Here is a 226,423-nt window from a genome sequence, read left to right on the forward strand (position 1 = left end):
AAGTTTTCATTCATTACAAGCTGCCCCCGCAAACTTTGTTTCGCCTTAATATGTTTTAGTCCCTTTTTAGTACATCCAATGGAACACCATAGAATTCGCTTTTCTTGAGAATAAAAACTGGTTTTTAGGTTTTTCATTACAATTTTTTCACATTTTTTGACGATAAAAACCTTCCTCAGAGTCAAGGAATAAATAAAAATACTCGACTTGCTCCAGCCGAGGAGTTTGGTATTAATAACAAACATAATTCAAACAAACCTTTTTGATATTATTGAATTTTGATACTTCTATTCATAACTGTCAAAAGTCTATAAACATGTAACTATATAATATAAATCTTTGTGTATGATTATGTATAATAAAATGCGCCAGGGGGACCATGCGGGACCTTATCGTGCAAAGCAGCTTCTAATATAGGTATGTAACGTATTACATGTCGTACAGGTTGTACAGAGGAATGTGAAATGTGTCTTTAAATTATGTAATAAATGTCAGGGCTACCTGTATATAATATGTTGTGTATCTATAAGCTGCATAAACTACATATATAAGAGGGGGAGATTTAAGAACAACTCTACGCATCCCTAAGCTACAGACGTAATGTAACACATAAATAGTGAATAAATAAATATATAGATAAGTACGGGATGCCTGTTCCAAGAAATCTAAGGTAACAGACGGTGATCTAAGGGTAGGATCAAAGGTTCGAAGTGCAATTTTGTCAAAGCTATCGGGCAGGCTTACCACGATAATTAAGGGCTTGAAGTAATCTACGCCACTTCCAGAGGAAGCGAGAAATGAATATGACAGAGCAGTCAAATCTGTTTTATTGTTATAAAACAATATCTTAAATACTACTTACACATTCTCACATACATTATCCTAGTGAGCTATTGGTGTATTGCGCACTTTCAGCTAATAACATTTAGAACAACTACGTGAGCCGTTGATTAATGTTCAAATGAAATCTGAACACTACACTTTTTTTGTGTTACACTTGTATTACACACCAGTGTGTTTGGAAATCTGCGGCTTTATGGCTTCCACCTTGCCCACGAACAGGTTGTTCAGGCAGATAACCTTGGCTATGCTATGGCTAAAGGTAGAACTTCTTTATCATGTTGTTGAGAGCCTTGCACGAACTCTGAGCTGAACGCTTCATCTGGAAATTAATGGTATAATATTTTGTTCACAGACCTGTATAAAATATGGAGCGAAATTCATTGTCGACGCCCACTGTTTTTAATGGTATGCTTTTATTATGGGACAGGGGGCAAACGGGCAGGACGCTCACTTAATATTAAGTGACACGCCACCCATGGACACTGGCAATGCTAGGCCTGGCGAGTGTGTTGTCGGCTAGAAATCGATACTTTCTGAAGTACTACTTGATGGACCCTAAGTCGAATTGGTTCTGAAATATCTGTCGCCCATGCACACTCAATTTTAAAGGGGTCTCAAATGCGTTGGCGGCCTTTTAGTAATATGTCCGTTCTGTACTTTAATACCGAGGGCCCTTGCGCTTGCGCTTGTCCTGCCCAAACAGCCCGAGTTGAGCTGTTATGTTTAAAGATCACCATGCATCTTCCATTCCATCATCCATCATCGTCCATGGCTGGTTAAGTATATGTTTTTTCAGGGTCAGCAAGTCTGCCTAAACTTAAACAAAATGAGGTAAAAAACCAGGATTTTGGCAACGATATTGATGTTATGTATTTGGAAAGGCTAAAGGCTATACACGAGAAGATAAAATCTTGCATAGTGAGTTTTTTTTTCTCTTGCCTGACACCACACCTTGCATTGAAGTTATTTACCAATGATTATAAACTATTATCACAAAAACACACATGTCATCTGTCAACTTCCACAGACTATGCTACAAAAAAGTTTTCTTTACGTAGCTATTTAGTAATTTTATTGTAATTAACTTAAATTCTAAACTGGATACCAATTAAATTGAAACAAGACTATTCGGTCAGTGCCATCTTGTGATCAATGTTACAGTCCTGCAGCCAACACGAGTGTCCCTTTATAAAGGAAAGAATGAACAAGCATTATACTAAGCATCATACGTCCGCCGATGAACGATTTCAATTACAAGTAAGTTTAATGCAGATTGCAGTGAATAAAATCAGTTTTGACTTTTGTATCAGTTTTATTATTGACAAGCATAAAAATTACGATGTTTTCTTTCATGCGATTGAGTGTTAAATACTCAAGAGTATGAGCTACAAATATTAATTTTACTTTTTAATGGAATCTCGCTGTTGGCCTTTAGGGCCTTTACAGCTCAGCTCGAGCTGTATGAAATGCCTAAAATTAATCTCACAGTAGTCAGTCACATCTGTATGCTATCCGCTAAGTAAAACGATACGTTTAAATGCAATAACCGCCATTTAGTGAATGGAATGAGGATTATATAATTCATCAAGCAATAAGAATGTTAAATATTTCTTGTGTTTTAGGATGGACCGGCGAAGGTATACAGGAACCCAGCAAGAAATGACATCGCCTCCAAAAATGAATATAGCAAACTACTTCGAAGTAATGTCATCGAATGGTCGAAAGAAATACCAGTGTACCCGAATCAAATATTCGAATTTAAAAAACAAAATTTACTAAATCTTCTCGTAGAAAACATAAATGATTTGCTCAAAAATATAGATGACGAAGAATACCAATTCAAACTCGAAAATATAATTAATAGTTTTCTTAACTCATTACCAGGGTTAGGTAAGGATAAAATACTAAATGATAGGCTTAAAGAAAATCTTTTAGATCGCGTTTACAACCTCAACAATGAACATACTAAGGAGAAAGAGGACAAGGCTGTTGAAACCATTGATGACTTATCTAAAAATAAAAAAAATGAAATAGAATATGAAGACAATTCAGTAAAAGCAGTTAAAAGCGAAAAACCCGAAGTAAGAGAAGTTGCAACTTGTACGTTAATAAATGATTTACTAAATAAACAAAATAATGCAACAAATACAGTAATTGACTATTATAATGAGGTGATTGGTCCTGAAATATTTTTAAATAATAAAACTAAAAATGTAATGAATGTACAAGTTTCAACAAGCTTTAATACACATGAAAATGTATGTAACGATAAAAAGACATTGTTTGGTCAAAAGGTCAAGGAATGGATGAGATTTTTAATGGATAACAAGAACTACAATTTCATTAATAATAATGTAGATCAAACATTTGTTGTTAACATTCTGTGGGATGATTTAAATGAATATTTAGTCGGTAAAACGAGAAAAGATAAAATGGTTTTAAAAAAGAAGATATCGATGGTACTCAGTCAGATGCCCTTAAGTACAGCTATACTAGAGCCACACTATAAATATGAAATAGCAAATGATCTGTTTAATAGACTGGTTTGTATGGATTTAGATTTTACAAAAAAGTTTTCATTTGTTGATAAAAGAAAAATTCAAAAGGTTGTCGATGAATCTCTTAAAGCTTTAGATTTAAATGTAGATAATAATACTATTAATGAAGTAATAAGTATTATATTAGAAAATCTTTACGAGAAAACTGATGCCAAACTGATTAAAGAAGAACTGTTCTCAGCTATAAATACTCTAACGAACTTAACTTTAGGAGACATTTTTGACTTGGTTAACACTATAGTGGAGAGTGTTAAGTATATTGAAGACAAATTAGATTACAATGATCATAGAACAATGACTGTTAACAGTTTTGGGTCAAGCGCTTTCTCAGGAACTCTTACTATCTTTGCGTCTGAACAAGAGTTGAGTAATCCAGCAAAACAAGGCAAATCTATCGTTAATTTTAATGAAGTTCCAAAACTTAGCTCCTATGAAATAACTTACGTCAATAAAATAGTCGAGACTATTAATCTGTGGCTGGATACCTTACCGAAGGAATTTAAATCTGACGAGAAGAGAGAAGAAAATATTAAATACTTAGCCAGAGAAATTTATGACGAAATTAGACTTGATGATGGAGGTGATGAAATTGAGAGAAATATGTTCAAGGCGTTTATTATTCGTAAATGGTTAAATAGGTTTGATTTCTTTGAAAGACCACATGAAGCAAAATCGTACATTGAATATTTAGTTCATGATATAAACGATATACCTAAAGTGTATTTAAATGAACCGAAAAAGGGAAAGATAGTTATATGTTGTGGATCGAAAATCGAACCCGAAAGTGCAATGAAAAATCTTATTTTAAAGTACATTGAATACAATGATGAAGAAGACAGCTCGGATACTCGAGGTATTTTCGCGACATTACTAAAGTCGGAACTCCCAAATTTATGTATTCCATCAAGAAAAGAAGTTTATGATAGTTTAGAAAGAAACTTGCAGACCCCAACATTTAAGAAATTGGATAAAGAATTGTTTTATATTATGCTTATAACAGATTGCATCCAAGATGTTCCCTTAAGCGACTCTTTTACAAATAAAAGGCGCGATGAACTTGTGACTGAGCTTGCCGAGCATATTTATCTGGTAGAAGAAAGTCTAATTGAAGATACTGTAGAAAATTTAGTTAACAACTTTGTAAGTGAACTGCCGATTTCTATTTTACCAGATTACAAAGAGAATTTCGACGTTATTGTAGAGGAGATTCTATATAAAATTAAGAATACTACACAAACACGTTCTTGCTGTAACTTTGCAGAATCAGAACAAGTAAATTCAGCTGTTAATGCTACAAATTTGGGTGATTATATAGAATCATTTATACGTGACAATTATGAAACATTAACAGAAAATGAACTCGTTTTAGAAGTGTGTTCATTCCGATTATTAAAAGAAGTAAATGATTTGATAGTTGAAGATCCAGCCGCATTTAATACCACAGAAGTTTATAAAAGACTAGGAGATGATTCTTTGATTCCTGATCAAGAACGCCGCTTTAGCACTGAATTAAAATATGCTAGAGAAGTGTCTGACTGGTTACATAATTTGCCGTTATTGCCTGTAATAAATGAGGAAGATTCCGCGACTAGAAACAGAAAAATAATTGAATTATTACATAAATTGCAAGAGTACAGTAATTTATTAAAACAAGAGCCTAATGATACAACTATAAAAACAAATTTCTCAAACTATTTGGAGAGATGGTTAACAAACTTCTCTTTAGACTCTCGAAAGGATATTAAAATGCCCTTGGTTATTCAACAATTGCTAAATAGAGTAGAAAGAATAAATAAGAATGAGAGAGAGATGCTAAAGCAAGCAAATATAGTTTGCAAAGCACCCGTACCATGCTGTAGTCACGGTAAAAGTAAGGAAAAGAAACCAGATCCGGCAAGAGTTATTGTTGAATCGATTGAAAAATGGTGTAGAGATTTACCAATTGACGGCGAAACGGAAGATGTTAATATTATCAAAGATACTGTAACCACAAAGCTATATCAGAAACTAGGAGATATAAATAATAGTTCTATGCATAACGACGAAACGTATCGAGATGCTTTAGGACATGAAATAGATAGCTTGATAGATACTCTACCGGAAAGCGACAATCTATTAAATAAAAAGAGCTTCTTGAAAAACAAATTGTTACAAATAATTATGGATAACAAGAAACTATTGAATCAAAAGCTATCAGGCAGTCAATACAAACAACGGCTTGAAAATAAAATAGCTATGTCCCTCTCAAATCCACTGACCCAGTCACAATCAGAAGATCCAGAATTTGAGATATATAAAGATCTCTTAGCAACAATGTTTATTCTTGACAACTTTGATTACAGCAATAATAATAAATTAAAATATGAAAAACAAATTCGTGAAAAAATCGATAAATACCACCAGAGTGCCTTAAGACGAAACCCAATGTCTATGGCCAAAGAACAACTGTTTGTTGAATTATATAGCGCCTTGTTTCAAGTTCCAGTCCCCAGTGATGACTCCGTATCTGAAGAAGTAGAAGAAATAAAGACTCGATGTGAAATAGAAATATGGTTCGATAAAATGCCGTTAACAGAAGCTAAGAACGCGGCTGAAGCACTCCAACGACATAAGATAATTTCTATGTTAGCGAAAAGATTGCATCAGATAGAGAATAGTGAAGCAAGCCCAGACGAGAAAATGCAGAAGGAAATATTGAAGTGGCTGCGAAAGTTACCATTACTCCCCGGAAAGGAGGCTTTCATCGACCAATATGCCAGCGAATTGCGAGGAAAATTGAAATCGACATTTGTCACAAGGAAGTGTGTCTCTCACGTAAACATTACGAAGCTTATAGAGAAAGTTAACTCTCGAACACTTATTCCTCATCACGAAGGTCAAACTCAAACTCCACTGCCTAATTGTTGTCAAGTACGTCCGCCAGATACACAGAAAGCAACCGATAAAATTATTGACATTGTTGAAGATTGGTGCAGAGATTTATCTATTCCCGCCAGAACTCAGAATGAAATAGACAAAGCAAAAGCGTTTAAAGATAATATGGTAATCAAAATTATTATGAAAATTAGCCAACTTAACATGAATCCAGAATTATTTAATGATGATAATAATTATAGCAACGCACTTGATGAAGAACTAGACAATCTATTAACAACCCTCCCAACGTGCTGTGATATTGTTAAAAACAAAGAGAGTAAAAAGAAAGAATTGATAGATGCAATTAATGCAATAAAACCTTTGATTGTTGAAGAAAATTCACGCTATAAATATAAACATGAACTCAAAAATGTAGTGAATAATGTTTTGGAGAATTCAAATAGCCAAGACTCAAAATCGGAAATAGTGAATGATATAGTTGATAACTTTATAATTTTTCACTATTATAAGGATGATATAGATGGAAAACAAACGTACAAGATAATGATCACTGAGGATGTCAAGAAATGTATGGCTGGAACTAATGAGTGTGTGTTCAAGAGTAATAAACTTATTTGTGAATTATCAAAAGTTCCCGATCCAGGGGATAAAATTATCGCTGACGAAATTGAAGAAATACGAATGAAGTCTGAAGTAAAAAATTTTCTAAATGAACTACCCATTCGTGAAGAAAAGGAACCATTAAAGACTCAAATTAAAGCACAATTAGCCAGGCGATTAAGTGACTTGGAAAAATCTGGCCACACCAACGAAGTAGAACAAAAAATGAAGGAGGAAATCAAAAAATGCCTTAAGAAAATAGACGAAAGTGTTGATGCATTACAAATAGATACATTTATTGAGAAGCTTAGAAACAACGAAGCAGAACGTAAATCACATTCAATTGCTGGATTCACAACCCCACCGGTGTACACAAATGAGAATAAGATAAATGACAATCGGTCTTTAGTACCAACATCACGCACTGATGAAACCAGTAACAAAACACTACCTCAGTTTAGTAATACCGTAGGCAGGCACTCACGTTTAGATCAAGATGAGGAAACGCAAAGCTATATGTCGGAATTTGAAGTGGGGATTCAGGTGGAGTCTACGCCTAACGAAAATGTGAACTGTGAAGTATTTGGTAGAAGTACATACTCAAGACGACCAAAAGGAACACAGAATGGAAATCAAGTGAAAAAAAATAATCGTACTACTAAAAAAGAAGCTCTCAAACCAATAGAAGAATACAATAGATACCAAATTTCTAGTGACAGAATACCAGATTGCAATTATGAAAGGCAAATGATTGAAATGAAACCGTGTAAAAGAGTGCAGAAGTCAGAGTCGTGTCTTAAAAAGCTTGAGCTGATTTGCGAATGCAACAAACAAAATTTTGAATGTGGTTGCCGACATAGAAAAAAATAATATTTTCAAGATCTAAAATAATGAAATATATTACTTAACATCTCTGTCCTTTTATTATCCTGTGTAATTTCACAATATTTACTTATGTAGTCTGTGTAATATTAATCAAAATCTCAGATTAAGAACTAAATAATAGAACACTTACTTCTGCCTCTGGAAAATTATAGTATCATGAAACTATTTATCAATGTTGAAAAAATAATCCAGGTGTTTCTAAATGTTCACATTTAATTTATGTGTTTATTAGTAATCCAAAGGTAAATGAGAAAAATGAATTATACGAATGTAAAAAATAAGCAAAAGCTCGTTAAATGGACATATTTTAATGATATCCAGGCCAATATGATATAAAATCCACGAAATTGAAGTCAAAAAAGTAAATTACTAAAATAATTAAATTTACGGGCGTTGTAATAAACCTAAGTAATAAAATGTCTTGCAAAACATAAAGGTAAATATTTTAATTGGATATGCAATGACTGTACGACGAGGAAGGCGAGGCTAGACCGAATAAACCTCACCCTAAATTAGGAAATCAACATAAGTTTTTGTATTAATCTCTGATTTTTATTTTAAATTATGTATTTAAAAACGCGCACATCTCATCTGTCTCGTTTTATCCTAATTTCAATATTTTCGTTTGAACACAAAACACACACAAAGGTTTAGTGTATATTATTATAAATACAGCTGTGTCTTTTTAATATTGATAATTTAAACCACAAATATACCTAAAACAATACATACATCAATTAATGGAAACAAAATACTCATTTAAGCGTCGTCGTTGTAATTAAAATAAACCGCCTGTTTTTATCAATTGTTTATCTCAATTCAGTAATTTGGACTTTGAAGAGATTTAATTAAATTATTTCTCTTTAATTTCACTTTAAGCTTAAAAAATAATATTTAAATTTAAAATATTACTTAACATTACATTATAAACGCAACTCATAAATTGACAGTTTACAGTTACATAATCTGCGATATTGAAGGATGAATCACTGTAAGCTGTGGATATCTTTTATGGATGACGCCATGACAGATCACGTGATGTAAATTTTTGTTGGGCATGCGCGCTTACCTACCGATAATTTTTCTGCCCGAAACGGTGAGATAATTCTCCAAACGAAAACGTTTGTGTTTCATCAGTGTTATAAATAAAATATATCTTTAAAACATATATGTAAAGTAAAAAGTGATTATGCTATCGTGGTATAAAGTAAAAAGTGTTGGAAAGGTCAACTAAAAAGGCCGTGCCTGCAGCATTCCTCATCTTTACATTACAAAATATTTGCTTATGACCTTCATTTTATCAGGTACGATTTATAAGATAACCGAGTTCCCGCATTCTAAATTTCATATATAGATGGGAGAAAACCGAAATAACACTTGACAAACTAGCGCTGCTTTGTTGAAATGTCAGTTGCTATTTCGCGTAAAATTTCTTTAAAAACGGTCTCCAACGAAAAGTATCGCGTTTCTAATATGGCTTACGAACAATTCATCGCCATTAAGCAAGTTTTAGGTTTATAGTTCCATTTAAGGCGTGTACTAAGTAGATACAATAATTATAATACACAGTACTACGTAGACATGAGACATCCTTGATTGGTGACATCATGTAGTATAAATAATGCATTGCTTAGGGTAAGTTGCAAGTACATAAAGGAGTAGAAAGTTATTCGCTATTTCGATTTCGTAAATGTGAACGAGATTATAAAACCTTGTTGGGACCATCAAATTTAAATATGCTATTTCTGATTTTACAATCGGATACGTAGATTTTATGTTACGGCTCTTAAATAAAATTCTACTGCTCAGCCTTTGCAATTTCTTGGTAATTTAGTAATTCAGCCCAATTTGAAGATGTCCTCATCTTTGATAGAATTTAATGCATCTTACCCTAAATAAGTCCTGTTATTACATGAGTGCAAATCAAGTACATACACTGCTAGGACGGACATTCTATCAACAGATAATTCAATATACCAGTTTCTAGTATCTAGCTATGTTTTATCATATGTTATTCTTATTTATTTATAAAGTTTGTTTTGTTCTGATACTAAAACTAAAGCTGCTCAAATACTGAAGTATAATGATTGGTAAAAATATCTCAATAATTTTTCTGGGTACATAGTGTCCTTGACTTAAGTCTCATTTTGGTCATATTGGTGTGGTCACTGCTAGGTCACTTGTTACATTTAAGGTCTACAAAAAGAGAAATCAACAATCTTCTCTACCCAATAATATAATTTAAAAAAACAATATTGAGCATGTTAGAAAACTCTCACAAGAAGTTGAAGTTAGTGTCTTTGGAGGTAACTATTTAGAAATATGTTCCCCAGTTGCGAGTAGACGCACATTTACATAAACCTGAAAGTAACAGATTAAACCTGTCAAATCTACATTCATAATAGTGGTTTGCGTTTCATTTCAGATGTTTTGAGATACATGCTGCTTCAAATATTTATAAAAATTAACATAAAAGTATAAAATTTACATATTGTTTAACAAATTTCAATACAATACACAAAATTATATTTCATTTTTTAATACTTAGACGCAACTCCAGCAGCTAAAATTACTTCGTGGGGTCCAATCCAGGTCCCCCGAGACATATATAGAATATAGAATAATAAATATAATTAAATTCAGGCGACATATTCTAATTTTATAAATTTTTTCATATTTAATGTTCAAATATGCCTGCCGAGGCCAGGTTTGACTACCAAATTATTAGGGACCACTGTTATAAGATCTGTTATAATTATGAAAATTTTGAACATTGTAGAGTTATACTCTACCTATAGTGTCAAATAACAAGTGACAAGTACAAATAATATTTATTTGTACTTGTCTCTTGTTAATTAAATAGGTTTACATTAAAAGTTATTCTCAAGCTGCTGAATATTTTTTCTGATAAACTTTTAAACTTCAAGAACTTGTATCATAAATAATAGTCATAATAACAACAGTTAACATATTTTATCAACTGTTAGATTTTCATTTTTCTTGGATAACCATGTGATTAAATATGTTGTAAGTTAAAACCAGAAAGTAGAGTGGTTTAAATCATTCTTTATATGATATATTATATTAATCTATAAATTAGCATTTTCTACTACATTTGTTACTTCGGCAATGCATATAACCCATAGCATTTGGCATTGGTGAAAAAATAACTTTCAAATCACATATTGATTATGTATGATGATGATTTATTGATGAAGCACATAAATGGGAACTCCATGCCTCATGAATGAAGTTTATTTTTATTGGGTCAAGTTTGTATTTAGAATTTTGTGATTTGAAATTTAAATTACAAAGTCAGTAGCAACCTAACAAGGTTATTTCAAAATTAGTTTTTGTTATATCCTTACAGACTATAAATATCACCAGGGTTGACATTTTCTATACTAGCAGAAGTTAGTCAATAAATTAATTGCAACAAATTCTTTTCACACAACTTTCTCGAAAACATAATTGTGGGAAGCAAAGATAACCTACATTTTCCAACTTTCAGTAGATAACTATACAGTTTTATAAACTCAAAACATTGTTATAGATTTTGTTCTGGCTTATCCTAAAATTTTATACCCAGGTTGGGAATATCTGACCTAAATAAATTATAGGATAAATGGTCCACTTCTTCATTATGTCACTTCAGTTCTTATAGAAAACTACTACAACATACAATTAGACAAATTATAATAAAATGCAGTCTTTGGGTAATCCTCAAGATATATTTAAATCTTAATACATTGCCATGAATGAATCCTAAGTATTTATATATACTATATGTGAGTATACATAATGTATAGTTTTTTTTTCAAGACAGTGTTTTCAATAAAGTTGTTCTGCTTAATCAATTTGAAATATGTATGTTGTTTCATGTTTACTCATTAAATTTATTCTGAAAGAAGTACTTTTATATACATGTATAACTTAGATTAGCATAAATAAAGGCCAATGCAAGGTCCATTCAATACTGTAGGTGCCAGATGTTGTATGTGGGCCCAATTTTTTGTCTTAAAACATCAGTAAAGTAAACATCTAAGGGTGCGTCCACATCTAGCGAATTAGCAGCTCGCGAGCTGGGCGCGTGCAGTCACGGCAGTGGTTTGTTGCGCCATTTTTAGCGCAACTCATACAAGGTTCGTAACTCTTACGAAACTCGCACTGCTAGCGAGCAGCACATTCGCGGCGCATTCGCCAGATGTGGACGCACCCTTACATAGATTTACTACTACAATGATTGCCAGTCCATAATTAACTATATCTCACATAGAGATATAAATTAAATGTTTCTTTGTTTCTATTAACTTTAAAGGAAATTATCAGTTGGACCAGATAATTCATAGTATACTTTTTCTTTTTAATACAGTTTGTTTCTTTTGTGTCAAAAATAATTTTAATTGATCACATAATAATATGTATTATTTAAATGTTATTAATACAGCTTTCTATTATGTTGTTGTTGGTCCTTTCTTGTCTATGTTATGTTTAAGTACTTATGTTTAGTAATAATATTTTATCGGAAGTAGGTTTTGATTCACTCTGTTCATCTTAACAGAGTGTTTTTTATTTTCTGCTACTGAAGAATCCATGTCGTTTTTGAGTTGTGTTGAGTGTGTATGTCGTGTTCATTATAATATTAATGAAACCCTTTTATTTCTAATACTTCACATTTATCTCGCCTTTTTTGGCAAAGGTCTACCATCATGCATTTCTGAATGTGCCACTCTGCCATGTATGATGTATTGTTTCCTAAATCTGGTATACCCACCTTCTAAATTGTCTACTATTGTGTTTATTTTCTGGCTACCAGTTTTATACTTCCTCCACTTTCCTGTGCCATGTGCCCCACTTATGTTTATTTATTTTTCATCACAAACATATGGTTGGTGGTCTCAGTTTTTGCACTTAAACTCATACTCGGTCCGTTGTGCGTCATTACAAACATATAAAATCACTATATTATATATCTATCTATTATTAACTAAATCGTAATGTGTACTTTTGTAAAAAACACTATACATTTAGTTAGCAACCGAATGTGTCAGACACAGAAGGCCAATGAGGCCTTTTAGTCACAGATACAGAAGTTTGAGGCCAAGGCCTGGTGCTGGCTTACTGCTAGTTGAATATTTTATATCAGTATTGCATATTGAAATGAGAGAATTGTTATAGGTATTACAAATTTGGAATAAATACTCACTCGCCAGTTTTATGTTTAAATGAGACAGAGGAATGCTGGAGACATAACTAAATCAATAGCACAGTTTTGACTAAATTACTCTTCTGTCTCTTTCTATACACAATTCGTTAGAGATACAAGAGTTTTCAATTAGCCTTATCAATAAACGTAACGTATAATCCTTTGATTCTAGACAAATCCACAGTGCAAATTATGCCTTGATGACTCTGTGATCTTAGTAACGCTAGTGTAGTGAACGAAGAAAGTGACGCTATTATTGTGTGAGTGAGTGAAATGGTGGTATGGATTGAGACTGGTGATATTGGTGTTTCCGGATTACATTAAAGGGAAACTAAAGGTGAGATTTTGTTTTCTATTATTATCTGTGATTCGAGGTGACTTCTTGTCATATTTGTGTAAAATGTGGTTTCCTTAGAATGCTTTACAGTCAACACTTGCGTGAACTTACTTATTGCAAACGTAAGAGGCTCGTTTGGACTATTTCAAGTAAGCAAAACCCCCAACGTGACTTTATACACCTTATCTATTTGTATGAAATATTTTACTTTATAAAATAAAAATAATAAAATACGTTTATTTTGGAACATAAGATCATCTAGGTATCACTTATTCCACGTCAATCAATTCGAACCTGTAGGCATCCCTACTCATCGGCAAAGAAGCAAAGGGTGTAGGCCGAGAGAAAATGCCGGCGTAAAATATAATAATAATCTTACTACTAGTTACTAGAGGTTACGGCTTGCTTGTCTGATACTCTTAATGCTTCAGTGAAGAGGCTCGCTCTTACAATTGAATTGCTAACATTAATGAGATTATTGATTTCACAACAATCTCCCTACTTACTGTAATTTTGTATATCACAGTCTTAACGAGGTTTCTAGTTTCTATTTAGTTTAAGTTATTTTTTCTCCTGTTTGCTTGTTTTTTTTGTTATGTGTCTATAGTTATGCCTAAGATTCGTTAAGTTACATATATAATATATTTAGTTATATAGTGTGTATGTGTATTTAGTTAGTTAATAATTAGTAGCGCAAACCAAATGTTAGCAATCATCAATTGAAATCAAAATGAGCCCTTTAATTTTTCTCACACTCATAAATTGTAATATCACGTTCCGTTTCCGCAAATGGCCAATAGTTTGTCTTCACTCAGATTCTTTATGGGTAAAAGACTTCTGTCATGAACCCACAAATAATCAACAGGTTTTTCTTGGTCCAGTGTCGTAACCCGAGACGGGGATCTCGGCTTGGGTCGCAGGTCAATCGCTAAAGGAACTAAAGGCCCATGCCTTCCCCGGTGTAGGCGGTTTTTAGCCTAATGCGATTTGGACTATTATTTGCTGCGCGAGTAATTTGTTGTTAGCTATCGTGATTGGATCATCCGGATCTGTTAGTTGGGGCCTCAAACGGGCTTTTTTAGTCGGAAAGGGAAGGACAATATGAACATCGTTGCCGCTGTTATTGTTCATTACTTTTCTTATAATATACCAGACGTTATTTAAGTAGATGCAAAAATAATTTTTATCGATATTTTTTCATATATACTTATGTATGTATTACATCTATGGCTATATGTTTCATTTAATTGTTTTTTGTACATTTTTGCTCAGTATGACTTATTAATATATCGAGTGTTTCATATTTTACTAGTGCCTTCAAGATTTGTTAGTAATTTAATTGCTTGTCCTGTAAAGTAGTGAAATTGCTTTTATCATCATAAATAAAAAAGTACAGGTCAAAGTCTCTATTAATAACCTTCACATTTTATTTTTAACGCTCTTAAAACTAGATGTAAGACTGTTTTCTCTCTTGTCAGATGTCGCACTACCCCCAGCCAGCGTCCCTAGAGGACGCGCTTCCTCTGCTGGGGAAGCCAGACCTGCGTATGCGTCAATTGCTGGGTGAGCGTTTGACGTCGCTCGTCAGACGAGAGGAGATCACCCACGACATAGCAGCCCCGTTGCTAGATTCTCTGGTCGCTTGGCTCAATGGAGGCAATTTTAAGGTAACATTTTTTTCAATGTTCTTGTTTCCGATAGTAGTATGAGTCACATTTACGAACTCTCCAATATGACAAGTTAGTCGCGACTCCACTACTCCTAATGTTGACTTTTAGTAGCTAATGTTTTAAACAATTACAGCCAGTTGTTACCCAGCTTCAAACGAAGTGTTTTATTTAACATATACTTATATGTATTTGAACTTGTATATATAGAACGTCAAAAAAGAAATACATTTTAAAATCTTATAATTTTACATTTAATGCCAGTTCCCAAATCCAAGGCGTAGAACTCTCCGCCACTCGTTTTAATCGCCAAGTTTTTTCTTTAACACGACGTTTAATGAGGAACTGCAACCAATTATACCATGTTCCATATGACATCTTGAATAATAAAGAATAATAAAATAAATTAAAAACAAAGATTTGTCCTCTATCAGCAGGAGGCATGGTGAAATAGGAGCACGCACTTACATACTCGTGGGAACAACACACAAATACGTAGTAGAAACAATTCACTCAATTCACAAAACAATATCACCGCATACACGAATTCAAGTACGACCAGTCACCACAAGTAGCACCCGTTCACCAGTATGACGCATTACTACCCATCGGCCCTCTCGCCATATTTTAGTGAGATAGAGAGTATTCTATCACCAATAGTTTCAACAGCGCACGTAATGATAGATTTTATGGATATATAGAGATCTATTATGGGTAACGTTTTTTTAATGTTATAAGGCCTATGTCAGCCAGTGAAGATGCCGCTTTTTTACGGTAAATGAATTTTTGTTATCGGTCCAGTAGTTTTTATGTGAAAACGTTACAAGCATACATACAAAAATGTTTCCTCTTTATAATGTTAATATAGATACACTCCAAAAGATTTTTTTCTTGTGGGACTGGTACCATACCGTTGCAAGTGGCTTCTATCACATCACTTTAACTTTAACTATAACGATTGTTTACTCAATATCTCATACAGTCAGCTAAACAATAGGTTCTTTGCGCACTCTGATTCACTTGGGGTGTGTCTCACGCATCATACGTGGTTTATATTAAATATATTATCCTTGATTAAAACCCAGGCATAAGAATAAATATATACAGTATAATTATAATTTTGTTAACCAACATAGTAATTAATAATATAAAATTAATAAAAAGATAGTTAAAACATATTTATAAATAGTCCCTGTGGTAGACTTTTCCTTGCTATATTGTAATATGTATAGTCCAGTCGTTATAGACATTCGAAATCGAAAATGTAATTTTAATTCCAAAAGTTTTCAAACTTCGATCAAGTGAGTGGTACATTGGGACGACAATAAATCTCATTTTGCAACCTTGTCCGCAGTCCGGAACATTGTTAAAATTGCAATTAAATTAATTTATGCTGTATGGTCGTGAAAAAAAATTCCAAAAGTTCTGCAAACTTGGGGAAGTTTTCGATATAATATTTCATATCACGTGTCAAATTTGCAACCAATTTAAGTGTACGGAACATTTTTTGTTATTAAAAATTAATGTTTTTTTTTTATTAAACTGAAGGAAAACGTTCCAAAAGTTCTGCAAACTTGACACCGGAAAAATATACCGAACGATTGTATAAATTTGCAACCTTTTACGTTGACCGGAACATGTTTATTTATAATTCTTTTTAATTCGTGGTAATGTTTTCGAGTTAGGTGGTCTCGGAATAATTACAAAAGTTTTGAAACTTGTTTGCAAACTTCGAAAACATCTATTCTGATGCATTTACAAATTTGAAAACTCATACGCGATCCGGAACTTCATGCAATTTTTTTTATTTTTTTCACCTTTGATATGAGGTTATATATTTATGGTTATCCGAACAGTTGGAGTGCGTCATGATATCTTATCAGTGTTTTTTTTATTTTCAGGTGGCCCAGAATGGATTGGAGGTGATAGCTGCGATAGCTGAACGAATGGGGCAAGAGTTCTCCCCTTATGTGCCTACAGTATTGCCTCATATTATAGACAGGTAAGAATAGAAGGGTGTACAAATTTTCGGGTGTTGACGGTTATCAATAAACAGCATCTTCCAATTTTATTTGTAGTTTTTTTTAAAAAGCAAATCATCAAACAATACTTATTTTTAAAAAAATATAGCAAATTAATTAGAATCTCTCCATATGTCACTTGCAACATTCCTGGCATCAGTATAAAGCGTTATACATCTTGGATCCCAAATCTCTAATATTTCTATCTCCGAGATAAAAAGGCAAATCGGCATGGCTAAAGATGCCGTGACACGTTTAGGCAACATCTGGAAGAAAACAGGAATTGGTATCAATCGATTCTTCCGTACAGGAAGGTGGTCGATTTTGGTTCGAGAAAGGCTCGATTGAGTTGTGGTTCTGGCGGCGAATACTCAGAATACTGAAAGAAAGCTGCGAAGTGCACCAATACATCGATCCTACACATCAGCTGCCGATTAAAGAAAGATATACATATTTGGGTTTGGCTGGTCGTGCACCTTCGTCTGAAAATAATTGATGAACAACATACCATTTCAGATTGGCAGACACGAAGGAGGGTGTACGCGTGGCTGCACGTGCGTGTATAACCAGCCTGGACGATTGCAAGGCTGTCGCTCCACGATCGTTACTCGCACGTCTGACGCCCGCGTTACAACACAAGGCTGCGCATACACGGGAGGAAGCTCTGAAGTGTATAGCCGCCTTGCTGCATACGTAAGTTTAATATATTAGTGTTTTATTATATGAGAAAACATATGTGTATGTTTTTAAAGGAGAAAACTAAAAAATACACAAAAAAGTGTTTTGAGGTCGTTGGCTTCTTGTTAGAAAATAGCAATTGAATAAGAATTCTTGTGCAAATAATTGTTTTAGTTTGTAGGACATTCACCTTTTGTAAGAAAAATAGCTACAGAAAGACGATTCTTGTGCAAAACATGTTTGTTTCAGTCTTTGTTAAAAGATGGCTTAAGCAAAACTAAAGTATTATATCAATGGAGACATCTTTCTTAATATGTAATCAAAGCCCATTTACATCCAACAACCTTAAATATCTTTTTTTTATATATTTCTAACTATTCATCTAAAACTATGTTATTGAAACCCCATGGTAAAGGACTTCTAGAATAATGAAAAATACTAGATATTATATTAATTATATGTATCTTATCTCTGACCCTAATGATCTCATATTAATGGTAACAATTTTTTTGAGTTTCATTTTTGTTTTTAACCGTAACGTTTTTCTGTGCCCAATAGTAAAACGTTTCGTTGGCATTCACGTGGTATATGTAACCCCCCCATACCCCCTCCTCAAATTTGTTACATAACACTTGAACGCTCCTTAGATGGTTATGGTCTCTTTCCTCCACAGGGACCACCCGGCTGTGGGAGTTATTGTACGTTGTTGTCTTCTTTAAATAATTAAATATATTTTCAGCCATGGAGCGAGCGAACTCCAACTTCGCTCGTGCATACCAAATCTGGCTGCGCTGGTCGGTGACCCGAATAGCGCTGTGAGAGACGCCGCAGCACAATTGCTAGTCGATGTTTATAGGCATGTGGGTAAGTGATTGAAATCGATGTTATTTTGATTTATATTGTAACAGTCGTGTTGGTATAGCCGATCCAGGGTGTCTACTTGAGATCCAGATCCAGGGTGGCTCTGCACCAATGGACTTTCTACTTGTATAGTGTGTGTCGGTGTGTCAGACACAGCTGATCACCTACATGCCTATTAGTTTGACATCATGAAACTAAAACAGAAATCGGAGGCTCAGTTCTAGTTATCCACAAACATTCTCTTGCTGAATTTGTTTGTCATGTTGTCGGTCAGAGAACTCAAAAAAGGTTCCCAAAGAAGTTTTTTTTGCGTTGGTTCTTCTTTTGTTGCTTTTGAAAGTCTTTTTGTTATTATTCTCTGTTTATGAAAATGGAAAAAACACTAACTTTTAAATTACCAAACAATGGTTTTTTTAAATGGACTGATATTTGATTTTTCTATTTCAGGTGAACGACTAAGGCAAGATTTAAAGAAAAAAGAACTGTTGCCAGCTCAGAAGTTGGCACTACTGGAACAGAAGTTTGACGAGGCCAGGGAAGCTGGCTTGCTGTTACCCTCAGGTATGGAGTTATTGATAGGCGTTGTAACTATGTTGTTAACAGAAATATTTCCACACCAATTTGTACCACCCTATAGTACTTGATTTATGTATATTTTGTGTGTTCTAGCCTAGAAGCCTTTGTCTGTATACAAAAACATGTATGTTATTTTCTAAATACCCTTACTTTTTTAATTTCAGCAAACGCGGTTACAGATGAGACTGACTTCGTATCACGGACAGTGAAACGTACAATGACAATACCTACGAGCAGAAGTAGGGATGGGGACAGTGGTGCCTCAACACCAGGTCAGTGACAATATATATCTGTTTAAGGGTAGACACAGTTCTTGAGTTTTAATTCTTATATAAGGGGATGTTTTCATTGATAGGTTAGAAACCTGTTTGTCTAGGTTTTTTAAAACAAAGTTAAAAACGGTCCCCGTTGCAGTGTATAATATTATTAATTATATATTACATAGTGCTTGTTTGTCATATGTTACCCAAATTGATTGATAATTCAGCGCTGTCATATTCTTAAGCTAATACACCACTTCTTCTTTTTCATGTAACACGGATCTGATCACATCTGGTAACAAACATCATCTTTAATAACATGTGATAATTAATAAACTCATCACCAAATAACACAAACATAATACACATACATCCAAGTCAATTGGTACTCATCATCCTTAATCAAACACTTAACGATTGTCATTATAATCAACAAACACTCATCACAATTATCAATTCTCATCACAATCAACCAACTTTCATCACTTTCAATCATGGCTCGAAACAGCATGTGAAGTGAAGCGAACAGTGGGCGGTTTATACAACTTATCAAGTCGAAAGCCACCAGTGAAACTGACAAGTGCGTCTAGTGGTAAGATATTTTGTTGTTTGAGGCTCTTTGCCCCACTATGGGGCATGGGGTACCTTGAGATTCAATTAAAAAAAAAATATTAGTGCCAAGTTCAAGTATAGGTTTGGAAAATTTGAAGTGACTTTGAATGCTGTAAATTTGTGGATTTCATGCAATATTGATGCAATGGTTTTGAAGAAATTTTGACTGTTTCTAAAAAAAGCCTCATTTAAATTATCTGCTACTTAATTGTTTTTTGTTATTTCTTTTTTGAAGTTGGTTAGAAAACTAATTGTATTTAATTTTATTTAGTCTCGAGCGCAGCGAGCAATTCAGGTGAAGCTGGTGCCGTTTCGTGCGAAGCGTTTGAAGCTGCTTTTGCCCATATTGCCCCAGCTGCTGTCTATGGGGCAAGGGGCTTGGAGGATCTGTTCCGACACGCGGCTGCTTTATTGGGGGACAGAGGGGCAGATTGGGAGAAAAGGGTTGATGCTGTATGTATTTTGTTTTAATGTACACTATTGCATTGCTTACAATTTTAACGATTTAATGTAAGTGTACACTAATTCGTTAGTCATAGTGTACACTATCCCAATAGTGATAGTGTACAATACCCCGTTAGTGATAGTGTACACTAGCCCGATAGTGATAGTGTACACTAGCCCGTTAGTGATTAAGTATGTATATTAGCCCGTTAGTGATAGTGTACTTTTTCGGGCCAGGTTTCCCTTTGCCTTGAAGATTCCAGTCGAGAGCTTGCTTGGCATTGTGACTTGGATCCGTCCAATTTTATGGAGCTGATGAATCTCTCGGGCCAGAATATTTCAAGGACGAAGGCTCTTTGTGGCATCCACGTTTCGCAATCAATGTCTAACGCAAATAATGAATATGTAAAATTGTTTCAGTTGAAGAAAATCCGTTCGTTGCTCGTTGCGAACGCGCACGTTCAGTATCCGACTGAATTCGCTGCACACCTGAAGGAACTGTCCGTGCCGTTTCTGGTTGTTATCAAGGATTTGAGGAGTCAGGTGAGAAACCATTTAGTAGCTTCAGCTTCAAGCAAAGAATTGGGTCCAGGTGCTTCAGACAGCTGATCACCGTCTTGCCTGTTAAGAAGTAGATATAATCTAGACTTTGACTTTTGGATTTATGGACTTCAACAGGTCCATTTGTAGCCCATAAATCTATTTATTTTTTATTATTCTGAATTTATTTTTAAATGTTTTTTATTCGACATATTTTTACATTGGAACTTTTTTTAATGGGTCTATTTTTTGGATCTAATTTTTTAATGCGCCTATTTTTTTAAGGTCGTAAGGGAAGCGTGTATAACAATAGCTCACATGGCGAAGCTGTTGAAGAACAAATTGGATCAGTTCTGTCTTTATATATTGCAAGAGGTTATCAATCTCATACAAAATGCGGCCAAGGTGAGTTCTTTTTTGTGTTTGTTATATATGTCTCAGTGTGTTTGTGTGTGTTAAACTATATTATTGTGTATCACTATCTATGTTAAGAATTTTCTTTGCGTTAGTATGAGTGTTGATATTATTTTTTTTAAAGTATAATTTTATTTTCACCTGCAATTTAAAAAAACTGACTTAAATTTTTTCATAAATTTTTGGCATTCTTAACAATAGCCCAAATTGATCTTCACAACCTGTATATGTTATTGTTTAATACTAATATGTAGTAAAATAATAAGCGGATGTTAATAATGTATATTATTTCAGGTGGTGTCTTCGGCGGGCACAATATGTGTACGTTACATAGTAATATATGTTCATTCGCCGAGGCTCGTCCCAGTGATAACGACAAATCTCACTACCAATAAGTCAAAGGAGATACGTTCTACGCTAAGGTGAGTGATACAGGGTGTACCAATTCTTGAAAAGCCGGCAACACACCGGCGAGCCTTGTAGAAAAAAACATATGTATATATATCTATAGAACGTTTGTCAGTAATAAAACAATTACAGCGAGGTCCTAGTGCTTCTGCTAGACAAGTGGTCCCCGGTGGCAATAGAGAAGCAGCATCAGGCCATCAGTGAGGCCATTAAGAAGGCGTGTGTGGATGCCGATAGTACGGCGAGGAATCATGGACGAAGGTATGTATATTAGTACCACCTATACCTATATTGGTACCACCCATTGTCTTTTACTTAAAACTATTCATGTTGGGCCAAAAATAACATTGTATGGAATCTTCCCATGATATTAAAAATATCTTCTGAGGTATGGTCAGCCTTAGGTGTCTTATCCTGCGTACTCGTTTATACGATACGCGTATACTTAGATGATACGTATACTCATGATACGAGTACACCTTTATGCTACGCATACTCGTGTCCGATACGCGTAAATACTCATACGCGACATTTAAGGAAATGAATTTTCAGAGCGTACTGGGCGTACAAGAAACATTTTCCATCGGACGCCGAGCAATTGTTCTTGAAGTTGGATTCGGCTGCGCAGAAGCAGATCGAACGAGAGAGGGTTGGGAGTGTCGATAGTTTGCAACATATTGGAACCGGTGAGTTATTTCTTGACTTAGGATCCTTCAAAGATACTTACCAATTCTTCAAAGGCCATGGGCATCACTTGACATTAGGTGAGCCTGTTGTCTGTTTGCCTTCCGTTAAATATGAAATCTACATTTAAATCTACTTCAAAAAAGCAGTTTTCTAAGAAAAAGGTCGGCGACACACTTATGAGCCCTCTGGTATTGAGTGTCCTTGGCCAGCACTTCCTAGTTTTTCGGTACATACCAACATGGTACTTGCTATGCTCCCCCATACAGACTGTTCGCTTTTCCGGATTAAAACCTGCAATTATTACAACTATTGTCTCTAAAATAACTACATAGACTCAACAAGAGTTTAGAGTACGTACGAGAGTAGAGTACAAGAGTTTTTAGGATATTTCGTTGAAGTTTCCAAGTTTTCTCTACATAAATACCTTCCTCATAGAAATGATTTTCCTAAGCTTACCTTTTTAGTAGGATAACGACATAACGACAATTTTGCTTTGCTCTCTATCTCTCTCACCATAAAAAGCTTCCTCAGACTTCAAGGTATTAATAAAACGAAACGAAGTTCGCGGTTGCTTTGGAGAGAAAAATTAACGGCAGTACCTAAAAACCAGTCTCTATGTGGTATCATAGCAAAATGTTCCATATGTTGGTATGTAAAGTTATTGATTATCTAGTTGATAAAAGGGCCTGGGTCTAGTGCTGGGCAGGCTACTTCTAATTAATTTGATATATTTGTTTTAAATATTGTAGAATTGTTAGATGACTTGTTTTTTTTTAAAAAAGAGTACCGAGAGGTTTTTACGCCGGCTTTTTCTCTCAGCCAACATCGTCTGTCTTCTTTGCCGAAGAGTAGGGATGCCAACAGGTTCGAATTTAATGACGTGGAATAAGTGAGACCATGATGACCTTATGTTCCAAAATAAACGTATTTTATTTTGTAGATATTAGAAAGGTAGCCTTATTATAAAATCACTTTACCAATCGAAGTTCGCAGGGGCTTGAAGAAGTCTCTTACTCCTTTATGATAGGCTGCAGAAGGTTTTTATAGAGAAAATGGAATAAACAATCTCTGGGGTGGCATAGTAATGTTCAATATTTTGGTATTTTACTAAAAAGGTAGACCAAAGCGAAACTAAGCAGGGAGCTAGTAATAATAATGATTAATTAAAATGGCAAAGGAAATTATAAATAAAGGTTTTTAATATTTTTTTCAGAAAGAAGAGCCCTAACTAGCCCCAGGAGTCCATCAGCGAGTGTTTCTGGTGCGTTTCATTAATTTTTGTTAATATACAACTTATATAACTAGAAGCTAATTTGTTATTTTGGAAATTATTTAAATTAAATGTACTTAAATTTTAAAATTATTGATATAATTATTCAAAACATTCCTGAAAATTAATTAGTAATGTAAGTTTAAAAAACTTGTTTTACATTTTACAATTTCATAACTAGTTCATTTCAAATATTTAAAAGTATTTGAAAGTTTTATATTTTTATTATTAACTTTTTAAATAAGGTATATAGCTAAAAATAATATAGCTCAATTTAAAATACTTTAAATTAGTATTAAATTTAATTTAGAATTGTTAACAATATACAGTTTAAATTTGTTATATCTTTCTTGTTATTATCCAACTTCCTTTATCCACTCAGAACCCCTTCACTTCCTTTTCCAAATCTCTCCATCCATGGGTATTTCCTTTCAACCGTCTTCCAGGGCCCCCTCTTCCCTTAGGCCCATTAATTTTAATATTAAAGTACATTTAATTCAAAATCAAAATTGTTTCCACGCTGCTGGGATAGCATCCACGGAGAACTTGTCAGCTTGTCGAAGTAATTCATTGAGGCGAAGACGCGCCTCGCAGGAGCGACCTCCAGTGTCTCATATACCAGTGTCTGCTAGAGGTGCTTATCAGCTATCATTTGCCTTAATCTGTCGTATGGATATATGGAAATAACATGGTTATTCCATTTAACCTACTACTATTAAATAGATATGAAAGGCAACAGAGGAAACAGATGTTCGTCCAGCCAAAATCGACTCACTTTGGAGAATTTGAATCCATCCAAATCAAAAATATTTCAAAAACTGCTGACATTTTGTCATTTCTTTTATTCGCCTATTTTGTGGCCCCAACCTAAACGTGACCACGTGACATATGTCTAAAATGAAGATCGTTCATCTAGAATCGACTCACTTTGAGTTCCGGTATGAATTCGAATCCATCCGAATTTAATATCTTTGGACAACTGGTGTCATATGCTCGAAACACTTTTAAGGATTCTCCACAAATTTGTCGATAGGATGGTATCCTGGAATTTTTAGGCGGCATATTTTTTTATTGATATTGAAACTACGCTATAAGTTAAGTAAATAAATCAGTGGCGCCTTTTTAGGTATGGGCCTCAGCTCAGGGTATCTGTTTCATGATTTGTCAATCTAATCGGCTTCCTACACACACCATTGTGTTGGGTATAAGACACGATTCGTTATGATGTTTTGTTTCGTACGAGTGAATGTTAAATGAGCATTAAAAGTCCATTGTGGCACGTAGACGTTCTACGACCCAGAGATGAAAATCGCACGCTGAAGCCGGCCAACACTGGTGAAATATCAAATACCACTTGAAAGTTCGAAGGAAATATTGTACAACTAAATCTTTTGGGATTTTTAATCGATATTTAGGGGTATTTGAAGTTGTTGGTAGTTTTATATGTGAAAGGTTATTGACCGAAGATGCGGTCGTTCACCTTAGGTTAATGACCTTATCAATGTGAGTTATTGACATTATTGCTTTTTGTGTTTTAATTGTATAAATACATAGCATTTAATTGTAAAAATACTTAGGTCTTTGGTACTGAATTTTTTTTATTTAAATTTTTTTCTAATTCGTTTTTAGCCGGCGTAGCAGCGAGGTCGGTAAGCGCTGTAGACGCAGCGGCAGCTCAGCGGGCCAAAGCGAGGGCCGTGTATTCGCATCTTGCGAGGAATAAAGTCGCCGCCGGGACTGCTAGCCTACGTAAGTATTACCCATCCTATTATTAACCGCGCCGAGAGTAGCTTAAATTTAATATATGTTTTTACAATTCGTGAACTATAATAGAGCTCTGTGGGCACCCATCCAGGTCTTAACCGCGACGAGGTCGCTTAACTTTGTTGTTGTATTAATTTAATTTCCTTATTTTTTTGCTTGCCTACCTGAAGAAGGAGAAATAGCACAACAAGGTATATTATAATTATGACAAATAAACCATTATCTGCTCATTATATACAGAAACTATAGCAGCCATTTTTATAATATAAAAAATTTCGAAACTACATTTAATAGTTTTGACGTCACAAAGCTATTACGTCACAATCGTATTTTTGCAACTGACTTTGACAGTTGACGCCACAGTCACTGACGGTGACTATAAATCTCAAATGACGTTACCATATATGGTCATCCGCTATAAACCGTACCCGGGCAATTGCAGCTCGCGCCAAACGCTCCCCGGTGAGTGGGACAGTGGCCCCGAGTCCTGAGAGGACGGTCCGATCTCGATCCAGGCCTGGCGTTTCTCAGTCACAACGTGAGTACTTATTTACTATTTTCACAATAACTTAATACTAATCCAATAGAAAACTAAGCTAAAAACACAATACAAATATAACAAGTTAAAACCTAAACCATTTTATAACTAATTATAATTAATGCAATTCTTGTGAATTCAGCCAGTGTGCAACTCTGCTATCTCTCTGAGTAGGTTTGTATTCGCCCGAGGCACTGCCAGCAATTGATATCGCTTACCTCGCCCAGTGTGGTCTTTTGGCACATGCATCCTCAGTCTCTCCAACATTTCTGCATTAGAAACTTTACCTCTAGCTTGTTATATCCTACCTACTGGATAAAATGGGTACACTCCATACAACCTCATGTAAATGTATCATAGAAAATGTCAGATATGATTATATGAGAATGTCAAAAATTTCTTGCTAAGAGTCAAGTTTTCGTTCCATTGCTTGCTTTAGAATATGTCCTATAAAACAAATGAAAACAAAAGTTTCAAACAAGCAGGTGAGTCATTTTAATTATGATGATTACCGCCCATGGACACCAAAAGGGTAGGGTACTGCAAAATGCGAATCAATTGTTAAATCGCTCGCGGGCAATGTCCATGGAAATCACACATTTAACATCAACTGCGGCTCTCCCTCTTTTTCCACTTCCCCCCCCCCCCCAAAGGGGGACACGACTTGGGGGACAAGTAGGTGGTCAGGCACAGCTGCCTATTTCCTCAAATTGCCTATTACGATACTCGAATCTGAGGCCCAGAAATATTAATTCAGCTCTTCCATGAATATCTCTTCAGCAATTTTGTTTTTCTAGCAACGTCGCGGTCTTCCTCACCGTCTTCCAGAAGTGGCCCAGTATCATTAAACACGAGGAGGCGTCCTTCTGGTATACCACGCTCTTTGGCTGGCTCCAGGGAGACCAGTCCCACAAGGTAAGCGTTTAGGTTATGATTCACTAGGAATATTTGCGGCATTATAAGGTATTGTTATGGCAACATATATGATTAAACTTTACTGATATACAAGTAATTAAATGTATTTTTAAAATTATTACCAGATGTGCTCTGTGGTTCTAGCATTAATTCTAAAGTTTAAGACTTTTTAAATCAAAAGGAATATTTATGAGTAGATATTGTTGTCTTATAAAACTGTAGTACATTGCTCTATTGTCCATAGTTTTTGTAGCGTCTAGGAACCTTCACTGGTTCTTGGGTTATACAATAAAGTATATAATAATGATGTTTCAGAACTGTAAGATCGAACAGCGTGGTGAGTGCGGTCCGAAGACAGTCAATGGAGAGGTCCCAAAGACCTCCCACGACCACCCTTCGCCTGCTGCAGCAATCAAGGGACGCGGAGGCTTCTTTGAGGGTGAGTTTCATACATGCCTCAGAACGTGAGAGAGTAACGCTGCTGATCATTCTGTATATATAAAACTATTTTATATTGAATTTGGTATATCCGCATAAAATAAGATCTATCGACGAAGGGTTAGAACCCACGAAATTATAAAGTCTATTATTTTTCAGAGCCCGGAAGATGTTTCCGCGTACGAAAAAAGAGATGACGATTCTGAAGCGTCAAGTGTGTGTTCGGAAAGGAGTTTGGACTCCTATAGGAGGCATGATGTGAGTATCAGACGGGCACACAATATGTCCATATAGGACGCAGTATATATATAGTATGTAGTGAAACAGACACAGAAATATCTGCTTTTTCATTTGGCATATATAAGTTTTAAATAAAGAAAATTTACCGTAGAAGTGAAGACTCAAAAATATATTTAAGTTTTTGGAATAATATGAATAATATAGAAAAAATATTTCAGAGCCTGACCTGGTCTTCCCAACGTCTGGGATGGGATTCTTCGCCCCCTCCACCCCCGTCGCCTGATAACATTATCGCCCTGTGTGCGTGTACGCACTGGACCGAACGCAAGGACGGACTCACACATCTCGTATGTATTTCGTTTGTGCACAAACAATTATAGACAACACGTCACTACACAGGCACACACAAACATACAGGCACATGCAAACATAGAGCAACAATTTACAAGCATATGCGAACTTTCACGCACATGCGAATTTACAAGCACATGCGGAATTTCAGGCACATGCGAATTTATAAGCATATGCGAACTTTCAGGCACATGCGAATTTCAGGCACATGCGAACTTTCAGGCACATGCGAATTTGTAGGCACATGCGAATTTACAGGCACATGCGAATTTATAAGCACATGCGAATTAACAGGCATATGCAAAATATATCGAACTATGTGTCGATAACACTGTAATAAAATGTAACGAAGAGATAGCGATTGCTTTGGATAAGTTCTTTACGGACATTTCAATTTCGACTACTAAGTCTCTTCGATCATCTCCCGTCCTCGCTGAATCGAATCTCAATGATAATGTAAACGAGTGCAAGGTCAGTTTCATATTTCGACCCATTGGCGCCGACGATATACACGGTAGAACTCAGGAGGTTGAAGTGAATGGTATGAGGTCCTCTGGGTAGGCAGTAGATATGGGAGTACCGCAACTTTTTCCACCCTAATTTGTTCTGTGCCATCGTCATCCAATTTCTTCCAGCTATCCTCTCTATCCCATCGGCCCATCGCTCTATTGGTCTTCCTTTTTCCTTTTGGACCAGTCCATTTGGTTACTGTTATTAACAGGCTTCGCGGCCTGCCCATCTCCATATAAGTTCCAGGTCATGTTGCTCAGCATCAATAATTCAGATTTCTCTGCGAATGTATTCACTTTTATGTTTGACGATTAATGAATTCGAAAGAACTCGTTTCTATTTTGTTTTGTTTTTGAAAATCCAAGTTTGTGCTGAAGCGAAAGATCTGTTCTAGGTGTTTTTAAATAAGCTCGATTTTTTAAGGTTTACTCAATAGGAGAGTGCTTCTCAATAATCTGGTTGCTTTTATTATTTATGATTTCCATGTTTGAGAAGCACCTCGGCAGGTTGCCCAGATATAATATATTTGATTGTTTTTGGCATGGAGACATCCCAGTCCAGAGTTAGAGTTTCTTAGTATTATTTTTTAAATATTGTGTTTATGATGGTAAATCCATTTGCTTGTGCATATTGCAGCAGCAGGTCACCTCTTAGAGTTTCTGGATCCAGATCAAAAGCAGCTCATGATTAAAGGCTCGATATTTTGTATCTGGCCAAGTTTTGAGCTAAAATCACCTACGATTCAAATTTAATGACGAAATAAGTGATATATGTATCTTATGTTCTTTAATAAACATGCGAATTTACATACACATGCGAATTTACAGACACAATTGTACACAAAGACAACAGGCAAATCAACAAACTCTTGAAACTTTAATTTATATTCTGATAAAACTAAATGGTTTATAGAATGTAAAAGAATTTACGAGCACAGAACTACTGAACCGATTTACTGAACTCGGCCCAGCTTAGAGTTCGCGTAGAGTTCCCACCATGGCTATAAACCCGCCGCTGGTTCATCCTCTATCAGCAGGGTGCGAACACCAGACGCCATCTATAGCGGGCAATGGACATACATGCCGAAAATAATGTTCTCCCCAAATCACTTCAAGACTAGGGTAAAACCCCGCTTTATTGGGAAAGGTTTTGTCTTTTATTACGTACTTCGCTGTCTCCTGTGAGCTTTGTCCTGCAGTCATCTCACCACACCGCGAAGGCTCATACCAGCCGAGCTTGAGACAACCTGAGCTGTATAGGCCCTTAAGGCCAGCAATGAGATGTCTTAAAAAAATCGCACCGCGCACCACCACCACATATATTATTAATGAATAATTGAGACTAAAAATTTAGGGTTTTAAGGACCATGCTGTAGGACTTGTCATCACTTTAATAGACAATTTTTATATTTTCAGGCTAAGTACCTGAATAGCGGGATGCTGCTCAACGAAGAGCAGTTAAAAAGGTTGACGGAACTTCTGAACAAGATGTTCGTTGACGCACACACAAAAGTCTTCTCGCTGCTGTTGGACGCTGTCTGTGAACTATTGCTGGTCCACGCCCAGCATCTGAAAGACTGGCTCTATCAGCTCATGTTAAAGTAGGTATTAAAAAGTATACAATATCAAAGGGTCTTTCAAGAAAAGAGCGTTATTCATAAAAGGCCGGCGCTTGCGGAACCTCTGGCAATGTCCATGGGCAGTATCACTTAACATGAGGTGAGCCTTCAGCCCGTATGCATCCTGATAAATAAAGTAAAGGAAACTTAAGTAAGGAAAGGTGGCAGGACACAAAGACGGTGCGCTGATGACTTGATAGAGGTAGCAGGAAAAGACTATTAGGACAGATAGAGATACCTGGATACCGCCGCCCATGAACACTCAATGAAGTCAAATCAAATCAAAATCAAATGGTGTTGGTGTTGCTATTCTATTGGTTATAAATTTAATTTTTTTTTTAGATTACTAACAAAACTTGGTACGGACATACTGGGATCGGTCCAAAGCAAAATCATGAAGACTTTGGATGTCATACACGAGTATTATCCAGCTGAGCTGCAATTCTATAATATATTCAGGTATTATACGCCTATCATCCAAATATTATACGCCTAACATATGAGTATTATACACCTATCATCCGAGTATTATACGCCTATCGTCCGGGTATTATACGCCTAACATATGGGTATTATACGCCTAACATATGAGTATAATACATGTGGGTAATACCTATCACCCTCGTCTGATATGGTCCTGTACTATATAGTACAAGAGCAAGAGGAAGACATCTTTATGAAGGAATTAATTTCCTATAAATATTGTAAGCTACTATTTCATTTTAATAAAATTGCGTTTTTATAATATATTTAATTAACAGGTTCCTAGCAGATAGCGCGACAGCTCCAACGGCAAAGTCGAAAGCGGCGGCTCTGAAGTTTTTGACGGATTTAGCGGAAGAATTCTGTACGCCTAATAGCTTGGCTGTGGCATTACAAGGTTAGACTTTTTTTTAATTTGTCTTAATTTTAGTTGTATTCTCTGGTTGTATTATATCCGGTGACCTAAATTAAAAATAAATGTTACAGGTGGCAGCACTAGTGTGGCTAGTCGGGCTATAATCAAGGTAGCGATCTTGGCGAACGATTCCAGGTCTGCAGATGTTCGGATCATGGCAAGACGAGCCGTCGTGGCCCTGTACGAACGTGGTCCTGTGCCTGTAAGTATTTAAGTGGGTAAAATAATTAAAAAAAATATTTTCTCGAGAATTTTCACAAATTATCTCAAGAAGAACTTAAATATATTAATTGAATTAAGAAAATCGTTTTTTTTTATGAAGAAAAATGTTAAAAAAAAATACTGTAACATGCAAAATTTATTAAAGTGACATCTGTGTTTAAACTTTGTAACTTCACACGTTATATTAAATTCCTTATTAAATATAAAAGTTTTCCACAATCGAGGGTACCTTTAAAAATAAAATTTTGAACAGTTTACAGCGTTCACGAATGAATTGCCGGCTGATACGCAAGCAATGATTAATGGGGTGTTACAACAACACATGAAAAGGACTTCTAGCAGTAAGTAACATAATTAAAATATATGTCTGTACTGAGTTGTACCCACTTCCTAAATATACATTAAAAAAACAAAATCGCTATAGAGTTTAATTACACATGCGCAGATTTATCATATTATATAGAAATTGAGAATAGCATGACATGGCATGCATCAGACCCAGTTGTCAGATGGCTTCACTTTATATATGTGTGTGTATTACTTACCTATAAAGTAATGAAGGGAGTAGTTTGATGTTTGTCCTATTTTAAAAAAATGTGAGGGTAGTCTCAATTTTTTCCGATTTCAGCGGGTAACGATAGCCCAATGCGTACTTTGAGCACAGTTTCCAACCCGGCCAACGCGGAGGACGTGTATTCAAGGATTAGGAAGACAACCTCCGAGATACACACATACACCGCGCAGCATTCTAACGGTGAGTCAGACTTGGCGTTGTTAATTATTGGATGGGTAACCGATGTTTTGATGTGAAACTTCTTCAGTCGCATGAGAGTAAAAAAATACTGATGAAATGCAGTAATAATAAAAAATAGCGTCACGAAGAAGTGCAGCGTTTTTGTCGAAGAAAAGAGAGTGATTTTTTATATATTTATATTATCATATACAGTGTGTAAATAGTGTGAATATAGATAAGCTTCTTGAAGGATCCTTAGTCGAATTGTTTAACTATTGAAGGGGTTTTAACCGATTTAAAAAAGAATGTTGTTTTTTGGATGTGTGTGTGACCAAATATCCTAAATTTCATATACATTGGTTCAGTGGTTTATTATGTAAATAATGATGACATTGGAAGTTGGTTTTTTTTTTAATTCTAATTTTTTAGAAGTTACTTTTGGGGTATGAACGCATTTTACATCTTTATCTGTTAGTACTGTTTAAATTTCTTTTTTAATTTTCATTATATCTTTTTGCTGCTAGAACATCAAAATCTGTCTAGTACTTTGATTACACATTAAATATTTATTTGAAGGCATTTTTCTAACTTTAAATACCCAATTCTGTAGTTATAAAATGGGTTTAGGTTTTAAGTTTTAAATTAAAGGTGAACCTCCTGGCCGTTTGCCCCCTGTTCTATAAAAAAAAACCGTATCTCGTAGTTGAAACACCTCTCCCCCTGTCCTTTTACCCTTCATTTCATAAATCATACTTGCTCCCCAAGCAGCTAAATTAATATCTTTTTTTATTTCTAGCGGATTGCGGCAATCACATGTCCAGCAAGGACTCTGGAATCAGCCAAATGTCGGATGCCACGTCATCGGCGAGAGGACCGAATGTCCCCAACGGACATTATACCGGGTGAGGAAACAATATTAAAGGGGGCAAGGGGACGAGGGAATGCTCAGGCACAACGCAAGCGTAGATGGGGAGTCTCTGGACCAGAGGTACCAGAGAAGGGTCAAAAACCACAAAATTTCTGGACATGTGACACGGAAAGATCCAGAAAGTCTAGAAAATCATTGCGACTGTCTTTTGTTTTTTTTGTTTGTGTGATTGAGTGGTGGAACAGTGTCTGAAGAAGAATTAAAAGAAAAATAATTATCGTGTCACTTTATGGCGTTTCTAGAACTTTGAAAAACCTATCGATTTTGCATTTCATTTCATATTTATAATTATATTTGCAGTGATATAGGCCGCGCCGCATCGGCAGATAGCTCTGAAGAGGCGAATAGCACGAAGGAGTCGTCGCCTATTCCTCATAGGGATTGTACGCATGGTCACGGGTAACTATTAATTATATTATGATTTTGGTTTGTTAAATTATTATTTTATCGAATTAATTGAACTGAACTGAGAATAAATAAACATTCATTCATTTATTCACAGTTCAATCGTTCAGTGATCATTCACTTAATATAGTCAGTCTTAAGTTCAAACTATGAACAGTTTGACCCAATAAATAATTGTTTTATTTAATCGTTCATTCATTCACAAGTCAATCGTTCTGCAAATGGTTCACTCACTTAACAAGGTTGGTCAAAAGTAAATCTATTGACTATACAATAATTGCTTAATTTATTTGTTACTTCATTCAAAGTTTAAAGTAAATCAATTAATAAAGCCTTTTATAAATGATCCTAATCCTTGGGATTGATTTGCTCCAGCTCCAAACAATTTGTATTAAAAACTTGGCGATTGAAAAGAGTGGCGGAAAGTTTCTTGCCAGTTCTTCTTGCCCGCTCTACGCTTGACTTGCGAACTGGTAATAAATGTAAATTTACAATTAATTTAATTTTTTTGACGTTCATAAGTGTTTACCTATATGAATATAGATATGTTTGAGTTTGAAAGCTTTATCGTTCAGTCACTTTACGTAATATAGACAATGAAAATAAATGTTTAGGTTCTGATTTATTTTTGATTAGTTAGTTAACTATTCAGTCATTTTCATTTCCAGAGACTACAGTCAAGCGAATATGGCCAGAGACAAGATGAAGCCATACGAAATGGACGAGGACGGTCTTATAATAACAAAAGGTATATTTTATGTGATTACTCTTGGGGCTAAAGTGCGCAGGCGCCGAAATATGTTTGCTATTGGTTCTTGGTAGAGCAGCTGACAGCAATCGACCCCTATATATATGTTGACCACCAAATATCCTTTGAATCGTTCTTTCAGTCGGTCTCCGGGAGACGGAGGTGCTGGAGGCGTTGAGCAAAGTGGACTTGTCCAAGGATCCGGCTGAATATTACGAGAGGCTGTTCCTCGCCACCCATGAGATCCTCAAATACGGCGAGTGCAAGAAGCCATGCGAATATTTCAAGTGAGTTTTCTGCATTCCAGGTGTATAATGCTAACTAGATAGATATAATAGAATTAAAACTGTTTGTTTTTTTATATTATCTTATATATAAAATTCTTGTGTCACGGGGTTAGTAACCGAACTCCTACGAAACGGCTCGACCGATTCTCATGAAATTTTGTGTGCTTATTGGGTAGGTCTGAGAATCGAACAACATCTATTTTTCATCCCCCTAAATGTTAAGGGTGGTTCACCCCTAAAACTTTTTATTTATTTTTAGACAAAATTTTTCGTTTTTATTTTCTTACGATACACCATACAAAAATACATGCAACCCCAAATTTTAACCCCTCTACAATCAACCCTTATGGTTTTTTTTGTTAATTATAAACTTAAATTTTTTGGCACAAAAACATGGCAAAACAACGTTTGCCGGGTCAGCAAATTTTGAGTTATGAAATATTATTTTTAATTATTGAAACGACCTGTTTTTATTTGACATTATTAGTAATGACATTATTGACTTAACAAAATTGTTCTAGAAACATTCTGAGAGTGTCTTTGGCGGCTATTTCAACTGAGGAAAACGTTGCAGACAAAGAGAATTCGGATAATGCGACATATCAGTCAGGTAAATAATATATTGACTTCAATGGAGAGGATTCCTATTAAATTATTTGGTGATTAAAAACAAGAGAAAGTGGTCAAATACAGGACAAAATTATTAAAAGCTATTTTGACTGGTTTGAGAAGAATGTGGAACGTGTATTATATTTTTTTACTCAACTTTTATTAGTTTCCAAAAAATTAAACACTGCCTAGCAGTTTGGGAAAACGCCCATGAGCGAACAGTCTGATGATATTGATAAGTCGTTTTTTGGATGAAATATTTATATTCACTTTTTTACTAGTATCATAAGAAGTTAAAAATCCAAAAATTAACAGGATGGGCAACCGCCCATGACCGAACCGTCGCCGAAGCAGTGAAGGTCCTCATCTGGTTGTGTCGTAGACCAGAGACACGCCCGCAATGGCTGAACTATTTTGATCTGATTCTGCTAAAGTTAATCAACGCGTATGGAGCTCATAGTAAGGAGGTCATGAGGGCCATAGACAATGGGATGCCGTACATCGCTGCTGCGTTGCCGGCCCAGCAGGTGATTGTAAAATATTATAAACGAAGTTATCTGAAGTTGTTTAAAGAAAATGATTTTTTTTTGTTAATATTAATAATTGAAAAGGAAATTAATTCCTTTTTTTATTAAACAAATTTTTATTTTTGTCTAATTCTTTTTCTTAATATTTTTATGGCTAATCTTTTTATGGTTTACATATTTTTGTTTCTGAGGTCCAAATTCCTACATTTAATAATGTCCTATTCCAGGTTCTAGCCCTCTTACAACCAGTTATAAGAACCAAAGGATACCCTTCATCACTGTGCGCTCTGAAGTTAGCCGCGGAAGTTGCGAAGGCTCGAAATTCCGAACTAACGGATGAAATCGTTTCGCCTATAATGGAGGGCGTAGGACAGGTATTTTTTATTAAATATTTACCTTCGTGACCTTAGTTGACCTTTGTTGAATTTGCTTGACCTTACATGACTTTCGATTTCCAGCTGGCTGACCACCAAAACTCAGCCGTGCGCAAAGCGGCCATCTTCAGCATGGTGGCGTTCACATTCGCACTCGGCAAAGAGAGAATGCAGCCTTATTACAAATATCTATCTGTTAGCAAGCTGCGGTTATTAGATGTAAGTTTTTTTTTAATTATATGAAAATAATTGTAAAATTTAGGTGACCATGCAAGGGTTGTGTGTTATAGATTATAACTTTATATATCTATTCAAATAAGGTTAGAAAATAATTCTGCGATATTAAAAAATTTAGGTCCGGAGCAGTAAAATTTACGTTATTATTATATTATTACTGCCTGACCATGCTGATTGTAATAACGCTAATAGTCTTTTTAATAAGATCTTCACAGTATAACCCATTCAAGTGTTCAATTGGTCTAAGATTAATCTTTTTATTTCAAACCCAGGGTCCTCAGGAAAAGAAAGTTTGAAGTTATTATCCTATTTAATATATTTTGTTGTTCTTTCGCCCACTAGGTATACATAAACAAGCAAAAGGAAGATGCGACAAAAGGCGGTGGGTCGTAGCGACGGCAGAGGCTGGCCACGCGCGCCACGCAGACCGACATGTGACTCGGTTGACGTCAGGTGACCTTTAATGACCAGGCCCGACCTTCATGACCATGCGTTGCAATTTAACATGCTAATTACCACATAATCTAATTTGATTTAACCCAATGTTATACCACTTATTTTATTTAATATAAGATTTTAATAAATTGACACTTGCGTTTACCCGCTTTGGTAATTAAAATTATGTAAGGTTATATATTATGTGTTTGCGAACGCGGAAAGTTTTACGTGTATATGATTATTTGGTTTTGCCAAGAATCGATCTTTATTAAAGTAATAAAAAAATAATAATTAAGAAAACAAATTTGAAAAATATGTTGATAGACATATGATACACACACACTTGATTTTTACGTGTTCGGTTAAAAACACTTCTAAAAAATAATTATAAATTATTACTATATAAAGATTAGCGGTGTGATACCCGTATGACAAGATTTTTGTTTTTAATTTTTGAAAATTTTTTCGTTAGTTTATTGTTTATATCTTATACACGTAAAATTTTAAAAAGCATTTTCTACTAAACAGCATTTCTGTATAAATGTAATAAAAGCTAATCTATACAATTACTACGGTTAAGCGACGATTGTATTTTTGTTTTTGGATGGGTGATTTTGTATCGATTTTTAGTGCTACGTTTATTGTAGGTTCCGGTTATAGAGTAATATGATATAGCATGGCCATTTTGTGGCCTTTGGCCAAATTAATCGACAGATATATACCCCCAATTTGGGGTATGGGGCAAGCGTTTGTTTTTTTCTAACGTCTCTGCGAAAATACACTCAAACTTCCAAGTGCCCTCTTTTTCGTAAGATTAATAATAATAATTATTCATTCGGTTTCAGTTTCAAAAAAAAAATTCAACTAAGTTCTTCTGCTAAGACTAAATCATCATTTAAATAGTTTCTAAGTTAAAAAAATTAAAAACTTTTTAAACTTATTTTTTTAATGATCCTCTTTTGTACGGTTCCACTGAGATTAATTGTGAATAAATTTATATATCTATACAAGGAAACGTCTGCCCCATGCCCCAAATGACCCCATTGGGGCAACACATCGAAGTTTATGTCGAGGTATAAAACCAAATTTTTTGTTTTAATTTGACCGTAGGGCAGATTTCAATACTTAAAATTCAGTAATAAATAATCATGTTTTTCGAGATGATAAATGTGTGTGTTTAAAAATGTTGATTCTATTGAAATAGCTCCTCATATTTAGTATATTATAAAAAAAATCACGATGCCTGATGATGATTTTACATTTGACAAATGACCTAATATATGTTACAGTATGTAAAATTGTACTTTGATATTTCTTTTGATATATCAACCGCTTTGTTGTCTGTGTGTGTAGTTTACTGATGATCATAAATCTTTCAATTCGATGCATAAAAGTCATTTACTAAGGTTTTTAAAATCTACCTTTTAAATATTGCATTACGTTATTTTTAATGAGTTTTATGATAAATGCTTTGACGCATCAGGTCATTTGCTACTGTCTGTAAATGTATTTTATAATAATTTTACACTGTATAATAATTATGATCAAGCGATTAATACTTGGTTAAACCATCATACGGTTTACCGTATTCCACCACATCTCAATGTATCTATGACAACTGCCAAAGTCTTATATGTCTGATATCATAATGACAAATGTCAATCTCTTATATGTCATAATTGATTTCGCTTATTGGCTACTGTCAGAATTATAAATATTGAGGTCTGCTTTGCTCTAAGCGACGTTTGTATGTATGACACCTTTATGTAGATAGCTTTGTCGCTTAGTTTATATAAATTGTAATATAAGCAACTATTGTAATTGTCCTATTTAAAAGAAAATATTTACCGGATTAAAACGCGGATTTTAAGTTTTATATGTAGATGTGTGACCATGCATGTCCAATATCACGTGATGACAAAGAACTTGTTAGTTTATCTGCATTGAATTGGAAACCCAGTTAGTGACCATGTGTATTTCAATATAAGATTACCCCAGTTAGTTAAAAGTAGTGACAGTAGTTGACAATTTCAACCGTTTTAATCCGGTAAAATAGTATTGTGATTTTTGTATTTAATTGGAATTTAATGTTCTCGTTTAAGTTGTTAAAAACAGCTTTGTGTAATTTAAATTCGAGTTAATTATCGCATAATCAAGAAATCCTTTATACATCAACTAACCAGAGACAAGAGATTAATACTCCATGTCTACAATATTGTAATAGTACACTAAACTAAAACTGGTTATATACTAGAGCGAGCAATCATTCTGTAACTGGCAATCCTTGGGCGGGCAATAGACTATACTGAGGCAGGCAATAAGCCCTTCGCTCTAACCAGAGCCTGGTGGCGACAAAAAGACTCCTATTAATTTATTTTTCTGGTAAGCTGACGAATGAAGGATCCCGGATTCAAAAGAGAATCTCACCGCAATGTAGTCTTGAGTAGAAACTAGATTTTCCGATTAGTAACAATACGGTATTAATTTCTGTATTTGATGCGTTGTGTGTATTACAACTTATATGTTAGATATTGTCAATGACGATTCTAATACGATAGAGGTGGGGAAACTGACAGATGTCAGATGGCGATTTTAATATTCTACGAAAGTAAATTTTCAAAGACACACGACGTTTATTGGTACAATAAAAGCTTCAAATTGGATCTTAGGTCATTGGTTTATGTCAACATTGACAGATGACTAGTAACAGCGAGAAACCAAAGTCTTCTGCAAATGTAGTTTCCCAGACACCTAAAGATTTTTAGTAGAATAACTCAAGCTTCAAATCGGAATTTGATTCTTATCCATGAACGACCCGTCAACACTAACAGCTGACATTGTTAACCCACCTCTATTCGCCGGTTTGCATTTAATGTTATTAGCTTGCTCGATGCAACGTCAGTTTAATATTTAATATTATGTATAGTTATGAATAAAAGGATTTTTAATTCGTGGGCTGTTTTATTCACGAAACATTAAATATACGGAGTCGAGGAGTTTGGTCTGACGGAATCTGTTGGAAGTCAAAGTACAGGTACTACTAACATAACTAAGACAGTTTCTGACAGATCACAGCATCTGACAGGTGGCTGCTTCTAACGGATGACAGTTTCTGAGATTTTACAGCTGACAGCATAATCCAGAGGCATTGGGTCTTTGTTTTTATTACAATTAAGAGGTCAGTTTTTTACCTGATACCTGTCATCCACTCTTGCTGCTTAGCCATGAGACATCGGTGATGAGGGTCTTTTGATTTATAACACTAAGGGCAACACATCTATGAAAAGTGTAAACGTAGGGATAGTTTTGTTTCATTTGTAACATTGATTATTTGTTCCTATTGGTTATACCATACCTAATAAATAGAATTTTTAATGGAATCTCTGGGTCTACTATCCCGGCTTGTAAAATAAATTAATTTTGTAAAGTATATGTATGCATATGCATCTTTTTAGTTCTGGGCCTCAGGTATCAGCTTCAAAATTGTCAATCTAATAAACCTCCAGTGACGCACGCCATTGTGAGTCCAAGGCACGATTCCTCATGATGTTTTCCTTCGTATGACCGAAGGTGAAATGCGCATTAAAAGTCCATTTTCCCAGGGATGAGCGTCGCATTGAAACCACCAAATGAAAGATAGGTTATATATATTCATTATTTTTGAAGTTACTAATTCTTAATTATTGTTTCGATGCACGCACGAATTGACCAGCTTTAAACAAAGAATTTCTAGAAACAAATATTCATTAATAATTGTTATTGTTCATTTAAACAAAAGCACACGTTTACACAACTGTCCAAACAAAACTTAAATAATAATTAATTTGAAACTAAAAATATCAGTTGGGTTTTTCGTCTCACTGTGGCATCACCATAATGTTGGCAATACTTTTATTCCTGTCTATAACAGCGTGTTTAGCCGGTAAGCAATAATAGGTCCCACTCTCCCTCTTAGCGTAAACACAATATGAAACAGATCAAAAATATGATGCATAAATCCCGAAGAGGTAGGTAGATACCACGTATCTCCAATGACAGTCCTGCAACTGGACTGCAGCTGGACATCCACTTGCAATTCACCATGTACCTATATATACTAGAAAAAATAACTTGTCGGCAATAAATATATATTTATATAAAAATATTTATTTATAGGACCATCAAATATAGTTCGGCCATGCAAGTTTTCGCATACGCAATGTTTGCGAGAAATTTTCCGATTGAACTCAAGATGTAATCCCAATGTCCAAGGTTCAATTCCTACGAAGTACACGATACCAACAGTCGTGTTTCATACCCCATACTTCAATTCAACATATATAGAGAGGAACTTGAAAATTGGAAATCATAATAAATGCCAGATCTCGGAATTTTTGTAAGTATTATCGTGTGTTTCTATACTAATTTTTAATGGTCTTTAGTTTTCTTCAATGTATTTATTGTAGCGACATCTAAGTAAACACTTCGATGACGTCACAACTTAAAACACGCTATCGAAGTATTTCTAATTCCCGCTGTGCATGTTTGAATATATACACTGCGGAATTGCGGAAAGCAGATAAGGGCAAAACTAAAAAGAGAATGGCAAAAGAATTATTATCAAAATCGGTTCACCACTCCACAGGTTACCCCCCTTAAATCCTTCAACCTACTTCATGATAAAATTAATTTCAGCTATAACACTAAAACGGACGTTCTTGTTATCGCAATAGACTGTCCATTCCTTGTATTCGAGTCGACCAGGATACTCCTTCAGCATCATTCCTTGGCTGAAGACACCAGTTTTGAATATTATTATAAGGGGACCTATCGTACGTATATAGACGAATAAACCACTCGTATCACCTTTTAAAAGCAGTTTTTGGTTACCACTAACTAGAACCAGTCAATTGAAGTATTCCGACCAAACTAATACATTAGTATTAGTTTATATATGTACTTAGTTTTTCAAAGACCGTACCGAATAACGGGCACGTACTTGCCAGCCCTCTGGCAATGTGAGCGTCCATGGGCGGTATCAATCTGGTTGCACCAATAGGCGTTTAATTCATTCGCTCGCAAGAAAAACATCGTGAGGAAACCGGCCATAGTAGCAACTGCACGTGTAGAAAGCTCTATCACGAGACTGATAAGTAAGTCTGTGGCAGGAACAGATAATTGCAATATTAATGACACCATGCAATACGATTTGTTCATTTTCATTATATTCACTTAAGATAGTTCGTATTCAGACGCCATACCAGGTGCGACTGTATTCCCAATCACATCGCACCCTACTAGTTTAGTCCTGCGCAGTTTTAACAAATAATTATCTCTATACCTTTATAAATTAACCCCGAACATGTGCCTTAATTAAGACATCATAGAACATTACAATCTTGCCTAAGAGTAATAAGTAATATTAACATAAAATACTAAAAAGGATTATACAAAGGTTTAATAAATATTCTAGCTTTGATTCGTCTAACAATGAACATTCCCAATGCTATCAACATGGACGTCTGCTCAGCGTACACCTTTGCAGATGTGACAGCGCTGCCGATCTTTCAAATCAATCCGAATGGTAAGTGAAGACTTCAAATAAAAATATAGATTTCGCGTTGACGACTTTTTTTCCCTGGGAACAATTACTAATTTATTTATCAATGTATACGAAATTATAGAATATTTTTATAACCAATGTATTATCTTTGCTAAATTTTGGGCCATTTATTGTCATTCACAGATCAAAAAACAGCGAATTTCCTGTCAAGAGATCTGACACTGTTGAATATCTTCGAACGCGAGACGTTTTATGGCAGAGCAAGACAACTCATGTTAAAATATATAAATTCTTATATCTGTGATTTTGGTTGCAAATAATTACCAAAATGATATTTATAATGTTTAATGTGTCTAAATTGTAACAGGATTCTTTGTATGTATTGTTTTTGGTGCAAATATATTTTATATACATTGTTTTTTTTTTAACAGAATTGCCATATTAAATAATGTGGCATGTCCTATAATTAATTCCAACACACAGTATACTCATAATATTCTTAACCTACATATTAATAAGAAAATGATAAAGTGCTATCTTGCGATACTTATTTGTTGAACAAGAAAGCACCACTCTGGGGTCAGCAGATGCCAACATATACCTTTTTTTACACTTGCCATAAACTAATGTAGAATATACTGTTTTCAATAAACATTATACAAATATTCATAACCTACGTAATAATAATTATAATTAAGCATAAATAGAAAATGAAAAAAAAATCGTTTGTGGCAGTTTTTATAATGCTGGCATTTATATTTTTGCGATACTTATTTCTTGAAGGCACCTTAAATCTTTAATTGAGTGTGCACTTGAACACGTCCCAAGACTAGATCAAAATGGCTGGAACATTGATGGAGAGCGGTTGTCGTTGAGCGCGGCGTGGCGAGATTAACGAAACTATTTTGGCTTTGGAGGTCCAAGACTAGTTACTTTCAATAGACACATATTTCAATAAATCCAGAGCTGCTAGACACAGGTAGTACATTTCAAATAAGGTAGCGGGAATATGACATCTGTCAATACTTAGTTAATTATAAACAATTACTTAGATATAAATATTTTAAACTTTATTAAATAAAGTCAGTTGACCCTGCTTCAAACAAAGTGTCTCATTTACCTGAATATGTCTACGACAACCTCCATCACTCTTTACGTTTTTTTTAGGTCTAGGACTAAGATTTCTGTATCTGTTTCAAGATCATTTGTTAACCTAATAGGCTGTCATCAGCTGTGCCTGACAAACACACTCCGTTCCTCACGATGTTTTCCTTTGTACGAGCGAATGTTAAATGCGCACTTAAAAAGTCCATTGATGCACGTGGACGTTCTACGACCCAGAGATGAAAATCGCATGCTGGAGCTACTAGACCCATACTGCTCATGCTAAATCGGACTGAAAAGTAGCAGTAGTTGTGGAGTATTCTGTTTCCCTCGTATTGGGAGACCATATAATCATCTATTTCGGGACACGACAACGAAACAACACTATTTTAAAATTAAAACTTGATTTATTCATATATCTTTATTTGGGAATACAAAATAAATTAATCATATCCTAAGTTATAAAAAAAATCAGCGCCAAATTCTTTTCAAAAGTCCACAGGCTAACAATCAACAATACAACAGATTAATACGTCTTGTTTTGCGACAAATCACAAATTACTACCACAGATAAAACGTTGATTCATAGATTTTGGCGCGAATTTTACAAATATTTAAACTGTGGATATAAATTAAACAATCCGATAAAATCTTTAATTACGCGATAATCATCTTAATTATTCAATACAACGCAAATAATAACATTTTTTATATTAATTATCTATAAGGCGTTCGAGAGGAATGATTTTAAAACTTAATTTAGCGGAACGAAAATCATTAAGGTTAAGCAACACTTGGCGTGGTCATGTAGTTGATGGATACCTGTTATATTGAAATCAATTTTGCAGTCAAAACAACGAGTAACCGATTAATTAGGTTAAGCAAGATACGTCGCTTCAGGAATTTGATGGGTAACCGATACGTCAAATTAACTATAATTGGAATAAGTCATGAATTAATTAAGATATTACAGTAAAATTGTCAAACGTTATACAAAATATAGAAATTAAAATAATATTTTTAGCTCTACGAAGCGCCATTGTATAAAATAGCAAATTTCGCGACAAAACAAGACCGTTATATGAAAAGTAATTTCAATTCAATCGTTTTAATATTCCTGTCTGCCAATGTCCCGTATGTCAAATCGAATTGGATTTTGACATACGGGATCAGATCACACTAAATACCCTTACATCAACACTTGAGACACAGCTCCACCACAATGTGAAACCAGCTGGCCAAATATATTATCCGAACCAATTCGTCTGAAAGGAGATACCAATTCTCAAAAGGCCGGCAGCGCACTTGCGAGGTCTCTGGCAATGAGCCGCCGTCCATGGATTCTCCATCGTATCACTTAACATGAGGTGAGCCTCTTGCCCATTTGCCTGATATTATATAAAAAAGAAGGGTAATCATGATCTTTAAGACGCCGAGACAGTTCCATTCCTTCATCACGAATGACGCTTCGTAGGCTATTCTTATCACAAAAATCTGCCGAAACTGCCTTCGTTATTTTCGAAGAAATCCAAATAGAACAAATTTGGGAAAAGATACCAAGATTTTCACAAATAATTAAACATTCTTAGTGGAAACGTACATTATACTTGGTCAAAAATTATGCCTATTAAATTATTTTGCCAACCACAAACTCGATTAGACAATTGACAAACTCAATCGTTTCATAGTAATCAATTATACCCTAGTCTGTAAAGAAAAGCTTGATAGGTCAGGGCTGGATTTATGTATGTAATGCCCATTGTAAATCATACTCTCGTAATTACCACTTGTCATAATACATTCATCCTGTCACAATCGTCTCAGTTAAATTTCATTTTTGCTACTTAACTTAATTTCACTTTTGTTAAATTTCCTATAAAGGTGGATCAACTTAGCCAATCGTTTTAAATTGTATATTTTGAGCAATTAACAGTCTATATGAGTAAACACAACCTATATTAAATTAAATTATAAAGTAACCATTACCGTAAGCCACACTTGCATGAGTGTGAACCACGCCCACTCCCAATTGGATATATAAAAAACTGCCTTTAACAAAGTACAGCCAGTAAAACATACTACTATATTTTAAGCGTCCTTGAACTGGATTACCAAATTTCTAGATTTAGTTAAACCGGTTTTTAAACTGTAAACTGCAATTAGCAATATTTAAACTCAGAACCTAGACAAGATCAGCTGTTTCTTAAGTTATGATCCCTTTAAAGATATGGAAGAGAAATTCAGCTAAGACAACTTAAACTTTTTAATTCAGAGTTTAGCCAAGATAAGCTATTTTTATCCCTATAGAGAGATCACTCAGATCTATTTACGCTTTATTTATAAAAGCTTGTCAACGCTCGCCACATATATTTGTTTAAGAAAAATAAAATACAGTATTTCATGTGACAAAGGCAAACATAACATACACGAAAAGATTAAAGTGCCTAGCCTGGTTTCATATGTTGGCAAGTCTTTTTTCGTCATGAAAATTCATACAGATCTTAGCACCGAGATTCATGAGAGACAAAGGTGATCCAAAATACCTCAACATTGTCCGCCAACGACCAATCGAAGATACTTGTATATAATAAACATTCTTGATTCACGGTGAGTTTTTATCTGGAAAGGGGGAGAAAAAAAATAAACAAAAAAACTCGTCCATAGGTCACATTAGAGCTGTCATAGAGAATAAAATAGTATGAAGCACGCTCATGTCAAGCCCAAACGTATAGATACTATAAAGTAAAAAAATGAACATTTGACAATTTCACACTAGCAAATCCAACTTCCACAAACAAACCCATTCCTTATCAAATTCACATATATCAGGTCCACAATTTCTATTTTTTTATATAACAGGGCGAACGGAAAGAGGCTCACCTAATCTCAAGTTATACCGCCGCCCATGGACAAGCACATTGCCAGCAGGCTTGTTGCCTTTTAAGAACTGGAGCGCTCTTTTCTTGAAGGGCTTAAAGTGGGGAGCTGGTTCCATATACCACTATTTGCACATCAAAAACTGCCTTGAGTGACGGCCGTCAATACAATATGGTTCTTCTGCCTTCACGCCCGATAGTGAAACCAAGTTGGGGGTTTTAATCTGCCCACGTCTCTATGGTAAATGCTGTAGAAGATGCAGAGACCCCAAATCTCTATACAAGGGCTTAATCCGTGCGGAAAGTGACTGGTAGTGGACGATTCTTAGCTTGTATGTATAGCAAAGTTTAAAAAACGACTTTACACGCAAGTGTTACTTTACATTAACCTTTCTTTTACAATTAGGTTAACTTATGTGAATGTAGTAATGCTTCAATAACAGTGCTAAATGCGGGATATATATAAGGGATATCTCTTACAAAATACTTATATAAACACAAATATAATTTGTTAATGTCTTCATACTGAATTAATAATATACATACATTTATAAATATTTAATTAATCAAAGATAGAAGAGCGGACATTACATTAAATTCGCTTTAATTCGTTCTATGTTTTTATTTAAACGTGAAGAAGCATTAAGACAAAGATATGACACAAACCCAATGCCCGCTCTATATACTTTATATGCATAAATATTGACATTATATGGCATTTCTACATATATATATATATGTTTACGATACGTTGTACCCCATCCGAATATTACTTATATATCAAGGCACCCGACTCCCTTTTGGAAGGAAATGATATCACACCATATTAATAATACTAAAAACGACCTGTAAAATTCAACGTCAAACAATATAACAAAGTTTAAAAAACCCAAACGATCAATGACTCTAGGTATTTGACCTGTAGTTTAAATATGGAAGGTGAATGACCTCCAATAACCTGCCTTTATTGTAGCTATTTATGTTTTCGCTGATTTTTACGATCGTATTGATAAACTAGAATGAGAGCTTTTAGTACATTTTTAAAATTACGATTAACTTAATGTGTCCTATACCCACATAATTTATTATGTTTATTTGTTCGTTGACTTCCACAGGTTTTAAAATATTCTATATTAGTAATACTACTAAGAGGAAAGTTTAAAATTCACTAAAACGTGTAGTTTTATTATTTACCGATTTTGGTGAAGTGTGGTGTCTACGTTGGTTTTAGTGTATTTCATCTCTCCCATTAAAATGTTTCGTTGTCCTAATCTATTAATGGAATCGGTCCCTTGGGGACTTAAATTTCAAAAGCCACTCATAACGAAGCTATTTGCTAACCAGTTTGATTAATTACAGAGACGCAAGGCTATTGTTCTAAATACTATATTGGCACTATTGGATGTTTATTCATTAAGACTAGAGAAACGAAATTTAATATCTATACCAGCATCACTCATGGGGTTGAAACAAGAAAGTATTAGTCATCCAGTGTAAATAATATACTACTATATATATATGCCCTAGAAACCTTGACATTTCACGGGCTTCGGCTTAAATTGAAATATTGTTTACTAGAGGCGTATCAGTTACATAAAAATAAAACAAAAAATAAACCAGTGACTGCAACCTGGGCCTCAGATTTCTGTATCCTTTTCATGATCATGTCAATCTAATAGACAAGTAAGTGATCAGCCTTCTGTGCCTGACACGCCGTCGTGTCGGATCTATGACAATCCGATTTCCTCACGATGTTTTCCTTCGTACGAGCGTTAAATGCATACATGGACAGTCCACTGGTGCACAGGCCGGGATCGAACCTACGACCTGAAGGATGCGTCACTGGAGCCAACAGTTCTCGCTTACTACATAAATAGTTCACTAAAATACTTTCGTTACAAAAACCACAAAAAATAAATTATCTATCCGTTATGTGTTAGTTCCAATATATTATGTTTTCGTTTCGAGTAATACTGACGCTGGTATAAAATATATCCAATTATGTTATATAAAAATACTTTTATACTCATTATATGCTGAAGAAATATATAAGATAAGATTTGTAACATTTTGACTATTTTTCGCTACAATAAATATTCGAGGCAATAAGTAAATGTACCTAAATATAAAGCAATGAGATTCAAATCAATAAATGTTTTCCTTAGCATGAACTATACGTGAATCTATCGCTATTTATTTCTTTCATAAGTTTATATTGATTATATTTTTAAACACTTTGTACAGGTCGTGCTAAGGTCACAGATATTCCGAGATTAGATTAAAACTTAGACATATGCTTAAATAAAACTATCACCTTGATTTTCCAAAATATGGGTCGGTTATCTGAGTTTTTAAAAATTGTACCCTTACAAAAATGTCAGAAGTTCACATTTGACATTTAGGACATATTGTACCTACATTATTATTGGACACCATAGGTAAAATTATTGAGAAAATTATGAAGACAGATGTCCATGAACAAGCCTGATTTCAAACAGCGACCATACATATTCATTTCTCTCCATTTTTACGCTGATTATTGTATTAGTTATTGAGTAACTAATTATTTTTGGGTAGAAAATTTGTATAAAGTCCTCTTTTTCTTGAGTAAACCACCCATATTTTGGATGCGTTAAACTGAGATTCTTTACTATCACATTATATATTATAATATATTTTCGTATTCTCGGCATTTGCCACATGTCTCCTACAAATTATTCTGGACATTGCCAATCATATAATCGCAGTTAATAGTTATTTAGTTGAAATGTTACTTTTTTTATACAATATATTATGTAGACATATACATGCCTGCGTATTTATAAACTGTGTCAATTCAATACGCAAAATTGTACTGCTACGAAAATGTCAGGAGTACACATTTGACATTTAATGGCAAATTGTACTGTTTTTACGTATAAGTCATTCTGGACATTTTTGAAAAAGTCAAGAAGCACACATTCGACATTTAATGACAAATTGTACTTTTACGTTGTTTCGTTTTATTCGTTTTTTAGTCGCTTTATTGGACACTTTCGAAAATGTCAAATTGTACTGTTACGAATGCGAAAATGTCAGAAGTTATTCTATAAACTTTTGACGTTTTTACATGAAATGTACATACACTAAAACTAAATAAGCCCTAATGCAATTTTAGGTTGTTTTTTCGTCGGTTGTTTTGGTCTTAGACGTTCTTTTCTTACCTGAGTTAGCCGCAAGCGTTCGCATCTGAAAAAAAATCACAATTATACTAAATTAAGATTTAGGATTATTATTATTACCAGGATAAGAATATTGTAAATACTGTACATTTGTGTGTTGTGAATGAATAATTAATATTCAAACCTAGATATAGATGACATTCAGCAATCTATCACTCCAAATCCCGTATTGTAGTACACCCGTAAAAATCCCATCTCTAAATCTATTTCTTAATTTGTTGTAATTTTAATATTTTCAATAACATAATATTAGTATCCACGAATAGGATTTAATTGTATGATGAATTTAGAAAAAAATATAATCAAAAACATCACCACTCAAAATTTTCGCAATACTATGCCAGGCATTACAACCCTATATGGCATCTGTCAGATTGCACCTGACAGATGGATCTTGATATGCCGGTACATTAAAATATTTTATGGTTATGTGCTAATACCAGCAAAACTAATTGTCAATACATTATTTTGCAGTGTTCGCTTGAGCGGGCGACTGATGCCTGAGGAGATTAAATTCCAATTCTGTGCACCAACGGACTGTACGAAGACATAAAAAAAATCTACGTATATGGCCTTAAAACCAAAAGCAGTCATAGTTAACTCAAAGGTTTGTACTCACCTATCAACATAACCCAAATCTCTCAGCAACATAGCGACCCTCTTCATACGGTACGGCGTGACACGATGGGCCGTCAGCTTCGAATGCACTGCGCAAGCTCCGCCCCCACCATTGTAGGAAAAGCCCGGTTCGTCACGCGGCGTTATACGCGGTGTCGCTCGAAGAGAGCACATGCCTTTAAATTACCAGAGGCTATAGCAATCTTAATTTACAAGAATGGTTGTATATGTAGATGATATAATCTGAATTTCTTCGTATATTCTGCCATAATCGGGTATAAATGTACCAATTTGGATTTAGTCGATGTCCAAAGACTTTGGTAGATTTTTAAATGTATTTGTTAAATGATTAGCAAATTCGCACGCGCAATCATAAATACCTAAACCTTCCTTATGAGTTATTCTAAATTTATAGAAATCCCAGTTTCCTCCGTGCAGCACTTATTTGTTACATATAATTTTGTGTTTCAAAAACTATATAATATGCGCCTGATTTTATACCAAACTAGCATATTTATTGTTATACACAATGGTCTGGTCCAACAACCTTGCCTCATCTGATAAGTGATATCACACTGGCAAGTCGCAAATGCGTTGCCGACCATATAATACGTATTTGTTGTAGTTCAAAAACCTTCATTTGAATATACTTCGTTAACAAAGCCTCATCTGATAACAACTGATACCATACTTATTAGTGGCAAATGCGTTTCCGGCCCTTAAATTTGTATGTACTTTGTTACTTACCCGTGATGAAAATGTCTTCCAAGTGAAAGTAATGTGTTCGCAACGCCGCCTGGTAAAGCGCATGCGCCGTTGGTGTACTTAAAACGTAGCCCGTACCGGATAAATAACGCGGGTAAATCCTCCCGGAATACATATAACGCGGGCTGTACCTGTAAATATTAAAGAATAATCTCTATAACATGCCTGTTAAATAGTCATGTAATACAAAATGGTCACAGATTAGTCAAATCCGACCAAATTATTCCGATATGTCCATGGGCACTTAAACGCCCTTTATACTTATACCCTTTCATATCCATGTCTCCTCCTCTTTAAACGCAAACGGCTCGAGCATTAGAAACTAAGATATCTTTTAAATCTTTATATTTGTAAAATGCTATTACTTCATTAATTTTTTTAGTATGTTCTCCAATTTAGAATTCCAGTTTCAAATTCCCCGCACTAAACACAACCACTCCTTACCATTTGTTACTCGTGTCCAAGACGGGGCGAGCTCCACAAATCAAATCTCCAATTAACAGATATTCCTTCTCTTTTTCTTTTGTTTGGTCGTGAATTTTTGAGCGATTCTGAAGGTTCATCATCAAATTCGGCACATTAATGTACATGTCGTCGTCAGTTTTTAATATATATCGAACTGGAAATATAAAAACAAAGCAATGAAAAGGCGGCTAATAAACACTATATAAAACATTGTGAATGATCAAGGGCGATAGGAAGATAGAGGGTCAAGGAAGGATAGAAAAAGAGACAGCATCAAAACTGGATACAGGAGGAGGCCAAGGGCCGATATATGGGAGAGCCAAGTCAGAAACAGTAAGGTACCAAGATCGTTAAGTCGGGGAGGATAGAGAATAGGTTCTAAGGGCAGATATCGTAGAAAACGTGGTTCTTTACAGATTATCCTTCGTTTTATCTTTACCAATATAATATATTGCGATAGCTATTTTAATGTCATTTAATATTTACCGAAAGCTAAGGAACATCGTCCTACCTAATACATCACAGCTAAAATTTTATTAAATTTAAATTTTTCACTTACCGCTATCGCCACAATTATTTGTCACCCACTTTAGCATCATTATAGATTTCAATGTCAAATTATTGTATGAATCGATAAAACCTTCTTGTATAATATCGCCATATTTATCCACTTCCTCATCAATTTTATCCTGAATCTCGCTACTATTGTCTTTAGCTGGCAACCCCAATAGAAACACAACTTTAAAATTTACATCGGTTTTCGGATAATTCTCTCTGATTTTCGCTATAACATTCTCCAGATCGAAGTTCTCTTCGCCTCGTGGTGGTATTTTCATTATATTTGTGTCATAATCGTAATTGTAATCTATGTCATTTTCTTGTCCGCCTATTTCTTTATTCATATCGAATTCTGGCAACATTTTCTCGTCTGTTGGAATGGTAACGCTTAACGCTTTAGCCAGTTCCGGTAGTATCCGGTTGAAACTGGTTAAATCTCTCTTTCTATGTATTTTCTTCTTTGTTATGGCTACTGTACTCTGTAGTTTTTCTAGATCAACAAAATCTTTATCTTCTAGTGCATCCGTTGCGGTGTCAACGCCTGCTGAATCAGTTTTATCAAATGCCACTTCACCTTTAAGTTCAAAATCTTCAGTGGATTTGTTGCCAACACCTTTCGTGACCCTGACACGTTCTTCTGCCTCCACACCCCGTCTCCGCCGATCCGTGTAATTCATTTCAGCATACAGATCATACGAATAATTATAATTCTTATATTTCTCGTGAACAGCGTGAAATAACTTCGCACTTTCCACAAAGTTTGTCGAATTACCCCAAGTCTCCCGTATCGCGACCCGCCTTTCGAAGTTCGTTGTCGACGAACACACTACGATGAGTAGAAATAGTTTTTCTCGATTTTTCTTTGGGCATATGTATATCGGCTCGTGTATCGTCGTAACATTATTGGGTTGTACATAGATTTTTGTATCACGATTCGTATGTATGGACCAGCCTGCTACCGCAACTGAAATTATACATCATGCTGTTGCTGCACCTTCATCAAATCAGTAAGAGTTCACACCCTGAAATACTTCCAGCTGCCGCAACCTGACTCTTGACTTTGGCAAGACCGATTTTAACAAATTCACAAGAACATCTCACATTATGAAAAAGCTTTAAAGTCTGAATTTGCTGTAATGCATTTAAATAAATTAAAAAAAAGTATAATGGTCTTCCAGGGAGTAGTAGATGACATGTCCCACCCTACCACACCCTTTACTTAATGAACTATTAGTTAGTTTAATATTGTTTTTTCTATCGCAGTGTCAATTTTCTATTAAAAAAAAATTGAAATTGAAAGATGTTTGATCAATTCTCTAGTGGTAATTTGTTCACATAGTAGTTGCAGGGGATAGCTGCCTCAACCTGGAAGCCCTGATACTCAGAATAAGTGGAATTGAACCTGATTTAGAAGTGAATTTAGAACCAATTCGACCTAGGTTTCCTTGAGAGTACTTAATATCCGGCAACAAGCGTGCTTTCTGGCCATGTCCATGGGCGGTATCAGTTATCTTCCCTACTGCCCTTACCTACCCTATACAGCCCCTGTTCTATACATACCTTTTGGCATCTGATCATTCGCTCTGTTGTACACTGGGATATACATAAAAACGCAAAACAATATCATAGCTGTGCTGAAAAGTGAGAATTTTGCTATAATTGTCACCGGCCATCTTCTATCAGATCTCTCTTTAGCCAGTCGACTTCTTTCATGTCTGGAAAGCAATCCACATTTTAAGCGACTTCAACACTGAATGCTGTTGGAATACGTGCTAAATTTCATGTGCCCTCAATTGATTTTTACCTCTACCCCCACTACTTTACCAAATAGTTCAGTATTCTTTGAGAGCACCTATGCTCCTAAAGCCAATTTGAAGTCGTGCATTCAAATGAAGGAATCTCCTAATCTATCGTAATACCGGCAATAAAGTTCAGGTGTTTGCCTTGCCTATTAACATGAAACATCTCTGTTCCCATAAATAAAATTTTCCATACATGTGAACCGTATTTGCAGAGCAAATGGTAAAAGGGAGATTTTTGCCCAACTTCCCATTTTTATATTTTCAGCCAACTTACATAATCTTCATCATAAATGCGCTGCAATCTACTGGGTCTGGGCCTTTTATTTCTGTAGATAGGTAGGTGATCAGCATTCTGAAGCACGTGGGTTTAATGCCGGTATTACGATGTACATACGAGCGAGTGTGTTAAATGTTAAATGCAGACAATTATATGCCAGGAGTAGGAGCCAGCGTACTAACACCTTAGGGATGAGAGTAGTTGCCTTTGAATCATTAAAGACCGTTGAATTAGAGTGAAAGTGAAATGGCTATTCAGATATTAAAGTTCAATCAAAACCTCACCTGTATAACAGTGGGCTGTCATCACTGTCCCTGCTCGAGAATTGGCAATCATCATCACCCCATTGTGTATCATCGCGGGCCATCAATGCTGGAAAATATATATTTATGAAATTAATTAATCAGTACAAATATTTGAGAAAATTAGGGATAAATCCAATGATTTGTTTTCCCTCCGCAACTCTCAAACAATGAACTTCTCAGCGGAAACACACAGTCCAGTGAGCCTCCCCGACAGCTTTGAGATAATCCTACCACCTCATACCTCTGATCCTACCAGGACACCGTCTTTTACCTTCAGATCTCTTATGTTAATTCCTTATTAATTAGCTTATTATATATTTTAATGTGCGATGATGTCTCAGTGAAGAGACCATTTATAAAACCATTTGCATATATATTTTGACCCTTTCAACCAATTGAGTGGTTCTAAAAGAATATTACAATGCCTGTCCTCTAATGAATTTATGAATGAGTGAATGAATAAACACAAACTTTTATATAAAAAAATATATTTTAAAATAAAACAAGAATCCATTGTACTGCCGGGATTGGAACACAACCTCTGCGTAAAGTTAACAGTGGGCAAATTATTATTTGGGACAATGAAACCTTTCACATTCATATGACTCATAAACCTTGAAAAGACATTGACATTTAGCAAGCATGACATTTATTTTTACTTTGTTAAATTATAGTAATAATTATTTGCAGTAAGTATGACTTCTGCATGTCAAAAAATATATTTAGCATTATATTCATTAATATTTTATGAGAAATAAAACAAGAGTTATTCATGCATTATCCTAAGGCTATATCATAAGGCTTTGGGGTTAAAATTGGGGTGGACTACTTGCATGAACAATGGCCAATGGACAAAGTGGTTAACGAGGTGAAATTGGCCAAGGGAAAGGGATATCAAGCTTAAAGAAGTTGTGGACAAGATTGGGAAAATATGCTCAAAATAGAGAGCTGAAGCCAATTGGACAGGGCCCTAACATCTATAAGAGGCCTTAAAAAGTATTTATAATTATTTCTCCATAAAATTTTAAGTATGTGTTTTGTAAAGATGGATGAATGTTTAAAGAAATAAATGAGGCTTATTTATAATTAATATTTAGTTTGCTTGTAAATCATTAGTATTATTAAAAATTTTTAATGCAGAGAATTGTTGTCAGAGTATTAGCTCCCACCTTCACATTACAATCCTTTAAGCAGTATATTATGTTCTTATACAGTTGTCTAAAAATTGTTAAAATTATACTTTTTTTCCTCATATAAGGAGCATATTGGGTATGAGCAAAGTTTTATGTTTTCATCAAGCTTTTTTTACTTTGAACTGAAATGTTAGTTTAAAGTTTACGTATTGATTTTGATTTTCAAAGATATTATAAGGTCAAACGTTAAATAAATCGTTTGCTACTAAATAAAACAGGCCTAATTAATGAAATATGTTTGTCCAGTTGATATTTACGTAACTAGGGTAAAATTACTAATTAGTTAATAGAGCGTTGAGCGCATTACATGACAACATAAGTAGGAATACATAAGAAGCATCTAAAGTTCTTATTTTTACGTAACTAAGCTGTAAACCAATTTAAGTCTCAAATTAACTAAATACTAATGTTTGATGAATCTTATACACATCGCTTGGTAATTCATGTAAAAAAAAAACATTTATTTTGCGTACATTTCTCAAGTTATTTAAAAGGTTTACTTACTCTGTACAGTTGCCGGACTTTTACAACAAAAACTTCACTTTAATTCATCGGTTCTTAATTATTTATGTTGAAGGTGGACTGTTTATTTAATTAACTTGAATAATCTTTCTGAAACTGAAGAGTGAAGACTGAAGTGTGAAATCGAAAGTTGATCTGAGCCAGCCGTCATGTTTGATTTTGTTATGAATTGTTGACATTTGACAATTAGTGAATTGGTAAAAATGCCAGACGTTCGTTTGAATATGACTGAATAATAAATCATTTTAAATTCTACAAAATACATTGTAAAAACTACCTAAAATTATGTCATATATTAGGCTACTATAAAAATGTGTTCTTCAAAATAATTTAAGTGTGAGATGCACTTTTTTGTTTGTTTTCTATGGTATTTTATTTTTTAATAATATAAATTAGCGTGTAAAATAAATTTTCAAAACTTTACTTGTTAAAAATAAAAATATAAAAAGGACTAATTAATTAAGGACTGAATAATTATTTGTCATATATTAATCCTTAATGCAGGCAAGATAAGTAATTTTAATTTATAGATATTAAATTATAATTTAATTAAACCCTTTCCTTTTAAAGAAAATTGTATGCAAGGTGCATGTGAGAAAAACTTTTATGTTCTTGACTATAACAAAAGCTTATTTACTTTGAATGAATCCGATTTAAATTATAAAACAGACATTATATTACCTTATAATTAATGTTTCATTGAAAATTCAGGTATACGTGTCATGCTGTTTATATTTTACTATATTTAACAGTTGAAATTTTACTGTATTCAACAAATTATAGATTGTTGAAAAATATTTATTTAATGTCGTATTGGTTTTCAGCATGATTTAAGTTGGTTTTATTATGACTTCTATTTTTGATAGTTTTCGAAGATTATTTTATTATTAAAAGTTAGGTTACATTACTTGGGCCAAATAATAAAAAAAATTCTTAACTTTCTTATTCTTAATGTGGTAATTTCTTAAACTTTCACTATTTAATAAAATATAAAATTGTATACTTTATCTATGAAATAGACATTTACATAACCTGTATTTACAAAATTTGAAATATGAACTGATATTTTGACGGCTGACATAGGTCAGCTGTTTAAAATTGTTACAAACATCGTTCGCTTAGATTTTCGTAAATAATTTTTTTAAATTTCATGGTTGTTGTTTCTAATGCTCTAAAAAAATATTTAAAATGAGTGCAATTGTTCCAAAATCTCAAATTTTAGCGTTATATAAATGTTTGCTAAGGGAATCTCAAAAGTTTTCAAGCTACAATATCAGGTTTGTTTTTAAATTTACGTAACCTATAAAAAATATATAATTATTATTAAATATTACTGCTAATCACACTAAGTAAACAGATTTATGAATATGCATGTTTAATTCAGTATTTCGAGTTTCATACTCTGAATTCACATCAAGTAAATTAATATTGATTTGAGTATTCCTATGTAGCTTTGGTTATAAGTAATGGTGCTAATAAGTAAGTAGTGTATACAGTTGTCCAAAGTTTTAATTGCGATACAAGCATATTATCTGAATACTAGGTTCATAAACAGATATATATATTACATTCATATTATATAAATGTTATTGTTGTTTAATCTAAACAGTGCCTTTATACAATTAAAGGCATGTTGAATGAAAAGCTTACTGCCTAAAATAACAGACCTGCATTGTCATGTAAAGAAATGAAATATATTTCTATGTCTAAGTAGGTAAGGCTTAGTTTGACTAAAATTGATTTTTGGCTCTAAAGGTCAGTTCAGACTATAGGCAAAACTTAATAAATTGGTAGCTTAAAATAAGCAATATAAACCTTCTTATTACATATATTAAACTTATCAGATTAATCATTATAGCCTACAATCAGTGTTGTTGTTTATGTGCAGTCAATACTTTTATAGTGCAGAAAAACATTGTTAGGGAATCTAAAAATGTATGGTAAGAGACAAGGCTGTTCAAGAGCTATGTATGACTTGTGAGTGTCTAATGATTTTGATATATGACTCAAAAACTGGGTTAGAATGTTCCATCTGATCCAATTAAGGATATCACAATTTATATTAAATGCTGGCAATAATAAAAACTGATTTGATTTACAGATCATACGCAATCAGAAGAGTAAGAGATGCATTCAAAGAAAATAAATCACTAAGCAATGGCAAAGCTATAAACAGTAAAATTAAGTTTGCCAAAGAAAATCTTGAAATTATAAAGAGACAGGTAAATAATTGCAAAATTCAAGTAAATATGACAGTCATTGATTCAAAAACTTTTACCTTGGCCATGACTTCACGCTACAACACATTTTAATTTTTTTAAATCTTTGTCATTAATTGTAGCATACCAAATTTTTGGTGTCAAAATTTCATAGGGTAATTCTTGTCTATGATAATATATGATATGATATTGGCAATGTCTGTGCAAATGTTGAGTTGTGTTATATAATATAATGGTTTATATCAATTAAAGTTTTAATATTTAATAGTTTATTGTTTTTTTTTTAATTGTCAATTATTTTTTTAATCTATTATTGTTTTAATTCTTATCATAATTGTTATCCTTGCTTATATGATCTTATTTTATATAAAATGATGCAATAATTTTTCACAATATAATTGTTTCAGGCAATAATTGGAAATATGTACCAGACAGACAAGCTTGTAATTGAAAACTTACATTAAATAATGTATTTGATTATGTATAAAATAGTATAACAAAGTAAAATATATGTATTAAAATTCAGTATTTTATTTTAAGCCTTAGCCTGAACCCTGCAGAGAAATAAAATTAATATAAAATATTTATTTTCGAGTACTTTAAATTTAAGTATGTAGTTGAAATATAGTTTAATAATTAACTGATCAAATATAAAAGTTGCTTCCGATTTGAATTTTTACCCTTTTGGAGTAATCCCTTGGCCGTTGGACTCAATTGCATAGACACTAATTAAAGTTTTATTAAGTTGCCTCTTGGTTGATATTAGTTGGTATGCACAGAAAGGCGCATACTGACACTGATGACATGGCATACGTGGCTCAGCACTGAGTACGCTGCAGGTCCAACGCTACGATTCCTGGATTAAGACGTGCCGTAGTAGACGGCGACTCCCCATGAAGCTTCACATCTTCAGGGCAGAGGGAAACCAAGTGGGCCGCACACTTGCTAACGGTGGGGTTAGCGTGGGGTTGGCCCTTGGTACGGTGATCTTCTACTGTACATCTTCACCGTACCAAACTCTCGCTACATAAACTATATGTTAAGGGGGGTCAAGGATATTTTTAAGTCCACGAAAATGGGCAACTGCGTAAGAAGAGAGGTGAAATTGGTTCTATCATACCCATAGGATTTGGTGCAATTCTTTTTCTGAGCTATCTATTTCAAGAAAGTAAAATTAGGTAAACATATTACTAACATTGTGCACAAAATAATTTAATAGACAGCTTCGTGTTTTTTGAAGTGAAACTTTTTTATCGGCGTTGGAAAAAAATCGATATATGATTATCTGTTTTAGCGAAATAGGAACTATTTATAAATAAAAAACGCGAATACATAAATCATTAATTTATTTACTTAAATGGTAATGAACTATTTATTATCACTTGTATCCTCCAACGACACGATGTTCTTGTCTTCATTTGAAGTTATTTTGTTATGTTTTCGTTTGTCGTCTTTGCTGTGATGTTTCTTGTGGCCCTGGGATATTTATATATTAGCTGGTTAATGCAGACTTTGGTTTTACCCCAAATTTAGGATGAATTAAGGTATCCACGGGAATCAATTTTTTGGTTGGGTTTTAAGTATTATAGAAGTTCTTGTAACGTGTAAAAAAAAATCAGTTGCCTTTTAGGTCAGGGCTACAAAAATCTGAGATCTAGACCTAAAAACTATTGGTATATAATATGTACATTTTATGATTTATAAGTTACCTTTCCATGTTTCTTATGAAGATGCTTCTTTTTATGTTTTGTTTCAAGTATCTCGTGGTGGCGACGATTTTCAACTGGGGCCATGTATGTGGGTGGTTCCTGAATATTCAAATACACAATGTTATGCTGTATTTCACAGTGGAAACAATTATATTTGTAAGCACAAATAATTGTTGATTTGTGGTACAGCCCTGTATCACCGTAATATAACATTTGAATCTCGAAATTTAACTGTCAGTGTTTACAACATGGACAGGTTTTTTTATGAAACAGGGCAAATGGCAAGAAGCCGCCAAGTTTAAGTGTTTCAAGAGTGTCTGAAGGACACTCAAAATTACAGAAGCATCGAAAGCGTTACCGTCCTTTTAATAGGTCCTTTGTGTACCTGAGGCGAATTGCTTCGGCAACATTACAATGTGCTGTGGAATCAGCCCTTATACGTGGCTAAAAAGCCTTAAATTGTTGAACAATTGTGTTTGTCCAGACGGAAATATAACTAAAAACGTACCTTTGGTGGATTGGCACGCCTTATAACATTGCTGGCATCGCTGAAGTACCCATCATCAACAAATATCGGCTGATCACTCGTCTCCGTCGTACCTCCTAGGTATCTACTTCGATTTCTCACAGAAAACCTATAAAAATATATTAGACTACCATTAATATTCATTATCACTACATGGTATAAAAAAGGCTCTTTCTCTGTCCATATATCCCTACGTATGCTTAAAACTACGCAACGGATTTTGATGCGGTTTTTTAAGATTTTTTTTAGATAAAGTGATTGAAGAAGAAGGTTTATAGATATATAACATTCATAAAATAGTGTAGGTGTAAATAATTACATTTTTCCCGCTTACATTGCAAACGCAGGCTAAACTCTACTTGATTTATCTTACTAGAGGTAGAGCCCATTACCTACTAATAAAAATAAAAATAAGTATCTCTCTAAGCGGTTCTTTAAAAAAAAGTTAAAATCGTAATTATTTGTCAATAAAATTTTAAGTGTGTGCACCTTTTGTAGAAATAAATTATTGTTTCAAGAAATAAATGAGAGTTATTTATTATATTTATAGTGAACACTAACCGCTTGTAGTGATCATCTTTATTGGCTGTCTTAAACTTCTCATGCTCTTTCTCTTCTTGCTCTGGCTTTCCGTCGTTTTCAGATTGCCTTGAAATTCTATAGAGTTCGTTATAAAGGTGATGAGTATAGAAGAAAAATCTCTCTCACACTCAAACAAAAAGCCGTTGCGGGCACAGAGCAGGCGGAAAATAATAAATCTAATGCTCGAACAACAGTCTTTACTCCAAATTAATTTTGTCCCCTTTGGGCCTCTTGGGTTCAAATGCACAGCTACTTAAAGATTTAAGCTAATTAAAAGTTAGCACAAAATGATCCCCATTTTTAGATTTAATTAATTTTCTTCTTATAAATTTTTATTTATTATTATTATGCAGGTGAAGAAGATCTTTACCTGTTCTCCAAACTTGCGAATGGCTCGACTTTATTTTGCACTTTCTCACTCATCTTCTGGACGACATTTTCTATATCCCTCATCCGACTTCCAATTGCATCAACCAGGGCCTGCAGAGCCGGCTTCTCTTGTTTTTCTTCAGCATCTGCTGTATCCTGGGTTATAAATCAAAACGTCAAACTAGAATTTGTGGTGACAGCTTAAGAATAAGCACCTAAGAGATCAGTCACACGCATCATGATCGGAAATCGCGGAAAAAGAACACCAATCTTGTTTTATACAAAACTATATATAGTAATGCTGTTTCATAAAAAAAAATATTTTTAAATCTAAAATGGAAAAAAACAGTTTAAGTAAAACAAAGGAAAAACTCACAATAACTACCACCGCATCATCTTTGTCATGCTCATTCCATTGGCTTTGGGGTATTTCTGTCCATTGTTGATTCTATAAAAAAAACCTATATAGACAATTGTTTATGGTTGATTAAAACCTGCCCAGCGAGCAATATAGGGCCCATGGGCGGTGGTATCACTTAACTTGTTCCTTCAAGAAAAGAGAGTACCAAATCCTAAAAGGACGGCAACTCACTTCCGAGCATTATGTTAATGTGAGTGTCCAAGGGCGGTAGTATCACTTGACAGTCCTTCAAAAAAGAGAGAACCAAATCATTGACGAGTTTCGTCGGACCTGCATCACCTCGAAGTCCGTCGTTCTTCTACTGAGCTGATTGAAGTATTTCCGTACCAATTTGTCGTAGGTACCGAATTTATTAAAAGCGTACTGAATTCTTAAAGGGCCGTCGATGAGCGTGCTTCAGGCAATGTCTTACGTATCACTTAACCCACTTATCACTTAAAAGGTGAGGAATATAATAATTTTATACCTTAATGCCCTTTTCAGTCACCCCGTGCCTGTAATACTTTTCTTCTGATTCCGAGGGTATCTGCCAAGACCAAATTTAAGTAATGTGTAAACAAAGTAAATAAAATAAAAATTCTGACTGTCTGACGGCATGTCTACTTCTATTTTTGAGTACCATGCTTGTTTTTCTTGTTAGGATCCATTAATAACGTTACGAAATGTGATGTGATGTGATGTTAAGGCTTTTAAGAAATAGTTACAATCTAGCTTTTGACTTAGAGTAGCATAAAACTGGCTCGTTTGAAGAAAACCATGATTATACCTTCATTAGACCACGTGCTTTGGAAGGTTGATCACCTACGTGCCTATTAAGAAACGGTGCCACACACCACACCTCAAATTTGTAGTCCAGGCAGGCATACTCACAATTTCAGTAACCGCTACATCTGAATTCTGTTCTTTGTCGGTATCTTCTGGAACAGATGTCGTTCTACGATTGCGTTTGCGTCTGAAACACCAAAGAATTATCATAGCGTTATCACAGAACAGGGACGAAAATCTTTCCTCGTCTTAAATTAAAATAGCTTAACGGTAATATTGGTAACTTTCGTCAAATCCATGGAATTCTAGGCCCGAGAGAATCTCTAATCATCAGTTAGGGGAGCTATGCAATAAGGATAAGGACGGATCCAAGTCACAGTACCAGTCATTGGGGTCAAGGGGAAAAAAGAAAACCTAGCCACTGAAAAAGACCTGGCGATGAGAAATGACTTGGGGGACATAGGACTTTAAATCAGGTAATCATGGAAATATAAAAAATGTTTGACACAATATGGAGGAGTTGCTCTGTCATTTTTTTACGAACGAGTCCCATGCCCCAATGTGAAGTAACTTACCTTAAACTTTCGAATTGCTTCTTTTCTTTTTCATCATTTGTCGTCTGTATTGCGATCTATGAACAAAGAATTTTATATTTATAGTAACGAACCAGTGGCGCCTCAATCTTTTTAGGTCTGGGCTTCAGATTTGAGATGATACAAAGAAATTCGAGGCATTTTTTATCATTATTTCTGGATTCTTATTTTTTTATCATATCCTGTTTCTGAGAAACTTACAACAAAGTCAGGTGATCCAGCTGCTCTAGGCGCTATTTCTTGGCAATCTGGTTTCGAGGTGGATATCTTTGAAGAACGTAGAACTTTATCTTCATTACTCTCAGCCTGTATTTCGTATATCGGCCCTTGTATGGTAGCCCTGTAATGAAAGATAGGCTTGAAAAGAGCTACAACCTGAGATGTCTGTGCTTCACATTTCTGTTTCTCATTAGGCAAGTGGGTTGGTTACAATAAGGACCTTGGCACAGCAATGTTGTGAGGATCTGTGACAATGTAAAATACAGCATTTAAGTTAACGCCGTTGGACTTATCTAACATTTGGCGACACCAGTCCCGAAGGTGTTTCTGGTGTTCGGTTAAGTATAGAGAATCCATTTGGTACAAAGCATCCTAACGCCTAATTCTTCGTTTAATATTTTTGAGCAGTCACACAGCACTGATATGATGAAGATGACATATCTTCAGTAGTCGCTGTTAAAGGACGTCCCTCACGCGGATCGTCATTGAGATTGCTACTTCCACGCTTCAACTCGTTAAACCGCGAGATGGGGTTTCATTGAGAAATGCTAATCACAGCCTATTGTTGTTGAGTAAGCCCACAACGACAGTCATAATAAATCATTGACCGAATTTTTTTCGCGTTAGGTTCATTTTATCGTGTAACAAGAGTTTTAGATTTGCCGCCAATTCACAAAAACAAACGAAAAATTCAAAATGCAATGTACTACGTTAGGTTACCAAAGAGTTCTAAAATTGAAATTCAAAAAAGTTTTCAATTGCAATGTTTCTCACTCATGAACATTATTTATTTCGTTTATTTGCTTTGGCTTCACATTGCGAAAAGGAGGACGTACTTAACATTGTTAATAATCTTAACCTTTATAAAAGAAATTTAAGTCTATCGGTCAGATACTCTATTGTTTATTATATGAATTACTTAGGCTGATCAGCAGGAGCCGGTTTCTTCATCTTATACATGTGACTCCATGGTGCTGCAGGCAGATTTTCCCAGGGTTGTCCCAGCACTTTGGTCCAGACTTCACCGCGCACTACTACGAGGCATCTGTAATTCCCGTTTAAATTTTCATTGGAGTGTTATTCAAGATCAGGTGAAGCTCACGATTGTTCCCTGCCCCATAAAACAAGATGCCATTAAAAATATTACTTGTGAAAAATAACCAAGTCTAGCAAGTTAGTTCTTCTATCGTAAAGGGACCTTCCGTCTCAAGCTAATACGTTTATTTATATAATAGCTAAGAACTTATTGAGTGAGATTGAGTGGTTTATTTTCTGGACCCTGGTTGTACGCTTAGATTGTTCTGTTTAAAGGTAAGACCAGTTCCACCACACTGGTGTACCAGTACCATGAAACTGGTGTTTCTGGTATTATACATACCGGAGTCTTGTACAACAATAGGGGAACTGCATGTTCGTATCTTCAACCACCTCCTCGCATTCAATCGCCGACTCTGGGGCTTCTACACGCTTGCAACTAAAAATAATTCATGATAAAAACACCAACCCACCTCATAGCTCTCGGGCAACAAATTTTTTTATAATATTTATCGTTATAAAATGATCTCATTTTATACGTCAATATGTTTCATCGATAAAAATAAATATTAAGTACGTATTTACAAAGCGCGAGCACAATTTAACTTTTAGTTAACACGGCCACAAGAACAGATTTTTTTATCAATAAGAGAGCAAATGTTTTGAAAGAGTTGAGTGTTGCTAAAATTGATAAGAATCTCTAGATAATATTGTTTTCAAGGGCATCTGTCAACATCGTCGGTTAAGGGCGTTTGCCAGGAGCGACTGTAAAGAGCGTCTGTATGTCTCAGGAAGGTGGCGCTATCTCTACCTCTTGATGCCCTCTCATAATAACAGAAATGTCAAAATAGTCCAGAGATATTTACCCAACAGTATATATAGCCAGATTCCTTCCTCCAGGCTGGCATCTATGTCTGGTGCAGGAGTATGCATCAGCCCACTCTTGGTACACTTCATGTTTCTCCATGGTTCTTGGGTCAGTGCAGTCTGTAAGGAATTATTACTATTATTACTAAAAAACTCAGCCTTTCTGTTATTAAACTTAAGTGATAGGTTTTAGAGTGAAATTACTTAATAGTTAACGGAATACAGTAAATTTTAAAAACATGTCCCAGGTTAGGAAACTTGATTTGATGATTTCATTCGATATTTTTACATAACTTTTTTATATAACAGGGTAAACGGACAGGGGGCTCATCTGATGTTAAGTGACATCGCCCATGGGCACTCATAATGCTCTGGCGTAGTAGAATTGGTAAGCTCTTTTATTAAAGGATCCTAAATGGAATTGGTTCGGAAATATTTCAGTGGGCAGCTAACAGTGATGTGTAGCAATACGGTTTTTAACTGTTTTAGCAAGTTATAGAACGACGAACGTCGAGGTGATACTGATGATGATGAGACTCAGCTGAGCAACTATACTCTCCATGTTTATAGAGGTGGAGTATATATTCTGGGTTCACAAGAGTTGTTTGATTGTCTGAACTGAACTCTTGAACTCTCATCCCTGAGGCCGTACAACCCTGGTAGTGCATCAACTTTTTAACGCTCGTATCAAGAATAATTTTCTAATACAGACCCTAATGTCTGGCACAGCTTATCACCTACTTGACTATTAAGAAATGGATACAGAAAGCATAGTACCTAAAAGGAGGGTCAAAGTGTCTAGCCAGTGGTTTCTTATAGATGCATAGATAATAATAGAATGACCACATAATAAGTTTGTTAGTCTAATCTTCGTTTAGGTATTCTTTGAATGTTTAGTATTTTTATGAGTAATATTTTATTGGTAAAATTCAAGGAGTAAAGCAAGTTAGGTGTGATAAGTCAGCAAACTGCCCTGGAACAAACACCTGGAACATAAACTAAACAAAGGAACGATCGCCTTCTATCAATGCAAACATACGAGGCGTCAAATGGGGTTTATCGGGTAAAACATTTTTATGGCTATACACTGCTGGAATCTGGCCAACGCTAACTTATGGAGCCCTGGTAGCCACGATCGGAACTTCGAACGGTAATCACGAGTAACGTCTTGGACGCATCCAGAGGCTCGCCATGTTCACTGCTAGCGGCTACATAAAAACAACGCTAACTGCAGCGAAGAAGATAGATAAAGATAGATATAATCGTACCCTTTACCCTTCCGGAAAGAAACAGCAATAGATGAAATTTTCGGTGAGGTCGCTCTGTGAAACTTGCGAAGTGCCCAGGGGACTTCTGGAAGGCGCTGGGCTGGCTAAGTGAGCCAAAACTTGACTTGCAACGGACCTCATGAAAGTCTAAATGCGGAAACTGAGTCCACCAACCTTTAACCCTTATAATTTTATATCAGACCTGGAATTTTGTAGAAAAGTAGGTAGGCCTTCCATGTCCACATCCTTCCCGACGTTCTGAGACAAATATTATAGAATAGGATTTAGGACTAGTTTGATTACGTTATGCCATAAATTAACTTAATGTGTCAGACTTTACAGTCGACGTGTGTCAACTAGGAGTCTAAAAAGACATAATCAAGCCTCCGAGTCGAGCATCGCTACTCAGCCCAATACATGACCCCAGACTTTGACTGAATTATGTTTTTTTTATTGAAAATATGTATCTGTTTTGTTTCCAAATAAATGAGGGAATAGATAGTAGGGGATTGTAGGAAGAGCAGCACCTAAACACGTCAGCAGTGTAAAGGAAGAGAAATCTTACTTACACTGATCCTTGTAGCTCTTCGCTGGACCAGCTACAACCACTGATATACAGAACATAAAAACAATTTTCATGGCGGCTATCTGAAGATTTTTAATATACTGAAATGATTTTCTACTTTAGGTGGTATTAACAAGGTAATGTCGAAAAGAAAAGTGTTTACGCAATATTAAGTTATTCCCACTAGAATGTAAGTGCGACCTCCTATTTCACCATGCCTCCTGATAGAGGACCAATCTTTGTTTTTTATTATTATTAATTACTAACAGGTCATGTGGAACGTGGTTGCAGCTGCTTACAAACATTGTGTAAAAGAAAAACTTGGCGATTAAAAAGAGTGGCGGAGAGTTCCGTTTCCGTTCTACGTCCTTGATTTAAGAACTGACAGTGAATGTAAAATTAGAAGTATTCAATGTACACATGAAGATACATGAATAATTAATTTTTGATTTTGAATTAAATTTACCTAAACGCATTACAGCACCACAGTACCTTATCTTGTTTACAAAAAGATTGTAACAGCGTCCGGTGGCAGTGAACAAAAGCAGTGCAAAGGAGTCGTTTCAAGTTTTTTTTTAGTGTTCTGTGATTTTTATTTGACAGTAAGTACATGATGGTATATCAGTGTAAATAGGATTACGGGTGGGGTGATGTGGATATAATGGAGACATTTTTTCCGATGTTCTCCATAGGCCGATGGATGAAGTTGGCGACCACACGCCACTTCGAAATCCTCCCAACCACCGATTTTGAACCAATGGGTGCAAAATCTCTAAGTATTACCTATTCCCCACTAAAGACCTCTTGGAGAGCCCAACGTGATGGCTCCGGATGATTTAATCTCCATAGCTAACGACAAATTGAAAGCCTGCACAGGAAATGAAGCCGTGGTCCGAGTCTCACAGATGCTGTATGCGCTCTTAACACCAACATTGAGAACAGATGAGAAGAGAACAGTGAGAATAGAAATTAATTAACTATGTGCATGTCATGCTTTATAGTTATTTGTTTCATTATCAAATTTTGATTGTTTTCTGAAGGCAGTGTTTGTTTCTGTATACTAGTATTACCTACTTAGTATGCTAAGTTGAATGTTACTACCGCTCAAAAGGCCACCTAATAAAATACATGTTGTAAAAGTTTGATTGAGTGAAACGACGTCATATTTACGTTACCATGTATAATTATTATTTTTAGACATAACAAGAATATAATAATTAAAATTTGGACTCATCTATGTATCCCCCTTTATTTTTAATCACAGCCTCACAAATCTGCAGCAATCTGGCGACTAATTTTCCAACGTTGTCTGCTTTATCTTCTGCTCTTCTTCTTGCAGTTTACTCTACAAGTCTTCCTGAGATGTGGGACAACGTTTTGGCACCTCATGCCACATCTGCTCTGCTGATCCCACAATAGGGTCAGGGGACTGTGGGAGCCATATCATGACTTTCAACACCTGTAGTTGTTCTTTACGTTAAGTCCTTGCATAGTTTTGATGTGTGCTTCGGATCATTATCATGTTGATACATAAATCCCGGACCAATTAAGTGTGTTCCACAAGGCACTAACTATCCTCCGATATCTTTTTGTATTCTTCTTTTTTTAAGATTTATTGTATTCGTATTCGTATACCTTGTTTAGCTGAAGCCAAAGTACAAGCGTCATTCACCTTCTCGTTTGACTGCTGCCTTACCAAAACCATTTTTTTTGGATCAAAGGACCGTTTCCCAATCTGCTGTTTTCTAATTCTTAAGTTCTCTCGCCCAAATAAGTCTCTTCTTTTTATTAATAGGTTTAGGAGTGGTCTTGAGACCGCTATGCATCCCTTGAGTCCTGCGTCACGAAGTCTTCTTTTAACTGTGAAAACACTGACTGTTTCACATGAAACTGTTATTTACGGTGCAGTTAAACGTCTATTCCGTTTGCTATAAACAACTATACTCAAGTCGTCACTCGAAGTTGTAGCTCTTTGTCTGCCTGGACGAGGTTTGTTGCAATTCGTTCCATCTGCCGCAGACTTCTTAACGATGTAGTCAACAGTTATGGTATCTTCTGCAGTATTGAAATCTCACAATAACCGGATTTATGAAGGCCGATTATTAAGCCACTTATTTCTGGGGAATATTCCTTAGTTTTAACACCTTTTGTTCAAAAAATTTAAACTCATGTTAAAAACAAACAAATATATGTAAGCTCTGTACAGCTCAATTCAGCCATGGAGAGCGTGTTTACTGTTCAAATGACATCAGATAACTAATGTAAAATATTTGAAATAGCTAATACGATAAGTATTTTTCACAAACAATGAAACTTCGCAAATGATCTCTTTCAAATGTATTGCAGGTGGCGATATACTTTTGAGCGGTAAGTCTATTAAACTATGATAATGAACCTCTGCTTTTTATATCGATTTGTTTCTGAAGGTAAAAATAGCGAAGGGTTCTAAAATAACGAGTAGTGGTTATTTTCTCACAATTATAATTTCTAAAAAGAATTACAAAACTTTATTTTTTATTCGACATCGTAACACTCATAATATGTAGTTTTATTATATGTATTTGCAATTATTAGCTTGAACTTTAGGATGCCGAAGCATTTTGAGACTACTGCAGTGTTTTAGTGCCATTTATAATTAGATTTCTTAATTAGTTGAAATTGGTGATATATGATCAATAACAATAATATCTTATTATATAAATAAGATAGTTAAACAATAAATAATTATCGGGTCCCAAGTAGAAAAGAAAGGCAGTTTGTTTATATGGCTTTACGATCGGAGTATAAAAATACATCTACCGTATTTTGAAAAATAATGAAATTATGGTAATATTGTTATAATCCAAATTTAAAGAAGATTTATTTATTTACTTATATCGATATGTTTTTTATTGTAGAAGAAATACAATTATTGCACTAAAAACGCTCTTCTAAAAACTAGTGTTTTTGCAGATGACCGTTCGTTATTTGCTGCCGTCGAAATATTCGTAATTCATATTTCATATATGTACGTGACGTCAAACTGTTAAAACTTAACCTGTTTAATGTTCTTATTTTGAATTTAATTTCATCGGAATTCGGAGATAATATACATAAATGATTTTGTCTGTTATTAGAAATTAAATAAACTGCTGTCTAAGGATAAATTAGAATATATACATTAGAATTTAGGACTTGAAAACATTAAAAATTCTTTCACCATCCATACATACTAATTTTCGTTTAATACTAAATGTATTAAACGAAAATTAGTATGTATTAGCAAGAAAGAATGATGACACATAATAAAGGTCAAAGTTTTTGAGTAAAATGAAAAAGTGCATCAGCCAGTGTACAAGGATTCCCTTTGTCATGGGCTTGTCTCTTAGTGATACTTATGATTACATGTACATACTACTGTTGCACAAAAAATATGCTTTCAGTTTGAGCATTAAACAGGTTATACAGCTAAATCTAATACTTTAATTAGTTATAATTAATAATTGTAGGTATTGATCTACAATTAAGGCTAAACAAGAAATGAAATAACAAAAGTATAACCCAAATGAAAAAAACAAATAAAGATACTAACTCCTAGCTCTATAAACTGGAAACTATTAACAATATAGCAATGTACTACAGTTTTATATAAGACATCAATATGTACAATAAAGTCTAATAAAGAAATTACATTATGACAGTAAAAACCAAATTAAAAGAACCAATAAAGATTTCTACATGCATGCAGAAACTTTTGACAATGTAGGAATGTGCTACAGATATAAAAAAAAACATCAATATCACAGTAAAATTTTTGCATTTAAAATTATATTTAAAGCTTTTGGCTATAGGACATCATTCAGCTTCTGAATTAAATCAAACTGCAGAGCACAGATAATATTTATATAATTTATAACTAAATGTAATTGTAGCATCCTATAGTTAAATTACTCCACAGTTGTTATTAATAGATAAGGGATATCTCCGTTAACAGTTTGATATCATTTTAAATATTATTTTATTAACTGTAATAAGTGTTTTGATGTAATTTGTTAGTGCAAAGTAAAAATGATTAGAAGTTTAATAATATTGTTAATGGTGAGTTATTTTGTATTTCTATTTTTCAAATTATATATTACTGGCTATGCATGCGTCATACTCGTGAACGGGTGCTACTTGTGGTGACTGGTCGTACTTGAATTCGTGTTTGCGGTGATATTAGTTGTTTATACTACGTCTTTGCGTGTTGTTCTCACGAGTACGTAAGTGCGTGCTCCTATTTCACCATGCCTCCTGCTGATAGAGGACAAATCTTTGTTTTTAATCTTTTTTTATTTTTTTATTCTTTATTACTCAATATGTCATATGGAACATGGTGTAGTGGTTGCAGCTCCTTACAAGCATTGTGTAAAAAAAACTTGGCGATTAAAAAGAGTGGCGGAGAGTTTATTGCCAGTTCTTCTCTTCCGTTCTACGCCCTTGATTTGAGAACTGGCAGTAAATGTAAAATTAAATTCATTTAATATTTCTTTTTTTGACGTTCATAAGTGTACATTGTTACCTACATGAATAAATAAATTTTGAATTTTGAATTTTGAATTTTGCTTTGCAGAATTAATTCGGTAGCACAATGTTGTATGGCCTAAAGCTTTCCTCAGACTTTTAATGGCAAAACTATTTTTCTCTTTAAAACTGTAGTACATTGCTCTATTATCAACAGTTTCCACAGCTTACAGGGTTCTTTTTTGGTGTTTTCCACACCTTAAAAATATACAGCATATGTTCATCACAGTAGGGTTTTAATGGTAATTTTTTTTTCAATTACTAAGTTTTACGATTTAATTCAAACATTTCTTTATTATATTAGTAAGTAGTGTTGGTCTATTAGCTTCAGCGTGCGACTTTCAACCCTGAGGTCGTAGAACCGCTGATGTGCACTAATGGACTTTCTATGTGCGCATTTAACATTCACTCGAATAAAGGATATCGTCGTGAGGAACCGTGACCCAACATTATTACGGCGTGTGTTAAGCACAGGTTGATACCTAGTACCTACTCGCCTATTGGAATAATAAGTTACCTAAAAAGGTAGCTCTATTGATTTTTTAAATGCTGCTTTTATGAATAATTCAAGATTCAAAATATTGTCACTTACTTATATTTAGTTTTGGGTTATTTTTGTTACATAATTGATTGTTTTATTTATATTTGTCTATTAATTGTTTATCAGAACTTATTTTCTTTGTTAAGTCATTGCTCTGTCGTTAAATAAACAACCGCAATTTTTAAATAAACACGACTTCTGAAATTAGAAAATAGATGGCGCTGTAACGAATAATATTATGATAAAAATTTTATAAATATATGCTTAAAATATACAAGAAATCTAATTTTTTTTTACACACGTACACATAAATAAAACACAAGCAATAGCAGAACATAAAAATAATTTTTAAGGGCCAATTCATTGTCCTATCAGGTCTTTTTAAACTCATCGCTCTGTCAATAAAAAAACTGAATCCGTGCCAATTAACACATCACTATATAATACAACATATTATATCGCACATTGGCGCATATATTACGGGTTATGCTTGGCGGAATTAAATATATACAACATATTGATACTTCCAGTTAGATTAGCAAACCATAGATGTCGCTATAACAAGATAACTGAAAAACTTTTTAAAATTCTCGCATTATTATCTATCATCGATTAAATTATATTTATAATTTTCCTCGCCATTTTGACTATTTTATTTCTTAATCCTACAGCATACATACAAACATACACAAAGATGGATTGCATACACACAAAGGTCCATTAAAAAAAGGGGGACTAGTCAATAAAAAATATATTATACTAAAAGCTATATAATTCGGCTGTGTTATGTGACGTAGGAAGTTTTTTGACTCTGCATCTTCTACCGCATTTACCATGGAGAGTGTTAAGAGGACAGTTCGGACTTGCAGCTAATTTTCATCATCAAGGCAGAATACAAAATAACACCAGCATCACCTCGACGCCCGTCAGTCTACAACTGACAGGTTTTTAGGGCAGTTTTTCCCGCGAACCACCACTATGTGGAACCAGCTGCCCACTGGAGCATTTTCTTACTTTTACTTAACATCAATGAGCTTCCTGCCTGTTCGCGTCCTGCTACATTAAAAAATTGAAATGTTTAGCCTCTTACAGCAAGTAATGCACGAATACTTTTTAAAGAAGGGCATAATTGTTGAGGTAATTTGTGAAATTTTAGGGACATTCTCTAATATTCTTGGACCTACCGACCTTGCAGCCCCATGCTTGAACAATTAACGCCCGAGAGATCGCGAGATCGAGAAAAATCAACCAGTGGTCGGTCATAAAAACTGTTATTTACAAAACTACAGTAAATATAGAGAATATTATATTTTTATTAAATTACCTGATCTATACACACTCGTTGTTAAGTGTGGCGAGTAAGTTTATCACTTTATTTATTCATTCAAATTTATAGAAAAACAAATAACATAACATGAAAAAATATAAGTCGCTCCTTATCAAGCGATCTCTTCCAGGCAACCCTAGTATGGAAAATCTAAATAAAGAAATATGTTGATTAAAGCGCAAGATGTGCAAAAAGCTAATCCGTGAGATTCATGAATTGCGATGCAATACGAAAGAATCAGAAATACAAGAATTACAAAACTATTCACGATTGAGTAGTATAGGAGAAGAATTATAGTAAATAATATATATTAAGAAATGTTTATGCAGATGAGTTTTAAAAAATATTAATTAGGTAGGTAGCCAATCATATGGAGTCGGGAAGCCTATAACCTATTCCACAACAGAGATAATGTCAAAAATCTAAAACATTCCAAAATGAAGGCATAAAAAGCAAATGCTCAATTTATATAAGAAATTTAAAGGTATGGTCTAAAACCTACAGCCTACCTACTGCCTACTAAAATTATCAATTTTAAAACTCCGATCTCGACCGACTCAAATGACGGTATTTTAAAATTTGTTACGCACTTTCATTTTGTTCGTGATTTAGGATTAAAAATTTGAAAATGGTAAGTTCTTTTTATTTAAAACAATTTATCACTAATTAAGTAGAAAAAAATACTTACGAATACCATTTTTATTACGTTTAAAATAACAAATTAGGTAATTTATTATTTTAGACGGAATTTGACTTACTTAGTAGTCAGTAGGTCATTCAAGTAAAGCTTCTTCTTGCCCGTGTATGTTGGTTGATGCTGGAGCGGGTACGAAATAAAGGAGGCACCTGTATTATTCGCTGTGTACTTGCTCAAGTATCCAAACATCTTCATAACATGGCCTCACGAGCTGAGCGCGCGTACTAAATTGGAAAGGAAGGAAATTCGACAGGGCACCAGCTCCTAGGCTTCAGGTTTACCATCCGAATCCTGGCCTTTATTGACGTCCACTTCTGGACGAAGGTGACCCTTGAATTTCTCAGCGCTTTGGGTTACTTCAACTAACCTTTTGAAAAGATCATGGCAATAATGATGAGTACGTTTGTCATTGTCCGTTAAGTGAGCTAAAAAAATGTTTACTGTTCCTATTATGTAAGAATTTGTGAAATTCACCTATTTATTTATTTAGAAAAGCTTGCCATCGCTCGGCAGACTGAACTTGGCACAAGAAAGATAAAATACAATTTTCAATGTGACAATCAGTTAAAGGCAGACATACACATACACTTATTTATTTATTTCGTAATCCGCTAACTATCAAACTGCAGCAATTCCCTTCCTTCTTAGCTGATAGTCTGTTGTTTCAGAGAGAGGCCCGAAGCTAGGGGGTTGACGTGTTGCTGAAGTCTCTTTTTGTATTGTTCGGTTCATCTTTTAATGTCTTCCTCGACAGTGGCAATTCTCAAATACTCATGGAGTTCAGCATTTCGTGTCAACCACGGCGCACCGCTCATATTTCACGCGTTTTGCTTGTAGCCTGTAGGATTTCGATAAAAGAGCGACTGACACCAGAACTGTATCCCATAGGGTCACACACACACACAACGCACTACCCAAAAAGAAAACATGCAAACTGTTAAATGTCTCAGTGAAGAGATATTTATATATATATATGTTGTAGTAATATCGTTACTCCAACGACATGATTTATGACCCGACTCGGTCCAACGTCTCATCCCCAATGCTCCACTAAACATTATAATCAATGGTCAATTATTGACTCCATAAGAATATTCCTTGGTTATCCGAGGATTCCCCGACATATATACATGTTTCGCTATACAATTTAAATGTATGAATTACAGATGGGTGCCGCCGCAGCTGTACTCAATTATAAATTAAAAAATGGAAGAGAAATGCCAGCAATCGCTCTGGGATCGTATTTGGGATTTGACGAGGTAATAATAACTAAATAGTTTATTTATTATTACATACTTATAATATTATTAACCTGCTTAGTAATCATAATAATAATTCAAAAGAATCCGCGATTTTTTTTACAAAATCAGGCCTGTGCAACAATTGATTGAATCCTGAGCCAAAGAAAACAATGACCAAACATAATAATTAGAAATTGATTAATAGAAAATTAAAACATAAAAAAGTGGCCCATGTTAAGGTTTAATTGTGGGATTCCTTTGCTTTATTCCGATAGCTGTTAAGAAAGCAGCAGCTCGGGTCACCGGCACTATCTTCCAGGCGCCAACTTAAATCTCTAATTAAGTAGAACTTGAACCACACGGGGCAAGGCTGCCCAAGGCTGCGACAATACCTGCAACACAGCGAGGAACGAGCTGCCAGCATTAAAGAGATTAACTGCTTGATTTTGTTATAATTTCCATTTTATAAATTTTTATTAGTACTATGTAGATTAAGAATATTGTAAATAGTAATTCTGTTTTGGAAACGCTTGCAAATTATTGTTTTCAGCGAGGCATAGTCCGCTCCTCTAATAAGCAACTTCGAGATGTCATCTTGCGAGCCATAGAGCTGGGGTACCGCCATTTTGATTCGGCATCTTTGTATGAGACAGAGCCCGAAATTGGCGAAGCGATCCGTATGAAGATTGAAGAGGGGGAAATAAGAAGAGAGGACGCGTTCATTACCACCAAGGTATATTCTTGAAATAACATCTGAATTGATTCATATATTTTTTTATGGAATCTGTTGTCCTTGTTGTCGTCCTGTTGGTCGTGACAGCTCAGCTCGGGATATTCCAGGCTTTTGCTGTGACTAGCCCAAGGGCGACATGCGAGACTCAGATCTGGGGGCTGGGTTTGGGCCACCGACTGATAAATCGCCTGCATGCCGGAAGCTGACTGTTGCGAACCTTATTATAATATTATGTCCACCAATATGACAGCTCCCCCCCCCCCAGTACTCTTTCGTTTAATACCCTTTGATTTGACTTTAAAAAGGTGCAATCATGAATTGGCCTATATTCAAGAAAAGATCTGTTTAGACAATTACTTTCTGATCAAAGATTGGGCCATGTTAAAGTGTTTTCTTAGGATGGAAAGTATATACAGAAAGACGAGTGAAAGATGGAAATAGAGTGTATGGAGCGTTGCTTTATGTCAAACGAGCCTGGACTGGCCATAGGGGAGTGCTTATTTCCCTAACATACAGGAGTGAATGTTAGGTGTGGCATGAATGTGTGGTGTATTACGGGATAAGTAATACGTGAGCAGTGTTGGTTAAAAGAGAACAAAACAAGGACAACAAAGGGATGGATGGACATGAATGGATGAGGAAGCGCTTAGCAAGGCAACCGTAGATGGTGAGGCATTGGACTAAATTCAGGACGTACTAGAGAATGTATAGGTCAAAAGTACCTCTAACCCAGCATGGTGAATGTTATGAATGGGAGGCTAGCTATGTCAGGAATGTAGCAAGCGGAGATCCGTGGTGTTTGCCTACCTCAGGAAAAAGGCAAGATAATATAAATAAAGTATGTTTACAGTTGTGGGTCACACAGCACAGAAGAGATCAAGTTCCTGTTGCTTTGAAGACCAGCTTGAAGAAGATGGGTTTGGACTATGTCGATTTGTTTCTCATGCACTGGCCCATTGCTGTCAATGTAAGTAGTAAAACGTGGTATTTCTTCCTTCCTTTTTTCGCTCGTGCCATATTGCCTATCACTTATTCCACGTCATTAAATTCGAATAGGTAGAAATCCTACCTCATCCTACTCATTGGCAAAGAAGAAACAGTGTAGGTCCCCTTTTGTGTAAAAACCTCCTCCTGAACTTTCCACGTGGTATTCCAACGTTTCATCATCCTCGAAGTCCCCTCCAGCTTCGGCGGATCTTTTGTCTGTATACCTTGCCTGCCTATTTCAGCTGTAAGGTGTGGGTCAGCTCGTCGGTGATCTTAGTTTACGCTCTGATGTGTTCATTTCGGACTTTGTGTATCTTTTTCATTTTTAGGATGCTTCCGCTCCAAGGCTCTCTGAGCACTAGTCTCCTTCGACGTCGAAGATTAATTAACCTCGACTGCTGTGGGAAGTTCAATTATAATACAACAACTAAAGGGGGTGTCAATGGCCTCCGACGATGATCGTTTGCTCCTATTCTATAAATTAAAGCTTATCTGAATTAAAATCATATTTTCAGGAGGATTACACCTGTAATGATGTGGATTACATGGAAACTTGGAAGGGAATGGAAGACGCACAAAACCTGGGACTGACCAAGGCCATCGGAGTATCGAATTTCAATCGAACCCAGCTGATTCGATTGCTTGATGAAGGGAGTGTTAGACCTGCAGTCCTTCAAATAGAAGTAAGTATTCACCTCTTTGTGGAACCAGCTGCTAATAGAGGTACTTCCTATACAACTAAAGGGCCTTCAAAGTGCCAACCGTTCCCTGACGGGTCGGAAGGGTGGCCATGGGATGCAATGACTGTCTTATGTGGGCCTCACGCAGTTTCGTTTTCCCCCTATTCTATTTAAAAAAATATACCCTGCCGCCAGTCTGCCAAGTGTCCATATATCCACCCCAATCTACACTCATTTGCCTCTTGTACCTTATTATATATATAAATTCAGACCAGATACAAAATGAACGTATTAGTAATTAAAGTAGAGTAGAGTTATGCGCAGACGTATACACAACGACATATTTGAAACTTATTGTTTACTGTAATTGATTGTTTCTTTACAGAACCATCCTCAAATAACCGAACAGGATCTGGTAAACTTCGCCCAGAAAGAAGGCCTTATCGTGATGGGGTACTCACCCCTCGGTTCACTGGTTCCAAGATATGGTATGCAGTTACCTGGACCAAAGATGGATGACCCAATCTTGGTGGAGATTGCTAGGAAATATGGGAAGACCGTACCTCAGGTCGTTTTAAGGTGGTTGGTATGTATCTTGGAGATTTTAAGTGATTTCAGAGATTTTTGATAAGCAAATGATCAGCCTTCTGTGCTGACTGATGTTTTTCTGTTTTTCATTCTATTTTCACAAATGTCGTTATTTCAATATTCATCGAACCTAATCAATATAATTTGGTTTCTCTCTTTCTGTTTAGAATGACAGATGAATAAAAATCAACACCAGAGGCGCTACAATCTTTATTAGGGCTACAATCTTCTGTATCTGTTTTATGACCATTTGTCAGGCAAGTGGGTTATCCTCCTGTGCCTGACACACGCCGTCGACTTTTGTGTATTCCATTCAAGCCAATGCGCACATAAAAGTCAAGTAGTGCATAGCCGGGGATTGAACCTACGACATCAGGGATGAGAGTCGCACGCTGAAGCCAACACTGCTTTCAGACAGACTTTATTTAAGCTAAAAGGGTGGAATATAACTAAACGTAGATATATTTTTTTAACTCTAGGTCGACAGAAAAGTCGTTCCCGTAACGAAAACTGTCAAAGTCAAGCGTCTGAAGGAGAATATAGACATTTTCGACTTTTCACTGACAGCCGAGGAAATAGCAAGAATCAACAAATTCGACGAACACAAAAGATTCACTATACCATCATTTTGGCAGGACTACCCAAATTATCCGTTCGAGAAGATCGATAATCCAGTTGAAAATCCATTTGTCCATAAAAAGTAAAAATAAGCCTTATTCTAAATAATAAAAAAAATAACACAGACAAGAAATTGCGCCCAAGTCCTCGTCCAAGATTCAGAAAGTCAAAGTTGACATATTGTACAAAATAGGTGTTATTTTTAAGGGCGTGAAATAGATAAAAATTAAAGCGATAACTTTATTTATAGCCTCTCTAAATACACTCTTAAGTGAACCACTCCACTGACACTTCACTATTCAAACACAATTTTACAGAAAGAGACAAAAGAGTGCTATTAGACTGAGTCTATAAATGAAGTTTAGTAATAAATAACAAAAGCGAGTGGTGCGATGCAGTTTTAGCTGCGCGCCATTACAGAGCAACAATGTAAGCTGCTTCATGTGAACTAAGGTGTGATTTTCTATACTTTGATTGACATCTCATTAAATGTTTTAAATATATTACTACCACGTCAACCGCAAAAGTTACTCAAATATAAGGGCAATGATTATATTAGTAACCTTTCAATTTTAAGAAGACTAAAATATAATAATTTCGGTTTCTAGGTTCTAATAATATCAATAAAATTGTTTACTGGTTAATTGTTTTAAATACTTATAATAATTTATAATAAAATAGTAGAACATTGCATTCAATAAAACTCCCGAAGAATTTATAGTATATTTTATTTTTTACCCCTTGTAGTGATGATTGTCACACGTATATCTATAATAATATTATTGATGCGCCTCCGGAATACACATATTCATTATACATATTCTTCATTATACATACATTGTATAATGAAGAAACAATGTATACTTAGCCATGAAGTGCGATACATACCGAGTGAAATAGTTCCTCTTAATTACAATAGTTCGCGCTGTAATCGCCTCAACTTCATACTTATCTTTACCAGTTGTCATTTCGACAGCCATAGCGTCGTGTACTTTCGCCGCGTGCATTATTAATATATACATTATATGGCGCGTAAATCTATACATTATAGGTGCAATATTAATTACGCGCGGACTCATGATGACGATGAGGACGCCACCTGGGCATGCGTGGAACCACCACGAAAAAAAAGAAAACGAGAAGCGGTAATAGTCGATCCCCGGATCGACGCGTTACATTACCAGGTGAGTGTCCTTACAAATTTTATAATGCATCAACAATATGTACCAAATCTCCATGCCAGTGCGTCCAATGATGAGGCCACTCACCAACCGATTACGATAGCGAGATAGAGATAGATAAAATTATATTTTTTAATTAATCAACGTCAACTGGAAAATCGAAATCTCTGGACTTGGGGGTAGGTTGGCACAAATATTGACGATAAAAAGCTTATTAAAACGGCCGATGAAAAACGATAACGTCAGCTTACAAAACTCCAACATTTTAATAGTCCCACATGGCAATATAAGTTTAAGGTTAGAATAACTTAATTTCTCATATGAATTGTGTACAAAATTCGCTTACTGAGAAAACATTATAAACTAAGATTAATAATTATTATTAGAACGCCCAGATGTAGGTACATGTATAAAATTTACAAAACAAAAACAGCAACAAAAATGTAGGTAGACATAATAAACTCGACGGTCAACCAAGCAAAAACATAGATGTTCGAATTGGATTTATTACTAGATGTGGCATCGATGGCATTGTCTGATATAACAGGTTTATATTAATTACTTTTTATATTTTAATAAGACTATTTTCTTTTTAGTTTATTGTTCTATTTAGATATTTTAGGAAAATACATTTATATGATTTATATGGGTTCATAAAACATTTTATGTACCTATTGGGTTTTATTTGTTTTTGTCTAATAGAAGTAATTACTCATTAATATTTAAACTTTAGCGGTGTAAATCTAATCTACATAGGGTGTATTGCTTTATTTATATATAGATATTTAATCACTTATTTGTATGTATTAACTGTGAGCTTTTAGTAGCTTTTTGAACCGGGCATAACTTTGTTCTCCTTTTATAACCGATGGTAACTTATTATAAATTGTAACACCCTCAAACTCCAGATTTCTTTTTCCATAGTTAGTTCTAGGAGGGCGCGTCACCAAGTAACTAGCGCGTCTTAAGTTAATCTTTCGTGTCTGTTGTTTTGTTACAAATGTTTTATTGGAATTAATTTCCTTATTTAATATTTTACGTATTAGAATACAAGTGTAGTATATGTACGTTTGTTTTATATTCATTATTTTTGTTACTTCGTATATCTTTTCAGTTGGTGTCCGTAATTTATAGTTAAATATTTTTTTTATTAATCTATTCTGAACTCTTTGAATTGAATCTAAATAAGACTTCACTGCAGTACCCCACATTTCAATGAGGTAGTCGATATTAGGCTTTACCAAAGAATTATAGATAAGATACCGCACCTTTCGATGGAGACAATTTGTTATATTATTTCGTAGTGCACCTGTGAGTGTGGTTAGTTAGATTTTTTCTAGGTGTGGCTTCCAAGTTAGGTTACTGTCCAAAATAAGTCCGAGATATTTTTCTTTAGTTTTTCATTCAAGTAATTTTTCGTATATTTAAAATATATTCGAAATTATTATTAATTTTTTGCTTGAGTTGTAATTTAAACTAATTAAAAATTTTTTTTCAATATTTTGTGCAATATTAGAAATTTGTAAACAATCCGCCAGAACAGTGTGTTAGTGTTACAGTGCGGATTATCTGCGACAGAGCAGAGTTAAAATATTAAAATATAACAGATATGATTCAAGGTCTTCAAAATCATCTATATATATATATTTTTTTTTTATCATGAATCAATTATGCAGTCAGATATAGGCAGTTAGCATTACGGTACGAAATAATTACCAAAGTTATTCACTAAATTTTGAATTCGCGCCAGACTTCCGCTATCACTTATGTAATCTGTGCTTGCTTAAAAAATTTGATACTAACAAAGAATAATAACAACATAATCATAATCAGCAATATTTATATTTTCACGTAACAAATTTTAAAAATATTGTATCAGCAATAATTATATTTTTCTGTATTTACAATTTTCTTATTAGCAAAAAATGTCACATTATAGCAAAATTGTTCTTGTCAATGTCATGTCATTAGACTTTGAAATTGAATTTTGTTTTTCGTTTCTGAACGATCGCAATGTAACAGCTGATATGTGATAAAAGAAAAATTAAAATTAAATTTTTTTAAGTTATAAATGTAAATAGTTGTATATTTATTACGTCACAGTTACTAAAACTAATTTTCAATGGAGTTAAATTGAATTGTATTTTTAATGATAATTATGTTTCCTTTCGAAAAATTTCTGAACGAAATTCAAAGTAAAGCGAAGTCCGAAGAACATACAGCGAAAAAATTAAAAACATCGCCCATATTTTCTGAATTTTTCCCTTATTCCCTGTGTTAGTGTTTAAAAGTGCACTGATATTCTATCATAGTGGCCAAAGTGACGCCATACCCCATTATGAGTTATTCCACTCGGAATAAATTCGAGGTAAGCCATTGATTTTCTTTTGTTTGTATTTTCATAACAGCTGACCCCACACAGTTTTCTTTGTTCCAACATGTTTTTTTTTTAAGACAATTTTGCCTTTGAAAGCAAATCGCCGCAATTTATTTATGTAGCTCACAATTGCGTAATAAACGTATCGAAGAAGTAGGGAAGGATATTTTCATCTGAAAAAATCTTTTATAAATATATATAATTAATCTTTAACCGGTGTAACGACCAAAGTTCAATCAACTCGAGTCAACCGTTACACCAAAATCGTAAATTGTGTGAGAACTTGACATAATTTTATGCCATACATTAAACAGTGCAAAATTCATATTATGTAGATACTATTATTTGTATAATATGTATAATATATATATATATATATATATATAAATATTATACATAATATATTTCTATTAATGCAATGATTTTTTTCCTGTATACCTTGTATAAATATGTAAATAATATAATAGTAATTAATTCAATAATCATATCTGTTTGTTTTTTTATTACTGGGTAGTTATTTTTCATTATATTATTTTTCCTATGACATATACAATGTTTTAAATAATCAAGTTTATGATAAGATAAGTGTTATAAAGCAATGAAAGTGATAATTATGTATGTTTGCAAACAGTCCTCCGTTTTACAAGAGCTACAACCCAGTTCTACTTTTGTAAATTAATAGTTTTTATTTGATTAGTACCACACAAAGACCAAGACAACTCTGATTGTATCTGTTGCTTTGATTAACAATAAGGCAATCAGCCTGCTTGACACATACTGTGTGATATTATCTTATTGTAACATTTTTTATACCATGAGAACAATTGTTTATGGCACACTGATGATTATTATTGTGTAGACACACCAGCAGCTGACACAAGCATGTGTGGATTGTGTGATCAAACTTTAAGTTATAGCTGAAATATTATAGTGGTCAGTAATTTGTTTCAAGAAATAATCTCTTAGGTGCTTTCTCGTGTAATCAATAAGATTGAGTGCTTCCAAATTATCTTTAGAAGACAAAAAATTAATTACACGTATGACTTTTGGAAGGTCTTATTAAAAGAATTAAAATTACATAACACACCTTATAAGATTTTTAACATAGCTAACACAATACAATTATTAAGTAAATAAGTTGTACCTTTGGCTTTATCCACTCCACTCAATTGACTTTTCATCATAATACATATTATCATAATTTGACAGAAAGAAATAAAATAAAAGAAAAAATAAGAGTGATTTATATTTATTAAATAATAATGAAGAAAGTAGTATAATAGTTAATAAGTTAGAAGCTGGAGGAGGCCTATGTGTCTGCAGGACACAGCCAAAATTATTGATGTGTTATTGTTATTATTGTTTAGCAATAAAGGCTTTTCTCTTTGTATTAATATGAATATTAATTTAGTAGTTGCAATGAAATTGCTCAACTTCCAAAAGTGATGTTAGTATACACTACTTATCAGTATTTCTAAGTAATGTTATTATTTTGTTTTTTATAGAACAGGGGACAGGAGGCTCACCTGATGTTAAGTGATACCGCCGCCCATGGACACATGGACATGCCAGAGGGCTAACGATTAACGTCAATATTTATTTTTTATAGTGAAATTGCCTAGTATGGCGCTGCATAGTGTTAAAAGTTATTTATTGTTTCAGATCGCGCGGTTTTATGGCGATGATGACAACCATATAAATAAAAAATTACCAAAAGAATTGCTTCTCCGAATACTGTCTTATTTGGATGTGGTCTCGCTATGTCGCTGTGCACAGGTTAATAGATATCTAGTCTAAAAACCGGGCCGGAAAATTATCAAGAAATTTAATTTAACAAGTGTCAATCGAGAGTCCACTGTATATGTCTTATTCATTACTGACATATTAAAATCTAAAACACGCTATTACATATATGTATTATATATATAATAGAATAGTTGAATCGAAATATTGTATTGGACTTCTTTTCAAACGAAAAGTCAAATTAAAAACCATTAAAATCGGACGAACACGACTTTGTTATCGTGTATATGTCGCAGCCAACTAGCTTATTTAGCCGTTTAATTAACAGCCAAGCCGTTTAACTAACGGGCTGAAAGTTGTTCAGTCAGTTGATGAAAGAGCTAGGATAATGAATTGGATCGATGACGTTTCATTACTTGCCTAGCCGGTTTACTGTTAATTTAAACCTTATTAGAAACTATTCAAACTGTCAATATGGCGTCGGCAAACCACTTACCACAACTTTGATGGTGTTCTCCAAACTGTGTAGTTACATAACCATAGAAATATTTTTATGTCATATGTCTAATCTTTTTTATTTCTGCCACAAATGACTCCATCGTACCTATAGCCTTAGCAATAGTCAGCCAGTTTTTTTAATGTTGTAACAAACGCAACGGATGAATATCATTCAGGCCGGTAGTTAAACGGCTAGGCTGTTAATTGATTAAGCTAGTTGGCTGCGACATATACATAAATTAATATGTTTAATGTGATATAATGTATTAGGTATCCAAATTATGGAATATACTCGCTCTTGATGGCTCCAATTGGCAGAGGATCGATCTTTTTGACTTCCAGAGGGATGTTGAGGTGAGTGTTTATTAAGTTCTCTGTAGTTCTAGCATTAATTCGGTATCACGATGCTCTATATCCTACAGATTTAAAGGTTAAAACATTTAAATACGTTTCCATAAAGTGGTTGAGAGTGGGGGGGGGGGGGGGGGAGTTTCATCTCCCAGGGCCGCACATCTCTCCTACTACTTCCCCCTGCAATAATTATATCAATCTGTTAAGGTGGCTCAGCTTATGCATTGTTGTCTAATTTCTTTATGAATGGCTGTACTATAGGCTCCATTTTTGCGAATATGCATAGAAAACATGTAGTAAATTTATTCTAATACTTTCAAAAAGCGGTCCTGTATTTCTAGGAATTTTGGAATTTGCTTTGCAATTTTATTTCAACGACACCTTGAAACAAATGATTTATTTGCTGATTTAGCTAATTTAGAGCGAACACGATGTACATACATTGCTTTTGCGAATGCACTAATTCATTTTCTTCAGCGAATGCCATAATTTTTGCCAAATTCCACATTACGTCATCATTAATCTATATCTAATATATCTCTAATCTAATATATATCTAATCTATAAGATATGAGCATGTTACAGATGTCTGAGGTCTAGACCTAAATCTATTTTATATATTAACAATGCGTGCGTAGCGATTAGCTTAAGACAGCTATTGCATATAATTTCATAAACATGTGTTAATTAAGGCATGATCATCATAAAGCCGATTCCTCAATCCTATTGTGCTCTTAGCTTCAAAGTACCTGATGGATGCGTCAGAAGGCTAGCTTGGACTAAACTTGGACGAAAAGGCCATATGATTTGCTATTAGTTCAGTTAACGGACCTTTTTTGAACCGTTAAGTTATTTCTATTATTTGTTAGTGTATTTTCATTTGTTTTTTTCATTCATTCCTGTGTATTAAGGGCTGGTTTTTTTTTGTTACCGTGCCTCATAGCATATGCCTACATAGCGAGCAGATGATTGGGATGTTAGTGGGTAGCAGCCCATTTCTTAGTGTTTTTTTTTAAATAAACTAGCTGCCCCGCGAACTTTATTTCTCCTTAATGTGATTTTGCTTGGCCTACCTTTTAAGTACATACCGAAATAGAAAATTTTGCTATGCTACCGCAGAGACTGGGGTTCAAAACTTTTTAGGTTTTTCTGTGATTTTTCTCTATATAAACCTCAAGAATTCAAGTTTTAAGTTCTTAACTAGCTCATAAAATAGAGGTTGATCGTAAAGGGCAGAAATAAAAACAAAAAAAATGTCTAAAAATAAAAAAAAATTTTTTGGAGTTTACCCCTTATCACTTAGGGATTTAAAAAACTAATAGTATCTGCTTCTCAGACTTACTGAATACATAAAAAATGTGGCATTAAGAGTGTCCATGGGCGGCGGCATCACTTAACGTAAGGTGAGCCTGCCCGTTTGCTCCTCTTCCATAAAAGAAAATTCATAAGAATCTGTCGAACATGTGACACGAGAATTTTATATATTGATGTTTTTCTCGTGTAATTAAATTGGCTTTTTCTGATTCCAGGGGTCTGTTATCGAGAATATATCACATAGATGTGGGGGTTTCCTTCGGCAACTGTCGTTACGTGGGTGTGAGAGTATAGCAGATGGGTCTATGAAGACCCTTGCGCAGGTAATTTATTGAATGTGCCATTTCAGAGTTATTCTGAAACTGAACACGTCGAGGCAGAATATGAAATTCCACTCCACCATTGAGCGTTTAATGGCAGATTTTGGGCATCACCACATGTGGAGCCAGCTCACAGAAGTTTTGCGAATTAATCAATGACGACAATGAGCAAGTCAATTAAAAGGCCGGCAATAGACTTGCCATGTGGCAATGTGAGTGTCCATGGGCGGTATTACTTAACACCAGGTGCGCCTTGCACCCATTTCCTATTATTAAGATTATTAAATTGACTTAAGGATATTAAGAAAGGATCGAACTCGCGATGATAATATTAATTTCAATATAATATTCTGTAATATGCTAATAGCGCGATCTGTTAACAATTATTTGTAACTCTTATTAATGTTCTCTGTTATATTAAAAATAGAAATATTTCAAGCGTATTTTGTCTTCCGGTATTGAAAGAGTGCATGGCATCATTTATTATCAGCTGAGCATTCTGCCCGTTTGCCTCCTGTTACATAAAAAACTGTATAAATAGGACGCTGGAGGATGCATCGTTGGCTTTTTAAAGGTTAGCTATATATTTGTTGATATTTTTCAGTTTTGTACCAATATCGAAGATCTGAATCTGAACAAGTGTAAGAAGCTTACGGACCACACCTGTCAAGCCATTGGAAGGAGGTGTAGCAAGCTGCAGAGGTGAGGATATAATATATATATATATATATATATATATATCTATGTCAGAGAAATATTGACTTTGAAAAATTAATAAATTTTTCCTTTATATAAATAAAAATAACTTTTTATCGTGTTTCAGAATAAACTTAGACTCGTGTCCAAGTGTAACAGACATATCCTTGAAGGCGCTATCAGATGGATGTCCTGTAAGTGAAATATCTTGTCTCCTTAAAAACCAGAACAAACTACTCCCTCAAAAGTTGGCTAATATGGGACACCATTTGCTTCCTATACTATAAAATTGGTTCGATTCCCGAAAAAACTATATAAAAACAAAGATATGGAGGACGTCTTTTTTTGTAACTTAATAATTGACATCAATAAACTTATTTTTTTTTAATTAGTAATTGTTTACACATTTTCCTGTCCTTACTATTTCTTTTTTCTGGCTTGGGTTGTCTGAAGGTATCGTCTCATAGCAATATGCTCGCCTCCCCAATTATGTACTATATAGACTCTGTGCCTTGTTAAACAATACCCCTGAATATTGGTTATCGTATCGTAGATAAGTAATTTTGAATAACCAGAATCGGAATAAATATTAGATTTGCTATCTTTAGTTTCTCTAGTTTTCTTTCTCTTAGACGGCAGTATCATTTTACACCAGGACACCCGAACAACCAGAGATCGAGTTTCTATTAAAAACCCAGTGTTTTTGTACAGTTTTATTTGTGTCAAATAAAAAAAAAACAATTAATGGAGACTTTATTTTGTGTTCCAGCTTTTGACACACGTGAATGTGTCTTGGTGTCAGTCGATATCGGAAAATGGGGTCGAGACTTTGGCTAGGAGTTGTCGGAAGCTGAAGAGTTTTATTTGCAGAGGTATCTATTAGACTTCAGATATATTTTGTTTATATTTGTGTAGTAGTGTATTGCGAAATGGCGGAACGACTGTTTGATAAAATTAAGATAAAAGAAAAAAAGACGATAACATTCGCAATTTTAAGAACCCAAATGCAAACAAGATGGCGTCGCCTATGACGTATCATGCTTAAAAACACGTATATGTTAACGTATACGTACTGTTACGCGGTAATTGATTGGGATCTTTTTAAAAAAAAAGATTTATTGATTGGTTCTATAAAAAAAAAGTGCACTGTGTTGAATCGGATGTGAGTGTCTTAATACTACTCTAGGGAAATGAAAATGCCAATTAATATTTTTAGGTTGCAAAAATGTAAACGATCGCGCCGTGTCCTGTCTGGCTACATTTTGTGTAGATCTGGAAGTGCTCAATGTTCAGGGATGCGATGTAAGTATATTGTGAGGTATTTATTTATTTATTTTGTATTGTGATATTGTAGGGGGTGAAGCGAATTATTTTAGTGAGTTATGGGCTGAACACAAATGAAAAGACAGTCGTTTTGGACGGATCTGCAGATCTGGACTTCTACAGTCAATCTCAAAAAGTATTCAATACGGTTTGTAGCAATATTCAGAATGGTTCACGGGGAAGAAAAAAAGCTACTAATTTGTTTCAATATCACATTTGATGATTGGATTCAATGAGTTAGGTTTGTTTTCTTTTCATTTCATATCAATAAAAATATTCTACTGAAGACAAAGCAAATAGTTTTATTAAATTGTTGCTTTTTCGCAACTGTATTAAAAATAGTTGATAGATTAAATAATAGAATAAGGGCCTGTTTCACAATGTCCGGATAAGTTCTAAATAAGCTATTTATTACTTATTGGTAGGATAAACACTATTCTTGCGTTTCACGACTGTCAGATAGCGCTATTTGTCATGAAATGCGAAATATCTTATTCGAATAATTTATGTGTTGCATAGCTATTTGACACTTTATCCATACATTGTGAAACAGGCCCTAAATTAAATCCATGTCCAACAGAATCTGACAGACGATTCGATATCGAAACTGGGTGGTGCCATGCGCCGTCTTTGCGTGTCGGGTTGTACCCGTCTGACGGACATGTCCCTCTGCGCTTTGGCCGCGAGGTGTCCGGATTTGGTCACGTTGGAGTTGGCCCAATGCGCCCAGATGACGGATGCAGGCTTCCAGGCCCTCGCTAGGGTGAGTACTTTGTTAATTATAAATTTCCATTTAAAAAGAATTGTAGATTAAAGCTTGTAGACCAGTGTCGATAATTTTTGAAACCAAAAAAAATTACAGTAGGATGAAACCCATTAGAAATGCAGGGGAATATGATCAAAATGAAAGGAAAAATAAATTACGGTCGATCCGAGTTCGGGAAGTGGGAGGGGGGTGACTTTTAAGGGGGAAAAATGGTTTATCTTGATTTCCGGCGAAACTACCAGTCCTATGGAAAAAAGTTAAATGGCAAAGTTGTAGGTCATAAAAAGATCTACAACTTTGGTATTTACAATTTTTTCACATAACCTCAAAATTTAGGTGAAAAATTCAAAAAACCAAGTTTTTGGTTTTTTATTTATATCTTTTTTAAAAAGTTTTTTTTTTCTACGAAATTTGGTGAAAACTTAACTTATTATGTCCCAAATATACTGTAATTTATTTGATTAAAAATATTTATTTTTTCGCCTCATTTTAACTTAATATCAAAAAAGCACCCTAATTTTCAATAGAAAATTCTGACGTCAAAATTTCAGCTTTTTTCAAAAAGTTTGGGGGCTTTTTGTTCGTTGAAATATCTACTTTCTGATGGTGTAAAAAAAAATATACATTACTATAGGAAATATTATTAGAAAATGCAAAAAATTGAAAAAACCTCAAATTCGAAAATTTTCTTTTAATTATGTACAATTTTGAGGTATTTATTAAAATTTACACTTTAATTACTCAAAAAACGTAAGATTTCATGCTTCATTGATAAACGAAAAAATTGCAAATTAAAATATACTTCTATAATTAACAAACAAATAAGTTAATAAAGTTAATATTTAATAAGACATCTACAATATTTTGAAAAAGTTGTAGAATCTTCTGTAAATAATATTTGTAGATGCCTATTCATTGCTGTTTTAAGATAATTTATATACCTGAGTGACCTTCGGTGAATTTTGAATTTTTCTTTGAATAAATTAAATTTCTCACAAATCACTTAGAGTAACTCAGCCTGCAGGTGTATTTTTAAAAACGATGTTGTACACTACTCTGTATCTCGAATACTGGCTAACGGTTTTTACAGCTGCTACGAAATAGCAGGTAACAGTAAGGCCCAGACCCTCCTAGGTCCATCCCCACTTCTCAATGAAATAACTTACACTGGGCTAAAATTCACCGAAGGTCACTCAGGTATATAAATTATCTTAAAACAGCAATGAATAGGCATCCACAAATATTATTTACAGAAGATTCTACAACTTTTTCAAAATATTGTAGATGTCTTATTAAATATTAACTTTATTAACTTATTTGTTTGTTAATTATAGAAGTATATTTTAATTTGCAATTTTTTCGTTTATCAATGAAGCATGAAATCTTACGTTTTTTGAGTAATTAAAGTGTAAATTTTAATAAATACCTCAAAATTGTACATAATTAAAAGAAAATTTTCGAATTTGAGGTTTTTTCAATTTTTTGCATTTTCTAATAATATTTCCTATAGTAATGTATATTTTTTTTTACACCATCAGAAAGTAGATATTTCAACGAACAAAAAGCCCCCAAACTTTTTGAAAAAAGCTGAAATTTTGACGTCAGAATTTTCTATTGAAAATTAGGGTGCTTTTTTGATATTAAGTTAAAATGAGGCGAAAAAATAAATATTTTTAATCAAATAAATTACAGTATATTTGGGACATAATAAGTTAAGTTTTCACCAAATTTCGTAGAAAAAAAAAACTTTTTAAAAAAGATATAAATAAAAAACCAAAAACTTGGTTTTTTGAATTTTTCACCTAAATTTTGAGGTTATGTGAAAAAATTGTAAATACCAAAGTTGTAGATCTTTTTATGACCTACAACTTTGCCATTTAACTTTTTTCCATAGGACTGGTAGTTTCGCCGGAAATCAAGATAAACCATTTTTCCCCCTTAAAAGTCACCCCCCTCCCACTTCCCGAACTCGGATCGACCGTAATTTATTTTTCCTTTCATTTTGATCATATTCCCCTGCATTTCTAATGGGTTTCATCCTACTGTAATTTTTTTTCGTTTTTTACTATTTTTGAAGGCTTCGGCACTGGTCTATTGGAGGCCTCATCCAAGATGCCTTTTCAGATGTCTCCTATCTCTGTTTTTTTTTTTATTTATTTTATTATTTTTTATTCTTTATTACTCAATATGTCATATGGAACATGGTGTAGTGGTTGCAGCTCCCTACAAACATTGTGTAAAAAAAAACCTTGGCGATTAAAAGAGTGGTGGAGAGTTTATTGCCAGTTCTACGCCCTTGACTTGAGAACTGGCAGTAAATGTAATGTATATTTTTTTTACCTACACGAATAAATAAATTTTGAATTTAATTTTTGCCTATAGTATTTTGCTGCTATCTCTATCAAGTGATCAGCCCACTATTTTGGCCTTGACTCTGTTCCTGGATGGTCCTTTGTGTTGTCTTGATTATCCACATTCATTGCCATTTTGGTTTCGGTTGCTTGTTGTTGTAGACTTCAAAAGAGATATCACCTTTGTATTATATTGTTGGAAAACAGATTTTTTATGGATCAGAAGGCTAATCTGTTGTTAAATGATACCGCCCATGGACACTCAAAGTCAGAGAGCTTTCTTTTCATTTTTTTTAAATTTTATTGCAGAGCTGTCGAATGCTTGAGCGGATGGACTTAGAGGAATGTATTCTCATTACTGACACCACCTTGGTGCATTTGGCCATGGGCTGTCCGCGACTAGAGAAACTTGTAAGTGTTCTTAATCATTTAAGAGCGTAGTAATGTAATAAACTTATAATTATTTTACATAATTTTAAATTTCTCACGGTGACTGAAGATAACAGGTGTTGAATATCAAAAAGCATCACAGATGTAGAAAAAGTTATATTATCTGTATTTATTTCCCCGGAGTTGATATCAAAATATCGGGAAAAAAATAATTACGTGAAATAATTATAATATTATATTCCTTTAATCCGTTAAAAAAGAGTTTTCGTTAAATGTGTAAAAGTTATGTTAATAAAAGTGCAATGTGCAATTATTTTGTATTTTTTAGTATACAATATGAAGATAATAATAATAATAATAATAGCCTTTATTTCCAAAAAACTTTAAAATTTAGGGATGATAAAACGTCATTCAGTTAAGTTTTGGATTGTCCACTGTTGGACATAGGCCTCCTCCTTCCGGTTCCACTCGCGTCTGTATATTCTTAGATATTTCAGTGTGTTGAACCGAAAAAATATTCTTAAGTGTTTCTTGTTCTAGTGGGTTCAGTCCTGATTGTCTGCCTTTAAATTGTTTTCTACTTTTAATTTTTGCTGAAATTTTCACTGTTGCCCGAACCATACGGTTGTCTGTTGGGTGGGTGGTATTAATTATATCTATATTTTCGACGGTATGATGATAGGGTCTTTTAATAATAAAAAAAAAGTCTATTATTTTTTGTTTTTCTAAACAAAAGTCAATAAGTCGTTTGCATCGCTCGCTTCTCTTACCGTGTCCCCATAAACTCATAACCAACTTTCCATCTGGAGTAGCTCGGCCTATTTGTGCGTTAAAATCTCCAAGTACAATTGTGTATGACAGAGAACCTCTAAATCTACAATATTTGATTTCAACACCTTTTTAACCATAAATCCTACACCATTTCTTCCACTTTCTTTCCGGTGTATAAAAAGATGTAGTCTTCGTATTCAATAATGTGTGTTCCCTCTTTTCTAATATCAGAGAGGCCAAGAATATACCACTTTTTGTTTTGCACACCATGTTCTAATTCCTCTTGACGGCCATTGCCTATGAGCGACCTTACATTCATTGTACAAATTCGTGTGCCTTGAATATGGCGAGAGTGTTTTTCTATTTTTTGGGTGGAGGGTGGTGGTCTACTACCCCCACGGGGACCAGCCGTATTGGGGGAGATTGTTCTTATTATTTTATTTGTTTTCTGGGTACCAACACATGGTTGCTATGATCTTTTATCAGAGGAAGTAGGTTTAGAAAGAGAGTTCGATCTGGCCCTCATCAGGTCAAAAGCACTTGTTCGATTAGTTTTAGACGAAAGAAGTGCCTGTTGTTTTTTTGGTTGAGCCATATGTTCAGCTTGTGGAGAAGCTGATAATTCTCTCTTCCTTTTGTCTGTGTTAGAAACATTTTCCTTGACTATAAGTTGGTCGTATTTTAAATATGCAATCTTGCCATTCTTTAGTTCTTCTATTAATTTTAGTTTCAATAATTTTCTTTTTTCTAACACTTCTTTGGAAAAGTCTTCAGAGATAAACAATTGCTTGAACTTTCTCTTATTTTTTAAGATTTCCTGTTTCTTCCAACTATTAACGAAGGATATTAAAATCGGCCTTGGTTTTCCTTCCTGTTTTGTCGGTTTTCCGATACGGTATATTTTATTTACCTCTGTTTTTTCGAGTGTTATATTTAAATCCGCCAGACATTGCCTTTGGACATTCTGCAATAACTCGGTACTACTACATTCCTCCTCTTTCAAGTTAAAAATGACTAAATTGTTTTCCTTTTTTTCTCTTCTTAAATGTTCGACTTCGTTTTCTAAGGTTGCGACTTTTAATTTTAGGTTTTCATTTTCTGCTAAGATAGGTTTTAATTTCTCATCAATTCTATTTATTATTTTGTTAGTTAACGATTCTTCCAATTTTGTATTCTGTTCCTTCATTTCAATTCTCATTTTCTCAAACAACATTTGAAATTGGTTTTCCATTGTTGTTTAGTGGTAAAAAAATAAAAAAGTAAACTTCGCTTCGTAGGTAAGAAAGCGACAGGATTCGATCCGGAAGCCTCAATGTGTACGATGTTCTCAACGACTCGTCGCAAGTGCCAACCGACTAATTGCTTAGCTCGCAAATAAATCGTATATAACACATATGATATTGTGATTTATTTAAAACAGTGCTTAGGATTTTAGATTAAAGTACTGGATTTGCACAAAACACTTTTAAAAGTCACTTCACTACACTTCGTCAGTTTTTTGCAGCAATTGTCATTTTTAACCATGTAACTGAACGAGAAATATCCAACGCGGTATGGCGGATAGCAAATTGTTTGATCACGGCTAACTAACTACTGTTTAATGCACTGTATTTATTGTTCACATTTGCTGTGTAAATATGTTGCTTAAAATATCATAGTTCTCGTTTTTTAACCTTTTTTACGCACCGATTCTATTTTAATTTTAAATAATTATACAGAGCTAATGTTAACTGTGCCGCGGTACCCTCAATTCCTAATATGAAGATACTACAAAAAATTATTAACTTCAAGTTATTCCTCTAAAAATGGTTAATTGTTATTTGCTGGCACTACGTACAAATTCTTAAAAGGCCAGCAACGGACTCGCGAGTAATCTGGCATCGAGAGTGTCTCCTGCCAGCGTCGCTCTTATCAGCCAAGATAGTGTCTTTGGAGATATCGAGACCTTAGTGGCATTTGTCTATCAGAAGTGACATTGTTGGTAGTGTTAACTATTTTAATTAATTTAGTTATTTAATTTAACTTTCAGACACTATCACATTGCGAATTAATAACGGATTATGGAATCAAACAATTGTCAATCTCGCCGTGCGCAGCGGAACACCTCACTGTCTTAGGTTTGTATAAGTTTTGATAGACATTTTTTGTTCATGTACTTACTTAGATGTGTCCGCGCCGGATATCGCCTTTGTATTTTTTTCTCACGATGAGAAATGTCTTAAGAGCGTTTTTTAAGAGAGATTATCCTGATCCTTTTAATTTCAATGGTTGGATCTAATTAAAAACACAATACAATATAAATGTCTGGACACAAAAAACCTAACCTTTTACCTAATTTCGTTTTAATTCAATCATCAAATCAAGTAAAGGCCTCAAAAGTTAATTGAATTACAGCATTATGTTATAAAGAGAGGTGTTAATATCAATTTTATTCAATTACAATACTTTAGGGATTAGGATATATTTAAATAAACAACATTTGGCGTTTCACAAGTCATTAGAGCAGGCAAAGGTACAAGAGTCAAATTTTGCTAACCTAATCCGCGCTAGTAATGCGAACCCAAGTTAAACGTCTGATCTTCATAAACCAACAGGATCAATTCAGTTTCTAAAAACTAGATCGCAAATTAGTTTGGATCCCAGAAAAAATTAAATTCTGACCAAGCATATACTGTTCTCTGAAATATATGACCCAGTAACCCAGAAATTTGTATATATTAAAGCCTGCCTATAGATTTTAGTACCGGTTTCATTTTTTCTAAGGCATGGTGATCAGGCTTCTGTGCCTGACACTCGTATCTTTAAGGCCAGTATTAGGTTTAAGGCTGTGTTTAAAACAGAACCCAGGATTTCTTAGGTCATTTAAAATGGTTTTTTTTCAGGATTAGATAACTGCCCGTTGGTGACGGATGGCGCGTTGGAGCATTTGATCAAGTGTCACAATCTTCAGCTTATCGAGCTGTACGATTGTCAGATGGTCACCAGGAACGCCATACGAAAATTGAGGGTAAGCATTTTATAATTGGAGGGTAGAAAGAGTGCTCATTTTTTAAAGTGAAACTTTTATTACATCGTCTCAAACTTTTCGGTCTGTGTGGCGCATGTCGCGTGACGGTCGGCCGCGGAGTAGGGATAAAGTGAAAGGCGCTCGTCATAACAGCAAAGGCCAATATGGCGGCGCACATAGTTCGCAGCAGCTGACCGTGTAGTGTATAGACTATTATTCATTTGTGCCAGTGCTCCACGCTATTTTAATATGTGTATAAATGTCAAAAAAATCAAAAAGTCACGTTTTTTTAGTCCTATTATCATTCCAATTTTCCAAGTAAAAAATTAAGTTTGATAAAGCGATTTTATACCCAAATGGAATATTATTCCAAAAATTTTTAGTTAAATGTCTATAATGTGCAAAAAAAGTTTCACTCTTACCGTGGTTTCATAAAACCACACAATCTTTTTTTTTATCTGAGAATTTTTGTTCTAATAAAATTATTGATTTCAGAATCACCTACCGAACATCAAAGTGCACGCTTATTTTGCGCCTGTGACTCCGCCGGTGACAGGTGGCGGCGCGAGGCCACGCTACTGTCGCTGTTGTAACATCATATGAAATATACTTGGTATGTTTAGGTAATGGAATTTACACTTGTCCACTGACATGTGTCATTAGTCTCACTTTGGTATTTGACATGTGTCATAAGTCACTTTGGTATTTGTTGTGTCATAAGTCACTTTGATTTTTGACATGTTTCATTCGTCACTATGCTATTTGTCAAGCAGTGACCTACCTTTATTGTTACGTCAGTTGACAAATATTGTCATAGTCACATGGACTGTATTGACACATGTCAATTGTAGTTTGGAGCTTAATCTGTCATTTATACCTAGGATAATGACATAAATAAAAATTTCCTGTTTTTCAGTTTTAAAACCATTAATTATATTACATATGTAATAATTATTAAAAATTATATATTATATACATTTAAAAAAACTGTTTTAACCCTTATAAACGCTGTCTAATTATAAATTTACAAGTTTTCGGCTATGTTTTTGGAAAATTTAATAGTATTTTCCATTTAATTTATGGTATTTTTTTTAGTTTTAATGAAATTTAAAACCATATATCAAATTAGTCACTTTTGATTCCATAATAAACATGGCCCCGTGTATCATTAAACATAAATCTTAGTGTCAAACCACTGTTTGAAGTTTGACATATTTGACAGCACTCAAGACGAAATTGTGACTTGAGATACAGCGTAAATGAAAGGCCGCACTTTCATTGGGTCTGAATTATAAGTGTGATTCTAAATTTAACAAATCTTAAATACTTCTTTTTTAAACGGGGCAAATAAAAAGGAGGCTCACCTGATTTTACGTGATCCCGCCGCCCATGGACACTTAATACCAGAGGGCTTGCGAACGCGTTGCCGGCCTTTAACTTTTTAGTTGTAAAACTATTAATACATATGAATTATTAAATAATTGTTTAACACAATTTCGTCGAAATGTAAATAATAATTTTGCGTTTTGTACAATAAGCTAGTTGTATAAATGTTGTAAAATAAATGTCAGACATTGTCGATGGCATGTGATATCTCGTGTTATTAATGTCAAACTTTACAACGGTCATTAGTAAAATCGAATCAGCAGAATCGACGTTAACGATGACATTTGACCACTAAAATCTGCGTTTGTGTCTGAGATTTGAAATTGCTAAAATACCGTTGGCGATACTGTAATGTGATGTGCGATCTTGATATTGAAAATAATATTATTTGTGATAAAATGAATTTGCAACTTTTTTCATTTACGTTTCTCTTTCCGCACATATTATAAATCTATGTCATTTTCGGTTTTGTGAATGTCAGAACTTGACATTGGTCATAATTGTGTCGTCAATGTCAAATTCTGACATGTGTAATAATCGACAAGTCAATGTCAGATCTTAACTATTTTAACGTAAGATAAGGCGACAATATGCTTATGTATATATAATATATCTAATCGTGTTTACTGTACTACTATATATGATTTCCCGATGAAATTGGTTAAGAGGTAACGTTTAAGCAAATACGGTCTGCCCCATAACCTACCGGTGGGGCATGGGGCATATTTTTCTATTAATAATTATTTTTGTATAATAGTCAAATAAATGATGCATTTTTTGTTTGTTTTTTTTTTTGCTTACTACTTTTTATTTATTCTCTAAGTTTATGAGCGGTAAATGGATGAAAAAAACGTCATACTTAACTAAGTAGCCTTTAAAATATCAGTTAAGTGTCGACTCCATTTTAATTTCCATAGAAGATACAGATCTAGGAGGCCGGTGGCTAATTAACGTATTAAAAGATTCATAAAAGGCTAGACCTAAAAATGTACAAGAAAATATTAATAATGATCACTTCGAACTACAAAAAAAGAATGTGTGTACTTATGTACACGCGTTAGAAGTTATACTTCTTTGGCGTATGGAAAAAAACATATATTTAATTAACGGTGTAAATAAATTATACATACCGACAATAAACTTATACATTTACTTAAAACAATTTATTCAAATCGGTTTTATCACTAATATTCAATATAGATATACTGATAAATTAGTAAATACTATCACGTATTATGTAAACACAAATTTCATTTAATGTGGAACCTAAATAAATATATTGTACTCACCAGCGGTGGTATTAGGGCTACCGCAATCGCCCGGGATGCCTGTTTTTTAAACTATTTTTCTACAATTGAAAATTGTTAAATAGAAAATCAAAACGATTTTAAAAAGTTTGGTCTCTGGGTTTATGGCCCGTGCACCTATAACGCCGGTACCATTCCCCCGCTGTATTACAATACTTCGTTATGGAAAGCACCGGCTTTGGGGTTACCAGAAATAAATAAAAAGCTTCCTCAGAGTCTTATTTTGGTCCTGACTTAGACTGTACTGATACACTTTTGACAATATATTTTTATTTACTGTGAATTTTTCTGAATCAAATTTACCGTTGTACGCACCAAAAGTGGCTTAGCGATCTCGCCATATCCCATGCCCCACGGGACAATATCATTATCACTGTGATATTTATTTTGCTACTGCAAAACCACATTTCGTGTTCACTACGCACTAGGCTACCAATTAAATTGGTATACATTACACGATAAATAATTAAAAATTATTTATTTTTGTATTTTTTATTAGTATAACTAAAAATATTAATTGTAATCAACATATAAAAAACACTAAAATGAAATAAATCAGTGGCGTTATAACCTATTTTAGATCTGTGCCTCTGATGGGTATCTGTCTCATGATTGGTCAATCCTATGCTTGACAAACGCCATCGTGTTATTTATACACTCCGATTTTTTATTCTGTATAATTCTGATATTTCATAAGTGTTGCTAAAAAAGTCAAGTGGGTCGAATTTGTCCTTGTTCCACCGAAAAACGTACAGATTCGATCAATTTGAGGGCAATAAAATATAAAATGTATTTTTTATGTTTACTATGAAAAAGGTAAATGTGTTTACTAACTCAAGTGACCTAATACAAAATAACAGATACTTATTTAAATATCACGAACAATATATTGAATTAATTACTTTAAAGTCTTTAGCTGGCATCACTGCCTATTAATTCCTGATTTAGAAAACCTAATAAAATAAAATGTTATCTTAACTTGTTCGTTTTTTACTGTTTGTGATGAAAAGGGACGTAAATATCACTCGGCGTTAAAGCGTTTTGAATGTGAAGCAACGCAGTTAATAAAATGGATATATAATTCACTAACCAATAATGACTCAGATGTTCGTATTAACATTGAGAAATGTGCCCGCCCAAAACGGTTTTCCATCTCTGTCATGTCAAAAACGATAGCTGACAAAATTCTACGGATAAATAAATCGGAGTATAAATCAAGATATTTTTCTTCGTACAAGCGATTAAGATCGCGGCCACGGTGCGGTAATGGTGCAATGCCGCAACGTCAGCCTACATACAAATTACTATACCATGTCACACGAGGCGTTGCGCCGCCGCGCGGCGTCGCACCGCAAGAGCGCTGGACTTGAGACCTGCGAGACGAGGGGGAAAGTGGTTAAATCATCACACCGCAACGCCCATGTGGCACCCTCGAAATAATTACGGTGCGGCGTCGCACCACACCGTTGCCGCATTGTGTGGCGTTATCTCAATACGCAATATATCTGATGAGAGCTCAAGCCACTAGGCCAACCCTAGTTATGACAATGACACATTATTTCCATACATGATGATATTGTCGAAAAGCTAAGGGATTTATGCTGAGGAACTGTCATATGTTGAAAGAACACAAAGAAAACAAAATTATTTATCACGTAATGTTTATTTAGGATTAATGTAAATACATATATGTGTAATCAAAGTGTTTTATTTAATCCGCAGTCACCAATTTTGGATTTTTTCTTAACTGATACCCATGGACACTCAATGAAACAGTGCTCGCAAGTGCAATACCAGCTATTTACTTAAAGCACCACGTTAATTGATACCGCCTTTTACACTGACTGACACTCTGCTCTTGGGTTCTATTATTAATATATATATATATATATATATATATATATATTACCTTGCATATAACAATATTTATGTAACTGTCGCAGTCATTCAATCCACAACATAGCCTGTCTACGAAAAAACGCCATTTTACTAGCAGCAAGATTATTCAACCGTAGCATTTGTTACAAATTCAAATTAATTTATTCATATAGATAAGATAGTGTAAACTTATGTACGTCAAAAAAAAATACACATTAAATGCTAGTTCTCATATCTTATTTTACTGCTAGTTCTCATATCAAGGGCGTAGAACGGAAGAGAAACCTGGAAATAAACTCTCCGCCACTCTTTTTCAATCGCCAAGTGTTTAGTTATGCACAATGTTTGTAAGGCCCTGTAACCATTATACCATGTTCCACATGACATCCTCATTAATTAACAATTTACAACATTTAATAAACTGGCTAGCTTCGTGCCATTTGTACGATCATGTGACAGAAATATTAAAGATGAAATATCTGACAAGAAATTGTTTATTAAATATATGTTTAAAATGTAACTTTTAGTATTTTACTCTTACTTACCGCTAATACACCTTCATACTATTTTTCATCTCAGGCATTCATAGTTTTATACTCGCTGGTACGAAAAAATCGTGAGGAAACCGGCCTGTCTTAGACCTAACAAACTCAAAAGATCATAAAAACACATACAGAAGTTTGAGGCCACGACATAAAATGTTTCAAGTTAGGCCTGGAACCATAAAAAGCCCTCCTACAATACTTCCACCTTGTAATTTCGCATTTTTTTTCCAATTTTTCAAATTCAAATAGCAGCAATATTTGAGCAGAATGCTCAAAATGCCAATTAATTGAATTTATAAGAGAAGGACTTGTAATTCGAATCAATATTTAATTAACAAACTCGTGAGCTTAATTATAGTATATATTAATACTAATGTAATACTACGTGTAGCGCGTTATTCAACCCATAAAGTCTACTGTAATAACGGTATATAAACAGAAATTACAGTAAATCCATACTACCACTGCCATAAGTACTGCGACACGCGCTTCGGAATCCGCATAGCGGCATAGCGCAGCCAATGCCGAGAGAACAGTGCTGCCAGCGAAATAAATTTTCCCACAAATTCTACAAAAATTATTTAATCTGAAAATTCAATTTCGATTAGTAAAACTATAATTCATTTCACATAATTTTATTAAAACTCTAAAAAATGCGTAAGATTGGCGAAAGGCTGGCAACGCACTTACGACCCCTCTGGCAATGTGCGTGCCCAAGGGCGGCGATATTACACAACATCACCCTGTGTGAGCCTCTTGCCCGTAAGCCTCTAATTACAAAAAACAAACATGTTTTTAATTCAAATAGTAATAAGTATATACATATGTATTTATATTAATAAAATTATTCTTACTATTCAAAAGTCATATTTTTTAATACAATTGTGTATATATATATAATACTTTAAAACGAATTTTCATGCATAACAATACAAATAAAAATAATATTGAAATTGTTAGGTAAATCGTATACCCTGACTAGCAACACCAGTACGTTAGTGTGCCCCGAGCGCGCTGCACGCATTGAACAAAATCATGAAATCACATAAACAAGAATCATTATGAAAAAATAATAAAAAATATAAAAAATGTATTTACGCTTATAACAGTGTTAAATTGTGGTGTGTAAAATGTTATTTTTATCGGTAAGATATAGATATAATAATAAAAAAGTGAATTGTGGTGCAAAACTTTAAAATCTATAAAATCAAAAAGAAATATGAGCACATAATATTATATATATAAACCCATTATGAAATATATGAAAATTTTTGATTCCCCGCGTCTTAGATAACATTCGTGTAAAATCAATATTCTCTGCGCAGTTGTCGTCCCCTTGTGACTTAACTATTACTTAACCTAAATAATTTAACAACAAATGAACAAAAGGAACATTTTATTGATTGAATAATAAAAGTACGTCAGATATTTTTAAAGATTCATGTCAATTTTTTTACGACGATATATTTTTAAACTATTTTTTTTTTATTTAAAAACTAGTAAAAATACAATTAGCAAGTGTTTAATTGTTTAAAAATAGCTACAGATATTATTAAAATAATTTAAAACTATGTTAAAGTGATTTTTTTTATAAAATAACATCGTTAACAAGTGAAAAGTATTATTTAATTTATAAACGTTACTGCGTCGTTAATCGAAAAGATTTTTTTCAATAATAATAAATATTCAATAATTTTTCAATTTAAATAAGATATTTACGAATTAATATTTTATTAGTCACGAATTGACGCTTTTGTGATCAATTTAAACCTTTTTGTAAGCTGACTTACGTAACTTTTAGTAAACCAGTATTGAGTGTTTGAGCCCCGCAATGTCTTATTAACACGTGAGCTTCAGAAACGAGGGTTAGAAGCATCTATAATAATAAAAATGAATCGCAAATCTCGAAGGCTGGATCTATTCAAGATTTTTTTTAATTTGACTAAAACTCCTGAACAACAGTCCATAGGGTAGCATAACAATTCCATATTATGTTGGTATAAAAACCTTTTTAGTAGCCTACCTAGGCTAAATAAATTCATATTAAGGCGAAACGAAGCTCGCGGGGGCATGCATTATTAATATTACTACAGTGGCGCCACAACCCATTTTTTCACCCAAAGCACCAGAATCTCACCAGATGTTGCCTATTGGATACACCTGTCTGGGGATGCTTATTTCACACAAATGCTGTCTTTATCGCTCGTACAGATTCAGTCCTTTGCTGATCTTCAATAATTTTAATCTATTAGAAATAGGATAACACTCAATTGCCTTTAAAAATTAAAAGCCGTACTATCATACAGGAAGCAGGTTTGATCCCTGTGCACCATTGAAGTTTATATGTTTTTATATAACTCTCAAGAGGCTCATAATGATACTGACTCTTAATATAAAAGGGCCTTTAAGTATAAAATCAGCCATTTGTGTCAGTTCCCTGGGTATTCAAAGACACGTATTAACATATAAACAAATACGGTATAATATTTCATTCATCTTCACAGATTAGTATAAATGTAACGTAAGCTGACTTTGTTAACAAAACGAACTCAGTTTATTTTCTAAATAAGATCGTTTGAACCTTTCCCAGACCTCGACTGCCTTGACACAAATCATTTAGAAGTTTCTTCATCTACTGTGATTAATAGAGCTGACCTAGTGGCTTCAGATTGCGGCTTTAATCAAACCTCAGCACCAATAGAGATTCTCTTATTCACAGTACGTAGGAAGACTCTAAAAGTCAACAGCGCGTGTCATAGAAGGTTGATCTACTTGCCTATTAAGAAATAACTAAACAGAAACAGAAATAGGAGTCCCAGGATATTTTAAAAGAATAAATAGCTTAATTAACGACTCTGGGCAATAGAACAGGCCAAATGACTTCAGAGTTCGACTGTCCTCCCTGAGGTGGAAGGTTCTAACCCCAGCGGCAATAAAGATTCTAGGTCTCAAATACCATAAAGCGAAGTAGGACCAAAAAAGTTAACGGAGTGTGTGACAAAAGAAGGTCGATCACCTACTTGTACGAGTATAAAATGTAAATTGAAATAGATAAATATAAATTTCTTTTTAACTTTTTTATATTTGATTTCTTTATGCTTCCGTATCACCTTGACCTACACATATGAGCGTTTAAACACAAATTTTGGACACAACCGCTATATAGAACCAACTGTTCCGTATACCAACTGTTCCGAACTAATCCGACTAAGGGTCGTTTCGAGAAACAGCGTACCAGTTCCCAAGCCGGCAATGCTCTTGCGAGCTCTCTGGCAATGGGAGTATAGACGGCGATATCACATAACATCCTCCTTCAAGAGTAGAGTGTACCATTCCCTGAATAGTCGGGAACGCACCTGCTTAGCCACATGAACCTAATCTTAACCCTTCTAACTTTGGTGGTCCACATTTGACTGTTATCCGTGTAAGAGAGACATCACAGGTATTACCTAAGTCTCAGGCCGAGTTCATAAAGGAATTGGCAACGTGCCATGAATTATTACTACCTCCTGACCCCTGACAACTCGTAAAACTTTTAATGCATTGAAATTTGGCAAAGCCTTGGACAGAATTTGAAATTACATCCCGAATGGACCACTTGGCACCCATATTGTAGGTGAAAAAATTCTGTTCAATAATATATTTCGATATGGTTAAAAATCGTTCACATACAGTTGTTTAACAGTCGTAACTTAATAAATTATAAAATCGATATGTTAACGTGTTCAAATTGTCGATTATTATTTTTTAATAAAGCAAACAATGATATATGTCCATGTGGTTATTATTGTGTTAGTATTTTTTAAAGAATAGGGGCCAAAGAGAGCCTACGTGACGTCCAAAAAGAACAGCCAGTTTGAGTGGGTAGCCGGCCTTTGATATAGAATTACACTCTTACTTTGAACAATTTCAATATTTTCCAAATTATTTTACATCATATAGTTTAAAGTATAATAAATCACAAAATTAAAAACGGTTCATGCCCATTGAGCAATCCAGTAATCTAGCTATTGCCGTCAGCTGTGGTTCTCCGCGGTAGAGAAATACAGCTCGCTTGCGCTTGGAACGTTGATGAAATAGCCTTTTGTAAATATTTATTTTATTTAATTATTATTAACAGCATTCCTTACAGGTGCTCCTAAATCAACAAGAACAAAATTACATAATAAAAAAAAATTGTCGTTTTGGGCTCTGAGGCACGATTCCTCACTATGTTTTCCTTTAGAAAGTTCGTTGGAAAACCTGGTGGCTCTGAACCCTATTCAGAGTCATACGCTGAAACCACTAGGCGAACACTGCTACTGATGCTAAGCAGCTCTAGTGAACTCAAAACTGAAAAAATTATTGCACCTCGATATCTTATAAATTTTACAAGGCAGAGAAAAAGATTAACTCGTCTGTCATAATCATTGATCAAAAATAATAATCCAGAATTAGAAATTGCTTCTTGCGTCACAAATTTTATTTTTGAAGTTTTACCAACGATTTGTGACACAATTTCGGGACGCGATAATTTAAATTTATTTTTATATATCCTAACTAGAAAAACTGCCGTGTTCCACCACTATGTGGAACTGCTGCCTACTGAAGTATTTATAGACCAGGGAACTGTAGAGTGTCCATGGGCATCACTTAACATCAAATGAGACTTCTGTTAGCGCCCTGTTCTGTTCTTTAAGAAATATTCAGCTTTCATAATCGGAGTCAAGGCAGAATAGGAAATTTGACTCTTCTTCGACGTTCATTCCACAACAGACCGAATGAAGCAATATTTGAGCTTATTCATTACTTGCTACTTGCTTTTGGTTCGCCTTAATATAATCAATAATGCTTAATTTACCTACCCTACCTTTTTAGTAACATACCAATATATGGAAAATGTTCCATGTTACGCTACCCCATAGAGACTGTTCCCTTTTCCGAAATGAAAACCTTTATCAGAGTATAAGAAATAAATAAATACTCCTAATGGTCTAGCTGTCTTCTGGTTTTTTTGTGTAACATTTCCTCTTAATATAATGCTAGTATAGATCGTGCATTTTAGAAGAGTAGCATTAACCGATTAGTGCCAATACTCAAATGTACAGTATTTACAATATTTCTGATCATAAAAATAATATAGAATAAATAGAAGAGATAAATACACGACGAGATTAATAATTATTAATTAAACAATTATAAAATTACTAAAATTAAAGGAAAATCTATTTTAATGTGTGACGTGAGCAACTATGGATATCCGTACCTAGCTAGTTTATCAAAATGCTCAATTTGGACTTCGGTGAGGATTGAACAAAACGCGGTCGTTGAAAAGTTGGGACAAATGGAATGATGGGATGCCTATAGGGTGCACGAAACTTTGGTAAAAGGTTGTCCGATCGACCTGATTGTCTTATTTTTTTCATTCTCCTTAACTTATGGATTCCACGGTCAATATCATTCTACCCTGCTAACCTTATGACGTCCTCCCAATGCCTCACCCATTTCCATCCCTCAGCCATTTCAGTCTTTATGGGATTTATTGGAATCCTTAATTTTAGTTTACTTTTTAACAGATCGCTTGCCCCGATCGAGATCGTAAAAAAGTTATCAGTCAAAAATCATCCAAAAAAGTCAAACATTAGAAAACTTTAAAGCAGTCGTCATTTTACGTGTTTATTTCCCGGGGCAAGCGATATTATATGATTTGATCCTACATTTCGTACTAATAAAACATAGAAAAAATTGTTATCACAGTAAACCAATTTGAAAACTTAACCAAAACAAAAACGAAGTATGGCTTCATAGTGAAATTTTAACTGTTTTCTGGGCAAATAATAAAAATATCTAATGAGATGTTTATTAGTGGCTACGGCATTAAAAAAGGTCCGTAGATAATAAACTAAGTGATGTTCTATAAAACGGATAGATTTATTTGCAGGTTAATTAATCTGTTATTTATGTGATGGATTTCTGATTCGTGAAACCAACGGGATGAAAATGCGCTGGATTTTTCCTGTGCCAGGTGAGTGTTTTTATCAGGCAGGTCTAGTCGTACACGTGTTAGAACAGGCGGCAGACGGACCGAGGCTATGATTTTAAGTGATACCGCTCATGAACGCCCTATACGGCACGCTCTTCTTTTTATAGATCAGAAGGCTCATTTGAAGTGATACCACCTCCCATGGACACCAGAGGGTTCCCAAGTGCGCTGCTGGCCTTTTAAGAATTGGTTCGCTCTTTTCGTGAATGGCCCTAAGTCGAATTGTCTCGAAATATTAATAGGCGTAGTAGTGGTACCCAAAAATTGCCTGTAAACGCTCGTTTCATCAGCTCGAGGTGATGAAACACAATTATTAGATTCAGAAATAAGACCACTAAGCGAAATATTGCCATTAATTGTTGCAATACGTCGCCAGTGAATGTTCAGCTCAATTCTTCTACATAAACTATAGAAGCGGCAAAGACTGTAATTGCTAATGATGAGCAATTCTCTTTTCTTTTACAGTCCTCCTCATGTCATGGTTTGGAGTGGACGACGTGAAGGCAAACTCATGTATTCGAACTGGTAATGTAAATTTATATGTCCGATCATCGATATATATATCGTTAGAGGCAAATATCTGATACGAATTCGCGAATAATTTGTAGTAATAGTGAGCGGTGTGTGTGCGAGTGTGTTAAAAGAGGAAAAGGAAAATGCTTAGAAATTAACTCGAATGGATGAAGAAGCTGTTAACGAGTAGGATATACAGGATAACAGTAGGTGGTTAGGACTTGGACCAAATCCAGGACGTATTAGAGTATGGTGTATGTTATGAAAGAGAGATAGTTATGTGAGGACCGTTGCAAGTGAAGATGTGTGGTCTCTGGATGAAGACTACAGGGTGCCCTATATATCAACGTCTACCTGTAGACAGGATATTTTATTGTTATCATTTTGGACTTCCCTCGAAATGCGTCATAATTTTTGTTTTTTTTTTCAACCCGTGTATAAAATGTTTCTTTTGATTAATAAAAAAATATTAATAATTATCATTTTTACCAAATTTCTGGCTAAATACATATGTGAACAGTTAACATGAAAGATAGCTGATACAACACAAGTCATGAGTGGTGAAATTATCTTTAAAACCTTACAATTCTCATGTCGTAGCTCCTTGGACGGCTTCACCGATTTTTGTTTTGTATTCGGTAGCAAATAGATCGTTAATTTGTACACCTAAATGACAAAGGCGTCCCCCTTTCTAGAGAAAAGAAGGCAAAAGGGCATCACCACCAGGATATTGTCTGAAGGCGTGCTGGTTGGATTTTAAAAATTGGTACACTTAAATTGGTTCCAAAATTCTTCAGTGTGCAGATTTTTCATAGTGGTACCCAAAAACTGCGTTTAAACACTCAGTTGTTGACACGTGGAGGTACGGGTTTTACCTTCTTCCCTTTTAGGGATATTAGCACTGTAGTTATACATGCTCTTCTGAAGGTAAAAAGTTTGTTTGGTTAAACCTCCATGTAAAACATATCTATATAGTTATGTTTTATAAGTCTGTAGTTTATATAGCAATATCTATGACAGTTCGTAATCCACCGAGACAGAACCAACGATCCAACTGAACATAATCCAAAACAATTTTCTAATATAACAAATATATATAGTAACTAATGATTGGTTTGAATGTGTGTGTGTGTGTATAGTTAAGGGACCTTTTACTATTTATTTCTTATTTATCGAAAACTGCCTCGTTGGTGCGTACTGATATGCCTCTAGTGATGTAAAATTATCGATATTTTATGTGTTTGTTCACGTGTTTCACGGGAATGCGTGTGACGTAAGGAATGGGTATATGCATGTGTGTATAGTAACACAGATTGGTATTTTAACACCTGGTCCATTCTGCTGGTAACTGAGATTACATAGAGAGGCCTTGGATATGTATAAATTACAATAGTAAAGAAGAAATATTTTAATGGTTTTTTTAATTATCAATTTACTCTTGAGCATGGTTCATGCTAATATAATATTAAGTAAATTTAGAGAATTATACCGAAAACAAAACAAAAATTTCAGTTACAAGCAGAATTTTCTAAATTTCCTCTTGAAAATTCATTATTTAGATTTGTTTCTTCCTGAGTGAGTACGTTTTATCAAACCAAATGATATACTCAATTAGCGGGAATGGACCAACGCTATACATTGTTAAACCAAAAAGACTCGTATCCTGTTTTGGCAAAATGACTTGTATCCAGGAATCTTATCTCTTCAAAGATAGCCGATATTGAATCGAATATCGTCATAATACATTTATACTATTTACTTATAAACAAATAATATCTATATGTCGTACCTTAACTAGGTGGCCAATCAACAGCCTCTTTACTAAGCGCCGTTTAACTAACAGGCTGAATAAATCAACCGTAACTTTTAAGGCTGGCTTAGAGCATTCGTAGGACAGGTCGCCATTGCAGCTTGTTAGCCAGTGGACTGTGAAATGGATGTTTAAATGTATCTGGTATAAATGTAAGTAGTATCAGTATGGTATATGTAGTGTATGTGCGCAAGCTGTACTATATTACTAAATATATGATAGAGTGAGAACTAAAAACCTAACCCTACCCAAGGCCTACATATGTACCCTTACACATATATAGTACCTACAGTCTTCGCCACTTTGAGAGGAACCGAGAAATAAGTAAAATAATAAATAAGCCAGAGCAATATTCAAATCTGATTAATTGTTGACATCTTAATCATATCTCAATATGACATCTGTTGGTGTAACTTCAGTTCTATTTGGAACAGCTACGGGACACGAGGCAACCGTTGGAGTTCGAGTGTAAAGTCAAGTGTTGAAACAGAAATGAAAAAGATGAAATATACATCACTCAAACACATCTAACAGGCATTTTGACTGCTCCAAGGATACAATCCTGGCGATGCTCAGATGCGGCTGATACACTTGCTATTAGAGTCGTGGTCTTGGGACACAGTTTTGGACCTTAAAAGAAGTAATCAGCGTTATTTAAATATTTACCTTAGAGCATAGCGTGTCGTGATATAAAAACGAGCGCATTTCTCGAAATGAGGTCAGTCTTCAAAGGCCTTTGACGTAAACATGCATTTTTATTTAAAACCTTTATGGGTCATACTAAACGTTTGAATAGTGTATTGTGTGACAAAACCTTGAAAATATTTAAAAATGGGTTTTGTGTTCTAATTCTTAAAATTAAAATCTTTGAAGCAACTACTGTGGCTACGATGGCTGACGTAACCTTTTTGTATGCGCTATCAAAGTTCTTCTCAAACTCCAAATAAGTTTATTGACATAGGTAAACAGGGATTTATGAACGTCAATAGAAAATATGTTAAATTGATTCTAAATTTTCATTTACTACCAGTTCACAAGTCTCGGGCGGAAAGCGGGCAAGAGGAACTAGCAAGAAACTCTCCGCCACATTTTTTAAAACGCCAAGGTGTAAATCACTCAAATTTTTTTAAACTTGAGCAAATCAATCCTCATTCAAATAATCGTCAAATTTATAAAAATGTGACTGACTTCGCTTTATGCAGCAAGCTTCCGTCCTGTTGTCCATCCTCGTTCGCTTAAGCCGAGGTCCGAGTCTCGCGCTTGCACTAATCGCAAGAAATCATTTCAAAATTCAGCTTGGAATTGAAATAGGAATTTTCCCGGGACTAGAACAATGTCGTCTCCTGCGAGGTGGCGAAAGGTTGAGATCGAAAAGTTATCCACAATATACGGATTTCGTAATAACAATAATAATTAAAGATTGATAAATAGAAAGTAAACAACAACAGAGGCCACTGTGTCAGTGTTATAAAGCTGCGATTTCCTCGCTTATTGCGATACTTATTTGTTGAAAACACCAGCTCTAGGGTTACTTACGTGCCAACTTAAATTTGCTGTGCACTTGTTACTCCAACAGTCTCGATGGCGTATTCTATATTTTAATATAGAACATATATAATATTACAGGGAAAATTTACATATATTAGTTTTCAAACGTTCAGAAAATTGTGTAAATCAGTATTAAGATACTATATATTATGTCATAGATTATATAATTATAGAAAACGATGTCATTTGTTTTACTAGCATGGCAACAAATAGCAATATCATCTTGCAGGTTGCAATATTTTTTTTTTTTATTGTCAATGTATCAATGTCAATTGTCAGTAGTAGCGCCGTACGTGCGCACTACCGTGTTTAAATATTAAATAAAAATGTCGAATGACGGTAGACTACCTTTACTACTACTAATTTTGCAAATATTAATTATCTGCGCTTACAGGATAATAAAACAAAGCAAGTAATGTAACGAAAATTTTTAATCAATTGTTCTATAATGACGTGAGCTGGATACAAGTATTTTCGCCACGGTCCAATTTACATTTCCATAAGACGTACTCACAAAAATGTTGTTACCTGTTCCCAACTAACGGTAGCATGGATTTTCAGCATTATGGACTATAACACTCACTCCCCTAATACAAGCTGAATGCGATAGATGTAAGTATACATTTACTATGCTTATTCCGTATCTGTAGTAAAAATTGTGTGTGTGTCAACTGTCAAGTATTAGTGTAATGGCGTATCCTGTATTCCAATTCAGAAATTTTAATTTGGATGCCCTGGGGACCAAGGTCGTAAAGCACTGTAGACTTAATATTTTACTATAAAAAAACACGAGGAAGTCTTTATTCTCCGGAAATTATTTTGTGCACAGTATTAGTAATTTAACTAATTTTAGCAAAAAATATTTTTGATGCGACGAGTTAAAAACAAATAGAGTGTGGTAATAATATATCTTTGTCATATTGATTTCGTGAAAAGAGTGGTAATAAAGTATTACGTTCTGGACATTACGCAAAATTACCGTCGTAATGTGCTGTTAGTGTGTCGTCCGTAATAACGTTTAAACAGTGAAACTCTTCAGTCTAATTAGACAAATTACTGTAGTGTACATTTCGCTATTTAACTATTTACGCTAAATACATAACTATGTTTAAATCATTGAATAAGAAATTAGTTTTCAATGAGATATAAATAAATTTGTAGAATATGTAATGTTCTTAATATACTAGTCTTAAAGAAAATGTTTTAACGTCTAGATCCCCGGGGCAAGCGAAATGTCGATGATGTGTTGGTTTCTGAATTTACCCCTATCCCATTGAAAAATGCCTTAATTAGTTCTAAACAGATCTCAATTGACAATTAACGTCCAATTTATACTATCAGAGATCTATAGATGTTTTGTTTGACGATATGAAGTTGTTTTAAATGCTGTTGTGAGTTGAGATGCGTTTATACCTTACTATGTTTATGTTGCCAGTTTAATTATTTTGCAAAACTCCATTAAAAAATTTGTGAAAATCGTCCGCCGAACGACGCTTCGAAGACTGCCAACTTTTGACAATTGATCTATTAGTTTGTGTCTTTTTTACCACATACATAATTATACATTATTAAATTTTGAACCTTCTGCTGTATTAATTCCTTCATAAACCATTATTTTTTCGTGGGGAAATGCATTACGAATATCCTCCCGCGGTACGGTTGCCTGTAAAGGGTTATGTGGGACTTGCCACTGTGCATACCCACTAAAACACCACGGAGCCACCAACAGTCGCCCGATTCATAAACCATAGACCTCCTTGACTTCCGTTGATTTGTATGTTTTATGTTAGATAATGGTTATAGATAGATAGGTGTTTCAGCGAGAGCATAGCAACAAGTGACCTTTGTAGCTCTAGACCTCAGATTTCTGTATCTGTTGCATGATAATTTGGCTTAGATCTGGACTGATCACCTGATTAGGTAAGTAGGTGATCGGTCCAGATCCCCCTATGTCACACGACATCGTGTTGGGGCTAAGGCATGTTACTTAACGACGTTTTCCTTCGTACCAGTGACCTAGCCTAGTTCCGAATATTATTATTAACAGAAATATAGTCTAAAATAATCTTTTCCTTTCACTATAAATTATTGATTGAAAAACTCGAAAATATTGTTCATTTTATTTCGAAACTCATTCGGGGCCAGGGGCGCTCCACTCCTTTATTGCCCAGAGGCCTTCTGACTTCTTAATCCGGCGCCAGGAAGGGCCCATCAAAATGGCGAGCTGATGAAATGATAGAGATAGCAGAAAAAGAGTGGCATTTGGCAAAGATAGAGGCATCTGGCAAATAAAGCCTTTAAGAAGTGTCCATATCAACAGATTACCAACATATTACTATCTGCTAATATTTGTTATTAATATTTTATTATTATGTTTGGTAATTGTTTACTAAAACGCAGGATTGAAAGGATCCATCCTGGTACACTGTTGCACACCAAAGCCTCCAATAAATCTCTCCAATAGAAATATTAATTCATTTGAGTACATTAAAGCTGGTTATTTTTTGATTAAAAAACGAATATAATTACCTTTTATATCGTGTTTCGTGAGCTTTACAATGCTTTTAACCTTTGTGTGTTAAGAGAAATCGATTTCACTTCACAAAACACTTGTCGGTTTTAGATTCTATGGTAATTAACTTATAAACTATTAAAATGTAAGAGCAGTGTTGACCTGGCTTCAGTGACTCTTATTCCAAAAGGTCGTAGAAGCCCCGCTCTATTGGTATTGTCTATGACTCAGCGTAGCCTAACACTCGCTCGTACGAAGGAAGACATCGCAATGCCAGCAATAGACCCAAATGCCTTAGAATTAATTTAAAAAAACAAAGGAGATTGTAGGACCACTGGTTTTATAGACCCTTTTGAATTGAAAAAAGAATTATTACTTATAAATTTTTCTTAATCTTGTCACTCACTTGATCCTCAAATCTCTAAGGCACTTCTAGAAGCCATAGAAATAAGTCTTTAATATGGTTAAAAATGTCGATAAGTTATTTACGATATTAAAATAACTAAAGGAAGAAGGGACTGAATTACCCATCTTATAATTACATCATACGACAGTTTGGAACAGGCCTGAACCTGCAATCCTTGAATTTAAAGAAAAGCGAAACCTTTGTCAAATATGTATATTTAGGGATTAGATTATAATTAGGAATGCAAGGGGTAGCCTTGCCATCAACGCGCGATCTCCTCCAGGCAAGTATAGGTAGAAAAGCAAAAGAAAAATAAAGTGCAAAATTAACAAAAAACTTTAGATAAGTTTAACGTGACAACGTCATTACAAAACGGTAATGAAATGATTCCATACTTTTAAGAATAAAATTTAATTTATCGTAATTTGTAACAAAGAAGGAGTGAGTCCTCTGAAGCATAGGCCAATTGAGAGGAAGATAGATGCTACGCAAGCCTACAATGAGCATAGCTGGACAAAGAGTCATGCTTTATCGTGCGTGCAGACGGCGTTCATCGATTTATTAGACGTTATTGTTGTAAACTCTAAACAAGCTAATCTTAAGATTCACGAAAATTTAAAGCAATATAATAACAGGAATGAGCAGGAACAGAAGAGCAGAAGACTTTAAGTTGAATCTAAATAATGTTAATAGTCCAAACATTGCATCACGCTTGGTTAAAGGGTGGTTGAAAGTCGGAACTTAACGTCAACTTCCGTCTGTCGAAAAATGAGTCGACACACGGGAGTCTAAGTCTCGACTTAGGTGACCCAAAGAGCTTACTTAGTTCTTTTCATATAATTTAGACATATTCCTCCTAAGGTAAGTCTAAAATGAATTCTCAGTACAATTTTACCAGCCTCGCTACTCTGTCATACACACACATGTACACAGAGTACCATCGCTGACCTCTCTATAATTGGTGCATAATCATTATATTTAGAGTCCCCTAATTTCCTATAGCAGAAATGTAGATGAATTAAATTAAGATTAAGACAACCCATCCTAAATTTAAGATTCAGCTGTCAAATTATAGTCTAAGATTGATACTGTCACACAATTGCCCCTCTAAATTTAGTCGAAGAATTAGTTTGTTAAATTGTCTCCTAAATTTAGTCTAAGTTTGATGCCGTCAAATGATTGGCTCCAACATTCTAAGAATGAGTCTCTGTCAATGAATTTCCGCACTACACTGAGTGTTAATTATATTTATACAATATAAATTTGATTTCAGCACGCACGATATACTGTTATGAGTGCGACAGCTGGACGGATCCCAGATGCAAGGATCCATTCAACTACACGGCGTTGCCTCGAGATCAGCCGCCATTGCAGACCTGCAATGGATGCTGTGTCAAAATGGTGCGGTATTCTAAAAGCCGTAAGTAAATTTTAACCTTATGAACAAAATATGTATTTCAAACACACAAATAAACAGTACTTACAATATGTTTAAATTTAAGTAGTAACGATATAGGATAAATAGAAAATGAAAACAAAATTAAAGATGGTCCCTGTGGCAGCATTTCCTCGCTGTAATAAAGTAAATCGATGTTAGCTATTGTGATTTCCATTCGTGTTCTGCATGGCCCCTTTTGGGTAAAGGCCTCCTTCTGAACTTTCCATTTGGATCTGTTCTTGGCTTCTTCCGTCTCTTTACACTGTGGTAAAAGTGACAAAATAGGTAAAGCAGCTGATTTTTCTTGTAATAAATATGTTTTTAGTCTCGCAAGCTCCTGAACCAAAGCTCGTTCACCCAAGGTTGTCTTTAAGCAGTAAGATCGCCCATTTTTTTCTTATTCCTCATGTTTCGTGACATCGTGTTGCGACTGTTATTATTACAATTGGACTGGAAAATTCTATTTTATGTTTCAGCGTACGAGGTGGTCCGTCGGACGTGCACATCGCAGTTACAGATAAACCTCTTCATGGTGGACCACGTTTGCATGATGGAAAGTACAGGCAATGGTCACATGTGTTTCTGTGAGGAGGATATGTGCAACGGCGCAGCTACTGTCTCTAACATTTTAGCATTCGCACTGGTCATAATAGCATGTGCATGTAGGTGAAGTAGCTAGGATCGGTCGACTCGAAGGAAATTTTGTGGGAAATACGAAATTTAAAGAGGAAATTTAAATTTAGGGTGGAAATTTACCCTGATAAATCTAACCAGTATTTTAACTGAAGTACTCCAGAGTAATGTGGCGAAAGAGTTCTTTAGTTAAGATAGATTTGGATTGTCATATTTATGATTGTTGTGAATATTTCGAGAGTAGGCTAATTTAGGAGTGCGATTAAATTTAACGGAAGTGTAAAAATGTGTTTAAATTTCGTTTAGCGATTTTGAAATTTAAACTTAGGATTATGCGAAAGTTCAAATTAGATACGAATGTTCATGTATAAGTGAAGAATGCAAAGTGATGTGCGAGTCACGATAAATTAGGTGATTTATCGAGTCGATCGACGCTGCAACACTAGTTTTTAATTAATTTTCGTCCAATTGTAGATGTAGAACGTGAAAATTCACGGAAACGCATTTTCCCTAAGGACTAGGCTTTGCTTCATTTCTCAGATACAATCGCTTGCATTCAAACACTTCGATTCATTCACATTGATAGGTCAAGTGATCAGTTGTCAACTGACAAATTTACACTTTGACACATATAAGGTATCCGTCAAGTGGTCAGTTGTCAGCTGTCAAATTTACACTTTACATGGCCATTTTTCATTGTCAACTTAATTAGTCTTGGAACTTAAATCATGACTTTATTAATTTTTAATCCTTGTATATATTATTCTAAGGTTGTAAGACAGAGTGTAAATAGAAAGATGAAGAACTATTTGACAGTTATGTATACTTGATTTACGAAATAATATAATCAATGTGTGCGTAATTTGGCGTGTTTTAAGTGAGTGTTAGACCTTTGTACCCATGTACTCGTGGCAGACGTCAGAAGTTAACCGCAAAATTTATGTCACTTTAACACTTTACTTTCATCCTTAAATAAACCAGTCTCATGCATTTGGTTAACAAATATTCTGACGTGAAAACAATGTCTGATATGTGAACTGTCAACTGTCAAAGTCATTTTTCATTAATTCGATCGATGGAGCTAAAAAAAAATATCTTGTAAAATCAGACACACTGGCAATTTACCACTTTTCTGTTTCTTAATGTCAATTGTCACTTCAAATCTCTTATTGTTCTTATCTCTTTTAACTTCTTCTCTCTCTCTTCACTAGAAGCATATTGAAAACTATTTAGTCTGGTTTAGTGGACTTAATATCCAAGAATCGCTTTAAGTATTTGGATAAACAAATTGTAGTGAATACAATTCGTTAAATATAGTTGACAAATATAGATTATAGATATATTTTGTCTATTTCAAAGACAATATATATACGTAGATAGAATGTAAATTGAACGGGGAATGCTGACGTTGCCTCGCCACCGCTTTACAATACGATTTATTTGAAAAGTATTTCTCTATAAATTCAACGATAATACGTTGTTATGCAAATGTCATTTGACAGTTGACATTAAAGAGATACTATTCTCTTGATATATGCTTCGAATAGCTATTACTATGTCCTTTCTTAGCCATGTTTTCATAAATATTTGTCAAAGTTAAGGTTAAATGCAATGCAATCTTAGCCACTGAGCGGCCCTACTGAATTGTTCGTAACTACTGAGTTTCCCCTTCGTCCCTAGTGAGTGTTTAAGAAATACATATTCCTTAGCTACTATTCTCTAGCTAATTGAGGCATATGCTAATAGAAAACGATAAAATACATTAGTTTAGTGATGGAATCGCTTAAAACTTACCTAGACCAAAAGATTTGCTCATAGACGCACTTTAGATAGAAATTTTGAAATGGACTAGCGTGAACTGCCGATTTGTAGGTAAATCGATGTATTATATTCGATTGAGCGAAGTTAAATTTATATATCAGATTCGAATTGTGTAAGAACAGTTCGTTTAGTACGAATACTTGTATACGTACTAATATATGCATGCGGTATGTCAAAGATCGATGGAACGATGATAAAGATAAAATAAAGAATACATCATTGAGCTAACGATGTTACAAGAAAAATATATAAACTAAAGTTATAATGGCCCCACATGGCAAGACGTACAGAAAATTGGAGGAAGAACTGGTGCCCCAGGTTCAATAAACTATAAAGAGGAAGACAGTGTAGAAGGTGGCTAGACTAAGGAAACGGCTGATACATGGCTAAGAGTGGCGCAGTGCGGACGGGAATGGCGGGATTTGGAAGAGCCCTTTGTCAGAAAAGAGCAAACAGATACCTAAAAAGAATGAGATAGAAATGTAAATGTGTTTATGTGTAAAAGTATTTGAATTGAAAGACAATTATTACGACATTAAGGTACTCAATTGTTATAAAAATGAGTGTGACCTAGGTTCAATAATCTCCCAACGTAAATCCCCTGCCGTAAAGGATCGGGAAAATTGAAAATTCAAATGACCTTGAACATGTTTTACATTGCCGAAGCGTGAGAAATAAACCAATTATTATAGGCTACACTTATGTAAGAGAAGCCTGACCATTGGTATTACCACCTACATATTAATCGGATAACATTGTCTTAAAATTCTTGAAACAATCTTTGTCTGCGATTCGAAGGCCTTCTGAATCTATTGGAGCATCTGACGGATCGAATACTAAACGGTCGATGCACATGATAAGTTCGAATGAAAATTTTCGTCGTCATTGGTATCTTACATTACATTCGACTTTTCTAATCATTTCTACCTTAATGGAAGCTTTTAGGTTTAATTTAGGTTTTCGCTCCCTGGAACCATTGTAAGGGCAATATAATCTCAATAAGCAAAGTCAAAAAGAAATAAAATCGGAAGTGACTATTATTTTTGGCCTGCCCTGAATAATGCCTGATCAGGCAGATTGGTGCCGAGACTAGTCAGCAGAGGAGTGTTAAACCTCCCCTTATCTAAAAAGTGACTTTACTTACAAGGCTTGGCGTCTCCCGCCGAGCTCGGGTGACAACTAGCCCGGAATTATCCTCATGGTATTCATGGGCAAGTCGGAGTTACGTCTTGTCCTATATCTGATATATTTGACTAATTTATGGCGGAATTCCATGTGACTATTAAAATGTATTCTAATAGACTTTCGGTCCTGTCGTCGCTTGAAACATATCATAAGATGTGAAAAGTTTAAACTGAGCTCAATTCTAATGCGTAGAGAATTTCATAAGAAACTAACCAGCCATCCCGTTGAAAATTACCAGCTCATGCGATCTTATGAGCATCATTGATATGACAATTAAAATAAAGATTATCCGTTTAAAATGTAACAATAAATAAATAAGTGAAGTAAAAATAAAAAGCTAATGTTTTCTAGCTGTTAACATGTTAAATATAAAGTAAATGTGTTAAGTAATATTTATTATACTCGGCGATAGGATATTTATTTATTTACAGCTTCTCCTTCGATAAAGACCTCTAAAATTGTCGAATCGTGGCGTTGACTAACGTTGCGAATCCACATTGGATATATATAAACACTTGTTTTAGTTAACCAAACCAAACATAACCAAACATAATCTAATACATCAGATGTTTAGTTATGGTGATCAACGCGTCCTGTGACACATAGGCCTCTTCCAGCTGTTAGCTCTTGTCTAATTTGTGTGTCCTATTCTCTTCATATCGTCAGCCCATTTCATTCTCTGTCTACTTTTCCTTTGTCGTGCTTCTGCAATAATTGTTGTCCATTTCAACTTGCTTTCTCTCGTCATATGGTCCAGCGCCTTTTAATTCCCTAATTTTCATAATGTCTCCTACGCTGGTCGTTCATCTTATCTTTTCTACTTTTTTACCCAAATAGATTATATTTTAAACATTATCATGTAACACGATACAAGAGATGGATATGAACGACAGCACAATAAAAGAGACCGTGCCGGCTTTAGGGGAAGGCAATCAGGTCTACAGCCCCGGGGCCTCCACAAAAAATCCTCCCTATAGAGTCTAATATTGAGTTGATATTCTTACACAATTCGAAAAGTATAATTTCGAAGCAAGTACAAATTTGAAACCAGTATTGTACCAGTAATCTTCGCTTACTATATAGCTATTGATCGCTAGTTAGGTTACACATAAGTTAGGAAAATAAACACCAATTAATCATTAAATTCGATTGTAAATTTAGTCTTAAAATAGTTCCATTTTAAACTGTCCTCTACTTTGTCTCTCGCTCGCATTTACACACTATACTACTCCTACAGTTACATTTAACAAAACTTCTCACTATTTCGTTCATGTCAATAACAGATACGAAGTTGTCAGAAGCAACTCGTACCAGTGAATTCAAATAGTTATATACAACGACTGGATGGCAAATTTGAGCAAAGCTTATTTGGAACTAAAGAACTAATACAGCGCGATAATGTTAGATTCTGACAGCTAGAACGTACATAAATAATCTGTATAGTGTTAGCCTTTAAAGAAACAATATTTTAATGGCGGACGTGGTATCTCGCTCGTACAGTCGTTTTGTAGTAGCACAGCGTACCAAAAGCAATATTGCTCTGTCAATATTTAAATTAAGAATATCAAGCATTGGGCCACCATTTTCATATTGTTTATAATTAATTGCTACGAATAATAAATTGTTCTGCTCAAAACTGTTCAAATCCATTTTTTGTTAGAATTTTTGATTAAATTTATAACTTGGGGAGTAGTGCGGTGCATATTAGAAAAGGACGCTAGCATAAAAATAACACTTGCTCATAGGTTATAGTGTTGTTATACGATGTTATTTTTCACTGTTCTTTTACCGGATTTAAAAACTTTCACTACACTCGCGTAGTTGCTCTTTGTTAACAATTATGTGACAAATCGACTCAAAAATTTAAAGATAGTGATCAGAGTCTTTTGAAATACTACTCAAGTATACATCCTGGTTATTACCAACGCATTCCCTTCTAACGGCTCTTGGTCGAGTTAACATTTAACAACTCCGCGATATGTGGTGTTAAGAAATTCCTAACAGATGCAATATTAATTAGTATTAATTATAGATAGATAAATTCTTCCATAATTTAATGCGAAATGTCTTGGTTTGCATGTTTATTTTAAGCATGGACGTGCACTGTAGTGGGGTGGACACATATCAATCCATTAAAATTGTATGCACCAAAAAACTTTAACAATATTTTTGTAAAGGCTTTAGGCGTTGGAATATTTATAGTTTGACAAGTGAATTATGATCGCAGTTTGCTCAACAGGTATGTCAACAGATCTTGTCTTGATAATTTGATTGGTGCTACAGGACATTCATTCATATCACCCTAGCGTTAGATTTTCTCTATTTAGATTTTAACATATCTTAAGGGCTATGTAATGACAGAGTCAGCAGTTCTTATTACTACCATTTGTAAGTGCTGAGTTTGTACAAATATTGCCCAGACGCACTGTCGGCATGAGCGGAATGCGTTGATCAAAACTAATCTTTTATGACATTAAATTATGATAGCTCTAAAGTTCGATAAGTCGGTGGTTCTCATTAATAAGTTCCAAATCAATTTAGTAACATTAATTTAATGTCGTGATCAACAGAAAATAGCATTAAAGTAGCAGATAAGCTTTCACTAATAATTTCACTGTTATTTTTAACTGCACTGTTATTTCGCTTGAAAAGACAGTTAACGAGTGGAAACTGCTATCGGCTATTTTTTTCTGTGCTGGTCACGTGATCAAGAGTGAGTAATTTATATATGTATATAATGTATCAAACTTATGTACTGGTGGAGTTAGAATATCAATAGCATTAAATAAAATGCATGCAATCATCAAATTGGTAACGAAACAGTTTTTTTTTCATGGAGGCAGATGAAAATAGCCGATTAGTTTCAAAAGAAATAATGTGACCTGTTTGTTATTTTTCTTGTGTAATCATGGTCTACCTGTCAACGTTTTTGACAAATGATAGACTACACCATTTTGGTAAATCATTTCGTTCTGAAATAGCTCTTATTACTAAGTTTTCAAGAAAATCTTTTATTACCAGGATATTTTGGAATTGTCATTTGTCAAAAACGTTTGTACGTCAAGTTTAGTCAGGTTTAAGAAAGTTTAAGACGTTCAAAATGCATAAATATTTACAATTATTATTTGTTTTATCTGTAAAACAAATAGTCACCGTTTTAAATGGGACTACTTTAGCTTTACGATCACTATTTAATTAACTAATTTTATCCTCGTAATTTCAAATTATACTTTATTGTCAATATTTTTGTATTTAAAGTATTAATAAGTTTTCTGGTTTTCCAATAATTTATACAACGCTGCAAATGAAAACAAAATGGCGCTCCAGCTCCTATTTTATTTAATTTTCTACTTACCTAATTATGACAGTGTTACAATTATTATTTAAATTAATCGTTGTGATACGCCCACGTTATTCTCACAGTAGTTTTAAATTAAAACTAGTGCCACTAAATTTGGCGCGAACTAAGACTGTCGTCAACCTGACAGTTGACAGTGTTAGCTCGCCTCTGAAGGTGTCAAAAGGTGTGTTAATTTTTAAATGTATGTTATTTAATATGTAATTGAGCAATAATTATATTATGTTATATAAGTTGAAATATTACCAATTCGACTGGAAAAATTACTTTCAACGCTTGAGTTAAAATAAAGATTTTTGTTAATAAAACAACTGATTTTCAAGTAAGTTTCGGCATAGGTCAAGGGTGACTGTGATCAAGGTTTGCATATAAATAGAAAATCCTATAAGAATACGCCTTTTTAGCGTTAATAGTTATTTTTAAGTTACATTGGACGCAATTTGATAAAATTGTTTAGATTTTATTTGTTTTGGATTACTCTGTGGTGACATTGAGTTTATCAAAACAATAACAAAATTGTACAATTAATTGACTTATAAGTAATATATATATCACAGGCTGTGAGCGCGCATTGTGTTAAGTACTTGGCAATTGATGATTTCAACTTGGAATGTTTTGTGACACATATCTATGGCTGATTTTTTTTGATGACGTCAGCGCAATATATGCCTACGGTATTTCAAAAACGTGTGTATTGATATACTGAAGTCAAACTTAGCGTTAAGCTTTAACTAAATATTATCTAGTCGATAGTCTAAGGGGTGTAGACTGTCATCTGTCAAATAAGTCTGTCAATTTTAAGTTAGCACAGTGCCATATAATTTTCAGGTTTATTAAAGGTGTGAAATTTGTTTTTACAATTGTCTAATTAGCACATCAAAGCCTGTCAGACATAGTCTACCAGCTTTATTAATTTCAAATCACCTTTTAATCATATCAATAATGATGTTAACAGCGCGACAGATAGGGAAACGCTTGATAAACGTCACGCTACGACAGAAATTTATGAATAGATTAATTAAACAAATAGTACTCATACAATTTCCATTCATAGACCCTAAAGCCCCGCTTTACATCGGTACTCTGTTTTTGATTAAAAGAACGCAAATAATAATTGGTATTAAAGCTGGAGTAAGCTCAAAGTAGCGTATTTTTTTGCATTTTATCACGCATATTGACATTTCTCAAGCGTTTTCGTTCGAAATGTATTTAGTCTGTGGCGTATTAGTTCATAGCCAATAGCTACAATGTACCAGCAGATTACAGAATAAAGCTATTTTGCTGACAATAATGTGTTGTTTTATTAGAGAATCTGTGAAACGTCATGGGATTTGAGGTAGCAACAATGTTGGTTTTAACGCCCGCTTTTGTATTCTCAAATCTCAATCCCAAAGCAAATTTTTCTACGAGAAATTGATATTGCAATCCATTTCTCATAAACTACTTTTCAATAACTGAACGATTCATCGATTAGTTTTAGTTAAGGTCGGATTTTTGGATTGGATGAAATTGACAAGTCGATGTTTTAAAATAAAATGCTAAATGTTTGTGGCATAGAGGTTTCAAATCATGCATAAAAAATCTGTTCATTTATGCATCCATTAACCAGTCATTTTATTAATAATCGTCTTCTAACGTTGCAAATGTTTACATAGCTTACGCCAGTTAAAAATAAAATAAAACAAAATATCAATTTATTATAAAATTCTGGAATGATTCACAAACAATAGCAATATTATGGCAAGATTTTTCGCTCCTCAAACACCGTCAGCAATTGGAGAGAAACGTATAAAAATCTCTCATCTAATAACGATTTATTATTCATATCTGTTTAATTTTCTCCATTTCTTGTTGGACTATTTCTGAAAAAAAAATCGATTTAATGTGTTTCACTAACTCAAAATTTGGGATTGACAAACACCATTGTAGTGTTCAGAGTTGTTCAGATAAATACCAGCAATATATATATATATACACGAAACCTTCTTCAAATTGTCCAAACGCAGTAAGTTGTCAGGCAAATAAGCAAAGCTCAAAAAAAAATTTAGGCATAGACAATATATGTAAAAAAGTAAATAATTACTGTTGACATAATTACCAAATAGGAATACTAAATGTAGTGCTTACATAATACTTAAACGCCCCTTGAATGAATTTATCTATTATAAAACAAAATTTGACTAATGTCAAATTTTGTCACCTTCTTTTTTAAAACCCTCTGGAATCGAGTGTCTATGGGCGGCGTTATCACTTAACATGGAGTGAGCCTCTTGAGCGTTTGCACGTATATATATATATATATAAAAAAATCTATATATCTTAGATAAAAAACTCACTCAAATCATCAGCAGCCGGGCATTTCTTCGAATGTTTTTTAATTATTTGATCATATAAATTAAGTTGAGCGCTCAATTTCAGATTCGCATCCTGCAATCTCTGAATTTCGGATTGCAATTCAATATATTCCCGTTGTTTCCTCTGTTTTACACGATCTCTGGAAAAAATTTTAATGTAATAGTAGGCCAACGGGCAGAAGGCTGTAAAGCGATACCGCCCATGGACATATTCTTTCGTAAGAGCGAATGATATGCGCATATAGACAGAAAGTTGATTGGTGCAGTCGGGGTTTGAACCTACGACTTTAGGAGTAAAAACACACTAAAGCCGATGCTCTGCTGTTGACATTTCAACTTCTAACAAAAAATATATTACATAATGTGAAATATTTAAGCAATTGAATAAAACTTGCTTTGAATTCTCGTAAAATTTATGATGGCCTAAAAAAACTGTTTCAAAATGAAAATTCTATTTATTAAAACCTTAAAAGTCTAATTAATTACTATCCAAACCTAAAATAAAAAAGGCTATTAAGAAAACATATTAATTAGATTAAATTAATTCGTTTTACAATAAAAAATTATTAAGCAACCCTCCATTACTTTGACATTCTTTTTAAAGTCAAAATCAACCTACCTATATCGTTTGGAAGCTGCAGATGAAGACATCCTCTTCTCTTGCAACACATCCACGGGCTTTTTCACTTCACTAACACTTCTGTCACTAACACTATTCACTCTCGGTATAGGCATTAATGTTCTTGGTTTTATTGTTACTGGTATTAATGTGCCGCAGGGTATCAACGGAACAGGTTTAATTTTATTTTGAATTACATTTCTCAACTTTTCCTTCGCATTTTCTTGAACGGACTTCATTTTCACACGTTTTCCACTTGGCAACTTAACAATCACTTCTAAATCATTTTCTATTTCGTTCTCCGCTGTCAAGCTATCAACTACAAAATCCAAAGATTGTTGACTCATTATTGGTGGGACTTTATGACTGTCAGGGCCGTCTTTCTTTCCGTCAACCCTGTCTTTTTTCGCGTCAACCCTGTCTTTTTTACCGTCAATCCCGTCTTTTCTACAATTTTTCTCGCTGTGCTTATCGTTCTTCTCGATGTTGACGATGCCGTCTTTTCGTATTTCCTGTATTTTTATAACGTTATTTGTGTAAGATACTGTGTTGTGGTCTTTCTTGTCAGATTTCGTTTCATCTTTCACAAGTCGACTTATTGTTGTGACTTCATTTGTTAGCTTTGATATTGTCGTTGTTTCGTATTCTTTGACAGCGCCCGATTCGTCACTAGACGATCTGAAATATTAACAACGTACATTAAAAAGGAACAGTTTCGGTGGCTATTATCTATTTTTTTTCTAATAGACAAGATGATCAGCCTTCTGTGCCTGACATGACCTTTTCGGTCTAAAGGATGTGGTATCCCGAAGTTTAAAGACTTGAGCACAATTTTTCGCAACGACACGAAGTGTGTAACTTTCTGAATATAGATATACAAATATATATACTGGCACATGATCTTATCAATACACTTTTTTTTATTTAAATTAGTTATTCCACTACCTACATGAAAGATATGGAGCAAAATTTCTTCTAAGAATCTTCAGCTCCAAGATGTGGACGCTAGTCCAAAAAGAATTAATAAAAAAAATACCTGCTTATTGTGATATTTCTCTGATTATTCGCCGTGTACATTGTACAGTCACCATCCAAGGGAAATGTCAGATGTGGAGTATGCAGAACGTCGTCCTTGGATGATTCGAGAGTTGTATGCCTGAAAAGGAAATCGGAGCGATTAGGAACAGAGGTGTTCGTATGTTTGGTCACAAATTTATCGGAAACTAATACATTGAGATTCAATTTGAAATCACTTAGAAAGTTCATCAAAATTTATTCAGTGATTCTTGAGATATTGGTTTTGCATTTTGGAGGTTATTAAAAATCAGACAATAAATATTTTAATAGTGTATGGTACTACACTGGCACGACTTTTATGCATATATGCAGAGACAGACATAAAAATATATTTACACAAAAATGTTATCAATTTTTTATATATTTCCATTATAATGCAGAAAATCAACTATGGCCTGGTAATACAAACAAAATAGACACAAAAATGTCTATCCTACACTATACATCTTTACTACGATACCAAAGCAAGTTTATAAACAGTAACGGCCTTACAAATCTCCACTTACTTGGCTTCCATAGCCCTCTTGAATCCTTCATCAAACGGATTGACAGTAACATTTTGCAAATCTTGAAATAATCCAACTTCTTCACAATTTCTTATAAATCGAGTTGGAGTTGGTGTCTGGTCAGCTGAAATTAATTGGGACTTAATTACTAACATTTAGACAGCTAAAATATAAAGAACAGTTTTAATAAATTCATCAACAAAGAAAAATAAATACCTAAATAACATAGGGGGCTGTTCAAGTATAACTTATGAAGATTTACTGCAATCCCCCCCCCTCTTGTCAGCAAATCTTTAAAAATAATAGAACATAAACTAGTGAATCAGAATTCATACCAGCGAATGCCGCCTTCTGCTCCATACCCAACTGTAAAACCATATCATGTTTTCGTGTGTGTACATGAAGATGATCTTCATTAGTGAATGTCATCCTACAATCCGGTATTGTACATGCAAATGGTTTTTCAGGCTCCATCTGTAACATTAAATACACAATATGTAATGAAAAAAATTCCTAGTGGTAACCTCTAAGGTCTGGCACTTTTTATGTGTTATCCCACATCTTCTGTATCTTATCTTGTTTCTATTAACCTTCTGTGGGGCACACCAACGACTTTTTAGATCTAACGCTTGCTGGTCTCCTTACAATATTTTCCTTCACAGTATGAGTGAGTGTTAATAGGTAGGGATACATGCTTGGAAGTCTGATGATTATCACACTGACATTTTATCAAATTTCCACATACAGTATACTTGATATGAAAAAACGTATTGATGTTTGTAAAAAAATCAATTATATGCAATACAAATAAATCCACTTTTGGTATAAAGCACTCATACAGAGCAGTCTATTTTCTGTCAGTTTTACTATATGATCAAAATATTATATGTATATTATTTTTATCTATAAGAAAACAATTACCTCACAATAAACACAAAAATGGTTTTTATTACTTAATAGTTATATTTTTGTGAAGAGGTTTAAGTCAAAGTAAAATTCAAAATAACATTATTCATATATAAACAAGTATGCTTATGAATGTGAGAAAAGAAGTTAAATTACCTCTGAATTTATATTTGCTACCAGTTCGCAAGTTCGAGCACATGGAGCAGGCAAGAAGAATTGGTAAAACTTCTCTGCTACTCTTTTTAATTGCTAAGTTTTGAATAATGCAAATTGTTAGAACTGGAGCAAAACAATCCTAAACACAATTTTGGCCATGTTTTTATTAGAATACTGTCGAATTTTCTTTACTGCATATGCTGCAGAGCTCAGCCTATTCATAAGAGACTCTTTGTTTGGGCCCTACTGGAGTTCCCTGTGTATTGTTATTCCTAGAAATACAGTTTTGTCAACAAACTTTAGTTCACTGTCCTTAACTTTCAGGTTACCATAACACGCTTTATTCAAGTAGTTGTTAGAGGATTTTTAAAGTACGTTGAGTTGTTGTGATTCTTGGCGATACTAATGTAAAATACATTGCAACTTAAAAATAATTTTAATTACGATAGTCTACAATACTATTAGTAATTGAAAAAGATTAAATAAATAACTTACAGTTAGATAATTCCGTAGCTAGTAATTCATCGATTCTTTATAATTCCTTAAATTTGTCTAATTCTCATTCCAATTGAAATATTTAATCTACATACTCGCAATAAATGATTATTTATTTACGAAATCAGAGTATATTGCAATTTTTGCTTCTTGTTATGACTTGAATGTATATTGTCATCGTCAACTTAATGCGGAATGTCGAAGTCAATACTTCTACTCAATTTTATTTGTCAAAGACGCGTTCAAATTTCATATAAATGTTAAAAAACGTATAAGCTTATCTACTTATTATATTATCATCTGTACGTTTGACAAAAGTTTGGTTTACCTTTTAGAAAAATTACATTTACTTAATTGTTCACTGTCATTTTTAATCATGAAATAAATTAAATTAAATAAACATTAAAAAAATTTATTGTCAACAAACCACAAATATATAATGAATAATGCATTGATCGTTATTAAGACATATTAATGTGAAGCTTAGGATTAGAAATGCCTTTGACACTACTTGTGAAATATGACGTATATTTTTCAGGGGAATATCCGTGAATTTTGATCTGATGTGGGGCATAAGCACGTTCCTGAAGGAGTCCACGGTCAAAAAGAGGGTGGTTGGTAGATCTCTTCTTTCTTGGTGAATCTTGCATTGGTTGTGATGGATATGGGTCTACGTATCTGCGTCCATTAATATCGCTGCCATCCGCTGTCGGGAATATCGTTGGCTAAATTAAAATAGTCAGGTTAACGGTTTTTACAAGTGACGTAAGAGTGTTACAGAGTATATTATATAAAGATTGTTAGAAAGAGAGCAATATATTTCTAAGATCGTATTTTTCTCTCACACATCTTAATATAACAGCTATTAGAGTAGAAGCAGACATATTTATCGTAGCAATAGGATTTTTTTACTTAAACTAGTTTTGATATTTTTTGGGGGTTCTTCGGAATAACCAAGTACTACAAATCACGTACTTTGTAAAATGTGACTTGGTTATCTTTCGTACTTAAAAGAAAAATTATATTTTTTATCGGCTAAGTTTGTTTAATAAGAAAAATTACTTGGCTTGCCTGCGCCTCTGCTGTTAAACATGCCGGGAGCTGGTTGGCTCTGGGGTTCACCACCTGGGTTCTGCTGTACTGGTCCCATGCCGACTACCGCAGCGTTTGGTTCATTTTGTTGGCCCTTCCATGGCCTAAAATATATATCATAAATATTATTTACGCAATACTGCAGGTTAGGTGCATAATGCTTATTGAATAATTACTGTGCAGCAATGAAAAATGGTATAATATAATTTTTTAGATTAGTATTATCTAGTTTAAACTGTGGTAAAATCAATTTTAGTATCTAATCTATATAATAGTTGCTTTAAAAATAGAAAGTGTTATTTATATATATATTTTATATAATATACATTTTCGCATTATACGTACTTGTCAGGGAAAAGTTCACCAGGTTGCCCGCGTGTCTGCACAATACGTTCGCCATTGAATTCCACAACGCAACGTAAGCGAGCACAGCATGTTGGAAATTCTGATACGAAAATATTGTGCATTAATTACGTAAAAATGACCATGGGGTCTAGTCAAGACGGCTTAACAGTAGTGTATTTAGAAAGTCGAAAACTAAATTTGTATGAAAATGACAGCTAGTAGTTAGTACCAACTGTCGACACTACTGTTAAGCCGTCTTGACTAGACCCCCATGTCAGTTGTGGAAAATACTAATTAAAAATAAAAGAGCTTTCGTCAAATATAATATTATTATTTTAAGAGACCTTATTTACATTTTATTACGTAAAATCTGTATATAAACAAGAAAGATAAGCAACGGGCTGCAAAGTGATCTTATCGAAGTCAAAGAAAAGAATTACTAACGTGAACAAAGGCACAATTCACACATTAAATTATACATTGTAACTTAATCTTTGGAAAGAAATATTGTTTAAAACAAAACTTTTGCAAAGGAAGATAAAACTAAAAAAATATAATGTTTTACACTGAATTTCAGTGTTTGCATATTTTTTTTATTTACTAAATTAGTGGGTGAAAGGAAAATATATAAAAAACTGGCACCAGATTAGAGGAATATTGGTGGGAAGCAGCAAACGCGGTTTTACTAAGAAATCTTTGGTTAATTATTATTATATTATGTGTATGAGACTGGTTATTAAAAAAACATACCAACGTTCTCGTCTTCTATATACTCGTGGCATTCGAGGGCGTTTTCAGGTATCTTTGGCTTACGGCAACTAAAATTGACTTATTCTTAAAAATACACAAATACAAAAAGCCAAAATTATATCTTTATAGTACCTACATGGGGCATCCGAACCCTGGGAGGAATATAAAAACTTTCTTTAAAAAATTCTATTAAGGTCCTATTTCCACAGATTTAGGGATAAAATATTATTTTTTATACTTGTGCAAATAGATTTGATAAAAAAAGATAATAATATCAGTTTAAAATAAATAATGAAGTAATATTTTTCAAACAGAATTAACACGCTCAAAAATAGGCCATAGATTACTAGAGAGGCGTGACCACTGGTGTCATTAGCTTTAGCTATTTTTTTTTAAATTTGTTTGACATTAACACCTATCGCTAAGTTTTAGGGCTGCTCATTTTTTTCTTACCCGACAGCAGCAATAAAATATTTTCCGTCTCTTATTTCACATCGATATCTGTGGCAGGTGTAATGATCGGACCATTCCTGCCACGGCTGGTATCCCTTCCTTGAGTATTTATCGATGCAAGCTTGATCTGAAATCATATTAAATATTATTATGGTCTAGTTTTTGTATATATAAAGAATTATTATCTATATACTATTTTTTTTCGCAATAAAATGCTTTAACGACACAACAACACTAAAGCTATTCCAGCATAATATATAATCTATATTGTTCATATTTCATAATTTTATTAGTATGTAATTCGTACTTATATATAATTTCCAAAAACACAATTTATAAAAAAATAAAAATACCGAGCAAAGCTCGGCCACCCAGGTACTAATATGTAATAAGACATATTATGGTTGTAACAGTGGAAGTTAACATGACAATTAAGAATTATTATGGTTTAATATTTAAAATGAATAATGTAAGGATGTCATACTTTATGAAAGACAGAGTATGTAAAGGTTTATAAATATACACGTATTGTTGTATTTATTTCTTAAAAAGCTGAATTTTGTAATTTTTTTTAAGATTAATAAATTTGTAATTATGTTTCATTCATTTGGATATGTTCTCTAACTCGAAACAAATACTATATTAAGGAGAATCAACCCTTGACCGGGTAATAATGTAATATATAATTCAATTATAAAGTCAAGAATTGCGATTTGATGACGTTAATATTCTTTCCATTGCAACGGCATGTTAAGAAATTAAAACTTAATTCGTCAATAACTGAAAATAAAATAAAATCTAACGTAATTTTAAAAAAGTCACATATTTTGAAGTAAATAATCAGTGGTTGCCTGGAAGAAATCGCTCGAAAGCGATAAGGCCGCCAGTTGCACTCCTTTTCATTTAATTATGTTCAATTTTTATATTGAAATGTAACGAAGTTTTAATAAATAAAAAGACATATATTTTTAAACAACTCAAAGTACTTACAGTTCACGTCATCTGCCAAAATTAATTGTATAACCAACGCCATTAAGAAAATGAACATTTTGCAATCCATTATTTCCTAAAAAATATTTAATTTTTACACGAATGTTCAAACGAAAACCGCACACTGATAAAAAATTCACGAATCGGCCCCTCAAATACTCTTCCGCGAAATGTTTATTTTGTAAACTTTAGCGAGTTGACACTTGTTTTTCCAAGAAAATATTAAATATTTCCACTTTACAGCGGATTTCCCATACATTCACGCACATTTGTCATATTACTATAGATTATTGTATTATTATTTTTTAAATTAAAGATTATTCGGTGCCTTAGAAAATACGCTAGAAGTAATTGAGGTAAGACAATATTCGAAAAAGTTTTGACGTTTGATTATAATACTAGTTTCGGCACTTAAATAAACTAGATTTTCGCGGTAGATGTGGCTATTTATATTGTTAGAACAAAATGCTTTTAAAAAAGGCTTGTAATAATGTATCTTGCCAATTTCTTTGCTAGAAACAACCTACCAGCTGGTAATCCAGACAAGAATTCAATAGTAGCACTTGATCAAATGAAGAAATCAGCACTAACATTAAAATGCTTTATAATAAAATTCCATGAAATAGCCTTTTGTTCAAGATTTCAAGAAATACCTTTGTCTGGTACTTATTACATATCTGATTGTACGTTTATGACGTTTATTTCCGTTATTAGAAGAAATATTAATTTATCGTAAGGTACTTAGATATGCTATGTTAAATATAATGTTAGGTACTTTAATAATCTAACTTAATAAATTTCAACATAAATATTTATTTTTTGACAATAAAAATACTGTGCCTTTTGTAGTCACAACGATATAATATTATCTTTTTAAAATATATATTTATCTGTTTTATAAGATTTATGAACGTACATATACAAAATAATAACATGAAAAATAAAATAACGTGTTATACAATATGACCATTGTCAAAATAAAATTTTCTTAAATATGATTATCATTTTCAATCTGTAGACTGTAATGTAAATTGTTATTTGTCAACAGTGTTGATTTTTGCAGAGATGGAGCGTCGGTTGAGATGAAAATGTTATTAATTCAGTATTATTAGATATCAAGAAATAATTTAAAGGTCCACACATAATAAACAAAGTAACATAACTAGTATAGTATAGTAAAAGTGTCTAGAGCGTGTGCATCTTTAATGTTTAAATAACCGAAACACTATAAGAACCAATGAGGTGAGTTGTTATAAATCAATTTTGTTTATCAGAATTTCATGGATTTCTTGTAGTTTATTTGCTTTATATATGTCTTCTGGTATGTTTTTGTCTTTATCTGCATTTACATATCACATTTAGTGATATGGAAAATAAAGTGCTTTGTTTTAGAATATTTAAACGTTCTAAGATCAAACCACCCTCACGTTTTTTAAATATTAAAGTTGCATTCAATGCCATTTCGTTTAAATATCAAGGTCGAATTATTCACTCAGAATTACAAACGTGCACATAATACATGAAAACATTATCGCGCATCGTAATATTTTTAATTTTGCATAGTATCGAGTTTATTTATATAACGCTCTTTAAAATATATTTTCTCTTTAAAATTGGTTTCAAAGTTTAATGGGACTTGTGGTAGTCATATTTCTTAATAATATTAAAATATTACTTATAAATACATATGTCTGTATTTAAAGCATTAATGCAACTGGTGCCAAAAATATCCATAATCCTGAAACCTGACTTCTTCCTTGAGAAGATTGTCTTTGTATCAGTAGCCTACCCGTCTTACTTTCACATTTTGTTTGTTTCTATATCATATCTTTAAGTTCATAACTGTGAGCTTTTATTATATTTTATTTGTTTATAATTTGATTTAAGTTTTACATTAAGATTCCAAGAGTTACTGCTAGAGAATAATATATAATAATTATAATAATACAGCTTAAATTTTCACATTATTTTATTTATCTTGTTACCCTATATCTTAGCTACCTTCAGTACCATCAATTGGAACCCTTTCACAAGTAAAAAGTCTCCTCCTGCTTTTTCCAACTGACTCTGTATATGGCTTTCTTTCTCTATTTACTTTCTGCTACAGCTTCTATTTCTTCTATCAATATTTTTTTGGGGTGCCCTCTTCTCCTTCTTCCTCTTGGTCCTTTCCATACAGTTGTTTTTAAAGTACACCTTTTATTTGTCTATCTATTATATTGCTATATGCCCCGCCCATTGCCACTTATCACTGCTATCTTCAATCTATAAATCTATCACTTTTGCTATTTTGTCTTATTTTTTTCTTTCTTTTTTTTATCTTTTAATTTTATATAGTGTTCTTATTTTTTGTATGGTTCTTTCCACTGCATGCTAGTTTTTTTTGTTGTAAGTCCAAGTCTGCATGTGGCATCCATATGTGTGAGTAGGTAATATATAAGTATCTAAAATAATTTTCTTGCAGTGAAGGGGAAATTGCCCTTTTAAGATATCCTTCGTGGAAAATAATTAATTAATTCAAATTTTTTTCTTAATTCCCCGCTCTACCTCAAATTCTTCATTTTTATCTTCAAATGATAACTGTTTACCCAGGGATATGTAGTTTTTTTACATATTCCAGAGGTAAAGTATACATGTATGCAGTGTTTGTATCAACCGCGCAGTTTGTCATTATTTTGGATTTCCTGATCTTATCACTTGGGTACTTAAATAAGTAGCATAGCAAGTAGGATGCATCTTTTACATACATATGTATTGGTTTTGGCAAATAAAATTGTAACATTGATTAAGTTCCCACAGTTTAAAATGTCTGAAACTAACAAGAAACTCCATAATGAAGTTGCCCTTGGGGCAGAATCACATCTTTGTTCATAGGAAAATTGGTGAGCGGCTCCCACCATCCACAATCTACTCCCGGTGGGTCATCCCTGATAGATACGATCTACAAGTATTCAAAGTTACGATGTACCCTTCTCTGAAAGACCGGCAACGCACCCATTAAAAAATGGTGTCCATAGGCTGCGATATCTATTAATTAAAAACACTGTTAATAAATAATTAAAAAATATTCTGATTATATAATTTTCAGTAATCTAACAGAAGATTCAGCTAAAAAGATGGATACAGCATCGTCAATACATAGTACATCAAACTCAAATTATTCAGAATATGAAGATGCCACCATGAATAGTTTAACGACAGAAGTGTTAGAAACAGCCATAAATAAAAACAAATGCACCTTAACATTAACAACTTACCATCCCCTAATGGGTCTTGCTAGTCCAGAAGAGAAAAAAGATGAGAAACACGATGATAGTCTATCAAGCATAGAGACAGATAAAACTGATGATAGCCTATATTCACCACAAAAAAATAGTTCAGATAGTTTGTATATGTCAGCGGATTTAAATATGTGCAACAGTTTGTTGAATGGTTTAAAGAGGAGTAAAATTAAACCAAACATGTCACTGAAGACTCCAGACAATGTTATTTACAATTTTGAGAGTAGGATTGTAAAACGGAGTACACCAAAGGTGGAAGAGGAACGTTTTTCAGAGGTATTTGTATTACATCACTACATAGTATAAAACAAAGTCGCTTTCTCTGTCCCTATGTCCCTTTGTATGCTTAAATCTTTGAAACTAGGCAACGGATTTTGATGCGGTTTTTTATAATAGATAGAGTGATTCAAGAGGAAGGTTTATATGTATAATAACATCCATTAAATAGCGGAGAAGTACTGTTTTTTTATTTTTGAGGTTTCTAATGTGATGTCGTAAATAATTAAATGTTTTGCATAAATTTCGTATTTCGTAAATAATTACATTAATTGCAAAATACATTGCAAACGCAGGCTGAACCCTACGAGCTTTATCAAAATAATGTACTAAGTATTGTACACATTGAAAAGGTCTACCGAAAAGTCCGTGATGGTATATGTCTATCTCTTATGGATAACCCACATTTTTATATACAACGTTTACAGATTTAGGAAGTAGATGCTGTCAAAGCCTGGTATTATGATTACTTCAATAACTAAAGTAAATTTTGTGTTAATTATTAAAAAAATCAATTGATTGGCAAATGTATTTCAATGTGGGATAATTTTATTTGGTGGCATAGGGCCACTATTAGGCCTTATTCAATAAAATGACAGTCCGAAATGAATTTTTTATTTGAAACTGTAGCTTGAAATCCCTTATGAGATGTTTTAAACCAAACTGAGGGTATGCTGTTAAAATTAAATATTTAAAGTTTTAAAAAAATGTTAATAAAATTAAATAATCATTTATTAGCCTAAATTTTCTTGCATCAAGATCCTTTAAAAGGGATTACATTAAAACCTTTTTATTATTATTTTTAAAATCTAATTTTAGACTTACTGACAGATTTTAGACATAGTAGTATTCCAATTTGGTATTTCAAACTCGAAACTCAAAACTTTATTTGGATTAAATGCGCCATCTGTTTGTCACTTTTCATTTTTAACACGGTCTGATATCAATAAAAAGATCATTACAGGCTGTATGAATTTCATTTACTTTTGAATAATATCAAAATGTTTGACATAGAGTTTTTTAAATAATGTTCTGGGGTTAACCACTAGCTGGCCTATTACCCAACTTTGGCTTAATGGTCATTTCATAATAAATATTTCCCGTTTTAAGTAGATTAATCATTGTAAAACACATAAATCCCTCCGATCGTTTGTTGATTGCTGCTTTCATCTCTGACTATCTCCAGCTAGTTGTATGGCGTCAGAAAGTCCCAAGTTGTGTGATACCTGGATTCCGTTGTGTTGGGCTGCCTCCCCTTGGTCTCTGTCCCATAATTTTGCCTTGTTATAGGTGTTATAATTACTTTCAGGCAAGGGTATGGTGTGATTCACTCTCAAATGTTCAGCCAAATTTCGATTTACCAATGGAAATGTCGAGTGGAATCAATCATGTTCAGAATGTGAGTATAAGGTTTTGGCGAAATTTCTATAATATACAAAAAAGACCTATGTCTAACATTGTACACAGTACTTGGAGGACAGAGTAATCCATTGGTTGCAAGGTTTTGATTGGTCAGGGTCTCTCCACAGTACCCTGTCAGATAGCTTTTGGGTTATACTTGCCCAAGATCACATCAGATACACATTGGTGTACAGAAATTTGATTAACCAAGTGCCAGCTACTCTAGATATTGGCCTAAGATTTATCTGTTTTGCGTTCGTTTCTCTTTTATAGGAGATCAGTCTTCTGGGGCATATGGGTCTGATAATGTTTTCCTTCATACAAGAGCGTGATAAATGGGCATAGGATGTCAGCATGCGCAGCCAGGGTTGTATGAGCTAAGAGAGTTAATCTTTAAGGGTTGGAGCTCCCACTCATCAATTTAACATTCATATCTTTATTTAAAGGATCACAATTCAGAAATATGGAGTAACGACAAGTCATATGTTGCTCTAATGGATGTGTATTCGGGGTCCGTAGCCCTTAGATCGGCGGTGTTTAAACCCCAACCGAAGCGAAAAATACGAATTGTGAGTATTAGAGATGACATATCAACGCAATTTTTCCTGTTAATTTGGTTATTATTTGATGTTTCAAATACAACAAGTTTTGAATTAATAGCTTGTATAGGTTTAGGTCACTAATAAATCTGTCACTGTCACTAATATATTGTCAAATAGTCTATTTGAAATAATTTCAGCCGGCAGTGGATGACACGTGCAGTATCGAAAGTGATTGTTCCATAGAATCTGAACCGGCTAAAGATATCGTTTACCCGCCAAGCGAAGATGAGGGACAGCGGTATGGAGTACTTAAAATATATTTTAAGATTTATTCACTCCTTCAGGTAAAGGCCTCCTCCAGCATCCAAATATCTTTGTGGCTTTCTTTCGCCATTCCCTTCCTGCTCCCTCTTCTTCCCTTTGGTCCTTTTCTGAGCTTGTTCCAAATGTCTGCATCCCTGCGTTTTTTTTGTACATTCATTTCCTGCTAACACTCTATTTCTTCTACATACTTATTTTAGGCAGCCTAGTGTTTTTGCCATTGGTCTTTTCCAAGTTGTCTTGAAAGTCCACCTTTAATCTGTGTATCTATATGCCCTGCCCATTTCCACTTCTGTTTTTGGGCTTCAGTTTGTGTTTCGTCATATTTCTTGTTTTTTTATGTATTTTGTTTTCCATTGCTTTATTATATATAAGATATATAAACATACAAAAATATTTTTTAACTTGACTTGGCATTTTATAATTTTCCATTGATTTAAAACCCAAAGACCTTGAAATGACCCTTTTATTGCTGAAAGTCTTCTGCGGTCCCCTTCACTAGACATTTTCTTTTGCGAACTGTGGAATAGACTTTTGGTGGGGGGTCTTCCCTGGGAGATACGACCTCTAATTTAAAAGGAGCATGCAATCTCAAAAGCCGGCAATGCACCCATTAAAATGGGTGTCTGGACTGCCCTTTATGGGTCCCATTGATTTTAATTTCAACTCTTTTAATATTTTGCACACGATTTCAGATCCAAGTCCACAGCAACCGCCAGTGAGTGTAGTGATCAAATACCAGAGTATTCGGCCAGTGAAGAATATCGGGATGAGAGGTCGTGGCTCCATGTGCAGCATAGTGGGGTCAATGCTAATTGTGATATGAAGGTAAGAGGGTATGGGGTATTGTGACAAGTTTTTGTAAGGCTGAGATATAAGAGAAGTGAGACAAAATTCGTACAGCAAACGCAATTATTCGAATTGAAAATGCAGTAATGAAAAGGTATTGTATTGGTAGGATGTTGGGGTATGGGACTTTAGACAAAGTTTTGGAATAAACAAAGTTAAACATAGTGCTATATTGATAGGTTAGGCTATTTAAGTATGGTTCGTGGGACATGGGACATAATGGTTGTAGTCAATTGCCGAATAATAAAGGGATAGTATGGGATAAGGGGCTTGACATGGGATTAAAAAGTTATAGCTATGAAAGATTTATAGTTAATTCTAGGCTTATATGGAAGTATTATGTACCATTGGGGTATGGGACGTGGTTCATAGGATAAATGAGTTGTACTTAAGAGCACTACAGTTAATTGTAGGATAATATTGAGGCAGTAAAGGCCATTGAGGTATGGGACAGTGAGAAATGATAAAGCAATTGAATGATTAGGCAAGTGTATCAGAGTGATTAAATGGTTGTGTGGGCTTTTTGGGTATGGGGACTGGGTCAAATAATTATTACTTTAAGAGTAAATGATAAAGGCCATGTGGGCCATAGGACATAGATAAATCGTTAAAATACATTTTTTTTTCAGGTTATCGAACCGTTCAAACGCGTTATATCACATGGGGGTTACAGCGCCGACGGCGCAGCGATAATTGTGTTCAGCGCATGCTTTTTACCAGACAATGCAAGACCAGATTACAGATATGTTATGGATAATTTATTTTTGTAAGTACCCAAGTTTTTAACGAGATCGGTGAAAATACTAAATTAACGCAAAACTAATTGTATTTAAATCGAGATGTTTTCAGCAGTGAGAGTAATTTTTAAAGCTGAGGGTAGTCCTCAAAAACTTCTTTGACTAGCAAGAACCTCTGCCAGTCTTTTTAATCGCTAAGATTTGAGTCAGGTAAATTCTTTGAAATAGTCGTAAAATTTATAAAAACTTTATTGATTTATTTACGATACGATACGATAAATTTACGTAGACACTTCGGCTTATTTACATTTTATTGTACATACATTTACGTACATACATACATTTCTTCAAGATATTTATTATTGGCGGTAATTGCCAAAATACACGACAGAGTTTTTTATTACACCCTGTATGGAAATCTAAAGGGTTACAGTTTACAATTTTGTCCCATGCCCCACATCCTTAAAAGCACATTTCATTCAGGTACGTGATATGGAGTTTGGAACGCCTGGTAACCGATGAATATATACTGGTGTACCTCCACGGAAGTGCTGGCAAACGCCGGATGCCCACGTACGCCTGGCTGCACGAGTGCTACAAACTGATCGACATACGGTTAATATTTTCTTGTTTCTTTTATTTAAATGTATTCTAGTATTTCCATTGTTTTTATTTTACCTGTTTTTTCTATTTCTTCTGTTTCCTTTATCTCTTTGCTATTTCTTTTTCTTTCTGTTTACCTTCCTTTTGCCTCTGGACTGTTGACGAACCAATTCGACTTGGGGATCTTAGATCTTACAAATTCATTCATTTTTTTAATTCCTATTTTTAGCAAAACGTATATTTACATATATTGTCGTACGTATTAGATAGAAGATTTTATAAGATTATCAGTAGATTTCGTAATATGTATAATGTTGTAGACTTAATAAATAAATATAAAAAATCATAAAAGGCCCGTTACACTCGTTCACTGTTTAATTAAATATTTTTTTCAGTTTACGGAAAAATCTGAAACATCTTTATCTCGTGCACCCAACGTTTTGGTTGAAGTCATTCGTCGTTATAACTAAGTTGTTCGTTAGGTAAGTACCTATAAAGATTGTTGAGCAATATTTTAAAATTCTAACGATTATACATTTTCTATATAGTTTTCCTTCCAATGTAAAAATAACACATTTGAAGAATTTACATAAATTATTTTATATTATATTCACTATATCCACTATGTTTTATATCTATATTTTACAGTGTTTTCTCTCAAAGTTAACACAAAAAAAAGTCTTATTTCGGTTAAAAGTGTAAAAACGCTCTCCGTTCTTTAATTTCAGCTCAAAGTTCTTTCACAAGTTGAACTATGTTAAGTCTCTGGATGAGTTGTTCAGCAAAGTGCCCGTCGAGCCCAACGCAATACCCGAGAGAGTCAAACAGTTTGACATACATTGTAGATAGATGTGAAATCTTCAATTTTGTCACTAGATGGCGCGAAAATGAATTTGTGTGTCTTGCTAAACATGTTTCTGTCTCAAAATGGCGCTTAAATGTGAAAAAAGTGTGTTATTATGATGTTTGAAAGAATTTGTGTTACGATGCCGCTTAAATTATTTTTTTGTGTAAATGCCAAATGAATCTCTGTCTTAAGACGACGCTTAAATGCATTTGTGTCTCGTTATGGCGCGAATATAATATGTGCTGAAGTATCATTCATCGTTTGTATTAGAACGCTCTTGATATCATTACTTTTTGTATATCTTTTTTTACCTTTACTTGTATTTAGTTACAATCAATTATTTTTTTCAGTAGTTTTTGTAATATTCCAAAGTAACTTTCTTAATTTTTCTTTTAATCTCAGTACGGCTTTCCATACAATTTGTATAGTTTAAATGGTTTTATTATCAAGGCGTCTTATAAAAAATCGTATTAAGTATTAAACGAAACATGAGGGTAGTGTCAAAAAATGAATTGAGAAGGTAGATACAAACTTAAACAAACATCATATAATGTAAGTTTCTTTTGACCACGAGATGGCGTTAATTTAAAAATCTATTTTTAAACAAATATTTTTACGCATATTTTAGAGTATTTTAGTAGTGTGTTGCCATATAAAATTTATTTTTAGTCAAATTTATTGTTTAATCCTTGCCAGTACGGAGGAATAATGTTAAACCACCGCCGTAAGTGGTTAGTACTTGTGTTTGTTAAAGAGTGGTTGAGTCTATAGCGGAGGAGTCGAATGTGTAGCGGAAGGGTTGAGCCAGTAGTTGAGTGGTTGAATTTGACTGGAAGGGTTGAGCCTATAGCGTAGTAGTTGAAGCTTTATAATCTAGCTGAGGGTTAAGTCTATAGCGGAGAAGTGTGTAGAGGAGTTGAATATGTTTCGGAGTGGTTGAGTCCGTAGCGGAGGAGATGAATCTATAGCGGAGGAGTTGAGTCAGGGAGTGGTTAAATCTATGGTGGAGTTGCGAGTTGTATCAGTAGGAGAGTGGTTAAATGTGTAGCTGTGTGGTTGAGTCAGTAGGGTGAGGCCAGTAGTTGATAGCAGTATTTTGGTGAGTGGTTAGATCCACTTGACGCAGTGATTTTGCCACTAAGTTTCGCTGTAATGCATTCCGTTTGCTATTTTTGTATTTTTTTTCTAGTTTTGATATTTTGAATTTTTTAATGTATTTAGATAAGTCAACTTTCTTATGTACTCAGCAATAACTAATTGTAGTTTTCACATATAATGATATATGTATATATATATATATATATATATATATATGACCGCCTAGTAAAATTATTCAAGTGGGTTTTTTAACAAACATAATATATACATATAGCATTAGAATTTTTACTGCCACCGACGCACGTGATGTAACAAATTAGACATAATTTTGTAATATATGAAAAATACTTGTTTTAATTGAATTACTTTCCCCAAAACATTTTTGTTTACGAATAACGGGCTCGTAATGGATACAGGAATGTCTCTCACCCAAAGAATTAGGACATTAAACCAGGAAGGGCTGAAGACTTTATTGCGACCAAAACTGATCTTTTAAAGCCAGTTTTTGGGCACCGATGTGCAGCCAGCCCACTGAAGTATTTCAGGACCTAAAGGAGCCTAAGTCGAATGACTTAGGCTCCTTGAAGGTCTATTCTTACTAGATTTATATTGCTTTCGTACTAAATTCTCAAAAGGCCGGCAACGCACTCGGGAGCCCTCTGGCATTGAGAGTCCATGAGCGGCTGTATCACCTAACATCAGATGAGCCTCCTGCCCGTTTGCCCCCTATTCTATAAACAAAAAGTCCAATTTTGAGGTAGTGGACCTATGGATTGGGCGTGTCTGTATATGGTACTTGCTTTTGGTAGGAATTAATTTTTACTCTCTTTAAAAATAATTCAAAACAAAGATATTTTTCTCTTCTTGTAAAGCATTTGCAATACAGTTTTTTTCAGTGCTAGGCTAAACGTGATAGTGGTCACGAGAGTATTTGCAAACAATTCAGATCAAGACCATATAGTGTGTTTCTTTTGACCACAAGTTGGGGTTTATGAGTTTTTTTTATAATGCTATAAGTATCAAAATTAATTTCAAGCCACAATAAGTGTTTGATCTGCCTGTCCTGGACACTAATGGTAAACCACCGCCGTGGTTTGTCTGTAGTTATGTTAGTAGAGTGGTTACGTTAGAAGCGGTATTGAGTGGTTGAGTCAGTAGAGGAGTGCTTCAGTCTGTAGCGGAGTGATGAAGTGATGTTTTTTCTAACTTTTTGATAAGCATTTGAAATAACATTTTTTAAAAGTATTCCATAGCCACGAGTTTCTTTTTCATATGTTACAAAAACAGCACAATGCTTTAATGTATTTTTGTATGCCTGTTTGTCTTCTAAAGGGTACTTTCTTCCTAAGTGAAGGAAGGTTGTCTAGGAAATCGTCTAGTAAATTTAGAGTTTTGAGAGCTTTGTAATTTACATGCGATTCCATAGTAAATACTATGAACCACCAGCTGAAGTATTTCCGAACCAATTCCACTTACAGTTCTGCAAAACAGCGTGCCAATTCTTTAAAGACCGACTGCGACCTTTCTGGCAATGTGAGTGTCCATGGGCGGCGGTATCACTTAACATCACGCATCATCAGAGCCTGCCAGTTGCCTCCACATAAAAAAAGAATCTCATGAAGAATGCGAATGGAATTGGTTTTTTTTCTATTTTATAAATAATATTGCAATAAATAATGTTGAATAAGTATAACGTGTTTTCTTTACCCTTTTAAGTGTAACTACTAGACCAACTACTGGCGTTTGTCGAAAAGTTTATTTTGAAGTTAGGCAAACAAATTAAAAATCAAACAGTGGCGCTTCAACTTTTCTTTAGGTAGGTAACGTAACTCTGATTTCTGTATTTATTTCATGATTTGTCAATCAAAGTGAAGAGACAGTGGACTAACGGTGTTTCAATGCTTTTCTTCTTTTCTTATTACCGCTTCCTGTTGCTTACGATAACTTGCTTTGTTTACAATTTTATTTTGTGGTTTTCTTCCACGGTGACTTGTGACTCTTCACACTTCGGAGGACTGAGTATGAATGGAGATTCAATATCTTTACGTTCGACCCTCTATTAATTAAATACTGTAACACTATCTGGTCAATATATTATTGAAGCAATGTTGTTTGTACAAAAAAATATAAACGATTTTAAGAAAACACTTTTTAATGGATGGAAGCTATGTATTATTGTAAACTTTTAATCATTTAACATAATTTTAAATTAATTCGACGTTTCGCGTACTTCCGGTATATCCGGTAAGAAAGGGTTTTCTTTAAATGTGTAAAAGCTATGTTAATAAAAGACAATACTCAATATAAACAATTTTAAAACTAATGGTGACTTTCACTAGTATACCTAATACCTAAAACAGTATGTACCAATCAAGAGTACGACCAACCAGGCTCCAGAAGATTAACCATTCCTTATATGGAATTTGTAAGTTCTTTTTTATTAATTAATACAAAGCTATAATTAATAATTCATGAACATAATGAGGAAAAATTTAAATATAAATAAATATCTACTGGTAAAAAGCATTCTTATTTATTGTATCTAAAGAAGGACTAGGCGGCGGTTATTTTTGCAGTATTTACAGCTTGTTTCTTTTAACTTTACTAACCATTTTTATTAAAATATTGAATTTAACACGTTTTATACAAAAAAAGTTGAACAAAAACTAACTTTTTAAGAAACGCTTATTCTGTCATAGTTTGAAACAACGCGCAACATTTACTGTCTTGTATATTCGATGTCATAGTACGAATAAGCGATGCAGCTCAGTTGTTGCTGCTGTTGTCAATAGGTTCGCAAAAAGAGCTCATGATAGGCTCCCTGGTAGTAAATGTAAATTTACTATCAGTGTACAGTTTACTTGGTTACCTATATGAATAAAGTTGTTTTGAGTTTGAGTTTACTTTCCTGTCTTTGCCACAGTTATTACAATAATATAAAATATATAAAAAGACGATAGAAAATATATAATTACTAAAATAAACATTTCTTAAAGAACAAAGGCACAAACAAGGGTTAAACGTGTTAGGAGCGTAACTGTGATGAAGGGCGGCGTCGCGCCAGCAGCAAATGCATCAACAGCCCGTACTCCGCGGCCGCGGCGCGCGCGAGTCTGATGCTGGTCTCCGTCTGCTCCTGTTGGGCCTCTAACCCTCGCGCACGCTTCACACAGTCTTGCAATGACGCCCTTAGCTGTGAATAACATAGCAATAAGCTTGGGACCAAGCGAAGTGTTTTACTCCTTCTCGAGTAAAACACTTCCCCTCTCTTTGATTTGGCATTAAAAAGAAAATCACTTTCCTGAACGGGCTGAATCTAAATCTTCGGAATATTCTGACCTGAGAGGCTAGAGGGCTAACATAACTATAAAACGCCGATGGGATTCAAGTCAATCCTAAGCAACTGCACTCGAAACTCCAAAGACAAAGAAAAGGGGCTGCCAAAAGACAAAGAAAATCTATGCTAAGCCTGGACTGTCAAGTAAAAGGAACTGCTCACAAAATACACCTGATCGGTTTTGGACTACAACACTGGATGCTCTTTCACGTTGTGGACAGAGTATTAGCTCAAGTAAGTTGTAACCTGTATTCGTCCCATGTTAACGCACCGGTAAGAAGTGTTAGAGTGTTCCTGGTTTACACGTTTCTATAACTTCTCTACCCATTAATGTACCCAACTTTTGTCAATAAATTATAAACAAGTCGGTACAGTCGGCCCTCTATCTACTTAAAGCCTAGCTGGGGAGCGACCCCATAGTTCTTCACTCGGTTGCATACCTGAGGGATATGTGCGAAGACCGAGGTTGTAAGAAGTTGTAAGGCACAGATTTAACAAAGACGTGGCTATTAAATGACTATCAGTATGCGATATTGTGTATCTTAAGTATTTATTATAAATTTTTTCGACATTATCTTATTGGTAGTAGTAGAAGCAATGTAAATAGTGTTAGTATTTATTGAAACTAAATAAATAAACTTGTTAGTCTAAGGATTACCTTTAATATTCGTCTTTCCATTATCTTCCTCTGTATCCATGCGCACAGGTAGGTCGTGGTTGCCCACACAACAAGAACCAACGTTAAAAAGATATCGAGGGGTGGAAAATCAAGGAAAAACCAAGTATTTGTACCCGGTACTAAGATCGTGTTTTGTGGCAGCGCCGTAGGGGACAATTTCGGAGTGAGGTCTGGAACAAAGAACTCCGCTGGCAGCAGCAGCAAGGCGAGCAGCACTGTCGCCGCTACGCTGCTGGTGCAAGAGCATCCAGGTAAAGGCATGTGTCACGATAATTTCAAAAATTAACGCAGGTCAACGACATTGCGATCAAAACAGATTTTGAAGACAGACACATTTTGAAGCTCTCAGGTGCGATGACATTTGGTTTTTCTAAAGTTACAAAAGGAGAATTTAGTATTTAAATCCTTCATAGCAACAGCTATCATCTGTGCATTACGCTAATGAAGTTAATCTCATAGTTTTTCAGAATGTTTTGTTGTTTTGATTTTCTTAAATGTTTTCCGGAATTTGAATTCAGGTTGTTAATAGACAAATGTCCATCGAGTGATTAGTTTCTTTTGTATCGGCATCTTTCCACAACTTTAGCAGAGTTTTAAACAGTTCAATCAACTGTTTCAGAACTATGATATAGATATAAGATATAGAGCTAAGCAACTGTAGGAACGTGTACTGAAACTTCAGGCTTCTAATTTTATTCACAACGAAGTAATAAGATCGACAATGGCCTGAACTGTTGCGACAAAAGAATAGTTTTCTCGATTCTGCATGAAAGTAAACGCAAGCATTTAATAAACACGGTATCTATACTTGAAATTTCATTCAATTTGATCAAGTGGTTTAGGCTATTTATAACTAGACAGATTCTTATTTTTGTCACTAACTGACTGACCGATCACTAGTCTAAGATCACTTCGTCACGTCTGCTAAGACTTAGCAGTTTCATTTAGAAAAAAATAGGGTTTAATAGTGATATGCTCGCTATGAGATGGTTAGGTGAGAAAGAACCTTAAGTAGCAACTGAATAATTTGACGAAGTATGACCTATGGTTCACTTACGGCAGAAGCGTTAGATTTGCGATAGAAATAATGTTTTTAATGGCATATATATTTTCTCTTTATATAATTTTTATTTACTTCATTTCGCTTTAACTATTTAAAGATTTGTAATGTATGTTAAACCACAAATTTGTATAGATAGTATTTGATTAAACTAAGGTTCATACCAACTTAGGGGAACAGTTCCATCAAAATCGGTTCAATTACTCTAATTTTTTTTATTGCGAAAAAGGTTTGAAAATAAAAAAAACGCCATGAGTTACACAATTTATTAAATGTTAAATACATACGAATAAAATAAAATTTAATAAAAATAACACGTATCACTATATAAAATCATTTGGCTTAATATTATGAGATTAATCTTAATTAATGACAAAAAAAGCTTCGTACATTTATGAATTAGTCGAACAAGCCCTTACTTCGATCTAAAATGAATTCCTTATTCCCTTGTCGTAATGCGAAACGCGCCAAAACATTTCATCTGTCGAATGTGTCAACTGTCAAAGGCGCCGACTGTTGTACTAACGAATTGTCAAATGCGTCAAGTTGTCTGTTAAACTGACCAATAAAATGACAAATAACTGCATAATACAAGCAAGGGAATATATAATTCATTGTTACACAATATTATCAATAGAGATTAAAAATTACTTTTAAAACGATTAATTTAAACCAAATTTGTAAGTAAATAATATCTTAAAAACTATTAAATAGACATTTAGTATTAGCTGTCAACATTATAATTATTCTTATACAGGTGGTTTCTTAATTACAATTACCACTGTATTTATATAAAATATATCTTATTGGTGTTTTATACCTTGGAGTGGACGTGCTCACGTGGGCATCTTAAAATTTAAAAGCCGCTCTAATCTACAGGCTGTTCGCAAAAATAGCTGCTAAAAATATCAAGTTCTCGAGACTTCGTTCGTCGATCAGCCAACGACACTAAAAAGTAAGACAATGCTTATGCAACTTATCTATTTTTTTTTAACTGTGAACCATCTTTGATGTTATAACTACAGTTAGCGTAGAATTTTGATTGAATTGTATTAATGACTTTAAACCAATCCAAATAGTTCCGGTCAATAGTCATCTCTTACTCTACGTATATGTAAAGGACAACATATAAACATTAAAAAATCGTTGTAATGTTTGTACCCAGATTAAGTTTAGCCTGAAATATAACCATTAACGCGTTTGAAAACAGTCCTATACGAGCGCCATCTATTGTCGATGACACGGTTCATTTGAAATTTGTTCAATAAAATTTTATTCACAATATATTATAAGTATACACATTAAAACGTTAATAATTTAGTATTTATTTTTTGTTAAGAGTTTAGTTGCACCATAAAAATACCCTTTATTTTACATTATGGCACTCCATATGCTTTAAAAACATAAATGTTACATATATTGTATATTAGCTGTATATAAATACTGTGTATAATAAAGGCACTATATGCAATGGCATTTAATACAGGTGATTTCCAACTTAACCGATAGTCCCCAACTGAGGCGTGGACATTTATGCCTACACTACTTTATAAATGCTGCACTGCCTGTACCACCGATTTCTGGATCGGATTTTTCTATGTCAAATTGAAAAACTTTTTGATTAGTTTCAGAGAGTTAAATTATTTTTTTGTTCTAAGCTTTATTTAAGTGACCATGCCCAAATTGGGGACTGTACATTTTAAATCAACCTGTATTTAAGGCATTTGAAGGACACATTTAGTGCTGGCACTTTGTGAAATAATCTAATCTAGCACCGCTCACATGCTTACATTCTAATATGTCCGCTATAGTGCTAAAATATATATAGGTATATATATCTAATAGCCGGATAGTGGACATCTCTGTCTAATCATTCCAAGCAACTACAAAATCAGCTGTTCATTTTTGGCATAATCGCAAGACACACACAAGGCACAATTTATCAAATATTTGACGTCTGTACTACACCTAAGAATAGGTCAATGACAAAAAAAATAATATTGAACGAAATTTCGGTGTTTCAAAAAAAAAAACACCAAAATTTCGTGAGACCTTCATGCCGATTCCTCAGACAGCAAACAATTACCAGCAGAAATAGCTTTTAAAAATTCCCAAACTTCTTCGTAACTGTCGAGCTGGACTCCGTCTTGTGGGAGCTAGTCATTACAGATTTCCGCTCAACCATCTCGGATGTGATGGTCTGCTTCGAGAATTTCTTGTCTATCCCATCAATCTCCTTCAGCATTTCCCTCTTAACGTCTGCCCTGAACTCCGATGGCCGCAGGAATCGACTCGAATCGCTCTTCGACTCACTGTATCGTGAATCGAGTGTACTGTATCGAGAATCTTCAAATTTCGACAATTCGTCTATACCGTCCAACTTGATCGGTTCGTACTTTGTGTTCGTGCTAGTCAGGTTTACCGGTGACGAGCTGTAGATCTTCGTTGTTGTAATCTTCTGCGTACCATTTGGGATTTCCTTAACCTCTGTTGTCGTTTCTTCTAGAAAGTTCTGTCCGACGTCGCTCTGTTTGGCATCAAGGGGTTTGAAGTCGAATTTGGTCGGTGTCGATGTGGCAAATGATTTGATGTATTCCGTTTTGGGGTAGCTCTGATAGGACTCGCTTTTGATAGAGTATTCCGAGTGTTTAGTCCCACCGGGGATGGCCTCAGTGGACTTCTGGTGTTCGCTGAATGTTTCACCGATACCATCTAACGGAGATTTACGTAATGTTGAGTATATTGGTTCTTTATCGTCTCGTAGTTCGCGTGCGTTAAATTTGGGACTCATTGGGGCTTTGGGTGTGTCATAACCGTACTTTTCTTCTTTAAAATATTGATTTTCAGTTTTATAATTTTCGACCCTCTCTTTTTTGTCATAGTATTCGTTGACAGGGCGTGGCGTGTCGTATAGGCGTGTCTCGTAACTGAAACCACCACTACCGATTAGCTGTTATATATTGAGAGAAGTAGAAGTATCTTTATCGTCGTTATTCAAACAAAATAGACAGCGATATTAGCTTTAGTCTTCACTTTAGATACGTCTCTTTCTAGTCTATGAAAGGGATGACCATGTCTTCAATTCGGTAGAATCCTCAAAGTGAGACAGACGATCTAAACTGAGAGCCTTTGTTAGTGATCAAAATTTCTACTTAAGCATAATTCATAATAGCAAGGTAAGACAGTAAAAAGAACCCAACACCATGCCATGCGTTAACACACATGTTGGCAACTGCTTGCCCAAAAACCTACCATTATACGTAACACGGAATGTAGCAGACATTATAATTATGAAAGCAGCAAGAAATTTACAAAATTTATCAATATATAGCTCATTTATTTATCATCATAAATAAATAAATCAGTGCTAATGCTAAATAATCAGTGCTGCTACAACTTTTTTCGGTCTGGGCAGATTTCTGAATCTGTTTTAAGATCGTTTGTTTTATTGGCACATAGGTGACCAGCCTTCTGTGCCTGACACACCATTTTGTGGCGATTCCTCACGATGTTTCCCCTCGTAAGATCGAATGTTAAATGTGCATTAAAAGTCTATTGGTGCACAGCCGGACTCCTACGAACTCAGAGATGAGAGACACTCTGAAGCCACTAGGCCACTCACACTTTAGGATCATTAATGTGCATAAAATTGTCAATAGGGCTTTTGCAAGCATTATCTTGCACCAATTTAAAAGGAAATACTAAATCGAACAGATTCATTAATCTTTCCAGAGTGGACTCAACTATTTTATTTTGCTATTGAAATATAGATATACATTCCGTGTAATGTATTATATTATTTAAATATCAAGCTAGCTTAGCACCTCAGAAACCAATAGTTAATAAGCATCCCCCATTTTGGTCCTTCGATACTGAATTTTAAACGATATTGTCAAGAAATGAATTTTATTATATTATTTGTATTTTGTTTATAAAACAACAGATTTCATTACTGTCTAAAGTTGTACAGAGTAGTTTTCAGGAATATGAATTAAAAACTATACAGGTTTCTTCCAAAGGTATGCGTAGGATTGCATTTACGAAAGGATGTTTCGATATTTTTTGATGTAAAAGGAAACAAACTGTCAAGAAACTCACCTGATGTTAAGTCATACCAAAAACACGCACTTTTCCAGAGGGCTCCGGCCTTTAAATTTCTCGTAGTATGAAATTGTTATGAATATATGGCACTTGATTCAGGATTTAATTAGAGACAACCACTTGCTTGATAATTAATCGCCAAGTCGATATAAATTAAAAATGATTTAATAAAAAGTCGAGACACGACTGGACCGATTTTGATGAATTTAATACGTGTGTGTTAATTTAATACGTGTACGATAACGAGTCTAGTGGTTTTACATACGCCGCAATGAGATGAAGGTGTTAAGCTAGCTTGTTCACGACCCCCGTGTAAAAGGAAAAAACGAACCAATTACTTGTCCTCATACTTTAGACAGACCCTTCGCGGTGGCGGCGTCGGCCTTTCCCGTCTGTACGTTATTCTCTCCCCGTCAACCAAATTTCGGACTTCATCCTTTTTTGTTGTCATGCTGATCCTATATACCCCCATGCGTTAGTGCAAGGCTTTTGAAGTACAATCCACTAGACCTAGACTAGAAATTTTCTAGAAAATTAACTTTTTAGTCTGGTGCGTAAATTAAATGGTTTTTATACAAAAATATTTCTAGGTCAGGTCCAGGCTAGTGTCTGTACATCAAAAAATTAATTAAAAATAGCATTCATTAACAGTTTACAGAGATGTTATAATCGTCATTGTCAAAAATGACAGTCATAATAGGTTCAGCCATGATTTAAAGTATTAATAAAGATTTAAAAAAATGCGAAATATAAAATGTTAATATTGTTTCCATTGCTGAAGATTATGCAAGAGATGATTAAAACCACAAGTGAAGCTGAAATACAACATTAATCAATATGTACAGAACGATGTTTGAACTCACAAAATAAATTCGACTTCAAAGAACCAATCTGGAATTACATTGTCTCTTGACTGACCGGGTCAAACACATGACATAGATAATTGACATACAAGGTGCAAAAATAACATTTTAATGGCCATACGTATTTGTAAAAACTACCGCGTTATAGGGGGGAATTATTTATAGAATTAACTATAATGTAAACCTAAAGGTAATGAACTATTTTGCAACCATTATGTTCCTCCCCTTATATGTATTATTTGAGATGATGCTATACGTTAAAGTGTGTAAATTTGAAGAATCTTCAGAAAATAAATATATTCTATACCAAGGTAGACGATTGGGGCCAATATTGTGTATGTATATAAATGAAGAAAGTGTATGTAAGTGTATGTTTTTAAATGGTAATATTGACAAAAATGGAAAAATCTAAAGAGATTTAGAAAAAGTAATCCAAATCGGTTAACAACATTGGTTTAAAGTCGATCAAAAACGCGGGCGCAAGCGATTTAACATCTGTAGCTGTTCATTTGGACTTACTCGTTTCTCATCGTTCTGTCATTAAGTTTCGTAGTTTTTTCTCTGTAAATGAAATATTAATTGAAAATACCAACTACCGAAGCAAGCTTACAGTAGAACAATTTAAAAAATTACACATTTATAAGAGAAAACTTCAAAAATCGCCACAATGGGTACCAAAGTTTTGAAGTCCCTCTAAAAATTCACACCAAAGAGCCCAGCCAATAGAAAAGCGGTTAATCTATTGCCTGAAAAGCTCATGCGTCTATAGCGGTCACAGAGCTATAGTTCTTATCACTAGTTAATCTAAACATAAGTCTAATCTAACGTACAATAAACCTTAATTAGCTAAACATTATATTAATCACAGTTTCAGTGGTTAACGCAACAATTCAAGGCTTTTGTTAAGACATTTGTGTGATCATTACACGAATTAGGAAAATATATATTTAAAATAGGCACATATCATAAGTATTGTGTGTATAGCAATAGTACAAAGGCACTTTATCCTTCTACCTATAAATCCCAGCAGCATGTGAAAAAAAGATTTCCGTCAATTATAATGGACAGGATATTTAATACATCATCGTTGCCATGGTAACAGTGTTTTCTATATAATATAATAAAACAAGGAAATTTACGAAATCATTTGAGCTTATTGAAAAGTATATGTATGGTACATTTAGCATGAATTTTACGGGTCTGTTGTATTTTAACGTATTCGTCTTGACACACACAATATACAATTTGTCACACACGTTTTATGTATGTCATTTAGTTCCAAAATCGTCTACAAAGCGCTGCTCAAGTTTTCCATACATTTTTTATGATTCCACGCCACCAAAAACCCACAGAGAAAAATATAACTTGATAAGTTTTTAGTGGGAAACAAACTGTTCAGGGTATTAACCCCTTCCTGCATGATTTTTTGTTTTCGAGCCAAAAAAATATATGTTACGTAAAAAAATAAATAAAAAGACACGTATTTTAACAAATTAAAATTTATTAAAAAATAAGTAAGAAAATCAGGTTTTTCCACTTTGGTTCAAATATGGCACAATATGCATAAATTGAAAAAAAAAGTATTAAATAGTATGAAACAGCAGGAAACAATTTCTCTTCTCATTCAAGCATAAGTTGACTTGACATTTCCTGCATAGCATGTGGTATCTGCCCTTGCACTCAGGCACTTAGCAACGCTACCTGGATAACCCGATACGCAAGTGATCCAGCTGGTCAAGAGGAACATCTAGTTCGAATCCAGAAAGATGGCATTATTATAGCTCTAATAGCTCCTCTGGACTTCTTCTCTTGGATTGCAGTTTCGATAAGATTGCAGGATCCGCGTTTGGCGACTGTGCTGGGCTTATTGGTCATAGTGAGGGCTTCCACCACAGCTACTTTGAAATCGCTAAGGGGAAACCATGCACCAGCGTCAGTATTTCCACGTCTATATAACAGCCAAGTATTGACTGTCGTCATATCCAAAAGATGAAAGAATATGCGGTGATGAAATTTGTGTGATCAGATCTGGATTCCGCTTGACCAGGAAGTGCATCTAACAGATCCACACCTTCCATGTGACTGTTGTATGACGTGACAGCCTTTGGTCGGGGAACAGCTTGGTACACTTTTTCTTTTTTATCGTAACGTCTCACTTCGGTCATGGGTTTGCTGCCAACGTAGGTCATAGATCATAGCCAACCTGACCTTTGGGAATTTGGGTTGAGTTATCATTGAAATGTAAGAAACGTTTAATTTCTTCAAAGCGATTACAGGATGATAACTCTAATTCCGTTATATCAGCAGGCAAGCTGGTATTGCCTATGAACTGAATTTCTGTTTCTGTTTTCTCTAAAAAGCTGTCCCTCCATCTAGTTTTTGTTAGCACGTGAACTGGTACTGGTAAGTTCTGATAATGGAATGTCGCCTTCCATGTCAGAATCTGATTCAGGTAGTATTATAGGTGGCCGATCCCTAGCCCGTTTTCTGTAGTTATCATAATCAGAAACCTTTTCATCAGTGGTGCCGTTAGGAAGTTTTTGAATGATGGTATGTATGTACACCACCATAAAATTTTATTGGGTCCATTATATGTACTACAACAAAACAATATGAATCTAAAAATTGAGTCTCTTAGTATTTCATCCGAATGGGGTGTTGTTCATTTAGATTGCATTCAGCCTGAATCACATAATCATTATTGATGTTAAAAATAAATTTTCTATATCTTTAATTATAAAAAAATGTTTTTCCTGAACCTGCTGCCTTTCATTGAAATAAAAAACCACAGTCCGCAAGTATTACGTTAATGCATAATGTACCAAATATAAACCAACAGTAAAAGGAATATTTCTGCATGTTGTCATATTTAGTCCAAACCTTAAAATAACATTTTCGCAGAGTAAAATCATAAAAATACAGAAAACCTTACCTTGTCCAGATAAGTTGCAATATTTCACCTACGTCACGTATTTTTACTAACTGAATTTGGGATGATAACTATTTTTAAACGAATTTTAAAAAGACACTTACGCGGGGCACCGGTCGAAATATGTCCTTCTAACTTGCAACTAATTTTTAGTACAGCTATTTACTCAGAGATGGTGTTGTTAGTATTTAGTATGGAAGCGTATGTACCGGTTATGATCCTTCTTGCAGAAAACGAAGTTTTATTTATTCAAACAGGAAATATTGATCAAAGAACGGTGTGGATCATATTTGTACCAAAATGCAGGAAGGGGTTAAAGAGCTTTGGCATATGGCAACATTTTGCTAAACTTTATTCGACTTAATTTACGAATAATTCTTGCTAAGGGTACCTGACACTTGTCGCTAAGTATTTAATAAGGTTAATTGTAATTAATAATTAATCGAATTAATTGTAATAAACTTACCGAGTTGTAAATCCCTCATAATTCTGCTTCGGAGTTTCGTCCGGACGGAAACTCGAAAAGGACGGGCTCTTGTCACCCTTGTCCTTGAACCCGTTGTACCCGGGCGAGTACACGGGCGATAGGTTGTGTGTCGTATTGTGTGTCACACTCGTGTTCTGTGTTAGATTCTGTGTGGTGTTCTGCGTTGTGTACGTGCTGTTCGGACTGTAAGTGGTGTTCGCGAAACTACTGGTCGGCGATTTGAATCTGAAACATTTGATTAAGTTTAGTCCCGTCCCAAATGGGGCATGGGTATTAAAGTCGTTTAATCCACTACTCTTTACAGTTAAATATAGTATGTTAAACTTAAAAGGTTAACAGGTAATATAACCACAAAAATATGTTTTACGTATACGAACACCGTTCTAAGGTATACGTTCGTGTACGTTGTAAATTTGTAGCAGAATTTTCTATTTGTTTTAACAATTGTAATAAATAGATAATTCATCTTATACCTATGTTGCACGTCTTGTCCGTCCGTGTCCGTATCGTCGCCGGACGTGTCCCCACGCAGTTTGTACTTCGCCTGTCTTATCGCCGTGAGACGTCCGCGAGCTTCCTCCAGCTCCTTCTCTATGCGAAGGACTTCGGATCTATAATTAAATAAAAATTATGAAGGTGATTGGACATAACGGCTTCTCCCCTAAATCTCCACTGCGATCTGTTCCCCACGCTCTGCACACAACGCCTTTCCTTAACCCTCACCAGGTCATCTGTCCACCTAGTCGATCCTCCTCCATCACCTCAAATGCTTCCAAGACCTTTTTGCCCCATTGGCCATCCGTTGCGCAGAGGATGGCCGAATAGCCTTTGTTATATAGAAAAACTTACCTGGCATCGATCTCTTGAGCGATGCCCCCCACCATTCTTCTGTTGAGCACCAAACTCCGTTCATCATCGCAATGGATGGCGTCTCTGGCCGCTCGCACCAAGCCATCCGTAGATCGGATGACCTCCGCTCCGGCAGCCTGCAGGCGCCGAGTGGATTCCGATGTGGGATCAGCCTTTACCTAAAGTTTTATATGGGATTATGTACTGCCTGATGGATAACCAGTGGTGCTACAACCTTTTTAGGTCTGCACCTCAGAGTTTTGTATCTGTTTCATGATCATAATACGTGCAGACACGTATACAATAACTTTTATATATTTTGTATTCGCAAAATATGAAATCGTTGCTTAAATGATGGTAATTTATTCAACCCCAGATAAGAATGTGTTTGTGTGTGTATATATGTATCAATATAATAATTAAGCATCTAAAATACAAAAAAAGTAATAAATATATTTAATAAAGTGAATTAAAGAAGAACTCGAATGTAGTGTGTGTGTATGTTTGTATGGGTGTCGGGGGTGTGTAAGTTTGAGGTGCGTGTTCATAAAAAAAATAGTTTTAACTTACTTTACAAGCGACTAAAAGTTGTGCTGTTGAAGAAGCCACTTGTCGCGCGCTCGAAATCAGCCTCTCTTCGGACGCAGCACCCTGTTATCAATTGTTCAAATTTATTAATAAACAAGAAAAAAACTAAAATAAAATAAAAAAAACGGTAAAAACTAACGTGTACCTGTACAAGCGCGTTCGCTGCTTCGACGAGCGCGTGCGCAGCGGCTGCAACCAATCGAGCGGCGGACACCAGCCCCTCAGACCACTGCCCATCGTCTGACGACGAGGTCGGGCGTCGAGCGACTTTTCCCTAAAATTATGAACATGCAGAACTTTTAGAAGACGCTCCAGTATTCATACTAACAAAAAAAACTTGGACTTGGATATATAAGAACTAGTCTAAAGAGGAAGCTCTTCGATATGTGTGCTAGGACTTTTGACTCGCAAGTGTGTTGCCGGCCTTTTAAGAATTGGTATGCGCGCTTCTTGATGGGCCGTAAGTGAAATGGGTTCGGAAATACTAAGTGGTGGTCACATATCGTGTGATGAAACACATACGCAGATATATACCCGAATAATTCCTCTCCTTCGTGTTGAATGCTATAGAAGATTCAAAGATACTCCAGATCTGTCAACGCCAAGGGATCAAGTCGTCGCAAAGTGACTGGTTGACGTAACTCACCTGGTCAATCAGCTCCCTCTGAGCCGCTGATGCCGCTCTGACGAGAGCCGATGTCGCTGCTATAATAGATTTTGCAGCTTCCAGGATCATCTCATCAAAGTTGAGGTTCTCATCAGTCTCCTAAAAATGGAAAGGCGTTTTGAGATTTTTTTCAACATTGGAATGGAAATACTATCTATTACAATTTTGTGTCAAATGACAACAATACAATACAACTCAGAGGTCATCATTCTCATCCAAGAATTTGAAGGTTCAATCCCCACAGGGATCTGATTGATGATGAAGATCTCTCGGTTAAGGAAAACATCGTGGCAAAGGATTATACTCACGAGTCACAGAAGGCTTATCACCTACTTGCCTATTAGGGAAAGTTACCACGAAATAGATACAGTAAGCCTAAACGTCAAAAACATCAAAAATTATTAACATCTTTGAATTTTTAAATATACGTCCAAGAACTTGAGCTAAATTTCTCATCTAAATTTATTTAAGGTTCAAATTTCATCGTTTCGGAAATATGGGTTATCCATTTAATTCCAGAGAATTTGTACAAGTATTTTTTATATGTTTGCAATAAATTTTCTACTTCCTCCAAACTCTTCTTTCTTCTCTCCTATAGAATTGGTCACTACCAACAAACTCTTCTGTCTCTTCTTGTTCAGTAGAATTTATCACGATCGATGTAATATGTTTGATTCCCGGCTGATACAAAGAAACAACCAAGAATATCAAACATATCTCACCGACACGTAACATTTTCTGTATCTTCTAGATTGGTGTAGAAGGCATCGTATAAACGGCACGACTACTCATAATCAACCCTAATTCTTAAGTAAACCAGACAAGAGATTCTATTAATCTATATTCGTTCGATATCCTAGAAATTTAGAAAGTAAGCCTGGAAATGATCAGTGATGCTCACCTGAGCCTGCTGCATTCTAGGCCTAAGCTTCTCCAGCTTCCTCGCCGCGGCGTCGATGGAGGCAGCGGCGCCCAACAGCTCCTGTTCCGCTATGACAGTTGGGTCAGCTGGATCCACCCAATCTGAACCTATGATAATTAGAATAATAAACGAACAACATTTTTACGCCCGTGCAAAGTATGACGATCCAAATCGTGCAGGCACTTGGGGATGTTTATAACAAAAAGGAGAAGGTCCAGAAATAAGTTTACTAGTACGTAGTCAATTTCTTATTGCAGGACTCACCTTTAAGCAAATCAGCGGCCGCCAACATATCGGCGACTGCATGGGCAACATTCCGAGATAACTCCGGTAATGCATGACGCGATGCGGGCGCAGATAGCAGAGCGCTAAGCAGGGAGCGATAGGACTCAGCTGCCACTCGAGTCGCTTCTAAGGTACGCTGTTTCAGCTCTTCACTTTCTGCCGAATGGGCTGCGCTCTGTAAATAACATACCATATTAGGGCATCGAGGCAAAATCTCGAAGGGTCAATTATTATATATTACGTAAGTCCTAAAACACAATCTCCAAAACATTTACCTTTGCAGCAGCCATCATATCCAGAACAGTCTTCCGACCCAGATTAGCAGCCGCAGTCAACTGCTCTTGCCCCGATGCGCCAGCTATGCCACCAGCCGCCACCGCTCTGGCCGTCGCAGCTGTCATCAGTCTAGTGCAACGGACCAGCTCTTCAGGTGATCCCGTGCTTTTGGGGGGCGATGGGGACATTAGGACCTGAAATTCAGTAGAGAAGCTGTGTTGATTCAGATTTTCAAGCAACCAATTTCTTGTGGCTTCATTTTCAACCATGGGAATAATCATTACACCATGTGACAAAGACAAACAAATAAATACCTCAATTTCCTGTGATATGGCCTCAATCGTGGATTCCAGGGCTCTTGTGCCTCTTGTATGTTCATCTTCAACAGCTTTAACAGTCTTCAGCAGTGACGTCACATTTGTCACCATAACCTACAAACAATTATTCATTTGTCTATGATTTCACAAAAGTAACCGACTTCAAAATGACCACCTGCGGTTATGGTTCCTATTTTCATGATATTTCAAGCAATTTAAATTCCAATCCAACCAACTAAATGAAAACTTTGAAGTCGGTTTAAAATTTAAAGTTTTTGACAGAAAAACCAACAAAAAAGCCGGCAAGCGTGAACGATCGCATGATACCTATGGAAAAAATAAACACCAATGCAAATAGCACAAACTATATACATATACAATCGAATAGTTATATGTCAAAAATTAAATATATATATATATATATATATAATAGGCAAGAAGATATCAACTTTGTGCCAGCAGGCGATTTTTAACGCGAACACAAGTTGTGCCGGGATTTTACCACCGCAGAAATTTGATATTATAATACACAACTACCCACATAATGTCCCAAATTTGTCAACGATTTGAAAATCACGTAAAACTTCTTTCAAACGTATGATCAAGAAACGGCTGTTTGCTGTTTGCAATTGTTAAAAACCATCTCGATCCATAACGCCTTTAAACCTATTTTTGGGACAATATAGTAATCGCATTTACCTTCCTAATATGCCATAAAACTATTCGATATAACGTATAGTCAGTACTGCGGGTACGTGAACACGGAAGCGACAAGGGCTAGGATTCAAAGTCGGGACCAAGTTGAATTCGAACCAAACCCAAGCGAATTACTTCAAATTCAACGAAAATTCCAAACGATAGAACCAAATTACCACTTATCCATTCCGTGATTCAACCCATAAGCTTTCCACAAGCGAATCTTGAACGCATACAATAATTAAATGCAATTTCGAGTAATTCAAAAATTACTACTGCGATATCTAAAAATAAGATACGGGAAGATCACTCGAATTAAGTCCGTTAAAAAGTATTCAAAACATATAAATTTTGTGTATCGTATTGAAGTTCGTTAAACGAAACGTACGAACGAACATGTAAAACGAAACGTAACCCGCCATTTTGAATGTAGATTTTGACAGCAATTACACTGACAGATTCATTCCGTTACGTTCAAATTAAAAACGTGATACTGCGTTTATTTTATTTGAAATTTTTGGACTTTGATTTAATTTCTTTCCTATACGACCTTGGCATACATACTGGACACTCATTTTTTGCGATCACAGCTTGTGATGGCGACAGGGGATGATCCAGAACCTGAGCCGTCTACGAGTTCTATGCTTGGTAGACGACCGGCTTTGGTGGATGACTTTGAGGGCGATGGGCCATTGTCGATCGTCACCTCTGTAGTGAAGAAGTGGAATTTGGCAAAATTATGAAAAAATTGAGTACTACATGAGCAATGTGTGGCATTCGCTGAAGAAAATAGATTAATGCATTCGCAAAAGCAATGTAGAACACATTGTGTTCCCATGAAAATAGCTAAATCGGCGAATAAATCATTTGTTTCATGGTGCGGTACGAAACGAAATTGCAAATGCGAAATCGAAAGTTCCGAGAAATAGAGGAACGTTTATCGAAAAATAGATTTACTACTTGTGTTTTATTTGTTTTATGCATATTCGCCAAATTGGTACTACAACACAGCTATTAATGAAGACCGACGAAGCTGAGCCATCATAAATGATTGGTTATAATTATTGCATCAAATAGATAAAAACCAAGTATTAGGAAAAATTGGTGGCCCCGGGAAGAGAGTCCAGTCTGATGAATCAAAGTTTGGGAAACGAAAGTAAAATCAAGAAGTGTTTTATATCACTATTCATTAATATTTATCTATATCTTAACTAGATTATGTTTAGGTTAGGTCCTTAGTTATGACAACATCAAATCCGTCAACCTTAACTGACGTGTTACTACCACTGTAACGAAGCATAGGCATTATGAAAGCCGAAGTGGCTGAGGCTAGAGGTTGCCCGGAAAATCCATGAAAAGTTGAAAAAACATTCATTTTCATAAACCAACTCAATCTTTGCTATAACAGCTGTAAATAATCATATATTTGCAGGAATATCTGTTCGCAATTTAGAAATTGGTCGACGATTTTAAAATCCTCCTCGAAAATAAAGGTTGAAATTAGATATTAACTGCATTATCAGGATATTTCCTTGACTTGACTATATTTTTTATAAAGTACTTATATATCTTTATCAGTTTTGAGTATAATCATATATCTAACGTAATAAATTGCCGCGAAGGTATTTCCAACCGCTTCTACGAAACTCTTCTATTAGCATAACTGAACTTATTCAAGGTCGGTCAAAACATAGAAAATCAATCTATCGTCGTCGTCGAGCTATGTAAATATAAATTCCCGTTGTTGTGGCGTTCAAGATCCGCTCTTAAAAATTCGTACAATATTGGACTTTCGAAGCGATGTTAACCTCCGATGAAAGCTTCGGGTTTATAAGCTGATATCTGATTTATAAAATTAAAAAAAATCAGTCCCAACTCACGACCCATGACATGAAATGACATCACAACATTGGTTTTAATAGTGACATGATGGAATAACCTAAATCCCTAGAAATTAATAACGGATCAGAATTTCTAGATTTTAAATCAAACAGCGTGACAAGATTTTAAATAATTACGCCATTTTCTTGAAGCAATCGAGTGCCCATGTGCGACCTGATAATATTTAGTGTCGCGATTCGTCGGTAACCGACTCCCATATATTAAAAATAGTTTTAAAGTTTAAGGGCAATATAACCCCCTATATATTTCACAGGGATTTTTGTTACACCATTTATAACAGTAAGTGGTGCTGACAAGTTAAATCAATGACACGATAATTGCGAAAATATTCAAGTCCAATAATCACATCTACATAACTATATGTAAGTTGATTTAAGGCTTTTTTGGGCACACTAAAACCACTAACACGAAAAACATTAATTCTCTATATAGGGTTTTATAAAAGCTAACGTTTTAGCACTCTCCGGGTACCTTTAAAAACAGAAGAAAGCATAGGAAGCTTTAGATCGGTGTTTCCCAACATAGGAGCCACGCCCCGCAGGGGGCATTGATTGTTAAGTTAATTCGATTCATTGAAATTATATAGAATTTGACTTTCAGTTTTGATGTTTCATTCCGAGTTTCGATTCGTTTCTTAAATCAACTAAATAATTAATATTATAAAATATACAAGATTGTGGCATAAGAATTTTAGTAGGGCTAAGGTGGGGCATGGGTCGTTATAAATTGGACTTGAATATTTCCATCCACACCATGCGAATTTGATTCTGACCGATTCATTCCCACTGTTCTCAACCGCTTCCGTCTCCCGAAACCTCGTATTATCCACTTCATCGAGAATTTTTAGCTGTTCCTCCATACGACTCTTCGGCCTCTGGCGTTCCTTCACCATCACTTTCATATTTTTCCTATTCATCATAGACTCGTAGAAATCCCACCAGCCATCCAAACTGCCGAATTGTTTTTCCCTATTTTTTATCACATCTTCATATATCGTCCACCAATTGTTGGCATAGTACTGTTTGGGGTATGTTCGTGTTATGTCATATATTTCGATCTTTTTGTTATTTTGACCTTCATTTGTTATGTTGGGAACATATTTTCTGATAATCTTGTTATAGTAACTCTCTAGTTGACACAATTCTTCATATGTAGACTTTGATATATCTATCTTTTCGTAGATATCCAAGTTTTTATGCTTTCTTTCTATTTGTATATTGGATAACTGCTTTAGTTTCAAAATCAGTGGATCAAATCCTTTGTAATTGAAGTCTCGTTTGGCAAAATCGATTAATTTTAAAACTATATCTTCATACTTTTTGTTGTATTCTAAATCTTTATTGATCGTCTTTGATAGATCAACATCTTCGATAAAACTACGCAGAGTATGTTTCTCTTTCTCGTATTTATCAATTTCTGTTTTTATTTCACCTAAAACTAGTTCGTGTCCACTAAATCTCTCCAATTCCAGTCTCGTTTCTTCCATTTTTTCTAAGTTTCTTTGCGCTAACGCCTTCCACCATTCTGTATCATCTTTGAACATATTCCAAAATTGTTTCCTATTAATTGTATTAAGTCCACTTTCAGGTGTTTTAGGACTATTCTGCGACGATTTTAACGGTTCTATAGATTTTACATCTTTATTTTCCATGTTAACGACTAAATTAATTGGTTTAATTTTTTTAAGTTTAAAAACCGGACTCTTTAACTTTGGTTTATCGATTTTAGTTCTTTTTATTGTCAAGTTTGTATTAACAGTGTCTTGCCAATTTAAATCTTCGACCACTTGGGACAGACGTTTCATCTCACTGTCCAAATCTGATGAAACAACTTCCAGTTGCCTTGCATTACGTTTCCTTCTATTATCAGTTTTTTTAGCAACTTCAACGCATACATCGATACATTTTCGTAGTTCTCCTAAGAAAATACCCTCCCCGTATTTAAGCACCCTCCAATCCATGTCAAATAGACTATTTTTGGCTGCTATATTGTATCTAGCATTGACATCGTCATTTACTTCTCTGGAAATGGGCTGGGTCATTAAATCCTCTATATATGTGATTAGTTCTTCGCAACTATCGTGAAAAATGCTGGGTGAGATATCGTCATCTTGACTGGAATAGTCCAAGAGCTTGATGAGCTCATCTTCTTGATCAGATTGGAAGATATCAGTTTCGGAATCGCATGAATTGTAGTCTTTTATAAGGGAACGTCTCTTTGCTTTTGGGATTGTGTTGGTTTTGATTGGGAGGCTCCAACGCTTCGGGTCTGAGAGGCGCTAGAAACACCCGATAAACATTAAAATGAAGTTGAGACGTCAAACTGCCATATGACAGATCAAATCCGTCAATCCTTTTTCTTAATGAGCAATGTGTCAGTTGATCTGACGATTGACAGATTCAATCTGTCCACGACATAGAAAGTCCAATATCGACATAGACAAACATAGACACACAGAAAAGCGAAAAATCACGATTTGGTAGAAAACATAAAATCTAAAAGCGAATGCTGAAAAAAAAAACAATTGTTTTCATTAATAAAGAAGTGATATTAAATAAGGATTTAAGGAGAGACCCATTAAGGAATGGGTCTCGGGAAAGAAACAAAGTAACAACATACTTTCAAAACACATTTCCTCACGAAAATTTTCTTTTTACATGAATGGGGTTTTAACACACACTAAAAAAACTTCAACTGGTTCCTCCCCAACCCCATCCTACCTTGGCGGCATGCTTCAAGCGGTCCATGTCTGGATGCTGCACGTGCTTTCCGCTGGCTGCAGCGGTAGCGGCGGCCAGATCCCGAAGCGCGGCGGCAGCGTCTCTGGCAGCGTGAAGGACCAGCACTTGGGGCTCGGCACTTCCGCCCCCGAGGGACATGGCGCCTTGCTTCACCACTTCGCATAGTTGCACTATACAGAGCAATTGTCATTAATAAACGTTTTAAGTTAGTGAATGTGTCTATTTAAAGTGACTCAAGTAGTTACGTTGCTGGCCTTAATATGGTCTTTTTAAAATTTAAGTGAAACAATTTTACGTAAAGCACATGTGGTGCGTTGTCGATCTAATAAAGGATATTTTATAGACAAGGAGAAAACTCAACTGCAATTCACTCTTGTGTCATGGGCCTATTAAATTCAAATTCAAATTCAAAATTTATTTATTCATGTAGGTAACAATGTACACTTATGAACGTCAAAAAAAGAAATATTAAATGAATTTAATTTTACATTTACTGCCAGTTCTCAAATCAAGGGCGTAGAACGGAAGAGAAGAACTGGCAATAAACTCTCCGCCACTCTTTTTAATCGCCAAGTTTTTTTTTTTACACAATGCTTGTAAGGAGCTGCAACCACTACACCATGTTCCATATGACATATTGAGTAATAAAGAATAAAAAAAAAAAAAATTAAAAAAAAAAAAATTAAAAACAAAGATTTGTCCTCTATCAGCAGGAGGCATGGTGAAATAGGAGCACGCACTTACGTACTCGTGAGAACAACACGCAAAGACGTAGTATAAACAACTAATATCACCGCAAACACGAATTCAAGTACGACCAGTCACCACAAGTAGCACCCGTTCACGAGTATGACGCATGGCCAGCCATTGGCCCCCTCGCCATATTTTAGGGAGAGAGACAACCCGACGCATGGACGCCGCCACAAGCAATGACATTTGAGTGACATTAAGATATGAAACAGTATTTTATGAATAATTAAGTCATTTACACGCACGTGTGTTTTCGACCTGTCAATAACTTACTGATAGTTCCAACAGCGCTCTGGGCGGCTGAAGCCAACTGCTCCTGAGTTCCACCAGCCCCACCCACCAGGCTCTTGGTATCTTCTACCAGAGTCTTTGCGGTCTTCAGGATATTCTCACGATGGTTTGAGAATGTATCGCCTTCCTTCTCTGACTGAAGTGTGCCTGACAAAGTAGAAGATTGACAATTGATTATGAAACAGAAACAGATATCTGTACCGTCACTGATTTTTAAAATAATTATTGTGTAAACACTCACCAGCGCTTGCAAACAAAATGGTGGTGTCTAAATCCCCAATGATGGTGGCTATGGTGGCCGCGGCGTCGATGCAGGCCTGAGTGCCGCGGGAACCCGCTTGAAGGGCGCTCAACAGGGAGACCACCTATTATCAAGAGGCTTTAAGACTTCTAACAGGAATGGGCATGGCGACTCAACTAAATAATTGCTGAACAATTATCTAAATACTTATTTAGAGAAGGAATTGTATCTATGAACTTCAAATGTTAGCGACCAGAGAATAAGGTATTGATTAGGCTGTAAATTTGTATTCCATATAGTTTTTAGCATTCTTTCCCTATTTAAGAAGATATCAAGTCTCACCTTCTCATTCAACTTCCTAGCGTTATCAGCAACGGACCGTTGGTTTTGGGAAATGGCGGCGAGACGACAATGGCCACCAGCCCTCACCAGTTCGGAGACACCTTCACCAACTTCCACGGCACACACGCGAATACTAAAATATATGTATTACAGTTCCTTACGATTTCTTTGTAAATAAAAAACTTGGCGATTAAGAAGAGTGACGGAGCGATTCATTTGGGAATTTTCAAATGACACATTATTTGCAGGGAAAGTAGTATATTCAGATTTAGTATATATAAAGATTTAAAAAAAATATGTAAAAAAAGACTAGGGTTTTGAAGTTCTTAATGAATCTCACTCACCGATTGGCCACGTCCGCGTTGGGCGTGGTCGCCGACGCCCCGACACTGTCAGACGCTAACTTCTCATACTTCTGACACATCTCATTCCCGAGTTCGACTAGACGCGCCGGTTCAGTGGCAGCCTTGGCCGTCTGAAAGAAAAAAGATATTTCATCTCGACTCGAGCGCTGTCAATGTCAAACTTGATATAGAAGTTAGACAGCTCTTGGTGACAGCTAAAGTGTTATTGATGTTCTAGGATAGGAGACTTTCATTCAGTCAGCAATTACATCAGTCTACATTGAGATAATTTATTAGTGACAGTATGATTATATCTTAAATTAATCACTAGTATTGACAGATGACGGAGAAAAAAGCTCCAGTCTTTCCACACCAATGTCCCACATACAATAATACAGTTGATATCACAAATTCTGCTGAATTATTTAAGACCCTGTCTTTAGACCCTTACCATATCGGAAGCCAGTCTGGAAATGTCCTTAGCGGCAGCAACCATTCTTGTTTGGTAATCCACGAATGATTCGGTCTCGTCATAGCTACCAATGAGGGACATTCTGAAATATTTTACTTATATAAAAACAGAAATTTATGTGAAAACTTTTCTGTCCTCAGAAGCGTCACCTTTCATTACAATAATATTATTAACAGACGCTATCTTTCCGAAGATGATGTTACAAAAAACGTTGCTTAACAATGCTTTATATTTAAATTAATCTACAACCAAATAAATAAGGCACCATAGATAAGTAGTGTTTATTCTGTTAGAAAAATGAGTGGTGCCAACTCCTAGGTTAGTGAGAGATGGATTTTGAATTTTTCTGATTTTGAACCGTGTTCCTGAAGTCTTCTTTTCTATTTTTTAGTTGTTTCCCAATTATTTATGGAGCATTTCGTGTCAACCAATGGGCACCGCTCATATTTAGTTTTTTTTGTAGCCGCTGTAGAATTTCGATATTATAGCGGCTTCATAACCCCCCCAGAACGGACCTTACATTCTTAATTATTAATATTTATCCTACTTTATTTATATTTATGAATTTAACACTGTCTCCTATAATTAGAGACGGTTTGCAGCGACTGTTTTGATTACAGGAAGTTGTTCCTGTTTAGCGCTGCTGATTAAATTTAAATCATTCACATGTATATTTCTTCAAACATATTAAGAACATAAAGAAAATAACTATGAGAATATCTTTAAATAAATCAGGCTGTTAAAACATTACCTTTCGTGTGATTTAACTAAGCACTGGCTAATATAGTATACACTGAACACTCTCAGACGTTCGCCAACTTCAGATCAATATACAGTGACTGCAATTTGGCGGAACGCCAATTAAATCATGTTAATTTAGAAAAATTCCATCAGTTAGCACGAAAGTTAGGGATACGAGAAGGAAGATAGAGCTAAGCAAATAGGGGTAGGAAGAGAATTCCATAGCCACACAGCGAAAACTCTAAGATTCGCCAAGAAAGGAAAAGTTATGTAGGAATTCAAGGATATGATTTTCAAAAAAATAAAATTATTCTTAAGGTGTGAGGTTTAGGATTGGACGTGAGTATCACACAAATGGGTAACCAGGCTAGCCGTTTACGATACTTTAGGGACCAGACTTTTTCAAATTTAGGTTATTCTACGGGTAAACTAGTTTCATCCGCGAACTTCGTTACTCCATAATGCGATTTACTTAGCCACCTTTTTAGTTCATACTAACAAGAAACATTTTGATATGCTACCCCTGTGAATTTTTCTCCATGTAAACGTTTCCAAGTCATAAGTCTTAATGTAACCAATAAAAAACAGGGGTTGATAGTAGAGGAGTGAAAATTAAGGGTCGTATGTATTGTATGCTGTATCATGATAAAATAAATTGTGTAAAAGATATAAAAAAAAATTAAGGGAATGACTGTTGTGTTGTTGTCAAATTCGCAGAACCAACTGATATGCATTGCAAATTTCACGAAAATCGGTCTAGCCATTTCCGAGAAGTTTAATTACCGTGACACGAGAATTTTATATAATAGATAAACTTTTCTGCCTATTTGTCATAGCCTTTTTTAATCGTATTAATACGAAATTCTTCTCCTCATCACTGAAACTGATTCATTAAATCAATGTCCTTAACCCAGCATCTGTTTATTTATTTATAGAAAGTTATTTTTGGTCGAGACATCGAGACGTCGAAGGCTGGAATATGTGAGATAAAATATACGATTGCCGATTGCTGAGTACTCACCTATGCTCAGTGAGTCTAGCCACTGCCCGTGCGACAGAGTCCAAAAGAGGTCCAACAGCACCTCTTTGGGTGCTCAACTCCCTCACTTGCCCACTCAACTCGTTGAGAGCAGCCCGGGCGAGCGAGCATTGCGCTTCGACTTCGCTATGAGCCGATATCGCCTACAACAATATCATCTATGTAAACTACTAAACTTTTATATAGTCATATAGTCATATATTCTACCCCATATTAAAATTAACTCACCCTAGGATTCCCTCCACTCTGCTTAGCAGCGTGAACGAGCAGAGATAGAGTCTCCAACACAGTCCTGGTGTGTTGTAAGAGTCCGGATTGTGAGGCCGATTCAGTGAGATTCGACGCGGCACCGCTAGCAGCGGAGACTAAAGGTTCGGCGTATGATACCTGCGAAACAAATATTCATGTAAAAGTGTCTCTTGAAACTGATACAAATTAAAAGATGGTAAAGATGGTACGGGTGGAATTTCATTTAAATTCTTATCACCAGGACGGCCACATCATATTCCATTGAAATCACCCATAACTATGTTTTTGTATGTAATTTGTTAATTAAAAATGGATTTTCTATCTGATATGCCCTTGTATATACCATCCAATTTACTTTTTGTCTCTCCTTCATAATAGAAGATATCTTGATGATCTTCATTACTCTCGCCTATTATTTTTTTCGTTTAATCCTAGTATGTAATTATCTCGGAAAACTTATTGTTTTTAATGATAGACAAATCAGAGTGGGAAAGCATCTTCATCTTCTTCATACGAATGGTGATAATTTGAGGAGAAAGAGAGCGAGAAAAAGGGAAGCTAGACTGGCGCCGTTTAAAAAATCTAATTTGAATGTACCCACCATTTGCAAGACGCTGTGCCCCAAATTCTCCGCTTCAGAAGTGGCTGCGACCCTCACCGGCTCCAACTTCTCCAGCATCTCCGCTGCACTGTTCTCCACTTGTTCGCAGTAGCCTAAATTATTAATAATCGTTTTTGATTAAGTGTTACCATCGACTCTTTAAATGAGAGTGCGTTGCCGGAACATCTTATAGATAACATACTGAAAGAACAGGGGGCAAATGAGATAGCTCAGGAGTTCGTCGCTCAGTTGCTGAAAAAGGAAGTATGACATACGAACAAGTGTCCAAAGTTCAAGTCACGAACTCCTACTGTAATCTACCATAATCCTAGTGAAATAGCAGTAGGCTCAAATTCAGTAGACCGTAGAGTCTTACCTTGCAGAGTATTAGCCTGCCTGGCCCTCAACTCTTGTCCAACAGCCTGTATCGCAACCTGGTCCAACTCCCGCTGTTGTGAGTTCAGCGTATCCAATGCGCGTGCGCATTCACGTTGTCCAGGTGCCTTTTCACTAAAAAAAACATTTTTTAATTGCTTGTCTTGTCCTAAGTTATCGCAATTAAAATTAACAAATAATGAGGGTAGAACTAAAATTTAACAGTTAACATACCGTATATTAGTGACCAAAAGTTTAATGCTGTCCGAGACAGTTTTGCTGTGAGTGGCCAAGGCCTGCCATTGGGGTCGGTCCGAGGGTGCCAGCACCAGCACTCTGGCTGCTTCCAGCATCGAGCAGGATCCAGATATTATACTCCTGGAAGTAGAGCTACTTATAACAGCTGTTTAACTTTATTATTAAGAATAATTGTGAAACTTGTTTCCAAAAATCACAATCACAATATTGATATTAAATGCTGAAATCTAATTAATCTGCTTAACTGGATCGTGCAATTGTGTCACCAAATACAGAAACAATTTTACCTGCCACAATCCAAAATGGCCTCCTGGCTAAGTCTGGCCTGAGGCGAGATCCTGGCTGGAACGGCTGCGAACTCCGGACTGTCCGCAAACTGACAGAGGCTGCGCACGGCCTCTTGCAACGGAGCCGTCGCTTGGGCGCATCTTTCACGATTCGCCTAAAAATTATAACGTCTATAACCATCTAGGAAACCCGAAAACCTTGAACCCTCCCTGATGAACCTAGATTAATCTAGATATTGCAGATAACAGCTAAAATTCCGTGCCTTTTCTTTTTGACTAAAAGACTTTTGCAAGCGTTATCCAGGTTCACCTTCTCATCTCACATTGTCAAGCATACGATTTGCGAAACTGTAAATCCAAAGAAAGATACAAAGACATACAAACCAGAAATGAAATGAATGAAAATATATACCTCGCTATAATCCAAATCCAAAGCCTTGATTTCCTTCACGAGTGCCGCAGTACAATTGGCAACGTCCTTGGCCGCTTGGACAAAGTGCCTCTTGCTCTGCGGTTCGGCAGAACGGCCGGAAGCCACACGACACGCATTGCAGAGGGCGCTAGTGTGCTTTGCTATCACCGTGGCAGCTGATAGAACCTGCAATTGGATTGTTCTTCAAATATCCAACTTGAACTGGTAGTGTGATATGTGGGCCCAGCGACCAGAAAAAGAACTTTCGTCTTGGGTAAAAGAAAACCAGGGAGACCTTACTCAAAGATGAAGTACATACCTGATGCTGATCAGTCCTCGGATCGCTGAGGGTGGCACACGCCCGTTCGATGGCAGCGGCCGCCCGAGCGAACTGCGCCTGATCCACCAGACCAGCGCGGCCGGCCACCGACGTCTCATCGGACACCGCGGTCTGAGTAACACAATCAGATTAAAAGCCAGTTTGTGGCACATCCACACATTTGGCGTACAGGAGTCTGGGCTTGAACTTTCTTTCGTTAGTTTTACAGAATAATTAGTTGGAGAAAAGGCCTTCTTCAACGAAGACTGTAATATGGTCGCCCTCTTGCTTGGAGCTTAAAGTCGGTGGAGGAATTAGGAGAACAATGCTCAAGATAGAGACTGATGGAGCCAATTGGAGGATATATAAGGGGTCCTTGGTAAAAAAAATATGTATAATAATTTCTGTACAAAATTATAAGTGTGTGTTTTTGAATAAATATTTCAAGGAATCATTCAAGCTTATTTACTATTGGTGACTGCCTGTACATGTGTGTATGTGTGTAATTAATTACTTAATACATTTTTTTAAATAAAAACCCACTCACCAAATACGCAGACTGAGCGGTACATTCGACCAACGTCTGAACGGCTAAACCGGCAGCAGATACGCTTCGAGAGAACTGTGTCGTGTCGCTTTTTTTGATGGAGCTCGCCATCCCCGACATGCCTTCACCTAGAATCACAGATGCACCTCATTCCAACGGATTTTACAATGTTTTTGGCACAAAAAAGTAATACGAGGCCTGCTTAGTATTATTTAAATAATAATTAAAACGCATACACAGACTCACCCTGACATATTACACATACTCAAACACACTAAAATACTTTTTCACTGTTCATAGACAATTTCCTAAAACGTCCGTTGTCCTGCCCGAAATACAAATAAAAATCATTTAAAACCAGTCTCCATCATCATCCATTCATCACCATCTACTCGATCCAGCAGGCTGCTGAAGCATACTCACTCAACGCCTTGCTCTGTTCGACCACCGCGTCCAAGCAGGCAAAGTAGCCCATGTCGTTGATCGGCTGCGAAGGCTGCGACAGCAGGGTCCTGGTGCTTTGGATGCTTCTAATCGCAGCCGAACACTCCTTCTGACCAGGGGCAGCTTCCGTGCACACGTCCACCTGGATGGGATTAAAATAAAAAATGATCACTTCGTTATAAAATAATAATAATTTTGTAAGAAAAAAAAGCAAACTTCGTTATAAACTTGTTTTGAAGGTTCAAGTAACTTTAACTCGACCAAGAAAAAAAACTTACCAAATTATTGATGCTCTCTGTAACAGCACGAGCGGCAGCAGCCAACTGGTTCTTTGCGTTTGGACGAGTGAGGTCCTAAAACAATAAATATTTTTGTAGAAATGTGGGTAGGCAACGATTTTTCCTTAAATAGAGTTAAAAAAATATAATACCCGATAGGTAATAAAACTTTTATAATTAGTAAAAATAAAAATTCATGAGATCCGAAGTCACTCACCTGACTGACAGACTTCGCAGTGCCGAGGAGCTTCGAAGAGTTCACAGTCACCGTCTTCATTGAACGAATCATTTCAGTGCGAGATTCCCGAGCCTAGTAAACATGAGGGTAGTTACATTTTAATTAAATAAACAATCATTATCTTTACAAAAACATATTAATCGAAATTGAAAATGTACCAAAAATTATTTGAAAATTTATGAGAGAAGTTAAACAAAAAAGCCCTTTAGTTCTATACAAAAAACAAGAATATAAATGTAGTATATACCCTCATTTTTTTTATATACCCTAACCATTCTTACTGATGATCAGACATAATTCACAAAATTGCGTTTACATATAAAAAATAATTGTACATATGTGACTGATACACCCAAAATCTGCCTATCAAAATACGAAAACATATCACTGTTGTAACTGACAAGTTATAATCTATAGTGTATGAAATTGCATGGTTTTGCCATCCTGATAAAATATTTCTACATCATCCCAAAGTCACCTACCTCTGTCTGGCCAGCCAACTCCAGAGACACTCCCATGAGGCGATTAAAGGCATCCCCGAAATGTCTTCCGCTGGCGCTCAGCGTGCCCTGTTCCACGGAGGAGACCACATCCGATGATGCAGTACTGAGGCCCACTGCCGCCGCGTTCAACTCTGTTTGAAGTTCGCTGTTCAAGAAAATTATTTTAAATTATATACTAGTATTGCCAAATGTATTCAATTATATCAATTTTTTTATTTAAATTTTGTTGGCGGCCATCTTGGATTTACATTTAGTTAGTTAAAAGATAGTTTTCTATATCTATTTCTATCATTTGGTATCAAATTATTAAAGTAATGATAAAATAATCGGCCAATAAATTATATTTGCATCAGAAAAGTTCACCCAAGTCAATATTTTGCTCTAATGTGCTCGAGAAATACAAAGGAAGCTCTGGTAGCCTGTCATTCATCGTCAATGATCTGTCCCATGCCCCAACATACCTGTAGCTCTTGTCCGTCCTAGGCAGGTCGTCCATGTCAAGGATATGCAGCGTCTGATTGATGTCCTCCATGGCCGAGTCCAGTTCTGCATGAGCCGGTACAGACTCTAGAGTCAGTTCGACGCTCTGTAAAATACAGTTCAGTTAAAATTGAAGCATAATTAGGAAAGTTAACTTTTAACGTTAAAGTTTATTTACGAAAATAGAAACGGTTAAAATATTATTGATACCTGGGAGACATTCTTCGCCATATTGACGACATTAGCGCAATCCACTTCTTCGGAGCTGTTCAAGAAGCGTTTCACATTTTCGACAAGAGTAAGAGAAGAAGTCACAACTTGACGACCGGACGCTAGAACTCTGAAAAAAAAAATTCTTAATACTTCTCAACTCCAGCAGTTATCATAAAATTTCCCATGATTCGTAACCGACAATCTTTTTGTATAGAAATATGAGTCCTTTAAGAAAAGAGCGTTCTTAAAAGGCCGGCAACGCGTTCACCAAGCCTAAAAATATAACAATAGGTAAAAATTTTAAACACAAGAAGTGTTAACATTACCTGGGTTGTTGATCCTTATGCGCGTGGGCAATTGCAGCTCTAAGGGGCGGCGCGAAGTGCCTCAGAGACGAGGCCAGGTCCAACGCAGCCCTGCCGCAGCCAGCGGAGTCTTGGCGCTTGGCTCCGGCGCTTAGAGCCGCGCTAGCTGATGCCGCTGAGCGACCGGAGGATTGCAGATTGGAGTACGCCCATTCCACCTAAAACCCAGATACTGGTTCGGTCTTCGCAATATTAACATAAAAAAAATCAGTAACACAAAAAATGGTGGGATACTTACAGTCTGCTGGGGCAAGGGGGCGAGCTGGAATGCGGCACAGGCCCTCTCCATCTCGTCCAACTCATCCTTGAGATCTCTCAAAATCTCAGCTGCGGCATCTAGCTCAAGCCCGCGGCACGAGGCACGGGCCCGACTCACGGCTGACCTGAAGCGTAACAAGTATTCAAATGTCTGTTTATCCACAAATTTCTTCTAAACCGCGCTGGCAATTTTTAATGTTATTTAAATAAATACCTAAGGTCCGCACAGCTGGCCGTGAATTGGTTGGTGGTGTCAGCCAACTGCTTGTTAGCGGCCGGCTCGCTCACTGTGGGCAGCACGGCCCGGGATGCTTGGGCCACGTGACCACTTGGCTGAACAAACAAATATTCATTACAATTATACAGGGCGTCCCTCCTAGGCGTGACAGATAGCCCCATGTGCAGAGGCTGTCTCAGCGCAGAGGAAACAGTCACCCACGTAGTCCTGGAATGCGAGGCTGTGGCTAAACAACGTAAAGATATCCTCGGAACAATGAGGTCGCTCCGAGAAGCCTGCGAAGTGCCCAGGAAACTTCTGTGCTTTTGGAAGGAGTTGGGCTGGCTTAGTTAGCCAGGACTTCACGCAAAACGGACCAATTAAGAGTCTAATTGCGGAAACGGAGTCCCCCACATACATACATACATACATACAGGGCGTCCCATAAAACCGTCAGGTAAACCGGCCAGGTAAGACTTAAGGTCCTCTGTGAAAAGAGTGTACCATTTCCTTATAGGCCGGCAATGCACTTGCGAGCCTTCTGACAATATGAGTGTCCATAGGCGGCGGTATCTAGCGGGTTTAAAAAAAACATTTAATTTACTTTTCAATGGCAATAACTACCAAAATACATGACATTTATTTTATTTATTTTCCGAGGTTTACCCACGACCTGGCCTATCATCAGACTGCAGTTGGTCGATAACTTTTTGTTACCTTTATATTAAATATGAAGGAAGCTGTTGCATAAAATAAATTAATCTCTTCTCACCTGTAAGAAAGTCTCCGACGCCGTGACCAAGTCCAAATGGGCTGCTGGGTTGTGGGGTCTGGCGCTGAAGACGCTCCCAGCTTCCGACAATCTTGGAATATGCGAACTGAGGATGGAGCATTCCGAGAGAAGAGCCTCCTAAAAGGAAATTAAAATATTTAAAACTTATTTATTTAAAAACATTATTTTTACTATGCATAGACACACTTCCAGTAGGCTCGCAAGTGCGTAGCCGACTTTGGATACGACATACGGCCATTGCAAGATTCATGTTAAACGAATCCATTGTGTCTTTGGATCTATGGATTGTCTATGGATTTTAAAACTCTCGTATCTTTGGATCCGAATCTCACCTGTGAATACTTGTTAGTGTTGTATTGCGTCGCGTTATGGGCCGATGCGATCAGCTGATTGGCGCTGGAAGCGGCTTGTCTGGCGCTTTCCTGAAATTTTTATTATTATTAACGAACAATATCACTTAACATCAGGTGAGCCTCCTGCCCGTTTGCCCCCTGTTCTATAAAAGAAAAGAACGAGCATAGAGGACAACCATTTAAGGGGGTGAGTTGCAGGCTTTTGAGGGAGGTACACAAGCAATTTTTAAGGAAAACGAGACTAAACATTCCAGGGAACTCACATATAATCTCGCCACTTGTGAGCTGACTATGTCCTGCCCCTGCGCATAATCAGCCGTTATGAACCTCAACTCTTCAGCTGCGCGGAGTAGAGCCTCTTGCTTGTCACGATCCTGTATCAAAAATACATTTTTAATTTACATCCTGTATAACGCTGGTAAAACTGGAATGACCATAGTAAAACAAAAGTGACCTTGGAAGATCATAAGGAAGGTAGCGCCAACGTTTAGAAGTTGAGAAATAGCTTTGATTTAGCATATAAATGATGAACACATATTAAAAAAATCTAAAATAATATCCTGGAGTCCCACCTGCGGCTCTGAAGCGCATTGCCTGGCGGCTTCCACCATCCTTGCGGTGGCGTCTGCCAAAAGCTTAGCGGCAGCCAACAGCTTGCCTTGACTCTCCGAAGGCTGTTTCTCCGCTTCGGTCTGAAAATGTCACGATGTAAGCTATTTGTGGGTCCACAAATTTCGCATACTGAAGTCACTTTCTATCTTTCTTTTCTTAATTCATATTTACTCAAACCTTCATAAATCATCAATCAATACTGACGGCTATACTCTCGGGGAGTAACTCCAACTATTCCCATATATATACAAACTTTCACTCTCCCTCTATTTTCTATCATATCCCTTTCCATTTCTATCTCTTACCTTAATATCAGCGATAAGTCTAGCTGTAGCCTGTCCCAACACTCTAGCTCTTCGCAGCATCTCGGCCGGTTCACCGGCTGACCCAAGCCTTTCGCTCGCTGTTAGAACACTTTCCACGGACTGCTCAATAACTGTTGCTTGACCACGGCGATCTGTTTTAAATATTTATTCAGTTCAATACTGGTACGTGGCAAGATTAAAGCCGTTTCAAACGAGCCTACGGGACTATAGATAGGCTCGATCAACAAATTGCCAATTCTGTTAGGGATTTAAAAATTCTAAATACTTGAAGCAAGATGGCGTCGCATCTGTGACGTATTATTTTTATCATACTTAATTTAGAAATGATCCTTCGAGCCGGACATTTACACTTATTCGACCAAAAACAGTCTATATATTTATAATGATCGATTTTTTGCTTGAAAACCATTTCAAAACAATGTTGCATACGAATTTCTCTAACATTTTATACAACTCACACAGAGCCTATAGCATACTAAAAAAATAAACAATTTTGTAAGACGCACCAGCTAATTAAAAATGTAATCATGAAAGCTTTAAAAAGCTCTTACCAAGATCACAATGCGCCAACAGTCGTTCAAGCTCATCCGTGACCCTCTGGGCTGCGAAAGTCAGGTGCTCCACTCCCGGGCCGGCACTTTCCGGCGCGTGTTGGCAGGCTCCGACCAATCGCTCGACTGCTTGTGCAACCAGTCGGGCTGCACTCGTCAGCTGTTCTCTGCAGGCTGGATTGTGGAGGGTCGGAGCGACAACCTAATTTGGAAAATATATGGTTTTAGTTAGACAGTTCGAAATAGAAAAATAAAAAATGCATCATCGCTTTATTTCTCATCCAGATAAATTAGGATATTCAGAAACAACGAAATTGTGACTCCATTGTGTTAAAAACGTGTTGGACTTTCAGTAATAATTCGCGCCTAAACTCGATCTTATCCAAAGTGAGTAAAGAAAGAGAAAAGAAGAAATAAGTGGGATTGTCCATGGGCAAGGTATCACTTAATACCAGATGAGCAATTTTTTGTTCAATAAAAAAAAACAAATCATTGAAATGTGTTGTTTTTACTGTTTATGTTTCATAAACAAAATTTAAAAGAGATGAAACAAATCTCTGCCTGAGACGAGCTAACGAGGATCAGATCGCCAGGCACTGGTCGAAGATTTTCCTTTTGGTTGGAGGCAGCACCATCCTCAGCAGTTTTCTTAGATTTCAAGTGTTTTACTTTAAATAAATTTTAATGGCAACCTTGGCTGTCTTTCTTCCAGTACTGAATAATGGACAGAGAAGTGAACAGACAATAAGTCACACTGGAGACAGCATGTAGACTAGAAGATAGAGAAGAAGGAAGTGTAGGTGGTCCTAAAAACTTACCTTGGCGCAGGCGACGAGTTGACTGGTCGCCAAGGCGCAGTGAGTAGCGGCCGCGATGATCGTATTCTGAAGAGGCTGTTCATCCCTGCATTGTGCAGCCACGTTCTTTGCTTTTAGTACTAAGGCGGCTGTTGTATTCGCTACGGCCTTCGCAAGGGACAGTAGTATGTCCTAAAAAGTTCAAATCGTATAACAATGGTGGCTATGTCAAAGTATTCATAATCTTTAAAAATGTATCAAAATAATGCTTAACGTGTTGGCACCCTGATCAGCGTTGCCAGAATGTTAGCTTTACACGAAAATTATGAAATAGCAATAACTAACGTAGACTAAGAGTATAATAAAAAAAGTAACAGACATTTGATTTTTAATTTTTATGGTATGGAATTAAAGTAACTCTATTATTATTATATACGAGTTAAATATGGCACCCATTCTATTTACAACTGGTTCCGGGAACATTGCGTCGCCCTTATAAGATTTTCCTTAGCCCTGCTGTTTAGTAACATATAGAACATTGCTTTGCCATCTCATAGAGTTCGCTTTTCCCAAATAAAAACAGATTTTGAGGTTATTACGTAAATTATTATCTCCAGAAAAACTTTCCTCAGAAGTTCTAGGAATAAATAAATCTGGTATTGGTCTAGCCTGCGAGTTTTGCACTTATCAACATATATTTATATAGATCCTTCTGACCCAGAAACAGGTCAAAATGCATTTCTATAGACAAATAAATTTCCGTCTAATACGTGACGAATCATGAAATTCTAATTCTATTGAAGGAAGACGTTTATGAGTGTACTTGGTTACCTATAATATGAATAGTTATTTTGAGTTTGAGTGTGAAACCTTAAGTTACCAAATCTACAATTGATCTGAGGTTCATCTCTTGAGAGAAAAAAAGTAGTGACGAAAGGGGCGCGATGGGCGGAGCCAACAGGCAGACTCACAGCGCGCAGCGCACAGTTCACGATAACCAATCTTTCTCTCACATGATTTATTCGTTGTTTTCTTCTATCTTTTTACCTTCGCTTTAGCATGCTGCATACACCTGGCTGTCTAGCCTTAATACTTTTTTTATATAATGATATTAACCAGGTTATTTTTTCTGTTTTATTTATCTTGGCTACTTGAATATGGCGTCGCCATTTAAATTATTATTTGCGTGTTAAATTCATAATTACAAAAATTTCAATCATAAACTGTCTCGAACAAAATTACACTTTTGATTGACTGTTATGATTTTTTAAATTAAATTAAGTTAAATAAATACACTACAGGGATGGTTAGTTATTATTCTTGTCACTACATTCACTTTGTTGTCATTCACAGTTAGTCGTAAATAAAAAATCAATGTTTATAATAAAGCAAATGTATTAACAAAAATATGTACAAAAACACTATTTGTATACATTTTTACTATTTGTAAACGAATGTTTTTCTCCTAAACACATATTTGTGTTCATAACACACGATTTTCTATAAATATTTAATAAAGTGGTACCTCGATATACGAGTGGTTTGGGGGATATTTTGCTTTGAGATAAGAGCAAGATTTGGAAGAATGGCACACTGAGATGGGAGAAACTGTTATTGTAGTAACAGTTTCTCCCACCTCAGACCCCAGTCTGCTTTTTACGAAGTATTTTTCATAAGTATTTGTACATTTACAAAACATCACATTTATTTTATAACCATGGGTCCGAAGAAGATGGTGTCTAGTGCATTAAAATGTGAAATCATTTTCTTATTCGAAAAACAAAGAAACGAGTTCACTCGTATGTCGATGTACTACTTTACTATATTTCACTTCGCAGCGAAGCGATATTCTATCGTAAAAATGGAAACATTTAAATTAATTAAACCCTCAAATACACAAAATTTTAAGGTATATTTGTAAGCTGTGTTTACAACTAAACAAAATAGAGAGCTGCCTATGAAAACTTATTAAAAAGGAACTTTTAATTACCAAATATAATACTCGCTGTATACAAATTTGTTAATATTTTCCTATTTCCCATTTATTTTTAATATTTATTACGACTTTCAAAATAATTTCTCAAAACAAAATGATATTTATTCTTCTAGGTTTAATCTAATTGATTAAATGCATAATATTACGTATTTTAAACGGTAATTTATGAAATAAATTTCGTCCCCCCCTAAAATGCTGTTTTTTTTCTGATATAACGCGGAGATTTCTGTAGTTAAATTGTCAAATCCATCATTAGTTTTGCGTGCATAAAATTAAAACTTAAATTCGTGTTCCCAGTTTTTGAATATTTCAAACGGTTTTATGAGAATACTCCTACAACGCGATTACCATCGTGGGGATTACCATCCAAACTCTCACACTTAATGGACCTATTCAATAAATTTCGTTCGAATTTTGCGTGTTTTTAAACAAACGGGTGAACGACCCCAGCTCAAACAGGGTCAGCGACCCCAGCTTGTGTCATTGCCCTTTTCATTCTAAAAGAATAAAAATCTAGAAATTCGCGATTACAATTAAAAAGATTATAAATTTAAATAGCGAGTATTTAACGTTTTAAAACAATTTAATAACTAATACTAAATAAAATGTCATTTTTGACTTTTGTCTTTAGTTTTCAAGTGACAGCTATAATTGTGAACCGTTACCCACTTATGACTAAATATTAAAAAGAATAAGGCTCATGATGATCTAGGCTCAATTGTAGAATGTTTAACCATCTGACACTAGCTGTGCTCTGCGGTTCCACTCGCATTTTATTCGGTAGCACGATGTTCTATAGTCTAATGCTTTTCTCAGACTTTCGAATGCAATAATGCATAGACGCCTAAATAAGCATGACTCATTGTCCCGTTATGCATATTATATATATACGCGTTTTCTTCGCATAATTCTCTTAATGTTTTAAGAACTTTATTTCTCATTACCAAAAAAAATATATTTAAATGAGAAACTTAATATTAATACGTATATATACGAGCGAGATACACGTCGCCATAAGCCGTCTTAATTTCAGTCAACTATGTTCATTCTAACATGCATCTTTACTGCCTTTTTGAATTTGTCAAACACTCCAATATTGCGAATTTGAGATGGTAATTGATTAAATAATTGCACACCCTCATACCTAATAGATTTCTTAAATAATTTGTGCGCGGCTTCGGCAAGATAAGCAAACTCGCTCGACGAGTATTGCCTGTAGTTGTGTATTTGATTTTTTTAAATGATAGGCAACTATGGAGAGAGTTATTTAAAATTTTTTAAAGTTGTTTAATTGTCATAATTTTGGTTTCTTGGTAGATTTTATTAGTCAGTGTTAAAAAAATCTAAATAATGCTTTCTTCCTCTCGAAGACTAAAGTATGCAATCATTTCATTAATGTTTTATGAAGTTGTCACGTCTATCGTCAACCGATTTACAGGCACCATTTCTTTTTAAATAAATATTTTAAACCAGTAAAAAGATATTTTTAAATCCCATTTATATTAAAATGGAATGATTATTATAAACGTCTTAGCGCTGCACTAGTTTTCTCTTTAGAGAAGCTTGCATGAATCATAATACTCTAGAAACTGTCTTGGGTGACCTCATCCTAAGGACTTTCTAGGTGATTTATGATAACGTATTTAGACCTAAATGCATCACCTACCTGCCTATTAATACATACAAACAAAGGTTGGACGCAATATTTATAAATATTATTTAATTCTTTGAAAAAAAATCTGTGTAGTTGAATTGAATAATTTTTAAACGCATCGAAACATTATGGACCCAGTATTTCATTTTCATTGTTAATCAAAAAGTGCCAGTTATGCAATCAATAAAATGAAATTTTTTTAAACAAATTTCTATCAAGCTTAACACTGGACCTTTTCACGCAAGTAATAACAAAGTGACTCGAAAATACGATATGGAAGCACAGTGATGAATGAAAACGAACAGAATCAATCAAATCGAATCATCCCTTCTTGAGGTCTTATCGCATAATTTTAGACGCTGACAAAAACTGTTCAAAATGTGAAAGCGACGTCGACTTACGCTTGAAATAGTCGGACAGACGGAATACGAAATTCGGCAACCCAATGGACAGATGAAAGTGCTCAAAAAAGAATACTTGAGTTGAACTACTCAAGTATTCTACTATGTAAGCTCAAAAATACAAGGACCTTCAACTTGTGGCGAAAAAGCCTATTCCACTGCGTCGGTGATTTTATGCTTTGAGACGACACGGGCGTGGTGCAAAATTTACGCCATTAATATTTCTCTAAGAAGTTTATTTTTCCTTCAGTAAACCTAGGTTAGGTATTTAGTTTTATTATATGGTACTCCCCTCACGCACACCAATAAACTAATAGAACCCGACAAAGCGGGAGGAAGGAAGTGACTTGGCCGCAGACTGTCAGAAGATTCCTTGACATCGGTTATAGGTCGGAAGCGCGGCATCCAAAATTAAAATAGCCATGTTATTATGAAAAATACTTTCGGAGATTTCTCCAACAATATGCCAGCCCCATACCCCATATAAACAACATCGTCTCAAAACATTATAGAGCATTGTACAGACAGGTTCCATTACTCCCAACAAATTCATCATCAGCACACCCCATCGATGTTATAACCCACTGAACAAAAAACGCTAGTAAAACGAAAATTAACGCCAAAATCAGGAAAATATTCAACCAATTGTCTTTGAACGCCTTGTGCAACTCCCTCTCAAGACAGACACACTCCGGACAGCATTTCGTGTCCGTCCTCGGACATTTCCGGTTACAAAACGGACAATTACGCTTCGCAAACGTGGGATTATAGAAAATCCGAATTTCCGTTTTGCCAATATTTCTCTCGCTGTAGTATTTCTCGCTCTCCTTGATAAAAGTCTCGAAATTCTTTCCATCTCTAATACCGTGTTTCGCGAAACTGGCCTCCGCCTTCTCGAGAAACGTGTTCGTTGTAGTTAGAACGCGATTATATTTATCCAAATCAACCTTCATATTCAACGCACCGGCCACTTTGACATTATCTCCCGCTTTAGTGACGTCATTTTTTATGCTTTCGCACTCGATTTTCTTCGACATAAAGAATTGTTCGCGAAGTAATTGGTTTTTACTTTTACGTATATTAGCGTAGTCGTGGCTAGAAAAATCGTTTTTGATTTTGTTAATTTTATCGGCAATATTTTTCGGAGGGACTTTTGGCTTTTCACTGTCCAAATAATCTTTACAATTATTAAGAATGTCTTCAACGTTATTATTAGCTGGCGCTATTGGATTGTTTATTGAAAATGGTGTATTAATATTTGAATATTCTAGACTCCTATAATAATCGCTTTCCGACTCCTCTTGTATGACATCTAACTTTCCCCAATCATTAACGTTTATATCTTCATAAATTCCATCATCTTCATATTTATCATTATTGTTGTCTACAACTACGCTAGTTTTATACGATTCATTTTTACTAACGATACCTACATCATTACCAACATTATCATTTATTTCATCATTACCAACATAAAAATCTGCACCGTATTCATTCTTATCCCTACCAAAAAACACTTTATAGAAATTTTCATAACAATAATTTAATTTTCTATACAAAAACGATTTTTTCGCTTTCCTCTCATTAATTACCTGGGTTTCCTTGTCTTGGGGCGTTTCTTCGCCGATTGTGTGAAGGACGCTTGTCGAAGCTTCACCGACACGAGACGCTGCGTTAAGTAGATTCTGACGCGGCTATAAACAAACATATAGAATAAAGAGGGGTTTCTGAAGGACTACATATACACACAACTATTTTGGCTCGAAACTTTAAAACAGCTTGACGAGTCAACTAATAATAAAATAATAAACACCTCTTTAGTTTCCGGCTCTGCAGCTCTCAGCAGATCAGTAAAGGCGCTGCATAATTTCCTTGTCGCGTCTAGAAGACTGTCGCCATTGTCGTCTTCCATCAGCGCAGCAATCATTTGGACACCTACAATTATTATTAACATTAATACCTCATCAGAGGAATAATGGTATTCTCTTTCTTACGAGCGAGTGTTGTCTGTACCTAGAAAGTCTACGGTTCTACGCCCTTCAGGAACAGTCACAGACTTAAGCCACTAGACGAATACTGCGCTTTATGCTTTGCCTAATAACATCAGCAGGAGAATGTTAATGAAAAAAGGCCACAAAGTAAAAGGAATATATTAGACATAAAACTAAAGCTATCGATGGTTAAAAAGTTTTTTAAATTAAATTGGAAATGGGCTGTCACCATGTCAAAGATTGACACATGGAAAAGGTTGAAGACGACCTTCGAGAAGGGTTCAATCACAGGCTTTATATCACGCTGCGGAAACTACTGGCAATAGAGCAATGTACTACAGTTTTCTAGAAGACATCGTACATATATCGAGACATTGACAGCCTTTAAACTGTCAGGTGTGGTCCGATCGGCTGATGAAGGAGCTACTATAAATGTAACTACTCACCCTTCGTCATCTCCGGTAAGTTGGTTGTGATGGTTGTGATAGCTGCTCCCACGGCTGTGTGGTCCACTTCTTCGGTGGGTCCTGAGATATTTTGAAATTAATATGAAAGTAAACAAATCTGTTTCACTAGGATAGTAAGTTTTTTTAGCAAAGTTAGTTAAAAGTACTATTTTAACTAACTATGCGAATATTAACACTTACCAGCCGTCAAGGTAACGACTTGCGCAGTGGCAGCATTCATAGCCGCGATGTGTGACGTCACCACTTGCTTGCTACTGTCCAATGTAGATGTTTTCCAACGGATCGAACCCGCGTCCGAACCGAGGGCTGGCAGTGCCGCCTAAAATAATATTTCATGTTTAAGACAGCAACAAAACATTAACTGGATCTAAATGGTATTATAATTTTTATTTTTGGAATCATACAAACCAGTTGCATTTTTAATAACAATGACATGTGCCTAATTATAATAATAATAACATTAAAACATTTCCATACACAATACACTATAACCAAAAACGGTGTACACATAAACACACATAAATTTCGTTTATAATCTCCGCCATTAAATTGTGTAACAGGCCACCCGATTCCATACGATTGGCTGCCTCCCTATCATCTTTTATAACTCTTTCTCATAAAGATTTCTTAGCCATATCCTATCCCGTTCCATCGTGACTAGCTTATTTATTATATCTTTGTATTATTTTAAATTAAGCTTGGTTGGATTTTATATTTTTTATATGATTTGGAAATGCTCTTAGTCATTACCCATCATATAACTTTTTTGGTTTCTTTTATTACTAGGTTTGTTAGAGATTTAATTTATTTGTTTTCGTAAAATGTAAGGAAGTGTACCTTAATAAATACAGTTAACAATAAAAAAACAGGATTAGTATGAAAAACTGAATATTTCAATTAAATTTTAACGAAAGTTGTTAATATAAAACCCGACATAACTGTATAAATAGATGGCACTTTCTGTTGTTAAATTTATTTCTCATTAAGAACATAAAACAAACTTATTAATTAATAAGAAAAACTACTAATTTAGAATTTGAAATAAAACGAAAGAGTAATTTTAAACTTAATAACACATTACACTCATGCACACGTCTTGTTTGAAAAAAAAAATTAAATAAAAACAAGTCGCGAGTGCGTTGCCGGATTTACAAGACGCTCTATCCTGGAAGGAGTAATGGCACTGTGAGTATAATCCTGTATTTGTGTGTTTAAATGTGTGTACCGTCTTTTGGTCCAGGATGAAGAGACATGTTTCCACTCACCCTGGTCAACCTTTCTTCCGTCTGCTTAATGACCTCTCGTCCTGAGGTGATTGTCGACAGCAAGGCTCGCTGCGGTTCGCTTAAAATCGATGTTATCCTGGTCTGTTGGACTTGCGACGCCTAAAAGTATAATTAATTTTCATTTACGTCAAAGACTAAATAAAACTAGTAATAAATTATTATCGCTAACCAGAATACTCTTACGTACTCATAAGAATTATTGAAAATTTCTTTAAATTAAACATATTGTATGATTATACATTATTTCAAGTATTTTTATAATTTATTTATTTATCCTTTATCGCCTTAAACAAAAACACACATAACAAAAACAAAAAAACAATTACAAAAGTTATAAGTCAAAGGGCAATATTTTATAATAATTTCATATTGAAAAAAAAAACCTTTTCGTCTTAACAAATTTGCATCAATACCTACACAGCCCATTTCGATAACTGCAAATCCATAGAAAGCGTGAAAAAACACATCTCCATGAGCACAAAGATGACATTAATTGAAAATTAAAAAAAAAACCAAGCAAAATAATACTGACAGCGGGTGGGGTGTGTCCTGTAATGGCCTGTCCAGAGATCGTCGTCTGCTGAGCACCTGTCATATGGCCAACTGCAAACGGCTTCGCACCTTTGTGATGCATAAGCAACATAAATTAAAAGAAGCACTACTACTATGTATTAAAATAATCTTTTAAGTATATCTGTTACTGTTTACTGTAAAAGCTCGAACTACGGTTAATCTTAAGATTTAAGTTTAAGGATTTACCGACATGAGTTGGGAAATGTAAGTATTTCTGGAAATACGACCATTTTTTCGAGCTTTTACTATTCGAATTCAGGTGTTGTTTTACCACTGTCAGCTGCTTTTTATGATCAAAGCTGGTGTTGTGTTAGAAGGAACTCTCTGTTTCTTTCACATTTAAAGAAAACACTTTTCACATAACATTCTACAGCCGTGATACTTTTTGACATTCAACGCCTTTATTCAAATGTTCCAATAAATATCAAATAATTCGACTTAGGGTCCTTCAAGAAAAGAGCGTACAAATTCTTAAAAGGCCGGCAGCGCACTCGCGAGCCGAGTGGCATTGAGAGTGTCCATGGGCGCCGGTATCACTTAACATCAGGTGAGCCTCCTGCCCGTTTGCCCCCTGCTCTAAAAAATAATAATAAAAATAAATCTCACCTTCAGCTCCAGGTCTCAGCACGGCTGGTTTCGCCACAGACTCCGTATTGACTTTGCCCGATTTGAACGTATCGTGCTGTATTATGTTTGCTCTGAAAAATAAATATTAATTTAACATCTTTTACGTGTTTTATTATTCTTGATATATTTGATTGGAAAAAGTTGAAAGTCTTCTCTGATCTCATTTCTGTCCTAACCGCACCCATTCTCTAAGCCCCACTCGGTTTCCCCAGCTACAAGTGTAAGAGGAGAGAACTCTGCAGAGAAGACACCCGCCCGACATCCGCCGACGGTCTTCTCGCATGTTGTTCATGTTTTTACGCCGCATTCCACTTTTCTTTATCTTTACTAGTCTTTTTAACTTTTATTATATCGCCCGTCGGTCATATAACCTGGAGAAACCGGTCTACAGCAAGGAGGAAGTCTCCCCGTAACAGCGCTCAAGAAAGCCATAAACAGAACAGAGTGGATTATCACTGACAGAGCAGAAGGCACCACACAGCGAGACGACCTCAAGTAGAATATATGAAATAACGAAACAATTGTCTTATTTTTTATCTTTTAACAATTAAAATTAAAAAAATTTAATACGATAATATCCTGTACATATTTCTAAGAATGTTGATTAGTGTATAACTAGAAGACATAAAGTTTTAACGGCCTAGTTATAAGCATATGCTATAAAAGCTAATTGTCTTATCATCTGTATTCCAAAAGGTTTTTCCAGATCCAATTTTCAAAGCGGCATTTCTAGATATATTTCCTTAGGCTGTTTGACAGTTAAACTTCTGACACAAAACATTTCTGGATTGAGAGGCTGTTTGACAGTTAAAATTTTACCTAGGCACAAATTAACCAACTATGTACATCACATTTGAAGTTGGTCTAATATTTCTTAAATAAGATAATAAATAGATGCATTTCACTCACTTGGAAGGCGATACCGAGTCTTCCAACATGGCGGAGCCCTCATCCCCTTCGATCCCGAGATGGTCCTTCGCCCTCCGCTTTCGGACTATTATGTCAATGTATCCCGCGATCACCTGCAAGATCTGCTCGGCCTCCGTTGTTTGCACCGAGTAGTATTGATCACTGGAATTAAAGTCATTGTAACCATTGTTTCTCATTCCTGAGGTCGTAGAATAAGGGAAAAGAAGAGCCAATAGATATGAAAATACCTGTAATCTCCGAAGTCCAGTGTGAACGTGTTGGGACTGGCGCACCACCGGCGTACAGTGGTCAGGGGCCAGGTCTGAAGGATCTCTTTGGTCTTCTCGTCCAGACGTAGAACGGAGTCCTTGGTCACACCGAGTAGTCGAGGCACCAACTTGTTCTTTCCTTTCATTTTCTCCTAAAAAATTCATTTAATTTTAAATTTCAAAACTGTCTTAAATTTCATCGACCTTTTAAGAACCCTCTTCATATAAAAGGAATCCATTAACTCACCTTGACCAAGAAGAAAGCCACGCCGTAAGTGGGAAGGTCTCTGGCGCTCTTCGTGTAAAGTACTTTCGCATCCAGTTCGCTCAGATTTATGTGCTTTTTATGCTCTTTGAAAATCTTCTTTTCTATCCCTTTGACTTTCACGTACGAAGCCGGCAGGAATTCTTTTAAACTGAAAATTAAGAAAATGAGAAGAGAGAACATTTCAATCAAAAGAAAATAATTATTTGGCACTGTGATATTCTTTTTATCTGACAGTGTTGAAAATGAACTTTACTTTGGCAAAATTAAAAAAAATTACTTACTCCAAAAACCCAGGCGTATGTTTGTCTTCCTTGTGATCACCAAACTGTATTTGGCATTGTAAGCCTGCGAACTCACACGCTGCAACAAATTATTATAAATTTAAAATGAGGTCAATCTCTCAGATCATCAATCAGAGATCTCTCGGTCTCCTATGGTTTCAGGTTCCAAATAAGCAGAATTTTCTGTAATCTCCAACGTAGTGGACTTTAAACTGTTTGTTCAAGATAATTGTAATTAGAAAGGCGAAGTGTGAAAGGCCGTGTTGGCCTAGACACTTTAGTATGCAACTCTCTTCTCTATGGAACCCGGCTGTGCACCAATGTACTTATTATGAGCGCATTAAATTCGCTCGTATGAGGGAAAATATCGTGATGAAGCGTGCTTAAGACCCAAGACGACGGAGTGTGTCAGGCATAGGAGGCCGATCACCAGCTTGTCTGTTTGATTGACAATCTCGAAACTGATACTGGAATCTGATGCCGCGACCTAAAAGTATGTAGCGTCACTGTCTTGTAATTTATAAGACGCACTTTAATTAATAAATATTGAATATTAGCAAATTCCGAAATGGTTACACTGTAATGCGTCTGTTTTTGTCTTTAAATTAAAATATCAATTCGAGATCCTTGCAGTAATGTGTATTTTTGATAATTTTACAAAAAAATAGAATTAGGGTAATAGAAAATTATTTATATCAAATCTAAGCTAATATAAACATTTGTGAAGATTGAAAACAAACGGGCTTTATTATTATACCTTTGTCCTGTGTCACAGGGTGTGTCCCATCCAAGATAGCATCCCTCGCTTGAACATATAGGAGATTCAGTTGAACCGGATCCCGAGAGTCCACATTTCGATCAGAAAAGAAAAGTTTCCGACGTAGAAGAAGTGTCTCCGTCACATCGATGCCCTGTTCGCGCAATGTCTTCGACGGCTCCACCCAGTTGACTGTAACAAAACACTTTATTTATAACAGAAATATATAATATCTATCGCTAGTACCTAACCCCGTGTTGAGAGTTTAATTACAATTATTCAACAACTAAGTTCTAGCAGATGACCTGAAAATGTTCAAAACAATCTGATGTCTTTTTATGTAATAGGTGGCAAACGCAGGCTCTCCATTGCGTTTCCCGCGTTTTACGAATGGCTATGCTATCCCAATATCAGACTCACCCTCATCATCAGTCCTCAACTTCTTCCTGAGCTGTTCCATCTTCGCATCCCTCTCTTTCTCGTGATGCCTCCTGCGAAGTGTGAGAGTCCCATAGTTGGGCTTCTCACAAGGGTCTGCCTCTTCCTTCTGCTCTTCTCGGACCTAGGGATAGTATACAGTATGTCAAAAGAGGAATTCTTTCAAAATTATTTGTTTTTCTTTTCTCAGCAATGAGGGGCAGGCTCGAATCACTGTGTATCAATGGACTTCATGAGCGCATTTAACACTAGCTCCAAGGAAAAGATCTTTAAAACTAGTTTATATAACTACTCACCAATCCATATTCATCATAATTGGTGATACCAATCTTGGTGCAAATGACCACCATCAAATTGGCAACCACTTGACTATCATCCACTAGTAGAGTCTTGACTGTCCCTATAAAAACAAAACGGTGGATTTCAAAAACATCCCATATTCTACAAAACCGACTAAAGCAAATAGCTTAACTTGCTATGGCTTTTTGCAAGGTGTTTAGATAAAAGATGGACCTCCAGAAAGACGATTGTGAAAGTACCACAAAAGCGATGGGTTGACATAGTTAACGTTTCTAGCGAGAAATTGTTGGAAAAATCCAAAACATATCCAAATGGAAATTCAGGCGGGCTATAAAGCCCTTTGGATAACAAAGGGTGTCAGAACAGGAATGGATTTGTAATTTTTATTGTATGGAATTAAGGTTTTAGTATTAATTAATAAACTCACCATCTAACATGCGAACTCGAAGGTTCCTGGTCTTCTTATTATACTCCAACATATCCCCATTCCTCAACATGTAGTAGTCTAGACTCCGAGATGACTCCAGCCATATTCCCTTCTTATTATCCTCTTCAGATGCAAGGAACAGTCCATACTCTTTTGCTATAAAGACAGTGTTATACTTATAGTAGACAATGTTATAAAAAAATGCAGAGCCACGTAGATATATCTTAAAAATGACTAAGCCGATTATGATGAATTTTTAATTACAATGACTAAAGTTTCCCAGTTTGTTGTCAAAGTACAAGTATAGGGCGACATAAATTAATGTTATATGTATATCGTATTGGCTTAGTACTGTAAATAGTGTATCCTGCTATGTGCACTGCTATACAGCTGCAGTGGTGGCAGGAGTACTTACCATCATTGATGTTGGCCTCCAGAATCTTCTCCCTGATGATCCTACAGGCATCGTATACAGAGCTGCTCGGATCGAATTGGATGGTCTTCACCACTTTACCATCCTCTATGGAGATTTTCAGCGACAGAGTCGCCATTTTTGCACCTGTTAACAGTTAAATTACTTTTAAATGTACATTTGAAAAAAAATCTTTCAGCTCCCTAACACATATCCACACACTCACTCATGCATTCACGTGTTTAACGTGTCATACTTAATCAATGCTTATTGCGAAAAAAACCATTTCAACCAAAAAAAAACAATAAAAACATCCTGGAACAGGTGTTTTTACTTAAAAGGTTTCCCAAATCTTATACATACATTATAATGCAATATTATAAAGTATAAACAATATATAATTCAACGTCATCGTGGCAACGAGGCATTTTTAAATTTACCCTATTCTAAGTGTTGGCCTATCAAAGAAAAAGCCTTCCACACAAGCGATCTCCAAGTCTCATTCTCTTATCGTACTACACAAATATATATTTTTATAACACGGTGGAGGCTCACCTGATGTTAAGAGACACTCAATCAATGCAGCAAAGGTCGTGCTGGCCTTAAACTATTATATCTACATATTATTATATATACATTTATAGCATATCTAAGCATTCCCTTTCGTTATCACCACGTTATTCACACTCCTCTTATCTATTGTTGGAAACTATATCAAAATTAATGCTGTATACTTACATATGTCAGCTAACTTCAACTGTTTGACTGTAGTTCTTTGTATAATGCGATGTCACTTTCCTGAAAGGAGAGTTTCATTTAAAAAAGTACATATTTAGTTATTTCGCAACCCTACAGCTATTTAACAAAAACCTTAAAATTACACAAAAAATAAGCTTCAGCGTGGTACTCTCATGCCTGAGAGGAAGGACCACGACTGTGCATCATCATCAACATGTACGTTCAATATGCGCATATAACATTCGATTTGTTAAGGAATTGAGGAAACCTGCCTTACACCCTTTGACGGTGTAAGACACAAAGGCTCGATTAATTGCCTATTAGAAATGATCACACAGAAATCTAGAAGACCAAGACCTACAACGCTATTATTAAAAACAGTCCTCTACAAGTAAAAAGCAACTCCATTCAATTCTGGTTAAACCCATTAGACCAACACGTACACCAAATAAAAATTTATCGACTGCATTCCCTCTTAAAATTAAATTCATATGCAAACGAAGATCATAACCCTGGTTATATCAGTTTAATATAGGCTATAATGGTATTTATTATACTGGGGTGTTGGGTCATAAAGAAATTAATTATATAAAAAACTCGCCTAGCAAATTTACTTATTCACTAAGCCCGTACTAATTTTCAATAAGATTTTAATAATTTTAAAGATTAACTATTACCGAAGCTCGAGGGCCTCTTTGATGTGTTCGTGTCGTTACCCAATGTAATGCCTGCCTACATTTAGCCTGTGGTGGATGCTTGCTAAACCCAATTGCACCTCGGTATTAAAAAACTTACAAAAAGGTAGGCCTTAAGTTGGAGGGGGCTTGAACTCTGAGGAAAGTTCTTATGAAGAGTAAAACTGGAAAAGCGAACACTCTACTCGTATATGGGGTAGTATATCAAAGTTTCATATGTTGTTATATTACTAAAAAGGTAAGCTAAATAAAATCATATTAAGGCGTAAAGAATTTCGCGGTTCGAAGCGATTTCGATTTGTTGACTTCATTTACATTTAAAACTATTTTCAATTAGTTTCACGAGAATTACAACGATTATCGCATTAATATAAATAAATGGAGATTGAATCCAGTACAGCAGATAGCAAATAGAGCGTTTCAAACGAAATACAATAGCGCCTTGCCCCTTGCCCCATGGAACAGTATCAAAACATCGTAAGACGAAACTTCAATTTGTCTCTTTGTCAAATGTCAATACATCAAATCTATTATCGTCTCGTGTTTCGTCTGTTAAATCATGTATAATATTTCTGTGTGCAGTGTGCACATCTAATCTCTTTACAATACAAACAATTCATCCCAATAGATTTACCTATGACTTAGGGATGGTGAGGATAACTTAGATACAAGTCGGTAAAGTTGTATCTACGACACTAAGAGATATGTGCAAAGATTTAAAATTGTCTCCGCACCGTTCTTCTGTCTATGTGTTATAACTTTCTTAGGTTAAGCATTTTGAAACTTTATCAAAGCCAATAACCATCTGCGGACCCTCGACTGTAAATTCAATAATGTTTCTTTTAAAACCTATTCATTAGAATCTGTCGAGAGCAACGCACTGCCGCGATAAGCGTATCCTCCGCGTGAGTTTGGAAAAATTATTAATTAAATAACATTTGACAAGAGGATTTAACTGACATGTCTGTTTTAATTAATATCATCTGTATTCTGCGGTTCCGCATTAATTCGGTAGCACGATGTTCTATAGCCTAAAGCTTTCGGTAAATATACTTTTGATGTATTCTATAAAACTGTAGTAGACATATATTGGTCGCTAGGATGGTCCCCATTTGAAGGCCTCATCCAAGCGTTCCCGGATCTATATCTTTGCCAATATCCAGTCTTTCCCTGCTATCTCTATCAAGTCGTCTGTCCATCTGGCCTGCCCACACGTATATTCAAGGCACACATTCAAGGCCATGAAAAATCAAAATTAGTGGCAAGTCGAGTTAGCCACTAATTTTGGTCGATATAATATTCGCAAATTCGCGCATGCGTACTGTCAATGACGCCGACGCCGACCTGACTGGCGTCTCAACGCTGCTTATATTTAATAGAACGGGCCCTTTTGATGTTAAGTAATGGCGCCCACGGATATGGACATTTACAGAAGGCTTGCAAGTGCTGGATTTTTAAGAACTGGTACGATCTTTTCATCAAGAACAAGACCATTTTTCATTGTATACGTACATAATGATAGTAATGAAGCCACTTTAATTAGTGATGTAAAAAAAATTACATATCAAATGGTTGTTAGTTCGAAATTATTCAAATTGTTTGGTGCTGAATAAATTCAAAGCTCTCGTTAAACGTTTACGTTGAATGAAAAAAGCTTTTTATAAATTTGACGATTATTTAAAAGATCCTTGGGATTACTTTTGTTCAGTTCAAACAATTTGTATGACTCACTTGAGACTTGGCGATTTAAGAGTGGCGGAGATTTTTTTGCTAGTTCTTCTTACCCGCTCTACGCCCTTGACTTAAGAACTGGTAGTAAATAATTTTTTTTAATCAATTTAACATGTTTTCCATTGATGTTCATGAGTGTACTTTTTTCCAATCGCGTTCTGCAGAACCCCTCATGTAAAGACCTCTTCCTAAACTTTTTATTTCGATCTGTTCTTTGCTTCCTCTGTCAATTTCTCCCCTTCAACTATGTTGTTAGCCCGTCTCCATATATAAGAAATATATGTATATCTTAGATTTATTTAACGACAACGATAAGAAAATCTACGAAATATTGGACAGGAAACCGGAAGTCGTCATCGGATATCGGATACGCGATTCTATTAACGAATTAGGGTGGAGTGGACGTCGAATTTAACATAATGGCCTCATGTAGGGTGGATAATGTAATATCATACTGTGACAAGATATTTCGTCTCAGTAATAAACTGTACAGACTAACATTTCAATAAAGGCTGTTCATTAGTTAACGCCAAGCCATAATCGGATCATAGTGCACAAAGTTGTTAATCTCAGAAATAAAAAAATAAAAAAAATATCTTAGTACATATACAAATGCTGATATGTATGTTTTATATATGGTTGTATAACTAAGTGTAAATAAATAAATATATATATTAAGGGGCTCCTAGACAGACAGGCCATTTGTCACAAAACTGTATAGCTGCAAGAGTAAAAGTAAGCTTTTTGTACTTTCGATTGCAAAGCGGCCGTGTGGCCGGAGCGATCTCCGGCAACACGGCCGGGACACTAAACATTCATCGGAGATTCACAACATATTTGGCAATATATTACTTTACTAAAAATATTGCCGAGTATTACAAAGTCTAGCCGTAAACAAAAATAAACACTCTTGCAGCTAAAAAAAACAGCCCGTCTAGAAGCCCCTAAGGGCTTACGTTTTAAACACAATTAAAGCCAGTTGTTACCCAGATTCTGAAAACTATTACTATTACCAGTGTAAAGTTTTATCTATCATAAATGAGAAAAATTAAGTAGGCAAAAGCTCCGAATTCCAATCATATACAATTAATATACCATTTGAAGAGACAAGAACTTTAGTTGGAATATCACTTGCATTTTCCTTTCTATAACTATAATCTTTATTTTACAACATACATTATATCTATGAGCAAGGTCAGCAAAGCAATCGCGAACATTTTCCGTGGAATACTTAAAATCAGGTGAACATTTCTGCCCGTTTGCCCCCTGATATATATTTAAGTACACTACCAAACCTTTTTACTATTAATTTTGACGACGCACGAGACACGCGGCCACAATCTATGTCATTAAAACTTGCAATTACATCCAAATTGGCCCATGGGGTAGTCAATGGATGTTAAGAGAACATTCCGTGAATGAATATTGATTGCACAAAAAAAAATAAGCTTCAACACTCGGCAATGGTGAAACATGCAACAATGTGATGTGATGTGTGATGCATGCTCTTAAACCTAATAATTGTAACTCGTTAACGCGTCGAAATCATGCTACATGCTTAAATCTAAAAAAAAAAGTTTACCACATGAACATAAACATAAATAAAACGATTATGGAATAAAAAAGCACAGAAAAATCTCTACACCATTTACTTTACACACATTCAAGTAGTTTAAATATATATTGTAATGTATATGTTTATATACATAATTCACTTCTTATTATATATATATATATATATATTTAAAGTTCTTACGTTTTTTGTCTAACTTTAAATAGAATATTAATATTTAAAAATATAGACGAAATACGTAAGAACTACGACAAAAAATGTTTATCTACAAAGGCGCACAGCTGTATAATAAACTAAATAAAAAATAAAAATATAAACCTCTTACAATTCATTAAATCGATGCTAAGTGAATTCATTTCTTATAATAACTTTCAATTCATATTTATTTGGTTAGTTTTACTACAACTTTATTGTATGTACATACAATAAACATAAAGTAAAACTAGACTATCGTTTAATTGTGATAATATTAAGAACGACTGCACTGTAATGTTTTAAATCAACTTAGCCATCGAATGATAACACAAAGTACGTGACACTTAAATTTAAGTAGGATTAGGAGGACACTAACCCATTAGTGCTTTGCACCAGGCCCCAGACCCCGGAGCTAGGGCTTTCCTTAACGTATAAGTATTGCAATAATACAGTGAGGATGCAATGCCAGCGTTAAAGGTACACATACATACATTTTTATTCACCAAATTGAATCGCAAAATGTTCCATATGTAAGAAATATGGTTAATTAGTCCCTTCAAATTTTCTACATTAAAGGAATCAATTGGCGAAACAACGTGGTGATTTATAATATTTTAACATCAAGAGCAAATGATGTAAATAACTTGGTGCACCCATTATCAATGCATGACCACAGTATTGAGAGACGCGCCCAGCCATAAATTAAGCTTTCGCCACTACAATTTGCTACTTTAACAGATAAAACTTAATATAATAAAAAATAAAATCATTCATAAAACGCAATCGTAACTCTCAAGTACTTTGAACACGTGGCTCGAGTGGCACTTACCTAGTTCTGCTCATGTTGCCGTCTCGTTCCCACTTAAAACAATACTACATTCCCCTCACTCTCTCACTCCATGGAAACTTCTATATAGGATTTAGCCACGGCGTACAAAGGAACACCTTAAGGTCCCAATATAGAACCTTGAAGTACGCCGGGTATAAATTTAAAAGTTGTAAGGATGTGTTAAGAGTAACCCGGGATTGAGAGAGTGGGACCTCCGTCTGCACGGGCGGTCCGCGAAGGAATGCTCTTAGATCCCAGCACAAGCTAGGTACCCGATTTCTCTACGGGGACCATCCCAAACGCTTGGGGTTGCCTCGCGCATGCGCACTGACAATCCTCTATCACCCTCACACAAAAGGGGATGTTATTCGGAGGGTGAAAAGACGCTGAAAGATGGAAATGCATCCAACTCTCGGATTTCCTGTGATATTGTTTATTGATTCGAATCGAACTCTGAACCTCTCGTTAATCTCTACAATTTCGACAACAAAAATGAGATGTATATATTTTATACCCTTATGTACTACATGCGAAGCAACTTTTATTTTGACCGCTACCTATTTAAAATATAAACTAGATTTAAATGTGCTTTAAGGCTATAAATTGCTAGATTTATTAAACGACATTCAAATCTACGAATTACACTTTCTATTGAGGTCTACTATTTGTTGTATAATGGCTGAGCTAAAAAGAGTTGCTCGCTATATTGTAAGTTATAAGATCTATGTAGTTAATATACTTGGGGCCTGTTTCACAATATCCGGATAAGTTCCAAATTAGCTATTTATTACTTATTGGTAGCAAAAATAGTATTTTTGCGTTTCACGACTGTCAGATAGCGCTATACGTCATGAAATGACAAGTATCTTATTTGGAACTTTTATCTTTCGAATAATTTATGTGTTGCATAGCTATTTGGCACTTTATCCATACATTGTGAAACAGGCTCTTAATGTCTATATTTTTTTAATGCCTTTAGGTAGGATAATAATCGGTGTGGTTATTATTGTATCGTTCTATCGCATTAGCAGTAACTGATAAGATATAATAAATAATGTTGTGGAAAAAAATCGCTGTGCCGTGCCATAGCGCTAAGCGTGACCACCATGTCATAAGATTTGAGAAGTAACCTTAGCGGATAGTTAAAAGTAATATTTATTAATTATTTTAAATATATAGCATCTGAAAATTAAAAAATAATAAAACTTGGAGTGGTAACATACTACAACAACATACAACTGTAAACATAAAAATTACTCAATATTTGATTTCGTATCTTTTTTTTATAGAACGGGCAGGAGGCTCATCTGATGTTAAGTGATCTGAGTTCCATAGTTACTAAAACAATTCAAGAGATTTAAAAACCTACTGCGTGTAGGTATTATTAGTACTTAGTGGTATTAATTTCCAATTATGTATTTAAAAGTCACATGTACATAAACATTTTTACTGACATGATCCTGATCGTTTAAAATCTCTGGAGGTAGTAGGAACCTGATCACCTGCTCATCAGAAAAACAAACGATCACAAAACGGATCTCTGACAGAAAGCCGAGTACCAGACTTTGTTATACGACGTTAAATCAAATGATGTCAAAATTTCCAAAGCCGTCAATCAACGAGCAAAAATGGTGGATGGAACAGCGGGACATAAACTATTATGCTAACACTATCTCAAACGAATCACAATTTCAAAAGGGTAGCAACAATTATGCATATTCTGTGCGACGACTCGAGCTTAATGCTGCAAGACGTGAGGGTGTGTTGACAGGAAGGGTTCCAAGTTGTCATAGTTTCCAAAGAAAATATTGGGGATGAAAAGAGGTTAATTGTGGACTTGTTCATAAACAATCCAGATAGATAAATCACTTAACTGCTTACAAAAATGAGGGTTCACCCAATCGTGCGGTATCTAATTGTGTACATTGTTAATACATATTATCATTACTGTTATTTGGGCACTTTATGTTGAATATCCTTTTTAGTAAAATTAAAAACTACATATTAGACTTAAGATAGACTATATCTTAATTTGTACCTTTGAGCGGAGACAATTAAAAAAACAAACATATAGCATAAAGGCAAACTAGCCTACGGGACGCCCCAAAAGAAGAGCGGTCAACGCCATGAACACCCATTTTAGTGTTTGCGTTGCCGGTCTTTGAGCCGACCACAGAGAAATGTCTCTGCGTAGAAAGAGAGAATCGAGCTCAGTAATACATAGAAGATTAAAATGGACATGTCCTTCGCTGAATTTGAAGAAAGCTGGTACTTAGGAGCACCAATACTGTACCATAATTATAAAGGGGTTTGAAAATCGTAGTGAGTTTAAGACAGTCATCTTACACAAAACTAAGTCTAAACTTGTAATCCAAAATTGCAGCCAAGAAAACTGTTATTACTCTTACTTATTATATGATTTTTTCCATTTTTGGCTACATATTTAGTATTTTTTTTATATAGCACAGGGGACAAACAACAGGGGGGCGGGAGACCACCTCTTAAGTGATACCACCGCCCATGGATACTCTCAATGGCAGAGGGCTCATAGCGTAGCCGGCATTTTAAAAATTGGTACTCTCTTTTCTTGAAAGACCCGACTTGGTTCGGAAATACTTCAGTGGGCAGCTGGTACCACATAGTGGTGTTGCGAGGCAAAAACTGCCTTGAAAAACGCGCAGTTGTGGAACGACGGACTTCGAGGTAATACGGTGTTAAATTATACATAATAAAATTCGAAACGCAATATCATTTGCAAGTACCGCCGAGCACTTTGACCTAAGCCGCCTATGTCGCCTTTGCCGCAAACACCGCGGTCAGCGTTTTTGAAAACGTAAACAAACAGAAAGAAATCAACCTTATTTGTAAAGTTATAAAGTATTGTAGGAATGTATTTTTAAATGTTGCCGCTTTGCCTATTGTATTGTTTCACCTTTCATATACGTTACAAAAATTGTGATGATTATGATGACCATTGCTAAGCCTGAGAATAGTGATTACATAATCAAAATGTTCAATAACATCAATAAAATTTATTTTCTTATATATTTGTGATTTTTATTTCGTATTCCTAGGTGCCAAAATAAAAAACACAAATAAATCACCATCCCCTATAAACCCATATAAATTACCATTCTGTATTCACAGTTTCTGTATTCGCGGCATATTTATGGAACATATGCCCCGCGAAGAAAGAGATTTTACTGTAATTTAAAAAAATAATTTAATTTAAACGAATCATTTAAATATATTCAACATTTGAGGCTTTTACTTATCTATAAAAGCATGCCTCGACACAGACTGTTACAAGAAAAATCAAATATTATTTCTAATGTGAATCACTCACGGCAAACATAAGAGAAACTAAAAATTAAACAAAACTAAACGAAAATCGATAACAGAGTGCGATGATATCCTGGATTTATAAACCCAATACTGTCTATATATATGTATACATGTAGCAAAATTTTTTATCACGCCACATGATAATTTATCTTTATGCAGGGTAAGTCAGAGATGAAGAGAAACAACCCTCGCGTGCTTTTAAGCAACATTAAACCCCCACTGCGTGAGCAACGAAATCTTTTTAAGTTGTTTTGTTTTAATAAAACATTTTTCATGTTCTTCACATGGACCAGTGTCTAGCTTCAGATACTCCCATCACTGAGGGTGTAGCATCACTCACATCGTAATACCGGTGTTAGACCCACGTGGTTTAGAAGGCTGATCACCTACTTGCTATAAATGAAATTTGAGGCCCAGACCTAAAATAATTTGTATATTTGGTACAAAAAACTATCCTAAAATAATCATACTATCTATATTGATCTCTTGAGAAGACAATAATTATATACAGATAATATTGAGGGCTTTTTCAGTCGATTTTTCTAAAGGAATTTGTTGTTTATAAATAATCTTAATAAAGCTTTTCAGTAGAAATCAGGGGTCCTTAAATACATCAAGGCAGAACATAAAATCCGAAGACAGTCGTTCCACAACTGACCGTTTCTTCAGGTTGGTTTTGCCTCGCACCACCTCTATATCGAACCAGCTGCCCACTGAAAGTATTTTCGAACCAATTCGATATAAGGTCCTTCAAAAAAAGCGTACCAGTTCTTAAAACGCCGGCAACGCAGTCGCGAGCCCTTTGGCATTGAGAGCGTCCATATAGGGCGGTATCTTTATTTATGTAAGGTGAAAATGGCTGACATTTATTAAAAAATCTTACCTTTTCGTTGTCGTTTTCGTGTCGTATGCGATCTCGTGAACACTTAAAGGCACCTTTTGTAGTCCAACTCTTCACATCTCAATATCTGTAACAATGTAAAAAAATACAATTCATTTTCCAATTTCTAAGACTATCTACCACATTTGTAAAATAAACAGAACAGCTACCAGCACCTGCGAAAACCTATATTAGGGTGTGTTCCACCAGCCTTTTGGGAAATGTTTTTAAATTGAGTTATTTTTTAAAAGAGTTATGACCTAAAGAGTCTAGTTAGTTTCGCAGCCTAGTGAACTGTGCTCCAGTCTTCGACGTAAATATATTCAAATTAATTGAAAAATCAGATTTATAGATAAAAATACCTACCAACGTAGATAACAGATAAAGTTTTTTCAAAATCGATATATTTTCGGATATGAGTAGCTGCAGAAATGCTTGGATAATAAAACATGAAAATTTAAGTTAGAACTTTGAAAAATGTTAAAATCTCGAAAACCACCAAAACTTCCTCTAACCACTGGTCATATTTTCCTTTAATTACATCACACCCTGTATATGTTACCAGATTAATCGCAAAAAAATAAGTACCAATTTAATAATTATTAATCATTAAATCATCGCATAGCTTTAGTATATGTATATATAGTAGGTAGTCTTCTATAAAACTGTAGTACATTGCTCTATTGTCAATAGTTTCCGCAGCATATAGGAATCTTTGTCTTTCCACCTTGAAAATATTATATAGCCTATGTTGATCATAGTAGGGTTCTCATGACGAAAGGATTTTTCAAATCCTGTTTTGGAGCCTATTCAATGAAAACAAATCTCTTTCAAAACATAGAGAAAATGTGAAAACATTACAACCATCAATCAGACAGCCCGGGCCGAGCTTTCGGCGACTGGAAGGCGGGCGGCGCCCGACGTCTGGGCGCCGCCCGCCTTCTAACTGCCGCCACTGCGGAGCCGCTTATATAACTTTTAAGACATTGTTTTGACAATTTTCCATATTTCGCAAACACACCTATTATTTTGCAAGTTTTTCTATTATTAAAGTATATATTCTACTTACAACTATTAAATTAATTTATAGTTGTAATTGGAAGTGTGTGAAGTTTTTTATAAAACAATAATGATGGTCCATGGCTCACAGCAATGGACTTTGCCCTTTAATTTGTATCATTTAATATACTTCAAAGCTATATAGCTATTCTTATATATTTAGGATATTATTGTAACACAATAATAACGATATATATTTCGTAATCGTACAACTAACTTAAACTACATACAACAAAGAACTGTTATACTAAGGATATAGTCAAAGATGAAATATATGTAACATCACTACATAGTATAAAACAAAGTCGCTTTCTCTGTCCCTATGTCCCTTTGTATCTTTAAATCGTTGAAACTATGCAACGGATTTTGATGCGGTTTTTAAATAGATAGAGTGATTCAAGAGGAAGGTTTATATGTATAATAACATCCATTAAATAGTGGAGAAGTACTTTTATTTTTGAGGTTTCTAATGTGATGTCGTAAATAATTACGTTTTTTCCGCTTACATTGCAAACGCAGGCTGAACCCTACGAGTTTTATCAAAATAATGTACTAAGTATTGTACACATTGATAAGGTCTACAGAAAAGTCCGTGATGGTATATGTCGCATATATTATCGGAGCTTTCCAGCGACGGAAATAACAATACATAATAAAAACCTGCTTTTCATCAGCATTGCACCCGTGCGAAGCTGGGGCGGGTCACTAGTATATATATATATATATATATATACCAAAAGGTTGGTGCTTTTTTACGAAAGCAAAAATCAATAAAACCTTTAAACATTCCGCGATAGCTTAACAAGTCATGAAATATAATTGTTATAGAAGTTATATTTTGTTAATTTATTTCTTACGATGTTGAATTCGCCCGCCTGGGCACTTCCAATAACGCATGACAGCAATTGCATCCTACATACTTTTTATGATCTGATATCGAAAAACAACTTTCCAAACCCTAGGTGTTGCGAGGGCGCGCCCACTCTCACATACTTCCGGTAATTTTATCAAAATCCATCATTAACACGCTTTCTAGTCCGATGGAACGTATACTGATCTTACAAATCTGAGAATTTTAAATTTGTATCAATCAAGAGAAGAGCATACTAATTCTTAATAGGCCAGCAACGCACTCGCGAGCTCTCCGTCTTTGAGTGTCCATGGACGGCGGTATCACTTATCAGATGAAATTTCGGCCCGTTTGTTTACATAATTATTTGTGTATTACAATTACCTGTTATCATAAAGCTTTCAAAGTGATCATCTCAGGTACACTTTACTATTAAATATACCATTTATATAACAAGATGTATGTTCACCTTACATAGAACTTGTTTATTCAAAGTGACCATGACATATAAACATATTACAACTCATCAGAATATATCACTAGAAAATGCTTAAAACATCTGGTGTCATTCGTTAGATTAGAACCTTTCTTAATTAGCTATTATTAAGAAAACAATTAAATATAAATGATTAATTAAAACTACATAAATTTCTATTGTAACTTAATATTATTTATAATAAAAAAATATTTTTTTTAAAAGAGTCTTTTCATATTTGGTATAGCCTATTGTTTATTTATTTCCATAAAAATAATCAAGGGGAAGAAGAGGGCGCCCTATAAAAAGGTTATAATTAGTGGTTGTTGGAAAAGAATACATTTATATGTTGCAGTATTAATCAGCACAACGCTGTATCTACAGGAACCAAACACCGTTACTTCGCGGAATTAATTCCACATCTCGCATTACGTGTAAACAAAACGGCATCTCAGTGGTCCAGTGGTGCATATATCGCTTAAACTCGGAAACAACTTTTTGCTTGATGTTATAATGGTTTATTTTAGAGCATTGTTAAGTGCCTATCTGATATCTAATTCGCTTTTTAGTAAGTTTTTGCTTAACAATAAACAAAAAGTTTAAAAGAACATTCGCAGTAAAAAAATTTAAAATGTTAAGTTATTTTTATATATATTATTATTTTTTTACAGTATGGTTACAATATAGTCATATATTTTAGGAAAGACAACTTGTTACATATACTGTAGGCATAGCATTATATATATATGTCCTCAGGGGAATAGACCATGTTCTGTATTTTATTTTACAGAAGGCAAACGAGAAGGCTCACCTGATGTTAAGAGACTCAACGCCAGAGGGCTCGCAAGTCGCAAGTGTGTCGCCGGACTTCTCTGTGTCCTCTAGTACATTCGCAAAAAAGACCTCCATCGGAAACTTAATGCAGAGTATGTCGCCACGCCCTCAAACTTTTACAAGATAACCCATAAAAACCTGTGTTCATTTGGATCAAGGCCCGTGTGCAACAATGTAATAAAATCATTAATAAATAATAGGTCATTACACATGAAATTGTCGTTTTGTATGGGAGGAACAAAAAAAGATTAAATAGAACACAAAATGGGCAAATATGGGCTGAATTTATAAAATAATAATGATAATAAACAAACAAACAAACAAAAATCATTGATTCATGTAGCTAACATAATGTACACTTATGAACTTCAAAAAAATAAATTTAATGTATTTAAATGCTTCTAATTTTACATTTACTGCCAATTCTCAAATCAAGGGCGTATAACGGAAGAGAAGAACTGGCAATAAACTCTCCGCCACTCTTTTTAATCGCAAAGTTTTTTTTACACCATTACACCATGTTCCATATGACATATTGAGTAATAAAGAATAATAAAATAAATTAAATAAAAAGATTTGTTCTCTATCTGCAGGATGCATGGTGAAATGGGATTACGTACTTACATACTCACGGAACAACACGCATATACGTAGTAGAAACAACTAATATCACCTATTCAATGGTTCCTTTACGAATACAAAATCGGACGGAAATTAATAAAATCTTTGAAGACCGTTTCGACTGCCCAACAGAATATTTTTTACCTAACAAGATGTTATCTATAATCTGTTGGAGCAAGGCTACTGTACTCTCTCATTTTACTAAACACCGTTTTTATTGTATGCAATAAAGCTTTTCTTACTTATAATCATTAAACAGTTTTACGCGAACGTGAAACCGACCGACCTACATATTATATTTAGTATACTTCCGCTGATGTAATCATCAAACTGAGCTGTTCTTTATGACTTTAAATCAACTTATGGTAAATTACTTACGGACGTCAAAATATCTCTAATTCCGCCATTATCACCTCGACGTCCGTTGTTTCACAACTGAGCAATTGAAGGCAGCTTTTGGGCATCATCACCGGCCGCCCACAAAAGTATTTCCGAACCAATTCGACTTAAGGTTAGGTTAAAGCCAAAAATTGGTAACCTCTTTCATTTTACAAATGATAATCATTGCCGAGTGATTAAAATATGTTGAAAAAATTTAGAGCTTTGGTAAGGTGGAGCCGAGATTCGACAAATTTACCTAATCTTTTTGGTCACACCCTCATCACAATATTCGGTCTTCTCCGTACAATAATAAATTCTCATAAACATCCATTGTACATTGTCAGTATTTAAAGGTACAACATCAGGGATGAACGCCACTGCGCCAACACTAATAAAACATGCTACTCCATAATTATCTACAGTAATATATATATATAGGAAAGATTTTATTACAAAACTACTGGATAGATTGTAAGAATGTTTTACGATTAGAACTCTACATTATCCCTGATAAACATAGGCTATAGAATATTTTATGGCTCTGTATGAAATAATGATTTGGAGATGGTGTGAAGAAGACTTACTAAAATTCTTTTTTACTAGGGGAAATCTATAGCGCATAACCTACCGAGACGCGACCAACAATCGCCTTATGCGGGATGCTGTAACAGCAGAGCTTTATCCGCTTCCCGACATGCGCGATGCGGCGGTTGCGTCCGCCACTCCACGCCCATTGTTGGTTTGGAATGTACTAGACACAGCAAGTGTCCTTCACAGACCGGGCCATACGCTTATAATCGCCTACGCCGCGGCAACTATTGATAATAGCGCCAAGTGATGTAATACAGTTTCATAAAATACATCAATATCAACAACTAAAGTTCATAACCACATCTAGCAAATAGAAAAATCTTTTTAAATCTACACTTATATAAAAAATTGCCCTTCATGTTCCTGTCTACCAGACTCATACGCTTCGTTTAACACCAACTATGCAAAAATCCTGACATACAAACAATATTTAAGCCTCAACTCGTTTAAGCTTCGGGGAATTAACTTAAATAAACATTTCCATAGGGCAAAAACACCTGCATCAATAGCATTGTCCGCATACACACCTTCACATACATAAGTAAAGAAAAGCATTAGGCTATAGAACTCATGTTTCAACCAAAATAATGCGGGTGTATCTGCAGACTACAGCTAGTTATACATATTTAAATTTTTCAAGAGCAAAGTATGCAGAAACAAACTTCCTTTGTTTGAATATTGAATAACATTGTGTAAGCAATTATTTATGTAACCAACACCTTACATGGTATTAATCAAGAAAGGTTTTGCATTTACCATGAATGCCAGTAAGGCGAAATACAATATTATATTATAACACTTGGCATAGTTGTTTTATATGTGTGTATAAAAGGCCTTTTATGTGCCTTTGATTTTATAATTGATCTGTTAGCTTCCTCTTCATCAATTATTCACAACTAAGCTCAAATCTGTCTTACGCCTAATTAAAATAACCTATCTGAATCCATTTTTGTCTGTCTCTATGTATTCATGTCTGAAAGTGGAATAATTATTGAGTTTGGGCATTAGTCATAAATACTGTGCAACCCCAAGTTGCATAAATAATTCTTATTATTTCTTTTAATGTCCACATTTAACAACTGCTTGTATGATGAAGAAAACGAATCAGAGGATACCAGCATGCCTTATGTGTAGCACCTACTTGTCTATATGAAAAAAAATATAATAAAACAGAAATCTGAAGCCAAGTAGCACCACTGTTTTAATTTTTTACACACTATTCACTGTGCAGTCAAAGTCATTGGATTTATGATATAAGTAACCTAAAACTAGGTTAGGTTCATGTTCCTCCCAGCCAGGGTAAGCTTAACCAAAGCACCCTGCCCTACAATTAAAATTTCTATCAAATGGTAATTAGTGTATTGAACTTAATCATAACTTAATGTTTCAGAGTCAAGGGTTAGGGCAAAATTATTTCAGTTTTAATTATAAATTGTGTAACTTTTATATAGGAAAAAGACAAAGGTAAGTGCTGAAGTAAGTTTATAACATTATACCAATATATTATTAGAACCTAAAAATCTGGTAGGACCAGCATAGCAATTTCATCATCATACAATTTAAGAGATGGGCTCTTTTCTAAGGATTAATCGCCACTCAGTGCGGTTCTGCGTCAGTGTTGATCTATGTAAGCCAATCTTGGTCTTCCTCGTCCTCTCCTGCCTTCTATCTTCACCTCCAAGGTGGTCCTGGAAGTTGTCGTGTTGCACCAGGTGTCTCATCATCTTCCCTCTTCGGTTTTCAATGGTACTCAGCAGATTTCGTTCTTCTCCAACCATACCCAGCACCTCTTCAGTGGTCTTCTTTTCGGTCCAGCTTATCTTTAACATTCTCCTCCAGCACCACATCTCATTAAGTATTTGCCTGCCTGCCTTGCACTTTTAGAGTTAGAGTCCATGTTTTGCTACCATACAGAGCAATACTCCAGACATGTTTTTATAAGTCGTTTTCATGTTCTGCATGCTATGTTGGCTTTAAATAGGTGTTTGTTCTGGTTGAAATCTCTTTTTGCCATGGTTATCCTTGCAACGACGTCTGCTCTACATTTGGAGTCAATGGTTATTATGCCCCCAAGTTACTTGAATTTGGTAACTTGCTCCAAGGTGTTATCGTTCAATTTGATATGTTTGAGGTGTTTAGAAACTAAGTCTTGTAATTCTTTTGCCCTTTCAGCTATGAAAGCTATATCATCTGCGAACCTAATGAATTGTAGAGCATTTTATGAGCCATGAATACAATTGGCTTTGTAAAATTACTACAACATTGTAAGGTATTAGCAAGGTTTGTAGTAATCCTGATGCAGAAGTGCTTCTTCTATTGAAATAAGTCAATATGGTGATTTATCTATGATAGAGCTATTTAAAAATTCTGATGTCATTTCTATATGGGTATATGTAGGTGCTACAAGGCCGATGGAAACTTGGTTGTTCTTACGTAAATTCAATGCTAAAATACTTAACGCATTTCGAAGCACGAAACCATACATCTTATGCCCAAATTTGCAAATACTGCAGTAATCGATATTTAACGACAATTAAGTCTAATAACGGTTCGAATAGCCATTTAGTCATTTCAGAGAAGCAATTTTATATTTCTGTAATTTGTATGATTGCGAGAATAATGTGAAAAGCAGAAGATGTTTAAAAATTTTCGATCGATATTTTTATTTGTAGGAAATCCTGAAAGCTCGGTCAAGATGGCGGGAATATAACACGGCAAAATCAAGTAAAACGGGAACAAGTATAGCGCCAACGCTAATGACCCGACCTCAATTCGGTCGGGTTATACATCTGATCAGACAGATGTATAGATTTCCATTTCGTATTGGAAAACTATAAAGTTTAGATAATCGACATTACTTTATAATATCCATCAAGCTATTATCTTTAACAACTTACCGTTTTTGTTGATTTTAAACACTTCTTTACCACTTTACACCTAATTTTTAGCACAAGCACTTACACGCCCTTCTGTGTGTAACAACATCACGAGCACACTGCTCCCCCTGGCGTGAAATTAGTCAAACGTCACTTGACTCTACATTCATGTCAAATTAATTGAAATTTCCCTCGCTATTAATAAACTTTACGGTTAATTAACATACTTTTAGTTAACATTACAACAAAATTAATGCCAGACTTACATTAAGAAATAAACGCTCTACATAATAATGCTTTGGTTTGGCTTTAACAACAGTTGTAACTTTGGACTGAAGTATTGATTTTTGTCGGCATCTGAATCATCGTATGACTTCAAGAGGCGATTTCGCGCATTTCGTGAGCCACGCTGACTCATCTATATTTTTGGTCTATTAGGTGTTTCTTGAGCAAGGGTAATGTTTCAGAATATAAATGCGATAAATGGAATCGGTTCCCTTTATGTCTAATACATACATTTAACTTCAAAAAATCAATGTTTTCAAACCGACGCGACGCCGCGTATTAATATGTACCTTCCCATATTACCCTATGCACTTCAATATCCTTGATCCTTAGGACCACTATTATGAAGAAACAATAATGATAGTTTTTTATTTTCGATACTTTTACATTTACATTAACACAAATAAATTTACGATGTAAAAGCTATACCTGGTGTATTCAAAACATTCAAAATTCAAAAATTCAAAATCTTTGATTCACGTTGGTAACATAATTTACACTTATGAACGTAAAAAAAGAAATATATGTACTTAAATGGTTCAAATTTTACATTTACTGCCAGTTCTCAAATCAAGGGCGTAGAAGAGGCGGCGGAAGAGAAGAACTGGCAATAAACTCTTTTTAATCGCCAAGTTTTTTCTATTACACAACGTTAGTAAGGAGCTGCAACAATTACACCATGTTCCATATGACATCTTGAGTATTAACGAATAATAAATTAAATAAAAAGATTTGTCCTCTATCAGCAGGAGGCATGGCGAAATAGGAGCACGCACTTATATACTCGTGAGAACAACAGAAATCAAGTTTTGTTATAATTTACCAAAACACTGAAAGATCTACTAGAGTTTTTAAAAATCAACTTAATGTAATACTGTTGGAAATAAATATTGTAAATGATTATTTGTGTGAAACCTTGTAATTAATATTAATTGAAAACATACTAATATATGTATAATGTGATATGTTATCACTACAAATAACATAAGTATTGACTCATACTTATTCTATCTTCTACATACAGATAGATAAATAGAACGATTTATTATGATGGACATAGTACATACTTATATTAAAATATGTTCCCACGAGTACCCATGTAAGTGCGTGCTCCTATTTCACCATGCCTCCTGCTGAAAGAGGACAAAGAAAAGAAAAGAGGACGTAAATGTAAAATTAGAAGCATTTAATGTATATTTATTTTTTTGATGTTCATAAGTATACATTATATTACCTACATGAATAAATAATTTATGTTTGTTTGTTTGTTTATTATCATTATTATTTTATACATTTATATTTGCCCATTTGGTGGTCTATTAAAAAAGGAGTAAAATTCTTTTTGGAGACTACAACAAAATTATTCTTATTTATGTAAATTGCATATATATATAATATACTCGTATGACTGTTGTTTATGTCAAAATCGTTTGACACATTAGTTGTAATATATATTTTTACGTAATAAAATTCTGTGATTCACATTATCTAGTTTTCCTGTTCCACCATTCATGAATAATTATATTAATATGAATGATACACACGACCTGACCGCAATATATAATCGAGACTCATATTTTTAATTTTTACGTAAGAGGAGGCAAACCGACAGAAATTAGCACGCCACTTAGCATCAGACGAGCCTCGGACACTTTGCCAGAGGAAAGTGCGGTGTTTCTTAAGCAATTCGATTTTTACATTATTTTAGAAAGTTTAAGTTGGGGCATGGTACAAAAGTTGGAAAACACTGGTGTAGAGAAATTAATTAAATGGATTTAAATTAAATCTTCTTATGATAAATTCAGACAGTTAAATTAAAGGTGTCGACGCTTTGTTATCTCATTGTCATCAACAGCTTTTTTTTTATTTGTCAATTTTGATGAAACTTGGCCTGTTGCCTAAGTTGGAATATAACTTAACTATACACTAATTTCCAACCGAGATCCCGATCTCAGTATTGGCTTCCAAAATTGCGTCAGCGCTATGGATATTGCCCCCAAACCAAATTTGGTTCTTCATTTCTGAGTCAATTGACTCAGAGTTCATCAAAAACTAATTATTAAAAGGCTGAGAATGCACTTCCTTCTCGCAATGTGAGAGAATGGATTGCAATACTAAATAACACTTAACTAAATTATCTAATGTAGGGTATATATTTGTACATATTTTAAAATATTTTACAAACAAAATATGTCTTTGCGAAGCTGATTTTTAATATGGCAACATTTTTTTTCTATAGCCATAGATGCCTAATCAAAGTGACAATGATTTTAACAGCTGCTCTATACTCGTTGATATGACGATGTCAAATATAAATTTACAAAATTAATCCGAATGGCTATGAAGGCGGCATGTATTATTCTTACATCAATAGTTCTCGTGGCTATAATGGCTGTATGTGTGATGGTCAAGTTTGCCACAGAAATAACTGTTGAGGAGCGAAAACGCGATTATTATCCCGGCTCCGGCGTTTATCACGTCGCGAAATCCATAGCGGTGATTGCATTAAACGAAAACAATTCCATTGCCGTCTCCGGAAGGTTCCCCTACGTGGCTGCGATAGCCAGAAACTCCTCTTCCACCTGGTCTTTCGCCTGTTTCGCAAGTGTTGTACTCGTCAAATGGGTGGTGACGTCCGCGCACTGTCGGCAAAAAGGCGCGACCCACAGAGTGCTTCTGCTGCACGATTTCGCGCGGAATGTCACCACGTCCTACCCAATACTCTATTGGCGTATTCATGAGAAATACAATCCAAATAGCACGACCCCTTCCAACGATATCGCGGTGGCGAAATTTAATATAGAATATCCTTTACGATCTTCGACCTTCGATGACCGGCCTGTGACAGATGTTGAAGCGAGTATCTGGAAGACAGTAGCGACAATGGACCGCCGCGTGTATTTGATTAATGACTTTGACAGGTTCCCTCTTAAATTGGCAAGCGGGAACAGATGTTATGAAACCTATGGTGTACAGCTGGATGAGAGTTTAATCTGTGTTGATATGTCGGACTATGAGGACTGCTTCGTTCATGAGTTTGGGCCGTTGTATTATGAAGATAAATTGGTGGGTGTTTTGGCGCTTCAGCCGAAGGATTGCGAGGTGAAGTTGGCCGTGTTTACGAATGTGTCGTATTATACAACATGGGTGCTGAAATTGACGCAGACTACGTTTTATGGGTGAAATAAAGGGTTATCTTAAATATTTTTTATTTCTATGAGAGTATGAGTCTTGACCATTGCCTTTTAGTCTATGGATTGCACTCCGGAGAATTCTTCATGGAACTACACGATCTGATTTCTACATCCCCTTTCAAACAACGCTAGAAGGACGCAGGAGTTTCACTACTTCGTTGTCGACGCAAAGCACAGGAGAGGAACTCCTTGCCTGGAGATGGAAGACATCTCTCCTAGACAGTGCTAGTTAAGTAGGCATCTCCTGGACTGGTGAGCCCTCCATCAGGCCACGTCTCACTTAACATTAGGAGGGATTGTGGTAAAACGTTTGTCTATTTCATGTAGAAGATCGCGTTTTTTAGATTAAACATTTTGATTAACGTTCAGGTCTGGATATTTATAGTTGCTCTCTACACTTTGAAATTTATTTTTCTTAGATAATTGTTTATTTTTATTTGACTTCGTGTTCTTTGTCTTTAAGTGCTTGTCAGATTGGGTTTTGTATTCTATTTTTCCTAATGCATCAGTGTGGAAAACTTTTGTAAAAAAATACTCAGCTACGCAGGCCTTCCTTCCTTAGACTGGTGGAGGTTCTCTTTAGGTCGGAGGAGCAGCAATAGAGTTGGCCTAGAAGTTTAAGCGTGTGTCATCCCTGAGGTTTGAATTCCAGTTCGAATGTCTCGGTGGTAGGAGGCTTTGTTGCTTTATTGTCGGAAAGGGAGGTGCTATTTTTTAAATATAATTCAACAGATCAGCTCGGGCTGTTACGGTGAGCATAGCTCTACCGGCTTTATGGCACGACTTGCTTGCTTTTCCCGTTGAAGGGGGTTTTTTAATCGAATCTATGCCAGCCTTAAGTTGTAGGTATATACTTATTAGTACTTTGCGAGAAATACTTTGATAGCGAATAGAAGATTGTAAGTATATAAGGTTTTGGTCGAACTTAAAATACAATTTAAATAGTATCTTTAAAATAAATCAGTGGCGCTACACACTTTTTAGATTTGTGCTTCAGATTTGTAATTTGAGATTTCTGTGTATATTTAATTTGTCAATCGGTGATCGGCCTTGTCTATCAGATTACACGCCGTCGTCTTTTTGAGTCTAAGGCGCGATTCCTCATGTTTTCCTTTGTTCAAGCGAATTTTAAATGCGTACATAGTAAGTCCATTGGTGCACATCAGGGGTTCTACGACTTCAGCGATGAAAGTCGCACGCTGAAGTTACGGCCAATACTGCTCTCTAAATAGTTTTACAGGAGAATAAAAGTAATCGTCTTAAATATGACTGTTAGAGATTTGTCTGTTGTGTTGCAACAGAGGGTTGGCGATCATAAATAATTTTTATGACACATGATGCCACGAACCTTTTAACCGATTGCTCTGGGGGAGATGTCAATTTATTAAAAAGTTTGTGCAGATAACAATTGTTTTATATTATAAATATATAACTAACTCTACCAACTCGATAGATTCGATAGCACGATGTTCTATTCCTAGAGATTTTGGTAATAAGACTTTATTGTAGACTAGTGACCCGCCCCAGCTTCGCACGGGTGCAATGCTGATGAAAAGCAGGTTTTTATTATGTATTGTTATTTCTGTCGCTGGAAAGCTCCGATAATATACGCGTTCAATCGCTGCTAAATAAGCTGTAATGGGCTGTATAGATCTATATTAAATGAACAATGTATTCAAGGTATTTAATTGGTTGAGGATTAATGCTGTATTGGTTAAAATCGCTTCGAAAATTAGCCATTATTTGTCGTAAAAAGTAAATGACAAAAAAAAGTTATTGTGGGTTATCCATAAGAGATATATATATATATACCATCACGGACTTTTCTGTAGACCTTTTCAATGTGTACAATACTTAGTACATTATTTTGACAAAACTCGCAGTGTTCAGCCTGCGTTTGCAATGTAAGCGGAAAAAATGTAATTATTTACGACATCACATTAGAAACCTCAAAAATAACAGTACTTCTCCACTATTTAATGGATGTTATTATACATATAAACCTTCCCTAATCACTCTATCTATTAAAAAAAACCGCATCAAAATCCGTTTCGTAGTTTCAAAGATTTAAGCATGCAAAGGGACATAGGGACAGAGAAATCGACTTTGTTTTATACTATGTAGTGATATTGACGACTTTTTCTTATAGAACGGGAACGGCGAACGGGCAGGAGCCCGTTTGCCCCCTGTCTCACCTGATATTAAGTGATGCCACCGCCCATGGACACTCTCAATGCCTTGTTAGTACCTTGTACTCTATTGTCATTAGCTGCCGCAGCGTATAGGATTCTTTATTGGGATTTTTACACCTTACACTATCGTAATTTCATTGTATATTTATTTCATAATATTTATAGCCTATCTTCATCATGGTAGGGTTCTAAAGGTAATAGAATATTTCAAATCAGTCCAGTCGGATCCTATACTTTATTATATCAGTGTAAAAAACTTGATTTTTTTTTCAAACTGCCTCTGAATCAGGAGATTGATAAGATCCTGTATCTGGTCAGGTTAATAACTAAAATTAGGTTTTTCTCATAGACACCTGTACTAACAGCGACTTAGGAAATTCAATATACATTTTTTTATAGAACAAGGGGCAAATGGGCTCACCTGAGGTTAAGGGATACCGCCGCCCATGGCCCTCTAGCATCTAGAGTGTCCAAAAAAATAAAAAAAGCCTAATTGTAGAACCCTAGAGAATGATCCCTGAAGTTAAAGGTTGTATTATATATTAAGATCTTAGGGAAACCACCCCCAGCAATAAAATTCAACCCCAAATGAATAGAGAACACTGGATGACAATTGTCATATTAATGGTTCGCATTTCATAACTGTAAGTGCTTTGGTTTATGGACAGCGGCGCCTATACCCTTACGTAATCCCTACTTATCAAATTATGTAATGCAGTCCTGAAGTATTGACAAAGGAAATTTTGGTTTTGCCGATATATATTTTAGCAAGTTTAAAAAGATAGATTCGATATTTCGACTATGTATTTGCGTGTTGTTCTTACAAGTATGTAAATGTGCGTGCTCCTATTTAACCATGCCTACTGCTGGTAGAGCGTAAATCTTTGTTTTTAATTTATTTTATTATTATTAATTACTTAAGAAGTCATTCGGAACAAGGTATTCCACAGTTGCAGCTCCTTACTAACATTGTGAAAAACAAAAAACTTGGCGATTAAAAAAGAGTGGCCGAGAGTTTATTACCTGTTATTAATGAAATATGTTCTACGCCCTTGACATGAGAACTGGCAGTAAATTGAAAATTAGAAGCATTTCATATATTTTTGACGTTCATAAGTGTATATTGTGTTACCTATATAAATAAATTATTTTGAATTTGAATCACCAGCTCTGGGCTCACTGGTACCACCAGGCACCAACACTATAACGCCAACTATTTGTGTGTTGGAAATAAATAGAAATAAAATTAAAATTCAATTTTTAAAGGAACATAATTGACGAAAATATTTATTTATTTATAAAAGTGTTTCATTACAAGTGTTTATAAAATTTAAAAATTGATGTTGAATTGTTTTTAGGTGTGTGTTGGATATTAAAAATTATTTTGTCCATCACCGGAAAAATCCTTTTACACAGATACAGATGTAGGGTCTGTCTACATCTTCTACCGAATTTACCATAGAGTGTGTTCAGAGTTGTTCGGACTGATACCTGCAGCTGAGTTTCATCATCATCAAGTAATAAAAGAACACGACTTTTATTTTATTAGAATGGCATCATATAGCGAGGAATTGACAGCATTAAAGGTAATTTCTTTCAGGCACCTCTCTTTCGAATTTTTCGCATTATAACGGATTAAACAGTACATATCGGAAGCTGTATATAGGTGCTTATCTCGTACCTAATCCGCTGTTTTGCTAGTAATTTTAATCGTATTTTTTAATTTTTCTTAACATAAATATTTTAGTATTGTCTTTTATTATCATAACTTTTACACATTTAAAGAAAAACACTTTTTTAACGGATTGAATAAATACAATAATACATAACTTCAATCCGTTATAAAAGTATTTTTCTTTAAATACATATGTTATCCAAATTTATCATATATAGTTTATATAAAAGACCCTGTAATATATACCGTAGATATAGTTTATACATAAAAACATTTGAACCACACTTTTTAAATTTTGATTTTATTTTTGATTGAATAATTTGTAATTATTATATGTGTGTTGGAAATATTGTAAACATGATTGGAAAGAAGAAAATATCAAATATATTTCTGACTTTATCGTCCCCTCGTACATCTATCAAACGATTGTCTCGTTTCTCCGTATCATCCCTTCATCTATAAATTGAGATAAATCGTCGAACTTGTAATTCGATTGTGTCGATTAATATAAAAATTACAAAGTGCTTTCAACTATTCGAATTTGCAATTCCACTTCAATCGGCAGCTCATGCCTGAACGCCGTGGGCGACAAACATCTCTTATGACACTGGTTCAGTTTTGAGGAAGACGAGTCTTTCACTGGATCGTTACATCTAGTTGGCCACTTTTGCGTTCTGTGTTACCAACCATGATCAGTTTCTCCAAGTTATCATCGCTTCTGCGGATTATTTGAATTGCGCATTGGTTATACTTTAAATTCTGGAATGAAAAGTCAAAAGATTTATCTTTATTTTCTGTTGTAAGTAGTATTCTTACCTTCGTGGACCCAAGTCTTCAGCGTCTGTCAGGCACAGAAGGCTGATCACCTACGTCGCTTATTCAGAAACAGAAGGAATTATTATTTTATTTTTGTTTAAATGTCCAGTTGTTTTAAAACATCTGCCATCAGCCGAAAATTGCTAGACTTATTCGAGTATTTAATTATTCCATGAACTCAGAGGAATAGAAAAATTAGGAAAATCACGGTCCCTATGGCAAAATATCATAGCGAAATGATCCATGTATTGGTATATTCCTAAAAAGTGGTGCACAGCCAGAGTTCTACGACCTCAGGAATGAGAGACACGCTGAAGCTTCTACGCCAACTGCTCCATAATCATATTAAGACGAACCAAAGTTCGGGGAATAAAATTTGAAGACTGTCCCCACATTTTCCAATTCGTCTCACAATTTTGTTTGACACAATAAAAGATAACGCACCCTCTATGTTCGTCTGACATTGTGATACAGAACAGTGATAGCTTTATTGCCACGTCAAGGCAATCAAGGTTTATAATAATTTACAAAAACATTCAAAGATCGACTTAATGCATTAATACTTTTGGAAAAAAAAATATTTGCGTGAACCATTGCAAATAACATTAATTTGATAACGAAATAATAAATTTTAATAATATATTTTTTATCACAACAAATAATAATTAGTATTTATAAGGTACACAGATCATGGTCCTTCATGAAAAGAACGTACCAATTCTTAAAAAGCCGGCCACGCACTTGCGAGCCTTCATATAATGAGAGTCTGACCCTTTTCTAGAAGACTGATAGACTAAAAAGACTAGGTAGATGTTTCGTATCGAGATATTCCGAGATTGAAATAAACTTAATAAGAGAGTGAGAGTCAAGTGAAATGATGAGTAGGTCTGTCGAAGAGAAGGGGCAGACTTGTCCAGCTTTTTGTCATTGACTAGGGCTTTATTAATTTAGAAAACTTTACAGCATACAAGGTTATATACAAAATATGTTTTACGTCGAAACGCCAGTTTTACATATTTGATAATATGAGAGAGAGGAAGCCTGCAGGGTGTATTTCTGTAATAATTTCAGCTTTTCGTGGTTTTATTATTGTATTATTATAAATGTCGTTGTTTTGAGGATATCTAAACTAAGGAATAATAATATCCAACTTCGATTTTGTTACCTTTGGAGTAGTCTTGGGCCGTGAGGTTCATGCACACGGCAAATTCAATTAGTGTACCGGTTTCGAAAGCTGGTGTTTTCAATCAAGTATCGCGGTATCGGAAATACCAGCATTATAGATACTAATAATATTCATTTTACTCCACAATGGAGCCTTTTTCCTTATGTATTTCCGAACCAATTTGACGTATGGTCCGGAAGCCCATCAGGCCACTGGAAAACAGTGTGCCATTTCTTAACCAGCAACGCACTTGCGAAATCTCTGGCATCAGGTAAGCCTCCTGCCAATGTTCCGTGTTCTTTAAAAAAACAGGGAATATTATTAAATTGTCTTTTTTTTCTTTTTTATAGAACAGGGGGCAAACGGGCAGGAGGCTCACCTGATGTTAAGTGATACCGCCGCCCATGGACACTCTCAATGCCAGAAAATGTTTTAATTTTCTATGGATTAATTATTACTGCTATATAGGTGAAGTATATTGTAAATAGCCAAGGATTCGTTAATTTAGATGCAGACAAGTGTGGTGATAATAAAAAGCCCATTGAACCCAGCTCGTTAATTTCCCTGTTAGGGGTTAAAAACCTAAACAATGCACTTGGGAGAGATGATTCGCAACTTGATAATTATATTTTAATTCTAACCGTCACCGAGGGATTGTCTTCATGATGGGCGGAAAGCGAGGGCGGGCAATGGCGTTGAAACAATTGTTTTATTAGTTTGAATTATGATAATGTAGATTGGAGAAAAAATAATTGGCTTAGTCAAATTTATTATTATTTAAAATTTATATTTATTTTAAATAAATGTCGCAACAACCTTTTTAGGTTTAGCCCTCTGGTTTCTTATCTGCTCCATAACTTGACAATCTAATAGGGAAGTAGGTGATCAGCCACTTGTGGCCGACACACGCCATCACGGTGGGTCTAAGGCAAGATGCGTCACGATGTTTTTTCCTCCGTACGAGCGAATGCAAGAGCGCATTTAAGCGCACAGAAAGTCCATTGGTGTGCAGTCGGAGTTCTACAACCTCACTAGATGCCGCTTGGCCAACACTGCTCCTTATCCTTATCCTTTTACCGTTTACTTTATATTGCTTTTCTTTATTCCATTACTTTGTCTAAATAACTATATCATAAGTACCTACCTACCTTTTTTCCTACATTTGTTGCAACAAACCGCTGGAAAGCGAAAAAGCTTATTCTATATTATTTAATTATTATACTAGTACTGTATTTCTGTATAACGTTAATAAACAAGGATAAATTAAATAAAAAATATAAAATTTTCTTAATCTGTTTCACATTACAGGAGCAAAACAATAGTTCAAACCGATTATAAACACCATCATGATCAGGTCATTTCAGTATTTCCAAATAAGGGCCATACCTCACCGAGATGCCATGGTGTTGGCCAGGGACGTTGCCAAGGGTACGTCTGGCGTCCCTGCGTCGCCAGACTGAGCAAAATGGCGTCGCCAATGCATTCAGTCCTGTCTCGACACAAAAATCTAAACTTAATATAAAGAAAATAATCAATGAAATTGTTATTATTATTTTATATTTTATTAATCAATAATAATTTTTAATCATATTTTAAAATATTTTTTTATGTAAAATATTGATAATTAGGAGAGCAGAAGCCATACTGATTATTTATTTTAGGATAATTAAGTAAAATTCGTAATTTTTTTATAGAAAAGGGGGCAAATTAAGAGACTATGAAAAAGAAAAAAAAGTGCTAATTCGGCAATTGGTTGGCGACTGAGTGACGGAGCAGACAGACATGCAAACAACTGGGGACCGTCGCCAAGCGTATAACCGGCATACATTTCAACAAGAACTAGTTTTTTGACGTTCATAAGTGTACCTAAAAAAAGACAGCCTTATCAAATCAAAAATCATTTATTCATGTAGGTAACGCAATGTACACTTATGAACGTCAAAAAAGAAATACATATTGAATGCTTCTAAATATACATTTACTGCCAGTTCTCAAATCAAAGGCGTAGAACGGAAGAGAAGAACTCTCCGCCACTCTTTTCAATCGCCAATTTTTTTTCTTTTACACAACGGTTGTAAGGAACTGCAACCATTGCACCATGTTCCACATGACATGTTAAATATTTAATAGTTAATTAATAATAAATAAATTAAATTAAAAACAAAGATTTTTCAACAGAAAGAGGCATGGTGAAATAGGACCACGCATTTACATTCTCGTTGGTTATCACTTATCACCAATCAGCAATAACTTTGCCATGTAGATATCAATACAATAATTGTAGTTTTTCGAATTAATGTTTATTTCAACAAAAAATGTGTACAAGTGACGTCACCGGAAACGGCGCACCGGAAGTGCGATCATCTGTTCCCGTAATGGCACATCCGTGAGGCTTCACTGGTTTTATATAGTGTTGTAAGATTTTTGTACGAAGGGTGCATTTATTGGGCGTGGGGTTGTCAACAATTAAGTATTATATATAGAAACAAAATATTTGTTTATCCATGTAGTTTAGGATTGAAAAGCGAGCTAGCAAAAAAAAAAAGCATACTCCAACGGCCGGCTTCACTAAAATTAAAATGAAGTGCTAACTAATCTGTTTCTTAATAGGCAAGTAGGTGATTAGCGTTTAGAGGCACGTGTTGACCCATGCCAGTATAGCGTATGTTTCCTTCTTCTTTGTTCTTTCGCGCACAACCGACCGACCTCAGGTACAAGAGTAGCTGAAACCACTGGGAGAACAATAAATTTGAAAAAACAATATTAATTACTTGCCATTTGATTTATTCTAGTGTCAATTATGTTCATATTAACATAAAATATTTGATACACACAAATAAACAGTATTTACATTATTCTTAACCTTCATAGTAATAATAATCGTTGCAGTTATGAAAAACATCTACTTACTCAACAAGTATCCACGAAATAGAGTTTTTATTCCGCACAAAACTATTTATTTATCTATTTCTTAAGAATTGTTCTTATTTTGAATTTTATTCTATTTACTATACACTTGTATACAAGACTTCATTACTTAGACCGCTAAATGTTAATACAATAATTTTTTTTCTAAGTACTAAGTTTTATTATTCTTACATTCTAATTTTTTTTGCGACTGGGCCGCAAACTACCTGCTGTGGACTCTTTTCATTTTTCTGTCATTTTTCTTTGATAATTGTCATTTTGTGTGCGTTTTGTATGTAATAAATGTTATAAACTATATATATATATATAAAAGAAAGTCGTGTTAGTTACACCACTTATAACTCAAGAACGGCAGAACAGATTTGGGTGAAAATTGGTATAGAGGTAGCTTAGAGCCAGGAGACGGATATAAGATACTTTTTATCCCGTTCGACAGCGTTCCCGTGTGACTTGACATGAAACGTCAGTCACTATAAAACGTGGTATAACAAAAAAGAATCAGACTTGGAATAACAAAACGCAAATGATAGCTATGTAATTGACGTATAATGACAGCTAAGTAATGACGTATAGATGACAATTTGCTATTTGTAAGAAATCAATATTCAAACTATTTATATTAAATAAATAATAAAAGAAAGTCGTGTTAGTTACACCACTTATAACTCAAGAACGGCAGAACAGATTTGGGTGAAAATTGGTATAGAGGTAGCTTAGAGCCAGGAGACGGATATAAGATACTTTTTATCCCGTTCGACAGCGTTCCCGTGTGACTTGACATGAAACGTCAGTCACTATAAAACGTGGTATAACAAAAAAGAATCAGACTTGGAATAACAAAACGCAAATGATAGCTATGTAATTGACGTATAATGACAGCTAAGTAATGACGTATAGATGACAATTTGCTATTTGTAAGAAATCAATATTCAAACTATTTATATTAAATAAATAATTAACAATTATAATGTAATGATAGTGCCATTGCCCATTCGTATAATGAATGATTAATGTACGTATTTAATTTTTTTGTATTTTTTCCAATAAAAAAAAACTGCTTATTAATTGCCATTAAGGCGGAACAAAGTTCGCCGGGTCAGCTAGTTTATAAATAAAGAATTAATATAAATTAAAAAAGTTCCCTGTGATCTTTATGGCTTTTACATGCTGTATAGCAATACACATTCGTTAAAAGCACCAGCAACCACCAGCAATCACCAACTACGCCAGAGACGCCAAGACGCCTTTAATTAGCTGTGCACTGGATCCCCACAGCTCAAGGGTCCAAAAGGAACAAAATCAAAGTTGGAGGCTTTCCTCCAACAGTCTTTACTCTTATATTACCTTATATAATATGTAAAGATTAATGTATTCAAAGAAAATTTCAACCCACTCCGAAGGGCTAAAAAGTTTAAAATGAAGATGTCTCTTAAAGTAGGTTTGACAATATTTTGTATGCATTAGTTAAATAGATATATGTGGTTAAAGGAGAAAAAGGCTGAAGGAGAAAAAGCGTTGGTCGTACAATTATGGATGCGGCGGGCATTATGAACAATACCTATTTTGAACAATTCTTCTTCAGGATTTCTTCTAACAGTGACTATCTATTTGTGTTTTAAGTAATCCAAATAAAAAAGAAACAGTTGTCTACATCGTAAAACCCAGTTTTAAACAATATTTTCAAAAACCAAGGAAAAATACATAAACGGTGGCTTTTATTTATTCATTCTATTTCTAATCCCATTCAATAGCGATAGGTTTGCGTTGTGTCTGATTTGGTGTGGTCAGTGTTGGTTTTCAAAAAATCTACGGCCATTAAGTATCTTTAGCCCACCCGTTAAAAGTTTGATTTCATTGTACAATTCTGAACATTGGAAAATTTCCTATAAGATATCATAATAATAATTGTTTTAAATATAAACAATGAGCACACCGAAATTACGCACATTATAAGAATTCTTTGTTTATTTTATTTGATGGAGAACCTAATTTTAAGACATCAATCATAGCAAAAAATTGTGATTCGTCACGACCGCAGTGCGCTGACAATTCCTCAATTCAAAATGGCCGCCGGAGTTACGCTTCATAGAGTCACAGACTAAATAACTTTTATTATTTTTGACATATCATCGTGATATTAAAATATGTTTTTGACTGGTTCCGATTGTCTTTTGTTTTTATACCTTATGTTTTGCTTTTCTAAAAAATATTTATTAATTTATTAAGTCATATTTATAACATCATATTCATACATATTACGAAATCTACTGAAAATTTTATAAAATCTTCTATCTAATATGTACGACAATATATGTAAACATAAGTTTTGCTAAAGATCAATTAAAAATAGAAACAAGATAAGACAAATACACAATAAAATAAAATTACCAAGAATGTTGGTACTTAAAGTAGAGAAAAAAAAATCATCAGCAAAACAGCGAATTAGGCTTGAGTAAGGCACCCAACAATGCTTTTTCTAAACCCGGTCAGCCTACTAACGAATATATCCAGCTCCGGATAAGCTGTTTTCAATCCGTTAAAGTTGCGAAGAATTCGAACCAGAGCTGCCTGAACTCCTAGGTTGGTTTTGGCAAAAGGAACTTGAACTATTTACATATAATGATAGAAATATAACGATATTAAAAAGCCAAAAATCTACTGCGGGTAACAAATCAGACATCTCAATAGAGCATGAAGATATAAATCGATGTCTGTCCCTTCTTTACGCCTAATTGATTCAACACATTTACATATATGGGGTAGCACTTCAATGATTGCCAGTTCGAGACTGTGGACGACAATAAATGTATTATATTAAACATAATAATATGTCTAAAAAGATCGCAGCACCACTGATTTATTTATTTTTTAAATATTTATTACAGAAATTTCTTGTTGCTTTAACGAAGTGCGAATCACAGCACTTAGGGAAAACTTAATTACGCAAACAGTCGACCCCTCTCGTTATAATACTAGATAATCAAATAAAATAACATATAAATATTGATTTGCGAGGGATTTGAGTTATGGCATACTTCCCCCAATCACTTTGCCCGCGTTTTAACAAAAAGGGGAACTTTTAGTTTCGTAAGTTTGTACACAGATTTATCGGACACTAATTTTTAAATTCAATTTCTTGATTTTATCATCTAAAATATCGTATATAATATATTCATGTACACTTTATTATAATAATTAATTTTAAATTAATTAATAGCCCTTTATATTTCATATATTTTAGACTTAAGCACATTTGTATTTCTTATTCTTTTTAGAAAGGGCGTACCTATTTCTAATAGACCCGCAACGCACTCGCGAATAGAGCGTACCGTATTTTCAGAGGTTGACATCACACTTGCAAGTCCTCTGGCAATGTAAGTGTGTATGGGATGGGTCCTACAAGAAACAAACCCAGTGGGCTCGCGAGTGCCTTACCGGCCTTTTAAGAATTGACTTTTCTTCAACAACCATGTTAAGTGATATCTCCACCCATACAGACTTACATTGCTAGAGGGCTCGCGAGTGCGTTGCTTGGCTTTGAAGATATGGTACCTTGCTTGAAAGAATTGGTTTTAGGTCGTCGGTCTTATTGGTTCGGCAATATTTCAGTGGACTGAAAAATCTGTCTCATAGAATTCTCACTTATTAATGGGTTTGATCCACTTTTTCACGAAACGGACGGATTATTTGAATAATATATGGACCCTAGGGCTCCATAGACTCTTCAAATAAGTTAATAATTACTACACTAGTAATTTTACGAAGAAAGCTCCAAAGCTACAGGACGTTGGACGTGGAATATTTTCAAGGTGTTAAGAGACCAATAAATATTCCCATATGCTGCTGAAACTGTTGAAAATAGAGCAATGTGCTACACATAAAAAGAAGACATTAATGTCACTTAACATTATGTGAGCCTCCTGACCGTTTGCCTCCTGTTCTATAAAAAAAATCAACCAAAAAAGGGCAATATTTACTATTGCATATTTTATATTTAATTATTGTTTATAACTTTTTCTTTTTTTTATCTAAAAACTCAAATCTCCAACTAAAAATACCCCGCACTGAGTTTAATGTTCACCAGACAATATAATATTTTCGTAAAATATCTATTTGGTATATCTCCTGTCAATCCTTGATACAATTAAGATCAAATTCGGTCCGAGGGTGGAACAACTGCTCCCCAGACAGATCCTTATCAAACAGACATTTAGACAATTTAATGTGGTCATAAAATTAATTTCAACGTAATTGGTTCCAAGTCCATGTGGCTTAATATTAGCACTTGATATTGTTAATGGACTTGGAACAATGAGGAAAACTGTGAAGATGCCGCCATGAAGTTCTACTATTCACGGCAAATGAGCTAGACAGAGAAGGGTAAGGAATCATCATCTGGAAAAAGGTATACGAGCATGTGATCTTCAAGGTCCATGAAAGGCAATAAGTATTGACCCCGAAATACTTCTGCAGCTTCAGAAAATGTGCAACGAACATGATGTCTGTATGGACTTATAGTTGCAAGCTGTGACAGTGCCAGAACCTCTTTAGAATTTAGGTCCAGGGAGAAACCCTGGTACATTCGTACCGACCTCCATCAGGACTGAAAGACGGCCGGAGCTCACAGACTTCACGAACACGTGAATGTCGAAGCTATTCAACTGGAATCCACAGGCCTAGTGAGCACGTTCAAAAAAATAAATTTGAATTAGTTAATTGATAACACTTACCTGGGTAACACTGAAAATGTTTAGAAAATTACAAAAAGGCTAAATGTAGGAAGTTGCATTCACCGCAGCTTCAGGGCTCGTAAAGCGAATACCTCGAATTTTCTTTTTAGTTTATGGGAATAAATGAAAGTCGCAGGGCATCAGGTTAGGATTGTATGTCGGATGTGAACTCATTATCTCGACACCTGCCCTAGTCAAATATTAAAAAGTCCGTTTTGCAGAGTGCGCTGAAGCATTCTCGTGGTGAAGGAGGAACCTTCTACGAGGGCGCTGCTGTCGAATTTTTTCCAAGCCAACAGGCA

The 226,423-nt window shown here is 34.9% G+C and overlaps 14 protein-coding genes across 38 annotated transcripts; 8 read left to right on the top strand and 6 right to left on the bottom strand.

The window, feature by feature from the left end:
* The first annotated feature begins 3,009 nt into the window (after nucleotides 1-3,009).
* On the top strand, nucleotides 3,010-7,748 carry LOC110993383. The gene is made up of 2 exons (XM_045634168.1): nucleotides 3,010-3,014; nucleotides 3,437-7,748. Exons 1-2 carry the CDS (start codon nucleotides 3,010-3,012, stop codon nucleotides 7,746-7,748), a joined length of 4,317 nt encoding a protein of 1,438 aa, XP_045490124.1.
* A 1,034-nt stretch (nucleotides 7,749-8,782) lies between these two features.
* LOC110993442 (CLIP-associating protein) lies at nucleotides 8,783-39,474 on the top strand. 10 transcript variants are annotated; one of them, XM_022259714.2, is made up of 38 exons: nucleotides 8,783-8,859; nucleotides 13,142-13,306; nucleotides 14,785-14,973; nucleotides 16,875-16,975; nucleotides 17,511-17,687; nucleotides 18,412-18,536; nucleotides 18,981-19,094; nucleotides 19,274-19,381; nucleotides 19,878-19,961; nucleotides 20,253-20,434; nucleotides 20,846-20,968; nucleotides 21,251-21,370; nucleotides 21,674-21,801; nucleotides 21,920-22,048; nucleotides 22,340-22,473; nucleotides 23,688-23,735; nucleotides 24,277-24,378; nucleotides 25,374-25,493; nucleotides 25,951-26,046; nucleotides 26,844-26,961; nucleotides 27,277-27,400; nucleotides 27,559-27,657; nucleotides 27,858-27,986; nucleotides 29,916-30,100; nucleotides 30,461-30,577; nucleotides 30,880-30,998; nucleotides 31,088-31,218; nucleotides 31,492-31,579; nucleotides 31,867-31,992; nucleotides 32,768-32,873; nucleotides 33,200-33,298; nucleotides 33,973-34,052; nucleotides 34,195-34,339; nucleotides 34,861-34,949; nucleotides 35,264-35,475; nucleotides 35,703-35,849; nucleotides 35,934-36,068; nucleotides 36,429-39,474. In XM_022259714.2, the coding sequence occupies exons 3-38, from the start codon at nucleotides 14,785-14,787 to the stop codon at nucleotides 36,477-36,479; spliced, it is 4,380 nt and encodes a 1,459-aa protein (XP_022115406.2). In that variant the 5' UTR covers nucleotides 8,783-8,859; nucleotides 13,142-13,306; the 3' UTR covers nucleotides 36,480-39,474. The 10 variants fall into 10 exon arrangements, with proteins under 10 accessions (XP_022115406.2, XP_022115404.2, XP_022115408.2 ...); XM_022259712.2 differs by having other exon boundaries at nucleotides 8,791-8,884; XM_022259716.2 differs by having other exon boundaries at nucleotides 8,801-9,067.
* Nucleotides 39,475-40,338: 864 nt separating this feature from the next.
* LOC110993420 (fibrohexamerin-like) lies at nucleotides 40,339-42,482 on the top strand. The gene is made up of 5 exons (XM_022259681.2): nucleotides 40,339-40,446; nucleotides 40,680-40,899; nucleotides 41,199-41,335; nucleotides 41,977-42,087; nucleotides 42,250-42,482. Exons 1-5 carry the CDS (start codon nucleotides 40,401-40,403, stop codon nucleotides 42,384-42,386), a joined length of 651 nt encoding a protein of 216 aa, XP_022115373.2. The 5' UTR covers nucleotides 40,339-40,400; the 3' UTR covers nucleotides 42,387-42,482.
* Nucleotides 42,483-43,576: 1,094 nt separating this feature from the next.
* Nucleotides 43,577-55,913, bottom strand: LOC110993422. 3 transcript variants are annotated; one of them, XR_006751178.1, is made up of 9 exons: nucleotides 55,755-55,913; nucleotides 54,037-54,124; nucleotides 53,234-53,388; nucleotides 51,675-52,637; nucleotides 51,095-51,269; nucleotides 50,633-50,781; nucleotides 49,887-50,061; nucleotides 46,051-49,274; nucleotides 43,577-45,789 (listed from the first exon to the last, which is right to left on the bottom strand). XR_006751178.1 is itself a non-coding variant. In XM_022259682.2 (9 exons), exons 2-9 carry the CDS (start codon nucleotides 54,117-54,119, stop codon nucleotides 45,715-45,717), a joined length of 1,800 nt encoding a protein of 599 aa, XP_022115374.2. In that variant the 5' UTR covers nucleotides 54,120-54,124; nucleotides 55,755-55,913; the 3' UTR covers nucleotides 43,577-45,714. The 3 variants fall into 3 exon arrangements, 2 of the variants coding, with proteins under 2 accessions (XP_022115374.2, XP_022115375.2); XM_022259682.2 differs by having other exon boundaries at nucleotides 49,250-49,274; XM_022259683.2 differs by having other exon boundaries at nucleotides 43,577-49,274.
* A 3,407-nt stretch (nucleotides 55,914-59,320) lies between these two features.
* Nucleotides 59,321-67,007, bottom strand: LOC110993382. The gene is made up of 14 exons (XM_022259634.2): nucleotides 66,915-67,007; nucleotides 65,077-65,197; nucleotides 64,554-64,649; nucleotides 64,095-64,220; nucleotides 63,158-63,296; nucleotides 62,939-62,994; nucleotides 62,469-62,550; nucleotides 62,065-62,124; nucleotides 61,554-61,625; nucleotides 61,179-61,333; nucleotides 60,788-60,883; nucleotides 60,209-60,335; nucleotides 59,701-59,799; nucleotides 59,321-59,467 (listed from the first exon to the last, which is right to left on the bottom strand). The coding sequence occupies exons 1-14, from the start codon at nucleotides 66,982-66,984 to the stop codon at nucleotides 59,360-59,362; spliced, it is 1,407 nt and encodes a 468-aa protein (XP_022115326.2). The 5' UTR covers nucleotides 66,985-67,007; the 3' UTR covers nucleotides 59,321-59,359.
* Nucleotides 67,008-67,469: 462 nt separating this feature from the next.
* LOC110993433 (aldo-keto reductase AKR2E4) lies at nucleotides 67,470-79,573 on the top strand. 3 transcript variants are annotated; one of them, XM_045634258.1, is made up of 7 exons: nucleotides 67,470-67,512; nucleotides 75,184-75,276; nucleotides 75,809-75,991; nucleotides 76,842-76,958; nucleotides 77,494-77,661; nucleotides 78,044-78,244; nucleotides 78,726-79,573. In XM_045634258.1, exons 2-7 carry the CDS (start codon nucleotides 75,184-75,186, stop codon nucleotides 78,948-78,950), a joined length of 987 nt encoding a protein of 328 aa, XP_045490214.1. In that variant the 5' UTR covers nucleotides 67,470-67,512; the 3' UTR covers nucleotides 78,951-79,573. The 3 variants fall into 3 exon arrangements, with proteins under 3 accessions (XP_045490214.1, XP_022115388.1, XP_022115390.1); XM_022259696.2 differs by lacking the exon at nucleotides 67,470-67,512 and adding an exon at nucleotides 70,873-70,987; XM_022259698.2 differs by lacking the exon at nucleotides 67,470-67,512 and adding an exon at nucleotides 73,922-73,951.
* A 271-nt stretch (nucleotides 79,574-79,844) lies between these two features.
* LOC110993408 (F-box/LRR-repeat protein 2) lies at nucleotides 79,845-98,116 on the top strand. Of its 2 annotated transcripts, none has more exons than XM_045634162.1 (13): nucleotides 79,845-80,048; nucleotides 84,085-84,198; nucleotides 84,934-85,017; nucleotides 86,544-86,651; nucleotides 87,253-87,350; nucleotides 87,472-87,538; nucleotides 88,114-88,216; nucleotides 88,561-88,646; nucleotides 89,248-89,430; nucleotides 92,094-92,195; nucleotides 94,975-95,062; nucleotides 95,828-95,952; nucleotides 96,448-98,116. In XM_045634162.1, the coding sequence occupies exons 1-13, from the start codon at nucleotides 79,890-79,892 to the stop codon at nucleotides 96,553-96,555; spliced, it is 1,425 nt and encodes a 474-aa protein (XP_045490118.1). In that variant the 5' UTR covers nucleotides 79,845-79,889; the 3' UTR covers nucleotides 96,556-98,116. The 2 variants fall into 2 exon arrangements, with proteins under 2 accessions (XP_045490118.1, XP_022115358.2); XM_022259666.2 differs by lacking the exon at nucleotides 79,845-80,048 and adding an exon at nucleotides 82,162-82,413.
* Nucleotides 98,117-102,073: 3,957 nt separating this feature from the next.
* On the top strand, nucleotides 102,074-123,605 carry LOC110993416 (protein quiver). 3 transcript variants are annotated; one of them, XM_045634169.1, is made up of 6 exons: nucleotides 102,074-102,213; nucleotides 106,805-107,072; nucleotides 107,556-107,615; nucleotides 111,523-111,573; nucleotides 115,153-115,299; nucleotides 115,794-123,605. In XM_045634169.1, exons 2-6 carry the CDS (start codon nucleotides 107,042-107,044, stop codon nucleotides 115,985-115,987), a joined length of 483 nt encoding a protein of 160 aa, XP_045490125.1. In that variant the 5' UTR covers nucleotides 102,074-102,213; nucleotides 106,805-107,041; the 3' UTR covers nucleotides 115,988-123,605. The 3 variants fall into 3 exon arrangements, with proteins under 3 accessions (XP_045490125.1, XP_022115366.1, XP_045490126.1); XM_022259674.2 differs by having other exon boundaries at nucleotides 106,989-107,072; XM_045634170.1 differs by lacking the exons at nucleotides 102,074-102,213; nucleotides 111,523-111,573 and having other exon boundaries at nucleotides 106,302-107,072.
* Nucleotides 123,606-123,993: 388 nt separating this feature from the next.
* Nucleotides 123,994-128,599, bottom strand: LOC110993434. Of its 2 annotated transcripts, XM_022259700.2 has the most exons (8): nucleotides 128,428-128,599; nucleotides 127,933-128,204; nucleotides 127,206-127,344; nucleotides 126,871-126,994; nucleotides 126,324-126,443; nucleotides 125,288-125,965; nucleotides 124,651-124,808; nucleotides 123,994-124,176 (listed from the first exon to the last, which is right to left on the bottom strand). In XM_022259700.2, exons 3-8 carry the CDS (start codon nucleotides 127,342-127,344, stop codon nucleotides 124,136-124,138), a joined length of 1,260 nt encoding a protein of 419 aa, XP_022115392.2. In that variant the 5' UTR covers nucleotides 127,933-128,204; nucleotides 128,428-128,599; the 3' UTR covers nucleotides 123,994-124,135. The 2 variants fall into 2 exon arrangements, with proteins under 2 accessions (XP_022115392.2, XP_022115391.2); XM_022259699.2 differs by lacking the exon at nucleotides 127,933-128,204.
* Nucleotides 128,600-128,880: 281 nt separating this feature from the next.
* On the bottom strand, nucleotides 128,881-132,708 carry LOC110993425. Of its 3 annotated transcripts, none has more exons than XM_022259687.2 (7): nucleotides 132,585-132,708; nucleotides 132,058-132,133; nucleotides 131,068-131,194; nucleotides 130,615-130,682; nucleotides 129,865-129,964; nucleotides 129,490-129,623; nucleotides 128,881-129,133 (listed from the first exon to the last, which is right to left on the bottom strand). In XM_022259687.2, exons 1-7 carry the CDS (start codon nucleotides 132,648-132,650, stop codon nucleotides 128,889-128,891), a joined length of 816 nt encoding a protein of 271 aa, XP_022115379.1. In that variant the 5' UTR covers nucleotides 132,651-132,708; the 3' UTR covers nucleotides 128,881-128,888. The 3 variants fall into 3 exon arrangements, with proteins under 3 accessions (XP_022115379.1, XP_045490112.1, XP_045490113.1); XM_045634157.1 differs by having other exon boundaries at nucleotides 128,992-129,152; XM_045634156.1 differs by lacking the exon at nucleotides 132,585-132,708 and having other exon boundaries at nucleotides 132,058-132,168.
* Nucleotides 132,709-133,096: 388 nt separating this feature from the next.
* Nucleotides 133,097-141,745, top strand: LOC110993424 (protein prune homolog 2). The gene is made up of 10 exons (XM_022259686.2): nucleotides 133,097-133,299; nucleotides 135,146-135,614; nucleotides 136,924-137,013; nucleotides 137,462-137,584; nucleotides 137,755-137,855; nucleotides 138,574-138,706; nucleotides 139,357-139,493; nucleotides 139,948-140,079; nucleotides 140,463-140,549; nucleotides 140,796-141,745. The coding sequence occupies exons 1-10, from the start codon at nucleotides 133,295-133,297 to the stop codon at nucleotides 140,914-140,916; spliced, it is 1,398 nt and encodes a 465-aa protein (XP_022115378.2). The 5' UTR covers nucleotides 133,097-133,294; the 3' UTR covers nucleotides 140,917-141,745.
* A 3,227-nt stretch (nucleotides 141,746-144,972) lies between these two features.
* LOC110993431 lies at nucleotides 144,973-146,335 on the bottom strand. Its single transcript, XM_022259694.2, has 2 exons — nucleotides 146,008-146,335; nucleotides 144,973-145,205 (listed from the first exon to the last, which is right to left on the bottom strand). Exons 1-2 carry the CDS (start codon nucleotides 146,287-146,289, stop codon nucleotides 145,038-145,040), a joined length of 450 nt encoding a protein of 149 aa, XP_022115386.2. The 5' UTR covers nucleotides 146,290-146,335; the 3' UTR covers nucleotides 144,973-145,037.
* Nucleotides 146,336-147,443: 1,108 nt separating this feature from the next.
* Nucleotides 147,444-209,274, bottom strand: LOC110993388 (talin-1). 6 transcript variants are annotated; one of them, XM_022259642.2, is made up of 64 exons: nucleotides 209,158-209,274; nucleotides 201,453-201,537; nucleotides 192,202-192,261; nucleotides 191,467-191,610; nucleotides 191,052-191,207; nucleotides 190,621-190,724; nucleotides 190,307-190,448; nucleotides 189,887-190,078; nucleotides 189,130-189,208; nucleotides 188,828-188,996; nucleotides 188,560-188,732; nucleotides 188,312-188,473; nucleotides 187,382-187,473; nucleotides 186,735-186,823; nucleotides 186,182-186,301; nucleotides 185,097-185,235; nucleotides 184,896-184,976; nucleotides 184,272-184,393; nucleotides 184,051-184,152; nucleotides 178,429-178,599; nucleotides 177,611-177,812; nucleotides 177,039-177,190; nucleotides 176,694-176,813; nucleotides 176,385-176,495; nucleotides 176,101-176,190; nucleotides 175,748-175,885; nucleotides 174,973-175,091; nucleotides 174,739-174,883; nucleotides 174,462-174,658; nucleotides 174,133-174,262; nucleotides 173,904-174,028; nucleotides 173,422-173,587; nucleotides 172,919-173,011; nucleotides 172,702-172,776; nucleotides 172,403-172,565; nucleotides 171,980-172,107; nucleotides 171,433-171,564; nucleotides 171,114-171,299; nucleotides 170,702-170,856; nucleotides 170,391-170,534; nucleotides 170,158-170,291; nucleotides 169,782-169,894; nucleotides 169,160-169,318; nucleotides 168,914-169,074; nucleotides 167,131-167,233; nucleotides 166,680-166,810; nucleotides 166,336-166,468; nucleotides 165,994-166,117; nucleotides 165,735-165,899; nucleotides 164,691-164,881; nucleotides 162,743-164,248; nucleotides 159,370-159,486; nucleotides 159,055-159,249; nucleotides 158,759-158,954; nucleotides 158,474-158,601; nucleotides 157,552-157,671; nucleotides 157,051-157,179; nucleotides 156,888-156,968; nucleotides 156,318-156,496; nucleotides 155,942-156,079; nucleotides 155,448-155,693; nucleotides 152,572-152,613; nucleotides 151,521-151,647; nucleotides 149,879-150,015 (listed from the first exon to the last, which is right to left on the bottom strand). In XM_022259642.2, exons 4-63 carry the CDS (start codon nucleotides 191,600-191,602, stop codon nucleotides 151,524-151,526), a joined length of 9,615 nt encoding a protein of 3,204 aa, XP_022115334.2. In that variant the 5' UTR covers nucleotides 191,603-191,610; nucleotides 192,202-192,261; nucleotides 201,453-201,537; nucleotides 209,158-209,274; the 3' UTR covers nucleotides 149,879-150,015; nucleotides 151,521-151,523. The 6 variants fall into 6 exon arrangements, with proteins under 6 accessions (XP_022115332.2, XP_022115333.2, XP_022115337.2 ...); XM_022259640.2 differs by lacking the exon at nucleotides 151,521-151,647 and having other exon boundaries at nucleotides 147,444-150,015; nucleotides 209,158-209,272; XM_022259643.2 differs by lacking the exon at nucleotides 152,572-152,613.
* A 2,475-nt stretch (nucleotides 209,275-211,749) lies between these two features.
* LOC110993429 (serine protease 3-like) lies at nucleotides 211,750-212,604 on the top strand. The gene has a single exon (XM_022259693.1). It carries the CDS (start codon nucleotides 211,756-211,758, stop codon nucleotides 212,602-212,604), a length of 849 nt encoding a protein of 282 aa, XP_022115385.1. The 5' UTR covers nucleotides 211,750-211,755.
* Nucleotides 212,605-226,423: the final 13,819 nt, after the last annotated feature.

Source organism: Pieris rapae, chromosome Z, assembly GCF_905147795.1.
Source record: "Pieris rapae chromosome Z, ilPieRapa1.1, whole genome shotgun sequence".
NCBI lineage: Eukaryota > Metazoa > Arthropoda > Insecta > Lepidoptera > Pieridae > Pieris > Pieris rapae.

Excerpts from the sequence above, each read along its gene's own strand:
- LOC110993442 (XM_022259714.2), top strand. The coding sequence starts at position 14,785 with ATGTCGCACTACCCCCAGCCAGCGTCCCTAGAGGACGCGCTTCCTCTG. Across the intron at positions 30,578-30,879 it reads CAATTCTATAATATATTCAG|GTTCCTAGCAGATAGCGCGA; the intron begins GTATTATACGCC and ends TTTAATTAACAG. Across the intron at positions 31,580-31,866 it reads CATGAAAAGGACTTCTAGCA|CGGGTAACGATAGCCCAATG; the intron begins GTAAGTAACATA and ends TTCCGATTTCAG.
- LOC110993420 (XM_022259681.2), top strand. The coding sequence starts at position 40,401 with ATGTTGGCAATACTTTTATTCCTGTCTATAACAGCGTGTTTAGCCG. Across the intron at positions 40,447-40,679 it reads TATAACAGCGTGTTTAGCCG|GACCATCAAATATAGTTCGG; the intron begins GTAAGCAATAAT and ends ATTTATTTATAG. Across the intron at positions 40,900-41,198 it reads TGCCAGATCTCGGAATTTTT|CTATAACACTAAAACGGACG; the intron begins GTAAGTATTATC and ends AATTAATTTCAG.
- LOC110993422 (XM_022259682.2), bottom strand. The coding sequence starts at position 54,119 with ATGGCCCGCGATGATACACAATGGGGTGATGATGATTGCCAATTCTCG. Across the intron at positions 51,270-51,674 it reads AAATAATTGTGGCGATAGCG|TTCGATATATATTAAAAACT; the intron begins GTAAGTGAAAAA and ends TTATATTTCCAG. Across the intron at positions 50,062-50,632 it reads GGAAGACATTTTCATCACGG|GCATGTGCTCTCTTCGAGCG; the intron begins GTAAGTAACAAA and ends GGTAATTTAAAG.
- LOC110993382 (XM_022259634.2), bottom strand. The coding sequence starts at position 66,984 with ATGAAAATTGTTTTTATGTTCTGTATATCAGTGGTTGTAGCTGGTCCA. Across the intron at positions 65,198-66,914 it reads GAAGAGCTACAAGGATCAGT|ACTGCACTGACCCAAGAACC; the intron begins GTAAGTAAGATT and ends AATTCCTTACAG. Across the intron at positions 59,468-59,700 it reads TTCATAAGAAACATGGAAAG|GGCCACAAGAAACATCACAG; the intron begins GTAACTTATAAA and ends TAAATATCCCAG.
- LOC110993433 (XM_022259696.2), top strand. The coding sequence starts at position 70,958 with ATGATTAGAAGTTTAATAATATTGTTAATG. Across the intron at positions 76,959-77,493 it reads ACTGGCCCATTGCTGTCAAT|GAGGATTACACCTGTAATGA; the intron begins GTAAGTAGTAAA and ends TCATATTTTCAG. Across the intron at positions 77,662-78,043 it reads CTGCAGTCCTTCAAATAGAA|AACCATCCTCAAATAACCGA; the intron begins GTAAGTATTCAC and ends GTTTCTTTACAG.
- LOC110993408 (XM_045634162.1), top strand. The coding sequence starts at position 79,890 with ATGGCGCGTAAATCTATACATTATAGGTGCAATATTAATTACGCGCGG. Across the intron at positions 88,217-88,560 it reads GAAGAGTTTTATTTGCAGAG|GTTGCAAAAATGTAAACGAT; the intron begins GTATCTATTAGA and ends TAATATTTTTAG. Across the intron at positions 95,953-96,447 it reads ACGCCATACGAAAATTGAGG|AATCACCTACCGAACATCAA; the intron begins GTAAGCATTTTA and ends TATTGATTTCAG.
- LOC110993416 (XM_045634169.1), top strand. The coding sequence starts at position 107,042 with ATGAAAATGCGCTGGATTTTTCCTGTGCCAG. Across the intron at positions 107,073-107,555 it reads CTGGATTTTTCCTGTGCCAG|TCCTCCTCATGTCATGGTTT; the intron begins GTGAGTGTTTTT and ends TTTCTTTTACAG. Across the intron at positions 107,616-111,522 it reads AAACTCATGTATTCGAACTG|CATTATGGACTATAACACTC; the intron begins GTAATGTAAATT and ends ATGGATTTTCAG.
- LOC110993434 (XM_022259699.2), bottom strand. The coding sequence starts at position 127,344 with ATGGAGCCTGAAAAACCATTTGCATGTACAATACCGGATTGTAGGATG. Across the intron at positions 126,995-127,205 it reads GCAGAAGGCGGCATTCGCTG|CTGACCAGACACCAACTCCA; the intron begins GTATGAATTCTG and ends AATTAATTTCAG. Across the intron at positions 124,177-124,650 it reads CCCGGCTGCTGATGATTTGA|AAATAGTCCAACAAGAAATG; the intron begins GTGAGTTTTTTA and ends TTTTTTTTTCAG.
- LOC110993425 (XM_022259687.2), bottom strand. The coding sequence starts at position 132,650 with ATGTTAGTGCTGATTTCTTCATTTGATCAAGTGCTACTATTGAATTCT. Across the intron at positions 129,965-130,614 it reads TATAGAAGACGAGAACGTTG|AATTTCCAACATGCTGTGCT; the intron begins GTATGTTTTTTT and ends TTTTCGTATCAG. Across the intron at positions 129,134-129,489 it reads CAGAGGCGCAGGCAAGCCAA|CGGATGGCAGCGATATTAAT; the intron begins GTAATTTTTCTT and ends TATTCCCGACAG.
- LOC110993424 (XM_022259686.2), top strand. Across the intron at positions 135,615-136,923 it reads AAGAGGAACGTTTTTCAGAG|GCAAGGGTATGGTGTGATTC; the intron begins GTATTTGTATTA and ends AATTACTTTCAG. Across the intron at positions 137,856-138,573 it reads AGCGAAGATGAGGGACAGCG|ATCCAAGTCCACAGCAACCG; the intron begins GTATGGAGTACT and ends ACACGATTTCAG.
- LOC110993431 (XM_022259694.2), bottom strand. The coding sequence starts at position 146,289 with ATGCCTTTACCTGGATGCTCTTGCACCAGCAGCGTAGCGGCGACAGTG. Across the intron at positions 145,206-146,007 it reads TGGAAAGACGAATATTAAAG|CTAAGGGCGTCATTGCAAGA; the intron begins GTAATCCTTAGA and ends TGTTATTCACAG.
- LOC110993388 (XM_022259640.2), bottom strand. The coding sequence starts at position 191,602 with ATGGCGACTCTGTCGCTGAAAATCTCCATAGAGGATGGTAAAGTGGTG. Across the intron at positions 174,263-174,461 it reads CATAAGGATCAACAACCCAG|AGTTCTAGCGTCCGGTCGTC; the intron begins GTAATGTTAACA and ends TTTTTTTTTCAG. Across the intron at positions 166,811-167,130 it reads CCAGACTGGCTTCCGATATG|ACGGCCAAGGCTGCCACTGA; the intron begins GTAAGGGTCTAA and ends TTTTTCTTTCAG.
- LOC110993429 (XM_022259693.1), top strand. The coding sequence starts at position 211,756 with ATGGCTATGAAGGCGGCATGTATTATTCTTACATCAATAGTTCTCGTG.